The sequence below is a fragment of the Chanodichthys erythropterus genome, chromosome 10, assembly GCF_024489055.1.
Source record: "Chanodichthys erythropterus isolate Z2021 chromosome 10, ASM2448905v1, whole genome shotgun sequence".
In the NCBI taxonomy this organism is placed as follows: domain Eukaryota; kingdom Metazoa; phylum Chordata; class Actinopteri; order Cypriniformes; family Xenocyprididae; genus Chanodichthys; species Chanodichthys erythropterus.
The window spans coordinates 7,024,187-7,290,000 of NC_090230.1; the positions used below are offsets into that span (position 1 = coordinate 7,024,187).

Genomic DNA, 265,814 nt, shown 5'->3' on the forward strand with positions numbered 1-265,814 from the left:
ACCAAACTTGGAGATTAAGTATAAACATGTCATAACGTATTGTGGTTTTTTTCAAATACTCCTTTGACAAAAGGCTATTTTTTTAAACTTAAAGGGACAGTTCACCCAAAAATGAAAATTTTGTCATCATTTACTCACCCTCAAGTTGTTTCAAACCTGTACGAGTGTCTTTCTTCTGTTAAACACAAAATAAGATATTTTGAAAAATGTTGGAAAACAGACAGTTGACGTTAGCCATTGACTTCCATAGTAGGGAAAAAAATACTTTGAAAGTCAATGGCTTCCGTCAACTGTGTGGTTACCAACGTTCTTCAAAATATCTTCTTTTGTGTTCAACAGAAGAAAGACACTCGTACAGGTTTGAAACAACGTGAGGATGAGTAAATGATGACAAAATTTTTGGGTGAACTATTCCTTTAATATTAACATACTTGTTGCTATTTTTACAAAATGTAGTATGTATACTGTGCACATTTGCTTTGATAACTAATTACATTTGCCAAAATGTGCATTAACACTACAGTAGATGCCACAATGCAGTGTGCTCGACTGGACTGAGCTGGATGCAATGTAATGAGTAGAGATGTGCAAAATATGGGTAGGAATCATTTGGATTGATTTGATTTGATTCTTGGAGTCACAATTTTGTCAATTTTAAATCAATTTTCAAATTGATATAGTAAAGTAAAATTTCTGGAGGTTTTTGTTTTGCATCTTACACTTCTCGATGATAGCATGAAAAATGATATGTCTATATTTTTTTGTATTTTTAATGATGATTAGTCATCATACTCGTCATTTGTTGCTCCATCGGGACCCATCCCTAGTGATGAGGTCATGTGAAAATGTAGCTTTCTTCAATTTGGAATGTTTAATATTACACAATACCTACTGTTTTACCTTATTATTTTGAAATAACAGAACACAGTATATAGTGTAACCTCAGCATTCAACTGTAGCATTTAGTAAATTGCAAGATGCCATTCACTATTCCTAATTTACTCCACTAATATAGAGTGAATGAATGAAAACAATTGAGCAAATTCAGACAATGAGCGTGCCACAAATGCTGTGGATGCCATCTGAGTACACTTGTTATTGAGGTGCATTATGTGATTGAAAAAGTGCACTCTATAATGTCTCTTTTTAGACACCACGTCAAATGGCTGTCCCATCGAAATAGTGCACTACATAAAACTGTATCGGCTATTTCAAACACAGAACTTTATTCAAGCAAGTGGTTTGATCAACTAACTTTACGCAACCACAACGAGAGTTTCACACCTGTGCTACATGCTCACACTTTTCAGCAGAGAGCTAATTACAGCGCTAATCGGGTACTGTTTTTAAAGCCAGTTCCTTACTGGGAAATTTCACTTCTGCTTTAGTCCTCTGTAGTCTGAATGGTATCCGAGGCAGATATTTAGAACTCAAAAGAAAGACTTGGCTATATAGGATTAAACCGAGCACTTTCAAACAGACTAGGGCCAGAAAAAGAACAAGCAAATAACAAACAAGTCCATTCCTCAAGTCATACAGCATGTGACATTAGCAAGCATGCTAACTCAAACTGAATTTGTTTAGGTGCTACTCATTAAATTAGGTCTTCTTCATGTTTTCCTATCTCTGCTGCGCTAACTGATCTTAGAAGCAGGGAATATCCTTAAGGATTCGGTTGGCTGCCATTTCTGTCCTTTTTCCCTGCACGTATTTGTTTATAGATGATTGCCTTAGGTTACTGGAGACATTTCATACATGCACATGTTTGATCATGACGGTTGAGTCATTATCAGCTAAGCTGTTTGTTTAAGAAACAACATTTTTAACTTGATTAGAGCAAAATAATAATAATAAAAAACAAATAGCATAATGATTTTTGCCTTCATATTTGGGTGTCTTTTTCAACTGTGGGCACTTTTGGCCTTGTTAAAAGACACTTTAACACTCAGTTTATTTAGCCTAAAATGTCTGTCTATTCTGTCATTTTTCTGAAATGTTATAGTCATTTCCAACCTCTGTCATTTTAAGCATTTTTGTAGTGGAAATGATGGTGGTTAAAATGACGTTTTTTGTTTTGTTTTGTTTTTTAACAAAATGGCGGACTGCCTTGTTTTTGCTAAGTCTAATTTCACAGCTAGCATATTATGTAGCCTAAATACTCACAAATTAATTTATGTTTTCACACCTTTTGCAGTATTTTGAAAGTTTTAAAATGATCTTCATGTAACAAAAACTAATAAGTTGGTATGTAATGGTCAACTCCTTTGTCTTGCTTAGGCTAATTTTATAGTTTGCATAAATGCACATAGCAAATCGGGTTTTAAAACGAGCTTTGTGCAACCAAAAACAAATAAGTATGTTTTTATTCATATTTACATTAATGCAAATGTGTCAAAATATTATTAGCTTTTAAGGTCTTTTATTTGAGTTTCTGACAAGCAGGACTATCGGATGTTGTGGGAACAAGGCTTGGATTGACATTGGTCGAGTACCTCTGAAGAGAGGCGAACCAGAGCATAGAGGAGACAGTCTGACAATGTTTGCATGTGAGCATTAAAGAGGATTACATCCAAAGCCCGAGTGCCTTTTCAGGCCTGACGTACGGGCGCAAGGTCAAGGACTCTGTGATCGTTTGCATGTGGGACTGGGAACACTGAATGTTGTACTCCATTGTATTACATAGAAACTTGAGCTGCTGCAGGTGTGCAACCCTACATTAGTACCTCTATGATTTTGTATTTGCCCTAAACAGTGTTCTGTTGTATCCATGACAGAAGCTACAGGGCTAGTTCACCCCAAAATAAACATTCTGTCATCATTCACTCACCTTCATGTCTTCCATATGACATTTTTTTCTTTTTTCTGTAGAACAAAAAAGGAGATGTTTCACTGAGTGTTCAAGCTGCAACAAAAAAGCGCTATAAAAGTAGTCCATATTTAATTTTGGTTGAGCTGTTTTTTAAACAGGTGTCTGTCTTGAAGCTTTGGTGAATAATTGAAAAATAACATACAAAGGCTTGGTGGTCATGATCATTATAAACTATGTAGTCATTTAAGGAAGGTTATTGTAGGACATTCATGCAACATACTGTACAAAAAAAAAAGTGTCATAAGCCTGCGTTATGGACACTCAACCAAGTCAAGCATCTCTATGATAAATAAAGGATTTGTCTGATGGTGGTTGTACTCGGGTCAAGGATGAAGTTGTCTACAAGAAGAAAAATAGTATTCCTTGATGAATTTATGGCTAAAAGGGTTAACTCACCCAAAAATGAAAATTTTGTCATTAATTACTTACCCCATGTCGTTCTAAACCCATAAGACTTTCGTTCATCTTTGGAACACAAAGGCAGACACCTTGGGCAGTTGTGGCCTTGCCTAATGGTTACGAGTCAGACTTGAATCCGCTCTGTGTGCTCTCTTCCACTCAGTAGCCTTAATTAAATCTGTTCATCATATAAAGCGATCGAGTCTCTTCAGAGAATTTGGACTAAAGCACTCAATTCATATGGATTCGTTTTCCGATCACTTCATGAACATTTTGATGTGTCAAATTTTCTGTTGCATAGCTGAAAAAAAGGTCTTCATTCGTGTTCCGAAGATGAACTAAAGTCTTGCCCGTTTGGAATGACATGAGAGTTAGTAATTAATGACAGAATTTTCATTTTTGGGTGAAGTATCACATATCTATAAAAATAACGATAAAGATGTAGTTCTTAAAATCATTATAGATATAAAAGTATAGGTAAGTCCACAACACAGATACAGTGTTAACGGTGCATAAAAACAAAATTGTTGGAATCACTTTTAGAATTTTTTTTTTCCAGCTGATAAACGATGAAAACATTGACAGCCAATCAGAATCCATTCTGCTTTAAAGAGCTTGAATATTTAAAGTGGCAAAACTGCAGAACAGAACAATATTGTACGCTGGTGTGGATGCTTATAAAATTCTTGTTATCTCTTATTGTTATCATTATCAGTGTAAACATGCCTTAATGGTCATATAATTTTTTTTAATAACCCAGAACAGAACAAACTGACCTGACTGTGTTTTAAACAGGGGACTGTTTTACTGGAGTTCTTCTCCAACTTCCTTATTTTAAGAGTCATGTCAGTTCATGTTTACTTCCTCTCTTGTGTCCTATCTTTGCCAATGACATCCATAAATTACTCAATAAAACATTCATCTGTTAGTTAAACCATATAACAACATGCAGGCCTATATCCTGTTTTTCTGCTGACAGTTTGTTCACTCCAGTATTAAATTTATTCTTAAAACAATTTGCACCCGATTTGCCTAAAGTATGAGATATTCCAGTAGTTAGTACAGCATGATGCTATAGCAACGTCGAGGTCATGGGTTTTGGATATTTTTTTTCTTTTTCTTTTTTTTTTTTTTTACTTTTTGGAAAATGGAATCTGCAAAATGCATAATGCATTTCTGAATTGTTTGTAAAAACATTGTAACATAGCATGATGCATTACAGTTTTTCTTTTAAATCATGCTTTTTTTGTCACATTGCATCCTTCATAAAGCCATTTTTGCGTAAATAGTTGCATTGATTGTTTTTTTAATAATCAATATTATATAAATTGTTAAAGATTCCTAAATAGTTGTATTGAACCATTTGTAAAAACATTATAACGTAAAATGATGGGTTAGGATTTTTGTAAAAATGCTTTTTTACTTATTGCATTACATTCTTCGTAAAAATATTTGTGTGTAAACAGTTTATTATGTAAATTGTTATTGATTATAGAATTGTTCTTAAAATCACTCCTATGTAAATAGGTGCATCGACTAATTTGTAAAACCATTGTAATGATACATCATGCATTAAGGTTTTTGTAAAAATCACGCTTGAGTAAACTGTTGCATTGAATCCTTCACGCAACCATTTTGCATAAATCATTTAATTGTTCATAAAAACCTTTGTAACTTGTAATGTAAATTATAACATTGAATGCTTCATAAAACCATGTTTGTATAAATACTTGCACTGATTTTTTTATAAAACCACTCTTTCATAAATTGTTGCATTGAATTGTTCATAAAAAACCTTTGTAACTTAAAATGAGGCATTAGGTTTTTTGTAAAAATCATGTTGTTGATCTCATTGAATCCTTTGTGTAAGCATTTTTATGTAGTCACATTACACTTGTTTTTTTTTTTAAATAAATAAAAAAAACAACTTAAATTGTAATTGATTATAGAATTTTTGTAAAAAAAAAAAAAAAAGTGCATAAATTAAATTAATCAACCTAGACATTTTTTTTCTTCAAATCATTCTTACTTAAATTGTCATACTGAATTACCAGTGAAAACATATTTTGCATATTTTGTCACATTATCTTTGCAGTTTACATAGAATTGTTTTATCTATGAATTATTCAATAATTCGCAGTGCAAGAGTTATGCAAATATTGCCAAATTAGATGTTACCATTTAGGTAGAATACTTTAGACTTCAGGCACACGAATGGTGTCAAATGACACTTCAGCTGTTAGTTAGTGTTTATTGTTCACACTTGTTAAGGTTGTGAACAAGACCAAATGTTTCTGTTTAGGTTACTAAATATGGGTTAAACTTTAGTAGCCATATTATGGTTAGAATTCATGATGCAACATCCTGCCACTCTTCCCAGCATCAAGTCTAGTACACTACAAAATTATCAAGTCTTGAAAACACTGAAGGATTTACTGTTGCAGCAACTTATGTAAGGAAACAGTGGGCGTAACTGTTTTTCACATACTGCTATCACATAACACTTTCATCTTTCTACAAAGCAATTGGAGAGGAAATGAATTTTTTTTTGGAATAGGAAATGTTTTTTATTGTCATTGTTTTTTTCTTTCCCTTTCTTTTCTTTGGCTGCGAACGTGAGGAATTGTGTTGCACATTCTGCTGAAAAGCCTCTGAAACATTAAGAAACTCTTCGTAGAGTAAACGTGTGAAAGCTCTCGTTTAGCGAAACTGCTAAAAGACTATCGTGTAAACATGTTTGATGACAAGCGTTCGACTTCCGCTTTTTTTCAACTTCCCCTGTAGACAGTGGAAAACTACTGAGCAGTTTAGCCAAACAGACAAGCATTCACATGTTTCAGACACTGTCGCTCTGTGGAGATCCTCTTTCCACAAGATACTACCATACAAAAACTAGTTTGATTTTCACTGTAATAGATGAATGGAAAAAGAACATAAAAATGCTTCAGGTTGATAATTAGTTAACTGTAAGTTACCCTGACATATGGTAAGAAATTATATAACATTTAATGGGACAATACACGTACATTTACAGTAAACTATTGTTAAAATTAGGATTTTGATCAGGAACTTACTGTATAAGGTCATTATATGGCCTTCTGTTTTAGTAGATTTTAGTAGTTCAAGTAGATTTTGTAATAAAATATTTTTATATTAAAATTATTAATGATATTTTAGTAAATCGTTTAGGAGATTTTGATCTTTTTTTTTTTCTCCAAAGAACTCCAGTAGGTAGGAGCTGTATGCTTATTGCCTGCATAGCAAATTGTGGCAATTTTGATAATGCGTCAAAAATACCAAAAAAGGTACACATCCAAAACCCATTTAGGCTCATGTGCAGGACAAAAAACAATAAATGAACAAAGAAAGACAATGTTCGCACACTAAAATTACAGCTCCAAAAGTTTATAAATACATTTTTGGTGCTGTAATTTCAGTGTGCGGACATTTATTATTATTATTTTTTTTTCAATTTTGGTAATGCCAAAGCAGCTGAGTAAAATTTACTGCAATGCACTAAAATCATGCAAAAACATTCACACAACATGTTTGCATTGCAAGCAGATGCACTTGAGGTGAATGACAAACTATGCATGATTCTGATCACCTGAGGCAATGGGCTGTGCAAGACTGCTGTTGTGACACAAAATGTGAAATGAAAAAGTGATCTTGTGATCAAATGAGAGAAGTAAAGCACAAGCGAGGAGTGGTGGAAAATTACAGAAACTTTAGTCAGAGGCTAGAAGCTGTTTAGGCTTTTTTGATTCACAGCAACTGTAATACTGCATATCAGGGTGGGTAGCATCTTAATTCAGTCAAGCTGATGTAAACATGGGCCAAAACACGGGCCATAATCACAACAACCGCAGCAGGACTCACTGACAGAACACCGAGTCAGCCACTGGGTTGTTTACAGTCAATTTGGGCTTGTATTAGTATTTTTTTCCCTGAAAAAAGCAGATGTACACAAACAATATTAAAACCACTTGGCTTAGCTGTGCACTTTAGTTAAAATGTGTCAAATTTTAGTTTTATAGTCTGTAAAACTGTACTTTGATTATTTCCTCAGTCACTTCAGAGAATGAGAAATGAATGGTTTTCAAATGGCTTTTCTTTAGGACTTAGATTGTACGTTGGACATCAAGTCTCGATCTGACGTGGCTCAGTATGAGAAACGGTTATGTCAGGGTTTTGTTTTTTATGGCTGTTGAAGTTACAGTAAATCTGCTTTGAAATGATATTTAGAGTGAAATAAAAAACAAAAAATTGATTTTATGCAAATGTCATTTAACCTTTTTATCAGACTTTTTGTGTCTTTATTAATGTCTTCTTTCAATTTTAAAATGGCTTTCTTGGTCATCATATTTGGCATCAAAAACTTTAAAAAGTTAGTAACAGTCCCAGCATCAAATAGTGAAATGTACAAACTGGCTCTTCCTGCAGCTGAATCTGACCGAAGCTTTAATGAGACTCTCTGTAGGTTTTCAGTTACCAATGGCCCACTTATTCAGACAGATGATATTAAAGTAGAGATGTTCTTGTCTGTGGTTCAGGTAAAGGCTGTCCAGCTCAAAATGCCTGAGGTGCTGTGATGGTTCCCCTTACCTATCAGTATCACTCATGTATTTGGCAGATGCAGCACACACAGCAAAAGTATACTGTACACAACTGTGCCATTGCTACTGAAGTGCTCTACCAGGAAGGAATCCCTCTGCAAGCACAATATATATATATATATATATATATATATATATATATATATATATATATATATATATATATATATATATATTATTGTGTGTGTGTGTGTGTGTGTACTATTGAAGCTAAAAAAAGTGACCCAGGAGTGCTTGCGGCCATCGACCAGTGGCGGCGCTGTTGAGCACAGACAGACGAGGAGCTGCAGCAGTGATGCGGGTTGGAGGCGCGATTTTCTGAACACAGGAAGCGGGCGCTTTAAGAAGACGCTCTGCTGCCGCAAACGGGAGGCAGGCCGGTGTTTTTCCACAACTGATGTCTAATGGTCACCCATGTTGAGAGACAAAGGTCAGAAAAAAAAGCTCATAAACTAAATGTACCACTGCCGCTGTTATTCAGCACCCAGTCGCCGCACAATACAGAAGGAACAAGACCGTTTCAAAGGAATTAAAGGACAAAAACAGTAAAGGTAACGCAATTCTCTCCTGTTTGTTTGCCGTGTTAGTTTAATACATTGATGCGAGATCACATGCGGTTTTATTTTAATTTTTGATTATTTTAGATATTTCGCGAATCCTTTTTTTTTAATCACCTTTTTTTCAAACATTACTTGAAAACGAAATCTCTTGTTTTAGTTGACAAGGTATCCAGGAAGTAGTTTAACAGTTTATTTAGAAGATTTTGTTTCACGTTGTTATTTTAAAGCTCACATTTGGAAGGTTATAATAATCCAGTCATTATTATTATATAATAATAATTATGCTTATATAATATTTTAATTCTTCCTAGGTTTTTTTTTATTGTGATTTATGACGATTTGACAGCTATTTGAACTGGTGGTCTGTAAGTAAGCAAAGACCGCTGTGATGTACTGCTGAACGCGTTTGTGTTGATGCTGTCACTTGTCATGGAGTTTCATGCACTCCCACTCCAGATAAATATAGCTGCTGACTGCATAGAGTTAAGAATAGACAGTTTAATGTCTCTCGACGAAAACCCGTATCTTGGGGGTTTTAAAACTACGGGTTTATCTGAGATATTCACCTCAACAAACATACAAACTGATTTTACGTGATAAACGAACATTTTTCGCACATAAAGATGCGATTCCAGATGCAGCCTCATCGTTGATGAACCTGTTGAATGGGTTTTCAAGAAAACACATTTTGCGAAAGTTTAATACGGATGCGCCTCTTCAGAGTTATCGGATGTTGGTTTTGTGACGCGTTTTTGGCGACGGTTCAGACAAGGACGCGTTCTTGCGTTCAAAAGCGAAACGAAATGGAACTGAAAGTAGCATGAAACTCATTTAAAAACCTTCAAAGGGGGCGTTTAGATAAAAAAAAAAAACATTCTCGCGTCCGTTTATGATGTTTGTCCATATTTTTTCCATGTAAACAACCGCCAGACATTGGGTAGGCTACTATTGAGGCGCGTCTCAGAATGTTGTCAGCGTCTCGCTTAAAGTTCCGCTTCTCTGAAAACTCAGTTCCCAGTTAAACGTAGTTAAAGCTTAGAAAAAAAACCCGTCACTGTGAACGCGTTTCTAAAAGAATAGGATTTGTTTTAACTTCACACGCCCTATAAAAACGCAATGCTAAGCAACGAGATGCTACGAAACTGCCAAATACAGTAGCTTTTCGTTTGGAGCAGCATCCTAATAGAGATGAACCGGTAGTGCAATAGAGTAAAGAGAACTCTAGCAGGCAGGTTCACCTCGTCTCGTACCCTACTTAGGGTTATGCGGCAGTCAGGCAGCTCACTAGCTGTCTAGAGCCCGGCTTAAACAAACACAATACAGGATACTGAGTTTAGGTTTCCGTGCACAAGCCAGCTTGCACACTGATAAGGGTAACGGCCACTATGCATTTGGGACAGATGCCATTTTCTTTGCTAGGACGAAAACAGTTTAGTTATTGAATGTTGTCTTGCTATATCTTGGTGTGTCATAAAAGAGGACTGCAAATATGAGCCTATATCAGATACTTTTTAATTGATGTCAGTATAAAAGTCAGACATGTTAACAAAGGCAATACTGTTTCATGACTGCCAGCAAACAGCTCTGCCCAGAATTTATTTACCACTTTAGACTTTGAACTCTTTCATCATGTTTTCTTTTCTTTTCTTTTTTGATCAGGTTATTTCTCTTTAATATAAATTTTGAGCCAAATTTCACATCTGTACAATGTAAAATTTCCAAACACCCCAATATGCACAAGAGGAAGGACATCCACTACAGCACAGATTTTAAATTTTGCACAGTTCAATGACCCCGTTTAACCCTTTTAGACATCCATTTCATCACTTTTCTTTTTTATTGACATGCAACAGTCACCGTACCCTTCATTTTCCACCCATACATATACTTCTTGGTGCCACTTTGTGGAACATACACATTTATAATGTAGTCCAGCTTCATTCTCTGTGCATTTATTTGGATGTTTTTTGGGGTTTTTTTTATTAGTGTCTTCGGCTTGCAACTTGTTGTTTTGGTCAGGTGACAAATATTCCACTTGAAGTTGTAAATACACAAGGGTAAAAGTTCTTGGTGGAAACTGGAGAGGAATGACAGGAATCTGATCTGGTCTGGCTACAGTACACTGACAAGTTTGACCAATTGACTTGATTTATGGCATAAACTTCCAGAGGATAAATTATGGCTTTCTGTTTTTGAATACAGGACAAATTAAAAGTCATTCTAACCCCATTAATGGTTATTATAATAAATAATACTTTTGAAATTAATTAAATCCTTTTTATAGTAACAAAGTCAATACATGTCTCCAAGGTCTAGTCATACTAGGACATGATAGTGCTAACAAAGAAGAGCCAATAGTGGGTAACCTTTAATTATTAAACAAGGTAATGCTTAACTCTGAATTATCTTATTTATATATCATAAACCGCATACTGACCCTGAATCAACTGGGCTTGATTTTTAGTCAAAAGTTCTTAGTAACATGTACTATAAGGAAAGTGTTTTCATTATCGGACAGGGGACCGCCGTAGGACCGCAAGGGGGTATATTAAAAATAATTATATTTTTAGGACTGTCCAATTTAACTTGTCAACATAAGATATACATTGCAACATTTAAAAAAAAAAAAGACATCATGAAATTAATCACGTTATATTTACAGCATTAATAGTACTGTATTAATAATCTTAATACAAAGTAAATATCCATATAATATTTTAATAATTTACTGTAGCTTTAGTACAGTGAGACCATAAAAACCAAATATTTCATTTAGAAAACATATCACTGTCTTTCTCACATTGTAAAATTTTATATACATGAAAATATATTGCAGCCAATATAATTTTGGAAGGCTCCTTGCAAAAAGTTCGAAAACTTCTGCTTTAGAGGACAATAGTGGGACCACTTTGTCAAGCCCTGCAGCATGATGCAGATATAAGTGTCTTGACCTCCTGTGATTCAGTTTGGTTTACTAAGACTAGGCAGTGCATTAGAGCATAATGCGTCACGTCATAGATCATGTACAAGTTCAAGGGATTCAAACTCTGCTGTCAACAACTGACTTTAATGTTCATGACTTCAGTTTCATGCATCGTTGCTACGTTGTGAGGTTTACATAAATGGCTAAGAGTGTGCTTCTAATGCTCTGGACGTTTATGTGGTAGAACGATTGCAGAAAGGGAGGAATTTAATGTGAGAGCACTCAGGAAATGTACATGGTTCTAAAACGGGACGTTACGTAATGAGCCAAAGTGCCTCGTGCCGACTCTAGACCTGAAGTCTCCCTCGATAGTTGTGACTATGGAGCTCTCCTGCCGTTCCTGCATCTCAGCTGACATGACAAAGTCGATGGCCCAACAAATTCTTGATGGCCACAGGCTACATGACCTATAGATGCGGAAGAACAAATCACTTCCAATTAGGAGCTTCTTTATATAGATTGATTGCGGATTTCGGACTGAAGCAGCTACTTCTTCCAATGAAGAAAACTTGAGATTCTTGACCAGCTCTGTGCAATTCAAATCTATTGTTTCTACTTGTAAATCAAACAGACTTAGTCAGTGTCCCAAAGTAGGCTGCCATGTGTCACAATTTTCACAGCATTCCAACATTGTGCGTTAAAAGGGCTAAAAATGCCAGCAGATCCTTTGTTCTGTTTTCTGAACAAATTGCCTGATCCAATATTCATAGAAATGGTTCTGCTAGCACAAATCACCATTGTCCCTTTATCAGGGTTGCTCTGCCAAATGAAAAAGGCTGAGGAAACAAGTCGTACAATAGTCTTTTGTTACTTGCCACATTTAGCCCTATGCAAATGCACTGGGCCTTGAGTTTGCTTCGCTACTGACTGGGATCTAAGTCAGATTTGTCAGTCAGTCAGAAATCGGGCTCTGTGTTCAAACCAGTTTACAAAAAGTGCATGATTATACTTTGAGTCATTTAACTTCATTTCAAAGTATGCTTAGCTAAGGTACTTGTCTCGAAAGGAAAAGCTATTAATGGCAGGAGGCATGACAACAGCCGGGAAACCATCAGCTGTTCAAGTGAAATGCGACAGAGGTGTGGATTGCCGTCCACATGCTCTTGTTTGGCGTGTCTGCGGCTCGGGTTGCCACAAGTGGACGCCGCACATGCAAAGATAAATAGTTTCAGGTAGAACTCTGACGCTTCTGGGGAGTGGAAATTTACCATCGAGCTGTCGCTCAGGTTATCCGCTGCTCCGAAGCTGCGACCAATCTACTGATTACTTTTAATTGTCTTAGTCTGTGGGCGGGTCGTGGTGTCACCTCGGCTTACACTGAGCCCCGGAGAGATTGGGGCCGTGCGGTCAGAGGTATGGTGTCTGCTGAGAGAACAACACAGACCAATTGGATTCAGCCATGAAGGAAATGTAAGTGAAAGGCATCATGTGAATTCAGGGAATGTTTGGGTTTGGGGATAATGAGAAGGTTGTCAAATCTGAAGAATAAAGTTAAAGATATGACTTTGTTGGTGTCTGTCATGTCGAATATTAGAAGATTTATGGATGAGAAAGGTTTTTATAACTAAATTGGTTTTTATTGTCGGTTAAATTACTACCATTCACTCATGGGGAAAATGCAGGAAAGAGCAACTTGAATCAATTCAACAAGGCTGAATTTGTGTTTTTTAATCCAGTAGTTTGCTTACTTTGTCTCTTGGCCAGTAAAGTTTGTCACCACAGTGTTTTGAGTGGAAATGGAAAGTGTCTGGAGGATTTCACTCTAGTTATGTAACCGAATGTGTTTAAGTTGTAGCAAGCTCCTAAGCCTTTGAAATACACAGATTTAACCTACCTCGAGAGGATGATCGTAATTTCTTGAGCTTTTTAGACTTTTTTTTTAGGCACTTTCAACTATTGTGTAACAGTCTTGTGTTGCCAAGTGAATGACTGTGTTGAAAAACTGAAAATATAACGGAAGCATCAGTTGAATGGCAGCAGTTTAGTGTTGTAAAAATAACCAAATTCTTTTAAAGCATTAGACCTTAAACCTCAGAAGAACAATTTAAATGAACTTAAGATGTCTAAACGTCATTACAATGTCATTGAACTGGTAGTCCTGGCATGCCGCCACACTTCAGGCTAGTTAGCGTGTTTATTCAGTCGTATGTTTAGTAAAGCAACGGAAAAGAGAATATACGCGTATTTATTGATTGTCAAACACACCATGGATCCCCCCCCCCCCTTTTCCGTCTACTTGAGAGCTGGAAAAAAGCAGGTTTGTGTTGAAGAAACTGGCCTCACAGTGGGGCTATAGTTTGTTCAAGCGTTGCCAGGCTGTAAGGGAGTCTGGAACGGGTAGGGATGTTGGAGCCGACTTTGGTATCTTACTCTCTGGGATTTATCTTAGGAGCTCCATGGCAAGTTTGGCTCATACTTTGAAACCGAAGACGCCGAGCCTGACATAATTACGCCATCCTTGAATAAAATCCTGACAGCGTAAACACTGTGTTAGTTAAAGGGACATGGGCAGGATAAACGCATACCAAATCTGCAGAACAACCGCAGTGAATGAATTGAGTCATTTTTTTATTAAATCGGCTTTAATTAATGTGCGATTGCATTTGGGTTTCCTTGCGGGCCTTAATGTATTTTGAGTAAAACTTGTATTTTATCCGTCAGATTATATGGATTGGATTGTAAAATGTGCTTTCTTAAGGGCAAAAATTTTTCTTACATTTTTCCTGTCTTGTTTTCCAGTAATATCAAGTATATATAAAAACCAATGATTTTACTTGGACAAAAGGACTGATTTTTTTGTATAAATGGGTTTTTAGTGCACCAATCATTCAAAACAAGACCATTTTGATTTCATGCTGACTCTAAACTAGTTGGTGTTAAGTGCTGATGTATTTTCCTACATGTCGTCTATGTGGTTATCTCTTGGCATCATTTTATGTTGACTACAGACACACTTCACAAACAACAACGAAATCAACGATTCTTATCAGTTTTATGACTAGGTTTATTGTACCATTGTTCGTAGTTAGGTTATTGTACCTCATATCGTGATGCAATCTAAAAAGTTGCTTGCAGTTGTATTGTACATGAAGATTTCCTGTGTTCAAACCACACAAAGGTGTCGTTACTTCCATCATGTTAACCATCACGTGATCCTCTCGTGTTAACATTTCTCACATCTGGCAAAGCATCTGTTCTAAATTAACTATTTATGTTTGCCCTAATTATAGAAAACAGTTGAAATGCGATGTGATCTTTTTGGTGTCTGAACCTTAGGCCTTTGGGGTTCAGTGAAGAGTTTTGACCCTTTGTTTTCTTCTCCTTTAGCATGGCTCAGAAGGAGAAACTCCAGTGTCTAAAGGACTTCCACAAAGACATTCTGAAACCCTCCCCAGGAAAGAGCCCTGGCACAAGGCCGGAGGATGAAGCTGAGGGAAAACACCCCCAAAGGGAAAAGTGGGCTAGCAAGCTTGACTTTCTTCTGTCAGTCGCCGGGGGCTTTGTTGGTTTAGGCAATGTTTGGCGGTTCCCGTACCTCTGCTACAAGAATGGCGGAGGTGAGAATATTTGTTGATACATTTTTGGACTTTAACCACTGATGTTGACAGTTCATGTCATTTTTTTAAAAATTCTGTCATTGTCGCCATCATGTTGTTTCAAACCCAAATGATACTCTTTCTTCTATAGCCTTCTGTATGGCTTTGAAAAACTTAGAAGACATACAGAAACTTTGTTTGAGGAACAGGCTGGAATTTAATTGTTTGCTTGTTTAAGCTCTCAAGTCTCATGTTACATCATGGGTTTTCATGTGTCTCATGACCAATCACAATGCCTTTAATATATGCAAATGAGATTTGAGAGTGAATAACAGCTTAAATTTTGGTCTGTTTTCATACAGTTAGACTACTTTTATGGTGCTTTTTTGACAGTACATTAATATCCACTTGTGTTATATGAAAAAAAGAGCAGATCAGACAGTATGAAAATTATATTGTTATATATATAAAGTAAAACATTTGAAACTTAATTTTGAGAAGCTTTAAGGCTTAATTATTAGTATGCTCTCAGTACTGCAATCATGCAAAAACTTTGGAAATCAGATACACCTTTACAGTATCTTCATAAAGAGAACCCTTAGATTTTGCCTTACATTTCCAAATGTACAACAGTCACTGGCACATAACTGTCATGACACTCACTTTCTTCACAACAACAGAAGAACAAAAAAAGAATGTGAGCAAGTGTCAAAGCCTTAGACTGTACAGGCTGAACTCCATGAGGAATAAGAGTTAAACACTAAACCAGTGGTTAATAGGATATAATAATTGACAGAATTAAGTGAGTCTTCTCTTGGCTTCCTTTAGGTGCTTTTCTCATCCCATACTTCATTTTCCTGTTCGGCGGAGGACTGCCTGTGTTCTTCCTGGAGGTGGCACTCGGTCAGTTCACCTCTGAGGGAGGAATCACCTGTTGGGAAAAACTTTGCCCCATATTTACAGGTGAGCTTCTTGATCATGTATTTTCTTTACCAGAGAATAAATAAAACTAACAGTAAAACTAAAAATAATTCTTGGAACAGGACAAAACTGTAAGCAGTTTATTTCTCAACTAAATGTAAGCAATGAATACTTCAGAAACGTATAAATTATACATTATGGTAAGGATCAAAGAGATCTTTCAACAGTATATTTAATGGCTGTCAATGGAGAATGATTCATTTTTGCTGTCAGATGGTGTAGTTATGGCATCTACCAGCAGGGGCAATTGGGGCCATGCCAACCACCCTGACCCCTTCATAAGGACACAGAGTGGGAGGTGTGTCACAGATACCACCAGCTGTATCTGAGACATACAGGTTTCATGTGGACTGTCTGATAGGAAATACATATCTCATTTAATACCAGAGCAGAAAAGACCATATGTTTACAAAAATAGCAATTAGGGTTAACCCTATCTTCCTTGCCTCTCAGAGCCACTGACAAGTATCATTTCGTTAAAAATATTAGGACTAGTAAATCTACCGACAGTGATGAATAATGCACATTTTCAAAACTTCCTGTAAAATTTGATTATTTTGTTAATTGATAAATTTCTACACTTCACAATTATTGTAACTGCATATGTATCTCTGAACATTTTTACATTTAAACTTAACCAATAAAGAATCCTGTTCATTTGAACATCAGACACATCACATGGTCTTAAGGAAAAGCTGGGCTTCCAGGTGGGACAAATTACATGACTTACAGCTCATTGTCCAAGTATATCACATACTTTTTCTAAAGCTAATAGCAATTATTATTCTCTCAAAAACTCCCATTGAGGCATGGCTGCATCCGCTAATTCTAACGGAGATATTAATGTAGACCAAAGCAGATAATGTTAACTGAAAGAACACCAGTGCTATGAAACTTGACACCTTTACTCGCTATAATATTGCCATGCACCAAGAAAGTTATGTCTACTTAGATAAACATGTAGTTGCCACATGTTGAATGAAATTGTATAGTCTTAAATCACCCACTGTTGGTGTATTTTAATGTCAGCTGTCTGTTAATTGCAGCCTGTCTTCTTACTACTCTAGGGACCAGTAGTAGTTTCATTTTCAGCCTGGCTAGTAGCAGAGACACACCAGCAGCTGACAATTAATTTATTGGCTAAGAAGGCCAGCTGCTCATGAGCAGTAGCTTGCATAATCAGACCTCTCTTCTGCTTGTGTAGTGGCTAAAGCTGAAATCTACTGATCAAAAGGGTGCTGGTTCGAGCCCCACAAAAAGCAAGTCACTATTGTACGCTTAAAAAAGAGAGTGAGAGGAATTGTCTAGCTAAATTTCCACCGAAATATCTCTTATATAACAAAGAGCATAAACATGTCTTCTGGCCATAGATTCATTACTTATTTAAACAGAGTTTACCAGTGAGCAATCATTACATGAAAACTGCTGAATTACACACATCCAGTAAATGAGGTGACAGCTTTGCTTTCCAGTCAGCCTGGCCAACATTGATTTACACAGTTCAGACTCTGAACCAATGTCTTACATCACTTTCCTCTAACTCTAGGCAAAATTATTCCATGTTTATACAGCAAGGCAAGAAGGTCTCATAGACATTTGACACTTATTTAGCCATTTTCACACTCCACTGAAGCACAACTCCTTTCATTGCTTTCATTAAGGTTATAATAACAAATCGCAAACATTTTGCACAACTACCACATGCTGAGTCAGTCGAGTGTGCCATCAGCTTAATGTCGACATTCCTTTCATTGTACAGGTATCGGCTATGCGTCCATCGTGATTGTTTCTCTGCTGAACATCTACTACATTGTGATTCTGGCCTGGGGCTTGTACTACCTGTTCCAGTGCTTTCAGCCAGAGCTCCCCTGGGCAAGCTGCAACAACAAATGGAACACAGAAAACTGCGTGGAGGATACCCTCCGCAAGAACAAGACACTCTGGGGGGCTGCAAATGCCACTAACTTCACTTCTCCCGTCACCGAGTTCTGGGAGTAAGTATTGAGTACAAATTTGTTGTGCGCTTTGAAAGCCATTCAAATCCAGAAAAGTTTTTGTGAAGATTGCCTTATTTATCCGTACAGTTGTCCTCAGTCACTCCCAAAGACTTTGGTGCTCCTTTCCCCTCTTAGTGACATCCTCAATGTAAATATATATCTTATGGAACTTGCATAATGTTTAATAAGACAGATTAGGGGTATTCAACCCAGGTACTGGAGATCCATTGTCCTGAAAAGTTTAGATTCAATCCTGCTCCGACATCCCTGGCTGTAATTTTATCCCAAAGTAATCCAACAGACTTTGGTTATCTTGTTCGGGTATAATTGACCGGGGAGTGGGTTTTTAGTAGCAGGGTTGAATATACATGTGGTAGACGATAGTGTTAAAGCTTTAACACTAGCACTACCGGAATTCCATAACTACTAGAACTGCCAATAGCGGTCATTTTGACTGTTCATACCAGACAGCAGTGAATGTCATTTTTTTCATGTTATATTTACTTCAAAGCTTCTATGGTCATGTTTAATGAAAAATGTGGGGTAATTTAAGCATACATAATATAATATGTTCGTGATATTATTGTGTAAGAGCTACTAGACCTCCCACAAAAGTGCATGCCGCAATTTGCTTTCTGCAATTTGCATCCGGCAAGCTGGAGATCAAAGTTTTTCACCGCAGTTAAAATGTTGTTTTTGAAAGTCAAAATGTCAACAAATATAAAATGAAGCAGAATATTTCGTTAGATAAAAACATATTGTGAATTTTGGAAATGATTACATCTGTCTTTATTCAATACATTTTGACTTTTGGAGTTTACAATGCTTTAGCATTATCGGAAATGTTTGGACCACACGAATCGGAAACAATTTTATGCAGCCTCTAATGAAATCTAGAATGAATAAATAGTTCTGTTATATTAGGACTCAGAACCTCAGAATCAGTGTCAGACGAACTGTCAAGAGACCAAGAGACATCGCTCTCTGCTCCTCCATCAGACTCTGCATCATCAATGTTCTCAAGCAAGGATAAAACCTCAGTGACAGTCATTTTCTTTCTTGTTGCCATTTTGACGGTAAAGCTAAGTTTTAGCTTATCAAAAGCATACAAAACTGCCAGAGAAAGGTTGCTAGGCAACAGCTACGCACATCTTTAACCGCGGGAAAAAGCGCTGAGGAGATACGCCTGCAATATGTGCGGTCAAATTGACCGCTATGGCCATTCAAGGTAGAAATACTCAGAACTCTTTTGTGTTTTGAAATTTTAATAAAATAACAATGTTAAAATAAAATTTACATTAATTTAAGAAAAGTCATGGAACTGTAGTTATATGGGTTTTATTTCAACAAAGTTATTACATTGCAAATCTTTAAAACGGTCAAAATGACTGCCTTGGTAGTTCTAGTGTTAAACAGATGGGCAACTTCGGCCCTGGACGGCCACTGTCCTGCAGAACTTAGCTCTATCCCTAATCAAACATACCTGCCTGTAATTTTCAAGCAATCCTGGAGACTTAGGTGAGATTTTTCAAGTGTGTTTGATTAGGGATGGAGCTAAAAGCAGTGCAGTGGCCCTCCAGGATCAAAGTTGTCCATCTCACCTGCAGGAGAGTCATCTTCAAACACAGTTTAGATCCAACCCTAATTAAACACACATGAAGCTTCTCAGGATTACAAGATATTTCCAGACAGGTGTGATTGAGCAGGTTAAAGCTAAACTCTGCTGGAAGGTGGCTCTCTAGGTGCTCCCTAAGGACTGGATGCCCTGATTTAGCAGAAGCTAGTGGTGGTATTATTACTTGACAGGTGTATCCAACTATTCTTCTGGAGGGCTACAATCCTGCAGAGTTTATGCTGCGCTCACGCCACCTCGAATTTACCGGAATCTTGAGATGACAACACATGACATTATATTCAGAGCTGTTCAAGCTGCTCCCAGCTTACAAGCTGTAATTACGTAATCTACGAGGACTTGAATACTTTTTATGAGCCAGAATCTCGTAGTTACAGGAATTACGATATGGCGTGAATGCACCATAAGCTCCAACCCTAATCAAACACACCTGAACCATCTAATCAAGTTGTTCAGGATTAATTGAGAATTGCAGGCAGGTGTTAAGCCCGGGATACACTGTTTGTGATCTTTCGTCTGGGACAGCCAAAAATCATGCAATCATTAAACAGTCATGGTGATTTCTGTGATCGTGGCTATGTCGTACAATGAGAGAGGTTCAAAGACGCCCGTTTTCCCAGTCTTGTGACCAAAGATAGCCTACGATAGTTTTCTGACAGTGTTGCACAGATCTACGCACAGTGTGTTTGCTGCTAGCACCTACGTCTACTGACCAGCCAATAAAAATGCGACATGAAATCAATGTGACATGGCACCAAAACTTAAAACTGCTTACCTCAAGCTCTTTTCCCTTCTTCTTTCGCCACTTCCTTTTTATTTTCAACACACATAAAATCTACAACTGCCAAAGTGTGATTCAACATTGTGTTTTGTTTACCACTAGCGCATGCTGATGAAGTTTTATTCTTCTATAGAAACTTGCATTGTAGCCTACGAGTCAACAGGTGTCATGATCGCACAGTATATGCATGTCGTACCCAAGTTTAATAGATCCATGTCACACAGTGTGATAAAGTAATGATCTTATAGGATTGCTAAAATCGTGCAGTGTATCCAGGGCTTTAGGCAGGGTTGGAACTGAAGCCTGAAGCAAGGTTGCCCTCCAGGAGCTGTTTTGCCTATATCCCTGCTCTATGATGACTTTTTGTTCTGACTGGTTCTTAAACACTTCTTCCTCTGTAGAGAACTCATCTGTCCTTTGTATATTGTATAACTTCTCTGATTATTTAAATAGTAGCTCCTTAAATACCCTCAAGGGCTTCAGAGGGTCTCACCGGCAAACATTCTTTCCACCACAGGCGAAATGTCCTCAGCATCTCTGATGGTATCGAGGATGTGGGTCATATTAAATGGGACCTGGCTCTCTGTCTGCTCGCTGTGTGGGTCATCTGTTTCTTCTGTATCTGGAAAGGTGTTAAGTCCACTGGGAAGGTGAGCTTGGTTGCATTACATGACTTTTTCAACTTCAGGCAGTTAGGACTACTCATATTAGTTTTTACAGTGTCATTGGAGTTCTGAGTAGCTAGGGAGATATGAATGCTACCTTAGTCAATGTTGTAAACATAAACATAGCAGCCATTCCCTGGTGATTAGCAGCAATGGTAACTATAGCTTAACTCCTTCCTAATAGAGACTGTAAAGTCAATCAGCAGACACCTTCTCTTGACTTGGACACACATTCCCCTTGACCATGCAGTTGTGAATCTTATCATGAATTCTGCCAAGACACTGTCACATTAGATTGCTCTATTGCAATGCTAGCATTATCTACTTTAAGAGAGATTTATTTACGCATTAAAGGATGGTTCATGCTGCCCCAACAAATGCCAAAATTTCAAGTTGGCTGATGGATTTTATGTTGGGAAACACTGATCCAGCAAAACCCAATAACCATTGGAATTTGGTATTTGTTGGGGCATTGTGAACTAGCCTTTATAGAGTCCTTTTCTTCTTCACTTGAGTTTTATTAAAGGTGACAAGTGAAAGATTCCTTTCAGTTATTCATATAAAATTATGCATTTTTTTATGAATGAGGTATTAGGCTGGAGAATTTTAAATATACTTGCAGATATTAATGTTTTGATGTACTCTATGGCATTGTGGTCATAACATAACGTTTCTAGCCAAACCAAAAATTAAATGATGTGCTGTTTTCCTCCCATCTAGTACTCACTCTCTGACCAGAAAGCATATCCACTAAAGCCATTTTGAATCTGTTAGTAAAGTTAAGCTGTAAATTGCATGTTAGCCTTGGAAATTGTTTTGACAGTATCATCTTAGAATGTTGGAAAGTATGACAAGTCTTATAAAGACCCTGTGAAAACGTTCTGCAGTATTTTTTTTTTTTTAAATAAATCACAAACAAAGCTTGTGGGTTTTTCCATACAACCATAGCATCAAATTTAACCTCAGTGTTCTTGACTTTTCTGCTTAGGTTGTGTACGTCACGGCAACATTCCCATTTGTCATGTTAATTGTTCTGCTTGTACGGGGAGTCACTCTTCCTGGGGCAGCCGAAGGCATCAAATTTTATCTGTACCCAAATGTGACTCGCCTCAGAGACCCAGAGGTAAGATCTCTTAGCTATTAACATGTCTTCTCAAGAGGCTTTATAAAATCGCTCACCCACTGAAATTTGATTCTACACTATCTGAAGTGCCTCTAACACACCTATTTGGTCTTTATGGCTATCAGCCTTGCTGAAAAGACCATCATAGCTGGTTCCTAGCATATGTTTTGGACTCTGGTCCCTATCAGGCTTCTTAACCAGCTTGACCAAAAAAGGCTACCTTGGTCAACTAGCTTCAACAGAAAGGCTAACTGTTGGTTGACCAACTTCAAAAGCTAGGTGAACAACGTGGCTATGCTAGTCCACCAGCTACCAAATTAAACTGAACCAATATAAATCAGTCAACTAAGATGAACTATTCAGCAGGAAAAGTGCTGTTTACACTTGCCGACATAATGTACACCAGAGACCCTCCGCAACTTAAAACCAGAATAAACTTCGGATATACAGTTTACAGAGAAAAACCCAAGATGTGCAAAAGAGTCGACATAAATAAAGCTCATGATGGCCTCAGTCAGAAAGCTACAAATCTAAACATGACATGCAGTTGTTGAAACAATTTATATTCGTTCTTGATGGTGTGTACAGTTCTGGAGGACCTACAAGAGGCAGAACGCATGCAAATATTTGAGTTTGGTCAATTCATGTTGTCAGTCAACTAATAGTTTGGCGTCTTATGTCTAGGTGTGGATCGATGCAGGGACACAGATTTTCTTCTCCTACGCCATCTGTCTTGGAGCCATGACATCACTGGGAAGCTACAACAAGTACAAATACAACTGCTACAGGTGGGTTTCGACGGCCCAAGGGCGGGAGGGAGGCTTAGTCCAGTGAACGGGCAAAGTGGGAACCTAGGGTACCTTTGTGTTAATTAACAAACTCCATGACATATGTGTGACATAGGGACTGTTTGCTGCTGGGAGGCCTGAACAGCGCTACCAGTTTTGTGTCTGGCTTCGCAATATTTTCCGTCCTGGGCTTCATGGCACAAGAGCAAGGGGTGGACATAGCCGATGTGGCAGAGTCAGGTACGAGGGTCAAGTAGCAGTGATGGTGGGCACTGCTGCTGCAAATAACAACATGAAAAAGTTTGGTCAACCCTGTAGTGAAAAACGACGGCAATAAGCGACGACAATAAACGATTCGGGGGCCAATAAAACTAGTTCCTGGACCTAGGACTAAAAAGAAAGCATAAAATTCGGAACCTTCACCGTCATTCAGCAGACAATAAACCAAAATGAATTAATGTAGAAGGTCTCTCGGTGGGAAGTGGAATTTGCTTGGAATCGACTATAGAACTGAATGGAGAAAACATTCTTGGAGCCACTGGGAACATTAAGTCCTAGTCCACTTATGGACTAATCAACAGTTGTGTGAAAAATCATTGATTTAGCTTTGATCGCTGTTCAGTTGGTTTCCACAGGTGACCCTAATCAAGAAGCATCTTGTGCCAAGTTCAGGATAAAGGCAATTTACAACAGGCTTGGAGAGTTTGAGTTTAAGTCCTCAAGAACTCTTTTTGCAATTTAATTAAGGTCGCCATGTCAGTTCCTATTGGTTCCTTTTTCTACCCTGGACACACCACACTACACTACATGGCCAAAACTATGTTTACACCTACGTCTAATTAATTGGTTTGGCTATTTCAGCTACACCCTTAAATTACAATCAGGTACCTGAAATGAAGCATGCAACCATGCATCTCCTTAAGAATGGTTTACTGAGTCTGGTGTGGAAGGACTTGACTGCCATGCACAAAGCCCAGACCTGAACCTCATCGAGCACCTATTGGATGTACTGGAACTTGACCTCACTGATGTCTAAATGGGAGCAAATCTCTGTTCCAACATCTACTGGAATGCCTTCCCAGAAGAGTGGAAGCTTATTATTAATGCTCATGGTTTTTTATGCTCATGGTTTTTGAAGTAAATGTTCAACAAGTGCATATGATGTGACGTGAAGGCCAAGTATGGTAACCCATACTCGGAATTTGTCCTCTGCATTTAACCCATTCAAGTTAGTGCACACACTTTAGCAGCAGTGAGTAGTGAACACACACAGCAAACTGTGGGCATACACCCCTGGAGCAGTGGGCAGCCATTTTGCTGTGGCGCCCAGGGAGCAATAGGGGGTTAGCTGCCTTGCTTAAGGGCACCTCAGTTGTGGGTATTGAGGGTGGAAGAGGGTGCTGTTCATTCACTCCCCCAACTACATTTTTCCTGCCAATATTAAGAATCAAGCCCGCAACCTTTGGGTTACAAGTCTGACTCTCTAACCATTAGGCCACGACTGCCCCTATGGGTGAGATCTGGTTCTGGTTTCTACATACTTTTGGCCATCTAGTGCATTTCTCGAAATTGTTCTTTATTTTTCATGCTGTTTTAAGATGTCCTGTGGTTCAGATTTATTTTCAGTAAGTCTCATGGTGAGAGAGATCAGTTGATATATAGATTGCTTTCAAGTTCAAGGCTTTCCAAATGTCTAGTCCTCTGCACTGTTCCTTCTTTGGCCCTCCTCTGTGGAGACATTGGTCTAAGTATGTCTGGCTCAAGCGAGGTGCACAAAACATACATCTTTATCAATTTGTTTACATGCAAACCCAAACTTTACTTGAACTTCCGTGCATATCAGCACAATTACGGTTGTTTGAAGCCACAGGATCCTTATCAGGGAGTCTTTCAGGATGATTTGGTTGAATACATTTCTAAACATTACAAATGCCAAGAAGCTAAAAGGAGCTTTTTGCAGAAAAGAAGTCAATTTTGGGGAAGGTCAGTCTCGGACACATCAACCTGACTCTGCAGAAAGTGCATTTTATTATACTTTGACATTGATGCTCTGTATCATTGTTTTAATTTGTTCTTTGGTTTTACTATATATGCGTTGTGCTTGTTCTTGTATTTAACCTCTATTGAACAGATTGAATTCTACATTTGATGTTGCAGTAATGTTAGCAAGTAAAGATGTTTGTTTTGGGGATGTGCCAAAAGTTGAATTCTGAATTCGGAAAATAAATAACGGATTCTACTTAACGGACATGGTGAAGGAAATTGGCGATCATGAATATGCTGTTTATAGGGAGCACCGTACTGATGACACATTTTATTAGATGTTTGTCAATGACGCTCAGGATCTGTTGCACACCAAATCCTCCTCCACTGTCCTGTCAGTCATCTCTCCTTACTATCTTCACGTGATAAGTGAAATATGATGTACTTTAATGTAACCGACTACCACAGCAAGCCTAACCATGTCCGTTTAGGGGCTTGGTATAATGCGCTATTCATTTCCTGTGCCTTTTCTAATTCGAAATTCGGCTTGGGCCACATCCCTAGTTTGTATGTTGGCTCGAATCTCTGAAGTTGTTCTATGTGGTGTTGAATATGTAACCTGTAGTGTTATACAGGGGAAATACCACATTGCTGATCAAACCTTTTCTAGATTTGGAAACAGCTGAATTTAACATCAAGATGCTAATTTTGCCAGAAGGTGCAATGAAACTGGACTTACAATGAACCACTGGCAGTAATTTTGCCTGGCTTGATCGCTTTGTCCTGTAGATACTCGCTCCTTTTTTCTTTCATGTCTCCATTTGGTCTGTGCCAACGACGAAACGCACCGCAACGGCATAGATCAAAGTGTGCAAATTGCTAGCCTTGCTAATTGTGTTCTCTCCACTCCCCCACCTCCCTCTGTTCTCTTCCCAATAGGTCCTGGATTGGCCTTCATTGCTTACCCTAAAGCTGTGTCTATGATGCCACTGCCTACGTTTTGGGCCATTCTTTTCTTCATCATGCTTCTGCTGTTGGGCCTCGACAGTCAGGTGAGGATCAAATGAATAAAATGGTATGCTACACAACTTGAATACCACTAGTTTACAGGGTGGCAATGACAGCCAGACACTGATGTTCATCCCAGTCTGTGAACCTTTTAGAACACATTTTTGGAATGGCTGACTGCTAATTTCATAGCTAACATTTAAAGTATTAGATTTTCATACTTTTAAAAGAATTAAAAAGCTCTCTCCAACAACAGCTCAGTATAGTAATTTAAGTCCTAGTACCCAAGAAAACATTTGAGTACAATATGCAGGGGATGCTTTTAATAAAACGTAAATTCGTCCCCTGCACATGGCCAAGTGTGTTCACATTTTATTCTTATCCAAAATGAGGCGATGTGAGCATTATGGAACACTAAACACTCTTCTGCAAAGCTTAAGGGCACCCTCACACAGAAAGTCCAATATGGACTCATAGAAGTGATAACTTACCACATTCCAGGAAATCCCTTATATGGACAAAAGCATCTAGCTGTCACTGTATCACTGTAGCTGAATAAAAAGTTTTCACTGATGAAACATGAAGACAAACACATGATTGGGACAATATGGTTTGTGATTTATTTTTTTTATTTTTTTTTTCCAAGCCATCTCGGGGTATTTTAATAATGATAAAGTATATGCACACGTTTATCCTCATTAACTTTGAGCATCATTAAGACTTAACCCTCACACCTATTTCTTTATCATTTACTTATTATATTTGTACCGCACTGAAACCCATCCAAAACCTACCCTTACGCCTGAAACTCACTCAAAACCTACACTTGCGCTTAAAAACCCTTTTAATCCGAAACCTACAGTGTTGGGGGAGCTACTCTGAAACTGTAGTTTGACAAGCTACAAGCTACTCAACTTTGTTGGCAGCTTATTGGCCATACAGCAGTTGGAGTCCAGTACTATCATATTTCTTGGTCCTAGTGAAATTAAACACTCTGCTAAATCAGTGCCCATCCACATCCAGGGAGTCCACTAAATCAGGGTGTGGTGTTTGGACTGTTAAAATAAATATGCTTATCTAAAATAATATTCATGCAGCTGTGCTGGATGACATTGAAAGGGGTTACTATGTACAGTACTACTTAAACTAATAGATATATTCCATTACAGTATTTCACAACTTTTATAGATCACTAAAGCTGAAGCTCAAGTGTCTATTGAAACAGGAAGATGGGGGGAAAAACTAAATTTTTAAAATTAAAATTAATCTTTAATTTTAAGATTTAAAATTAAATCTTTAATTTTTAATAGTGCACAACCATCAACTCTAATAGTCAAGAACTAAAAGCCACAAACTTGGTGGGTTTATGATTACAAAACCTTTTCAGCTTGAGTCTGCACACTACAAACCTGTTTGTGCTAACAATGTTTCGTTTCTTTTCCCAGTTTGTCGAAGTGGAAGGGCAGATCACATCCCTAGTGGATCTGTATCCATCCTTCCTACGGAAGGGTTATCGGCGTGAAATCTTCATAGCTATAGTCTGTTTTGTGAGCTACCTGTTGGGACTTACCATGGTCACCGAGGTAAGTACAACAGTCCTTTTTTACACATTTATGAAGCATTTCCCTTCCAAATCCATACTAATTCTAGTCTTTACCACTTTGCCAACATATTGGACCAGCTGGTTTCTCCTGGCTAAATAAAGAGTGTATCAAATGCAGCTTAGTTGAATGGTCAGGCACCATATGTTTTCCTTTCAGGATTTTAGTGACATTGTCATTTGATAGTATGTGGCCCTCAACCAAACCCTCAGTTCGTGTTCTCAAGAAGAACGCCACACTCATGCCAGATCTACTGCCTAAGCTCTCTCCCATAAGGAAGAGTCTTCTACTCCGAGCAGTTGCCTTATCACTCCCACTTCCATGTCTTTTTATGGACGTCCTGACCTGCTTTGAGCAGTGAGAATTCCATAGAGGAGTGTCACTGCTATACTAGGAGATCCGGCCTGGTCTGACAATACACATCTAAGATTCCTCTGGCCCCCTTCAAATCTCGGCCCCTGATTGCTGAGCCCCCAGAACAGCGATAAACTGGAAATGATATTCTGTGGCTTGAGCCACACAGCGTCCCATTTTTTTTCCATGACATAATGTCTTATGTCACCCCTGAATGCATTGTGCAACAAATGTTTTTGTTACCAAAAGAAAACTAGTCAAGTGTTTAGCCAACCCCTGGTATTACAGTCCTCTATTGTGTCAGCTTTGCAATTACAGCATGTATTAGAACCTGCTTACTTTTTCAATAGTTTCTGTGTCTGTTTTTCAGGGTGGCATGTATGTGTTTCAACTCTTTGACTACTATGCAGCCAGTGGCGTGTGCCTTTTATGGGTTGCATTCTTTGAATGTATTGCTGTAGCCTGGGTTTATGGTGAGTACAAGTGAACAGAACATGTAACAGTCATAATGGTGTACTGTAGCAGGCACTTCCCATGATTGGTACAAATTTAGTGTGCCATTACTTTAAAATCATAAATCCTGTTACTGTTGTTTTCAACAGTAAAAATGCAAGGTTTGGTTGTATCCCACATTTTGTGTTCAGTCCTGTTACTGCATGATTTTCCCCCCTATAACAAATAATAATTCTTAAAATTGTGATACCTAAGAAGAAAAAGTCATTTGGACCTTTATACAGCATGATCTCATGCCACTTTCTCACTTTTTACACAAATTGAGTGTTGACTTAATTCATTAAATTCAGCCATTCAACCCTGTTACTAAAGTTATTGTAAGAAAAAAAAAAAGTTCAAACATATCTGAGTTTATAACTACAAATCAACATTTGACCTAGCTTGCCCCTTCTTAGTAACTTAAGCTAAATCTGCAACCCTGTTCCCACATGATTTCACCCCTATTATAAATAATCTTTAGAATTGTTATACTCTTATATAATGTTTATAATTAAGTAAAAACCATTTGAACCTTGTCTACAACATGGTCTCATACTGTTTTCTCAGTTTTTAAACAAATTGAATGTTCACTTTTTTTTTAAGCTATTCAAACCTGTTACAAAGTTATTTAAGATCAAACAAATATGTATGCTTTTTTATATTAGAAATACGAGTTTATCAAGAAATACAAATCAATATTTGACCCCTAACTAGCTCACCACTGCTGAATAATTTAGGTTAAATATGCAACATTGGTACTGCATGATTTTCCCTCATTACAAATAATAATCTTTAAAATTATTATACCATAGAATTAAAACTCATTTGGAACCTCCAGTTACTCAGTTTAACGAATTGAATCTCCCTCTTCTCTTCTCTCTGAATCTTTGTGACAGACTATGAATCAATTAGAGCAAATGATTTAGTGCCCAAATCAGGGTTTTTGCCGTACAGTTTAACCTAGTTCTGAGAGTGTACATAACGTCTTTTGTTCCCTGCTGTCATGACCTTGATTTCAAAATCTAAATGTGTCATGAATATGCCGGTATATGCCAACTTCCCTTGATAACAGAGCTGCTGCTGAGGTGGATTAAACCCTGCATGCAGGTAGATTTAGGTTAAATTACTGATATTATTTACTATGCAGGATTTTCCTGATAACATGCTGTACTGTTTGCACAATAGACTAAAGAACTAGAGCGCAACATTTTTTTAAATTGTTGTTTTCCCAGCCAACCCCAAACAAGACAACAGTTTGAAAAGCTACTAATGTAATTCCCATCTTAAACAATGCAGTATGTTTGTTCCAGTCTATGTACACTGTTGGATCATGTGTTAATGCTTTTGAATTTCGTACCTGAACACACTCCTTCTCTTCAAAGGTGCTGATAATTTCTATGATGCGATTGAGGAGATGATTGGTTACAGACCAAATCCCTGGATGAAGTGGAGTTGGACTGTAGTCACACCTTTTCTGTGTGTGGTAAGTTCTTTATAGAGAAAGATCCCTTAAAACAGGCTAATAGATGTGTTGTGTTAATAAAAAACAGTGAGAAATGCACCTCCACAGATGATCTTAGGCCCCCTACACAGTATGTTTCCTAAAATGATACATTGAAAGAACCTATGAAAGGGTATTTTACACAGTTGAATTTGAGATTGTGTGCTTTTCTACCCTCCCCCCTATGGCTACACATGCAAATACCGCTTTTCCGCTTTGGATTTGCTGCAAAAATCCGGCTCCCATCTCACTGTAACAGAGCTCCAGATGGGGTGACCATCTGCCTGGCCAACAGAATGAATGGAAGGAGCTAAGGACAAGTGCAGGATTAGTTTCCATGAGATCATGAATGTTTTTCTGTGAACATTATAGGACTATAAGGAAAAAAGAAATCCATTCCTTATGTACAGCCATAAAGCTTTTAAAGACTGAGGAAACTTTTTATCTTCCTTTATTAGATTGCTCTTTTGCGGTGTATTAACCTGTTTAGTCATTTTGGAAACTTGGTGGACTCTTGCATGATCGGAGATATTATTAATTTGAATCTGACAAAGAAAAACCTAGGCCATAATATATATATAAAAAAACAACAATTATACACACACACACACACACACACACTACAAAGATCAATTGAGCATATTTTAGGACCTATTATTTATTATATTATTAAATTGCAAATTAATGTAAATTTTTACTAAATAAATCTGTTTTTATTATAATTATGTATCATTATTAAACAAAAATAGCAAAATAGCCATAAATAGTATGTATTATTGATTAAATTATAAAAATCTAAAGTAAAATTATAAACAATTTTATTTTATTTAATATTATTAATACATAGCAAATAAATAACTATAGTCATATTATTTTATATTATAGTATTATATTATAGCAATTTTTAAATATAATAAATGGCAAAAGTACATATTGATTAAAATAAATTTATATCAATGATATATACTATGTTATTTTACATGTAATAGTATTTATTATTGATAATAATAAATAGCAAATAAAATATTTATTTTATATATTATTAAATAAATAGCAAAAGTATGTATCGATTCAATTATCTGAATTAAAATAATTATAATAAACATTTAAATGTTTATTATAAATATTTTATTTTTTTATTAATTTAATCAATATATACTTTTGCTATTTAATAATACATAGCAAATAAAATAATGTTCATAATATATTTAATTTTAATACTTTTTAATAATATTTTATGTATTATTAAATAAATAGCAAAACTTGTATGTATTGATTAAATAAATTAAAATAATTGTAATAAACAATGCTATTGTTTATTTCAATTGCTAAATAACATTTACCATAATTATTTTAATCATAAATAATATTTTTTTTATTATTAGTTTTCAATGTTTGTTTACAATTTTCACAAGATTCTCCTCTTAAAAGCTTTACGTGAATTTGAATTAGTTTGTGATCTATTGCATAACTCAGTAATGGGAGATGGTACTTGCGTATTGAATGTTGGATTGAGTGTGCTGTGGTGACCCCTGCTTTGTCTTCTGCTGCAGGGATGTTTTGTCTTCTCATTGGTCAAGTATACCCCCTTGAGATACAACAAAGTCTACGAGTACCCAGATTGGTCCATTGGAGTCGGCTGGACCCTCGCCCTCGCGTCCATGATCTGCATACCTATGGTGGTTGTGATCAAAATCATTCAATCAGATGGACCCCTCATCGAGGTGAGTCAGTCGCACTAACGACAAACATCACATTTTTCATCAACGGACAGGCCAATAACGTCACTTTACGTGTCCCTCCAGAGGATCAAAGCCGTGGCGGCACCCGTGAGGGGAGGGGCCAGTTCTTGCCCCCAAGAGTACCTGCCTAAGAGCAACGAGCTGGCGCAGCCCCTGGATCCCAACTGGAACGGAGGCTTGATGAAGCCCACCCACACCATCGTAGAAACTATGATGTGAACGCTCTCTGTGAGAGGATTCAAATGACCTGCTTTTCCATTATATATATGTGATTCTATATACATATATTAAAATATACTCTGTAACTTTTGACATAGTCGTAGGACCAGGTTTACATTGCTACGCATCTGCACTAGGAGTCCTTGTTTTGTTTTTGTTTTTTTTCTACAGAGGAAGTTACATTTTTCTGTCTGTATTTTTAATATTTTTATCATAATACTATTATATTACTATTATTGTCGCTGTTATTAGACAGAGAACAGATCGCAACCAGCAGTATCATGAACGTAGAACCATGCCCGTTCTATTTTTGTAATTTTTATCTTGTACATATTGAAATCAAACTGAGCTGTGCTTATTTTTAGACAAGAATCATGGGGGGGATACAATATATGAAAAATACAAAGGGCTCCGTAAACATGATTCGTGAAAAGTGACGTTGGTGTACAAAGATCTAAAAAAGCCACAACCCTCACCCTCGCCCACAGAGAATAGTCGTCTTTTTAGGGATAATGGTCCTGGGGTGTGCTTCCCGTACAACAACGTAACTACTAGTATTATGCATTGTTGAAGAAATCAACTAGCCAGTCATGATTGTTTTAGTCACGAAATTTGTCGTTCAACCATGTTGGTTAATGATGTCACGCATATGGAGTAATAACTTCTTTTAATGAATTTTGAAAGATTTTTTATTGCTATAAATTACAGAAATAGCATCTGAGGACTAATTCTCATTTTCTCAGTTATTTAGCTTTAGAATGTAAGAGCGATTGAATCTTGAATTAGAGCACGTACGCACATGCACACTCTTCAAAAACGCACTCTTTTGACAACCTAAAAGATGTTAATGACATTTATATATTCGAAATAAAAGATATAGATTTTAATGAATGTCAGCATGCTTAATATGCTCAAGATAAGGATTTATTAAGTCCACAAGTCATACAAACAAGAAACTCTGTTCAATTCACACAACTTTGCGGTGTTTTTGCGAATGTTCATTGGAACTATGGTTTCAAGAATCACCAACTCATTGAACATGCTGATAACGACAGAACTTGCAACCATAGTTGGCTAACGATGCTTTTGGGAAACGCACCCCTGGATAGTAGTAGCATTAAGTGTGTCCCAACAAACTGTTTAGACTTGAGAATGTGCTGTCCGGAAGACAGCCCTGATTGTTTTCAATGCACTAGGACACTACATTCTCCACATTGGTGCACCCTTTTAAAAGGACAGTTTGCGCATAAAATGAAAATTCACTCATCGTTGACACCCTCATTTCATCCCAAATCTGAATGACTATCATTTTTCTGGGGAACACAAAAGAAGGATGTTTCAGCTGTTCTCCATATAATGAAAGTCAATGAGATCCAAAACACTGACTTTCATTGTATGGAAAAAAACAAAAAAAAAAAAGAACAAAAACACTGAAAAACTTTTCAAAATACCTTATTGTATATTCTGTAGAAGAAAGTACGTCGTACAGATTTGGAATGACAAGAGTGTTAACGATAATTTTCATTTTATGCTTAAACTGTCCCTTTAAGTCTAGCTGTTTTGTAAGTGTTTTTTTCTGATGTCACAAGTTGTACTTCGGAAATACGCATCACACTAATTCTTTAACAGTATCTCTTCCCTCTTTTAAAGATGTGTTCACATTGAGCGATGCGGTAGCAAATACAAGAACATGGGCGTCCAATCTATTTGTGCAATTTACGGAAAAACAAACAAACATTATTTTTTTTTAAAGATTTTGCACTTTTTTTTTTGCAGTATATCAATACGGAGTCCTGCACATGACATGCAGGAAAAAATATGGATATGGTGGCGATTAATTAATTTGTTCCCACACCTTACTAATACATCGGCACATTTTACTTATTATATCATGAGCTTAAAACGAGGGAACGAATGATTCGCTCTCTTGTTTTACTAAATTGTGGTCACACTGTAATGATTCGTTCCCTTGTTTTAGTTAAATCAAAACAACGGAACAAATTAATTCAACGTGGCCACAGTTTAGTAAAACGAGGAACTGAATTAAGTTGTGGGAATGAATTCTTAATTTGTGGCCACAAGATATATTTTTAAGTAAATCGTGCACACAATATAATTATTCGCTTCCTTGTTTTACTAAATTGTAGCTACGTTGAACTAATTAATTCCCTCGTTTTGATTTAACTAAACGAATTAGATAGATGGTGGCCACGATTTACTAAAACAGGAGAATGAATTCTTAATTCGTGGCCACGATATTATATATAAATACTTTTTTTTTTTTTTTATCTGCCTATCATGTGGGGTGCTCTGTAAGTCAGGGCCTGATTTGAACACATATCCACTGTGCTATTCATAAGTTGCCCTCATTGATTCTTAGGCACCAAATGCGTCCTTATTTTGAGGTGTCGAAATGTGAAGCTGCCTGGCAAGATTTTAAAACCATGTAGAATTCAGGGTAGTTTCTTACGTTTCCTTTTCATTTGTATCAAGTCTGTTTATTTTTATTTTCAATCACATTTGCCTTTTGTATTCAAAAACATCACTGCATTCTGTTCAGCATTTACCAATAGATCTCATCCACAACTGTTAATCAATGAAAAAAGCTTGCTGCAAACTGTAATGTGCAATACTTTGTAGAACGATATGCATTGTTCCTGTCTTCTTCAGTTGGTACTTGGAGGTGTGGAATTACATATGATTTATAAGCCGTTGTAATATGTCAGAAACAATGAACAGGGGCCAATTTAAGCTGCCGTGAATGGTATGCTGAATTAACACCAAAAACTCAATGCAGATCTACTTACTGTGACTATACTTTTTTTTTAAATTAGAAAGTAAAGCTTAAATCTAAGGATTATGCCAATGTTATGGATTAAATTTATTGGATTTAATTTTATTTTTTAATTTTGACTTGGCCAAGTTAAAAAAAAAAAAAAAAAACTCTAGCCAATCACAAAGGGAGAGGCTCGATTGATCTCAACAGCTTCTACATTGGTACCTTTGGGATACTTTCTTACAGAAGTGTAACTGCGAATTAAAATGTAAATGTTGAAAGAGGCACAATTCTTTAGCAATACAGAGATTAATTTGCAGTCTCAGGGTGTGTTTCAAAAACAGAGACTGATTTCCCGCTGTTGTACGTCTCTTTAAACCCTTCCATTTTTGAAGAAGAGCTAAAGGGGGCAGTGTTTGTAAATGCAGGAGAACCTTTTTAAAGTAATGATTAGAAATGTTTTATTTTTTTATTTTAAGGATATCTGTAAGTAAAAAGCAAGTGTATATCGATAAAAGATTTTACAGTACCCAAAAAAAGAAAAAACTAAAGAAAAATGGAAAAAAAGTTTTTATCTCTTAATAAACATTTATCTTTTAAAAACATTTCTGATTTTGTTGATTTGTGATATTAATATGATAATCAGACTGAAAGTTGGGGGAGGATTATTTTGACTTGAGTCAGTAAGCAACCGCCCACATAGCAACGCCTTGGCAACCATCTAGCAAACACCACTCACATTTTCTTCAGACTATGTAAAAATACAGTATTATAGAAAAATATAGAAGTGCACTTTCTTCAATTTTGAAGACTTAGCATCTATCACCACTATAAACATTGAATTTTTGGCTGCTTACCATGACCTACAAACAAAAATAAACTCAGTACATAAGGATACTGCTGGTGAATTGAAGGAATGATGAATTGTTGTGGGACTGTTTGTTCTTAGAGGAACAAAAGATCCTAAGATGACAAAAACAGATTCATCTGGGCTTGTTTAGATGGCATCATTTCAATTACATTTAGCCATTTCACTCTAATCAACTCTCTAAAATGACTTTCCCCCCCATCTTTTTCATCATGTTCATCAGGATTAGCATTCTGTCACAATCCTTCTAAAATGCCAGAACATCAACACTATTTTTTACAGTCTATGATCAACACCCACAAAAGTCTCAGTCAAACTGATCTGGCACAATGATGTTCAAAATTGAGTAAAAACGTTGCAAAAAGATTCCAGCTACATTCACATTCCTCTTCATCTTCCTCCACTTTCATTAATTAGTATCTATCTATCTATCTATCTATCTATCTATCTATCTATCTATCTATCTATCTATCTATCTATCTATCTATCTATCTATCTATCTATCTATCTATCTATCTATCTATCTATCTATCTATCTATCTATCTATCTATCTATCTATCTATCTATCTATCTATCTATCTATCTATCTATCTATCTATATCTAACTGTCTGTCTGTACTATCTATTTATCTATATCTATGTCTATCTATCTGTCTAACTGTCTATCTGTCTGTCTCTCTTCTATCTAATCTGTCTGTCTGTCTTTCTATTCATCCATCTATTTGTCGATCGATCTATCTCTTTGTCCATCCACCTGTCCATCTGTCATATATATATATATATATATATATATATATATATATATATATATATATATATATATATTTATACAACAGTTCTGTCTGGCTCTCGAATCTGATTGGTTGATAGCCATGCAATATTTCAGTGATAACAGCACTCCTACTGCCTTTTCACCGTTTGTATCACTCCGCTGGAAGTGACCGCCATGGCGGCCGATCAAATCAACCGCAATTTTTACAAATACTACTTCTTGTACCACGAACTTTAGTTTTAATAGTTTTTTAGGCGAGAATGTAGTTGTTTAGACCTGAAATATGTGACTCATATTTAATAACAGCGCCTATTTTACAATTTGTTTTGGCGTTTTCGGAGATGCGAGCTTGAGTGCGTCAGAGGCCGTTCAGTGATTCTGTAACCGCAGACTTTGCTGCCGTTCCATGGCTGCAGCAGTGCAATGATATTACGCAGTGCCTGTGAGCCCCTGCTTGCACAGGGAACGTGCCTTGCAACCATGGAGACGTTTGTGAGAGACGCTGTGTAACATCATCGCACTGCTGCAGCCATGGTACGGCAGCAAAGTTCCTTGATTATTACGCCTGAATGAGAGTATAGTTCCTAGCCATATCAGCCTAGAAAATCACAACTTTTTCTTTTCCATCGGTCTTAGTACACGATTTAACTACAGAAGAGTCAAGTTTTAAATAGGAAAAATATCAAAACTCTTTGGTCATTTTTAAGCGTGATGCTAACGGTCTAATCAGATTCAATGAACTATGCTAAGCTATGCTAAAAGTGGTACCGCCAGAACCGGAGATCGGCTGAATGGATTCGAAAACGGTAAAACTCAACTGTTTAACTCTAGGGGAGTTGGAAAATGAGCCTATTTTCAAAAAAAGTGGAGTGTTCCTTTAAAGACACTCCGTTGTTGCTCTTATTTATTTACACACTCGTGCCGTCGAACTGTTGTATAAACGCAATATCACACTCGTAGCCATGCGATATGGCTGTATATCAGCACGCTGTGATTACCTACGGGACTCGGCCTGCGGCCTCGTGCCTACGGACGAATCACAGCGTGCTGATATACAGCCATATCGCACGGCTACTCGTGTGATATTGCTCATATATATATATATATATATATATATATATATATATATATATATATATATATATATATATATATATATATATATAAAAACTTTAATATGTAAACAAACATCTCTATTTCTGACAATAAAATATCAAATGTAGGTAGAATCAAACAAATCAAATTTCACTAACCATAAAAGTTGATGCAAAAGTCAGAATACATAATTTTACCTGGCACCAAAGCTAGACTCGTGAACTAGTTATGTTTGCCTGAGGATGTAACCATAGCAACAGCTGCTCTAGTGTGCTCTGATCGATTCAGTTTTAGGAGCATCAACTTAAGAACTTTCATTATTTCTCAAATAAAAACATTTTTTTCCTCATGAATTTACATGAATGCATCACAAAAATACGAGACATTTGGCTAAAGGGGCACAGAAAAACAATTTTGATTACGCAACACGAGTGCCACAAAAATTTACTTAAGATCACTATGAAAGTGGTTGTATAATTCACAAAATGCCCAAAATTGATCCTGTGTGCTTGTATTGTACAGCTCAACACCCACAATTCACTTTCAAAAATAGCCCTGTCCATTTCCCAGGTGTTGAAAAGTGCATTTAGAGAAGTAGAGGATAAAACAGAATAGCATTTCAAAAGTGCTGGCTACTTGACAACTCACCAGTAGAAAAACGTCACCAGCAAATCACCCGCAGAGACTGGGGGGTTAAACCAGGTCCTATGGGAAAGAGCACAGTACATTTTAACTAAGCTTACCTCTGCTCTATTTGGACATGATACAGCTGACTTCAGTGTAAAGTCTGACGCCTCCAGTTTGTGACTGGTGAAACCTTAGTCTACCGATTGAAAGTCTTTAAAAGACTTATTTACTAATTTCAGAGCCCCTCGAAGCAACTGGTGCTCTCATTAGATGTCCCTGCGTCATTACTGCTTCACTGCAGCCTTTGTTTTAGAAACTCGGAAGCCGTGAATATCGAACTTTGCACTATGAAAAGGATAGAGCCCTGTGTGCATGTGTATTTTTTTCTCTCACAATGAACCTCGTTCATGAAATACAAACAGAAGAAAATTCTGTTATTAATCTGGTCTTTGCAAAACCATGCAGTGTACGTCTGTAAGCAAGGTTTTACAGTTTGCAGGAAACTGCAAAGCAGGTAAATGTTTTAATGCTTTTTATGCTTTGGTCTTTGAAGAAATCTGGGTGCAATTTGTGTGACAGAAAATGTATACACACATTACTTAATCTTAAAATGTTATGTACTTCTGATATATTTATAATCATACAACTATATACTAATATAATATTAATATAATCTCATAACGTATTAAATTTGGAAAGTGGACCTTCAGGAACAAGGCTGACTTTGTTGTTTTTTTCTGATTTTTATAAATGTGTTCATAAATATCTGCCAGAATATAAAAAAGTGGGGAATCTTACGAAACTGAAACCTTAACCTCTTCCTGACTTCAGTGTTATAATTGTGATACAACTGACAGAAAATCTAATGAAATGGTGCATGTACTGTACATGTAAATTGAACAAAAACTAGTGGTAGGTAAAATTGAGAGGAATGTTTCGTCCTATATCTCAAAAATCAGTGGCCTCTCACAAATGTGCATTTACACTCATCAAACACACTTATTTCGACTCACAGTGGTGCATTTTACCTCTTTTATTCAGTTGTTTTTAGAAAAGGATATCATTAGCACATTCCCATATTGGTAAGGAATGGGTCTCAACACCAAACCAGTCTAGCCAAATCAGAATAGACTTGATTATTGGTTCTCTTTCGCCATTGTGCTTCAAATACGCTGTGGAAACAGCAAGATTTAGAGTTCATACAAAAATACTGTACAGAGAATAGAACTTTCATATTACACATTCAAAAATACACATTAATATCAATGCATACATTAATCAGGAATTCAAAATGCATAGGGATGAACACATTTGGAGCTTTATAAAGCTTATGTAAAATCCATTAAAAGCCTGTCTCTGGTCTCAATATTGCACATATAAAAGGAACCCCATTGTCTTTCCTCCTGTAATAGTACGTACAACATGTTAAAATACTTACAATACTATCATGGTTAAATGTCTCTGAAATGAAAACAGTCCCTACTTTGCTTGCTGGAGTTGGCCTGCGATGCAGCGACCTGCAGACAAAATGTGGTCTACCACAAAGCAGATGTCAAATAAGACATTTTGAATAAATGAACGTCTTATTTTTTGTAGTCAGTTGGTATAATTACGAAAGAGACAGGAAGGTAGTAGGGAGAAAAAAAAAAACAAACTTAAAGGGGCCTAGGAGCGAGCCTTGGGTAGACTCCTAATGCGATGGTCCTGAACAGAGAGACTGATTGTTCAATGAAGTCTTGTAGAACAATGAGTTCTTTCTACTTTACTGCAAATAGATTTTGCTTGTGCTTTCCAACATGGTAGTAAAGACTGCGGGGTGAGGAAATAAATTCACCTAATCCACAATTAATTACGACTATAAGTGTTTTGGTGTGGACAGGACCACACTGAAGGAGAAATACCCTCAAAAAGTAGACTTTTAAGTGTGGGAAAACTGCTGGAACCACACAAGGGAAGTCCTACATGTAAAAGAAAATGTTTTGCTGACTTTAACAAACCACAGGATATAGCTTCATTTAGGTTCCCGAAATTATATTTGCTTATGGTTATTATGTGAACCAAGATACATCTTCAAGTCTGCAACCTGTACAGAGACAATGATAAAGCTTTCTTCAGTCAATGTGGGTTACTTTTTCAGCGTTTTATGGAGTAGTTCACCCCAAAATGAAATTTATGCCATTATTGACTCACTTTTTGTTTTTTAAGGAGAATTTTTGAAGTGTTCATGCTGCTCATTTTCGTACATCGACAATTCATGGTGACTCATGACTGTCAAGTTCCAAAAATCTTCAGAGTTTTGGATTAACCTTAAGTTAATTTGATTATAAAAACGATAACTTTTTTCATCTAGGATTAAAAAAATACTGTGTCAACTCTGTATATCGGAATCATAACAGTTTCCGTTCTGATTCCAATTAATGACATTGTTTTGTTTGTTTGTTTTTTCAGATAATTTAGTACACAGTGCATTTGCAAAACAATAAACCCAGTTCTGAACTAAAACCAATTCTCGGTTCTAATCAAGAGATGTCTTAAATGGTTTTCTGGGAAGCCTCAGATCACATCTCACTTTAAACAAATCTAACAGACACACCCTCAAACAAGTTTTTGTTAACCACTTTAACCTGTCAAATTCTTTCCATAAAAGAAAAGTGCTAATTGTTTTGTAGAGTTAAACGGTTCTCATAGCAGCGGAATATTCCACAATCCAAAACTACACATCCCTTTTCCGCTTCAGATGTCAAGATATCACAGTCCACCGTGACCATAAATCTCAGATTTGTGAAACACTTGATAAATGTTTAGTGGAGGTTAACAGACTGTGGGGCTGCATGTCCACAGAGATGTGACCTTTATAAAAGCTTGGTGTCCCACAAGCACGGAACATGAGTTAGCGATGTGACGGCTTAACAATCGCTCCTAGACCAATGTGTCCGAAATAGCCTGTGGCGGAAACATTTGTGATATTTGGCCAGTGGTGGTAAATAGCAGCTTGGTGACAATCTACCATGAAAGTACGTGCCCTTGAGGCCTGGATGTTTGCAGGGACTGGAGTGAATGCTACATTGTGGCAGCAATTTGGTGTTAAAAGATAAATGTGGAGAGAGAAGGTAGGGGTAACCGCAGTACTTACCACGGTAAGCTTTTCAAGAAGTCAATGACATGTCAAAGAAATCAAGAAATGTCAGACCTCGGTTTTATTGCTGCATGAGAGTACATGTGGCCTTTTAAGGATGTAGGTAATGGAAGAACGTGCTGCTAACCATAAAGTGTTTGTATGTCATTATCACAGCTTCTTGTTTCTCATGAAAGTGTTTTTAGCAAATGCACTTCACACAAATAGGGTACAAAATAAGTCCTGAAACTCGTGTGCCACAAAGGTTAAAATGTTTCAACCCTGTTTTTAAAATTTAGCTTAAATTAAGTCATTGCTCAGTAGAGACTAGTAAGTTTAGGATGAAATGTAGGTTTGGAATTATTTAGAAACATATTTGCCAATAGTACTAATAATAATAATTAAAAATATTATCTATATTTTACATTTTTCTTACAATAACAGAATTGCATGGTTTAAGCTTGATCAATGCAGTCAACACTAACATTTATGTAAAAATGTAGAAAATTGAGTTATATTAGTTACTTGTCTTGCTTCCATGTTGAAAGTGTCCAAATGATGTTGCTTTCTAGTGTTTTAAGGACATTTATATTTTTTGTAATGAGGGAATTCATACAGGAACAGGGCTGCACACAGAATATAGGAAAAAGCTAAATATTGTTTATGGTGGATAACATTTGAAGAGTTCATTTGCAAAAACCGATAAACGCCATTTTTAAAAAAAATGAACTAAGTGCTGTGCATTATTCTCCATATATAGCACGTTCTGTACCCTAAATCCATTTTGTCAGAAGAGCCGGTTTTGCCCACTTTCAGGCATCGCAAGTTCACGTTTTACAGCAGAAGCCGACAAGCGCCCTTGTTTGTGTACAGACAGAAACCGATAAGTCCGTTTTAGCGAATCAGCGCGCAGTATTCAGGTCAGGTGACAAGGCTTCTAGTCACTTCAAAAAGACGCGCTAGCTGAGGAAAGTTTTATCAAAGCTCACTAAAAGTGATCGAGGATTTATGATTTCGACTCCTGTAAGTCCTTGTACACCATACACGACTTACATGCTGAAAAATTGGTTGTCCTTTTGCTTGTGTGTTTGTGTGTGCGCGCGCACGTGCGTGTGTGGATGAGTGCGTGTGTGTGTACTTGTGTGCCGATCTGTGTGTGTGTGTGTGTGTGTATGTGTGTGTGTGTATGTGTGTGTGTTTGAGAGAGAGTGAGCGTGTGTGTGTGTGCCGATCTGTTTGTTTGTGTGTGTGTGTGTGTGTGTGTGTGTGTGTGTGTGTGCGCGCGCGCGTGAGTGGGTGGGTGTGTGTGTGCGTTTGTGTGCACATGTGTGTTTGAGAGTGTTTTAAATGCAATTACTTGGGTTTTGTTTAACTATGAAACATGAAATGTGGAGTTATCTGCTTTTGCCAAAAAAACGACTGTTGGAGTTATCTGCTTTTGCTAAAAAACAAACTTTTAATATATATATAAAACATACTTTCAATGAATTTTATTTTTTTAATTTACCTGTATTTTTTAGAGTTATCATTTCTTAATCAAAACAGCCCAACTGCAGTTTGATTGTTATTACTTGAAATGCACAATAAAAAAAACATGATTTGTGAGAATTCATAAAAATGGAGTTATCTGTTTTTGCAAATAAACTCTATTTTGTTTATATATATATATATATATCTGACAAAACATTTGACAGATTGTGAATAATTGTTGGATTTAGTCAAAGATTTCTCAAGACCAGCAATAAATATAAACATAAACCTCTGGTCCTATTTGGTAAAAAATGACAAAAAAAAAACAAAAAAAAAAATTACGTTTTGAAATTTTACTTTTTTTTTTTTTTTTTTTTTTTTTTTTGCTTCATTGGAATGGGATGATACTTGGTGACTTTTGTAGCATTAGCTATGTGAAAACACACACACACACACACACACACACACACACACACACACACACACACACACACACACAAAAAATAAATAAATAAAAATCATGGACATGATTCTACGGAAGAGGATTAGGGCCAAGCAATAATAAAAAAATAAAACCAGCTGTGATTAAGCATACCTGTTCATTTTTGTTACATTTTTATTGAATTTTGATTTTATGTGTAACAAAATGTCCCCTGTGTTCAAGTTTGACTGTAGTGAAATTAAGGCAAAAACTGACACTTTAAATCAACATATAAAAAAAAATAATTCTAAACCTTGACAAAAAGTAGTCTTTGAGAATGTCTAAATCCAAATCCACAACTTAATAAAAATAAGAATTTACAGTCAAACCAAAAATTATTCAGACATTTTTTATACTTTTGATATATTTTACTATTGGGTATAGGACACTATAGTTCATTTATGTAAGTGAGGATAGCAAAATATAGTAAACTGTGACATATTATACCCAAAAAAAGTTCATACAGTGGACTACCAGTAAAATTGATAAACATTTGAAACCAAAAATTATTCAGACACTTTGACCTGACCATGTTTTGCTTAAGTGTTATCTGACATAATTAAGATATTTTTTTTCTGACACAGTTTAACTCTGAGATCCTGTCATATTTTATTACCTTTTTTTTTTTTACTTTAGTGAATAAACAATAATGAATTAAATGTTCAAGGTGTATTTATAAGCAACTTTATATAGAACTATATAGGAATCTAGTGGTTATAACATGGCATTACATACATTTTTCCTTTTTACTCTCACCAGATAGCACTAATCTACCTTCAAAAAACTGGATTTTAAATGTCTTCTCTATTTTAATATGAAATACTGCTTTAATTGAAAATAAATTTAATTGAAAATTATTTTCAATGGGGAAAACTAGCTAATAAAAGTTGTATAAATAGTGCATACTATCATAAAATACCCTCAAAATTTTAAATAATCAAAAAATATTGTTGAAAATATTGTTCATATTACATTGGTTTTACTGAAGAACCAAAAAAAAAGTTAAATTTCAAGGCTTCAGCTACTTTTGACCGTGAAGAAGCCAAGTGTGACCTCTAAACAAAGAGGACCAGAGGATTAATGTGTTTACTATTTTGTTATATAATAGATTATCTAACATTTCTAACTGACCTCAGAATAAAAAAGTCTCTCTACTGCATTAAAAAAAAAAAATTTAAGTGTACCCCATTCATGGAAAATGCCTTATACTCCTGGTAAATAAGAAATGTGATGTTGACACGAGAAGCTGTGAAGTCTTTGTTGGCAATATCAAATATTTTAGAGCAGCAGGCAGTCACCTTGTGCATTGTTGTCGTAGCACTCGTAGCCTGAAGTGTTTGTGTCTGACACAAAGACAAATTTAAGTTTGTTTTTAGGAAGTCTATACTGTTTATGCGTGTAGGGAGCAAAGAATGGTGGTGTTTTGTCTGTTTATAGTAGTAGTGTGAGAAAGGACAATGTGTGCCTGAAGGTATTCCAGCAGTGACTCAGCCAGGACTAAAACAGGAATAAAGCTTAATTTGTAGTTTGTTGTGTAAGTAAAAAAACACTTGCTAGTGAAAATGGAAATGTAAGACACCTAAAAAATGCTTACATCTAATAGCATTCTACTTCAAAAGCAGAATCCTTTTTCTCTTTTGTAAACATTTGGACACAGCATTTTTTTTTTTTTTTTTTTTTTTTTCTGAAAAACAAAACAAAAAACTAAAATCCAAAAGAAAAAAGCAAGCCAAACAAAAATACCAAAAACAAAACAATAAACAATAAAAAGTAAAGAAACAAACAAAAAAGAACAAAGAAAAGAAAAGAACATTTTGATTCGATGGGGTGAAGTCCATATGTTGTATGTATTGTAGTCGTCCAAAAAATATTTTTATTTATTTTTTTCTGTTTTTAAAAACTGGCTCAGATCCTTCCGAGTTTTGTACTGAACACTGGCTCAAATCTTGTTGTACTGTTTCCACGATCTGGATATTTCAGTTCATTAGTTTTGTAATGAAACCAGTGAATCATGGCTGCCTGTGATAGTCTGTTGCAACAAATGGTCCGGTGTGGATATAGTCTGAGTTACCCAATGGTCACAGGTCCAGCGTGCTGGTCTGGTGCTCGCGGGAATGGCCTACAGTGTTGAAGTGGGGATGGCAGTCATGGGGCTGGGCGACACCCGGCTGTGCTAATGGGTTTCGGCTAATCACCAGCTCCAGTTTGTCTCCAGCCTCTGTGATGAGGGGAACAGCTAAGCAGCAGTCGAAATCACGTGTCCGTACGTGGTTCACCTGGCAGAGAAACATTTAGACATGCAGACTTCAGTAGATTTTTTTAAAATTCCATGTAAAGGGCCATTCACACCAAGAACTATAACTATAACGATAACTATATTCATCATAGGAAAGACGTACCTGTGAGAACGTTTTCACAAATCGCCAAAATACGTACATATCACTGCAGTTTCCATCAGAAATGAACACTAGAGGCAGTAAAACGGCAAGCGCTTTTAATCATTTTCATACACATTACGATTACGGGGTCAGATTATGGATTGGTAAAGACTTGTTTTCACGTCTCCTTGCACCATATTATGTTATGGCTTCAAAAAGCTTTTTTACCAAAGTGCATGATTTGTAAACTAATATATTTTGGACTTTGCATAGCTTAACCAGCTCCATATGTTTCGCTTTTCTGACATAACAAGCTTGCTCGGAAGCTCATCTGATACGGAGTTGTACTCAAGAAATCTTGGGTACGAATCCTGTCAAAGGCGAGTCATGGTAAAAGAGCTCAAAGAGAGATCTAAACAAGCTAAAATGGCACGATTACTGATGCTTTTTATGTCACATTTGCTTTTGTTAAAGGTACTATATGTAAAATTTTTGCAGTAAAATATCCAAAAACCACTAGGCTAGTGTTATATATTTTATCCAGCTGATTACAAACAATATCTCTAATGTTTACAACTACTTGTAAATCATGAGAAAATTCCCATTCTAAACAGTGACACGGGGCAGTGCAGTCGCCTGTCAATGACGTCAGTTACCTTTGTTACCGCCTTTACTGACGTAGAAACCACATGACAACAGTGCCGTGGACAAATGCGGAAGTAGTGTCTAGTGTCCAGCAAACCACTAGCTTGCTTCAAGCAGTTCCTTGTTTACTTCTTGCACGTTTTATGCTGGATTGTGTTACTTATTTATGGAACATAATTACTGTTTACCATCTGCCGCTGGTTCTGTCGACAAGGACAGCTCCCGTAAACTCATGACCGGAAAAGCGGAAGCGGCGCCGGCAACTGTGTCATAATAAAAGTCCCGCTGCTCGTGAGGCGTGTGTTGATCAATCGCTCCAGCTCCCGCAACACTCGGTCCTGCTCTGCTTCATACTACAGTAACGTTATTAATCGCATCCACGGACATGAGTTCTTCCAGACTCCAATCCCTATTCTTTTGCACCGTCCGTTGAGATGGAGACCACATGTCCCAAGTTCCCAAGCTCTAAAACTTAGGCGTCATCAAACTACGCCTTTGTTTTGAATAGGCTTCTAGCGACCTCTAGCGGAAAAAAATATCACAAATTGTACCTTTTGTTAACACTATAGGTTAGGTTTAGGTGTAATGTTGGTGGCACGTTATTTTAAAACACAATGGAGTGCAAATTTCAAATCAGAACTGCAGTGATTTGTACAAAAACCAACGTCATAAAAATGTACCATATTAACGTTTATCTGTTCCAGCAAAAAAAAATGAACACGCTTTTAGTGCCACTCAGTGGACATTTCACATCGAAACTGCAGCGATATATACATATACGAAAATGCTCCCACAGGTACGTTTTTCTAATGAGACTGGGTTGACTATATTAGTGTCCACACCAGCAGACGATATTGTTCTGTTTTTTATTTGTCGTCTGCTGCTTTAAATGCTCTAGCTCTTTAAAGCAAGATGGATTCTGATTGGCTTTCAAAGTTTTTATTATCATCAGCTGGAAAGAATCGTTTTGAAAGTGATTCCAATGATATTGTTCAGGTCTAGTGTGAACTCTGCTATTCTTTTACATTAGAATGATTTTCAGAACTATATTTTTATCATTATCGTTGCAGTTATCATCATTGGTGTGAACAGGATCTAAGAGAAATTAATCTTAATGCAACCACGGCACATGTTAGCAGAGTCTCTAAAAAACCTTTTGTTTATCTGAAAAAGGGTTTGTTCTGAAAATTTTGTTCCATTATCAAGCATGAAAACAAACAAACAAAACCGGACCATGAAGCAAGCACCATAGCATTTTTCAACCACCATTGGCAAACACAAATTGGTTTTGCTTTTTTTTTTGCTGTGGTTAACGCCACAGCTGTTAAGTATAATCTTAACACAGATTTAATCATTTGCACAGTCAGTGAAGCATGGGAGATTAGCGAGAGGAGGACTTTCTCTAAGATTTGACCACAAGTGCTGTGTAGCCACGCAGAAGATCCAGTGAAATAACTTTTTAACTCAACATGTCCTCCCAGAGTCAAAGGCCTATTGATGCTCTCATACCTCATTCTGGCCCTCTCAGAGTGAGTTTATATTTAACTGAGCTGGGCAGATCGTATGGCTGGGAAAGGGAGGGGGGCACTGGGAAATCAGCGTATGGTGATCTGAGAAGAGTCACCTGAAGGATCCTGTCGTACGGTTTGAGTCCAGCACGATCTGCTGGACCCTCAGGTCTGAGCATGTTCACGTAAACACCCTTTTCTAAGAAACCGTCCGATACGCTGAATCCAAAGTCATCGCTCTCTGGGTCTTTCATCACAGTCACCTGTTGAACAACAAAATTATTTTGACAATTTAACCATGAGCTAATTTCTTATGCACATGTTTAACAGATGACGTCTTAAAGGAGTAGTTCACCCCAAATAAATCAGAGAATATGTATATTAAAATAAGTTAATTTATTTAGTTAGTTTATATTTAAAACAAGAAAAAACATTTTGACAATGGGTTAAAAAAATAAACTGAAACCCAATTGGGTTTTTTATCCCAGTATAATCTTATCTTATGCAACATTTCTCAAGTAAATGTATCTTAAAGCTGATTTTCCCAGAATGTATTTATGTCATGTCTGTCTAATGAGGAAAACAAAACAAATGCAAAGCAAAAAAAAAAAAAAAAAGCAAAGCAAAACAAAGCAAAACAAAAAATAAAAGTAAAGTTAATCAAAATAAAAAAGAAAAGCAATGCAAAGGAAAGGAAAGCAAAAAAAGAAAAGCAAAGATAAACAAAACAAAATAAAATAAAACAAAAGCAACGCAAAGCAAAGCACAACAAAACCACAGCAAAGCAAAGCAAAGCCAAAGTAAAGCAAGATAAATACAAAGGTAAAGCAAAAAAAGAAAATCAAAACTAAATCTCCAAAGTAGCTCCGAGGATATGTCAGTTTTCCTTGGAAATAAACCACAGATATTCTGAAAGGACTGATCTGTTTATATCATAACTTACTGGTCCTGACTTTAAAACAGCATGAAGCATCTCAAAGATAAGCACACTTCTGAGTATGAAAAAAAAATCAAAATTTCCGCGCAGAAAAAGAGAATTATATATATATATGTATGTATGTATATATGTATATATATATATATATATATATATATAATATATTTATTTTTATTTTTTAAGGGAATGCACATGCTTTTAAATATTGTGTTCATTTTATGATGTTTTGGAGTGCGTCCACCTTATGCAGCTCTAACGGTGTGGGCGACAGGATGTCCTGAATCTCTTCTTTGATCCTTCGTGATTCCCAGGTTTTCTCAGACATGCGGAGTGTGCTTTTGCTCTTGGTCTCGTTGAGAAGATGTGGGGCCTTACGCAGAGGGCTGAGGTGGGGTTGGCCGACTGTCTCGCAGTGGGTCTTTCCACCCTCCACGCCCAAACTCAGGGCACTGCCGGTCATTATTGATGCCTAGGGATGGAAAAAAACCACAAACATTGATTCCTGCTCTTCTGAGGCCTTTTCACGTCTCATGCCAACGTTCTCCAGTGCGTTGAACTCCTGACACGAGTCATGTGAAAGGTTCAAATAGGGAGCTCTGCGTGAGCCTCTGATTGGGTGCTCATTAAGCAATTGTCTCATCTAATAAAACTCTATTAAGCGGAGGACATGAAGCCCATCCTCATTTACCTTTAATGAGCTCTGGTTCAGTTTATTTCCAAGGAGCTGTGACTGAAATGTGTGTTAATTGAGAGTTTGGGCATTTCTGACTCTTTGAAGCCGTAATTCAATAGGATTTAACTCAAATCAAGACACATAGGATCTACGCTCATGAAAGTACTTTCAAAACACAATTAGCTTACAAGAAATGGCAGATTAGTTGGAAAGCTGAGTCCCATTATGCTGTTATGACATAACTTGACATAAGTGATTCACAATGTGATTCTGAGAATGTAACTACTATAAATACTTCAAGTCCCTCAACAACCACAAAGCACCTCCTTTAAAGATAGTTCACTCAAAATGCAAATCAGGGTTATTATCATTAATTAGGGCCCGAGTCCTATTGTAATTGCTCCGTCAATTCTTCTTCTTCTCCGAAATGAATCCCATTTGAGGGCCTAAACATGCTCGAAAACTCATGCAACTTTGCACACACATCAGAAGTGGTGAAAATTGATATGGGTTTCAGAATTAGGTGTGCCAAAATGGCTCGATAGCGCCACCTACAAAAATTCAATTAAGCGCCCTTCACGCTACGTTTCACGTGCAACTATGAAATTTGGTAGAAACATTTAACAGCCGAATACCTGCAAAAAAGTCCCTGGGTGCAAAATCTGAAAACCCAACAAGTGAGATATTTAAATTTTTTTGTCTCAGTATAAACTGCAATAACGGGAATCTGTGAAAACGCTGACATCATGCAAATGCACATTACGTGATCAGTCTATAGGCATGTGCAGTTGGCATGAGTGCTCTGTAAAATAATGCATATGTGCGCTGGCGCGTAGTCTTTCTTTACAAAGTGACATCGACAACTACTTGTCTGTCATGAATAATACAGCGTTTTTAGTCGTTTTTGCAGATCCGTGTGAACGAGGATAGTTTTGATAAAGTCGTCATCTGTACAAAGAAAAAACTTTTCCATTTTTATTACATCCTGTTGTGAAAACGTAACCTTAAACTATGGGGAAAAAAAGAAACCTAATAAAGAAAATGAACATAGGAAATGTTGCCTTAGATTTTTTTTTTCTTTTTTTTTTCAGTAAACAAGTTTCATTACTAAACGGGACATGGTGAAGAAAAAAAAGATGGGAGGAAAAATTATATTTTAATGCTTTTGCATTCTCGCATATATTTTGCGTTCTTCTGAGTAACTTTGCATTCGCATGCAAACCTTTTTAGTTTTTCGGGGGAATGCAAGTGAATGCGGGATTTGCTTGTGAACGTTGGCATCTGAATGCAAAACTTTTTGCGAGGGAATGCAAAAGCATTGAAATATATTTTTTCTTCCCATCTCATAATTTTTCCATCACCATGTCCCTTTAGGGTCTCCGGTGATCTGATTAAAGTTCTAGGAGGAGTTCGTTAAAGTACAACGTCTGGAAATGGCAAAAACTGCTAACATTTTGCAGATAAAACTGTATGGTTTTCAACAACGTGCACTTTGAAACCCATTTTCAAAAGTTTGCATCTTCAGTCCACCAAAACACCTTTGTTGTGCAAATGAATGGCCAAAACACACCAAAAGTTTTCCATTTTTATTTGAAAATGGTGTCGTGTAAACAGCCCCAAGTTTAAAATGACTATAACTGACAAAAATTACTAAAACTATATAGACATATTAAAAAACAACAAAACTAATAAAAATGACAAAACACAAAATTACTGAAACTTTAACAAAATTTTAAATATAAAATATTAATAAAATCTATAATGGTATATTAATGATACAAAAATAACACTGATGCAAATTCTGTCATTATTTATTCACCTTCATGTTTTTCCAAACCTGTATGACTGATTTTCTTCAGTGGAAGAATGTCCTGGTTGCTCTTTTCCATAGAAAATTCTTTAGTGACTGTTAAACCAAATACGTTTGATGTCACTGAAGTAAAACCAGGGCAGCATAACTGTATGAATGTGAATGCAAATTATATTTCAATTTCAGTATTTTCCCACACACAAAGCTATCAAGTGGCTTCAGAAGACTTGACAGCAACCCATTTACTGGCACTATATACTGAAAAGAGTGTCAGGACAGGACACAACATCTCATTTTGTCTTCCACAGAAGAAAGAAAATCAAGTACCGACGTCATGTCATCCATGGCTGACCTCGCTAGACAATGTCATCAAAAATAATAAAATCACTTCCCCATACTTTCGTAACTCTCCTCTGTTGGCTGTGTAAGAACAGAGCTCATTGTTTAGAGCAAGCAGGCATGAAATGTGACATCAGTTGGCATGCACACTTCTTTTTGGTAACAGTAGTGCAGTTATTGGTGATTTTGGGATTTTCAGCACAACGAATGATTAGCACTTGCTGATGGCAGTGTTTATTTGAATGCGTTATTTGCATTGTTTTAGCATTTGACTCACTACAGGAATTATGAAAATAAGGTAATGGTGCTAACCAAAAAATGTGCTGAACGCAATTTTCATGTCCTCATCTTGCAGGGTGTTTTTGAGCATGTGATTATGGAAGATACAGCTGATTACCACAATCTGACATATTTCACTGGGACTGTACAGCATTGCTCAACCACTGAACTCCAAAGATTTAGGAGTCATTCTAAGAAAAACATGCATTTTCAAAGTTTTATTTTTCCTGTAAACACACTTAAAGACAAAGAATACATAATCTCAAGCTAAAATAATAATAATAATAATAATAATAAATAATTTGGGATATTCTGAATCCTGTTATTAAAGGGTTAGTTCACCCAAAAATGAAAATTATGTCATTAATGACTCACTATCATGTCGTTCCAAACCCGTAAGACCTCCGTTCATCTTCGGAACACAGTTTAAGATATTTTAGATTTAGTCCGAGAGCTTTCTGTCCCTCCATTGAAAATGTAGGCACGGTGCACTGTCCATGTCCAGAAAGGTAATAAAAACATCATCAAAGTAGTCAATGTGACATCAGTGGGTTAGTTAGAAGGTTTTGAAGCATCTAAAATACATTTTGGTCCAAAAATAACAAAAACTACGACTTTATTCAGCATTGTCTTCTCTTCTGGAATGCTTTCCATTGAATTGATTTCATTGAATCCTTTCATCTGTCGGCGTTGGTAATGCACTTTTACGTCACCGTGGTTGTTTTTGGCGAATAGTGTGAGTGGAAAAACTAATAGGAATTTTACAAAACGTTCTGCCATTTTAAATACAAACTAGAATAGAATTTATATGACTACATATATAGACATAAAAATGTATATGGTCTAAAATATTTATTTAATATAATTAAAAAAAAAAATTTTTTTTATTATTCCATAATTTTTATGAACCCTTGTCATAGACTATTGGCGTTTTCTAATTACTAGCATCATAAATCTAGCAACTTTTATTAATATATATATATATATATATATATATATATATATATATATATATATATATATATATATATATATATATATATATATATATATATATATATATATATATATATATATATATATATAAACGTAAATTTATAAGACTATAATTTGTGTTATATAACCTTTGCATTAGATTTTTAAAAACTCGTTAATGCTGATGTGGGATTGACGAAAAATGTAAAACCTTAATCTTTTCTGAAAAGTCACAGAAATGCTATTGTGTATTTTCTCTTTTGCTACTGGAACGAAAAAATTATATTTGTTGTAGTTTCCATTCACCACTATAATTTAGACAGTTTAATAAACGTAGAAACACGTTTACCCTGGTGGGATGACCTCTGCTTCTGAGAACCCTGGAAATGTGAAAAAGATCCATTAATATATTAATTATATAATACTTAAAGAGGACCTATTAGGCTTTTTTACATGCACAACTTTCTATAGTGTGAAATGTTGCTGTTTGAGCATGAAAAAGGTCTGCAAAGTTACAAAGCACAAAGTCAATCCAAAGGAAGTTATTATATCTAGTTATACTTAAGGGCTGTTCAATGGTCGAATCTGATTGATTGATGAACATTCCAAGGTTGTGCAGTTATTTTCACGGAAACGCACAGCTACTAGTTCTGAAATGACGTTTTAGAATTAGCAACGAAGGGTTGGGATGAGATGCGTAAGAAATTAGGCCCAAGTGTTTTAAGGAAAAAAAACCTGACAAATGTCTTGAAATACAACATCTGAACAGTGTCTTGAGGTGTGGTATCTGTAGTATAAGCACAGTAATTGACCCTGGACTGTTGAGTTATTAGAAAATAGTGCACACAGCCTTACCACCTCTGGTGTGCATTATTTTTTAATAATTTGACGGGCCGTCGTCAATTATTACTTACTTCAATCATGAAACTCTTAGAGGGCACATGCTGAAAGGTCCTTTATGTGCTATCTGCAAGCAATCACAACATTACCGCATGGCACAAGCTGATTGGCCTTTACAGATCCTGACCTGCAGCTGATGAGATTGCTTGCATAACATTTAGATAGTCTGGTTCATTGTTTGCTGTAAGCTGGTCCTGCAGCACGCTATCAGAATTCCTCTGAAACCCTCCACCTCCCCCAGCTCCACCTGCCTAGATCTGCTATGGGATTTACGTACAGTATGTGTAATCATGCAGCAGCAGCATATCTTACATGCTCACAGCAGCGTGTCTGTGTATCTATTAGCTGTAGCAAGTCCATACTTGCTCTGAAGCAGTAGCAGCGTAGCAGATCTAGTCTGGCAAGGCTAAATACATTAACATTGCCACATGCAATAACATGTTAAAACTGTTAGGAGAGTTGTCATGATTAAACTCTATCAGTGCGCACTGTTTTTGAACTCCCTGAAATGCCTCGATTGATTTTTCTTCTGGGAATGAACATCTCACAAAATCACAATATTCCTCTTTTAAATAATTCCCGGCCAATTCATATGCAAAATAAAGGAGCGAGGCCTGGTTTATTTGCTTTAGTAGTGTGTTTTGAAACTCGCAGTAATAGTAAGTGGTGAGACATTTCCTAAACACGCTGAAAGCGCTTGACCAAGCACAACACATTGGTCCAGCCAACCAATCAGAGCACATTGTGCTTTTCAGAAGGAGGGGCTTCATAGAGACAGGAACTAAACAGGGCAATACTGACAGACTGGGAAGAGAGGTGCTGCAATAATGTAAAATATGTGAAAAATAATGAACATTAATAGAACATTCAAGCATGAAAACCTATTCTAGTAGAGCCCAAAAACAAAATTCAAGACTTTGTGAAAGGGCTGTGTACACAAATGGCTCTCTTTCATGAAATGATTCTTACATAATGGATGTTGACATCATCGTCACAGTGTAAACTATTAACTTTTTCAATGGAGAAATGCCATCTTTCTTCTTATGTGTTAAATTATATCTAATCCACTAGATGATTAAAGGTTTTTAAGCAGCGAGCTTATTATTTGAAGTGTTTACCTCAATCTCACGCAGTAGCTCGGACTGGCCACAAGTCTCCAGGTCTTCCAGGGCTTGGCACCAGAAGCTGTCCTCCTGCTCCATTATGAGACCATCGGCATGCATCTGGCTGCTGTATCTGCGGCAGACACACAGATTAGAGCCAATAAGGCATGAGGCACTTAAGCTGGCACTGACATCCGGCACTCTGGCACCAGCCTTGGCACGTTAAGAAGGACCGCAAGGATGGGTGGAGAGGGGGAATCTTGCGAAAGAAACTGTAGGTCTGAAGCCTTGGTGTTTAAAGGGATAGTTGACTGAACACTTCAGCACTAACTTTTCCTCACAAGTGGTGATGAATTCATTAATTGTAAATTAAAAATAAGGTAACACTTTATTTTGATGGTCACTTTAGACATTCTGCTGACTATAAGCAACTACTACTAACCCTAACCTGAACCTAACAGTCTACTAATTCTCTAATGAGAGTTAGTTGACATGTAGTTACAAAGTTACTTAAAGCAAAGTCCCTTTAAGACAAGTCATTTCACTCAGCGGCCATCTTTGAAACGCCTCTCGGGCATGCAAGTGCAACTCCTATCTCTTTGAATGAGGAAACATTAAATTCTCCAAAGCTGTTTGCTAAGCTTTCGATTAAATTTCATATTTGTAATCACCAATCAAATCTGACAACAACTGTCTTATAAATGTTTTTTTCCAAACGCTCAAATCATGACAAAAAAAAAACTGTATTTTTCAGGCTGGATCAACCTAATGCGCATGCGCAGACATAAATGCGCGTCTCTTGTGCCTCATTTCAGAGGCATGCGTCTGACTGTTTCTATAGAAACCAGTGCTTCTAACGGCCGCTGCAGTGACACGATGACTTTACCAGTCGGCGACTGGCTCTTATTTAGAAGGCAGGACTTATTCCGCCATATTGCGCGTTACACTTTCTCCCATTCAAAACAATACCATTGACACGTTTTGTGTTATTCTATAGTCTTTGCTTATAGTTAGTAGAATGTCTAAAGTGAATCATCAAAATAAAGTGTAACCAAAAACTAACTAAATAAAAAGTAAAACTGTATTAAAATAGAAGTCAAATTTATTATTATTACAAAGGCATGATAAATGGTTGCCAGGCTGTTCAAATATTAATAATAAAGAATAAATATTAAGAATAAAGCAGAAGCTGTAACCAGTTAACACATATACAGCTGCTATAATAGAATCAGAGTTATTTTAGCATTATTTATATAGTAATATAGTATTTATTATATTATTATACAGTAATATAGTATTTATTATATATATTATATATTTTCTGTTTTTATTTTTATGTAATTTAAGTTAAATTTTATTTTAGTTTAAGTTTTAGTAATTTTGCTTCCACATATTTTGTTTTTAGCATCTAAATATGTCCTTTTTTAACAGTTTTTTTTTTTTTTTTTTTTTTTTATAAAGAGTTATGGTTACACAACACTTATATAAATATATAATAAAGAGAAAAATAAATGAGTAAATAAATTAATTAAAAAAAATAAAAAAACACCAGAAAACCATTGCTAACAATACTAGCATTAGCATCTGATACAAACATTATAGAATAGACAGTAAAAGAAAAAATTAAACAAATGAAAAAACCTAAGGTGCAATTATGCTTCAAGGATTACGCTATAGTACATTACCTTGTTTAAAATACTTTTATTTAGCTTTATTTTTTTAAGTTTTAGTAATTGTAGTACTTTAACTTATGCCAGTTTCAGACTACACAATATTTTTGTCTGTTGCATTAGTCACTGTGTCAGATTATGCGATTCTGTCATGTCGTGGACAAGACATGTCAGACTATCGCTTGCTGTCTTTAACAATGTGCATTATGCCATCAAGAAGGCTGAATTAGCGACTGCCAAAGTGGCGTGTTTTTTATTGGCTGTCTTGTCATCAGAAAAGCCCCCCGCCAGCCAAAAAAAAAAAGAAAGAAAAGAAAAGAATCAATGAATTCCACCTGCAAGCACCCAATACCATCAATATGCCATGTTTGAAAGCTGTGTAAGGAAGAGCTTCTGTACTCCTATTGGTTAACATCACAGATGTGACAGAACCTGTTGCGGAGGAGCGAAAGAAAAAAAAAAAATTCTGTCGGGACATCATGAAGCGTCACAGACGCTACATCAGTTGTCGTCCACTATAACACTATATGAGATAAGACCAATTCACACCGCACTGACATCGGGATTTGTTGGATCATTGTGTTACCCGTCAGAGTCTGCTGCCGTCTGTCGGAGCTTGTTTTCACCGCTGAATCTGCGTTAAAATGTCTGAGAAGGGACGTGCTGTAATCTGGTGACTGTCGGCCAGTGTTGGGTGTAATGTATTAGGCTAAGTAATTAATTAATGTAATTCAATTACTCTTCCCTTTAAAAAGTTAAGTAAAGGATTAGCCTACTCTTAATTTTTTTTAACAACAAGTATTGTCATTAGTATCTGATTCAAACATTATAGCACAGACGGTAGAAGGAAAAGTAAATAAACATTTAAAAAAACAAAAAAAACTTTAATTTAGCTTTATTTTTTTTTTAGGTTTTAGTAATTGTAGTACTTTAAAGAGTTAGTTCACCCAAAAATGAAATTTATGTCATTAATTACTCGCCCTCAAGTTGTTCCACACACATAAGACCTTTGTTCATCTTCAGAACACAAATTAAGATATTTCGGATGAAATCTAAGAGGTTTTTTTTTTTTTTTTCTCCCATTGAAAGCAACAAAATTACCACCTTCAATGTCCAGAGAAGTAGTAAAGACATTGTTAAAATAGTGAACTTGACTACAGTGGTTCAACCTTAAATTTATGAAGCGAATACTTCTTGTGCGCGAAAACAAAACAAAAATATTGATGCTGTTCACGTGCTGCTCACGTGAACAGCATCAGCCAACACTGAGCTGGCATTCTGATGTAGAACACAAAAGCTCTTCAATACATTCACTGTGTCAACTGCATAGCAGACTGACAGGGAAGAGGAAAAATTGTTAAATAAAGTCGTTATTTTTGGTATATTTTTGCGCACAAAAGGTATTCTCGTCGTTTCATAACATTAAAGTTGAACCACTGTAGTCGTGTTTACTATTTTAACGATGTCTTGCTACTTCTCTGGACCTTGAATGTGGTAATTTCATTGCTTTTTATGGGAAATATAAAACCTCTCAGATTTCATCAAAAATATCTTAATTTCATCCGAAGATGAACGAAGGTCTTGCAGGTGTGGAACGACATGAGGGTGAGTAATTAATGACAGAAATTTCATTTTTGGATGAACTAACCCTTTAACATAATGCCAGGTTCAGACTACACAATATTTGTGTCTGTTGTGAGAGATCTATGTCAAATTATGCAATTTTGTCAATGTCAAGACTACACGTTGCTTCCCGACCAATCACCATTTTCCAGCTTTAACGTTGTACATGATGTAATCGAGAAGGTGGAAATTACATTGAAATTACATTTTTTAATTTAATCACAATTACTTCTGATGTAATAAAACATTGTATAGACTGTAGAAAAATTCCATATATAACAATAGTGGATTTAACTTCAAAATTTAATTTCTAATGTTAAAATGTATGTTTTTAATGTAACCTTCTCCCTTTAAATACTTTGGTCAGTTCAAGAACAATTTACACAATTGTACATTATTTATGTGACAGAATCAAAAGTGCAGTTTTGTGTTTATCCTTGTATTGTTCAACTGGTTGGGGTTTATATAGGATTTAGAGAGTAATAAGTAACCCAATACTTTTTACACAGAGTAATTATTACAGTAATTAATTATACTGTTGAAGATGTAATAAGTAGCTAGTATTTCATTTTTTACAGTAACTGCTGACGGTGTTGGTCTGTGTCTGTCAGTGCAGAATTAATTGGCCTATAAAATGATTGATTCTTGCCTCTTGATGCCTTTCGTCATTTACGAATCACTCTGTGTCAAACAGATTGGGCCAAAATCAGGCTGATCATGTAGTCTGAACCCAGCATTAAACTTTTTTTATTTCAGTTAGTGGCAAAGGCAACATCTCTAATATTAATTTACATTTTTTAAGTTTAAGTTTTTTATCTAATATTTATATTTTATTTTACTTCAGATTTATTTTAATTTATGAAAACATTTTCAATAGTTTGAACAATTAAAACACTGAATAGAGTACACAGTATATGACAGTATATTCTTCTTCCTTTTTTGAGCTTGGAGAACATGACTTCCTATCTTACCCAGCAGCTTTATCCCAGTCGTCTTCACTGAATCCTCCGTCACTGAACGGGTAGTTTTTGCGGCGGGTGGGAGGTGGAGTGCTGTTTCTCTGCTTGGTGTTACGCCACTCGTGAGGGTGTAAAGCAATCCCAGCAGCCTGATGGATGTAGGCACCTTTGAAGGAGGCGGAGGTGGATGAGGTCATACTTTTTGCTACAGCTGTCAACAGGTTACAACATAGAGATTTACATCCTCATTTATGCGACTGAGCCTACCTTGGCTGCTATAACCAGCATCAATTCCTGATCCGTCCCATGATTCCATTGCTGAATCCACGCTGGGGATGGTGGCGGAATAAATGTCGGACAATTTGTTGGTCTTCTGCGAGTCTGTCATCTCGTCCTCGTTATCGCTGAGCTCGTTATCGAGATCGTTCTCTTTATTTTTGTCATCTGGTGCTGAAGGGGGGATGACAATTATCAAATGATCAAATATGAAGTTAAAGGATTAGTTCACTTCAGAATTCAAATTTCCTGATAATTTCGTTTTTGTCTTTCTTTCTTCAGTTGTAAAGAAATTAAAGGGTTAGTTCACCCAACAATTAAAATTCTGTCATTAGTTATTCACCATCATGTCGTTCCACACCTGTAAGACCTTCCTTCAAAAATTAAGATATTTTTAGTAAAATCCAATGGCTCAGTGAGGCCTCCATTGCCAGCAAGATAATTAACACTTTCAGATGCCTAGAAAAGTACTTCATGAAAAGTAGTTCATGTGACTACAGTGGTTCAACCTTAATGTTATGAAGTGATGAGAATACTTTTTGTGAGCCAAAAAACAAAAACAAAATAACAACTTTATTCAACAATATCTAGTGATGGGTAATTTCAAAACACTGCTTCATGAAGCTTTGAAGCTTTGCGAATCTTTTGTTTTGAATCAGTGGTTCGGAGCATGTATTAAACTGCCAAAGTCACATGATTTCAGTAAACGAGGCTTTGTTAAGTCATAAGTGTAGATATTGTTGAATAAAGTCGTTATTTTGGGGTTTTTTTGGTGCGCAAAAAGTATTCTTGTCGCTTCATAACATTAAGGTTGAACCACTGTAGTCACATGAACTGTTTTAAATACGTCTTTAGTAGCTTTCTGTGCATTGAAAGTGTTAATTATCTTGCTGGCAATAAAGGCTTCACAGAGCCATCAGATTTTATCAAAAATATCTTAATTTGTGTTCCGAAGATGAACAAAGGTCTTATGGGTGTGGAACGACATGAGGGTGAGTACTTAATGAAAGAATTTTCATTTTTGGGTGAACTAACCCTTTAAGGTTTTTGAGGAAAACATTCCTTCAAAAAAATTGTCTCCATATAGTGGACTTCCAAGGCTACCAACGGGTTGAAGGTCCAAATTGCAGTATCAGTGCAGCTTCAAAAGGCTCTACACAATCCCAGCCGAGGAATAAGGGTCTTATCAAGCAAAACTGGTCGTTTAAAAATAAATAAATAAATAAATAAATAAATAAATTCTATAAATTCTAACCACAAATGCTCATCTTGCACTGCTCTGCGATCCGCCATGCATTATGTACAGTAATCATGTTGGAAAGGTCACGTGTGACGTAGGCGGAAGTACCGAGCAAGTGTTTACAAAGCGAACGTGCAAATACTAAGTCTAACAGCCTTTACAAAAACAAAAAACAAAAAAAAAAGTAAAATAACGATGTCGGATGATTTTGAAGTTGGAGAAAATGACATGGAGTTTTTTGCCCAACTGCGGTACTTCTGCCTATGTCATGCATGACCTTTCCAACATGATTGCGTATTGATGAGCAAGATGAGCATTTGTGGTTAAAATGTATATAATTTTTTTTTTTTTTTAGAAAATGACCTTTTCGTTTCGCTAGATAAGACCCTTATTCCTCGGCTGGGATTGTGTAGAGCCCTTTGAAGCTGCACTGGAACTGCAATTTGGACCTTCAACCTGTTGGTAGCTGTTGAAGTTCACTATATGGAGAAAAATCCTGGAATGTTTTCCTCAGAAACCTTAATTTCTTTTTGACTGAAGAAAGAATGACATGAACATCTTGGATGACATGGGGGTGAGTGAATAATAAGCAGATGTGAATTCATGTCAGGTTTGTGTTATATATATCAAATATATATTATCGATTTTTCCATATAGAACATAAGGCCTATTTTAGGCCTAGTGATTACATATGATCCTCTTGTTTCAGACTTACTGTCAGTCTGTTTCTTGATTTTGAGGGTGACGGTTTCTCCTGCCATCTGCAGCAGGTGTATGGCTTCACTGAGCGGTTTTCCCTTCAGACTGACGCTGTTGATGGCCAGAATCCGATCACCAACATGAATGGCTCCAGTCCTGAGAGAACAGACAACAACAGCACAGTGATGATACATGGGCAATTTGACCTTCATGGACAGAATCCATAATTGGAGAAACAACTGTACTTTTCTGTGCATTTTGATGGATTCTTGAATGTTTTCAGTTTACATTACCGATTTACATTTTGCTTCACAGTGTGTGTGTGTGTGTGTGTGTGTGTGTGCATAAATGTATGTTTTGTTTGTGTGTATGTGTATACATACAACAATAAAATCTAAATGAAATGGTTCTATTTAAATACATATTATTACTACTACTATTAATGTTCTAACTTTTTATTATTAAATGGGAGAAAAAAGTTTAATTGTGAATAAGCAATTAAAGGAACACTCCACTTTGTTTGATAATAGGCTCATTTTCCAACTCCCCTAGAGTTAAACAGTTGAGTTTTACCGTTTTCGAATCCATTCAGCCGATCTCCGGTTATGGCGGTACCACTTTTAGCATAGCTTAGCATAGTTCATTGAATCTGATTAGACCGTTAGCATGGCGCTGAAAATTTGATATTTTTCCTATTTAAAACTTGACTCTTCTGTAGTTAAATCGTGTACTAAGGCCGACGGAAAATAAAAAGTTTTCTAGGCTGATATGGCTAGGAACTATACTCTCATTCAGGCGTAATAATCAAGGAACTTTGCTGCCGTTCCATGGCTGCAGCAGTGCAATGATATTACGCAGCGCCTGTGAGCCCCTGCTTTGTGCCTTGCAACCATGGAGACGTTTGTGAGAGGCACTGCGTAATATCATTGCACTGCTGCAGCCATGGAACGGCAGCAAAGTTCCTATAGGAAAAATATCAAAACTCTTTGGTCATTTTTAAGCGCGATGCTAACGGTCTAATCAGATTCAATGAACTATGCTAAGCTATGCTAAAAGTGGTACCGCCAGAACCGGAGATCGGCTGAATGGATTCGAAAACGGTAAAACTCAACTGTTTAACTCTAGGGGAGTTGGAAAATTAGCCTATTTTAAAAAAAAGTGGAGTGTTCCTTTAACATTGTAATAATACTAATAATATTGATGATGATAATAATAATAATGATAATATCTAAATTGAATGGTTTATTTCAAAGAAAAAATGAGAGAGAGAAAGAAAGAGAAAGAGAAAGAGAAAGAGAAAGAGAAAGAGAGAGGACACAAAGTGCTCGTCTATCTGCAGGGCTGCTGAGGGTGTCATAGCAGCTCTACAGGGGCCGGCTTGGGAGTCGACCTGTCTGACCCGTGGCTCACCTCTCAGCGAGACCCCTCTTGGTCAGGCCGGAGATGATGATGGGGTCAAAAGGCTCCTCTGTGCCGGAGATGGTGATGCCCAGCGGGCCGCCATACCGCTTCAGCTCCACTGTGTAGATGATGGAGCCGGAAGACTCCTGCTCGTCTAGATGGGGGACAGGGACATAGAAAATGACAGACAAGTAACTAATAGCCCTGGAATGGATAGTGAAAGGAGGTGTTTCTGCATATTTTGAGGATGCTAAATTCATCAGACATGCATTCAAATCAACATATTATGAATATTCAATGAATATTTTCACAAGAGCTCAGTATTTAAATGTTCTCTTTATTCGCTCTTGGAGCTGGAAATAGACTTGTCTGCAGACTCAACCCGTACATTTTCATTTCAAATGCTATTTTGACCACACACTTTGTTTTGCCTCATAACAAAAAAATAGCTTTTTCTTGAAAAAGTTGTTGAAAGCACTCTATCATGTCAACAAAATAACAGAATGGATACATAAAAGATATGTATAGTATTTGAGAAATTTTTATAGTTTTGATGACTTTAATATTATAAATGCAGAAAATAGCAACAAAGAATGAGTAGGTGTGGCCAGATGTTTGATTGACAGTGTTGCACCAGCAGTTGTTTGTCATTATTGTCATTGATATTATACTGACACCTGGCTGTCAAATGTTGAATGACACATTGACATGCTTTCAGTATGACTTTCAAATTAGATTTGAAATGCTTTAAAAATCTAAATAGGGTTTGTTGATTGATTGATTTTGGATTGATTGATTTACTTTGTAATAATTTTAATTTAGCTGAATGAAATTATTTCATATTATATTTTTTTCTAAGCAAAACAAGCTTATTTTATTTTTATTTATTTATCATATATGATAGAAATTATAAATAAGATGAGAATGGTGAAATTTAATTCTATCTCAAATCATACATATATATTTGATAAATGATCAAATAAAATAAAGAAGGATTTACATTTATAAGAAGCAAAACAATATTATATTAAATAAAAAATAAAAAGGAATTTAAATTTATGAGTCAAAAATTACCACATATCAGATAAACAATAAGATGATATCCCCATTTCTATCTTTTAAAATACGAAATGATGAGCTTCACGTGTTCTTTACAGGTTTTATGAGATTCACCCAATTCTGAACAGACTGAAAGTAAAGCTGGACTGCAGGTCCACATCAGCACACCTGAGTTGTCCTCATCCTTGCGGATTTTGAGTTTGACCAGATCTTCGCTCAGCTGGAGAATCTGGACAGCGTCTTCCATGGAGCAGTTCTCCAGGCGGATGTTATCTATGGCTAGCAGCTTGTCTCCGGGCTCCAGAGTCCCTGTTCTGCAGGAAACAACCATGAAATGCACTTCAGTCCCACAAACAAACACAAGACTGTGGAGTGAGTTGACAACAAACTTTGTACTTTTTCTGCAATACACAGTCGTGAAGAGTTCTTATATATATATATATAAACATTATAAATGATAAATTATAAAATTATTTTTATATCACTTAATAACTCAAATAATTCAATTTTATGTTATAAAGCATGTAAAGTAATAAATCATATATGATATATGGAGTTGTCACCACCTGCTGGACATTACAAACACATCTCATACTTTGTTCCTGCATCTATTACCATTCTAAAATGTCTGTGGAATATTTCTGCATTCTATATCATGTTTAAAATTGTATTTTATAGATTTCATATATAATATAAATATTATAATTTTAAATCTTAAAATAAATCAAATAATATATAAATTAAGGGACTTATTTCTAAGAATCTAAAATAAAATAAGATCAAATGGGATTTATATTTTTAAGAGCTAAAACAATTATATATAATAAAAAAAAAAATGGCTATAAATTTCTCAGCAAACACACATAATACAGTAATAACAAATAAGGGATTTATATTTCTAAGAGGCAAAAATAATTATATAAAATAAAATAAAAATTTTGCATAAAGAAAGCCTTTAGAACATTTTATAGGTGTTTTTGCCAGTGTTTGCGCATACCTGTGGGCCATGCTGCCTTTTTTAATGTCAGAGATGATAAGAGGCTCTCCTGGTTTCTTACTGGCTGTAAGGAGAGAACATCAACAGCAGTGTTTCAGTATGCCACAAACACACACTCACACACACACACACACACACACACTCACACACACACACACACACACACACACACACACTAAAACACCCCCGCAAACATGGTCTCAAGGCAAAACCAGAAACTCTCATCTGGATCCAGCAAAAGCATGAGCCAGACATTCAGAGAGAATATTTTGTGCAGATAGAATAAAACATTTTAAGACCAAAATTCCATCACAAGTCTAAAAATTTCCAGCATCCAGTGGCTGTTAACTATCAACTAACTAATGCAAATGAAGTCACAAGTATTTTCGAGTGAAGATTCTTCCACATTTTATCACAGTTGATGCGAAGTATCCTTTATGAAAAGTACAGTGGCAAACAGTACTTCGATATATATCATGGTATTTAAATTCTAACAATACCATGGTAATATAGGGGTCGAAAAACAATGTTTCACATCTCAACAATTGGTCTGAAGAGCTGGAATACACACAATGCTCTCCGCTCTAGGCAACTGAAAACACATGACACATCATCCGTTATGTTCAGGTACTCAGCAGAAAGTATTTCTGGGAGAAAGATTTAACTGGGCGAGAGTTGAAGAGAGAGAGAGCCAGAGGAAAGAGGATGATCTTACAGTCACAATCAAGCTTGACTGCAGTTCACAGGCTGTTGGCACAAACAGACGTTCAAGCTGGGACATGACATCCAGACCAATGAAAAATGAATCATGTCAGAAGAACCAAAATTATATGAACATTTAAAATAATAATTAGCGTAGCACTGAAATGAAAATTTTGGGCCGAAACTGAAAATTTAGGATGAAAAATGAAAAATGAAACGGAAAACAAACCCAACTTATTTTAAAATAGCTTTTTTTCTATAACTGTATAAATATTAGACTTTTTAATGAATTTCAATTGAAAAACAAACCAAAACAATAATAATAATTTACAGTAATAATGAAAAAAATATTAAATTAAATAATACATTTATTTTCGCCAATGGATTAGATTTTCAGGGAACTGTAATGATAAAATTAATTGTTTGAAGATGTTACTTTGAATAAAAAAATTATGATGGCAAATAAAATGTACATGAAATGACTAAACACTAAATTAAAATATAAAATAACACAACAAATCAATAATATAAATAATGAATCAAATGAAAATGTAAAATAATAATATAATATATTATAAACCCAATTCCAAAAAAGTTGGGACACTGTACAAATTGTGAATAAAAAAGAATCTCATAAACTTATATTTTATTCACAATAGAATATAGATAACATATCAAATGTTGAAAGTGAGACATTTTGAAATGTCATGCCAAATATTGGCTCATTTTGGATTTCATGAGAGCTACACATTCCAAAAAAGTTGGGACAGGTAGAAATAAGAGGCCGGAAAAGTTAAATGTACATATAAGGAACAGCTGGAGGACCACTTTGCAACTTATTAGGTCAACTGGCAACATGATTGGGTATAAAAAGAGCCTCTTAGAGTGGCAGTGTCTCTCAGAAGTCAAGATGGGCAGAGGATCACCGATTCCCCCAATGCTGCGGCAAAAAATAGTGGAGCAATATCAGAAAGGAGTTTCTCAGAGAAAAATTGCAAAGAGTTTGAAGTTATCATCATCTACAGCGCATAATATCATCCAAAGATTCAGAGAATCTGGAACAATCTCTGTGCGTAAGGGTCAATGCTGGGAAAACATACTGGATGCCCGTGATCTTTGGGCCCTTAGACGGCACTGAATCACATACAGGAATGCCACTGTAATGGAAATCACAACATGGGCTCAGGAATACTTCCAGAAAACATTGTCGGTGAACACAATCCACCGTGCCATTCGCCATTGCCGGCTAAAACTCTATATGTCAAAAAAGAAGCCATATCTAAACATGATCATGAAGCGCAGGCGTTTTCTCTGGTCCAAGGCTCATTTAAAATGGACTGTGGCAAAGTGGAAAACTGTTCTATGGTCAGACGAATCCAAATTTGAAGTTCTTTTTGGAAAACTGGGATGCCATGTCATCCGGACTAAAGGGGACAAGGACAACCCAAGTTGTTATCAGCGCTCAGTTCAGAAGCCTGCATCTCTGATGGTATGGGGTTGCATGAGTGTGTGTGGCATGGGCAGCTTTCACATCTGGAAAGGCACCATCAATGCTGAAAGGTATATCCAAGTTCTAGTACAACATATGCTCCCATTCAGATGTCGTCTCTTTCAGGGAAGACCTTGCATTTTCCAACATGACAATGCCAGACCACATACTGCATCAATTACAACATCATGGCTGTGTAGAAGAAGGATCCGGGTACTGAAATGGCCAGCCTGCAGGCCAGATCTTTCACCCATAGAAAACATTTGGCGCATCACAAAGAGGAAGATGCGACAAAGAAGACCTAAGACAGTTGAGCAACTAGAAGCCTGTATTAGACAAAAACTTGAGCAACTTGTCTCCTCAGTCCCCAGACGTTTGCAGACTGTTATAAAAAAAAGAGGGGATGCCACACAGTGTTAAACATGGCCTTGTCCCAACTTTTTTGAGATGTGTTAATGCCATGAAATTTAAAATCAACTTATTTTTCCCTTAAAATTATACATTTTCTCAGTTTAAACATTTGATTTGTCATCTATGTTGTATTCTGAATAAAATTTTGAAATTTGAAACTTCCACATCATTGCATTCTGTTTTTATTCACAATTTGTACAGTGCCCCAACTTTTTTTGGAACCGGGTTTGTATATAAATATATAATATATTTGAATATATTATATAAATAAAATATTAAATAAAATTAAATAGAAATGGAATACAATTATATTATTTTATGATGGCAAATTAAATGTACACTAAATTACTAGTAATGTCAAACTAGTAATCGTTAAAAGGTTGTGGTCACGAATAGACAACCTTATTCCTAAATGACAACGATACAGCTGTGTTTATTAGCGAACATTCAGATCTGTGTTGGCAAAATAGAGTAAAACGCTTTTAAAAGCAGCTTGATGCTTCAAATAAAGATTTTATCAATTACATTGTTACACCAGTAGGTGGCGACAAGTGACTGTTTAAAAAATGTATCTGTCATTTAATCATCCATTCAAGAGATTTGTTCAAAAACGCTGATTCATCCAGTAATGAAACAAGTGAAGTCTTTATGAATGAATCATTGAATCGCTCATTTTTTGTAAAGAGACTGCAGCAATCAACATTGTCAGAACCTACTGTAAATGACATGTAATTTTGTTTTGTTGTCTATTCAGAATTGTGATCTATTTTAAACAAAAAAATCGTGATTCTAAATTTATCAAGAATCGTGCAGCTTTATTTCAAACTCTTTTCATACCTTCAAAGTGCAACTTACAAATTAAAATATGCCAAGCACAGTAAGATGTCTAAGACATCTGAAGGACAAGATAAGAATTATACTTAAACTTTCAGGCTCTGAATCTGTCAGAAGTGGTTCTGCTTTAGTCCTTTGACTGACAGACGAACTTCTCATGCATCTGCAAAGCTTGCGATTCATATCAACCCTCATGCAAGTATAATACAAGTTTAATGGCCCATGATCCCTTAGTGCTTAGTGTAAAGAAGCTTCAGAGGAACGTCAGATGGAAAGAAGCCAGACAGACGCAAGAGCCCTCTCAAGTAAACAAGCCCACCAGAAGCCTGGAGTAAACACTTCCTCAGAGAAGGGGTTCGGTTTATCAGGGCTAATAAAACTTCATGACACGGACGAGATGTGATGTGCCGTATCGGGTGGTTTGGATGTGAACACGAACCATGAGGATAACCGATAAGCAGACATGTTTAGTGACACAGAACATGACTGCTAGAGTGGATGTCAAAACATTTGTATGGACTTTATTTCCCATGTGTTAAGGGATATAAAGTTTAACTACATCTCGGGAAGTTAGAAAAGTGAAACGGAGAATGCTAAAATAGGCCAGGGAGAGAAGGATCTTAAAATCTCAAAATAAATAAATAAATAAAATAAAATAAAATAAAATAAAATAAAGAGGGAATTGCTTAAAATATCAGGAAAGCAAAAAGAAAAATCCTGCCATTTTCAATAAGTAATATGATTTTTAGAGTGTTATCTTCTTTTCTTAATAAATTACAAAAATAAATATGAAAAATTGGTCCATAAAATAAACCATATCCTTGTAAACAGAATTTACCTTACACTACACAACAAGCCACAAATACTGCTACATTTTGCTTTAGCATTAGTATTATTACATTTATTTTGTTCATTTACTGTATACACTGAAAAAAAAAAAAAAAAAAAAAAAACTAGGTACTTCCTCAGTATTTTTGTTTTGTTTTACAGTACAGTATCTAAACTTTCTTAAATTAAGATACATTTTGATGCAAAGAGAAATAAGGTATTAAAGGATTAGTTCACTAGCAAATAAAATTTTCCTGATAATTTACTCACCAAAGATGTTCATGTCTTTCTTTCTTCAGTTGAAGAGAAATTAAAGTTTTTGATGAAAACATTCCAGTTTTATTCTCCTTATAGTGGACTTCAATGGCCTCCAAACGGTTGAAGGTCAAAATTATAGTTTCAGAGCAGCTTCAAAGGGCTTTAAAACAATACCAGATGAGGAATAAAGGCCTTATCTAGTGAAACGATCGGTGATTTTCGAAAAAAATGTAAATGTATATGACTTATATAAACAAATGATCGCCTTCCATGTGCTTCCGCCAAAACCACACTTTTGTATTCTTCAAAAAGCTTATGCTGTATGTCATACGCCTTCCCTATTCTACTTACGGAACGAACACAGCGCCAGTTCCATTTTTCCGTAAGTAGAATAGGGAAGGCGTCTGGTACCTCGAACCTCGTCTGGTATTGTTTAAAGCCCGTTGAAGCTGCACTGAAGCTATAATTTTGACCTTCAACTGTTTGGATGCCATTGAAGTCCATTATAAGGAGAATAATCCTGGAATGTTTTCATCAAAAAACTTAATTTCTTTCCGACTGAAGAAAGAAAGACATGAATATCTTGGATGACATGGGGGTGAGTAAATTAGCAGGAAAATTTTATTTGAAAGTGGACTAATCCTTTAAGTCTTGTTTTCTGAAAAAAAAAAATATCAAGGTAGTTTCTGCATATAAATATATGTTTCATGAAAAATCAAGTCACAAAGTCTCAACTGTTTTCTTTAAACGTACATCACTACAATTATACAGTAAAAAGAGATTCACATCATGGATGTGCATTCGACAGATCTGCAACAACTGCATGTCAATATGGACCAAAATCTCTGAGGAATGTTTCCAGCACCTTGTTGAATCTGTGCAATGAGGAATTAAGGCAGTTCTGAAAACAAAAGGCGGTCCAGTACCAGTACTAGCAAGATGTGGCTAATAAAATGGCCGGTAAATGTGTGTGTATATATATATATATTTCAAATTATAACTAATCAAATCATTGAGAAACACTGCATGTATATTGATGGTTGCAAGTGCAGATGTTAACCTTAAATGTATTGCCTAAAAAACAGCTCTCTCACAGATAATTTTCATTTTTTGCAAGTCAGATGTGACAAAAATTTTTTTTTTTTTTTTTTTTTTTTTTTGTCTAAGTGGGGAGTTCTTGACCAAAATATGTAGCAATATGGACCAAACTAAATGAAGAATATGCCCAGACCCTTGATGTCATAACAAAACCACTGAAGAGTGAATATTCAGGTCTTACCACTGATAGTGATGCCCAGCTCCACTCCTCTTTTCTTCTGCAGCTTCACATGAAAAGTTCCACTGCTAGGCACAACAGATTCTGGCCATACAACAAAAAGTATTAAAAACAAAAAGTAATAAATGTGACCCGTGCTGGCAAAATGAGTCGCAATGAGCAAATTTTCAAAAACTAGTTATTTTTGTTATTATCATTCTCTATTAAAAAAAAACCTTCAAAATGATGTACTGTATGGTTTGTTGGAATCAGATAAAAAAAAAAAAAAAAAAAAAAACTACTGATCTACACCTGTTTGAAGTCAATAGAGTCAGTCAATTTTGAGAAAAAATAGTTAAAGTTTTCTAAAGGTTCCAAAATAAAATCACCTAGCAACCATAACTTAAAATCCCTAGTAATACCACCAAATTTGACACACACAAAGTCAAAAACTATATTTATTGGAAAAATATATGTTCAACTTTTTTTCCTCATGATACCACAATGCACTGTGCAGGGTGTTTTGACCAATCACCAAAGGCGACAACTTATTGCGACTACTGGTGTGAATCTTCACTTGCCCCATGATTCGATTCAATTATGATTCAGAGAGTAACAATTCAATTATAAAACAATTCTCGATGCATAACAATACATCTTTTCCTCCAATTCTTTTCCTAATAATAATTAATCTTTGCAGTTAAAAATATATTTTTTAAACAACTGGTTAGAAACAAGTTGGTTTTGTTTACATCAGCATGAGTTTGAAAATCACATTTCACTGGTTCAGATTCATGTCATCGAGAATTTGCTATGAATATTTACAAAGTTGGAATGTTGTGCTTTACAATGATGCCAAACTTATGCTGAGGGGAAGTGCCAGTCGTCGAGAAGCGAGCAGAGAAAAAAACTGCAATTTTTTCATGGATTATTAAAACAAAGGAAAGATTTAAGAAGGTACACCTTTCAGAAAGCATACGAATAAACAATTTTATATGTTTAATTACTATTCGGAGCATTGGGATCACTAGACGAGGGCTTAGTGAACTTATTTTTGTGAAAACCTCAAATTCGACCAAAACTGACATTTTTTACATGTAGCTTGTAATTAGCCTGTGCACATTCCAACTCATTTTGTAGCGAATTTTCAATCAAATACCAATAGAAACTGAAAAAGTTCATGTTTTATGCATTCTTAGTAAAAAACGCGGGAAACCTTACTAACCTGCCACATCAAACTCAATCTCTAGTGTCACCTTATTGGCCAGAGCAGCATCTCGGAGCAGCTGATTGGCCTCTTCCAGCGTTCCATCTTCTGTAGGAATTCCATTGATGGATAAGACTCTGTCTCCAACCTGGAGAAGCCCACACCTGCCAATCAAAATGGGAGAAGTACTAAAAAGCTCTAGAAATATTAGTGGTTTCCTTTATCGAGCAATTGAATTTAATTGGGTGGTTCTTTGCCAAAATTAGATGTAAAGTGGACCAGACTTCATGCAAATAGTCACAAGCCTAACTGTACAAAACTAATGTCAATTTAAAAAGTTGATTTATCAAACACAAACAACAAATATAGCTGCAAGCAGCAATTCGGGGCCAAGCCCCAGAAGGGGCAGTAGCGCAATACGGAGCAGGAAGAGCAAAAACAGCAGAAATTGAATGTACATGCTAAACAGCTCGTTCAGAAGGACAGGTGGAAATGAAATGAAAATTAATAGAAGTTCAGAGAATGAACACGGAATGAACTAAAAACACTTGTATCTCATTCAAGAGGAATAAAGATTAGTACAATGCTTATTTGGATAAAAAAGGTATCAAAATGACTCATTACACACAATTGTATAAAGGCACCCCACACAGGGTTCAAACCCACAACCTCCGGGTCCAATGTCCATTTCTCAACTCATTGCGCCACTGTGCAGGTGAATGTTGGCACACCTGCCGAAGTTCATTAGTTCATGTGAAAATGAACTCAAAATGAAGAATTTTTATAAAACTGCACTGAATGTTATATTTAATAACTACTTTAGATCATTCTGCAGCTCATCATGCTGTAGCGCAATACAGAGCAGGAAGAGGAAAAACAGCAGAAAATGAACAAACATGAAACAGCTGGTTCAGAATTACGGGCGAAAATGAACTCAGAACTTATGTACATAAGCTTAGATGAAAATGAACACAGCATGAAACAAAAAGCATTTATTTCTAATCCAAGAGGCAGTAAAGGAATCAAAACACACTATTTCATAAAACCTCTCCACCTGGGATTCGAACCCACTATCTTGGGGTGCAGAGCTCATCAGGTAACTGGCTTTACACATTGAGCTACTTGAGGATGCACATTCAACAATCTGTGGAAGAGAACTTTTAGTGTAAGAAAGAATTTACAAAAAAGCATTACTTAGCATGCTAACCATATTAGCATGCTAAGCTAACTTAATGCTAATGAAACTCATGGTTAACTTGATAGCTGAAGAGCCACATTAAAGAGAATGACAACTGGTTAGCATGCTAAGCAATTAGCATGCTAAGCTAACTAGCATAAGACAACAAACACAAGCAAGGTCACATTCAGAGATGAATATCTTGGGAATGGTAGCGAATATCAAAAATCCGTTCAGTCATTTCTGTGCGGCTCGGTCCAAAGATCACCTGAGCTGATTTTGGACAAAATTGGACAAAAATTGTAGGAGGAGTAGCGAAAAAACGGAATACTGTACTTTTCAAAATGGCCACTACTGTACTGGGTGGAGACTTAATGTAAGATATTGAATGTGATCAGTATGAAGAGAGGAATCAGTTGTATTGACATTCATTTTTCTGGAACAAAGGGTTCAAAAGTTATAACCTTTACAAAAGTGAATATTTGAACTGGTGGTGGCGCTATAGACTTAGTCCTAGATACTCCAAAGTTGGTCAAATTACTTTTAATTACTATCACTACAAGCATGCCAAATTTGATAATTTTCCTTCTTATGGTTCATTGATTACCATACAGGGGGAAGAAGAATAACTACGAATTTGGACATAAAGGAATTGCATGTGATAGCTTCAGATTAGACCAGTTTTAGGCAGAATGCCTAGAACAGACACAAGTTCTGCATCTTTTCCTGCCACAGTACCTCATGCGGTCTGGGCATGTGTCACACTGAGTTTCGAACCCACGATGCAGAGCATTCGGGATCCGTGGCGTAACACATTGAGCTAATCAGCCATGCAAGTTCATCAGTATGCTAAGCAGAGGTTTCAGTGTGAGAAAGAGTTCACAAAAAAAAAAGCTTCATAGCATGTTAACCATATTAGTATGCAAAGTTATTTAATGCCAACTAAGTTTTGGTTAACCTGTTGACTGAAGACCACATTAGAAAGAATAGCAATAGTTTAGCATGCTAAGCAATTACTGTGCTAAGCTAACTAGCATAAGACAACAAACACAAGCAAGGTCACATTCAGAGATGAATATCTCGGAAATGGTAGTGAATATCAAAAATCTGTTCAGTCATTTCTGTGCGGTTCGGTCCAAAGATCATCTGAGCTGATTTTGGACAAAATTGACCAAAATTTGTAGGAGGAGTAGCGAAAAAAACTGTTTTTCATTTACTTCAATATGGCAGACAGGTACATTTAAGGAAAATGGCAAATGATACATTGTCGGAATCGGCATAAGCCAGGGAATAAAATGACATGAAGCATACACATTTTGGAAAGTGTTTTCAAAAGTTATAAGCGTTTTTGAAATAATCATTACATCTGTGGAACAGTAGGTGGCGCTGTGCTGAAACTTCTCAGGTACCTTCACGACCTTCTAAAGGTCATACATTCCAATTTTTGTGAAGATATGTCAAATTGTTTAAAAGATATCGCAATTTATGACAAAATTCAAAATGGCGGACACGTGATACATCCAATATTGACAGAATCGGTATCGTCGGATTCGGCATGATCCAAGGAATCCATAGACACCAAGATCTTGATTTTCTGACAAACTGTTCAAAAGTTATTGGCCAAAATAGCCATTTTTCATATCTCATGACCTGTAGGTGGCGCTGTTCCCAAGTTTGGCATAGACCCTCAGACCATGGTTCTGATGAAGCGTACCAATTTTTGTTTCGATTGCTCAAAGTTTGGCCGAGATACAGCCTCTATACTAATTTCGGGTCGACCTCGTTAACTTCGTGACATCATAACCTTTGAACAAAGATGAATAAAAAAAATCTGTTCAGTCATTTCTGTGCGGCTCAGTCCAAAGATAATCTGATCAAAGATTGGACAAAATTGGACAAATTTTGAAGGAGGAGAAGCGAAAAAAACAAATACTGTACTTTTCAAAATGGCCACTACTGTAATGGGTGGAGACTTAATGTAAGAAGTTGAATAGCATCAGCATGAAGAGACGAATCAGATGAACTAAATTTAATTTTTCTATGACAAACAGTTCAAATGTTAAAACCGTTAGAATGTTGAAATTTTGAACTGGTGGTGGCGCTATAGAGTTGGTTCTAGAGACTCCAAATTTGGTCCAATCACTATTCATGAGCATCTCTACAACTGTGCCAAATTTCATCATTTTCTCATGTTCCGTTGATAGGGCTGCCATAGACTCCCATTCGGGAGGAAGAATAATAATAATAAAAGGGAAAACGTACAATTACAATAGGGGCTACAGCCCCTTCGGGGCTTGGCCCCTAAAAATGCATGATTAACAATATTGTATTCACATGGTTCTATATGCAATCCCAGTGTCACTGTGGGAAACTGTGTGTTCAACTGACCCAACATACAATGACTTCGAGCCCAAACACCACAAATGTCACACACTGCCACAGTACAACGCAGCTCAAAACACATCAGATCACTTGCTTCATGGTACAACAATCTCACACCGGGACTGACTCACGCACTGAGCTACAAAAACAAACAGAAACGGACACGTTTACAGGTTTGAATATAATAATGGAGGGTTTGTTTAGGGTGTCATCCAGTGACAGATTGTATTGGGTTTGCATTTCCTTGTATTGGGTTTGCTAGAGATTTTGTGGTTTAAGTTAACAAACTGTTAGCAAAACAGCTAAAAAACACCTTTGTATGAACTTAGTCTCAGATGTTTCTCCTAAAATTTCTACAAAGAGACCTAAATTGCTGACTTTTTTAAAAAAAAAAGAGTTTTAGAGAGAGAGCAACAGTTAGCCAAACACTAGCAAAAGTCAGCAAAGCAATGGATGTAGCACCTTTGTCTCAGATGTTTACTTCCTTTGGATGAATAAAAAGAAACAAGATCGTTGTTGACAAACAGTAAGAACTTAAAGCAATAGTTAGCAAAATGCTACCAAATTGTTGGCAAAACAGCTGAAATAGGATGATTGTATGAACTTAAGTCTTAAGATGTTTCTCCAAAAAGTCCTAAAAAGAGACCTACATTGCTAAAATACAGTAAAACTAGCAAAAGTTAGCAAAGCAGTAGACGTAGCACCTATGTCTCAGATTATATCCACTTTGGACAAATAAAAATGAAACAATTGTTGACATACAGTAAGAACTTAAAGCTACCGTATAGTTAGCAAAATGCTTGCAAAAATGTTAGCAAAACTGCTGAAATAGCAAATTTGTAGCAACTTAGTTTCACAGTTCCCCCCCTACAGTTTCTTTGGACAAACACAAAGAGATTCAACAATTGTTGAAGAGTAAGAGTTTAAAGCTAGTTAGCAAAGCAGCGAAAGTTCTGTAGAACCTTTATAACTTCTCAGACATTTCATCTAAACTTCCTCTGGACAGAAATAAAAAGAGACCCAAATTAGACAAATGTTGACACAAAGTAGGCTAGTAACTTGCTAGCAACATTTAGAGTAACAAGTCAGCTGTGAAGGCTCATTTTGTATTAAATTAGCCTAAATTTTTCTCCTAAAATTCTGTTAGACATTTTTCTAAAATTCCTTTGGATAAATGATAAGAGACCCAAATGAGACAAACAAGCAGCTGATGTAACAACTCAGTCCCAGATGTTTCTCCCAAAATTTATTTGGACAAATTAAAAGTGACCCAAATGAGACAATTGTTGACATGCAAGAAGCATTTAGAGCTAACCAATCGTTAGCAAATATTAGCAAAGCAGCTGATACAGAACGTTCGTAGCAACTTAGTTTCTGATGTGTCTCCTATGATTTTCTGGATAAATAAAAAGATACCCAAATATGAGATAATTGTTGGCACACAGTAAGAGGTAGAGCTACAGATAGCCAAATGTTAGCAAAAGTTAGCTAAAAAAAAACTTATTTTCAGGCATTTCTTCTAAAATTTCTTTGGACAAATAATAAGAGACCCAAATAAGACAAGCAAGTAGCTGATGTAACAACTCAGATGTTTCTCCTATAATTTCTTTGGACAAATACAAAGAGACCCCAATGAGACATTCGTTGACATGCAGTAAGAGTTTGGAGCTATAAAATTAAAGTGAATAGCATAGCAGCTAATTATGTCTCTGAAGAATCTGATGAGAAAAGTTGGGGTTCATGTTGAGATGTTTGGCTTCTGATTGAAGACTTGGTATCATGGCAAATCCAAGTACAGTTATTATGGAGATCTCTTGTCTTTTAAGATTAGGTGTGACATTAGTGTGGTCTTTCTCTGGAGAAACATCTGAGAAGCATAAGTTAAGATCCATTTGCTCTCCATTTAATCTCATTGCTGTCTAGGAAAACGCATTTGAGATGTTAAAGAGGTTCTTTTGTGATTTGTCTTTCCAGTGGATTGAGTTTAGTTTTGGAGACCCTTCCTAAGTTTTCCCTCCCTTTCAACACAAAGTGTGACAGTGACACATTCCAGTCTCTTAATATATTAAAAATTAATGTCTCTTTCTTAAACATTGCTGATAAAAGGCAAGATTTTTGCAGTGTGAGTTTCCTGCCGAGTGTTGACCCAGATTCTGAGGTAGTATCAACTCACATCCAGCTTGATCATTTTCAAGCGCCTCTCTCCGAGACAGTGTACGCCGGCTCTGTCGTATGGAATAATCTTTAAAAATATATAAGTCTTTACAAGATCTAGTTGCATTTTTAATAGATCCTCAGTCTGTTGTGGCACTGAATAGTATTTTTATATGTGCTTGATTGAGCATGGATATCTCAAACAGTTCAGTTAAAATTTGGGGCGTACCTTTCGGCCGAGCTGTCCGGCTCTATGAAGCGGATAAGAGGGGGTGCAGAGAGAGTCTCCGTCGCAAATATTCCACCTTGTAGCTGAACCCCAAACCCATTAAGAGGGTCTCCTCTCAGAGTGACCTCACTGGACTCTGTGTGGACAATCTGACCACCAGGGCCCACAGAACTTGAGGCTAAAGACACGGCTAAACAGAGAGAAATACCACCACAGAAATATCATAAATGTACTGGACTTAACACATTAAAGGGTTAGTTCACCCAAAAATGAAAATAATGTCATTTATTACTCGCCCTCATGTCGTTCTACACCCGTAAGTTCTTCGTTCATCTTTGGAACACAAATTAAGATATTGTTGATGAAATTGAGTGAGGCCTCTATTGAGAACAAAGCCATTCAAACTATCAAGGTCCATAAAGGTACTAAAAACATACTTGAAACAGTTCATGTGAGTTCGGTGGTTCTATCTTAATATTATAAAGCGACAAGAATTCTTTTTGTGCGCCAAAAAACTAAATAACGACTTTTCAACAATATTTAGTAATGGGCCGAATTTATAACACTGCTTCAGAGCTTTACAAATCGAATCAGTGAATCGGAGTGCCAAAGTCACGTGATTTCAGCAGTTTAGCCGTTTGATAGGAGATCCGAATCACTAATAAAAAAAATAAAAAAAGATTCATAAAGCTCAGAAGCTTCATGAAGCAGTGTTCTGAAATCGGCCCATATAGATATTGTTGAAAAGTCGTTGTTATTTTATTTTATTTTTTTATTTTTTTGGCGCACAAAAAGTATTATCATCACTTTATAATTAAGATAGAACCACTGAACTCACATGAACTGTTTCAAATATGTTTTTAGTACCTTTATGGACCTTGATAGTTTGAATGGCTTTGCTCTCAATAGAGGCCTCACTGAGCCATTGGATTTCATCAACAATATCTTAATTTGTGTTCCAAAGATTAATGAAGGTCTTACAGCTGTGGAACGACATGAGGGTGAGTAATTAATGACATTATTTTCATTTTTGGGTGAACTAACCCTTAAAGGTTCCATTCAGAGAACATGTTTTAACATTTAAAAAACACAAGGCACAGAGTAATGGGATGAAAAAAAAAAAAAAAACATGCAAGGTGTAGAGACTTTTTTTTTTTTTTTATAAAGTTGATGAGCGATGCCGTTTTAGAACTCTGTGTCATGTGCAATGGTTGAACACGCTGTTTATACAATGGAAAAGCAACGCAGTGAGTGCAATAATGTGTTCTATGTAAACAGTCCCTAAAAGCAAAACTCTATTTGTAAAACCTAGTGAAAAATCTATCCAAGATGGAGGAATGAAGTGAGATGTGTTGTTAGTGGTTTGTGTTGTTAGCCAAGCAACATGCTAACATCTCTACCAGTAAAAAATGTTTTATTGATAGATAAAAACAGTTCAATAAAATCAATTTTATAAAAAGCTGTGTTTACCGTTTCTAACAGTGCTTAGAGCATTGTGTTGTTAGCTAAGCAACATGCTAACAACTAACTAAAAATTAAATCGAGACATAAATCAGGCCATCTAATTAAACGAAATTGATTATTTAACCAATAATTGTGTGTGCTAGGTATTGGTAGGTAGTGCCTAGAATACTGAGTAATTAGCTTAGAAAAATGAGAGCTGTTAGGGAATGGCGCAAGGCCAGTGACGCAAGTGATAACGAGCATCACCTGGGAGGCGCACCGGCCTTGAGTCTCTCACGGAGGAGCTCCGGGAGCATAAAAGGAGGAGTGACGACCGTGAAGGATGAGAGAGGACCAGGCCTGGATATTATTTTATGTTTTATTATGTTTGTGTGGCCGGCAGACGTCCGCGAGGGTCTGCCGGCATTACTTTCGTTTTGTTCTTTGTTTATTTTGAATTAAAGTTTTGTTGAACGTTCGCCGGTTCCTGCCTCCTTCTTCCCACATTTACGAACTGTGTTACATTGGTGCCGAAACCCGAGAGGAAGGAGGGACATGCTGTCGGAGAGCCCTCGCTGCTGAGGGGGATCGCGGTGCTGCGGAGATTGGGCAGCGCGGGAGTGTGAAGACTGCGAGAGGCTGCCCGAGGCGGTGGTACTGGAGCCTTGTGAAAGGTGGGACGGAGACCCGGATGCCGTGCTCCTGGGACGAGGTGGGGTGGCTGCCGTCCAGGAGGGAGCGGAGGAGTCGCTGCCGTCCACCGTGGGCCGGAGTCTGCTGCCGTCCGCCATGAAGGGGAGGTGACGGGGGACTCACTGCCGGCTGCCCTCAGTCGGAGGAGCCATCACAGAGGATCGGGCCGTCCACTGAGCATCCAGTGCCACCGCATGGCACCACGAGGAAGAGCCTCTCGGCAGGCTGAAGACCGAGCGGCAGTGTGTCTGGGAGCCGGACCCAGTTCTTTTTTTTTTTCTCTTTTTCCTCTCTCCTCTCTCTCGTCCTGTCGTTCCCCTTGCTTCCGTCTCCTTTCTCTCGTCTCGTCTGTCCTTACCCCCAGGTGCTGCGGCCACCGAGACAGGCCCCGGGGGGGGAGTAAGCGCAGTCTCGGGAGTACCCCCCGGCCTGTGAGGGGCGATGCAGGTATGTGGTGAGCCGTGAGGGAACGGCGCGAGGCCGGTGACGCAAGTGATAACGAGCATCACCTGGGAGGCGCACCGGCCTTGAGTCTCTCACGGAGGAGCTCCGGGAGCATAAAAGAAGGAGTGACGACCGTGAAGGACGAGAGAGGACCAGGCCTGGATATAATTTTATTTTTTATTATGTTTGTGTGGCCAGCAGACGTCCGCGAGGGTCTGCCGGCATTACTTTCTTTTTGTTCTTTGTTTATTTTGAATTAAAGTTTTGTTGAACGTTCGCCGGTTCCCGCCTCCTTCTTCCCACATTTATGAACTGTGTTACAGTAATTAAAAAGTTTTATTGAAAATGAGTTCAAGCTAATTAAAACCAGACTATCTATCCAATATTGTGCTACATTGCCTAACAGTGCTTATGTTGCGTTTAAGTCCTTCTGGGAGGTTTGTATTTATGAGTTCATAGGTTGTAATTATGATGTCAGGTGACCTAAAGTAAGTTTGGTCTGAGCAAGACCTTTTCTACAAAAATATATTTTTTAACTCAATGCTCATCAGGTGTGTTTTTGCTTTTTTATGTTTTTATTCAATGTATGAAGGTATTGTAAACTATATTCTTTATTGTTCTATATTCGTAATTGTGATATACTATCATATTTTTGTACATGCAACTTTGTATTCAATAGTCGGTGCATCCATTGAGTCCTCCATGTTTGAGTCCACCTGACACGGCACTAAATTCGTGACTCAATCTTGAGTTTCCCACTTGTAATAACGAATTTGTGGAGGCATTCATGTGCATTCAACCTGTAAATACGATCTTTCCGACATGACTTGAATTCACTATTAGCGTATTGTGTAATTAGCTTAGCAACATGTTAACATCTAACTCTAATGGAATCAGTCAGGTGTATAGCCTTTTCATGAAAAGCCATTTAAAAGCCTACATAGATCATTACAAATCAGTGACTTATAAGATATCATTTAGTATGCTGTCTTTGGCCGTTTCAAGGTGAAAACACAAAATTAAAACCGATCCAGTCACCTACAGGAGCTCTTGTGCTCTTTTTTCCTCTGTCTTCTCTTTAGCATGGAGTTCCGCGGGCTCATGGGAGGAGCGACCCGGGGCAGCGTGCTGGAACCCTGGCTGGTCATGCCCGATGTTGTGGTGGACCCAGGGGAGAAGTTACTGCAGACTATCGCTAAGGAGAAGAGAGTGGGAAACAGAGAGAATGTCAGGCAGTGTAACAGCATTACAAAAAAATTTAAATCAAAGAGATGGCAATGGTCCAAGTGACTGAGCGGCTCACTGCAAGTTAATGATCCATTTTCTATTGGTCCCTTGCTAGTCTTTGCAGATCTATCCACTCCTCTAAGCATTTGTTATTTAAGGGGATGTTATATTCTATTTGGAGGCAACCGCTGGGAGGTGGATGTCTGGGTTAAGAACAATTTTCAATATTAACGTAATGCCATTTTACATGTAAATGAAGATGGATGATAGAGAAATAGATTTAATGAAGAAATGTGAGTTGCTCATGAAAAACTAAATGATGACTGTTTTGGTGCAGGAAACTGAGACAAAAAAATAAATAAATAAATGCTGCAAAATTGTGCTGCCATATTTTGTGCACATAAAAACATTGATTGTCTACTGTCAATAGTGTAGCGATGTACCAAACATCTTTCCTTTGGTCAATGTGGCAAATTCAAAACGTATGATCAACATGAACACTGGCAAAATATGAGGAAAACATTTTCGCCATCATGCAAAACTCCCAATTGTGCAGACTTCTATGATAGTCAGCATGAAACGAATGTTGAGATCATCTTTTCTTCCCTACTGTGACTAAGTATCTCACGCAAGTCCTGAAAAATTAAGCTAAAGCCTTTTTTTCACCTTCTGGTGGCGGGCTGCAGTATAGGTCGTAAACCCCACCTCTCCATGTAACAGAGTGGGACACGAGCCAAACTAAAAAAATCAAATTACACTTACTTACTTACACTTAAATACTTTTTACAAAGATCATTTCTGTCATTTTAGGTAGTTCTTATCACGCAGGTGTATGTTCAAGTATTCGTTTTTCCAGTAAGATTGGTTTGTTAGTTATTTGATGCTATAAAAACAGGGAGTAATGTCATGATTGACAGCTGTGTTTGCGACTGAGTCTGTGGGAGTGTGGCTGGGACCTTGATACCGCAGCTCTACTACTGCACAGACTCGGGATCCGAACGATGTAAATCATGGGATAATTTAAAATTTTTGGTGAAATATCCCTTTAAGGCCCATTTGCAGTATTTGTATTTCTTTAAGGAAAACACATCTTAAAAGGTGATAATTATAATTGTAAAAATGATGTAATGTAATTACATTTGCAGTAATCCTGAGAGCTGGATGGGTTACTGGAAGCAGAGGTCCATGTCGATGTCTTGCAGTGAACAGGATGTTGGGAATGGCAGTAGTTCACACAGGGGTCCCAGCAGTGCGGGTGGTCACTTTTCTGAACTTTCACTAAACACAAAATGAATGACTAAATTGAGTTGAGAAATTATTACATGCTTCTCAGAATAAATAATGACAAAAGGGTTAAAAAACATTTTTATATAAATTTGCAAGTTTATGTACTCCAACTATTTGGCGTTCTTTAAATATTGTTCTCATTAATACTCATTTGAACACTGAAATCCATCATTTGGAGTCTTGAGGGTCTGTTGAAGTCACATTCGAGTGATATTATCTGTCGCTAATACTGGTCTGTGGAAAATGAATGTGCATGCAAAACAATGAGAAAGCTCATTAGCAAACAGGCTAATGAAGTCCTGCTGCTAGAGGCAGGCTGTATAATTGAGTGCCTCTGTTTGTGCTTGTTCTCATTTGTTCTGCAGGACTGCAGTATCTCCAAGCGCTCATAATGCAGCAGGTCTGACAGTAGCAGAAGACTGAATTTAAAAGAAAGTAAAATCAATTTGATAAATTAAATAATCACAGTTGAAAAAGTAATTTATTACAGGGCAGTGGTTCTGGACCCAGATTCTGGACATGAAGTGGCAACCTAATGAAGCGGCAATATAATGAAGCATCAAATAAAAATGTACAGAAAAAAAAAAAACAAATATTAAAAGTATTATTATTACCATGGACTGCAAAAGCCCACTAACTGGCAACATTACAAACAAAACATAGGCTGAATATTGTGATTGTAATTACGACTTTGCCTCACAAGTGCGATTCACTGCAGCTTTATATCTCGTAATTGTGACTTTCTTCTAATTACAAACTTACATAACTCACAATTGTGACTATATCTTTTAATTGGGACTTTATTTCTCATAACTAGTAATTTATTTCTCATAATTGTGACAATATTTCAAAATTGCAACAGTATTTCTCGGAATTGCGACTGTCTTGTACTTGTGACTTTATTTCTCATAATTGTAATGTTATTTTACAAAACTGAACTTTTTATTGTGACTATAACTAATAATTGTAACTTTATATATTGTACTTTTAACTATTTCCCATAATTGAGTCTTATTCTTGTAACTGGGACTTTATTTCTCGTAATAGCGACAATATATCTCATAATTTTGACTATTTCTCATAATTCCGACTTATTTTCCCATAATTGAGATTTTATTTCTCATAATTGCGACTAAATCTCATGAATGCATCTTTATGTCGTAATTGTGTCTATCATAATTGCATTTGAAGGCTGCATACATCATCAAGGATGTCTTATTTAAAGGTGCCCTAGAATTAAAAACTGAATTTATCTTGGCATAGTTAAATAACAAGACTTCAGTACATGGAAATGACATACAGTGAGTCTCAAACTCCATTGTTTGCTCCTTCTTATATAAATCTCATTTGTTTAAAAGACCTCCGAAGAACAGGCAAATCTCAACATAACACCGACTGTTACGTAACAGTCGGGATCATTAATATGTACGCCCCCAATATTTGCATATGCCAGCTTATGTTCAAGGCATAAGACAAGGGCAGGACGTCTGAATTTGTGCATAGCTGAATCATCAGACTAGGTAAGCAACAAGAACAATAGTAAAAAACGGCAGATGGAGCAATAATAGCTGACATGATCCATGATATCATGATATTTTTAGTGATATTTGTAAACTGTCTTTCTAAATGTTTCGTTAGCATGTTGCTAATGTACTGTTAAATGTTGTTAAAGTTACCCTCGTTTCTTACTGTATTCACGGAGACAAGAGCCGTCGCTGTTTTCATTTTTAAACACTTGTAGTCTGTATAATTCATAAACACAACTTCATTCTTTATAAATCTCTCCAACAGTGTGTAATGTTAGCTTTAGCCACAGAGCATAGCCTCAAACTCATACAGAATCAGACGTAAACATCAAAATAAATACAATACTCACATAATCCGATGCATGCATGCAGTATGCATGATGAACACTTTGTAAAAATCCATTTTGAGGGTTATATTAGCAGTGTAAACTTTGTTTATGCACTAAGGTAAGCGTGAGCTCCGTGGGCGGGGAGCATGAGCATTTAAAGGGGCCGCAACCTGAATCGGTGCATTTCTAATTATGCCCCAAAATAGGCAGTTAAAAAAATTAATAAAAAAAATCTGTGAGGTATTTTGAGCAGAGACTTCACAGACACATTCAAGGGACACCTTAGACTTATATTACATCTTGTAAAAAAGTGTTCGATGGCACCTTTAAGAAAAGTAAATGTAATAAAATTGACTGTTATTCCTCATGATGTGTAAAATACTGTATTTTCTTTTTTACTTTGCAATCTAACAGTTATTTTTCTTAAATGAGACTGCCTCGATGACATATGCAGCCTTCAAATGTGACCTCCGGAGGACGCAGCCTTCGAAATGAGACGCAGCTAATATCTCATGATTGAGACTGCTATTGCGATTACATTGTAATTACGACTATATCTCATAAATGTGACTTTACTGTAATTGAGACTATATCTCATAAATGTGACCATCATAATTGCGACTATATTTTATAAATGTAGACTATAATAATCATAATTGTGACTATCTTGTACCTGTGACTGCATTTCTCATAATTTTACTTTATTTCTTGTAATTGTGACTACAATATATCTCACAATTGTGACTATATCTCACATGAATTGTCATTTCTCACAACCACAGCTTTACTCATAACTTGTGACTACTTTTACATAAAACCAATTCATAAAATGTGTTCTACATATTCTAAATGTATTCTATAGAAACATATCTATAGGCCAACATAAAAATACATAAAATACAAACCATCTACAGATAATAATTGATATATTTTAACTTATTACTGAACCTATAACATGCTTAGTATACTTCCCCTGCTGGAAAATTCATCAGGTATCAGATTTGTTGGTCTAGATAGTTCTACCATTTTGGACCATATGTAGAAACTAGCTACCATGTTCCAAAAAAAAGTACTAGCCCGAGATGGATTTTCCAGCAGGGTATTAATGATGTGAAACGCCCTAACTAAATTATATGACATTCAACAACTTAGTTTTAACTTAAGAACCATAAGAAGCTTTTAAAACGCTCAGAGAGATGTGTGTATTTGTGTGTGTGTGGTTACACATGAAGGTTTTAATGAAGTCTACTACTTTAATCTTTTGTGTGTTACTAAACAACCATCATCTCCTGCACACGCAATACTGCATATTAGCATTTTGTTTGTATTTTTGCCACACAGGATGTGACGAGACGCTAAGAAATGCCACTTTCAGACAGATTTTCACAAGCCAGGTTAAATATTACTATCTGTTAGTCTGAGCACCAATGAAGCATCTTCTAACGTTTGAACACTAAATCCCTCTCGCCTGTGGCTTATGCTAAGCTCGTCTGCTATGTCTTGAAGAAACACAACTCTGTCTCTTGATGTGGGAATTGAGAACACCAAGAATGATGACGGTAAAGTCTCCCACACAGGCTGATGTGACGGGAGCTTAATTCGTGTAAGGAGATTACAATACTGCTTTTTTAAGAGCACGTCATTTATCAAAAAGACGAACTGAACCAGGTGACTGGCGCTGAGGTTATTAGCAGTAGCTTGGACTAATTTGTTATTAAATTCTGGCAATGTTCACACTGTCAATATTTGAGATTGACAACCACATTTAGTTACAGGTGTGAGTCTCAAAATGTTCCATTCACACAGCAACTTACAGTAGCATCTCAAATACTGTATGTATGAACGTGCAACAAGAGACAAGCCTGTATTCTCTTACTAGTAACCATAGTGACAGTGACCAAAGTAATATCAAAGATGGCAACGTCCATAAAACTGAAAAGTCTTATCACTTTTGACACAACAGAGTCCAACTGAGCTGCAAGTTCATCTATCAAATCTTCATTAACCAACAGAAGCTTCAGTGCAAACACACACTAGCCGTACTGAACTGACAATCGTATTCTGCTGCTGTGTGAATGTGGCCTCTGTGTAGCTCATTTCTGTATTGCAAAATACAGACATAGTGTACAAATGAATGATCTAAAAAAATAATTTACTATCTGGACTACTAAATGTTGCTGTCTTCATCCGAAATAGGATGTGCAATATCATGGGTCAATGACATAATGGTTCCCCTATATATATATATATATATATATATATATATATATATATATATATATATATATATATATATATATATATATATATACACACACACATTAAATATTTACAAACTTTTATGTTAGGTGTGATTAATCAATTTGACAGCACTAAATATTTGTAAAATAAAAAAACTTTTAACCTTGAAAAAAACATTAAAGTATCTTATTTCATAAGAGTTTTAAAAGTGTAATATATTTTCACCATACCACACACCATTTTTAGAGTCATTAAATTTAAGGTTTGTTGTCTTTTCAAAATGAAACCAAATGTTAATACTAATTATTACATTTATAAGCTTTTGTCATGTGTTTTAATCTAAATTTTTAAGATGATACTGCACAATAAATTACAAGTGTCAATCTGATTGGCTAACTTCTATCATATGTAACATATCAATGTTGCTTTGGATAAAAGTGTCCACCAGATATGTATATCTATTAAAATGTTCATTTTCTATCCTTCCTCACTTTAAAAATCCCACAATCTCAAAAATAGCAATCCCAAAAAAGATGGTTACCAGACATACTTCATTTTCTTCCCCTAACAAGGTCAGCTATAATATTTGCATATGGAAAATGAGAATAAAAAATGCAGAAGTCATATGGCAAAACATCAGACTCCATTTTTTTCCTGGGTGAAGTTTCTATGTAATTTCAACATGGGCCCAGCAAGTGGGTGTCAATTCTTGATTGAAGTCATGCCGGGGCTGATAGTTCACACACACAAATATATTTTTCCATCATTACAGCCTTCTACCTCCTCTCTCGGGTTCTCAGCGCAGCAGGGAATGACCTATATAGTGCTATAATATTTCGACAGAACAGATCAGATGCTGGAAAACTAAAGCACTTTACTTGTCCGTATCCATTAAAGACGTTTGTTCCTGTGCACAAAAAACTGGGCGTCAAGGCTGTCCTGGCATTACAAACTCTGTTTTATGATGTATGCAAGCAGTGCATGGAATTCAAGAGGCCATCTTGAAGCTTTATCAGGCGTAATTAAATGCTGGGAAGGCAGCAGACATGGGCAACAATTGGACTAGACTGAAATCGTTGGGCATCTAAGGTTCTGAATGATTGCAGAACCAAAAATAGCAAGAACTTCAAAGTCAAAACAACCATTTGAAGTTTCAACGTCTTTTGTAATTGGACCAATCATTGGGTGCATCCAACAAAGTCCTGTAATTACAAAATAGGTTTATACACTCAATGATATTACACTATTGATTAAATTCTCAGAGGACCTCACATGCTGTAATAGTGTATACTAAGTCAGTCTTTTAACGCAATGTGGTCTGCACCATTGGACATCTGTTCATCTCCTGAATTTGCATATAAACGGGGCTAAAAATAACTAATCTGGGTCTTCGTCCACTGCATCCCGGTTTGATATCGGGTCGCAGTCTGTTGGTTTTCTAGGGTGAGCAGGTCTTCGTGATTAAATCTGTCCTGCAGTCTAAAACTCGTGGGGCGACATCAAGCAGAGCGAGAAGCTAATTAAATGAGATGACAGCAGATGAGATGACAGAGCAGTCTCGGCATCCATGTTTTCTCATCCTCATTTGGGCATAGGAAGAGGATCCATGTGAAGTTTATATCGCTATAATTAGCAAGAATATATTATGACCTCCTTTGAAAAAACAGGGAAATGGTTGCCATACCACTTGTAAAAAAGTACTGTGGTTCAATATGATGCTCTTGAATGATTAACATGATCAAATACCATTACATTAACATGACAATAAAATTCAATATAATAAAATGATTTGCTAAATGACAAACAACACTGCCCAAGGATAAAGAAAGCATGAAAACATTTTTTTAAAAATTTTTTATAATATAGATTAAAATGCATGTACCTGTAACATGTCTATTCTGTTATGTTCTGTCTTTTATGTCAATGACATGATGACGTGCATATTTTTGTGTCAAAGTGCATTATTTCCTTATAAAATTATTTGATAAATTCATAACATGTATCACTTTATTATATTAAACCTATTTAGTTTGAATTAATTTTTAGTACATTTAAATAATATATATTTTATGTTTTGTTCCCTTTCGAGGGAACTCACGCTGTGTCGGAACAACACTTTGGGGAACGCCTCCAGCGTGACAGCGTCTGAAGTACATATTGAATTAAGGTGCATTCACGCGGCCTCGTAATTCCTGTAGTTACGAGATTCTAGCTTGTAAAAAGCGTTCACGTCCTCATACAGCTTGTAATTACAGCTTGTAAGCTGGGAGTTTTCTGAAAGCCACGTGGCCGCGCTGTACCACCTGACCGCTGTAGATTCATTTAGGTGTCCATAGTGCTGCCATGGAAACGCATAATTCCCAGTTCAAGGACCAAAAGGACGTGAACAGCTCCAAATATAATGTCAAGATTCCGTTAAATACGATTTGACGTGAATGCAGCTTTAGTCCAATCTTGATTTGCTTTGTGTCATGACGTCACGTGTGATGGCATACACAAAAGCTACAAAGTGTTAGCTTCTGCTCTTCAGCAAGCATTCTGTGTTGCTCTTGTCTGTCTTATTTGACATTGTTTGTCCCAATGTAAAGCATCATATCATATATATATATATATATACACACACACAGTATGTAATAATATTTTGTGTGGCCACCATTATTTTCCAGCACGGCCTTAACCCTCTTGGGCATGGAGTTCACCAAAGCTTCACAGGTTGCAACTGGAGTCCTCTTCTACTCCTCCATGACAACATCACAGAGCTGGTGAATGCTAGAGACCTTGCGCTCCTCCACCTTCCGTTTGAGGATGCCCCACAGATGCTCAATAGGGTTTAGGTCTGGAGACATGCTTGGCCAGTCCATCACCTTTACCCTCAGCTTCTTTAGCAAGGCAGTGGTCGTCTTGGGGGTGTGTTTGGGGTCGTTATCATGTTATCAGGGAGGGGATCATGCTCTGCTCATTCATGGTTCCCTCAATGAACTGTAGCTCCCCAGTGCCAGCAGCACTCATTCAGCCCCAGACCATGACACTCCACCACCATGCTTGACTGTAGGCAAGACACACTTATCTTTGTACTCCTCACCTGGTTGCCGCCACACACGCTTGACACCATCTGAACCAAATATGTTTATCTTGGTCTCATCAGACCACAGGACATGGTTCCAGTAATCCATGTCCTTAGTCTGCTTGTCTTCAGAAAACTGTTTGCGGGCTTTCTTGTGCATCATATTTAGAAGAGGCTTCCTTCTGGGATGACAGCCATGCAGACCAATTTGATGCAGTGTGCGGCGTATGGTCTGAGTACTGACAGGCTGACCCCCCACCCCTTCAACCTCTGCAGCAATGCTGGCAGCACTCATACATCTATTTCCCAAACACAACCTCTGGATATGACGCTGAGCACGTGCACTCAACTTGTTTGGTCAACCATGGCGAGGCCTGTTCTGAGTGGAACCTGTCCTGTTAAACCGCTGTATGGTCTTGGCCACCATGCTGCAGCTCAGTTTCAGGGTCTTGGCAATCTTCTTATAGTCTATGCCATAGAGCAACAATTCTTTTCAGATCTTCAGAGAGTTTTTTGCCATGAGGTGCCATGTTGAACTTCCAGTGACCAGTATGAGAGAGTGAGAGCGATAACACCAAATTTAACACACCTGCTCCCCATTCACACCTGAGACTTTTTGTCACACTAACGAGTCACATGACACTAGGGAGAGAAAATGGCTAATTGGGTGTACTCACTTTTGTGGCCAGTGGTTTAGACATTAATGGCTGTTTGTTGAGTTATTTTGAGGGGACAGAAAAATGTACACTGTTATACAAGCTTTACACTCACTACATTGTAGCAAAGTGTCATTTCTTCAGTGTTGTCACATGAAAGGTTATAATAAAATATTTACAAAAAATGTGAGGGGTGTACTCTACTATATATATCATTTATTATGGTGAGTCAGAGGCAATTCAGCCATTGTACATCTCCCCGTCCACGTTATATCCCAGAGGGGAGATACACTGTGTGTTATGTGCCTCGGAGCGAAGCATGCACAGGCAGCACTTGAGGGTGCTGTCTGTGCAAACTGTGAGCTGCTGCCGCACAGAGCGATCCGTTCCCGCCTGGCTTTGTTTGATGAGGCAGGCCAGGCTCGCGATCCCTGTGGTTCAGAACCCGTGTCTGCTGAGGCAGCGCGGAATTTGTGATGATGGGGGTCACAGATGGAGCTGGTGGAGGATGATGACAAGGCTTCAGCCCTTTCTCAGCTTTCAGAAACCAGCTCTGATGTTCTCTATCAGGGATTGAAAGCCCACTCTGGGGCTTCTACCTACCAGGATGAGGACCGGGTGCTAGAACTACCTGATTCTGAGGAATTAAATGTTCTAGACAGAGGCAGGTGAAATTGAGAACTCGCCACCTCATTCTCCTGCTTTTGAGGAGTTGTTGGAGGCTGTGACCTAAGCAGTAGCCAGATTAAACATTGAGTGGCCAAAAGAGAAGCAGGAAGCACAAAAGAAAATTAAACTCGATGAACGCTTCCTGCAGTCTCTGTTGCAGCCTTTACTTTGGAGTCTGCAATTTTTTCCCAATCTCTACACCGAGGTGTCAAGATCGTAGAACATGCCGTTCTCATCCAGATTACTATCCCTACTATCCATTATTATTCCTCCATCCTGGGCTTGAGAGAAAACGGCCTTAAGGCTCCGAAGCTGCCTGCCAAAACCCTCTGTACTACATCTGCATTAGTGGGTAAGGCATATATGGTGGCGGGTCAGGCTGGTCAAAACCACAGTCAGTCGCATTTAAACAGTTAATCCCCAGCTGTCATTCCAGATCTCATGGGGCTGCTGCCAGGGAGCAGCCCCAAACATCAGCCGCCAGTTCCTCACACCTGCAGCAGCAGAAGGAGAGTGTTGCCGCTCGGGAATAGTGTGGGACTCTGTTACAATGGGGCACAGTTGTCTCCTGCTCATATAGACACCATCCTGACTACAGTCACCAACATCAAGCGAGGCCAGGCCATCACTGTCAAGCACTTACAGAGAGTGCTGGGGCTTCTGGCAGCAGTGTCCAACATAATACCTTTTGGCCTGCTGTACATGAGACTCCTGAAGTGGTGGCTCAGGAAAAGGGGGTTTTCCCCAGGAGCGTTTAGATTTGGGTCGCACCCCCTCAATGCTCAAAGTTTATGTAGCAGCCATCGAAGCGTTTCACGCTCGTAATGCTGGCCAGTCAGTGGGACGAAACAGCCTTGTGGTGCGTTTCTTGAGAGGTTCTAGGTGATTGAATCCACCTCGTCCTCTCACCGTTCCCCCCTGGGACCTCTCTTTGGTCCTCAGAGCTCTCAAAGGGCGACCCTTTGAGCCACTGCGTTCAGCTGACCTCAGGCCCATGACGCTCAAAACCGCTCTGCTACTTGCACTAGCATCGGTTAAGCGTGTTGGCGACTTGCAGGCCCTAAAACCGTTTTGAAACCTAGGCATGGCTACGTCTCTAAGGTGCTCTCGACTCCATTCAGAGCACAGGTCATTTCCCTCTCAGCGCTTCCTCCCTCGTCGGACAAGCAAGAGCTGGAATTGCTCTGCCCCGTCAGGGCATTGAGGAGCTACGTTGAGCGATCACAGCCTTTTTGGCAATCCGATCAGCTCTTTATCTGCTTTGGCGGCCGCACCAAAGGGTCTTCGGTCTCAAAGCAACATCTTTCGCATTGGATAGTTGATGCTATTGCTCTTTGTTACTCCTCTATGGGCCCGAACTGTCCCATAGGAGTTAGAGCCCACTCCACTAGAGAAATGGCTTCCTCGCTCTCCACTTTTGTCAGATTTTTTTCATTTGGACGTCCCGAACTTACAAGCTCTGAGCTCCGCTTCATGCCATCCCGGGAGTTAACTTCCCTTTTGTAGTGTAACATGGGTTCGACGGCTCCGGCCTTCTCACTTCTCTGGTTCTCTGGTCCTCTGGTTCCCTCGCGGTGTCCAAGACAAGTCCAGTCGTTCCCTGCCGTGGCACGGCGCGGTTGAATTCGTTCCCCATAGGCAGTACGAGTGAAGTATCGAAAGGAAACGTACGTTAGTAACCGAGTACGTTCTCAGTTATCATCAATTTCCCTGGTTTTTAATTAGTTCCTGCACCTGTTCTGTTCTTCATTACTCCCCCTGTGTATTTAAGCCCTCAGTTCTTTCAGTTCATTGTTTGGTCTTGTCAATGTTTCAGTGTAGTAGCTTTGTTTTTTCTCCTTTTTGTTATTAAAGTTATTAAACATTGTTCCCTCAATTCTCCTGTGCCGTGTGTGTCTATAAGCCACACTGTAGCATGACAGAAGACTGAACCTGTTATGACACGAGGACGCACCTTCCTGTACTGTAACATGTATATTCTATTGTGTTTTGTTATGGTTTTGTTTTCACTGTTTCTCCTATGTTTTGCCTAAGTTTGTGGTTATCGTCAGTTTCCTGGTTGTTAATTCCTGCACCTGTTCTGTTTTGTGTTGATTACTCTCCCTGTGTATATAAGCCCTCATTCCTTTCAGTTCATTATTCGGTCTCATGTTTAAGTGTAGTAGCTTTTTTTTCCCTTCTCCTGTATGTTTTCTGAGTTGTTCTCTCGAATCTCATGCGTCTTGTCTTGCATGTTATAAAGCCACAATGTTTATGCCAAATAATGCTTTATTATGAGACCAGGACAATTGTATCACCCTCATGACAAAATAAATAAATCATTAAGAAAAAAAAAAAATGTTTATCAGAGAAGTCATGAATGATGTGCATTTTTCATTTATTTTTTAAATATATTAACAGATATGAAAAAAAAAAAAAAAAAAAAAAAGTTGTGTCATTGACCCATGTGTTACATTTCCAGACACAGTTAAGGCCTGTTCCAAGATCAGATTTAGCCATCTGTTGAAGACAGCTCAGATTAAGCCTAATCCATGTCTGGAAAACTGCACCTAATTCCACATTTTTTTCCTTCTCTCACCAGTGTCCTGGGGTTTTCCGGGCAGTCGTGTTTGGTGTGCGGGTAGGATCTCTAATTTGGTCTGATCAGAAGTGCTGGCCAGCAACTGCGTTGCCTCCAGAACCGAGCAGTGCTCTGTGCTGGTGCCGTCTATAGACAGGATATGATCACCCACATGTAATGCTCCTGACCTGAGAGGCAAACAGAGAACTGCTAGAACTGTCATAAATGTGGGAAGTGTTAGAGACAACATGAAAAGTGATCCAAATTACCATATTAATAATGTGTCAAAATATGGATGTTAAATATAATGAGAATTATGTTTCTTCTTGTTAGTCTTATGACTCTAATGGTAAACAAAGACAATGAAGTTTCATGCACCTTAATAACTATAACAGATTAATAATAACTATCATATTTTTCTGAGGAACACTCCACTTTTTTTGAAAACAGGCTCATTTTCCAACTCCCCTAGAATTAAACAGTTGAGTTTTACCGTTTTTGAATCCACTCAGCCGTTCTCCAGGTCTGGCGCTACCACTTTTAGCATAACTTGGCATAGTTCATTGAATCTGATGAGACCATTAGCATCTCGCTCAAAAAAATGACCAGAGTTTTGATATTTTTCCTATTGATATTTTTCGCAATGATATTACGCAGCGGCGGTGACCCCCTGTACAGGGAGCGTGCCTTGCAACCATGGAGACATTTGTGAGAGATGCTGCGTAATATCAATGCGTCTGCTGCACTCATGGTACGGCAGCAAAGTTCCTTGATTATTACGCTGGAATGAGAATATAGTTCAAAGCCATATCGGCCTAGAAAATCGCAACTTTTCATTTTTCGTCGGTCTTAGTACACGATGTAACTACAGAAGAGTCAAGTTTTAAATAGGAAAAATATCAAAACTCTTTGGTCATTTTTGAGCGAGATGCAATTGGTCTCATCAGATTCAATGAACTATGCTAAGCTATGCTAAAAGTGGTACCGCCAGAACCGGAGATCGGCTGAATGGATTCGAAAACGGTAAAACTCAACTGTTTAACTCTGGGGGAGTTGGAAAATGAGCCTCAAAATGAGTTCAACTGTATTCAACAGAAAAAATAATTTCTGTGTACATTGTTTGTGAAACCATTACGTAAGAATGATTTGATGAATACAATAATTTGGTTAGAATGTGTTTTTCAATTTACAGAAAGAAATAAAACCCTTTATCAAAAGTGATTTCAAAGAAATACAATCCTTTATGTAAGAATGGTTTTACGATCAATTTGCATAAATATAAATAAAATCAGTTGTTGATAACTGGTTTGATGCTTATAAAAATGCAGAAGAATGGTGTAACAAACAATTTATGTAAAAAGAAATAATTTACATTAGAAAAAATAAAATCAGTTTTGCATTTTTTTTTTTTTTGATAAATAAAATCCTTTACATAATAATGGTTTTACAAACAATTTATAAAAGAAGATTTTAAAACATTTACGTAAAGTTGGCTTTTTGAAAAATTTAAAAAAAATGTATGAAAAAATGGACAATGGCTTTACAAACAATTTATGTAGGAAGATTGAAAACATAAATTATGTAAAATTGGCTTTATAAAAAAATTAAGTAAAAAATATCTACGGAAGAATGGATTTACAAAGAATTTATATGAAAAAAATACATTTACTCATGTCAAATTAGTTTTACGATCAGTTTACATAAAAATAAAATCATTTGCATGAAAATGGTTAATTTATGTAAGAACAAAAACAAAATATTTACAGAAGAATGGTTTATAAACAAGGTACATAATAAGAAATAAAATACTTTACGTAAGAGTGATTTTACAAACATATTAGGTAAGGAGAAATAAAAACAATTGTGTAAGCTCGGTTTTAGAAACAATTTAAGAATTAAAATTATTAAACTATTGTTATGTTAATAGTTTAACAGTGTAAAAAAAATTAAATAAGAAAAAAAGCTTATAAAAGGGGTTTTACAATTACAAAGAAATTTGTTCTGCTTGTGTTTGATGAATGAGGCCCATTGAGTGTGTACCTGTCCACTACGCTAGCGGATTTTATCTTGTCGATGACGATGGCCTGTTTGTTCCTGTGCATGGCAGTAGTCAGAGTAATTCCCAGACTCGCTCCGGGTGCCTTGGCAATCTCCACCAGCAGAGGACCTGAAGCATTGGTCACCGAGTCTGGAAGGCAGGTGATAAGGACAAACAAGGATAGCATTGTTACGGTGTGGTTTAGCTGTGGTCTCTTAACAGATCGTTTTTGCAGTTTGGATTCAATAAAGAGTCTTTTTGGACTGGGCAGAAAGTTCTGAGCTCTGAAAGTTTATTTCAAACTTCTATTTTCTAAGATATGACCCTTTTAACTCTACAAGGAGAACAACAGTGGGCGTTATGCTAATTGTGGCCACCCTAAATTAGCCTTCACAGCATTAGTACATTAAAGGGGTTCTTTCTCTGCTCTTGCAGGTCAACAACCTGCTGTTCAAAAAAAAAAAAAAAAATAGATGCTGTTCATCTATATGAAATAGTGAAGACGGTTAAACAGAGCAGAGCACTCCAGAGAGAAGCACAATGCTTCTGGAAAACGTCTGTGAAAGGACAAACAAAAATGCTCCTATTGTGCCATTGTAAAGGTTCCTATTTTAGCTTTGAAGGTCTCCTACAATGGGTTTACATGCATCCAATGTCATAAAACACTTTAATGTTATTATAATATACATTGCAGCATCACCTCATTTCTCACAGTGGCTGAAATGGTTAGATAGAGGATCCAGTCTCTCTAAACGCCTTCCTTTCTGAGAGCCTAGATCTGCTCAGATTGGTCAGATGGCTCAGTCAGTGATTGGTCTACTCTGCTCTGATTGGTCAGATGGCCCAGTCTGTTGTGATAGGTCTACCGCTTACAGCGCCCATTACCATATGTGCATTTCAGCTCTGGATCTTCTTCAGCACTTGATACAAAGTGACACGAATAGTAATGCTGGTGTCGGTTTTACTGTATCAATTTCGAAAACAGAATCTACTCGACATGTCGACAACACAAACCAAGCTTCCAGTCTCAGCTATAATTACAGTGTTTGAGGGTTAAAGTAGTAATATTGTTCACAGGCATCCAATGAATACCATAGGCTGGCATTATGCAAATTTGTTACAAACCTACATAGGTTTGTGCAGGACTGGAATTACTGACGACTTGTTTCAGGCAGTTCAAAATTCAGGATCTTTGAAACTTTGCAGACCTTTTTCATTCACAAATAGCTGTATTACACACTACATGAAAGGATATATCCGAAAAAGTATAATAGGGGCACTTTAAGGCTAAAATAGTTAGATGAATTCATTATTTCCTTTTAATGTGCAACATACAAAACTAATAACATTATAATCCACTGGGACGTGAAATTTTTATCCTGTCAACATATGAAACAAACACAACTGAAGTAACTCACCCATGATGGAGACATCGTACTCGATCTGGAAAAGGGCTTCCTGTCCACACTGGGTCAGTATAATAAGGGCTTCGCTGTGAGTGGCACTGTGTAAAACCACTCCATCCACGCTTAAGATCCGATCACCTGCTTTTAAAGTCCCTTCTCTGCAGAAGAACACAGTAAGGATTTATTTAATTAATTAATACTTTTATTCAGAAAAGAAAATACATGCTGTTCTTTTGAACTTTCTAATCAACAAAGAATCCTGAAAAAAATCTATTACGGTTATACAAAAATACAAACATTCATATTCATACATTATATTAGAATAGAAAAAAACGTTTTTAAATTGTAATAATATTTCACAATATTAATGTTTTTAATGTTTTTTTGATCAAATAAATGCAGCCTTGGTGAGCATAAGAGACTTATTTCAAAAACATTTAAAAATCTTAATTATTCCAAAATTTAAAATAGAAATGAGCTTTTATATAAACGTGATTGATATAAATCATAAATATAAATCTAGTAAAACTTTTTTTTTTTTTTTTTGCTGTTATTGCACTGTTAAATAAATAAAAAAAAGTAAAAAAATAAAAAAAGTAAAAAGTAAAAGCTGAAATTGATTCCAACAGAGTTTGATGTTAGCACAAGGTTGATGCTTTAAAATGCTGCCTTGGTAGTCAGCTCACTAGGTTTTGCAACACAGCCGACTTTTTGAATTTCTTTTTTAGAAGTCTCTCAATATTCCACACTAATGATTAATGCTACATGTGAAAGGACCAGTTTGAGACCACAATACTTTCCTCATGAAATGTCTGGGGGCCTTCAGGAAAGAAAATGCATACAATTTTTACATGTCAGTCAAGGCAGGCTTTGTCTCTATCATCAAAGGTGTCTTATGGAAGATGTTCTCTCTCTAGACACGTTTATTTATTTATCTCTTTTGGCAAGTTGTGTGTTGCTAATATAAGTAGGGAAAAGTGCTTGCAAAGAGAGGCATGGAAAATACTAAAACTAAGAATAATAACTAGCCATCTAATATGAGAAAGAAATATCTGGCCTACTTTCTAGATTTGGTTAAAGTGTGAATAGTGTGTCCAAACATGGAAGATGACTACAGCAAGAACTTATAAATGTTGCTTATGCATGTTGTTTGTTAAATGTAGAGTTCACATAAAAAAAGAAAAAAGTTTTACACCAAAAAATTGAATAGTACCTGGCAAATATATTTTAAATCTGCTTTATTCTAAATTAGGTGGGTAGCTCATCACGATGGCCGGCATTTTGAGATCACATAACCTGGCAAATACTACTAACTATAGGTTTGTTTGACTTGAAGTAGTGCTGCACAGATTGATCTGTGTATGACGTCAAAGTACCACAAGAGTGATTTTAAAAGCATACGGAGCCGTCCTTCTGTCTAATCACTCTCACAGTACTTTGATGTCAAAAACCTATCGGTCTGTGCAGCGCTGCATCAAGTCAAACAAGCCTTTTTATCTTGGTGCTTGTTGGACACTTGCAATGATTTAATAAACTGGAGTTGTCAGGGTCATTCTAGAAAAATATCAGTGACAAAACCTTATATCCTATGATATTGCTTGATGATTTGTGTAGTTTGTCACAAAAACATGTTAACTAATGATTTTTAATTTTATATGTCATCCCATGAAGCAACTAATGATCAAGTTAAACATTTCTGTTTCATTGTTTTCCGCAACAGAAAGATACAACATTATAGACAGATATTATATTCAGTGTAGCCCTAACAAAACAAACCACTGAAATATATTTACTATATGGGCTATAAGTAATATATGAATACTACATGATCAAAGATGGTGTCTTCAAAAGCTTAATTTTTGGTTGTGCATTACCTGTCAGCAGGACCACCTGGACGGACATGTGTGACCACCAAAGGGCGAGATTTGTGCCAGTCCTCATGCGATCCACCTGTATTGTAACACATAAAAATAACCTGCAGTTAAATCTCCAACATTTTGATCGCAAGAATATTACAAGAAAGATTAGAATAAATAAATATAATAAAATCAAATCCCAAAACCCAACAAAACCCAAACCCACCTCGCATAACAAAGCCAAAACTGTTGCCCTCTTTCTGCAAACAGATCTCGATTGTCTTGGAAATAACACCTGAGGTACTGTCTGGCGCTAAGAGAGACAACAGAGACAGGAGAGAGGCAATAGCATCTCTAAATCAGCACCTTTTACTGGGCGAACTGCCAGATCAGAGAGACAATCAGATAAATAAGCCCAGATGCAAACTGACGTTCAGCAGAAGGTCAGCCAGAAACACTGAGCTTATAAACCATACAATTTATCTGTCATGCACAAGATAGATAGACTGGCTAACGATCACAATATATCATCACACATGCCAATCTGAGACAATCTAGAAATGGCTGGCAAATGGTCAGAAAATAGACGGCATAAAATGCAGATATATTCATAATAGACCTTAAAGGGTTAGTTCACCCAAAAATTATCCCATGATTTACTCACCCTCAAGCCATCCTAGGTGTATATGACTATATTCTTTCAGACGACCACAATCAGAGAAATATTTAAAAATATCCTGGCTCTTCTAAGCTTTATAATGGCAGTGAATAGGGGGCCCGATTTTGAATAATAAAAAAAAAAGAGCATGCATCAATTATAAGGCCTTCTGAAGCAAAGCGATGTGTTTTTGTAAAATAATTACGAAAGTGAAGGATAGAGCAAAACAAAACACCGGTCATGAAATAGAAGTTTAGATATAAGAGAAGAAGAGGATTTTGATATAAGAGAAGGGGAGCTTGAGTTTGTTGCACAGCCCTATTTGTTTAAATCACAATAGGCGTCTAAGCTTACGCAACTCCTGCATCCTACGTCATACATTGCGTTACGGATTACTCTTGTGGCGCAAGTCTTGCGCAGTATGCATATGTTTATCTGCTGGAAGCGAGTTATTTTAGTTTATAAAGTTTAAATATGGATTTTTTTATTTTTATTTTTTTTACAAAAAAGCATCTTTGCTTCAGAAGGCCTTTATTAACCCCCCAAAGCCGTGTGGAGTACTTTTATGATGGATGGATGCACTTTTTTGGCTTCAAAATCGGGCCCCCCATTCACTGGCATTATAAAGCTTGGAAGAGCCAAGACATTTTCTAATATAACTCTGACTGTATTCGTCTGAAAGAAGAAAGTCATATACACCTTGGATGGCTTGAGGGTGAGTAAATCATGGGGTAATTTTTTGGGCAAACTATCCCTTTAATGATGGCATATTTTACAACATGTATTTGAAATTCACTAAAACACAAAAAAAAAAAAAAAATATTTGTTTATAAGGTTGACGAACATTTTTGTTTAAGATTGAAAAATTACCAGTTGATCAATTCCAATCGATCAAATTCTGGTCCAATCGATCAAAATTCTGCTAATAAATTGGCCTGGGGTGCATTTCCCAAAAACATTATTAGCCAACTATGGTCACAAGTTCATCATTACCAACATAGTTCAATGATTTGTTGATTCCTGAAACCGTAGTTTTAACGAACATTCACATACAGCATCGCAAATTTGTGTGATTGGAACTACAAATCTCAACGTGATTAGAAGTGGTTTCTTTTTAGTATTAGCCAAATATGGTGGCAAGTTCCATTATTACCTACATAGTTCAATGATTTCCTGATTCCCAAACCTAAAGTTCTAACGAACATTTGCAAACCGCATCGGACAGTTGCATGATTGGAACTACAGCTCTCGACCTGTGGTTAGAGGCAGAATTTCTTTTTAGCATGACGTGTGGACTTACATCATGCTCCTGTGCACAATAAAGCAAGGTAACGTAAAATACAATCTATTTCTTTATCTATTTTCTATATTCAGACGAAGTATGACTTAAGAGGAAACCCCACCATTAACTCAAACATCTCGAATTAAAGCAAAACAATGGAGCACAAAAATAATGAAGTAGTCCTCAGATGCCATGTTTGCCTGCAATCTGACATTAATTCGATCTCAAACCGATTAAGTTATTATTCCACCACCTGCATGCCATCAGCCTTCCTAATGGGACGGGGTTGACTGTCTACATCAGTCACACTGGAACGCCATCAGATAAGAATCTTTCTCCTTCAGCGTGAAGATCATCTCGCTGCCCAAAGAAGACTAAAGCCGCTCTCTCCCGCCTCTTCTCACGTCGAACGAGCCTAACAGTGGACTGACAACACTCAGCAAGCAAGCTGATTCAGCGATCTCCCCTGCAGCCATCCTGCTTGGAGTTTGGCTCTAATGACAGTAAAGTGGTCCTTAGGCCAAGAAAGGGTTACGTGCCAAAAGTGCTTTCTAGCCTGTTTAGAACGCAGGTGATTACACTATTAGCTCTTCCACTCGCGGAAGACGAACAGGCACCTGATCCAGTCTTTCCTATAAGGGCTCTCAGAGTGTATATTGAGCACTCTAGCCAGTTTCGGCAATCAAAGCTGTTTGTCAGCTTCGGAGGGCACACTAAAGGGCTGCCAATTTCAAAGCAAAAACTTTCCAGATGGAATGTAGATGTGATAGCACTGGCTTACAAGTCAGTGGACTTGTTGTGCCCCTTAGGAGTGAGGGCCTACTCCACTAGAGGTATGTCCCTATATCCTCTTGGGCTTGTTCCAGTGGAGTCTCGATTGCAGACATCTGTGCGGCGGCAGGTTGGTCCTCACCCTTCCTCTTTTATCAGATTTTACAACCTTGACATCTCTGCTCTTCAGGCATGGGTGCTGTCAGTCTAATAAGTACATTTCGTGTAAATGCAGTCTTAGCCCCTCCCTATACAGCTGTAAGAGGGGTCCTCATTCGAGTGGCTTCAAGCTTCAAGCTATACTACACGTAACCCTGGTTCCCTGAGATTATGGGAACAAGCATTGCGTAGCTTGACTTGCTACTAGACCTCCAGCGAGTCATGCTAGGTGCTGGTCAGTCGAAAGATTCTGATCTGTTCCATTGTGACTGATATAGACAGTCAACAACGCCCCTTTTGGCAGGCTGAAACGCTATTTGTCTGTGCAAGTGACCCAATCAGGCTTCAGGATTCAGAGAAAACAGGAGTTTTCCCCATAAGAGACAGCTAAAACTGATGCAATGCTCATTCCCGTTATCTCAGGGAACCAGGGTTATGTGAGTAACTAGAGCATTCATTTTTTCCAATGATGCATTTGTGTACAGTAGCTAAGCAGCAAGTTGTCTTGTTTGTTTGGGAAACACACCTCTGGGCAATGTATCAGAGATATCTCAGTGATCATGATATTGCCTTTGTCAAAACTATTGCATGGGGTCTTTGTAATGTAATGTAATCTTTGTAATAAATAAGCCATTTGTAGGCTAATATCACCAAAAAGTGCACTATGTGGTGCTTTCAAGACATTGTTCTGTTTGTTTGAGAATCACACCTGAACCAGCCTGAGCCAGCAACAATGGTTCAATCAATGGCGTGAGTTTGGGGCTTGACTATCCATTTGCCTGACCAATGGCAGATGGGGGAGAAGTGTGTTATTTCTGGGGTCACAGCAACAGAAGGGCAAATTCCAAATGGTGCTTTTGTGCCCTTGAAGGGCACATCGGGAAGGGCAAGCCATTTGTAGGACAACAAAAGAATCCATTTCTCTCTTCACCAAGTGAAGTGTGTTCCAAATGGCTATATTGTGAACTGCATATGCCCTGCTCCTTCCAAAGTTCCTACTTCAAGAGCCCTGTCCTTTGGAATGAGTAGGGCATTTGGTATGTTTACTTCTGAATTCACCCCATTGGTCAAGCTAATGTTGCTATGGCCACAATGATTTTGATATCAAAGCATTTAACTTTTCGACAACCCAGTGGTTTACTTACAGATGACTCTGGATATTAAGGTGAAATAGGAGAAAAAAACTTTAACATCAGAAAATGCTTTCAACATGCAGCCATGCATTCTGTGTATAATTATATATACACAACCTGAAGTGCACTTCCATTTTGGCTACATACTGAGGCAAAAAAATGATTCACTCATGAGGACTGGGATTGTTTGAGACCATGGTTAAATTGACATGGACATGCCACAACACAGGCAAAAGTCAGAATACTCAACTTCCTACCAGCTGAAGGCAGTTCATATTCCACTTCCAGCACAACACGCTCGCCTACATTCTTTAACAGACTGATGATCTCGTCGTGACGCAGCTTGGTCAGGTTGATGCCATTGACTGACTTGATGTAATCGCCCACATTGAGTTGATCACTCCTAAGACATATCAAATTTAACTGAATAATCACAGAATAGTACTTGGAAGAGTTATGGGTTTGTTGAAATCCCTAACAGTAAAATTAGCAAGAGTGAGGTAAACACCATGGTTTTTGTATTGTAATTACTTAAAATATAGTAATTAAACAGTTTAGCTAATAACTGCAAACATTTTGGCACATAGTTTTTCAAACATTTGACTTAATTAGCTTTGTTAGCATTCAACAGTTAATGTAGAGAAATTAACAAGATGACGTCTGACGGTCCAGAGAAGCTTTCCATCAATGGTCACAAAAACAGAGAAAACAATTATATTTTGAATGGAAAGTAAATGCAAAGTAAGAACTCTTTATCTGTTGTTGAACACTCCACTGGGAGTATAAATACGCTCATTTAGATGCTAATTAGACAAATGAATGCTATTCATTCCCTTTGTCCTCTGGGCGTACATGAGCTTGCACAATGATGCCTGACAAAATGTGTCATCAGCCTAGACGTGCTCCATAACATCCTCATACCAGCCACAAGGAAAGAAGAAATTACTCAAGATGGGAAAACTTTGATACATCCTGCACATCGCTGAAATGAGTTTAATCAGTGAGAATGTGGGAAAAGAAATTTAATGGCAATTTATCACAACATATCTACCTTTGTATGAGAATGACATTTTCTAGCTACACGCTCGATTTTAGGCACTGTTATGTTTTGAAATGTAAATCAGAATGTAATATTTACTGCAACACAAGTAAATCTTGCAGAAAGTGACTGCTTCTACTGTCACTCTTTCTGGTCAATGACTGTAATGGCAGAACAACAGTTTAAGCAAATTAGCTAAAGCTAGCTAAATTGCTGCTATGTTTAGCTTATAGCCAGCTAAATTGCTGCTATGTTTAGCTTATAGCCAGCTACCTGTTTAATAGAATAATTGTGTCGATCACTTGAGTATTGAGGCTTACTGCCACAGTAACAAAAAAATGCTAATGCTAAACATTAATGTTAAGTATGTAATGTAACACGACTACATGTTGCTACATTAGCAAGCATTAGCATAAATGCGCTGTTTCTTTCTAAGTCGACTATGGTAGAACAACAGTTTGAATAATGCTAAGCAAGTTACCCAGATGGGCTTTTCACACTTTAAATAGTTAACCTTGGGTTATTTTAAACCCTGCATAAACGGAATCCTTGGTTATCTTGCTTCACGTTTCACACTTAATATATCCGGAGTTAACAATTAATCCTTGGTATTTGGATGCTGACATTTCATACTGTACACTCCTGAACCCAGGGTTAACGTTCTTATTTGCGTATGTGCAGTGCCAGTGTCATTGTTTGGATGAACACAGCATCTGACTTCTTGCATTGCGCATCTTCGTATTGCAAACTGTACTGTAGAGTTTATACTGATTGGACATTTCGGACTATAAAATTAAGAATGAAACGGTCTCTTCTTCACTCAAATTGTTGTGTTTTCTCTCAGCATTTCACAAACGCTGAATTTACTGTTTATATACCTGTACCATGTGAGGTGAATCTATGAGAGTATGTATGACCCTTGAAAGTTGTGTGCATATTAGTTAACTCATACAATATGAAACAAGAAAAAAAAAGATGTTTGTAACAATAAGATGCAATTTTAAGTAATGACACATCTTACTACACATTTTGCACTGTTGAATTCCGAAATGTGCATCCCAACAATTGTGTCACAACACTAGCATAAATTAGCATATTCAATGGTCAGTTTTTTCTTAGCTACATATTAGCTAATGCAAACAATACACAAAAAAAGACATTTGTTTTTTTTAAGTTGTGGCACATGTAATTTCACACTTGATTTTTACTGCTGCATTCTGTAATGTGTCAAAACAGAAATCCTAATGCAAAACAAGTACGTGTCACATTAGTGAGCATTAACACACTTAAATTGCAAGTCAGGTGATCACTTTGTCATTATGTGATTGGCTGGTAAAGTTTAAGTCAAAATGAATGTTATTTTCTGCATTAATTTGTGAGGTTGCATTGACTTCAGATCCAGTCCTCACCTCGCCGCAAGGCCACCCGGCCGCAGGTTGGAGACGCGTGGTTTGCCGTCTTTGTCTGTGCCGCCTGAGATGGTGAGACCCAAAGTGCTTCCCTCTTTCTTAATCAGCTCAACCAGCGTAACCCCACGCAGTTCTTCTGCCCAGAAACACAACAGACAAACACACACACACACATACACATACACAAGAGACAGAATCGGCACTGATGGCAACATGGTTTTATGACACTAAATCTCTCAGATAGTCTCAGAAATTATATGGGATATGCAAATGAGCTGTGTTTCCCCATCTAACTAAAGATGAGAAATATTATGAATTCTCAATATTACAAATGCTTGAGATTGTTTTAAAATGTTACAACACAACTAACTTGCACTAATCTTTAGCTCATGCTGTGACTATATGAATTCCTAAACAAAAAAATACAAACCAAGAGATACATGAAAGAAAACATAAATTAAACACTGTATTGCAGCAGATATTGTTATGCTACACTTTTGAATCCAACTGTGTCATGAAATCTCTCACAGAGCCTAATCTAATCAGTGTCTGTGTGGGTTTAAATGTGAACAGATTGGAACTACAATGTCTTCCACAAGTAAAAATGTAATGGATGATTGCACACAGCTCCATCTTTTAAAACTATGATGATGATTCTTGTAATATCCATCCGGAAATAGCCTTAATATGTCATTTTGTCAATTTTGGTTAAAAAAAAAAAAATTATGAAGCCTCTGTATATTATATTACAGGTGCTGGTCATATAATTAGAATATCATGAAAAAGTTCATTTTTTTATTGTAAATTATTTTTAAAAAATGAAACTTCAATTTATACTAGATTCCCTACATGTAAAGTAAAACATTTCAAAAGTTTTTTTTTTTTTTCTTTTTTTAAATTTGATGATTAGAGCTACAGCTAATGAAAGTCCAAAATCCAGTATCTCAAAATATTAGAATATTTAAATTTGAGTTTCATTAAATGACCATCCCTACAGTATAAATTCCGGGTATCTCTTGTTCTTTGAAACCACACTAATGGGGAAGACTGCTGACATGGCAATGGTCCAGGAGACAATCATTGACACCCTCCACAAAGAGAGTAAGTCACAGATGGTCATTACTGAATGTGGTGGCTGTTTACAGAGTGATGTATCAAAGCATATTGAATGCAAAGTTGACTAGAAGGAAGAAATTGGGTAGGCAAAGGTGCACAAGCAACAGGCATGACCACAAGCTTGAGAATACTGTCAAGTAAAGCCGATTCAAACACTTGGGAGAGCTTCACAATGAGTAGAATGAAGCCGGAGTCAGCGCATCAAGAGTCACCACACTCAGACATCTTCAGGAAAAGGACTACCAAGCCACTTCTGAAACAGAAACAATGTCAGAAGCATCTTACCTGGGCTAAAGAGATAAAGAACTGGACAGTGAACAGTGGTCGAAAGTCCTCTTTTCAGATAAAAGTAAATTTTGCATTTCATGTTGAAATCATGGTCCCAGAGTCTGAAGGAAGACTGGAGAGGCACAGAATCCAAGCTGCTTGAAGTCTAGTGGGAAGTTTCTGAAGTTAGTAATGATTTGGGGGGGCCGTGACATCTGCTGGTGTTGGTCCATTGTGTTTTATCAAGTGCAAAGTCAATGCAGCCATCTTCCAGGAGATTTTGGAGCACTTTATGCTTCCATCTGCTGACAAGCTTTATGGAGATGCTGATTTCCTTTTCCAGCAGGACTTTAGCACCTGCCTACAGTGCAAAAACCCCTTCCAAGTGGTTTGCAGATCATGATAGTAATGTGTTTTATTGGCAAGCCAACATGCCTGACCCCTGAATCTATTAGATATTTTCAAGAGAAAGATGAGAAACAGTCGATCCAACAATATACAGATGATCTGAAGGCTCAATAGTGCCTCAGCAGTGCCACAGGCTGATCACTTCCATGCCACACTTCACTGATGCTGTAATTTGTGCTAGGAGCAAGTCATTTGCTGTATTATTTGCTGCCGACCAAGTATTGAGTGTACAAATAAACATACTTTAAAGAACTTGAACTTTTCTTTTTTGAAAATCCAATTTTGATTGATCTTAGGAAATATTCTAATATTTTGAGATACTAGATTTTGGACTTTCATGAGCTGTATGCTCTAATCATCAAAATAAAAAAAATAAATAAAAAAAATAAAAAACTTTTGAAATGTTTTACTTTACATGTAGGGAATCTAGAATATATGAAAGTTTAATTTTTAAAAATAATTTACAATAAAAAAATGAACTTTTTCATGATATTCTAATTATATGACCAGCACCTGTATGTTATATCATATTATATTTTTGGGGTTGGTAAGATTTATTTATTTTTTTCTTTAGAAATTAAATATTTCCATTCAACAAGGATACATTAAATTGATTAAAAGTGACAGTAAAGACATTTATAATTTCAAATAAATGCAGTTCTTTTCCACTTTCTATTAATCAAAGAATCCTAAAAATGTGTTTCATGGTTCCCACATAAATATTAAGCAGCCCGATGTTTCAACATTTTTTATAATAAGAAATGTTTCTGAGCAGTAAATCAACATAAACAACCAGAAGGATTATGTGACACTGAAGACTGAAAATTCAGCTTTGCATCACATGAATAAATTACATTTTGAAATATATTCAAAGAGAAAACAGTTATTTTAAATTGTAATAATATTTAAATATTACTGTATATTTATGATCAAATAAATGCAGCCTTGGTTAGTATAAGAATATAAAAAAAAAATTGCATTAGTTTTGCATGAAATAACAGTTACAACTGTTTCGGATGCATAACATGTACAGTAGGTTATAGGCTACACACAAAAGGATCACATTAGCTTAATGAAAACCAAAAACAAGTATTTTACAACATGTAAAATAACATTTGAAAATGCCTGTTATGCTTTAAATTTGGACGTCATTTTGAAACTTTTTCAAAGTAACACTTTGAGTTGACTCAGCTAATCCAATTAGCTTTAAAGAAGAAAGAGGTCTTGGATCAGCAATTGCTTCCAGCTACAGTAGCAGAATGACTCAGACAAACACTTCTCGAGAACCGCAGGAAACATCTGGATAAAGCTGTAACAACACCCTCAAACCCCCAGTCTTCTGCATCTCAAACAGCCATCGAAACCAATGTGGCAAGAAGAACTCAAACATCCCCAATGGAAAAAGACACAGACACAGTCCCCAAGATCAAAAGACACTGAAGGAGAGGAGCGAGGCTGGATCACCCTACGGTGGGAGTATTCGTGTGGGCACAAAGAGAAGGGATAGACAGGTAGTCAGGCGTACCTGGGATGCTTTGTCTTCTGGATGTGAGTGTGTTTTCTGCTCCCGTCGAGTCCTTGTTCCCCTTAGAATACGGCCCATCATCTGTAGGGTGAGAGACACATAATCACTAAAAAGACCTTAGAGGAAACAGTCCACAATGAATGCAGTGTATTATATTTCTGTCACCTCTACACAGTGAACTGTCTTTTTGACTGTAGTAAGTATCAGCATCCAGGGACATGCTAACAGTAATAATCAGAGAAACCAAATCATTTGTTATAGAAAGCATTTGTATGACAAACGTCTTTTAGATTGTTTTCTGTCAAGGCGAATGCCTGAATGCACTCGTTTCATTTTGAGCGGATAAAATATTCATGAGCAGCATAGTTTTAATTTCTTCAAAGTTCCTACATAAATTAGGATTTTCCCCTCATGCACTGGGCTCTTCAGGACTAAGCGTCTCTGGAGCTTCCTTATGCTTGGCACAATTCAGTTCATCTTTTAACGCCAGCAGGACAAACACCATTAATGTATTCAGCCAACAACCTGTTGCCACCATTGTTATGATACTAATAAGTTCAAAGCTTGTGACTTTCCTTCAATTAAAGACAAAAGGCCAGATTTGCTAGCTTGCATCAGTGCAAACCCTCTTTTGCCATTAAAAAAAAAACTACTGTCAGGATTTACTAAAGACACGGAGTGAAAAATTTGTGCTGAAACGGCGTGGACAGGGTTATGTTTGCGGCTGACCTTATTGCATATGCAATTATAGGAGTTTCCCTTACAGATGCTAAATTTGTGAAAGGAGAGTATTTGAATGAATTATTTAATGCGATTTAATAAGGTTTGTGCTCGTCAATTTACTGGTATCTGCACCATTATTTAAAAGCACGTCTTAAACCAGACACTAATTTGTGAAGCTCTTGGTAGATTGCGTTGGTCATTATGGGAATGATTCGGCTGTGTCTGTGTTCTTTAAATTGTTTGTCGTCAGTAGATCACGCGCAGAACTTTCCATTCCCATCAGTGCTTTTTTGGAATTGTCACATATTTTAAAAACCTTACATATAAAAGCAACCTATTTAGTAAATCCTGTATGAAAGCTCAACTTGTTAAAATATTAAAAGAAAGATTTTCTGAAGAGCTTCCTAATGTGTGTGTGGTGCTCGACTGTGCAAAATTCCACATACCGTCATATGCTTTAGTCACAGTATTATGTGGTTGTTCAGCACGTGTTTTAGCACGGTTTTCCACTAGAGTGTTCTGAGGGGCTTTAGCATGTTTAAAATGTTGTTATGTGGTTGTTAAGGTATTCAGATGGGCTTTTAGCATGATTAGCACATTGCTATACGGTTGTTCAGGTGTTCTGAGGAGAAACAAAATGTTGTTATGCTGTTGTTTTGGTGTTGTGGGGGGTTTTAGCATGCTTAGCATGCTGCTATATGGTTGTAAAGGGTGTTCTAGGGAATTTTAGCATGTTATATGGCTGTAAACATGTTCTGAGGGGCTTTAGCACACATGCTATTATGTGGTTGTTAGGGTGTTCTGAAGAATTTTAGGTTGTTGTTATGCTGTTGTTTGGGTGCTGTGAGTTTTTTTTACATGATTAGCACATGCTATACAGTTGTTCAGGTGGATTTTAGCATGTTGTTATGCTGTTGTTAGGGTGTTCTGAGGGGTTCCAGCATGTGATATGCTGTTTTAGGATTTTTCTATCATGCTTAGCACACTGCAATGTGATTTTTAGGCTTTTCTGATTGTTTTTAGCATGTTTAGCTTATTGCTATCCAGTTGTTTTCCGAGGGGGTTTTAGTATGATTAACAGTTATACAGTTAGGCTGTTCTGAGGTGTTTTTATCATGTTTAGCTTGCTGCTATACTGTTGTCAGGGTGTTCTAATGGGGTTTCTAGTATGATTAACACATTGTGTACTGATGCTTTTAGCATGTTTAACACTAGGTGCGTCCCACCTCGCATACTTATGCACTATTCTATGACGTTTTTAAGTATAAATAGTGCAAGTAGTGCATTCACACAGAAAATTCCAAAAAGAAAAAATGCACTTTAAATACCCGGATGATGCACTAAATTAACAGAAAAAACGAAGTGTGGAATGTTGGACACTTTGTGCACTCAACTGTCGCAGCTTTAATTACGTAGTGGAGAGGAAGGGAGGATCGGACTCCGTTGTTAAATGACAAAATAACCTTATACAATTCACGCACTACATGGATAAGTGCATAGTGCACAAGTGCATAGTGTATAGTGCGTCATTTGGGATGCAACTTCTGTTTAACTATGTTTGAGTGGGTTTAACACATTATTATGTGGTTGTTAGGGTGTGCTGGGTGGCTGCTAGGTGGTTACTTAATAGCCCAAGTCAATGCAGCCCACCCTCAGATTTTCTGGTCTCTTAAATTGTTTTATTCCATTCATTCAATGTCAGTATTCTTCACTATTAATTTATGTGAAAAGTTAAATGCTTAGGGTTAGAGGTTTGTTCAAATTCATAAGCCCTAGCAAGCACCACTAAATTACCATAATACAAACTAAATTCCATTCTATTTGGACGCTGACTTTTCATTGAACTGCACACCTCAAAACACACCCTCATTAGGACAGGACGCAATGCAGCAATACATTCAAGCTCCAGCAATCATGAATCCCCTTATGTGACATGTTGTGTGACCAAACCAAATAAAAATGGAATAGAATACATTGAACAGCTCACCAAGGAAGGACAGAATGAGACCAGACAAGTGCTAAAAAATGTACATGCCTTAGTGAGAATGCAAGGCCAGTCTGCAGGAAGCAATCTAAAGTGTTTATTATTGTATTTGTGAAAGTTATTACTGACAGGGCTCAACGGTGGGATTAGCTTCCACCACTAGCACAAGACCAAACCAACAAAACTCCCTCCCAGCCTACAGAAAACTCCAGCATATCGGCATTCACAGTGATGAGCGCCATTCGTCTAATCCGCTTGCTCAAGGGTTTTGGAAACCTTCACGAGTCACCTATCAAAGGAAGCGATTTAGCTGTGACGGGTACCTAACTCGCAAAGCACACAGTCATCTGTTTTTGTCATGCACTGAAGTGCCATTCCACAAAAAATGGGCAAATAAAATAAAAATAATCCTAGCTTCACCTGGGTGAAGGCTTCTGCAGGGTCTGGAAGGAAATCGAAGCTACATGCATAAAGATTAAAAAAAAAAAAAAAAAAAAAAAACAAGCAAACAAAAAACATTTTACAGTTTACAGTCATAACATATGCCAAATAATATAATGCACCTTTTCTGTTTTGGGAGGTAAAAGGAGAAGTTCTGGATAACTTGGTGCCCTAGTTTCTATCACACACACACACACACACACACACACATATATTTATGCTTAGAAAAGTAACAGCGCAACGATTTGCTGAACAATTTGAGGTATAATTCATGAGCGATATTAGTGGTTTTCATTAGAAAGCACCGCTAAGTAATTATTGCACATTAAAGAACAAAATACCACATTACTATAACAATATGCAGATCATGATACACCAGAAACTGTTGTATTCAAAGACTATTGTGAATGCAGACTATTCAGCAAGGACACAGTTTAGTGACTCTTTTTTAAAATAAATTGCTCAAATGAATGGCTCTAATTAAGCTGAAGATGCGGTAGCTATAATCTGAGAGAGCTCAAGTCTCTCTTTGTTTAAACTCCACGTCCTCCAGTAATTACTCCCCATTATCAGCACCAAACAGCCAGAAGCTTTGCCCAGGAAAGAAACCTGTGACTTGGGTGATATGTGCTCCACACACTGATTGCAAAAACACACAAACACAAATAAGAAACTCACACATTCAAACTTTCCAAGAAACACCAACAAGATGCAAACACATGATAGTAACTGATCTTGCAAATTCAATGTGCACCCACAAACAAATTTACATACAAGGTGCAATCGATCACATGACAAAAATAAGGGCCATGATACACCAAGCCGACAGCCATTGGGCAATGTCGGGCTGATTTTGGGCGCCGGTTGGCTTAGTTTTTTTGGTGTGTTCCACACCATTGGTTTTAGTCGGACACTGTCAGGGTTTTTTTTTTTTTTTCAGCAACTCTGATTGGCTGTTCAGCTTAGCGAATGAGTCAGATCATAAATAAAAGCAAATAAAAGTGATGAAAAACGAGCAAAGAAGTCAAGATGGTACAGACAGGAGGCTGTTGTAATTTCATGTCATCTTACCTGAGCATTCGAATGCGTGAATATTTTCACAACGTAATAAGCCAAGTGGAATGGAAAAAGTAATAAGCATAAGTGATTGTAAGCAACCACTGCTTTGTTTACGGACTGTATATCTGCAGTCCTTGTTTTGATTTCCCTTTCTGAATGACGAAAATAAACTATTAATAACTGCTGATATAGACAGTCATTCCCTTACATATTCAAGCGCAGCTTTTTGATGAGAGGCAACAACACAATCAACTTTCGTCACCACTAGTTCTTTGACATCAGTTTAGTGTGTCCTGGGCTTTATGCAGGGCCATCGGTGAGTGTCTGTAAAAGACTATATATATATATATATAGGAAGATGGTGCACTCCTATTACTTATGAATGAGGGAAACTGCAACACCTAATATGGTGAATAAGCCCCACCTTCTAAGTGAAAGAGCCAGTCGTTGATTAGTAAAGTCATCACGTCACTGCAGCTGCCGTTAGAAGCTGCAGTTGCTATAGAAACAGGAAGCGTTCTCAAACTCGCACTGATGAATGCGCATGTGCATTGGCTGGCCTAGCATGAAAAACAAGCTTTTTTTAAATGCTATTTGAACATAAGAAACAGTCTGTATGATACTGTTGTTAGATTTCATTGGTGTTTTCAAATAAGAAATTTAATCGTAAGAGAATTTGATGTTTGCCCATTTAAAACGATAAAAGCTGCACTTGGATGCCCGAGAGGCATTTCAAAGATGGCTGCCGAGTGAAAGGCACTTTGGTGTCTGTCAAGTTTAATAGTTATTCTACACATCGGCTCAAGTCAGCATGTTGAATCGCCATCAGGGCAGTCTGTGAGAGAGATTGACTGATTGGCTTTTCATTTTCGCAAATGAATCTGAACATTCACGAGTTCGTTTCCTCATAAAATCTTTAAGCTAATAAGGTTAAGCGTATTTGGCTTGCTGTCCGCTGTGGAGGGGCTCGAGGAAGCAGCTTCAACTCGAGCTTGGATACACCCCCCAGGGACTACTCTTGCATGAAAGAGGAGTACGATAGATGAAATGCTTAATTTATGTGGTGGAGTTGGCGAGGTGGAGGGATATCGAAACAACTGATGCCAGAGCAGGGTGAGTAGCTGCTTATATGCTCTGGATGTAATTGAAAGATTAGGGTTCCCTCCTCTTGAGATTATGTTTGAGTTTCACTAATTGAAAGATTAGATGGGTTCACTCCTCCCGAAATTACGTTGTGAACTTCACTAAGACTAAGAGAAAGTGATGAAAGCGAGCAAAGAAGTCAAGACGGCTCAGACAGAAGGCTGTTCTGATTTTACGTCATATTACCTGAACATTCCAATACGCAAATATTTTCATAAGAACATAAGCTGCCTGGAATGAAGAAAGTGATCAGCATGATTGATATTCAAAATGGTAAGTGAGCACTGCTCACACAAAACAAATTTTTACTTTCAAATTCAAAAGATGCGTGCAGTGGAAATAAAAACGTTTATAAAGTTCTTAGAGCAGCATGTCATGCACAATACACTGCAAATATTGGTAAAGTTCACCCAAAAAAGAAAATTCTGTCATTAATTACTCATGTCTGTCATTCAGCGTTCTGACTCAGAACCCGGAAGCGCTGCACTGTGTTTACTACGCATCATAGTATCTGATTTCTTTCTGAATATAAAAAATGTCAACACGATGTAAAGTACTTTGGCCCTTTTGGATGAGGAGATGGGAGAACCATGTAGAAAGAGAGGTTGGTTTGGTATTTGTGGTATTTTGACTTTAGCTATTAGTTTACAATCTGTTTAATAGTTATAATTCATTATTAGATAGAACTGTTAAACAAAAAAAGTAAACAGTGTACGAAAAAGTATTATAGCGTTTTCCATGTGGTTGATGCCCAGTGTCGCTAGCTAAGCAGAAATACATAATCATGTTTCGCTTGGTTCTTTCAAAGTTGCGTAGGATTTCCTCCTTAGCATAAAGGTTGTGAAGTGTCTGGACTTTGGTGTTGGTCCAACTTTTCGCTGTAAATACAGTATATTGGCTATACATACAAAATGTTGTGTGTCACTTGTACACTTGTGTCACTGATAGTTCCTATTGACCTGAGTTTGACCTTACTCTGAACCATGAGGTTGCCACCTACATTTAGGAATAGGGAGCTGCCAAATGTTGTCTTGGTAGGCAGCACACTAGGTTTTGTAACGGATCACAAATGTTCACTTTTCATCACTGCAATGCTAATTAGCATGTTTGCTTTGAAAACCATCTTGTTTGTTTAGTCCAAAGCACATCCAATGCATATTTAAAAGGAACAGCTGTGCACCCATGAAAGGATGTGATTGGCAGCTGTGAGGCTTAATGGTGTACTTTAAAATACTGGTTTGGGTTAAATGTACCTATATTGCTAAGTGCTATTGCATTACATTAAACAAATGGATATTTAAAAACAAACTGTAGCAGTTTGAGTGCATTCAAACGCAATTAACCCTTTTACCAACTACCCTTCCATCAAGACTTTGGCTTCAGAAAGCTTCAAGAACATACTGTAAACAATGACAAGGTTTGGATCATTAACTACAGAATAATGGAATGGAGTAAGTATAAGTATTAAAACTTATTCAAGGAACATCTCTCCAGATTGCTGAACTTAAAATGACCCAACTCCCTAAACCCCAATCGTCTACTCTAGAAATCTTCCAGTCCCAGTTCGTTCATGCCCAGAAACCCTGCAAAATTCATTTACCACATAGTTCTGTACCAATAATCCCTAAAGGAAAGTATGTCAATGCACATGATGACAATGTTGTGCCGCTCATAGGGCATAGAGTTCCCAGCATGGTGTTTGTGCAGACGTGCTTTGATCTAAACTGCTGGTTCCTACTCACCTCAACATGGTTTCAAAGAACGTTTATTTCAGATGCCTAGACATAAGGGCGGTGAAACCTCGCTGCCATGATGTTCCAGAACACACACGCCCCCGCCGGTATGGTTTCAGCTCCCTGAGAGTGTCTCTGAATGAGACCCTGGATGATTACGGTGGTTAGCCGTGACAGTGTTTTAAAAGCCTTTTCCAGAAGGTTTAAACAACCGAGTGCTGCTATTTCATAATTATGAAACAAATGGTGTTAGCAGTCAGTTTTTTTTTTCTTTTTTTCTTTTTAAATTATATTTCTGTTCTTTGAGTGTAGACAGCTTTTTCAGATGTAATACTTTAATACTGATATAGCCTATGGTGTAGATATGGTGTAAAGGCTCATTCAAGAACAATAACTATAATGGTGGCTTTCACACCAGAGGAATGTTTTCAAAGTTCCTAGAACTATAGACAGAAGTACCCGCTTTTTGGCACGATCACACCGCAGGAACTGAGAATGATTTTGTTCTAGGAATGCCTTTTGGGGGACTAAATTAGCTCCTACTTGTTTTTAGCTAAATTACAGGCAGCTAAGGCTGCACAACGATTAATCGCAATTAATAGTTTGCAAAATAAAAGTCTGTGTTACGTAATATATGTGTGTGTTCTGTGTATAATAATTATATATATATATATATATATATATATATATATATATATATATATATATATATATATATATATATATATATATATATATATATATATAAATACATGCACATACGTGTATAAATTTATGAAATATATACATGTATAAATATACATATTTATATATATTTTATATTACATATAAATATAAATATTTTATATATAAATATTATTTTTTTCTTAAATATATACATGTATGTGCATGTACTTATATATACATAATTATTATACACAGAACACACACATATATTACGTAACACAGACTTTTATTTTGCAAACGACTAATCATGATTAATCGTTGTGCAGCCCTACAGGCAGCATTGCTTGTTTTTATTATAGTCAATCCCAGAATGCATTGCAAAACTGACAATACTGAAAAGTAGCATTACACATCATAAAATTTTACCTGATATTTGTGTGTACTATGTATTTATATGCTCTCTAGAATACTACGTTTTTAGCTTAGCAAAATGCTAACATCGAGCCATACTGGAATCAATTGAGAGTTGACTCTTCGGTTTTATAATTTTCCCGATATTTGTATTGGCTACATATTAAGCTTATTGTATCATGTTGTTATGTTAGCTTAGCAATGTGGAATCTATTTAGCATCAGCGTTTGTGTGTTCTATGTATTTTTTAGAGCACTGAGTCTATGTGCACTTCATGAGAACAACAGTTTTGTCCTGATATGTACTGAATGGGTGTTTGCGTGTGCTGTATATTAGGCATAACCACATTGTTAGCTTAGCAACAGCTCAGCAATTAGTTAGTTAGCTTAGCAATCAGACAGTGGTATCAACTTACTCAATGTTTGTGCGTGTTTTGTATATATTTATTATTAGAATACCACTTTGTTAGCATAGCAACATCCTAACATAAAACCTTATTAGAATCAATTGCAAGTATAGTTTAGAAACTTGTTAGTCATGGCTTTGTATTTAGCATTTATTTGACTATTGATTCAAAACAGGTTACAGAACTATAAAAAACTATATACATATTTTTTAAAAAGAAAAATACACTTATCTTACCAAAATGTTCAAATAATTCAATGTATTTATGAAATAATATGTTGCAATGTTCAGTAATAAAGCAAGAATGAATAAACACACTAGAAGCAGTAGCATAAATAAATACAATAGAATAAAGATACAAATTAAACAATGCTGTATTTTTTATGTAGTTCTAACAGTAATATTCAAGTAAAAATACCACAGAAATTGAAAAATCAACTATAAAATAACTCTGCATAGTCATAGGTAACTGTAAAGACAGTCAATAGTAGACACTAGACAGTAGCAGGTTTTAATGGACAGAGACAATATGCTGTTACACATGCTGTTCACATTCACATAAACAGACTGTGCTTACATGAATATTCGCCAAGACGGGCATTTTGACGTGTCAAAACTGTGTTTGTATTTGAACGTTTATGTGTAATAAGGCTGCGGAAATCTGACACTTGCAATAGGCGGCTATGTGTGTGCTCTTTGGTTGAGAACGCACTGACTGAGGAACATCTCTCAGAGAGCGTGTGAATACTTTATAGTTTTAAATCACTTGAGTTTATAAATTGGCATGCTATAAAACAATGTGCACTAAAGTTTGGTATTGCACCATGCAGCTCGCTTGCATAGCAAAATCAATGCGGATACTATGGATGTGAAGCCATTTTGAGAGCGAGAGAAGACACGGTACAGCTGAGTCACTCACACTGTTTGGGAAATTACATCTCAAAGAACGTTTAAAAATACTGATTTGCTCTGATAATCTGTTTGGGTTCATCCTTCATGCTTTAGTTCATAAATGTTGGGTACAATCGGTACTTACGGTACTGTAGAAAAATGAGTACCGCCAGGATTTTAAAGTGTAGATACTGACTTAGTACCGAAGTATCAGTTCTCATGACATCCCTAGGTGTTATATGCTTAATCTCCAAAGGAACAGTCTAAATTGCCCTGGCAAAAATGTATGATGCACTATTAAATGGCCTTTCCAAGACTATTATAAGGTGATGTCAGACAGCTTGGGCTATTTGTCTGACAACAGGGGTGAGTTTAACAGGGAACAAATTTCAGCACGTTAACCCCTGACCCTTCCTTCTGGCTGTCTCCCGCTCACCATGGGAGATGTAATGCATTCCCACCCTCAGGACATGACCATAATTCACAGCAAATTTAAACAGACAGACTAACAACCTGTCATCAAGACATAGTAGATGGCCAGATAGGTACAAGCAAACCTCTGTCGTGTTAATATTGGCTGTCCAATTCGCCTATTTTGTATTTTGTGGGATTGAAAACAAAGCTGAATATGCTATATTAATATTAATATATAGATTGGTTGACTGATTTAACAAAAAATATATAGATTAGTTGGCTGATTTAATAAAAACATTTAACACACCTAGACATTCTTTTGCGTAAGAGTCATGAATTTAAAATGTATAAAAATATACACTTTTATAATAGAATAAAATTACTTGTAAAACAATAAAATAAATCTAATGATGATGAGACCCTAAGATATATATATATAAAACTCCCCTGGTTTAGTGAAACCCAAAAGACTTAGAATTACACAAAAATTGTGGGTGACAGATGTATTAATTCCTGACAATTACAGAGCTTTTATGTGACAAGAACGCTGTATCCTTGGCACAAAGCTTGTTTCATATTCACCAGGAGTTGCTTATTCTAAAGAAAGACTATTAATTGAGCAAAGAGTTGTGGATTATTCTCCCTGAGGCGCTGAGAAAGACAAAGCGTTCTAATTCAGGACACATTTAACACTTGCTGCATCTTTCCTCATCAAACTTGTCATTACTTGCCACAGTTGCGAAGCAATTCACAGCGCTACAAATATGCGATGATTACGCCCATTATTATTTAAAGAGTTATACTTCGAAAACATATAATTACACCTAGTCCACTGTCCATCGCTATAACTCACTTTCCTCTGAATAACTCAATACAACAAGCAAAGCAGCATCTGGACAAACAAGGCACAATTAGTATAATGAGCGGTTTCAAAATGCCAGCAATGTAAATGGGAGATTAGTCACAGGAAAGACAGCAAAGGAGGGTGCTGTGCTCTTCCACATTATAAGTTGTGTCAAACCATTGTGTGGGTGGTGGAAAAAGGTGGCCGTTGGCGTAAACGCTGTTTTTTGAAGTGGGCTGAGATGCTTAAAGATGGATTATTTGATTGCAATTATCATTGATATTCAGTGTTACTGGGTTCAATCAAATGTCGGGCTTTGAATAATCCAGCTCGTGTATCAGAGCAGATTATTAAGTGATAGCACATCAAAAAATGAAAGTGAAACAAGTTATTGAAGTTTGAAGTAGTAATTTGGACTCTAAAATTGCTATAAAATCATTATGTCTAGCCAAGTTTTGCACCAAATTTGAAGTTGATATCACAAAGTTTGAGGTTCTAGTGAGATTTTGTTTAGGTGCTATACCAAAAATAGCCACCCCTTGACACCCACACTCGACTAAAGAAAATTGATGCCTATTACAAAACAGTGTCCAAATATGAAACCTTGGGTTTCAGACCTTTCCAACAACGTTTTGTCAAGAATATAAAGATTTGATTATAAAATAGTGCAGTAAATTTTGTAAAATTTGAAACATGACGCCTCACTTTGTTACTTAGGTTTCTTGATGATGATTATTTTCAACCAGTGGTGTACACTAAAATGAGATATTTTCTAGTTATATCAAAAAAGCAGAAAAAAATGATTTATAAAATGATTTTGATTTTGAGTGAAGAGGCATCTACACCACTAGGTGTCAGCATAATATAAGTCTGAGATAACAAGTTGCTTCTGTTTAGAGACATGAGTAAAAATATTTGACAAGAAAAATTTTTTTCATGTTCCACAGAATATTTAGTGTGTTCAAGTCATCCTGGGAAGTTCTTACAGTATTTACGAATTTACGAGCTGAGTCACCGCAATTGAGGGTACATTTAAATGACAATGATGTACTAAAAACTAGTGTTGTCAAAAGTACCGACTTCGGTACTTAGTCGCTACTAAAATTTAAAAAATGTGACACTTTGAGCGCTGTTGAGTGGATTCGTAAACATCTGTCTGTGATAGGCTTCAATGATCAACGCTGTAAAAACGTTGTAAATAGTCATCAATTAATCTCTTCACTAAGCGCTTACACAGATACACAAGGGAGTGTTTGAAAGCAGGCGTCTATCGCGGATCGCTCCACTCTTAGACACCTGCTTTCAATCGCTCGCGCTCCCACTTTCAAAACGATTTCAAATTCAAACACTTCCGTGTGCTTTCAAATGCTCCCATGTGTTGATCATTGTAGCCAATCACAGGCATATCCGATGAGCGCGTCAACACAATGGCCAATCAGAGATGTTTACAAATCCACTCAACAGCTCTCAAAGCGTCACATTTTTTAAATTTCAGTACCGATAGGTACCGAAGTCGGTACTTTTGACAACACTACTAAAAACAGGAAAGTTTTTCCTTTGAGTTTTTCCACGAACAGACGACAACATTGTCAAAAAGGTCCCTGTTCACACAAATCCGCAAAAATGGCTAAAAACGCTGTATTATTCATGCCAGGCCAGTAGTGGGCGATGTCACTTTGTAAAGAAACACTACGCGCCTATAGAATGAACACGTAATACATATGCATGATGTCACCGTTTGCACCAATTTGCGTTTTTGTTGCTTACACAAAGATGATAACGTTATTGTTTTGAAAACCTTGCACTTTGAAACCTTTTTTCAAAAGTTTGTGTTTTCATGCCCCAAAACCCCATCATCATGTAAATGCATGGCCAAAATGCATAAAAAGTTTTCAGTTTTTAGTTGAAAATGGTGATGTATAATAAAAATGTACAAAAATACAACTTTTTGAACTTTACTTCTACAAGATAAAAAATTAAAAATACGAATTAGGTGTGTTTTTGTTTTTTCATGGCTTCATTCAATTTATAAATGTGCTGTAAGCAAAATTGTAATATATTGTTATTGGGTTCAGTAAAATGTGTTTTTAAATTAGAAAAAGTTGGCTCGCCATTAGGATGCTTCATTTCGCAAAATGGAAATGTTTGAATTCTAAGAACAAAAAAAAGTAAAATGCAAGTAATTATTATTTTTTTTTTTTTTACAACTTTAAAGTTTCGTTACTGAGGAAGGTTCTTGATGCACAGTGCAAAACTACTGCAAAATGATCTAGTTCTACAAAATGATCAATTAAAAATGAACATCATGTGTGATTTTATTCACTCTATGAAGGTACTGAGAGTGAAAATTGTTATATATTTAATCATAGTTGCACAATATTGTTATTGGGTTCAATGAAATATTAAGCTTTTAGAATTAACGAATTTTGTTCATACAATTTAGCTAGTTACAATTTAGCAATACAGTCCATTGCTTCTGCCCTGTTTTTTCACTGACACGCCAATAACTCGGAAACTCAAGGCTTGAAGAAACTCGAAGAAAAAAGAACAGAGAAGATGTGAAGATAAATAGCTTAAGTCCATGGCTGTTAAAAATGGACTGTTCATTCAGTGAACAGTTCTTAAAAGAACAATATTTTGTCTTAGCGTGTAGAACATGTTAATGTCATAAAGAACCTTTTTTCATGATAAAGAACCTTTCGTGGAATGGAAAGATTCTATGTCTGTTAAAGGTTCTTCATGGAACCATCGATTCATTGCCAATAAAGAGCCTTTATTTTTAAGAGAGAACAGCAGATTCGAATGCAGATTTTCAGATATTGTGATATTTTACAGGATTGTAATAGTTCACAGGATTATGGAAGAACGTGTTGTGTAAACACTTGCACCAGCTCAGGTAACAGAAAATCAAAGCATGCTTATGGATGATAAGATCTCTCAGTCTCAGCTAGTGTCTAAGCATCATTACTAACAGACACACACACGCACACTCTCTTTGCATCTAGCCCCCGCTGGGAGAGCATTAGACTGAGCTCTGTTGCGTGACGGCTTCCTCTGCTCCTCTTCATTAGATCAGCGTCCCCTGACTCGCTCAATAGAGCCCATAAATATGGTTTCATCTCCAAACACTGTGTCATTCATAAGCAGCAAAAACAGATCACAGAGGGAATCAACATACATGTTACTGTATGTTGATTTGAACATATGAAACAGCAATTACAACATATAAAGAGTCAGACAGCCTCATGCATTTAATATTTAAGACCCTTTATTACCATAGTAACAGCAGCTTTAGGAAAGAATTCTTACACATTACACAACCCTTACAAAAAGTACTGTGGTAATGTGGTACAATGATGGTATCATGGTACCTGTATGCCATGGTACTGGATAATTACTGTATTCAAATGCCATTGAATTTATATGATGCTCTAGGAAACTTCAAAAAAAAAAAAAAAAAAGGTACACTAAGAACAAGTCTAAGTCAAATGTCACCCCAAAACTGAAAAGAAAAAGAGAATAAATTATATATCTATATATATAGATATAGATAGATATACAATATATTTATAGATATTTATTATTATTTGTAAATGCATAAATTACAACAAATACTACCATAATAATAATTTTCACATTATTATATAGCTATTATTTGGAGAGGGAGAAATGTGCTCAGTTCCTTTCTTTCAAATTTGTGGTGAAATATGAATTATTTTAGACTGATTCATAAGTTTTGCCATTGTACTATATCTGAGAAGCCATGATAATACTATGGTACTTTGTTGTAGTACATTTTAAAAGGTAAAATGTTATTTATACAATAACAGCAAATGGGAAAAAAAAATATCAGCATGTATAAAATGGACAATATCTGCAAGGTACACACTAGACAACATATATTCAGCTCTTACTATTCCTGAATGTCATTCATTAGGCATTATAACACAAACAGCCATTAAACTCTTAAGAGACTGACTTCTGCAGATAAGACTTTCATTCAAAACTTAATGAACAATCAACCCAAGATCAAACAGACCATCTCGAAAAGAAACTTTGGCCAACTTCACGTCTCGTTGGTCAGACTGCCCAATTGAGAATTCACACACATATCTGTTATAAAACTAGGATCCACTTTTAGTTTACAATCAATCACGAATCCAATAAAGAGCGATTCTCACCAAAACTGGTCTTCACTTCTCTCCGTAGCCCACAGAGCATGTTGACGTGGTTGATTCAAACACACACACACACCAACCGAGAGACAGAAATGCAGCTCTGCGAGCAATAGAAGCGCCCCCCTGTCTGGTCACACGGTTCAGCTCCGTATGTGTGTGTGTTTAGTCTCTCTCACACACTCGTATCAGGGACATACACACTCTCTCTCCTCTAACCTACCCAAGCTGTCTTTTTGTCGTATGAGGCTATACGGTGCCTCCTCCCCAACAGATTTTTGGTTTCTCCTTTGATTTGCTTTGCACAGATGTAAATCTTTGTGCTGAATGAGAGGAATTCATTCTGCTTGATGTATAAGACAGCTTAAAAATGCTCTGTTCGAACAAGAAACAATAGTCTTTTGCAGAATCAAATGTCAATTATCTTCATTTGACTTGAAAAGGTTACTGCTGAACTTTCAAAAAACAGTTTTCCCACCTCAGGCTCAGAGTATCAGGGATGGTTCCTCAATAGTTTCTCAATCTTAAAAATGTGAAGTAAACTATAAAATGAGAATATGTGCAGTTTTTTCTTAAAGGGTTAGTTCAGCCAAAAATGAAAATTATGTCATTAAATGACCAAACCCATAAGTAGTTCATCTTCAGAACACAGTTTAAGATATTTTAGATTTAGTCCAAGAGCTTTCTGTCCCTCCATTAAAAGTGTATGTACGGTGCACTGTCCATGTCCAGAAAGGTAATAAAAACATCATCAAAGTAGTCCATGTGACATCAGTGGGTTAGTTAGTATTTGTTGAAGCATCGAAAATACATTTTGGTCCAAAAATAACAAAAACTACGACCTTATTGATGAAAAAGGTAATTGAGACTTTTTACTCACAATTCTGACATTTTTCTAGCAATTGCAAGTCTACATGTCTTTTTTTCCCTTCAGAATTGCATGATATAATGTCGCAATTGCGTGTTGTAAAGTCAGTCTTTTTTTCTCAGAATTTGACTTTATAATTCACAATTGCAAGTTTACATCTCACAATTCTGAGAAAAGAAAATATAAAGATATCTCTTTATATTTTCTTTTCTCAGAATTGTGAGATGTAAACTCGCAATTGCAGAGAAAAAAGTCAAAATTGCAAGAGAAAAAAAGTCAGAAATGCGGGACATAAAGTCGCAATTATCTTTTATTTTTTCATGGGGGAAACAAGATTCCATACGATGCAGATACCAATATACAATCAATGATCCTATCAATGATGCTCTTTACTGAGGGCTTACACTGATACACACGGGAATGTTTGAAAGCAGGCGACTATCGCGGACCAGTCAGCTGATAGATGCCTTCTTTCAAATGTTCCTGCTTTCAAACGCTTTCAAATTCAAACACTTCTGTGTGCTTTCAAATGCTCCCATGCATTGACCATTGTAGCCAATCACAGACATATCCGAAGAGCACGTCAACACAATGGCCAATCAGAGTTGTTTACAAATCCGCTTGCAAGTTGCACAACAGGTAGTTTTCATAAGCACTTGTCTTCATGGCAGATTTATTCAAACATATAAATAACAATTAATAAGATCATCTGTAGTGTATATAATAGCTATAAATATATATATTTATAGCTAACTAAGGAATTGTGAACTTTGGAAAACATAAATGTGACGTTATATGACATTGTTCACAAGCTGTTTTATTGACGTCTTAAAAACGTCTGAAACACAGATAAGAAGTGATTACATGAGACATGATACATTCCGGTAAGTTGTACTGTATCTTTCAACATACCTTTTGATGTTCATGCATGTTTTTCAAGATATAACTTGTATTAAAGTGGAAGAAAAGACTCACGCTCTGCGCTGCCGCTTGAAAAGTGATCCATCACATCACAATTAAGAGCGTCAAAACGCCATTTATTGTTTAAACGTCATGATAAAATGGACAGAATTTGAAAGAGGAGACTTCGTTCCTTATCATAAGTAACAAAGCACAAAGCTCTTTGCAGATATTGGATGGGAGGTGCTACAAATAATGTCTGATGCAGCAAAAAAAAAAAAAAAAAGCAGACCTGGCAACCCTGGCTATAACTACGGGTGATTCATAGGGTCAAATAAGCTGGATGCCAACAACCGTAAAACAAAAAGAAGAAGGGTCAAATAGAGTCTGCTTTCACATTGCTATTTTTTAACAGGTAATGTGTTATTGTCGTGTTTTTAAATAATCGCCCAATAGTGATTTTTGGCCGATACATTGGTGCATTTCTGTTTAATTATTTAAAAACGTATGCATTTTTTAACAAATAATGGATTATTTTAAAACATCTTTGGAATTACACACTTAACTTCAACGTCAAATCTATCAAATAATATGACGAAATTCAGTAACCTGTTAATTATATCAGTATCATGAGAACACAAATATAACCCCATTTCCAGAGAACAACCCTTCAGTATTTGATTAAACTATATCATATTCAATAAATGTGATTCCACCTGCCTGATTAAATGACCAAATCCAGCTTAACAGCTTTAAAGAGATTCCATTCTTTATAATTGATTTACTTAATAATTCTTTACTTCTATTACTTCATGTATTTTCAAACAAAAGACATGTTAAATTAACCTATAATGTTTCAAACGGGGACACTGAACAGTTCTGTGACTGAAAACAACTTCAAAAGAGAAGAAGTGGGCATTATTTCCCTCTCTGTCCTTATTGCAGGTCTCCCCCAGGACCCCTATCAGACAGATACCAACAATGACACCAAGCAGCTCCAGCTACAAACCGTTCCTCCGTGCAGAGCGACTCTGACCTGCGGTCTTGCCCCTTGAATCAGCGTTCTGTCTCTCCTTACACATTGTTCCCAACGACCCAACATGCCCCTCTAACACAAATGACTAATAAACCCCCTTTCTCTCCATCTGCCTCTGTATATCAGTCTCTCAGTATTCCAGGAATCTAGAAAAGATCTGCTGAAGCGTACATTATTAACATACTGACAGTTTATAAAATTAAAACCTTTTGAGTACGACCCAATTTAGATACATACAAATCCTCTGACCAAAGAGGATTGTTGGAAATGGAATTGCTGGAACCTTCTTGAAGGTATCAGTGTCTATCCAAATATAAGAAAAAGATCATGTGCTACAACTATACAAGTACAATAATTAGTATGTGATAAAACTGTAATCAGGATGTGGCTCATATCGTATCAAAGCACAAATAATTTCCTCTGAAATGCTGGGCTTAAACTTTAATACCAAATCAAAATTGCATTGTGCTCAAACCCACTCCATGGAGAACATCAAAACTGGATCAGAATGTGAATGTGAATTTTCGTTCCAGGTGGTCTTGGTTTATGTTCCAGCCTCGGGTTGGTGAACATCTAAATATTTCAGGCTACTTCTGTGACAAACTCGCAATCGCAATCCCATGATTCCTTGGAGTACACTGATAATGACTCGAAACAGGATGCATAAATCTTTTACAGACCCCATGAAATAAACATGTTTGATACAGGATAAGATAGAATGCTATGCTAACAGTATGCTAAACTAGTGTGCTGAATAGTTTGCTTATAGACATTGGATCCAATTGACACTGGATATGATGTAGTCTGATCAAATACTGAAAAGGGTTACTTGTTCTCGGTTTGATACAGTTTAAGCTAGAATGTTATGGTAGTAAAATAGCACAGAAGTTAGTATGATGAATGATTTGCTTGAAGTAGACGTTGGATCCAATAGACTTTTGATTTTATATGATTTGATATAGTCTGATCAAATGCAGAAAGGATGTTCTCAGTTTTATTCAGGCTAAGCTAGGATGTTATGCTAGCAGAATGCTAAGCTAGTATAATGAATGGTTTGCTTGAAAGAGATATTGGGCCCTATCATACACCCGGTGCAATGCGACGCCAGGTGCGATGCAAGTGTATTTTGCTAGATTCAGCCCGATGCAGTTAACATTTTAATGTCCAGCACCTTGCTGTTTAAATAGCAAAAGCACTCGCACCTATCTGTTTGCCCATGAGCGTGCTGGTCTTAACACGAGGTGTGTTCAGGAGCATTGTTGGCGCATTGCCATTCTGAGGCAACTGAAAACGACTGCAGATTCCTCTCTAGAGAGCATTCAGTCCGCTTGCAAATTGTAAATAGTGAATCCGCCATGGTGTAAGCGCAACTGGCTTTTAAAGGGAATTTGAGCATGTTATGCCCAAAAAACACCCATGACTCATTAAGAGACAAGGTACAACCCTTTTGGATCATACACCTGGTGCACCAAACATTTTTCCATCGTTAAACTAGCACAAGAAGATTTGGACATGCCCTAAGTGCACCTGCGCCATGTGCTTCTAACCATCATTAAAATAGGGCCCATTGAATTTGATTAAGTCTGATCAAATACTGAAAGGATGTTCTCAGATTTATAAAGAATATATATAGAATGTTGTGCTAACAGTATGCTAAGCTAGTAAGCCAAATGAATAGCTTAGCTAATACGATATTTTATTATGAATGAACAATATATTATATATATATATATATATAATATACCATAATGGCTGATATTAGATTTGTTTTGTTTTGTTTTGTTTTGTTTTTCCAGAAATGTATTAGTTGAAATTGAAAGTTTAATTGTACATGCTCGATTGCATGACACATGGGGGAAAAATGATTGATTTTAGTTTTTAGCATTTAATTTTTAATATATTTAAACAAAATAGTACCAGATTTATAAATGGGGATACTTGTAACATGAAAATAAAATGAAATGAAAACAGATTTATTGCAGTCAGGCAGAATATTATGAATGATCTTTTTTTTTTTTTTATAAAGAAAACATGTCCATAAAACCATTTCTTGGGGTCTTTAGGTCTAAAATGGTTGTAAGCTCATAAATCATTTCTTTACAATTTACAAGATACACTTTACACAAACTTCAACCCAACAACTATATAAACAAACTTCTTCATCAGAGTATCATTACATTCCTGTTGCATCCTGGTCATCAATTATTAAGAATAAATTCTAGTCTAAAATAATCTCGGTTCCCCAATCTGTTACACAACACTCCTGAAATACTACGTTATCTGGGAAGTTGAGATTTTATTTTGATTTATTGGTGCACCAGATCCAGTTTTTAAACCTAATGCGATGAATATCTCTCCCAGCACAATTCCCTTACCTCGATGGAAACGTTTGATGTGGCAGAGGATTATTCATCAGATGGTCTGCCATCCATCAAAGAATAGAAGAAAAACATACTGGATATAGAGAAGTGGGGCAGAATACAAGACAAAGCTGTGGTGGGCGATTAAAGATACGTTTCTTTGTTTTGTTTTTTCCTCAAATGAAATGACTGCCGTAACCGTCGTAAGACTATTAAATGGAGATTGCATCTTTGATAATGACTCCTATTTGAGGCTCTTTGATGATGCAAACCATAATTAAATGGCAATTAAAACACAAAATTGATTAATGGATTCACTTTCAAGTGCCGGATAGATCAATTCTAGGCCCCACAAATAATGTCAACCTTTCTGGTTTAGCTTAGAATAAATTAGCATGTTACTTTGGTAATCATGCAATTACAAAGGACTTTTACAGAAGACATCTGATATATTAACAGTTTTAAAGGTGCCCTAGAACGTTTTTTCACAAGATGTAATATAAGTCTAAGGTGTCCCCTGAATGTGTCTGTGAAGTTTCAGCTCAAAATACCCCATAGATTTTTTTTTTTTTATTATTTTTTTTAACTGCCTATTTTGGGGCATCATTAAATATGCACCGATTCAGGCTGCGGCCCCTTTAAATCCTCGCACACCCTGCCCCCGAGCTCTCGACTATAAAACAGTGCATAAACAAAGTTCACACAGCTAATATAACCCTCAAATGGATCATTACAAAATGTTCGTCATGCATGCTTCGGATCATGTAAGTATAGTATTTATTTGGATGTATTACATTTGATTCTGAATGAGTTTGAGGCTATGCTGCGTGGCTAAAGCTAACATTACACACTGTTGGAGAGATTTATAAAGAATGAAGTTGTGTTTATGAATTATACAGACTGCAAGTGTTTAAAAAATTAAAATAGCGATGGCTCTCTTGTCTCCGTGAATATAGTAATAAACGATGGTAACTTTAACCACATTTAACAGTACATTAGCAACATGCTAACGAAACATTATTTTTATATCACTAAAAATATCATGATATCATGAATCATGTCAGTTATTATTGCTCCATCTGCCATTTTTCGCTATTGTACTTGCTTGCTTACTTAGTCTGATGATTCAGCTGTGCACAGATCCAGACGTTAATACTGGCTGCCCTTGTCTAATGCCTTTCATAATGTTGGGAACATGGGCTGGCATATGCAAATATTGCGTATTGCAAATATTACGTAACAGTCGGTGTTATGTTGAGATTCGCCTGTTCTTCGGAGGTCTTTTAAACAAATGAGATTTATATAAGAAGGAGGAAACAATGGAGTTTGAGACTGTATGTCATTTCTATGTACTGAACTCTTGTTATTCAACTATGCCGAGGTAAATTCAATTTTAAATTCTATGGCACCTTTAAGGGACTCTAGGGACTCTTTAGTCTAACTACAAATCATTAAAGTTTTAATTTTAATTTTTTTAAAGTTATATGACTGAAAACGTAGCAGTTGTTGATTCTACAGACAAAATCTAACCAAAAAAAAAACAAAAAACCTGACCTTCAAGTTTCAGACATGTTAACTTCAATAATGCTGGAATGAACATATTTACATATAATATGAATGAAAATGAATTCTGTCACAGAATGCCCAAGCACAAAATTTGTAAAAAATTAAGATAATTTATCAAGCTACATTTTATTAAACTTTTAGTTTTATGCAAGCATTTTCTTTAAGCATTTTTAGAATTTATTTTAAAATCATAAATAAGGTTTTCAGTTTGCATTAAAGGTACAATTTGTGATATTTTTTTCCGCTAGAGGTCGCTAGAAGCCTATTCAAAACAAAGGCGTAGTTTGATGACGGCAAGTTTTAGAGCGGAAACTTGGGACATGTGGTCTCCATCTCAACGGACGGTGCAAAAGAATAGGGATTGGAGTCTGGAAGAACTCATGTTCGTGGATGCGATTATTAACGTTACTGTAGTATGAAGCAGAGCAGGACCGAGTGTTGCGGGAGCTGAACGAGGAGCTGGAGCGATTGATCAACACACGCCTCACAAGCAGCGGGACTTTTATTATGACACAGTCGCCGGCGCCGCTTCCGCTTTTCCGGTCATGAGTTTACGGGAGCTGTCCTTGTCGACAGAACCAGCGGCAGATGGTAAACAGTAATTATGTTCCATAAATAAGTAACACAATCCACCATAAAACGTGCAAGAAGTAAACAAGGAACTGCTTGAAGCAAGCTAGTGGTTTGCTGGACACTAGACACTACTTCCGCATTTGTCCACGGCACTGTTGTCATGTGGTTTCTACGTCAGTAAAGGCGGTAACAAAGGTAACTGACGTCATTGACAGGCGACTGCACTGCCCCGTGTCACTGTTTAGAATGGGAATTTTCTCATGATTTACAAGTAGTTGAAAACATTAGAGATATTGTTTGTAATCAGCTGGACAAAATATATAACACTAGCCTAGTGGTTTTTGGATATTTTACTGCAAAAATTTTACATATTGTACCTTTAACAGCTGGAAACCAAATAAAAAAAAGTTCATCAAGACAAACTTTGATGTTGTTGAAGTTTGAAGCAGTTTAAAAAGATTAAGATAATTTTAACTTTGACACAGTTTTAAAAGCTAGAAGTTAGAAGGTTTTAAGACCATTGTCTATCAAACCAATATATACAAATACAGTGATTTAAAGTTTGAAGGAAATCTGAAAAATTGCGGAAACTGCCTATTTTTTTCTGACAAAAGTCGCATGAGTGCATATTACAAACTCATAAGTCTGAACTTCCCAGGAGAATTTTAAAGCATAAAAAACATTCATGAATGAAACAAAATAAAATAAAAATGTTTTGTGCTTTTAGTCCGGGTTTGCTAGCTTTGTAGACATCTATTTGCTAATACATTAATCCATTTTACCTCTAGTTAAAAAAAAAAAAAAAAAAAAAAAACTTTTATCAAGTACACTAAAAATTGCACTCAGAAATTGCTACTAAATTTCACAAATAATTACAAAGAAACAGCAATTAACACATTAAATTGAAATAGTATTTTCTTGTAAAACGTACTGCAATAATCTATGTTTTGTTTACACCTACAGTTTACATTTACAGTCTTGTCTTCCTGGAAAACAGATGACATTATTTAACGGTGTCTTTAACCAAGAAAGAAGGGCAGCAAAGCATCATGGGATACTTATGTTTTCAGTAACACTTATTCCTAACCTACGCTGCAATTGTGATAGTAGCTTAGCTAATTCAGTTCTCGCTGTACTCCTGCAGTTTAATAACTTAACACATTTGAGAATGAAGAATCAGCCATTAGAGAAGCAGCATGTTACTATGTTTTAACCTGTACTTGAAATGCAAATGGATCCCCAAAAGCCGTTTCTCTCCTTTTCCCATGTTTCCCTCTTATTCCCTGAAATTAAAGCTGTTGTTGAATCTCTCGCCTCTCCACAGATAACATACAACAGCCTGACACAATGAGGGCAGGCACACGTCTTCACAGCTTTAAACATTTTCGTTTTGTATAACGCAGTGAATGCTCGGCCTGAAAAAATAAATAAATAAAAAATCTGGTGTAATCTGGAATGCTTGTGAGCATAGAGAAGCTCAAAGAAGAATTAGGCAATGACTGAAGCTTGTTTCTTAGCAGCTTTAGCTAGAAGGCAGTTAAAGGGCCTTAGCACGTTTGCTCTTTAGGCAAATTAGCTTCACATCGGCAAACTACATGTAGAGCGTAGCTGTTCAGAAGGCCAACAGGAGGTGACAAAACTTAGTGCCAATGCTAAATTTCAGCCAATTCTAAACATAGCCGCTAAACCGTAGTAAGGCATTAGCTAGAAATCTCTTCCAGATTTTAGGTTCCTCAAGGCTGTATCAGCAGTAATGTGCCACAGTAAGAATTTTCCCTGCAAATAACAATTTTGGATATTAAGTGCATTAAACAACATTTAGCTCCAACACCAGAGGACTTTTTTTTAATTTTTTTTTTTAATGTTAAACTTACCTAAGATGTTTTGGTAACACATTACAATAAAGTTTTGTTTGTTAACATTAGTTCACTGCATCAGTTAACATGAACTAACAATGAAAATACTTCTAAAACATTTATTAATATTAGTTAATGCTATTTAAACCTTTACTATTGCAATCAAAAGTTGTATTTGGTAATATTATTTAATGAACCTGAATAAATAAAAAAATAAACCACTTCTTCTTTTATGTTCCAGAGAAGAAAGTAAGTCAGAAGTTTGAATGACTTTAATGATTAAATGAAGATAGAATTTTTTTTTTTTTTTTTGGGCGAACTATCCCTTTGAGAAAGTCCAACATTCTTTCCAAGAGTTGTTTATCACAGTAGTATTCTGAAACTTACATTCGCTTTTTGAAACTCTTGGAGTTCATAAAAGGTTCTCGCATCCATGCAGCTCTTCCAGCATGTAAGAATGATCACCAATAAAAATTTAATTAATCTCCTGTGGAATCAGGCAAAAATTAATTAGCACTGTAACCAGTGCAGAGAAGAGCTACAACTGCTATATATAACAGATGTTAATTACAGGAATTTAACACTGTGGCCAAAAGGAATAATTTGAATTATTATCAGTTAATGATGCATGAAATGTTTATAAATTATTTGAACTGACTCATTTTTTTTTCAACTCTTGGGTTTGTGCCACACTACAGTGGAAAAATATGCAGTGCCAGTCCTAGACTACTGGGGGCCCTAAGCAAAACTTTTTAGAGGCCCCTGTCAATGCATTCACCATAACCCCAACCCCTTAATCTGTTCTTTAAGAGCAGTTTCACTGTCAAGCTGAAACAGTATAGTGAGTTGAAACAGTAATACAATAAAAATGAATTACAAACAATAGGACAAAAACAATAGAAAAAAGATACAAATAAACAATTTAGCCTACTAAAAATAATAGCCTACTCTACAGAAACTGAATAAAGTAATGAAATGTAAAAATTAAAAACTCTGCTTCCCATTCAGTCGGTCATGTTCGACGTACGTCGGACAGACCGACGAATAGGAATCTCGCTAGAGAGGCCAATCTACTTCGAGTGTAACTAAACGAGCCAATGCACATTGGCATGCAATCATATGCATCAGCTGCTCGCCTCGCAGCGCGGGTATATAATGAGCAGCAGGTGCGTTGCATCTTCAGCTTTTCGCTTCGGAGCCGAACGGTGTTGTTCCTGTTCTCTGCAAGCGAGTGTCTGTCTGTGTTGCGGTGGCCGTTCCCCTGCGTGCTTCAGCACTTCTAAAAGAGTAAAGTCCCTGAAAGAGCTTACACAAGTAGATTCGCGTCTTTTTAAAGACGACATCCTACTTGTGTTTCTGGATGCGATCGTTCCTGTCCTCACTGACGGCCACGATCACCGTTTCGCATGTCTGGGCGCGTGCTGAAATGATGTTCGTGGGTGTTCATGTTTTCATATGAGAACATGATCACGTCGACACGCCGGTCGTGACTCTTCTTTCTCCGGAAAGCTTGAGTCCCCTCTGTTGTTGGCCAGCTGCCGCTTGTGTGTAAAAGCACAGCCGCGGCTCTGCACGACACTCTGGGAGACCGCGGAGATCAGCGAGAGCAAACCTCTCGCTCCTCTGCGTGTCGTGTGCCGTCGAGCTGCCGGGCTGCAGCGCGGGTTGTCACGGCAACCCAGCGCTCGCTCGGCGCTCTAGATGCGCGGTTCCCTTGCGTAATCTCCATTGTAGCGCCCTCTCTGGTGCACCAGAAGAGGTCTACTTTGCTGATATGGCTTGGGTGACATGAGGTTGAGGGGTTCCTTCGGGGAACCAACCCCCTAGGGCCCCTCCCTCTCTAGCGCATTGCAAGCTGTGCAGTTTCTGGATTGGATTGCTGGTCCTTTTCATAGGGGAACCTAGCATTTCATTCAGAGCTCCAGCTGAGGGACAGACGTCGATTGCAGCATCGGAGAGAGTGCTGTTATGCTCTGGAAATGAGGGTGACGCTGCCCACTGTAATGGTGTGTGCTTATGCTGACTCAGATTCAGAGTTTACAGCCATGCTTTCCTGGGTCTTCCAGATGTGCATGGAAAACTTGGCAGTATGGGGGTATATTGGTGCCATAAATATGGAATGCCAAAGGTGCCAATCTGCATAAGTTTTTCCTCTCTCACTACCCTCTTGGATGGGGTGGCTGTACACAGACCACACCCACCCTGCATGTGAGGCCAAGGCACTCTTTTTGCATGAGGGTAGTTCTGTGCTGGGGTTGAGCTGCGCTTGTTGACTAACCGTGATCAAAGTCACGGCGCAGGCCCTCAGCCAGACGATGTCCACCTCCGTGGTCCAGAAGTGCCCCCTGGCTTACCTTGTGAGGTGTGAGAGGTTGTCAAGCTAAATGCTTTCTCAATGCTCCCATCTTACGAAGTGGCCTTTCGGTGACACTGTCGAGGACTGAGCCCAGCGGTTCTCCTCAGTTAGTAGCGGATAGGGGAGCTTCCCATGACAAACCATTGAGTTCCTCTTGGGCCGCCCCTCAGTCTGCTCGTCGCCAAGGGTGTCGTCCCCTGCAAGAAACTCCGGCCCAGCAGGCTCTGCTGTATCCATTGCGGGGAGATGACGCCTCCCGTCTCTGCAGCTGTTTAACTGGTTGGTGAGAATCACCCCTGAGACGGGCGACCCAGAGATGGGTGGGGCTGCTCTTCCACCCCTGGAGGAGGGCCAGGTGGTAAATCCTTTATTGGGTTTGTTTCTGTTCCGCCACTGACCCAAGAGGCAGCGGTACCCAAATTTTAAAGAGCAGTTCCTCCATTTCCAGGTCTGAAGAGGGTTTGGAGAGCAGTGGGAGGAGAAAAACCTCACCACTCTCATCCCCCTCTTCTGTCGCCAGCGGACAGCAGCGAGCAGCGGGCAGCCAAAGCCTCGACTGCTCCCTCTGTCCATCCGTGGAGCCAGGTAAGTGTTGCCTAGCACACTGTGACGCCGCTTCGGGCCGCCTCACAAAGAGAGCCCCCCGAGCCGCGTCCCTGTGTTCCACCTCGCTGCCCTGCTGCGGGTACACCGGTGGTCCCTTTGGTCCTGCTTGTACGTTCTCTGCGAGCCGGGTTAGCGCTCCCCAGTCCGTCTCGCTGGCTCCTTCGGACCATCAGGGTCGGCTTTGCGATTCAGTTCGCCCGGCTCCCCCCCCCAAGTTCAGGGACGTCCTCTTCACTACAGTGAAAGATGCCGATGCCCCTGTCCTGCGTGCGGAGATCGCAGTCCTACTGGCGAAGGACGCGATAGAGCCGGTCCCTCCAGCCGATTTGAGGTCGGGGTTCTACAGCCCCTACTTCATTGTACCCAGGAAAAGCGGCGGGTTACGACCGATCTTGGACCTGCGAGTTTTGAATCGGAGCCTCCACAAGCTACCGTTCAAAATGCTCACGCAGAAACGCATTTTCGAGTGCATCCGTCCCCGAGATTGGTTTGCAGCGATTGACCTGAAGGAAGCGTACTTCCATGTTTCAATTCTTCCGCGACACAGGCCATTCCTGAGATTCGCGTTCGAAGGTCGAGCATATCAGTACAGAGTCCTACCCTTCGGGCTGGCCCTGTCTCCCCGCGTCTTCACGAAAGTCGTGGAGGGAGCCCTTGTTCCCATGAGAGAACGGGGTGTTCGCATTCTCAACTATCTCGACGACTGGCTCATTCTAGCACAGTCCCGAGATCAGTTGTGCAAACACAGGGATTTGGTGCTCAGACACCTCAGCCAGTTGGGGCTTCAGGTCAACAGGGAAAAGAGCAAACTCGCCCCGGTGCAGAGGATCTCTTTTCTCGGTATGGAGTTGGATTCGGTCGAGCAGATAGCACGCCTCACAGAGGAACGTGCTCGGTCAGTGTTGAACTGCCTGAATACATTCAATGGCAGGACAGCGGTCCCACTGAAGTTCTTTCAGAGGCTCCTGGGGCATATGGCGGCTGCTGCGGCTGTAACACCGCTCGGTCTGCTTCATATGAGACCGCTTCAGCACTGGCTTCACAGCCGAGTCCCGAGATGGGCGTGGCAGCGCGGCACATTCCGGGTGCCAATCACTCAGGAGTGCCGCCGAACCTTCAGTCCGTGGTCGGACCCCTTGTTTCTTCGGGCAGGAGTGCCCCTAGAACAGGTGTCCCGGCATGCTGTGGTGTTCACAGATGCTTCTGCCACCGGCTGGGGTGCCACGTAATACGGGCATGCAGTCTCAGGGGTTTGGACGGGACCCCATCTGCATTGGCACATCAATTGCCTCGAGTTGCTGGCAGTACGCCTTGCTCTGAGCCGCCTCAAAGGCCTGCTTCAGGGCAAGCATGTACTGGTCCGTATGGACAACACTGTGACCGTTGCGTACATCAACCGTCAAGGTGGTCTACGCTCCCGTCGCATGTCACAACTCGCCCGCCATCTCCTCCTGTGGAGTCGGAAGCATCTGAGGTCGCTTCGCGCCATTCATGTCTCCGGTGTGCTCAACCGTGTGGCCGACGAGCTATCACGAGCTGCGCTGCCAGGAGAGTGGCGACTCCACCCCCAGGTGGTTCAGCTGATCTGGAGAGAATTCGGAAAGGCTCAGGTAGACCTGTTTGCCTCACCAGAAACCTCCCACTGCCAGTTGTTTTACTCTCTGACCGAGGGGACACTCGGGACAGATGCACTGGCTCACAGCTGGCCCCGGGGCCTGCGCAAATATGCGTTTCCCCCAGTGAGCCTACTTGCACAGACCCTGTGCAAAGTCAGGGAGGATGAGGAGCAGGTCTTGTTAGTTGCGCCTTACTGGCCCAACCGGACCTGGTTCCCAGAACTCTCACTCCTCGCGACAGCCCCTCCCTGGCCCATCCCTCTGAGGAAAGACCTTCTTTCTCAGAGACGGGGCACTCTTTGGCACCCGCGTCCAGACCTCTGGAAACTCCATGTCTGGTCCCTTGGACGGGATGCGGAGGTTCTAGGTGACTTACCCCCTGAGGTACTTAACACCATCACTTCGGCACGTGCACTGTCTACGAGACGTGCTTACGCCTCCAAAGTGGAACCTGTTCGTCGAGTGGTGCTCTTCTCGCCGGGAAGACCCCCGAAGATGCTCGATCAGAGTCGTGCTTTCCTTCTTGCAGTAGGGTTGGAGCGTAGGCTGTCCCCCCTCCACCCTCAAAAGTCCATACTGCTGCTATATCTGCTTACCACGACCACTTAGATGGCAAATCTGTTGGTCAGCACGACCTGGTCATCAGGTTCCTTAGGGGCGAGACGGTTAAATCCTTCTCGTCCCCTCTCCATACCCTCTTGGGACCTCACTCTGGTGCTGAGAGCACTTCAGATTGCTCCCTTTGAGCCTTTGCTGTCAGCAGACTTAAAGATTCTGTCTATGAAGACTTTGCTGCTGGTGGCATTGGCCTCCATCAAGAGGGTAGGGGACCTGCAGTCTTTTTCGGTCGACGAATCGTGCCTGGAGTTCGGGCCGGGTGATAGCCACGTGGTACTAAGACCCCGGCCTGGCTATGTGCCCAAGGTTCCTACCACTCCCTTCAGGGACCAGGTGGTGAGCCTGCAAGCGCTGCCCTCGGAGGAGGCAGACCCAGCCCTGGCTTTACTCTGTCCAGTCCGCGCTTTGCGACTGTACATAGACAGAACCTAAAGCCTCAGGACCTCAGACCAGCTCTTGTCTGTTATGGAGGCCAGCAGAAGGGAAAGGCTGTCTCCAAGCAGAGGATGGCCCACTGGATAGTGGATGCCATCGCCCTGGCTTACCAAGCTCAGGGTGTGCCCTGCCCGCTCAGGTTGCATGCTCACTCCACGAGAGGTGTCGCATCCTCCTGGGCGCTGGCTCGTGGCGCCTTGCTGACAGACATTTGTAGAGCTGCGGGCTGGGCGACACCTAACACGTTCGCTAGATACTATAGCCTTCGTGTCGAGCCGGTCTCCTCCCATGTTCTCGCCACAGGTCAGAGGCACGGAGAGGCCCCGGCTTAGTGTCGGCTTGCTGCGCTACATGCGCTTCTTTTCTCCAGAGAGTCCCTACAAGGCAGACCCTGTCGAGTCCTCCGATATCCCTTCGGCAGCCGACGTGGCGGAGCGTCTGGCGCCAGGCCTATACTCCGTTGTATCCTTGAGAACCGGGTTTAGGCTGGGTTCCATATGTGTGACCCTACGGGGATCCCATATGGTTGGTTCCACGGTTGCTCCTAAACGAAGCCCGTGTCTTTCCCTCTGGGAGAACCTACCCTTCATCGGGTTGGAGTCACCCCAGCTCTTCCATATGTAGCACAGCCCTACAGGGTTAGTCCATATGTACTTCTCCACATAACTCCTTCGGGGAAGGATGTGGCTTCCGCAGCGTTCCTTTCCCAGCGAAGGGTATGCTTTCCCAGCGTTATCCAATAGTCTCACTGAATGGGTTTTGGGGAACAGCAGTGATCGACTCTCTCTGTGTTAGCCCTGTCCCACCATCCTCAGGCAAGGGGGTTCAGGTGGCTTGCAACAGAGCGCTGGAAGGGGGCAGCTCCTGTGGCGCTTTGGTAGGGATTCCTATTCGTCGGTCTGTCCGACGTACGTCGAACGTGACTGACTGAATGGGAACGTCTCGGTTACAAAGGTAACCCTCGTTCCCTGAAGGAGGGAACGGAGACGTACATCCCGTCGCCACAGTCGCTGTACCCCGCTGATGCTGCCGCCTATCCGGTTCGGCTCCTCAGCGAAAACCTGAAGATGCAACGCACCTGCTGCTCATTATATACCCGCGCTGCGAGGCGAGCAGCTGATGCATATGATTGCATGCCAATGTGCATTGGCTCGTTTAGTTACACTCGAAGTAGATTGGCCTCTCTAGCGAGATTCCTATTCGTCGGTCTGTCCGACGTACGTCTCCGTTCCCTCCTTCAGGGAACGAGGGTTACCTTTGTAACCGAGACGATATCACTGTATGAATTAAATATACATTGATTCTTATTAAAGTTAAAGTTATTCAGTGAAGAGCAGTTAATGATATCTTGTTTTCTTTTTTCTTACATATTTTTGTGCGCATTTGTTTAAGTGCACACCCAAAGCAGCCTATACTTGTTTCGCTCCGACTCGGATCACATGCACAGAAAGCCGCTTTCACAGCTCAATATGTGTTTAACTTCTATTTAGTGTTGAGCATTTGACTGATTTGGAAGCAACAGGAGTTATTTTTGACAGTGATCTCAAGTTTGAGAAACCGAAAGTGAAACCATTTTTGTCAATGCGTGATCTCGAAAAAGTCATTCACGTGTTCATATTTAGAAGGTTAGATTACTGCAACTCATTATATATATAAATATATACATAAATAAATCTTTGCTTAACCGCTTGCACTAGTCGCTGCTGCAAGGCTTTTGATAGGTACTTGTAAGAGAGACCATATTACTCCAGTTTTAAAATGGTTACCCATTGACTACAGAATAATGAAAACTAAAATAATGGAACTAAAATTATATTAATCACACAGCCCTAAGCATTAAATCATATTTGAGAGCAAGGGCACCCCCTTGTGGTTTGGGGGCCCTACACAACTTGCGTACTTTGCATACGGTATAGGGAGGACCGGCACTGACAAAATGAAACTAAATGTCACTAATGTGAGCTAATTTGGTTTGATTTCTGACTAGAGCTGCACCAATGTATCGGCCAACAATTGGTATCTGCCGATAAAAGCTATTATTATCACTATCGGTCATAGGCCCATTGTTTAAAAACAGCCGATGATCAGAGACGATTATATCCTGTCAATCACAGGGGTGCGTAAATACATTTTCAGACTGCAACTCAAACTGTGTGTGAAGAAAACCCATAGTTATAGCCATGGTTTCCAGATCTGCTGTTTGTTTGTTTTTTGCTACATCAAATATTTGTAGCGCCTCCCAATCAATAACTGCAAAGAGCTTTGTGCTTTGTTACTTCTGATAATGAACAAAGTCTCCTCTTCCAAATTCTGTCCATTTTATCGTGACATTCAAACAATAAATGCTGTTTTGACGATCTTAAATGTGACGTGACAGAACGCTGTAGCGCCTCAGTTCAAGCGGTAGCAGGTTATATCTCAAAAATGCATGAACATCAAAAGGTACGTTGAAAGATACAGTACAACTTACTGGAATGTATCATGTCTCATGTAATCACTTCTTATATGTGTTTCAACCATGGAAAGAAGTTAATAAAACAGCTTGTGAACAATATGTCACATTTACTTCCGGAATGTTTTCCAAAGTTCACAGTTCCTTAGTTATAAAGAAACAATAGAGAGGAGCTTATTTACTGTTAATTATATGTTTGAATTAATCTGCCATTAAGTGCTTATGAAAACTACCATATGTGCAACTGAGTTGTATACAAACATTTCAGTTTTTGAGTGAAATGATTCTATCTGAAAATAAATATCAGCTGAATATAATAACTCTGTTGTTAATTGACCCTTTGCTGGGAGATTGATTGACTGATTGACAGGTGATCTAACCAATTGTAACGACGAATCCACTGTTATGTCAGACAAAGCAGTGAGGGGATTTAGTAGATTAATGTCGGTGGACTTGAACTTGAAAAATGATGTGTACTCATGTCTTTCTGTGGTTGAAACAACAAACAACAATGATGTTCATTCATGTTTATTTGATGCTATAAATGAACTAGTAGGAAGAGATGATAGGTTCACAAGCCGCTTGAACTAAGGCACTACAGCAATCTGTCATGACACATTAAAGAGCCACAAAATATTTATTGTATTTATTGTTTAAATTTCTTTAAAAGTTACAAAATTTGAAATGTGAGACTTTGTTTCATATCAAAAGTAACCTGCTCTGTCTTGTCATTGTTCTCTTTGCTCCACGCTGTATATTTTTCACTGTGTGATAACATGATGTGAGGCATGAGAATGACACGGCTTATTGGATATAGCAAACAGTAACTTAAGAGTGCGTTTTTTTGCGAACTGTCAATTTTAACCTCTAATATTATAGTGTACCAAATGAGATGGTTCCTTGTATAGTTTGCAGCATTATTTGGGAGAGATGTTTTTCCTTAAGAAAAATCAAACTATCGGTATCGGCATTGGCCGATATCATTCTGAATAATTGGTATCAACAGAGAAATTTAGTATCAGTGCATCTCTACTTCTGACAGCATATTGTGTGCTACTGTAGGTATTTCGGTCTCTTAAGTGCAAGAAAGCCTTCAGGTGTGACACGAAAGAGACACAAATTGACACTTGTTTGGTCCATTCCCTGCTGTATTTATTAGGTAAAAAGGAAGGTGGCATCACACCTAAAGTACTTCAAGGACCTGATGCAAACTCTGAATTCCAGTAGCAGGAATTTTAAGTCATCCCAGTCACTTCAATCTATAAGATTCTGTTCAGAGGCGTCAAAAGACAATAGAATCCATTATAATCCATAATGTTTACTGTCTACACTGGATGTGGTGCGACACAACAAATACCCAACAGTAAATGGATTCCCTGTTCTATTTCTGACGTAGTCCAAGTGCTTTGCAGTAGTCGGTTTGTAAGGTCCAGTGTACACAGGTTTAAGCTGTTGTGGAGCAGCACGATGCGACACAACAACGGTCGCGTCTGATGTAGAAACAGTGTCCGGAAAACAAATCAGTAGACGAATCTGAACTGAATCTGTTTCATTAAATTTGTTCAGTTTGTTCACAAATTATGTAAATACAATTTGTAATGTTTGCTCAGAAGTGGCATGTCCTAATCCCAATCATATGGAAGTAATTTGATCAATTTATTAGCAAATTATGTAATTAAATTGATTAAAATGATTTGATCACCAGGCCCAATAAATATCAAAGAAGACAAAACTCAGCGGTGTATCTGTGTATTCTGCTACTGTGAAACCTTAGATAAACTTTGCTTTAAAGGTCCTGTTCTTACCTTCAGTTAAAAGGAAGTGCACTGCTTCTAGATATTTGCTATTCCTTTTGGAGTGTTTGGCCACGATCACATGGGGTGAGGGAAAGACTTCAGATGTAAGTTCATGAAATCTGCCTTTTTAAAGCTTCAAATCAGAGCAACTGAAGTTTGGAAGATGAAGCCTGCTGTGATTCCACATGAGGAATGAGGACGATATTCACACACATTCAAACACACACTTTAGTGCATATGCTATTTTTATGCTTAACATTCATATACAAATAAACAAAAACCAAACCAAAACATAAAATAATAGGGTGGAGGGCTGGGGGCAATGTTCTTAATAAAAGTAAAAAAAACAAAGCAAACAAAAACAAAATAATTAGGAGGGGAAGTGTGCTTAGTCAAAGTAAAAACAAAACAAAACAAAAAAAATGAATGAAAATAAAAGACAAAACAAAATAACAGGGGGCAATGTGGTTAGTCAAAGTTAAGAAAAAAAAAAAGAAAACAAAAGAACATAGCAAAACAAACAAAAAACAAAACAAAATAATAGGTGGGACAATGTGCTTAGTCAAAGTAAAAAACAAAACAAAAAGCAGACAACTAAAGAAAACAAAAAGCAAAACAAACAAAAGACAAAACAAAATAACAGGGTGGGGCAATGTGCTTAGCCAAAGTAAAAAACAAAACAAAAAACAAAACAATAAAGGTTTGAATAATGTGCTTAGTCAAAGTAAAAAAAAAACAAAACAAAAAAAAAGCTAAAGAAAACAAAACAAAGCAAGCCAAACAAAACACAAAACTAAACATAATATTAGGTTGGGCAATGTGTAAATTGCCCCAATTTCCGATATTGAAAGAGAGAGAGGAAAAAAAAAACATGTAGGACAGGAATTAATTTTATCCATGGGATACATAACATAATGCAGCAGACAGACATGTTGTAATTAGTAAATAGGGTCAGTTTCGATTTTATGTTGACTTCAATGTCAGCTGAACAACATAAAAGTGTATTATAATAAAATGTATATCATTAATGCCATGTAAAGCTTTATAATTCTTGTGAATGTTATGCTAGTCTGGAAAGTAACACTGCATCTCAAAATAATGACTCATCAATCTAGGTCACTCACTTTCAAAACACCCCGAGGACATTGTAATGAGAAAGTTTACAAAATCAGAAATTTGGTCTTGTAGGCATTACACAGATCAATACCTTTTCCTCCAATTTAACATGTCTAACGGGCAATTTAAACCCTGAACATGTCTCTTTTCTAAAATAGAAGTGGTTTTAAATGACTCCAGCTACAACCTACAGCTTTCAGGATCAAAGGCAGCACTTACTACAGACAAATTCACTGTGTTAGCAAATCTGCTGTTCTGCAAACATTATTTTTTCACCAAAGAGCAAAATATGAGGACTAATAAATTAATTACTAAAATAAATAATCCTAACAAATATCACCAAACATACAAACATGTCAGGTTAATTCATGCCACAGGCTGAGACAATTATTTACCCTGTTTGTTTCATCTTTGATATGATTAAAAATAGAGCCATATGCAAATGAAATACAAATGCTTGGCTGGCAGTGCATTACATTTTCTTACGTTACTGTGGCAGTAACAAACCTCCGTCCTCAAGGGGGTGATATAGTTCCCTTCAGGCATCTGTATACTGAAAAAAAAAATACTGAACGTAAACAGATGCAGATTAATTTCGGTGTTGATACTGTTGACATGGAAACCCATAATTCCGAGTCTGACTGAGCAGTTCCAATTAGAACATCACGGTTTGCCATCTCTTAATTACTGTAGTTATGGTGTGAATGCAGCATAAGCTCATTGTTTTGTTTTAGTAGGAACTGTAAAACGTGGCTGGTGTTTGTTTGCGGTGCTCCGTGACTGACGTCTGTCTACATAAACTCTGCATAGCATGAAAAGCACTGATGACGTATGTTGTCTGCACGAACAGGGTGCGCGAGGTTATGTAGGTAGGGCTGTACGATATATCGTGATTTATAGCAAATCTTATCACGCGATTTGGCAAAGGCTTCGATTATTTTATGCGCAGCTTGTCAGAGCTGTACAGCTCTGTGATCAGAAGTAAATGCTTCTCCATCTGAAAGCCAGAGGGTGCTCTTGCGCAGAAACTCCAAATATGCCCTGCTGCAGAAGTAGATAATGCATCATTCCAGGAAATCCCTATGGACATCATACTATTGCTGTAGCTGAATAAACAGAAGATTGAAACGCTTTGATTGATTAAACATGACTAATAAACCTTATTCTGTGTAAAAAGCCACATCATCTCACAGAAGGATGCTCAACTGTCATTATGAAGTGAGATTGAAGTAAAAACATGTTATTAAATGTTGAAATGTTCATTGGCAAGCTGCACATAAAAAAATATATATATTATTTATTCGGATCGAGTATAATGATTGGATGAACATTTTCTGGTCCTACGCCTTCCACAGGTGATATATATATTTATAAAAATACATTTAGACCATTTAACAGTGATGCACTGCACTGTAGCTGCACTGTAAAAATGAAATGATCAATAAGTAATGGCAACCTTTATTATTTTTAACTCATCAAAATAAATTAAGCAATTTCAGCTTGATTTAATAAAGTTATATGAGATTCAAGATGTTGCTTGAAAATGGGTTGGTGCTATTATTGTAACTAATCTATTAATTTAAAACACTAAAAAGTCTGTATTATCATAACTAGAAAAGTAATGACTTTATTTTAGACATTTAAATTAAAAATGGAAGTTGATACCACTTGTCATGACAAGTGACATGAATGCACAGTAATTCATCTGCTTTTGAACTTACTTGGTTAAGTTGAAACAACAAATACTGTACAGTCATTTCAATTTACAGAGAGAATATATAAAATAATGAGTTGAAATGACTTGTACGCTTTGACTTAATTTAATGCAGCAGCTTAAGTTTTTAAAGTAGAAATTGATTATATTTTTTACAGTGTTTGATAACACTTTATTCTGAAGAGTAGTTAAAAAACTGTACTTTCAAATAATACATTTTAATTAAATAAAGCCCACTTAAGTGTACTTTAAGAGAGTACATTTATGACTATATTTCTTAACACACTTAAGTACAACTATAAAAAGTTCTGTGTAATAATGTCAAATTAAAAGTTTTACTTTAAAGCACATTTTAAGTCATGTTCTAATAAAAAAAAAAACACTTATGCTTTAAAGAAGTACACTTATTTTGATGAGCTGATTAACACAATAAAGCATATTTAAAGTACCTGATTATAATTTTAACTGTAGTGTGTTATTCAATATATTTGAAATGGCAACATTATTATATGTAATTACAAATATTACAGTATATTTTAGTTTACAATAAATGCTTGTTAGTACATTCAACGCACACTTTAACAATATTTCAAAGACAGAAGTAATTATGAAATTACAAATGAAGATGAACTTAAGTCCAACTTAAGTGAATCAGAAAACATTCTAATGTTCGCCTAAGTACTTTTAATATAAATTAAAACTATAATACATTTTCATTTAATTGCAATGAAAACATTACATTCAGTTCATACTTAAGTATATTCTTTTAAAGTATCTTATTTCCAATATAAATACTCTTTTTAAGCCATTTTTCAAGGGCAGCTTGGGTTATATATGTGACAGTTTAATATTATTTGTCATATTTTGCCATCAATTACAATACATAGCCTATTCATATTTAATAGAATCCCTTTGGGCTTTGAGAGCCCATATCCATCAAATGCTAAACAGGTTTTTCTATCTTTTAGGCACAGATAGAACAATAATAAAGCTATGAAGTGTGTAAACTGCATTTGTTCCGAGCAAACTCAAACAATGAAAAATTAACTAATTAAAATTGAATATCCTGGGGGCTGGTTTTAATGACAAAACAAGGGAAACAAATCAGTTTGTCAAGTATAAACCACACGATTCTCATTTTGAAAGTGGCATCAAAGCAAGAAAGAGAGAAAAAGAGATGCTACCTCAGCATCTTGGACAAAAAGGAAAGATATGTGCATACAAAGTGTAGCTGATGGACATTAACTATAGAACACTGTATTCCCATATGAAATACTCCATGACAGGAGATTTATACTCTTGAGGCAGCAGTACATCTACAGTAGTGCAACCATATGCATTTTCTAATTAATCATAACCATGCTGCATATGACAGTTCTTGCACTTCCGAAGCAATTGCATGCACACCTGACTCACAAATGGGAGTTCATTATTGCTCTTAGGAAAAGAGTGTGAAACAGCGTGTGAACAAACAGCGCACACGCTGCCCTCTCACAGCTACGTGACAATAGCAGGTGCCATCACATATCTGTGCAAATGAAAGCAGAAATCAGTCACAGCCGCACCATAACAAAGAGCAAATGTGTGTGGAGAATGTGAGACATCTGGAGTTTGTGAATAGATATAGCCAGAGCGTATCTTTCTCCAATTCTATATCCTATAGTGTAACACATACACACACGGAGCAAAGATGCAGTTTCTCTCTAAAACACAGTTGTGTACTGGATCCTCACTATGATTGCATACATATACAAACAATATAATATAATATTTCATAAACTTAAGCAAAAGACTGACAATATCACAGAAATGGTTGAAGAAAAAAAAAAAGATGCTCTGTACTGTATTATATAAGTGATGGTAAAACAATATAAATCATGACATTGTCTTCAAAAGTATCTGAAAGTATTTTTAGGATTATGACAGTCTGCTGGTTGTTATTGTCAACTGTCGGAACACAGGTTGAGGCATTAATGTCAAAATATTTTAGTGAAAATGTTTTAGGTGCTGTATTTTATAGATATATACTGTATATAAACACGCCTTGGACTATATATAAACCAAAGTGCCATTAACAGTGGCAAGTGACAATACAAAAACATTTTACAAAAATAAGTTTGATTGGTTGAAAACAAAACATCAAAACAAAATTACATAAAACACAAAACAAAAGAACAAAACAAAACCCAAAAAGCAACAAAATAAAACAAAAAGCACTAATTGCTAAATATTTCACTGAAAATGTGCCATATTTTACTGCAAGCGTGTTAATTTAAGGGTTGTTCCAGTATGTACATTGTGTAGGCTACTAACCGTACTGTCTACTAGACTAACCAAACGTCTTAGACTACAATATACAAAACCAAGTGCCATTAAAAACAAACAAACAATAAAACAACAACCTTTTACAAAACAATTTTGTTTGGTTTTTACAATTGCAAAAGAAAACAAAACAACAACCAAAACACAAAACAACATAAAAAATAAACACAAACGAAAACAAAACACAAAACAACATAAAATAAAACACGAAACAAAATGAAACTTCTTCAAGCTATCAAGAAAGACTGCTCAAGACAGGACAAATGAAGCTTGTCCGTTTGATTGGCTCACCAACAGGTGGCAGATTCCTCCCGCTGCTGGAACACATGGACATTTCAAAGCTGTGATCAGCGTCTTATAAACATTTGAGCATGTTCCATCCATGAGACTAACAGAAGCACTAATGTGACAATAAACACAGATCTGAGTTGAGTGACTAAGAAGAAAGACAAACCTACCCAGAAAGCATAATCAAATGAACGGACATTCTCCTAGACTAATAGAATCGAAATATTTGTATATGTATATATGAGCATGCATACAAAGAATGCATAATTTATATTTTTATGTAAACTCATCTCAAAATGTCCTAATCCAAGGTGCATCCAGTGTCCATCCCACTCCATAAAACCCCCAGCCCTCCACAGCAGGGATATGCCCTATTTGTGACTGCCAGAAAGTATTATCATAAATTCGTAATCACATTTACAACGAACACAAACAGCCGGAACAGACACGCACTTGATGACCTGAGCGTAAATGTATTAAAATGACCAAAAACATCAACTTCACAGCTTGAATTGCATTATTTTGAGAAGGCTACTAGTGTATAGTCACAGTGCAATGCCTAAATCGAACATTAGATGGTGATGAAAGAAAGTATTTGATTGCAATTAACACTTTAAAAGAATTTGGGTACCTTTGAGTATCCTTTTCCTTAGGATAGCCTGTAGGAAGAGCATAGTCCTTCTCCTTTCCTTCGGCTTGGCAAATATTCCCTGACTGCTGCTTAGCTCCGTATCTAGTACGTCTTCCCAACGATACCCAGCAACATCTGAGCCAACGAGGTACTTTTTGCTGTCAATCAATGTCAAAATCAAAGATTTGGGATGAAAAATAACCCTATGACACAAAGGCGACTGCGATGCACAACAATACCGCAAGACGGTTCAACCTTTGTCTTTTTAAATTACTCATCTGAGCAGTAATCATTAGTCCTTATTAACTATAATTTTATGCGAAGTCACCATCTCTCCATCTCTCTCTCCTCCTCGCTCGCGCTGTGATTAATAAATGCAAAATGTATGCTCAAAGCCTTCGGGACTTTTGATGCCCTAGTTTTTTCTGCCTTTTTTCTCTCTGCCCTCAAACTGCTGCCTTCCTGAATAAACTTGAAGATAAGGGGTTTACACAAGTGTAAGTTTTCTTGTTTTGACTCCTCTTCAGCACCTACACAAAAACAGTGGCTTGTCTACAACCGTCTGATGGATTTTTTGATCACTGTAGCATTGGTGCTGATACAAAATGTGTCTTAATCTTAACAAATCTGTAAATAAACATAATTTGCACAATCAAGCTTATAATTATGTAAGGTTGTGATACTGATACAGCTTAATCTAAAAAAAAAAAAAAAAATACAACCCCTGATGGATAAATTGTCCATTACAACCCCATTTGCAGAAATGTTGGGACATTGTGTAAAATTCAACATAATCAATAATATGTGGTTTATTAATTCTCTTGAATCTTTATTTAACTGACAAAAGTACAAAGAAAATATTTTCAGTGGCTGCATCCGAAAACCTATAGGCAGCTGACTTGTTGCCTCGCTGCCCTATCAGGCAATGACTTTGCAGGCACGTCACGAAACTGATTTCGGACAGATTTCTGAGGCAGCCTAACAGTTTAATGATTTACAGCAAATTAGAGCGAGCTTGGATGATAACTAAGCAAATATTTAATTACTACAATAGTAATTTCTCGCTAGAAATGATTCCAAAAGTGGAAAACAATAGTCAGAAACTTACATTTACACACAAACTGACCACCAACTGCAACTTTCAGATGCCATCTTTATTTTTTAGCTAGGCTGTCACAGAATAGAAAGCACAGGATTGTGGGATATCAAAGGCAGCGAAGGATACATAACTGCTGCCTTAAAAAATCGATCAGATGAAGGCCTCTCATGAGACAAGAAGTGAAGCTACCTTTGGATTTGGACATGCCTTGATGCCTTCTTACCTTGGAATGCATCCTCCGAAGGCAGCATTTTAAAGTTTTTGGATGCAGCCAATGTTTTCACTGACCACTGACCAACAAATTTTGATTTTGATGGCTGCAGCACACTCCAAAAAGGGATACTAATTGTTGAAGTTTTGCAAGTGAAATTTTTGCCCAATCTTGCCTGATACAATACAACTTTGGCCATCATCGTATGATTCTCCTTTTCATGATGGGTCATACATTTTCAATAAGAGACAGATCTGGACTGCAGGCAGGCAGTCAAGCACATCCCTTTTACAGTGTATAGTGTCTAATAAACCACTCTGTTGTAGCACATGCAAATTGAGACCTGGCATTGTCTTGATTCCCAGGAAAGATGTCATCTTCATGGCAGTAAATGTCTCTGTACAATCCCAGTATATGCCTCCACATCTATGATTCCTTCACACATATGCAAGTCACCTATGCCTTATTCACTGATGCACCCCATACCATGACAGATGTTTGCTTTTGCACCTGTCGCTAATGAAAGTCTGGATGGTCCCTTTCGTCTTTGGGATTAAAATTTGATGTCTGTTTTTTCCAAAAACAAGCTGAAATGTAGACTCATCTGACCACAGCACACTATCTTTTCACTATCTTTTAGACCATCTAAAATGAGCTCAGGCTCAGAGAACTCTGCACCATCTCCACATAGAACAGATTTCTTCCTTGCATAACAGAGATTCAAGTTCCATTTCTTGGGGCAGCAGCAGACTGTGTTAAGTGACAGCGGTTTTCCGAAGTATTCCCGAGCCCATGTGGTTATATTTAACACGTTAGCATGATGGTTTCTAATGAAATACCATCTGAGGGCTCGAAGATCACACACATTCAAGTTTCCTGCCTGGCCCTACACGGACTGAGAATTCTCTGGATTCCCTGAACCTTTTCACAATATTATGCATGGTAGATGATGAAAGATCTAAATACTTTGCAATCTTGCATCAAGAAATGTGATTTTTGATTTGTCTGACAATTCTCTCATGAAATTTGGCACAAAGTGGTGAGCCATGACCCATATTTTCTTGCAAAGACTGAGATGCTCCATTTATACCCAATCACGACCCTCAATTCACCTGCTTATTGTGGACTGTTTCAAAGCCATTGATATTAGGGCTGCATGATTTATCGCATGATACGAAAAATAACATTGAACTTAAACGTGATTATCGCTTAAACACAATTCTTAGTGCCATTATGAAATCACAAAGTCTGCGATTATATTTGTATGTACTGTATGCCTCCAAATGCTAATCCATCTGAAAGCACTGCAAGTTTGAATCCTTTATAATGTACATTTGAAAAAGCAACACATGTCAAACATCCTTCCAGACATGAGAAGCATTTATTAACATCTTTTTCAACAAAAGACAACATTTCATAACATGTTTTTACTCCAAACTCACTTCATAATGACAGTTGAGCATCCTTCTTTGAAATGATGTGGCTTCTTACATGGAATATAGCAGTCATGTTAGTCATGTTTAATCAATCAAGCGTTTCAATCTTCTGTTTATTCAGCTACAATGATATGATGCTGCAGCAGGGCATATTTGGAGTTTCTGCACAAGAGCGCCCTCTGGCTTTCAGATGGAGAAGCATTTACTACTGATCACAGAGCCGTACAGCTCTGACAAGCTGCGCATTAAATAATCGAAGCCTTTGCCAAACTGTTTAATCGCGATAAATCGTGCAGCCCTAATTAATATTCTATAACCTTTTCACTATTATTATGCCTTTATCCCAACTATTTTGGAGTGTATTGCAGCCATCAACATTAAAATGTTAATATTTACAAAATACAATTAGGTCAGTGAAAACATTGGAAATCTTTTCTTTGTACTTGCGTCAGTTAAATACAGGTTCAAGAGAATGAACAAATCACAGATTCTTGATTTTATTGCATTTTACAAAATGTCCCCACTTTTCTGGAAATGGGGTTATAATTTTAGGGTGTTTTAGTGAATTTTGGATAGTAAAACCTGAGATCACCTACATTGTGGGGACCAGCCAGCAGTCCCCATGGGGGAAATAAATTAATAAACATATTAAATTATATTTTTTTGAAAATGTAAAAATGGAGAAAGTTTTCTGTAATGGGTAAGTTTAGGGGAGAGAATACAGTATACAGTATAAAAACCATTTTGTCTATGGAGAGTCCCTACAAGGATAGTGAACCAGACATCTTCATGGATTTGCACCACATATTCACGATAGAGGACTAGAGGTGTCAATTTTTGCTTTATTAACCCTCTGGAGTCTGAGGCTGATTTGGGGCCTGGAGAAGTTTTGACATGCCCTGACATTTGTGCTTTTTTTCATTTGTTCATAAAAATATTAATGACACAAGTGTCATTACACTGTATTCAACACAAACTAGGCTACAATAATATGTAAGGAACATGTATGTACATGTTTTTGAAGGAATTATGTTTATGCGTGGTTATTGAAAAAACAAAATTCTTAAGTCACTGAAATAAGTCACTGAAATAAGGCCAAAAAAGTATATTAAATCTGTGTTCATAAGACTTCTGGGTATTGGAGGTTGTAGACTAGAGTTTTTGCTTCAGAATTATGTAAAAATTATGCTGCCTACTCCTTCATATAAAACAATATATTGATTTAGTTTTTGTAAGTCACTTTCTGTCAAGAAACACAGTATGCATGGAGGCGTGAATGATCATGAATAATGGGCCATTTACACCTGAGAAGACAAAAGAATTAAATAATAATGAGCTGAAATGACTTGCATATTAATGAGGCCTTTCAGTCAGGTAGGGTGTGAAAAAACCCTCTGTAATCATGTCTCAGCTCAATTTAAAATAATGGTATTCTATTGTATTCTTTAAAATATAATGTATTTCTGTAATGCAAAGTGTCTGAACAGTTATGTTACCTCTGTGACATTTCATATAGGCTTTTAGCTTAAAGCATGCACATTTGAAGAAATACTGATGGATTCTAATATGTTTATGTCAAATTTCTATACAGAGGAGTAATATTTATTCTATATTTATTCTATATATCATCACTATGAGTGCTGGATACAACTCATACTTGTGATTTCGCAAACCTGACATTTCAACGTTTCTTTAGACATAAGTTTAATTTTTTTGTGATTAGCATTCACTAAGTTACAGTTCATTTTCTGAGAACTATCAGATTGGACTTCGTTCAGAGGGAGACGAGAGATCACGTATCATGTTAGTTTTCTTTATTTTACAAAAAGCACAGCATTTTGTTTTTACTCTGAGTGTACACAAACGAAAGAAGATATTCAACAGATTAAAATGGTGTATAACTCTTAATTGTATGTGCAACATTGACGGAGTATTTTGAGTCTCTTTCACACTGGTAAGAAAAAAAAACGCGGTGGTATCGCCGGCGATACCCTCAGAACTCAGAGTGTTAATTCATTATTTTACCATTACATTTGTTAAAACATTAATTCAATAAACAGATTTACATGTCTATTTTTGTCACTTTTAACCCTCTACCGCACGCATTATGATAAATGTATAAAAAAAAAAATATTTGACTCTTTTTCTTTTCTTAGAATGGCTTAACTTGAAGTGCTGTAAAAAAAAAAAAAAAAAATTGGAAAAAATTATTATTTTAAGGTACTTTATGATATGTTGCCATATGGCAACAACGCGCAATAGTGGAAATAACTTAAAATAAGTGTAAGTGTATAAAGTTAATATTTTTCCTCAGAAATGTTGTTTGTATTGAATAAATTGGTGCTATTATAAGCTTTAGCAGTAAATATAAACAACACCTTATACTTATTTTCCAACATCTTGTGCTTTTATTTATGGAATTTATTATTTTGCTGAATAATGCTTTATATTCTTTGAATTTCATTACGTTTTTCGTGAATATTATTTAAATTGCAAATGTAGACAGTTAAAAACAAATCTAATACTGTTCATCATGTATCATAAAACATTGACATAAAACCAAAAACATTGCAGTTTATTAAAATTCAACATTACGCAATCTTATGAACATGAACCCCCATAATCCTTGAAACTTTTTTCTGTACGAAACTTAAAAAAGCATTTTTTTTTTCAGAGGTGAGACACATGTAGACATCACATTTGGTGCACTTCACCCTAACAATACACTTACATCCATTTGCACCTGCCTTTTTGAGACACTATGGTAGGCCAATGGTTGGTCTGGGCCAGTAGTACTGGCTGTGGTGGCAGGTCTCCAATGTTGATTTAATCCATAATATAAATGCCATGGCAGTCCTTGACATACGACTAATCAACATTATATCACTAGCATTGATGTTGTTATTGTTACAGCTTAACAGACTGCAGCTGGCCTTTGCTAGCTATCTAACCTATTATAATAATGCCATTCCATCATTGCGCAGTGTTGCCATATGGCAACACAGACATTTTATCGATTTACCAAAAACTAATTTCATAAATTTTTTTTGAGTGGTGAATATGTCATCATAACTTACCTGAGATGACGTTAACAATTTTTTTGTGAATGTGACATGGGCGGGTCCTTGTTTGTTACTGACGTTTTAATTTGCTTTCAGCAACTACATACAAGAGACAGAAAATCACGCCACAGAAAAAAATTGCATGTCATGTGACTTAACCAAAGCACATCATTGGCTAAACTAAGGTCTTCTGTTACCAACAAAAAAAACGAGAATGTTCTGTTAAAGAGACAGTGGCAAGGAAATGAACACAAAGTGTATGTTGCCATATGGCAACACTATGCGGTAGAGGGTTAAGGTTTAATTATTTATTTAGATGTTTATATTTTATATATTTGATTTATTTCTTTACATTTATTTCATTTAAATTTATCACTTATTTTATTTTTGAATTAATAAATTGATAATTGATGTTGTTAACATGGTAATCGTCCTCCACAATTCATATCACAAAGAAGGTCTAAATTAAATTAATTAACAACAAAACAACAACATTTTTATCATATACTTGGAATTTTGTAATCTTCTGCTAGTTGTGACAGTAAATGTGCAAATTAAACCACATCTTAATTTGATGACTAATACATATTTATAAAATAGGTGGGAAAAAATAATAGTAGTTCAAGTTGAAGACCATGGCAAAAAAAAAAAACAATGCATTTCACATATTGAAACCCTCAAATTTAAAAACAAATTTGAACACACTAATGAAACTATTGAAAACGTCTCAGGGTACGACTGTAACCCTTGTTCCATGAGAAAGGGAACAAGACACATCGGTAACAACACTTTGGGGAACAAAGTGTCGTTACCAACGCAGTGTGAGTTCCCTCAAAAGGGAACACTAAATTCACAACTGAACTGATTCTTCCCCTGTATTGGATGCACTTCGGCTCATTCCAAAAAGTAGTGTGGACGAAACCAGCCTTGGCAAAAAGAGGTCAGGACATGTCAGCATTACAGTTATTATCAAAATATGACCTTAAGTTAGTAACTTTCATAAACATCAGACAATAATCCACCAAAATACACATTTCATGACTAACAGCTATGGACTGATGTGTGTAGATGTATTATTACAAATGACATTAACAAATATAGCATGAACATATTTTTTGAAAAATATAATATATAAAAATGTAATATAATATAAAAATCTATTTTACAAATTGTATTATTATTAATAATAATAGTAATAATGATAATAAGTCATTGTTGTTTTTGTTATTATAATTATTTTTATCCTTATTCATCTCCTCTTTTTTCTTCTAATTCATGGATCACAAGTAACAATTTAGATTTTAATTATTACTATAATATAATATTTTAAATACAATAGACATGTAATTTTTATCTGAATCAGGCTCCTGTAGTATCCAGTGCAGAGACAATTATTTCCAGAGAAGCCAAGAATCATTACAACTTTACGGTGTCAGCGTTTTAACATGCAGCGCTGCTCTTTTTATCACATGAAATAGGAACAAGAGGATCATGGGTATGACTATGGCTTTTATGCTCTGAGCTGTAGTCTCTGATGTAATGACTTTAATTTCATCAATAGTCCAAATGTGATAGAGAAGTAAGTGGTTTGAGAAACTGCTTTAAGTCGTGCAAATGTTCCACTCTAGGGAGGAGAGTGAGTGCCATTCTCGCAGCAATCATTTCATTATTTTAACTTGAATATAAAAATTGAGCCTTACGAGGACTGAACTTTTTTCATTGTAGGGTCAGAAAGAGGTTGGGAAATAGTCATGTAGTAGTTCAATTGTGAATGTGTTTAGTGCAAGAATTCTTGACTTAATTGATTATAAGAGAATAGCAGAGGAATATAAATTAGAATATAAACAATTAACTAATATAATATTAACATATATTATTATTACTAATTATGTAACATAATAAGGATATTTAATACTAATTTTAAGGATCACAAGCATCTTGCACACTGTAAAATGCCAAATAAAGCATGCTACCATATGTCACTATGTGAGGGTAACCAGCACAGCAGGCTGGTCTTCTGTCATAGTGGTTCACACATGTAAATGTTCTTGTTTCCCTGTGGCTAAAACATGTTACCATGAACTGAGAGCTGCAGATACTAACTAAAACTCTCAGCTTCAGGTGTGACACAGTATAGAGTGCATAAACCTCCAGAGAGCGTCAGTTTATTTAGGCAAACAGCGTCTGATTTGTTTAACACTGCTGTATTAACTGGGACACATATAATAAATATTTAAGCTGTGGATTTGAGTTTACAATTAGTATATTTAATGTGATGTAATCTAACTTAGGCTATGAATGAGATGAGAAAATAGATGAAAACAACAAAAACAACAACAACAATAATAATCACTTGTCAATATATGATATATAAATAACAGAATATATAAATAATGTAATAAATTAACATGTATTATATTAACAAGTCTATATATCTTTGAACTTATATCAGGTTTAAAGGATTAGCTAAAAATGAAATAAAATAAAAATGAAAATTCTGTCATTAATTTCTCACCCTTACGTCGTTCAAGGTTAAGACCTTCATTCATCTTTGAAACACAAATTAAGATATTTTTTGAAGAAATCCTAGAACCATGTGACTCCTCCATAGACAGCAATTCAACTACCAATTTCAAAGTCCAGAAAGGCACTAAAGACATCGTTAAAATAGTCCATGTGACTGCAGTGGTTCAACCATTTTTTGAAGCGATAAGAATACTTTTTGTGCGCAGAAACAAAAATAACGACTTTATTCAACAGTATCTTCTCTTCTGTGTCATTCCCTTTCACTGTTTACGTTCAACGCTTCCAGGTTCTACGCCAGAACGCTGGCTCGGTATGTGATGTTTTTGCGCACAAAAAGTATACTGTCGCTTCATAATATTAAAGGTCCCGTTTTTCGTGGTTTTTTGAAGCTTTGATTGTGTTTATAGTGTGCAATATAACATGTGTTCATGTTTCGCGTGTAAAAAACACAGTATTTTTCACATAATTTACTTATCTGTATACCGCTGTTTCCACTGTCATAAAAACGGGCTGATGACTTCCTTGTTCTATGAAGTCCCTCCTTCAGAAATACGTAACGAGTTCTGATTGTGCCAGCGGTTCCTGTGTTGTGATTCGACAGCAGCTTAGCTTACTGGTTGTGGTCCGTAAACAACGCCTTCTCCAGACAAAGAGGGAACTGCTCCATCTTTCAAGAATAATCTTTGTTGCGAATCCGGCATTAAACTGATTGAGATTGAGGAAGCTGTCTTCGGCAAAATGTGCTGCACATAGTTTTACATGTGGATTATAATTTTCGGGAACCGAGTTAAACATAAATTGTAACCATTGATCTCTAAGTACAGCGTCCCTGGGAAGGCCAAACAAAGGTGATTGGACTGTGGGATGAAAATAACAGCGTTTTGACGACATGGCGACAAAAACACTCTACAAACACAACTCTTGTTCTTCTCCATGGGAGCGCAACAAGACCACGCCCCCTTTTTTGGTGTATTCGTGTGGGCGGAGGTTAGTCAAAAAACTGTTTTAGTGACGTCATTAAAGAAGAAGTAGAGGGATGTAGTCCAAACTGGCCATTCGATGTAGGCGACTTCTGTTAAATAAAATATCTCGCTTGGCATTGAATTTTGAGCTTTAAAATTTTACAGATTTTATTTATACTGTAACAACAACTTTACACACTAACTAAAGTTTGAAACATGGGATCACGAAGAACGGGACCTTTAAGGTTGAACCACTGCAGTCACGTGGACTATTTTAACAATGTCTTTAGTACCTTTCTAGACCTTGAAAGTGATGGTTAAATTGCTGTCTATTGAGGAGTCAGACAGCTCTCAAATTTCATCAAAAATATTTTAATTTGTGTTCTGAAGATGAACGAAGGTCTTACGGGTGTGGAACAACATGAGGGTGAGTAATTAAAGACAGAATTTTAATTTTTGGAAAGTCCCGAACTAACCCTTTAAGCATCCTAATATTTTGCAGACAATATCATATAATGTGTTGTTATAAAAGAACATTTGTTCTACATTATTAAACAATTCTCAGATAAATAATTCTTAGGCAAGAAATAAAAGTTTGTATTAAATGTAGAACATCCACATGCATCATATCCAGATTTCCAATGGGAAAGATGTAGTGAGAGAAATTTAAAAGACATCAAAGTGTCAGTGTGATACAGCGACTTCATACACGCACAATAATGACCGTGATGCAGCACAGCGTCATTTAAAAGCCTCAGGACACCTAAAGCAGTGGGGAGCAGTGTGTGTGTGTGTGTACTTCAGCAAGCTATTATGTGTATGGAAAATTAGATGACATAACTATTAATTCAGCTCAAAGCCAAAAGAGAGAAACCACAGGGTGGACATGTTTGTGAATTATAGCATTACTGCATCTGTTCATCACCCAACATACTGCTTCTCACTAGATTTGGCTCAACCTGCTTCTAAATTCAGTTTGGATCATAATGACATTAGTGTTGGGGAAGTTACGGTTACACTTTATTTTAAGGTGTCCATGTTACAATGTAATTACTCATTTAAGTACTGTGTAATAATATTTAACTACATATACTTACTATAGGGTTAGGATTGGGGTTTGGTATAGGGTTAGTTGCATGTAATTATGCATCATTTATAGTTATTACTGCAGTAACTACATGTAACATGTGTAACAAGAACACTGTAAAATAAAGTGTTACCAAAGTTACTTACTTGTTAATACATTACAATATTGCTTGCATTACTCCTTAAGTAATGTAACTCCTTAACTAATAGTGTTGCTTAATTTTTATGGAAAGTAATGCATTAAGTTACTTTTGTGTTACTTTTTCTCACCTGCACTGGGCTTGCTTGTTTGTTCTTTAATAACAAAAATGTTCTATTTTTGTCAAATGTTAAGGCCCTTTCACACCACAAGTGAAATGAGCCTCAGGCTAAAGAAAATGCAAATTCAGGCCTGTACAGTAGAGGGTGCAGGTCAAACAAACCTTTCAGCTGTGCTGCCATTCTGGATTGCAGAAGAATAGGACATAGCATAAGAAAGTTCAACACTCTTACTTGAGTAATAATAATATAAAAAATAAAAATAAACACAAATGTGATGTTTCTCTAAAGTCATTTTTTCTTATTAGTATTGCTGAATTGGATCAAAGGTCAGCAGCACAGACATTGGTCAATAAAGTGAGATTAAATACATAAAGTACATTTGTGATATTCAACATATTTTTGCAGGTTTGCGTAATATTCTGAGTTTCTATTTCATTGTTTTTATTAATTGTGAGAAAAATTGTGCAAGTGAGATGAGTAAATGCTCTTATTTAGACTAGAACTACAATAACCATCATGCTTACGCAGCGCACACAACATCTCTGAACTTACTCGTGAATTCTCTCAACATCAGGACAGGAGAGGTGACAGTCAATACATGGAAAAACAGTAACCTGTGTTACTTATTTGAAAAAGTAACTCAGATATTTTGTTGTAAATGTTAAAGTAATGCATTACTTTACTAGTTAAAAAAGTAATTTGATTACGTAACTCACGTTACTTACTCATGTAAAATGATATTTACTTTTTCTGAGGAAATATAAAGGGCTGCATACTGGCCGAGATCAAAACGGCCTTGCTTCATTATAAATCTTTGGATTTTTTTTTCCACAAAAGAACCTCATTTTGAATTTGGGGTTGGTTTTTTTTCGGCCTCAAAGCCTGGTCAACTTGAATTCCATCTGCTATGATGGTTGAGCCTTAAGTCAACCTTGAAATAAGGTAATGACCCAAAGAAATAGAGGGTTGTGGAAAAGCAGTTAAGTCTAGATCTTAACCCTATTGTATTGATGTGCAAAAAACTGAAGCGGTCAGGTCAAGTCTTCAAACAACTAAAAGTCTACAAGGAGTTGACAAATATCTTTCAATGCAGTTTAATGCAGTTTAGGGTAGTGATAATCAGGTGAATGTGATTCATTAATTAATAAAATGCAATCCATACATATAATGACTTTAATACCCCCTCGTTTATGATGACCATCTTAATTTTTGAATTAAAATTTATTTTGATAGTTTTGAGGACATAAATGTAAAAAATGTCAGGGTTATAAGGCTGTCCTCCCCTGTACATAAACATAATTTATTGAAAAAAAAAAAAAAAAAAAAAAACTTATGTAGTATAGCATTATATTTTATTATTCATTTAAGAAAAAAATGAACAAAACTGCTTCATTGCTTACATTATTAAGTCTCCTAAAATATCATATAATTTGACCTTTTTATAACAAGTTAGTTCCGGTTGTAAAATGTCATGTGGTGTAACTTTTTAAAATCTTAATATTTATGACAATTTATTAAAAAAAAGAAAAAAATTGACCTTGAAAAATATACTTAAAATTTTTAAATAATGATTCAGATGTGTGTGCTCTGTATTGGTGCACATGTATTCAAGGATTAAGGAAAACATGTTAATACTTTTTTATTTGATGGTTACCTCATGACATTTTTAGATTCATTAAATCGAAACTTCTCTCAAAATGTTACTGAACACAATGCAACTTGAACACAAACACTACACTTTTAACAACTTGCCATGTTTTTTAAACTAGATTTGTCCTTTTGTTTTTTTGTGCACACTTGTTTTTGCACAAGGCATTTCTGACTATTTTGGTCACAAAAAAATAACTTCCATTTGTAAAATCAGATCACCTTTACCAGTACAAAAGCAGGTTTCACTGTAACTGTTGCTCATACTTACAGCTAGAGATATGAATGCATTTTGTACTTGCTTTTTAACAGCTCTGTCCATTCTACCAGACATTACCTTATGAACTCTCATATACCAGCAGCTTATTGGTCTTCTTCTGGCCTGAGCCGAAAGCTTCCTCGTGGGAACAGTATGAGGGAATTAAATTTGTCTGATCCACCCTGAGAACACTGAGCACTAGAGGCAATAACCCTGCACTGCTGAGAAGAGGAGATTGCTGGGAGACTGAAATGAGTGACTAATATTTGAAAGTGATAGAGGTCTATTGAAGGGCTACTGTCTTTCTACTGCTTGCACAGTAACATAGCCATTATACATTAACAGTGGACAGGTTTTCCAAATGTATTGTGCATACATTTTGGGATATTATAAAAAATAAAAAAGTGATGTATGAAAACAAGTAGATGCTAAATAAATAAATAAATAAATAAAAATGCATAAAACCTTTAAGGTAGGGATATTTGTATTTGGATAATACATTTTTATGCATCTCTAATCTTTGTTTATTAACACACTTTCCGAAGAAATTCCTACACCAAAGGTTCCAAAAGGGGGTTTTCAAAACGATGCCATAGGAGAACCATTTTTGGTTCTCCAAAGAACCTTTCAGTGAACCGTTCTTAAGTGTAAAGTACATTAGAATATAATCTAAAGAACATTTTGCATTGTAAAGGTTACATGGATATTAAAGGTTCTTCATGGAACCCTTGATGCCAATAAAGAAACTTTATTTTTAAAGGTGCCCTAGAACCAGTTTTTACAAGATGTAATATGAGTCTAAGGTGTCCCCTGAATGTGTCTGTGAAGTTTCAGCTCAAAATACCCCATAGTTTTTTTTTAAGAATTTTTTTAACTGCCTATTTTGGGGCATCATTAACTACGCACCAATTCAGGCTGCGGCCAATCGTGCATTCTCTGCCCCCCGAGCTCTTGACTACAATACAGTGCATTTACAAAGTTCAGACAGCTAATATAACCCTCAAATGGATCTTTACAAGATGTTCGTCATGCATGCTGCATGCATGCTTCGGATAGTATTTATTTGGATGTTTACATTTGATTCTGAATGAGTTTGAGGCTGTGCTCCATGGCTAATGGGCTAAAGCTAACATTACACACTGTTGGAGAGATTTATAAAGAATGAAGTTGTGTTTATGAATTATACAGACTGCAAGTGTTTAAAAATTAAAATAGCGACGTCTCTCTTGTCTCCGTGAATACAGTAATAAACGATGGTAACTTTAACCACATTTAACAGTACATTAGCAACATCTGGTTGGCTGACCAAAATGCCCTGAGAGGACAGTACAAGTTGGCTAGAGTGCTCAGTGTCAATGCTGACAGCAAAGGCATCGTAAGAGATGTGCTTGTGAAGACTTTTCCCAGCTATCCTGTTCACATCACAAAGGCAAATGGCAAAGAAGGGCCCACAAGAGCAAATAGTGAAAGAACCAAGAGGCTTCAAACCAAAATTCCAGCCACAATTCTTCATAGAGATGTCAGACAGCTTGTTATTCTACTTCCCATTGAAGAACAAGCAAAGGACCAAGGGCTTGTGTGACCTCTCTGGATTTTGAAAAACCAGGAGCTTAAGTGGGAGGTGTTGAGCTAAATCTCAGGAATGGGTTTCAAAAAAACTACACTTCCCAGAGTGCACCAGCAGCAGTAAACTGGCTGACACTGATTGAGAGCACCTGTAAAAACATGGAGGTTCTCATTCATTTAAACAAAGGAACTTCAGAGAGAAGACACTCAAAGTTCACTCAAAGATTCAGTCCAAAGACGCCAATGGTTGGTGAAATATTTTATTTAATTTCATGATGTTTAAAATGCTGCTTAATATGTTCAAATATGTTTAACTGCTCTGTAGATTGGTTAAACACTTTGCAGCATTGAGTTAATTGATTTTGTGTTTAAATGAGTTTGTGCTAAATTTCATTTTGAGTTTGGAAAAGAAAAATGTAAATGTACTATTCTTTTGTATTTTATACAAGTTTAATGTTAACTTTACTAAAACATATTAAACTGTTTATTTAAAATGTTTAGTTAAAATGGTAACATTTATTTCTCTGTCTTTAAAGGTTTACAACCTAATTTACTAAATCAACTGACAAAGCCAAAAAGAAAATTAAAAGTGATTGAGTGGAAATTTGAGTTGTCCTTGTGTCCTTTGGAAGTTGAACAAGAGGAGGACTTGACACTAATGAAACATTTAGAAAGACAATTTACAAATATCACTAAAAATATCATGATATCATGGATCACGTCAGTTATTTTTGCTCCATCTGCATTTTTTCGCTGTTGTCCTTGCTTGCTTACCTAGTCTGATGATTCAGCTGTGCACAGATCCAGACGTTAATACTGGCTTGTCTAATGCCTTGAACATGAGCTGGCATGTGCAAATATTGGGGGTGTACATATTAATGATCCCGACTGTTACGTAATGTTAACGTATGTTGAGATTCGCCTGTTCTTCGGAGGTCTTTTAAACAAATGAGATTTACATAAGAAGGAGGAAACAATGGTGTTTGAGACTCACTGTATGTCATTTCCATGTACTGAACTCTTGTTATTCAACTATGCCAAGGTAAATTAAATTTTTGATTCTAGGGCACCTTTTAGAGTGTAGATGTGGGTTAAAGGTGCTCAAAGCAATCCTGGGTGGAGTAACTTCCTGTTGACGTTCAAAATGTTGTCAAACAAAACAGAGGCTAGCTAGACCCTCCCTCCTCCTCCTCCTCCTCCCCTCCGTTCTTCCTGAAACAGTCATGAACGCGCATTTAAAATCATTCTTGTCGGTTATTGGCTGGAGCATGTTTATTATGATTCGGGGTCCAGGCTGCACCAGTTTGTTTTTGTTGCCGTTTTTGGAGCTTGTGGCGACTACAGAGACCGTGGTTTTTTTACAGTGTGTTCAGGGGACAGGCAGCTATCGGATAGTGAGGTGTTTGCTGTATGTGACAAAAAATATTTTGGCCTAAAAACGTGTGACATCGCTTAGAGCACCTTTAAAAATAAGTCATGTAACTTTGCCTCAAGTCATGTGAGTGATAACTCATTTATGACTGGCTACTATTACTTTACAAAAACGACATGTTACTCCCAGACATATCCGCTTGTTAAGTCGTGACGTAAGCAACGCTGTTTCTGGGTCCAAGCCTAGATTCGTTTCACTTAAGAATGGCATTTTGACGGCTGTTTATGAGTGCTATTTATATTAAACATTTAACATTTAGAAAAGTTAAACATTTAAAATACTTACAGTCTACACAACTGTCTTCATGCTCACAGCGTCACAGACATTAATATTTTAACGATTTATAAAAGATGAATCAGTGGGATTTTGGTATGGAGATAAAGGTTATGATTATAATTTTTGGTAGTATTACACCACATCGTGTGTGTTTATTAGCACCATTTGTTGTTTTCTTGTGGTACGCTGCCACGTGATGTCAGACTTAACAACCAGATAGCGTCTGTCGCCGATAGCTAGCCAAACATGAAGTTCATCAGAACTGCGATGAAATGATTTTTTTTTTTTACTGAAACGCAGAAACTGATATTTAAGTGTTAATTTAGCCGAAACCAAAATCAAAAAATAACGTTTTGGTAATCAAATTTGGATAATAATAGCGGGCTTTCGCACCGGAGGAACCTTTTCATAGTTCCTAGAACTATTGGTGGAAGTACCCAGATTTTGCCGTGTTCGCACCGCAGAAACTAGGAATAATTTTAGTTCTATTTAGTATGTATGCCAAATGCACACAAAACACTGCCCACCCCCCCCCATTAAAAAAAAAAAAAGGCCGTGTACACACACTGTTTATAGCCTACATATTTACTACATATATAACATGATTATATATTGTATTTCTGCTCAGATAGTGACGTTATACATCAACCATACAGCAAATGCTAATACTTTTTAATATATTGTCTTCTTTCTTTGTATAACAGTTGTTTCTAATAACATATTAGCCAGGCTGTTAAACAAATCGTAAACTAATGAAGACGGAGAATGTGAGCGTTGTGTGCCCAGGCTCTGCCGTTCTCACTGCCATCAAAATAAAGGTCCACCGTGCCGTCAAAATAAAAGTCATAGCTTACGTCACTTCATAGTTCCTACAGTGCAAATGCAACCAGGAAAACGGCCCTATAGGGGAACTATTAGTTCTCGGGGAACCACTCTGGTGGCTAGTTCCTAAGTTTCGGTGCGAAAGCCCTTTATGTAACTGAACTGTTCAGTGTGTTGTGTTCTAACTCAGGTAATAAATTAAACCAGTCATAGTAAAGTTTTTCAGCAACAAGCTTTCTCTCGATGTTTAAGCCTAACAAATAAACTTGTTAAATTACGAGAATAAACTTGTTAAATTACTCGTAATTTAAAGACTTTATTCTCAACATTTTATCTCGACTTTTTTCTTGACATTTAACGAGTTTTTTTCTCGTAATTGAACGAGTTTATTCTCAACATTTTATCTCGACCTTTTTCTCGACATTTAACAAGTTTTTTCTTGTAATTTAACGAGTTTATTCTCAACATTTTATTTAGACTTTTTTCTCGAAATTGAACAAATGTTTTTTCTCGAAATTTAACAACTTTAATCTCAAGATGGTTTTATTTTTTTATTATTGCTTGGCCCTAATCCTCTTCCGTAATTCCCTCATTTTACTTTCGTACATGATTTAATTTTCTATAAAGAGGGAATTCATTCGTACAAAGCAACATGGCCACAATTTACCTAAAAACAAGGGAAATGATAAATAAGCCATGAAAATGATTCTTAATTCGCGGTCATGATATCAGTTTTTTCTTCTACATGTCATGTGGACAGCTCCGTAAGATAAAATGTGATCTGATTTCAAAATTGCATTGCCCGCATACAAGCACCAAAGCTCTTTTTCACAAAATATGCGCTACACTGCAAAATAAATAAATAAATAAGCCTTTTTTTTTTTTAAATAAGGCCACAATCCTACTTGAGTATTTTACTAATGTGACATTGTTAGCACACAACATTGTGTCTCTAAAATAGAGCTATCTCCTTTTGAAGATCTGAAAATGGCGCAGACGGCATCAATAAACAAACAGGACATTTACGTATTCCCCTCACTTTCCCTCGGCGTGTCCTTTTAACAAAGAAAAAATAATATGGTGGGCGCCAGACATGAGCAGATATTTTCATATGCTGTTCCAAATTGTTGAGCTGCTGCTCTTTGGGTTTGCGCTAGTTGTGTCAAGTGCAACCCCGGATGGGATCAAATATTCATCAGTCTGTGCTTGTGTCATCACAAGTCAACAAGACAGCGGCGGAGAAAGCGAAGCCGCTTTGATCAGCTCGTCTCTGGAGCGCTCCCTTGTTCCTGCAACATCCTGATTGCTCCCATCCACCGGGACTCAAGCATATCTCTTTCACAGAGAGAAAAACCTGGGCTGCGTTGAGCTTCACACATCACATGGCCACACGCTCAAGGTGGAATTGTCTCTTGTTTTGTGTCACCTTCCCTGCAACGAGAAGGAATGGAACGAAAAGTTTCAAGTCTTGTTAGATCTATTGTAGTCGTTGCTTCAAGCCCAGCTTGGCTCGCCGCCCAAGGACCATTGGCGGACCACCTGATGTGTAGAGCATACAAAAGTGGCATGGCTTTCTCAAAGAGGATTGGTCTGAATTTTTGTAAGTCACTGTGCACAGTCATATAAAGTCATATTTAATCTGTAGTCTGCAACAATAAGAACTAATTGCTGGATTTTCCAAATTGTGCAAGGTTTGTGATTCAACTTACTTCAAAGGAACCAAAGGAGGTTTGCAAGAAAGAAACCTGTTTGGGATGCCAAAGCACAAACCCATACTGGAGACAATGCTGGTCTTTTCAACAAGGTTGGTCAGAATAAACTGCGATGTGGACAGGATGTGTTCTAAATTCAACTGCTGTCATGCTAACTCCCATTAATGGGTCATTGCTATGTTTGCAGGGTCCTATGTTATCCTATGTTCACCAGATTTATATGGCATATAATGAACACTTGAAAAAGGGTCCTATGTTCAGGGTCCTATGTTTCCCATGTTTATATAAAACATAATGCACTGGCTATCAATATAATAGGCATAGACTGGAGGGAACAAATGGTTGGAGTAACGGAGTCACAAATGAAGCCTTTCCACTGCATGGTATGGTTTGGTACGGCTCGATACGGCTCACTTTTTGACGCTTTTCCATTGCATGGAACGCCTTGGTACGGAACGATACGACTTGCTTAAATAGTACCACCTCAGTTTAGGTTCCAAGCGAGCCATACTGATACTAAATCTGATGTGTAAACACTGCAGATCACTGATTGGTCAGAGAGAATCATCTACAAGCGTCATTGGATTTCAAACACGAGACACTAAACTCACTAGATTTAAAAAGTCAGTAAAAGCCACTGCAGTATCGTTCACGAAACAACCTCTTGCTTTAAACAACCGTTGCATTGAACTTGAAAAAAGAAATAGTTGTATTGTGGTCAGTAGATGAGGTGAAGACTTGTTGGCAGACAAGGAGCAGATCCACGGCAGTAAAGGTGGCACAACTATATCAGTCTATATTCCCACCCACTTTGAAGTGGTACTAACTGCAATGGAAAAGCAAACCGAAAGTAAAGTGATCCGAGCCGAGCCAAGTAGTACCACACAGTGGAAAAGCACCAAAAAGGTTATAGCTTCCTTAGGTTAGGTTAGGGTTAGAATATTATAAAGTTGAGGGCCCTGGGAAAATGTGTCCTGACCTTTTAAAAAGTTTACTTATGTGTGTTAAAAGACCATTGAACTTGGAAACATAGGACCATATTTCACGTGTTCAATATGTGCCATATAAATATAGGGAATATAGGACCCTGGGAACATACAGTAGGTATGCTCCCCAAATTAAACCTTAAGCGGCTGAAATGGAATACTATAGGGAGCATGCGCACGCCACCCAATAGTGCTCCTCAGGAAGCGCACAGAAGATTTAAATAGTTTGACATTTCTAAGCTAACAATGCAAAAGGCACAGACTAGATTCAGATGTGATTAATAGTTTAATGTTAACATATTGCTAAGCTAACAATGTAAAATTGACAATTTAATTTGAAAGTGATTAAAAATATTATGTTAGCATGTTGCTAAGTCTATAACGCAAACTGCACTGAAGACAGTTCAAAATCTAACGTTTTACATTAGAAATTTAGATGTTAGCATGATGCTAAGCTAACTTAAGTAATTTCAGTCTGATGTTATTATGTTGCAAATCTAACAACACAAAGAACACTGAGGACAGTGGTTTAACAAGTCTGATAGCATGTTATCAAGCATATAACACAAAGTGCACAGAAGACAGCTCAAAAGTAATTTCAACAAAGTTTAATATTAGTACTTTAGGTGCTAAAATTGGATTCTAACATTATGCTAAGTGCAAACTCAATTCAAAAGTGATTTCAATTAAGGTTTGTTAATATGTTGCTAACCTAACAACCCAAAGTGCACAGTAGACTTTATTCAAAAGTAAAGTTTGCCAAAGTTGAATGCTATCCATATTAATTTTGCATTAATATTCAATGCAAACAACGAATGTTGAATCTATGGTGTTTTGCATTTGTATTTTGTCAATAAATAATTTTTTTAATAAAGCTGAATGCTTTAGCATGTTGCTAAGATAACTATGCAAAACAAAAGTCTGATGTTAACATATTTCTAAGATAAAAACACAAAATGCACAGGAGACTTCAATGATTTCAGTAAAGTTTTCTAAGCTAACTATATTTGCTAAGCTAACTATGTAAAACACAGAAAACTAAATTCGAAAGTGATTTCAGTGAAGTTTAATGTTAGAACTTTAGGCCTAAACGTGCCTTGGAAAAAAAAAATCCTTACTAGTGTGAGACAAAACAATTGAACTGACATATTTTAAGATCTGTCAGTACAATTTGCTTTCAGTTAAGACAGCTCAAACAGCTCAAATTTTAGTCTGGGACTAGGATTAAGTCTTGTCTGTGAAAACAGGGGTAGATGTTAAAGTTGGATGTTATCCTGATCCTAAGTTAATACAAAACGGACTTGATTCAAAAGTAATTTTAAACGTTTATTGTTAGCATGTTGCATTCAAGGATTGCCTTCTTTATGAAAGATACTTATGCTGCTGCTTTAGAAGATGCTGCTGATGACCTGTGGCCTCATTTATAAAACTTTTCATAGATTTCTTTTTTAAAAGTGTACGTACGCACAAAAGTTCGATTTTACGACAGAATCTCCACCCCGTCTCATCCCCGGAAAAACCATATATGGAGCTTACAACGCCTAGTTTTACTATGCATAACCTCATCTGCGTATCATTTCCATGCATATTCCCATCCACATGACACCATGGTTAACACCGTCAAAGATACAAGACATTGGAAAATATTAGATACAGTCTATGAATGCCATTTGTGCCATACACATTACATTGTTAAAAATCATCCAATATCCTTATGTTTTAGAACAAATATATCAAAATATTCATAAAAACAAAATTGTATAAAATACTTTTCAGATAAAGTTTTTAGAATAGAGTTGATTCATTCATTTCCACAGGCCAAATAGTATTTTAATTGTTTTAAACATTTCAAATCAAATGTATGCAGTTTTGCGATAAGGTGAACATATCTTTTAGGATTTTTAGGCTATTTTAGTGGAAACAGATCGGCCTACTTATTTATTGCAATGTAAATACAATTGTATGACTCGCCGCATAACTGACAAAGTATTTTAAAAAGGTAACCTGAAAATCTTACTATTTTCTTCAAGATGTATCCTTCAAATACAATAGTATTTTTATAATTGTTTGATGATGCCTTCAACATCAATACCTCCGCGCAGTTGCAGTTGTACAGCTATTGTGCCATAATATCAAAGTAAGTGTGCATCACTGATCATCAGTCTCGCTAAAATATTTTGTCATAACATGAGATCTGCAGTTCAGTTTAAAGAGGAATTATTGTGCACCTAGCACTCCTTGCTGTCATTAAAACAGTGTCACAGGAAAAGTTATCAAAAATAGCATATCCACTATCGAATTTCATATAATTTTTGTTTAACTTCTGCGTTATGACTTTTATGTAATTTCAGTGCTTATAACCATTAATGAAAGTGGAATTTTAATGTAAATGTGTATATCAAAATTAAAACAAAGTTTAAAATCATTCTGTTTACTTCATTACTTTTCTCATTCTAGTAAAAGAGTTTGTACACACAGTCTAGAGTTTATTTTTTATAAGTCTGGATATGTGTGTGGAAAATTCTGCATGCATATTTCTATGCCCATTTTGTGCGTACGCAATGGTTATAAATAAGGCCCCAGATCTGTTGTACAAGCACCAAATGGAGGAAAAAAAAACCTGTTGTAATGACTTATAATGGCACTGCAAGAGCAAACACATTGAGGTCTAGCAGGCCTCTTTGGTCATCCAGACCTGAAAGCCGCAGTAATGTGCTGATGTTTTTTAGTACCAGCCTTGTATAATGCCATTAGTGCTTCATTTAGAGGAGAGGACACTCATAAACACTGATATATTTTGGACCTTTGACAGCACAGTGTTTTTATGAGCCATTTTAATTCACTCTCAGTTTGCCTTGAACTTCACCAGTTTGATATTGTTTGTTCACTGAACCGAGGCACACTTAACCTCCTGCGTCTGTCATTGACATGTTTGCAGTTCAACAACCACAAAACAGACTAAGAACCTTCATTTACCCTCTAAAAGCACAGGAGGGCGGTCACTTTTTATGGTTTCTGAATAACTAAGCAGCTGCAGTGTGTAAACCCCTAGAAATGAAAGATCACACATAAGATATTAAATAATTCAATTTTAGACAACAAAAATTGACATTTTAGCTGGCCAGAATTTTTCAGCTATGCTATCCACATTCAATTTACACCAGAAAAACCTGTCAGAATTCTCATCAACATCAAGACATTGTGCATTTGTGAGTCATATTTTGTCAATGTATTTATTTTGAGACCATTTTGACCTAAATTAGATGGAGACTTAACAAGAAATAAGTGAAACAAGTCTTTGAGGAAGGCCCATAAATATTGTATGACAGGTATTAATCAGTAGAGGGCAGTAAGGGTGCACGCATGTCAGAAGAAACCCAGCTGCATTTGCTGGATTATGATTAATGAAAATGAGACATTTGAGATGAGTAGGGTGCCATCCCTAAAAGGAGGGGTTGATTTTACTCTAGCCATATATTTGAAATGACAATCATGGCCATAATGAAAAGGTATAAACCTGTCTTTAAAATAAGCTAGGCTAATTTGAATGCCAATCCATTTCAGATGAAGGACTGCATGTTCACATGGAAGGAAAAGTCACTAGAGGAAGTAAGGCCAAATACTTTTTATCCAGAGCATTCGTTTTTGTCACATTGAACATTAAACTTGAGTTTAATGAGAGTTGAGAGTGGCATGTGAAGTTTCTAGTAGTTAACATTAGCTACACTACAAGCTACAAACAAAAAGTAGCAAACTACACTGAACCTAGGTGCACAATGTTTTCGTAAATCTGTAGGAGTTTGTAAATGTTTTGTAGGATTTCGATACAACTGTTCTACAACATGGAAGCTAATTAGCATTTTTGCTAAAGGTTCCCTTGGGAATTTCTTGCATTTCTAGAAAAGTGTTTTTAGATTTATGAGTAAATGCAGGTCTGTGGCTAATATTACTTGAAGAGACTTTTGCAGTTTGTTCTACAACATACATTATAATGAATTTTGAAACTTCTATGCCTTTTAACGAACTGCTACATAAGGAGTTGCTAACAGTTGTCCAATTTGTCAAGCACGTAAACTCAAAGGCCTGTGGGAGTTCCGGACCTATTTTTTAACTCATAAATAGCAAACTGTTATTATAAAAGAAACATTAATAATCCCCAAGGATTGCTAACCTATGGTCATTTAGACTTCCGGTGTGGCCAGCAAAATAGCGCCTTGTCTGAACAGATCTAGTGTGACGGTATTAAATGGGAACATATACATTTATATTAAAGTAACTAGAAGTCACCTTAATTGAGTCAAAAACTGTGGCAAACTGCTGTTTTTAAAGGTAAATTGCTCAAAAAATGCAACAAAATTGAAAAACACTTGGAAAAACAGCTGAGCTATTCTCACTACTAAAAAAATATAGTTGGTGGCATTGCTACTGTTAGTTACTCCCCAAGACTTCTTCCAAATCCAGTAATGCTGCAAATCATGAGTGCCGAACAAAGATCCTATAGAGATCCACCAAGAAGTTAAAACCTTAAAATCTAGTTATCTGGGCAATTGAACTTGATCTGCCTTTCAGGGTGTCATGTTCTCAAGTGATAAATGAACCCCGTTGTAGTAAATTTCTTCAGAATGACTCGCTATTTTAGCCACACAAATTTTACAGCATAATTTTTGGTAATAGTGAAATGCTTCCATACTGCTGACATGCTTCTCTGTTGTAGCTTATAGACACTGTGTGTATGAAATGAAACTATTTTTTATGGTGCTATTTTTCTAAAGTAGGGCTGTAAATATTGAAAAAGGCAAGTATTAAATTAATTAGATGATATGCTGATCTAATTAATAAAATAAACTACAAATATTTGCATATATAAATTTCTAAGACAAGTAAATAATTAAGACAAACGGCTAGTAAAAAGGCTTCAGAAGTCAATATATTGTTAATTTCCATGTAATTGAACAAAAGCTGATCCTATAATCCACAACAATCCATTTTTGATTTTATTATTAGCGAAAGTTAAACCCTTCCTAAGTAGGAAGAGTTTTGAGATAGTAATTCATGCTTTTATTTCATCACGGCTTGATTACTGCAATTCGCTGTACCACAGGCTGCCTGTCTCGTCTATCCGTAGACTTCAACTGGTCCAATATGCGGCTGCCCATTTGCTCACGGGCAGTCACAAACGGGACCACATTACACCTATTTTAGGTTCATTGCACTGGCTACCGATTCAATATTGTTTTGAATTTTAAAATTTCATTGTTTGTCTACAAAACCTTAAACAATCTCGCTCCTCAATACCTGTCAGAGTTGTTTACTGAGCATAATTCAGTCAGATCACCAGTCATCTAGTACGGGTACCCTGATCTAGACTGTGATGCAGGGGGACAGAGCCTTTATAGTAGCTGGCCCAAAGTTGTGGAACAACTTGCCTTTATCTATCAAAACAGCACCCACAGTGTCTAGGTTCAAAAGTTTGTTTTCTTGTGCGTTTAACATCTTGTGAATGTTTATTTTTAATTTTTGGTGATTGATATAGGTAACTTTGTACAGCACTTTGGTCAACCAAGGTTGCTTTAAATGTGCTTTATAAATATAATAAACTTGAAACTTGTAATCGAGTTTCTCAATCTGTACAAGATAGAATTGAGACCCCATGGATGTTGCTTTTAGTATCAGCTGGGTCTAAGCTGACTGAAGACTTTCCAAATGCCAAAGAATGTCTGCAAAACACCCTAAAACATGGTAAGGGTTTACAATCCCATCCCTAGTTCCTGCAATTTGCAAACCTCATCAGTTTCCTCACAGTATATCAGATCGGCAGACTCGACTACTCTGCCAAACCTCATTCCCTTTCCTGCCTCTCAAATGGAGCCAAACAAAGCTAGATCAATAAAGATCCGCCTCAGGATGCCAACCGTGGCCTCCGCAGAGCTTCAAACAAACCTCGGCACTGAGGAGGAGGTCTGATAGCCATCACAGCACACTGAGATATGGCTCTCGAACACTGGAGCTCATATCAGCACACGGGACACATGCCACCATCCTCTCAGTATTCTGCGCCAGTGAGCAGCCCAGACACAGTGCCTGATTAACTGAATGCATGGTCTCTTGAGAAACGAACAAGTGGGCCGCACCAGAACAGGGGATGGACATAGAAAATGAGCGTGAAGAAACTGATTGCATGAAGGGGTCTTTTAAAATGGGGGAAGTGAAATAGGTTGAGGGGTGACTTGTCTGAAAGGCTGCCAAGTAGCGGCATAATTTAAAAGGCGAGAGAGACAACAGCAAAGTAGCACAGGTTGTTAGCAATGTGGGCCACCGTGGAATTAATTATGATGATGTGAGGAAGACGATTTCATTATCTTCATTAAAAACCAATTAATATTCCTAATTATGAAGTCATGATTCTTTAATGATTGCCAACCGTGTCCTCTCAGAACAAAAATCAAAGACTTGCATTTAGAACTAAGGCACAAATATCTGACATCATACAACAAAAACTCTGGCATCATTAGCTCACCCTCATAGCATTCCAATCCTGTATGAACACTGTGTAACACAAAAGAAGAAATTCAGATGACCGTGTTGCTCGCTGCAAACAATTAACTGGGTCAGTGATTTGATCTTGAGAAACGGATCAAGTTGTGAACCATATCAAATGATTTACTAAAAAAAGATCTGTCTTCAGAAATTCTCCTCATCTCCAATAGAAAAAAAGAAAGTCATATAGGTTTGGAACTACATGAGGGAGAGTAAATTTTAATAAGAGTACTATTACAGTAATAATAACCTTTAAAATAATAGGCTATATTTCAAGGGATAGTTCACAATGAAAATTCCATCATTTACTCACCCTCATGTTCTCTGACTTTCTTCTTTGTAACATAACAGAAGTTTTGAGAAATGTCTGTTACATATACAGTCCCCTCCAAAAGTATTGGAACAGTGAGGACTATTCCTTTATTTTTTCTGTAGACTGAAAACATTTGGGTTTGACATCAAACAATTTATATGAGACAAAAGATCAACATTTCAGCTTTTATTTCCAGGTATTTACATCTGGATCTGATACACAACTTAGAAGATATAACCTTTTGTTTGAACCCACCCATTTCTCATGTGACCAAAAGTATTGGAACATGTGACTGACAGGTGTGTTTTGTTGCCCTGGTGTGTCCTATTACATTGATTATTCAAACAATAAATAGCACTAAATGTCTGCACTCAGTTTCAGATTTGGGTTTTGCCTGTGCAGACTGCATTTATAGTTAGACGTGTAACCAACATGAAAACCAGAGAGCTGTCTATGGGTGAAAAACAAGCAATTGTGAAGCTGAGAGAAGATGGAAAATCAATCAGAGCCATTGCACAAACATTGACCATAGCAAGTACAACCATTTGGAATGTCCTGAAGGAGAAAGAAACCACTGGTGTACTAAGTAACAGACCTCGAATGGGTAGACCAAGAAAAACATCAGCTGTTGACGACAGAAACATTGTGAGAGCTGTAAAGAAAGTGACATCAGCAACAACCTCAAGAGGGCAGGAGTGAAGGTATCACAGTCTACTGTCCGCAGAAGACTTCATGAACAAAAGTACAGAGGCTATACCACAAGATGCAAACCTCTCATTAGCAAGAAGAATAAGAAGGCCAGGCTGGAATTTGCCAAAAACTACAGAGACAAGCCTCAAACATTCTGGGGCAAAGTTTTATGGACTGATGAGACAAAGATTAACCTCTACCAAAGTGATGGAAAGGCTAAAGTTTGGAGAAAAAAAGGATCTGCTCATGACTCCAAACATACAAGCTCATCTGTGAAACACAGTGGAGGTAATGTCATGGCTTGGGCTTGCATGGCTTCTTCTGGGACGGGCTCATTGATCTTCATTGATGATGTAACACATGATGGCAGCAGCAAAATTAACTCTGAAGTGTACAGAAACATTTTGTCTGCCAATTTACAGAAAAATGCAACCAAACTGATTGGGAGATCCTTCATCATGCAGCAAGATAATGACCCAAAACACAATGCCAAAGCAACAAAGGAGTTCATCAGGGGCAAAAAGTGGAAGGTTTTAGACTGGCCAAGTCAATCTCCAGACTTAAACCCTATAGAGCATGCATTTTACCTGCTAAAAAAAGAGACTGAAGGGAGTAACCCCCCAAAACAAACAACAACTGAAAGAGGCTGCAGTGGAAGCCTGGAAAAGCATTACAAAAGAAGAATGCAAAAGTTTGGTGATGTCAATAGGTCATAGGCTTGATGCAGTTATTGCAAGCAAAGGATTTTCAACTAAATATTAAGTCTTATTCACTTTAATCTATTTTAAGTTAATCTGTTCCAATACTTTTGGTCACATGAGAAATGGGTGGGTTCAAACAAAAGGTTATATCTTCTAAGTTGTGTATCAGATCCAGATGTAAATACCTGGAAATAAAAGCTGAAATGTTGATCTTTTGTCTCATATAAATTGTTTGATGTCAAACCCAAATGTTTTCAGTCTACAGAAAAAATAAAGGAATAGTCCTCACTGTTCCAATACTTTTGGAGGGGACTGTATATATAATCTTCAGATACTTAATTGCTTGTTAGCTGCAAATAAATTAAATTGTATTATTGTTTCCATTTATATTAAATGCAAATAGAATTTTAGGCTACGTTCACACTGCAGGCTGAAACGACCCAATTCCGATTTTTTTTTTTTGCCCCATGCGACCTGTATCTGATCTTTTCATGACAGTCTGAACGACACAGATCCGATCTTTTCAAATGTGACCCAGGCCACTTGGGTATGTGGTCCTGAATCCGATACGTATCCGATCTTTTGAAATGCGACCTCCGTCTGAACGGCCAGGCCACATGTATCCGACCCGTACGTCATTGATACGCTACAAATGTCATAATTGTGCGTTGAAGTAGGCGGGAACGAGAAGATAAACAACAACCATGGCGGACGATGCTGCTGAGACCAGTCAATGGAAGGGAAGCGAGGTCACAGATTTAATTAATATTTGGGGTGACAGCTCTATTCAGGCCAAACTCGAGGGCTCTTATCGGAATCGGGCGGTTTACGATAACATTTCCAGCGGAATGGCCGAGCGTGGTTACAGACGATCCTGGCTCCAATGTCAGCGAAAAATAAAAAGCCTCCGAGCCAAATACAAGGAGGTTAAAGACTGGAACAAACGAAGTGGCCGTCTACTTCCGCAAACAACGAGTGACGTCGTTGACTGTTGCATACTCTTCTGCGCATGCGGGTAACTTCTGGGTCATTTCACGTTCACACAGGAGATCACAAAAGGTCGCATTTAATTGAAAATGTGAACGGCCTTGCAAAAAAATCTATTTTTTTCAAAAAATCGGAATTGAGCATTAAGTCCTGCAGTGTGAACGTAGCCTTAGAGTGCTTTTTGTCCAACTCAAGAAGGAGTTGTACAGTAAATATTTATGGAATTTCATTATCTTTGAAATATGATTAAAGTGTACTGCAGAACGTACTGACAAGTGTTCATGGTGAACTAAAATAAACTTTTTAATATAATTTCTGTTGAAACTTGTGTGTCATGTATTTAAATATATTTCTAATACATTTGTAATGATAAAGTTGCAATTTACAGTAATTCATTTAAAAATATATTAACTTTAAATGTAATATTGCATAACACTACACTTAAAATTAAAATCAAGGTTTTTACGTGTGCTTTAGTATATTAGTATATGAGGAAGTACACTTACTCAACACAAAGTAAGTGTACTTCTTTAAAGGTGCCCTAGAATCAAAAATTGAATTTACCTTGGCATAGTTGAATAACAAGAGTTCAGTACATGGAAAAGACATACAGTCTCAAACACCATTGTTTCCTCCTCCTTATATAAATCTTATTTGTTTAAAAGACCTCCGAAAAACAGGCGAATCTCAACATAACACCGACTGTTACGTAACAGTCGGGATCATTAATATGTATGACCCCAATATTTGCATATGTCAGCTCATGTTCAAGGCATTAGACAAGGGCAGGACGTCTGGATGTGCACAGCTGAATCATCAGACTAGGTAAGCAAGCGAGGACAACAGTGAAAAATGGCAGAGAATCGTCACTTGCGCGTGCTACAAGGGGAATGACAACACAAGAGGCGCCACACACAAATGTGGTTCAGACAACGCATGCATTAATTATCTTCACTTCATGTAGGCTATATAACAAAACAAAATATAAAACACAACCCTGCCTCTTTTTGTTTTTATTTAAAAAATATGAAACCTATTAATGTGTGGTTCAGGCAATATGTGTATGTACTCTGATTATCTTCACTGTATGTAGCCTATAATAAAATGACATGAAATAAGACAAAACAACCTTCTCTTTTTGTTAAACGTCAGTTTTAATTATCAATAATAATAACCATTATAAATAAAATATGAGAAGCTATACAATAAGAAACAAAGACAAGCAAACAATTCAGTCAAACGTACAGCGCACTACAACGGTAAAGTTAAATAAATATATAACGTTAAAATTATAAAACTTCACTTTCCCCTCAGCCAAAACGATGTGCCCGGGAACAAATTATAAATTCATGAGACCAAAGCTTGTCACAAGATGAATGATATCTTGTTTTTAACCATTACAGAGACATCATAGCCAACTGCGAATGTCAGAAGGACTAGCTGAGGTACAGCTGCTCTCGGCTGGGTACATGAGCACCGAGCGCCCCGTGATCGCCTGGATCTCACAACTCCGACAACATCAGATCAAATTTTCAAATAGGTGCTATCTTTATAATTTAACCACAGATTTGAGATTTAAACAACTACATTCTCTCCTGAAAAACTTTTAAAACTACATTTCATGACACAGTAAAATAGTTTTTAAATTACGCGGGTTTTCTCCTCCGCTTGCAGGTAGGTGCTGCGGCATTGATGTCTGAACTTTGCGTTCTTGGAATTCTGAAACGCCGAATGCAAAGCTCGTCTTCTTTTTGTGACAGCCTCAAGCCGAGAAGCAAGAACAAGATCTGCTGTAGTATGTCCTCCATTGTTGTTTACTATATCGTTTTCTTCTTCTTCTTCGCGCGAGAATGACGTCGATCACTATTTTCCGGCTACACCACGCCTATCAAGTAAGGGTACTGTTTACGGTGGAATCGCAAGCCTGATCAAGGTGTACCGCTCCGAACTGTACCGAACCGTACCGCTCAGTGGAAACAAGGCATTATATTACATCTTGTAAAAACTTGTTCTAGGGCACCTTTAAAGCATGAAAAAAAATATTAAAATGTACTATAAAGTAAAACCTTTAATTCATTATTAAAATGCACTTTTTAAAAGTTTACTTGAAAGTGTCAAGAAAGTTATGAAAGTTCACTCTTTCGAAGTACACTTAAGTGGTTATTTAATTAATACAGTAGGTGGACAACCAAAATGGGTATTACCGCCGCGCATACCGCCGCCGCAGGGCCGTTGCGTTAACTGAAATTCAGTCGCGTGTAAAAAAACTACTGCCAGGTGGCGCAAAGGGACGGATTGGAAAGGGACTGTAATAATAAAATGTCGGTTTGTAAACGGAGATGAAAGGACGAAGTAAAACTACAATAACATCATAATATAACCTTTTAACATCCTTAAAAACCATTAGAAAATTTAAAGTGAGTTAATTTCAAAACGTGGGATAGTCTTAGGCGACAGTCTATGCATCAAAAATTAAAAGAAAGACCTTTACACAAAGTCTTACTGCATGCTATTGTCATTAAACAGTCATTAGGTATATATATATATTGTTAAAGGAAGGTTGACGTCCTCAGCACCTGTAACGAAACGGGACTCAGGCAGGGATCCATTTGCAGTGCTTTATTAAAAGTGAGCGTGGTGGTACAGGCAAGGTCAAAACAGGAACAGCAAGGGACAGGCAGAATCGTAGTCAGGATACAGGCAATGGTCAGGACAGGCAGATATCATTCACAGGTCAGGAAACAATACACAGTCCAAAGGCAGGTAGCAGAGGGTCGTAAATGAAAGGCAAACAGGATCAGAAACAGGCAGTCAATCGATAAAGGGAAACACTCGGAATTGTACACAGGGGTGAAACAAGACTTCGCAATGAGGTGATGTGTGTGAGTGAGTCTTAAATAGTCCAGATAATAAGCTACAGCTGTATGTGGCAAATGACGATTGGTGTGGAGTGTGCATGTGACTGGCAGGGAGGATTATGGGAAGTGTAGTCCAGGAACTGACAGGAATCGTGAAAGCACCATTAAAATCACTTTAATTGATAATTAATTTCAAGTCACCAATAAAGGCACATTAACTGTTGCTTCTTCAGCTGAATTCAGGCTAAAATATCTTACATGGATGATCACTTTTTAATAAGTTATCTGTTTCCCCCTCATTCAGTCTCTGGTTTAACATCTACAAGTTATTTCACATCACACTTTATCACTTGTTAACATTTTATTGGGCTTAAAAATGCAAACAAGCAAAAGAATTACTCTGAAAAAGACTTGAAAGTATGTGAGGTTTTTATACTGTATACAAATTAGCTAGCATGCTGTATGTGCAGTGAAACATATGCCACCAAAAATAGCTGTTTCCTTTCTCTTGTTAAGCCTTGCCCTGGGCCAACACCATCGCCGCACTGACAACAATATCATTAAAAAATAATTGTTACAGCAAACATTCTTTCTCTGTGCTAAATACCTTTTCTGTGCTAAAAACATTTACTTTGATAAACACATAAAAGAGCACAGTTGTTGGCTTCTAGCCATAAGAGAGGGGGCGGGGGGGGGGACATATTTACAACTCCCATTTGCAATTTAATGAAAACACCATCTCACTCTTGACTGAGTGTGAGAAAGGTTTGGGTCATGTTTTAATTTACTGAAATGATTTCAGATTAACTTAGACTAACAAAATACAAGAGGTCCTTTGAATATTGACTCTTTGTGACTACAAACAATTAACCTGTCAGTCAAAGGATTTGTTATGCTTACGACTTACACTAGAGACAAAACAAAAAGCACAAATCTTTTGAGCTCTTTCCCAGTACAAGACTTTTACAAACTTTCCCATCCATGAACTTTAGGTAGACACAATAAACCAATTTCAAAGGCAAATGCACCTTATGATTAATGTAAACAAAAACATCTTCAAACAATGCTATGCAATCTTTTTGCCTTGCATACATTCCCTTAGCAGAAATACCTGCACAATGGTGAGTGAATGAAAGTGTGCAGAGTCCCTTAAAGCATTCCCAGGTAGTCAAATAATACATGTGCGAGAAAGCAATAAATCACCCACATCTGGCAACATTCTCTACGCTAGCGACTTGTGACATGGATCAAAAGGAAGAGCTTTTGTTTGTACTCATTAGCCAGGGCCTTGTAGCTTTCATTTTCTCAAAAAAGCGCCGCACCATGCAAACACTCTCAACATGTATGTCCTTTTGTTGAAAAGACAGGGAATGGATGTACTGTGCAAGGTCTCCTATGAGCCACTTAGAAACGAACATCTAGACACTTCCATCTTTCATCTCCTCACTTTAATCTGCCTCTTATTCCATCTTCTTCAATCAGTTACTGTTCAGAATTCTAGCATTAACAACGTAGCCATGTAAATCTTTGCAATTTCAATCCTTAAATGTACTTTCATCCTCCATACTCATAATATTGGGATGAAAGGTCAGTCAGTCGGGATGGCGACTATCTTCATCTTTCTCACTATCATACTTTTCTTTGATCTGTTCTTTGGTTCACAGAACTTTTGCCAAAGAAGGCAAAAACTCAAATAACATGAAAAACAGTGGTGCAGTGCACTGCAAATAATTACTTTCTTAATTAGTATGTTTTGTTAAAAACCTAAAACTTCCCTAAAACAAGTACTTAAGTACGTAAAAATACTTAAATTTACTTTTAATTCCTATAGTTCTCAGATATTATATATTGAATGATATATCGTGAATTTATTATTCATACTCCACTGCCAAATATTTTTTCTCTTATTTAAAAAACATTAATTTAAGTTTAATCATGCTTAACGCTTTATGCTTAAAACAAGAAGAAAGAAAAAATAAGAGATATTCTCTGAAAACATGTCTTTGTGGACAATTTTGCCTCTGAAGTAAACTTCTTTTTTTTATTTTTAGGGGCTATTCAGACATTTGCATTTAAAAACGCAAGGCGCAAGTCAGTGGAGTGAAAAAACGTGACAAGATTAACTTATTTTAACTTGAGCGCCGCATTTTTAAAATGTTGCGTCGTGCACGAGGTGCAAAAGACACATACGCAATGGTCAAACACGTCCGTCTTGCGTGTTTACATTGAAAAACAATGCAAAGTAGTGCAGTGGAATGGAAAAATGCATTCTGTGTGAATGGCCCCTAAGACGATCAGACATTTTTAACAGAAAATACATTTTAAAAAAAATTAAGAAAATTAGCAGTTCACCCAGTAGTCCTAGCTGATTTCCTGAAAGGCAGGTAGGTAGGTTTTTGCTGTCACAGTTATGGGATTTACACAGCTGTCTACAATCTTTCAACAATGGTTTCTACATCCCTGGTGAAAAATATAGCCATAATTCAATGTGACGTAGGGGTGTAACAATACCCTCATGTCACGATTCGATATATATCACGATACTGAACTCCTGATTTGATATTATTGTCATACTTCAAGACATATGGTAAAAGGTTAACAAAAAATTTACTGTTGATTAAAATGCTAAATTTGGTATTACATTAGGGGTGGACATGAATAGGCTTGGACTTGGTGCTGGTATTGTAACCCAATGCACAGGACAATGGTAACACAAGAATAAACATATTCATGATTCTGTAACTGAAAATACAGAATTATTTTAGACAAATATGTTTGCACTCTGTCACTGACTAGATACATTTAAAAGGCCTCTTTTTACTGGTAACATAATTTGGCATTATCAGGACCCACAAATATTCGCCCTTTGCATTATTATACATTATATTTAACATTATATATAGTATTTTAATGTAGAACTGACACTAAAACTCTGTGTACTTGAATTTTTCCCCTCACACAATAATTTTCATTTTGGGTGAACTACACACAAAACAGAGTGTCACTATCCAAGATACATATTGTTGCGTTTTTGTATTGCGAAATATAGAGACACGATATATTGTTACACCCCAATGTGTGTATCTTCTTAAAGAATGTGAATAGGATATCAAGTTACACAAAGCTAAAAAAAAAGCCTAATATAATTGCAAGTCTACGGCCTGCTGCTTTCAGTTAGTATCTTGGCTGCATAGTTAAATTGAGTGAGAAGTTGCTTTTCAGCTTGAAACCTTAAGTGCAGTTAGTCTAGTATCAGCATTTTTATCAAGCTTGTCCTGAGCCCACCTCTCCATATATAAATCCAATGAAACTGTCGCAGCTGATCAATCCTCTCAGATTAACTTTCCAGGCTTCTCTAGATAGAGTCTTCATGAAGCTAGCACATATTCATTGACATATAAACCCAGAAAATTTCAATGCAGAGTTTTATGATTTCCTAGAACTTAGATAAAGCATGTGGACTAGGAAAGAAATGTTATTGCGCAAGCAAAAAATAAAAAAGTAAATAAAATCACACGAGGACCACAGGCCCAATTTGTTGTGAGTCCCAATCCATGAAATTCCCTTCATCTATCATTCGTTCACTTGGACACTTGAAACAGTGTGGTTTTATTGGTTCAATCTAAAGCCTTTCCCATAGACCCAATTTGTGGCCATTACATCATTAATCACTTTATGATTTTGTATTCAACATGTTCCTAGCATTGTTCCCAGCTGCCCAAATCTATTTGCCTCTACACTCTAAAAAAAAATGGTTCTTCAGCGGTTCTTCAGCGGTTCTTTGGGGTGGTTAAGGTGCTATATAGCACCGCTACCTTATAAAGAACCAGTAAAGCACCTGTATGGTTCTTCAGCGGTTCTTCAGTGGTTCTTCAGCGGTTCCTTGCTGTGGTTAAGGTGCTATATAGCACCACTGCCATACAAAGAACCTGTTAAGCCTCTGTATAGTTCTTTAAAGGTTCTCTAACTCTCTTATTCTCTTAGTTTAGTTGGGGAAAGGATTAAAAACAACATTAAATTACAGTGTATTTTCTAAACATAACCTGGTTCTCAACCTTTTTGTCCCCAAGCCCCTCTACACTGTTAGTGAATATGGGTGTAAATTGGATTGCTATAACTATTTGAGTCTGATTACTTCGTCTTTCTGCGAATTGCTCTCAATATTATAGTAGGCTACACTCAACTGCTCAAATATCTCACTTTCAGCCAAAGGATAATTTCTCTTTAAGGACCCCGTGACAGACGGATTTTTTTTCTGACGTCATGACTCATGAGACTTTCTGGAGTTTTCTGCTCGGCCGCCATTTTCTTTCCCCTGGACTCGGATGAAATAAGGTAGGTTGGAAATGTTTTAATTAATATACTCGAAAATGCAAAGGTTGAACATGTGTTTTAGCGGTTTAGAGTTAATTAGCGTTGTTTGTGAACATGAATACTAACGAAATCGTAACTAACCGAATTTTTGAATTTTCGCGGCCTGCAGTAACGTTATAAAGGTTAGCGCTAATTGAATATTTCTATTCTATACAAGATGTTGCATTACTTGTTTTATTCTATAGAAATGTATTGTTGTAGTGTTTGGACCATGTAAATATGTCTCTAAATAATTTTTAAAAGAAACGTCTCCTTTACCGTGTAAGCAGCGCGTGCTATTTGAAATGATGCGGGCAGGAAGTGCGTGGGGAGCGGGAGAGACGCTCGAGTCGAGGCTGAGGGGATCCTCGCATTACAATTATTGAGTTTAGGTTTTTAAAGTAATGTTTGTCAGTTCTTTTAGTTGTCTTTTTTTCACGTTAGCTCTGATTTGTTCGACCAAAATGACGAATAAAGTGTGTGAGTAAAGACATATTTAAGGCTTAACGTTACTTCATTTGACTAGCGCGAGGTGTTTTTTTTTAGTAGAATGAAATGGCTGAGTATTTACACTACTAATTAATTACTTGTACTGCAGCAAACAAGTTTTTTTTTTTTCCATTTATAAACACTGATTCCCCTCTCCCTTTTAGGATCTAAAGCTCCTCAATGTTTGACGACTAAGGACACTTTGCAATAACTTTACATGGTAAGTAATTTCTATAAAAACGGCTATAATTGTTAATAGATAATATGAATTACCAATGTTTGACATGTTTGAATAAAATCCATCTAATGTGGTCTATTGACTTGAATGTCATCCTCATTAACAAACTTTAGACTAAGAATTATCCATTCCAAAACATTCATCAACTCCCTCTTATGCCATCTCAAATGCATGCGACTTTTTTTCTTGTTGTTTTGTATTAATTTTTTTTTTTTTTTTTTTTGACAGTAGCCATTGACATTAAATTAATCACAGTTCCAGCTAAAAATCTTTACTGTTCTACTGAAGAAAAAAAGTCAACTTGGTTGGCCTGATGGTAAGTAAATTAACAGCTAGCTTTCATTTTTCGTGAAATATCCCTTTAATCAAGAATGATTAAATATATTAGGGTGTAAAGCTAATTTATTAATTGATGCATGTCTTATTTTCAGACTTATAATTATATATTATAAATTCATAATTTTAAATGAAACCAATGACTGATTCAGATGCATTTCTTAATTGCAAATCTGTAGTATTTTAGCACTGACGAAGGCCTGTGTGCTGAAACGCATTGGAAAAATAAAGAATTGATTTTTTTTTTAGCTCCTTTGTATTTATTTATTTATTTATTTATTTATTTGTTTGATCCCTCAACGCCACAAGTGTTGCTGGTATTGTCCATAAATATATTAATTGCAAATTTGGCCAGTCATTAATATGAATTATTTTCTTTTTCTTGTCCTTTGCTATTGCATATCTGCAAAAATTTGATTTCCTATTACAGATTATTGTGCTTTTTTTTTAATTAAGAAAATTAATCACAATTGCTTTATCACAGGCTGAAAACATTCACCTGAGAGAAAGTCCTGAAGACCTCATCAAGGAGTACTTTCTGAGTTGAACGTAAGAATATTCTATTTTGGTTTATTTTCAGAAAAATAAGTCTAAATTTGTGTATTTTGTAGTTATGCTAGCAAAAGGTGACCGAATTTTTTTTTTTTTTATGTTTACTATTTAGGATAACCAGACAGATGATTGAGGAGCAGCTCACCATGGCGATGTTCATTATTTGGAAGGAGGGGGAGAACTTCATGAACCATCTGCTGACATTGAGGGAGTTAAAGTTTTGAATCAACTTACTTCAGTTACATCAGCTTGTGCCCTGCTTCTAGGTATGACATACATCATCAACCTGGCTTGTCCGAAACCCCTTTGATTTACTTTGTATGTATATGTTAGAGCTGCACAATTTATCGTAGAAAGGTCGCAATCTCGATTCAAACACCCACGCGATCCTACTTTATTAATGACAATGATTCGCCTGCGTCTGTTAAACCTTTGACAAAAATCCTACCGGAACATTCGGTGTTCATGCTGCCACTGATCCAGAAACAGCAGTTTTGAACCACACTGTAGTTATTCAAGGATTTGGTTATTTGATTTCTTTCACAAATATTAAAATTATCACATAAGTAATAAGACAAAAGTTTACAGTTAGGATATAAACACTGGACATCAGATAGTGATCAAAATAGAGAAAATCGAAACTAACATGGTGCTTCAAATAACTGTTGTATATAAATTACCTTGTTAAGCCACTAGGTGGCAACCAGTGACATTGTCATTGAATCATTCATTCAATAGATTGGATAAGGTTAAACCCTGATTCATCCAGTAGTGAAACAAGTATTTATTAATGAGCCATTAATATATTCAAAACCATTTTTTAAAAATAATTCATTCAAATTAAACATTTTCCGGCAATTAGAGTCCAGCTATTAATATTTTGCTAGAACTAGTAAAATAAATGTTATTTTTAGTTGTCTATTTAGAATCGTGGGAGAATTGCGATCTCTATTTGAAACCAAAATATCATGATTCTCATTTCATCCAGAATCCTGCAGCTCTAGTGTGTGTCTCGTACAAATGTGAAGTTGTATGAATATCCAGTTGTGTTGTTTGAGAATTGCTTTGATTTGTGCAAGGGTAATCACCTTTAAAGGATTAGTTTACCCAAAAATGAAAATTCTGTCATTAATTACTCACCCTCATCATTGGAGGAACAGAAACCTCTCAGACTTCATCAAAAAGATCTTAATTTGTTTTGAGTTCAGAAAAAGCATACGCATAAAATACGAAGTATACTTTGGGCTTTACACACAGTAATGAATGTTTAAAAAGCAAAACAAAAAAGTATTGGGTAAAAGCATCCCCCGTGTTATGTTAACCTAATGATGTTATTTTGTTGAAAGGCCTACAGTTGGAAGCAGCTGTTCTCCTCTTGCCTGCACTGTTCAAGGTGGACCTGGGGTTGCTGTTTGACATTGAGGTGAGCCATGAACAGGTGACTACAGTGTGTGAAGCACAATCTAATCAAAGCACGAAGTACTTATTGCACATTTTGTTATAATTTAGCTTATAAGGTTTGCCTTTCAAATAAATATGTGAAGATGGTTAATGCTATTATCCCCTCTTCTCCAGGGCCATGCTCAGACCAGCCCTCCTGTCGTCCCAACACCTAAGATAGTGCCTAAAGCCTGCAGGAGGATCATCTCATGCAGTATGACCACATTTTGTTCACGTTGGATGGCCAGTTAATCACAGAGTAGAGTGAGGACATCTTGATGGCACTGGGCCTCCTCCTGTGTGTATATTTTGCGTTTGGAATCGAATCCAATCCAGTGCCCTAAAGGACTGAAAAAGACACTGACCTTTTTGAAGTATGTTGTTTTGAAATTGAAGGATGCAGTCGGACTTCCTGTCACTGTAAAATGAGTGTACAACTCAATCTGTGAGTAGACTTTTGGAGTCAATACTCTCTCTTGCTCCCTTTCTTATGGTTTAAGTTCCAGTTTCTATATTTTTTTTGAAATCCCGAAGGACAAAAAAGAAACTGCAGGACTTCAGAGCATAACTCAGTATGTAAAAACAGGACTATTGTCTTCAAAAATGTACATATTTCAAGCTTGTTGCATTATTTTGTATAAAAGGGGAGTATAATGTGAGTTTATTTGCTGCTGAAAGAAATAAATTAAAAGGTTTTGAAAGTGTAATGTATTTTGTTTTTCAGTAAGCATTTAGTACATGATTTTGAATCTTTGAAGTCATGATTTGGTAAGAAATTATTAATTATCGTTCATAAAAGTGTAATTTAGAAGCATATTGACTCATCTACAGTAGTACCTGGCATGATAACGGGCCCTGCTAGCTCAAAAAACAATATATGGCACCTCTAATTTGACAAATGTGCTAGAAAACTATAAGAATAGGTGCTATATAGCACCAGAAAAGGTTCCCCTATCATAACAAGCCAAAGAACCACTGCTGGTGCTATATGGCACCTCTTATGGTTCTATATAGCACCATACGACAAGGTGCCATATAGCACCTTTAAAGATAGGTGCTATATAGCACCAAAAAAGGTTCCGCTATGATTACGAGCCAAAGAACCATTTTTGGTGCTATATAGCACCATTTTTCTTTAGAGTGTATATGACTAGATGGCCAAGTGGGATTCATTATGTGTGGCCAACAGCTTCTATTGTCTGAGTATATAATATGTCAGTTTGAGAAATGGCCATGAAGACTTGAAGAAAACTTGAGAATAAAATGTCTCTACAATGTTGATTTTCGAAGAAAAAATGGATTATACAGACCAGAAAATGGAAAAGACACAAGTAAAGAGTAGGAACCCCAGAGAAAGCTCATGTGTATCACCCACCATAGATCCACCATAGATACATGAACATAAGCTTGAATTCATAAACTTGAATTTCCGCCAAGGACCAGAACACTGAAACTATTTGTACCCCCACGCACAAGCTTGCCATCAACAGCTGGTGTTGCTTCTAAAGTCTTGAACTTTTGTAGGCATTGCTTTATTGATTTCTTGCATAGTAGCTTAAGGCTAGAGATCCCGAGATGCATTAAAAAAAAGAGCTCTTCTAAACGGATGGATCAGAAGTAGTGTCAAACTTATTGGTTTGATATTTGCCCAGGCCTGTTAAATTTAAGATCACAGCCTAGAGCGGTTTATACATTTGCGGGTACTATAAGTGAACTGTACATGGTTATATAGACAACTGTACATGAAAAGTTCGTATTTGTTGCCATGCTGGGAAAATAAAGTGGTTAATGAGTACAGCAAAACAAAAAAGAGAGAGAAAATTTTAGCACAACACTAAGAGGCTTTTCAGTTTTGTAGTCAAAAACATGCAGCTAATCACATCCATCTGCAAAATCGTGCCTGTAACGTCACTATAAAGTGTGAAGGCCTTTTAATTCTAGACTAAAAATATCACTCACTGTAATGAAACGTTAATGAAAAGAAATGATAAACATGTGAGCACCCTTGGCATTAAGAATAAATTATAAATGAGATAATCATTAAAAAAAGTAAGATCAGAGGAGGTTTATCAATACGGCAAACACAACTCAAGCACTCACAAGCACACCTTAAGTATCACCTTCCTTGGATTTTAAAAGAATGTTCACAATAGACTTTAGCAAACAGCTTTTTAATTGGCTTTCCTGGTTCTTGAAAGAAAAAAAAATGCACACTAAACAAGCCTGACCTCAAGTTTCAAAAATCAGTAGACAAGGCAATATGACATGCACACAAGACAGACAGTTAATTACATACCCTAATTACAAAGTAATCCTGAAACTAAACACTTGGAAAGGTTCGGACCCCCATCCCAAAGCCTTGTGTTAAAAGTGGTGCATTGCACAATACCCTTGATCCTGCGTCTGATGACCCCCATCCGGCACTTGAGCGAAACGGAAAACATATCCTCCTCTTACCGCCTCCTCTCCTCTTCAGCGACTCATCGTTGGAAGAAAAAAAAGAGAGGGAGAGGGGAAAATAGCTCCAAAGCACTGTGGTAGGAGTCACATGGCACTCTCAGGAGCAGTCCGCCACTCCACAAAGGCAGGGAGACAAAACAAAAAAAGGCAATTTCTCATTCTCCACCTCTCTACACGTTACATACCCATCCTAGCTGAGGAAAGTTGTGGCGCTCTCAGGCAAGGCGGCATCTGTCAGAATGACAGAGCGAGTGAGGGAGTAAAAAAAACGAGCCTGGAAACAAACGAGTTGTTTGAGTTCCTGCCAAAGAACACCTCGGCATCTGAATGCTTCCTTGTCATGTCTTTGGATCGGTACAAGAACGGTAATCAATATTTATAACTCCTTATCTTTTCCAACATCGCTACCTCCTTTTGCAGTATTCTTCTTTTTTTTTTTTTTTCTTCTCGAATCCTCCAGTGCACTACTTGCCCTTCGTCTTTTTCGCACTCTTGATCACTTTTTTTTTCTGTCTCTATCATTTTCTCTTTCTAGCGCACATGCACAATCGGTAACACTGAAAAGCTTTTGGGAATTGAATAGAATTACTCCTCTCTTTTCCCATATTGGAATTCTACTATAATTAATCACAGCAGCACCGAGTTGATCGCTCCATGTAATACAGCGGTGATTAAAGGATGATAGCAATACTCCACACAATGCATCAACTTCATTACACTCCTAATAAGTGAAGCAGTGCGGTGTAGATGTACTCTATGGGGTAGGGAAGAATGCAACTGCACTTTGTGGATACAAAGGTGTACTTGCTTGCATTGTACTGAATATAAGTGCAGCATACAAGTTGCTAACTACAACTGTAAACCAAAACAGCTTAGGAATCAATTAAGGAGCCATTGGATCCCATTAGGGAAAGAAAATATATATTTTTTAAGTGCCACAAAAGAATAAACATGTTTTAATTGTGTCATGTGTTGTCACGTCTGCCCTCCTTTTACAGATTTTCATCCATCTTGTGGATGTCCTGGGAACTAAAAATCACTAATGAATTGCTTTTCCAACTTGCATACAATCACAAAGAATTGTTCTTTACACAGAATCTGAATCAGTGTCACAGACCATGATAATGTCAACGTTATTTGGCAAATGAGTATAGTTTGGCCTCCTCCTAATGCATCTTATAAACACTGTTGTCTTGCACAAACCCAATCTATTTTTTTCTTGGTCCCACTTCTATTAAATGGTCTTAACTACTATGTACTTACATTTAAATTAATCATTTGATACAATGCACGTATTGTGTGTGTACATGTTTTTAAATTGTACTTATATTTTAAAAACACCTGCATGTAATTACATCTGTAATTAGATTTATAATTTGTTGACCCATCCCTTACACCTTACCCCTACCCTTAAACCTACCCATACCACCAAAGCTTTCCCTAACATTACCCGTATCCCACCTCAATAGCAGCAAAAGTGTTTTGCAATTCAATATGAACCCAATAAGTAGGCCTACATTGTACTTATTTTTTGATGTAAGTGTTAAGGCCACTTAATATAAAGTGGGACCTTTTTCTTTATTAGTAATATCTGAGAGGTAAATTTGGTGAAAGGTAGCTCTTCACATGCAATTATATGGGCGGTGTTTTTAGCTCCTCCATTCTTTCTCATTTAGGGTGCTTTCACATTAACACTTTTGGTGCGCACCCGGGTTCGATTGACGTCAGAGTTCGGTACGTTTGGATGATGATAACCGTATCCGAGTCCGCTTAAAAAGGGTGGTCTGGGGTGCGGTTCAAGTGAACTCAGGTACGGTTCGCTTCTGATATGAATGCAAACGTAGCAAATTGCGGAAGTGAACCGCTATTAATGCCGTATTATTTGATACAAATGTGTGTTTGTGTGTGTGTTTAACTCACTTTCCCAACGAGCGTGACTGACATGCTGCAAGCAGAGCTGTAGTGTAGCCCTTCTTATTTCTGCTCACCTTCCGTACTTCCGTCGCGGCAGATAGAGGCAAGTGTCGTTATGAACAAAACCAACGGTTCAAAAACAAAAATATGAAAGTGAGGAGAGCAACGTTATGCATTTTGCCGCCTTCTCCTGCGCCGTCGTTACTGAGCAACGGAGTAAACAGCTGCTGTTTTGATGACGCAAACGAACCGCGGGTCGGACCCAAATAATATAATGTGAACACAGTCCAGTGGGGGCAGGGGGAGGGGGGAGCAATCGAACTCGGGTTCGGTCCAGGCAATCGAACCAAGTGTGAAAGCACCCTTAGACAACAAGTTAAAATATAAGGATCATGTGATAGTAGTGCATATGTAGCAAAATGCCCTTTTATTTTTCTAGCTAACTAACATGTTTATGAGCATTGAATGGCTTTTCTGAGGTAAATTCGACATTATTGTTCTTAAGCTGTTTTATACAAGCTCTTTCCAAGGTTGAAATGCTGACTGAGCGATCTGTCAGGCCACATTGAAGAGTTTCAAAATGACATTGCTTGTATTTCATGATAAAATTGACAGAATTTGAAAGCTGAATGTTTAGTTGTTTACTAAAATTAACAAACACATTAAAAGTGACATTTAAAACACATAAAGGTGACAGTTAAGTACAAATCTCACTGCAATTATGGATGGCTGCGCTACTAATAATGTGAAGTTCAGGCAGTAGTCTAACAGAAAACAGCAAAGATTAAAAGATATTGAGAATAAGAATCCATATCAGTATCAATTAAAAACCAGAACTGTTAACGATTAGTTTGCGTCCACACAGCCGACGTTTCTGTTGTAGTTTATCACATTATATGCACAAAATAGACACTGGCCTCCAACACTTTTACAGTGTTCATTCATTGACACATCTACATCGTTTTCTATCTCTCTCATACTGGCACAGCCATCAGCATTGCTGCTTGATAGAGATGAGGGTTTTGAAAAACACTTATTTTTCGTTATTTCAAAAGCTGATCCTTGCTGTTTCTGTGCGTATTTTGGCGCTCAAGCTCAGTGACATTTTTTTTCCACTGCAACTTTGCTGTTCGTCGTCTCATTTTATTACATCAACACAGCAAAAGATGTGATGGGCTACTCATCACAAAACATGCAAGTAAAAAGGCACAGTTTTAATCATAACATTTAAATTTATATTGTCACCGATAATGGCGCTCTCGGCAAATATATCACTTTTGGACACAAATGTGACAGTTTCAGTCGCAATCTGGAGCCCTGCTTCATTAGTAGGGTGATACTTCTGCATAATAATGGTTTCTAAAATAAAATGCTACCTAGAGAGGCATGACTTTTAATCATGAATTAAGGAGTTCCCCTGGGCTCTGTACATGGCTCAATTAAATTCTGTAACATGGAATGTATGCTTTGGAATTTAAATAGATTTCACATAGGACATACTTTAAATTTATTAAAAGGCAATTTTGATGCAATAAACATCCAGATAAACCGACAAGATAAACTAATAATGCATGACTTCATGTAGCATGGTGTATTCAGTGTCACATTAACACAAACCGGAGGCATTAACTATGTGATACTAAAGCATTTTACTAAACTTTCTCACCTTCTTTCATTTTTCCCTCATTCTTAGACACCTACACATAAAACACACAACACAGTTCTTCATAATTAATGAAGATATGTAAATTATTGGCGCTTTTTACTAAAACATTAATGAGCTGCCTATACCCCATATTCACATTGTCTTTTGATGTGCAGCACTAACCTGAAATCTTACAAGTCCAGATACATAGTTTTATGCAATATATCCTATGCATTTCAAATTCATACACATGCATAATGAAAAACAATAAAATCATGAGACATTAAATATAATGATTAACTGACATGTCTTTGCTTCAAGCTTATACATTCATTTTTAATGTAACATTATAATTGCGGTGTAATATATTGGTTTAAATCTACATCATATGTTACACTGAGAAATGAAAACAACTAAATGATGGATGTCAGTAGATATTTTCTTTCATCTTAAGAAGAGAGCACACTTAACAAATTCCATTTTGCTCATCAAGAGGCTAACATAATTGCCCAGAGATTATCTTTCTCAAATATTATATTTTGTTGACTAAAAAAGAAATCTAACTAAGAAAAAGCTACAGTTCGCTGACTATCACAATACACATTATTGCACTTTAAAAAAAAAAAAAAAAGCTGCAAAGAGCTTAAAACATCATTGTCTATGATGCATCTCCAGTCAATTAAAGGCCATACATAATCATACAGTACTTCACAAAAGTACATAAATGCAGAAGCAAATGCTTGGCCAATGTTACATATAGTCACCTATATAAGGCTGAAGTTAAAATACTTTATTCTATTCTGTCATAATATGCCAAGACATTTATATGAAATTTATGTAGAGTATTTTCCAGGCATTATAATTCCTTCAGACCTGGACAAGTGACCCAAAAGATCTCAAATGACCAAATAAAAAATATATAAAATAAAACACTGTAGAGCAACATTAGCAGCAATCACAATAGCAAACCCAACTGTGAACGTAAGGCAAATTACAGCATGCAAATCCAAAAACAAATTGAATGAGGAAAATATTGCTGTACGTCAGTTATGAAAGCAAAACATCTTTGAAAGATTCTGCTGTCAGTACGCCCACTTCTCTCATTCTTTTATAAAAGTGATGGCCCTGTTTCATATCAGTTTATTAAAAAATAAACTGTTATATAACGTCCTTCAGCTCATAATTAATTCTACCTCTTCCCCTGAGTGTAACACTTGACAAACAATAGAAATGAAACAAAAGTAAATTAATCATTTGTATGAAACAAACTATGTCAATTCTTTTCATAATTACTCCAAAAAGAGGTATTTTACAGAAGCCGTGATACATTAATAATTGTGTTTTCGCAATAAGGTAAAACATCAAATTTCCATCCGCTAGTGCAGCGATGCAGCTTTGTGCTGCTAATAAGGTGATGAACAGCTTTCTTTTGTTTTCTAAAAAACATCTCAGCTTCCAGTTTTCCATGCTACAGTTATTTATTTATTTTTTTCCTGCATAAAACTTGTAAGGTTTTGGTTCCACTAGTTTTGTTTCTTTTAAGCTTGTTTTTATACCACTGCTTCACAGATGTCCCCATTTCCATAGTTTTAAGGTAACCGTATTGCCTCTAAAACTGAAATTTGTGTTTTTTTACTTCTTTTTACTGCAAAGAAAATATAGCTGCATTTTGGTCTCTGGGCTTGCTGTGTAATTTACTTGTAAACTGATTAAAATGCATGTTTGCCGCCCACCCTGAGAAAAAGCAGACCAAAATCTAGGCCATTTCCAGAATAGCAGCATTCAGGCCTATTTTGTGCTGCATAATAAAGTTGCCAAATAGAAAATGATTCAGCCATTAATAAAGCATGTGTATGCTTTCCTGTTATATGACTTTTTTTTTTTTTTTTTAACTCTCTTTCTCTATGAATTAGTGCTAAGCATTATAGATACAGCCACTATAGCAATATTCAAAATAATTTTTTTATATTTATTTAATTTATCCAATTAAAAATAAATCTAATTAACTAAATTTATAACCATTTTAATTAAACCTATTCAAACATTTAATGTGGCATGTTCAGTAAACAATTTGGGGTGATGATACAAATGAATCATTGAATCAGAGTTTTTGATTCCGTTAAATGGACATTCTGAACACATTCACAGAAATCATTTAAAATGACCGACTCAAATACTACAGCTTTTGTGTTAAATTAAATAGTGCAATTAAAATATATTTGTCCTAATGCTCTTATACTTTTCAGACAAAGGATCAAGTAACTTTAGTGTTATAATAAATTATAGCAGTATTCACAATGTTGTCAGCCACGTTGTGCATCTTGTTTCCTTTCCTCCCTTTACACTTGCTTGATCTCTTCTTCTTTTCTCAATAGACATTGTGTTGTATAGATGAAACTGTCATATTGTACACAGTAAACAATAAGAACACAAAAAAACAATAGTTTACTCCAGGTCCTGAAACAGATGCTGCATCATTTCTCTAATGAGGATGGTGGTTCAGCCCACGTCTCTGCAGTGAGGATGCAGTGGTAAGAGAACCTTTGTGCTCCTACATGTCCTCCTTTAACACTGAGACTATCGGCTATCAGACTTAATGGAGAAAGTCTGTTCGGTAATGATATGGAGGAACCAAGGTGAATGTCACTGGCGGCTCCCTAATATCGATCTATGATTGGCCAAAGCTGATTTTGGGGGGAGGATGTGTGTAGAAGTTTAGGGGAAAAAAAGCTTATTTTTAGTCTAGTTGCAAATGACCAGATTCATATTTAATTATGTATAAAATATACACATACAAAAATAGCTATCGTTGCTGTCAGGCGTAAACCTTGCACGCTACTTTTCAGGAAATGGTATTTAATAATTAAACACCACATTGTCAAAGTTGATATTGTGGCTTTATATATCAGACACTTTAATGTGTCATTATATTAACATTTTATGAAATTCAAGCTCAAATGGAGTTACAAGGTTTTTTATCAGCAAATTTAAGATAATTTTTGAATTTACATTCATGTCTTTTGTAATTTAATTAAAATTACAATTAATTACAATTATAAAATCTTAAGACAAGACATCCAAGGTGAATAGGGTAAAAAAAAAAAAAAAGAAATGGATGTGGATGTGGAGAACGTGATTTCACCAACATATTTGTTGATCCTGGAACAACATTCCAATCAACCAATCCAATCTGAGGAATAAGCTTACATTTTATTTCAAGTTTAGGCTTAGATGCTTCTATATAAGTTTTATTTACCTACCATTTCCCTCTGATTTTAGGGATAAGTTATGGGTAGAGTTAGGGGTAAGTATATGGTTAGGATTAAGTTTTCAGACAGGAATGTTGTTCCAGGATCAACAAAATATGTTGATCCAGGAAAATGTCAGGAAATCAGGAAGTGCAATAGATATCACCATACTTACTTTCCCGGTTTATTGATCACATTGCAATTTTTTTGTATTACAAGTTTTCTGCGATGCTATTTTTGAAAATGCAAATGAGGCATTATCATGAGTTGTAATTTGTATAAATCTCCAGAACAGAAATCTGAACATTGGATAAATACAGGTTCAAAATTCTTTCATTCTGTTAAACTATTGGAGTCAAAGAGGGGATTTTGAATATTTATTTTTATGACTCTATGGCCCGGTTTCACAGACAGGGCTTAGCCTAAACCAGGATTAAGCCTTAGTTTAATTAAGAAATGTAAGTAGCTTTTATAAACGTTTACTAGAAAAAACATTACTGGTGTGCATCTTGAGACAAAACAATGGCACTGACATATTTTAATATCTGTCCGTACAAGTTGCTTTCAGTTAAAACAGCTCAAACATGCACTCTAGTCTAGGACTTAAGCCTTGTCTGTGAAACCGGGGGTATAAATCAGAAAATAGTCAACAGCTAGAGGGGAAAAAAAAAATCGCAATGTTTTTAAGAAAAAATATCATGCAAATTATATAAAAAAACTACGGAAGAGGATTACGGCCAAGCAATGATAAGAAAATAAAACCATCTCGAGATTAAAGTCGTTAAATTTTGAGAAAAAAGTCTAAATAAAATGTTGAGAATAAACTCATTAAATTACGAGAAAAAAATTCGTTAAATTTCGAGAAAAATGTCGAGATAAAATGTTGAGAAGAAAGTCATTAAATTTCGAGAAAAAAGTCGAGATAGATGTTGAGAATAAAGTAATTAAATTACGAGAAAAAAGTAACTAAATTATGAGAACAAATTCGTTAAATTATGAGAAAAAAGTCGAGAACAAATTCATTAAATTACGACTTTTTTCTCATAATTTGAGTTTATTCTCATAATTTAATGAGTTTTTCAACATTTTAACGACTTTTTTCTCGAAATTTAACAACTTTAATCTCAAGATGGTTTTATTTTTTTATTATTGCTTGGCCCTAATCCTCTTCCGTACAAAACCCTCTGTAAAAACTTTTAGAATATAGATAGAAATAAAACGTTTGAATAAAAAGTTAGATATATGAAGAAAAAAAAACTCAGTTTGAGAATATGGCAATTAGATATGCAAATAAAGGAAGTGCAAAAAAAAAAAAAAAGTATTTTGGCTGTTTTCTTTCCATAGTCTGAAATAACACGTTATAAAATGCCACATTGGCCAAAAAATCAAAAATGGACCAGCTGCCTATAATTTAAAATTAAATTCAAGCAAATAAAAAATACATTTAAAATCAAACTAAATTAAAAAATTGTGTAACTTTTTCTATTAAATTTGTTGTTAAATTTATATTCTGTTCTATTTTGTATTCTGTTCTATTTAGGACTTTATACAGTCCTGTAGATTTTTGTGCAAATAAAGTTCATTCAGAAAACTTCATTCTTCTCTTCACTTGATTCACATTCAGGTTCTACACTCATTCCTCCATATTCCCATCTTCAATTATCCAATGAGCTAAAGACCCCATACTCTGATGCAACTGCATGAAACAGCAGTTAGACGCCAATCTGTTGCTTCTATCCAACACATTCTGGAAATCGAGAATTATTGATATGCTCTGAACCGTCGTCATTAACAACTGGATGTGAGGAATCCTGATGAATATCAGGAAAAAAAGTGAGACCTCAACCACCCCCATCCTAACATCGTGTTGCCGCCCATTCAGACTCTGTTTGTTCATGCTGTCGGCAAGCTTATTGAATTCCCTTGACAAAGGTTGAACATCAGAGTGGAGATCAGTCATGTACAAGAGCTGGATTGCTCTCACGGTGGGTGAATCGCAGCTCTTTGATCCGAGCTTCTGGCTACTCGCTCCCTGCCGCCGCGACAAAAGAGACTTGTGGGATTTTGTACTTCACACCACAGAAAGACAAACAGAGACCTGGAGCCTAGAGGAAAATCCCAGTGTTTTGTACAGGCGCTTCTTTGAAAGTGATCCTTCTGCTAGGAAGACAGAAGAGAATTCAAAAGATTGAGAAGAACAACATAAAAGAAAGAATGGGGAATGAAGTCAATGTCTGCCCGTCCAAACGAGCGCCAATATGTTACAATATTTATGACAGGAATGATTATGAGGAGAAAAAAATGGCACATTTCTGGATTGTGCAACAAAGCTGCGGCGATGAATACTTTGAAGCTTTGAAAGTGTCAGAACGTATTTTATAAAAACAACAGTTTGAGTCTTGGATCATGAAGCTGACAACTAGAACACGCTCAAGTTGCATCTTCATCTTCTTAGGTGCATTTTAAAGGCTGACGGGTATATTGTGTAACTGCTAAAATCAAATTGAGAGAAACTTCATTCATGTAGGCAGATAAAGGTGTCAGTTAAACTACAGTCAAGCTAAAAGTGATAGCAAAAAAGAACCACAATAAAACTACTTAAGCGGACAATATCTTTTATGCTGAAAAATCCAGCATTGGTCGTTAACGGCATAAGGTGTTTTTGGCATGCTGGTTGCTGGTCCCCAGCATGGGAAGCGGGAGCGCTTGAGAACATTATGACCATGCTGGTCCACCAACTAGACCAGCATTACAGCAGAACTAACCAGCATCAATCAGCCTGTACCAACATGGCATTCATGCTGGTGAATGCTGAATTTTTCAGCAGCGATAGCAAAAACAATTCTGGCAAAAAAAAAAAGAGGGTTTTAAAAGGCCTATTTATAAAAAATAAAAATAAAAAATCTTTTCAACTTTCTATAGTCTGTAATATTGCCATTTGAGCATTAAAAAGGTCTGTAAAGTTCCATAGCTCAAAGTCTCTCCAAAGCGAGTTATTCTCTATCAGTGTGCGCGATTTCTGGTATCTTGTTATCTTGGGTTTTATTCTGGGAACGAACACATCACAATATCCCGCCCAAGGCATATGCAAAAAGGACAATATGTCTGGTTGAGCTGAGTTAGTGTGTTGAAACTCGCGGTTATGGTAAGAGGTGTGGCATTTCCGAAACATGCTCAAAACGACTGACCATTCACACCACGCTGATCCAGCTGACCAATCAGAGCACATTGCGCTTTTCAGAAGGAGGGGCTTCACAGATATAGAAACTAAACAGAGCGATACTGACAGACTGGGAAGAGAAGTACTGCAACAAATATGTGTCAAATAATTTATTTATTTTTATTTTTATTTTTTTTACATTCAAGCATGCAAAGCTATTATAGTAGAGGCTAAAAACAACACTTTGTGAAAGGGCATAATTACAGTGCCAATATCAAACTCAAAACTGATAAATGTTACACTAAATGCAACCTAAAAAAAAATATTCAATAATTTTTACTGTATTTATAATTTGTCAAGTATCAGTGACTCTTTTTTAAATCTGTTCAATTATAACTATACAAACAAACCGACTGAATAAACCAACTGGCCAACTAAAATGAATCAAATTTTCCAGAACTACATAAGAGAGAGCCATTTAGGACAAACTGATTCACTAGAATTAAAGTTTAGTTCACTTTAAAATGAAAATTACTCACCCTCAGGCCATCCTAGGTGTATATGACTGACTTCTTTCTGATGAACACAATCAGAGTTATATTAATAAATATCCTGATGCATCCAAGCTTTATAATGGAAAAGAATGGGAAACGAGTATGAAGCTCAAGAAAGTGCATCCAGACCACCTTCCGTATTCAACTTACAAAGAAAGTGTAAAACTCCCACAGTTCAAAATGGTTACGCTACATCCTACGCCAGGGATGGACAACTCCGGTCCTGGAGGGCCAGTGTCCTGCAGAGTTTATCTCCATCCCTGATAAAAACTCACTTGCCTATAACTTTCTACTAATCCTAAAGACCTTGATTAGCTTGTTCAGGTGTGTTTGATTAGGGTTGGAGCTAAACTCTGCTGGATACTGGCCCTCCAGGACCGGAGTTGTCCATCCCTGTCCTACGCCATCTGCATTCAAATTAAGAAAAAAAAAGAATTCCCGTAAATTGAATATGGAAGGCAGTCTGGTGGAAGACTTAGATATTTTACTTTATAACTTGTTAGATATGGATATTTTTCTTACACAAACACATCGCTTCGCTTCGGAAGGCCTTTATTAACCCCCTGGAGCCGTGTTGTGTAAGTTTATGATGGATGGATTCACTTTCTCGAGCTTCAAACTCGTTGCCCTCGTTCACTGCCATTTATAAAGCTTGGACGCGACAGGATATTTATTAATATAACTCTGATTGTAGAACATAAAAGTAGTCAAGGTTGAATAATTCAAAACCAACATGTGATTAAAAATTAATTTCTAGCCACTGTTTATGCCACTATAAAAATGACACTACATGACTCAAAATGACATAAAATACAAAAAAAGATGATCTGATATTAAAGTCACAACACTCAAGACTGCTGGAAATGAGCAATGAGACACGAAGAGGGTTCATTTCTCAAAACTCTCTTTTAATATTGCTTCAGAGATTTTATCTTTGGAATCTGGATAGAAAGTGAAATCAAGATTTAAAGTGCTGATCTTTTTGTATTGCAGTGCAGGAGACAAATAAGGTCACATTGTTGCTGAATGCACGTTGAAAATGTTCTTTTGAAGGTCTCAAATCTCAAAACCAAAAAAAAAAGCAAAAGTTATTATAAAGAACTGCTAGACAACACGGCAAATGAAAAAGGACATCGATTTCCAAGCTTCTCAAGCTGCCTTTTCATTGAGTCCTTGCAGCTTTGTGCCATTTCATTCAGAAATGATAGAAGAGATGACAGGAGGCTTCGTTACTAGCAGGATCCTGTAATCCTGTCAGCACTCAACAGTATGTCATCTCGCACTTCCCATGCTTCACACTTATCGCTCTGTTCCTTCAACAAACTTTAAAAAGGAGAAACTTTGCAGATTTTCAGATTAGCTAAAAAGGTGGTCATAAAAGTTTTGTCGGTTAATTGTCAAAAATTATTCAACTAATGTATATAATTAACAATATAATTGTTTTAATGTTGACAAATTGTAGATGTGTCTAAATATCCATTAATTACATGGATTCAAATATTATATCTTAAATGGAAATCATTTTTATAAAATGCAACATTATGTCTTACAAGGCTTATGTTATCGCCAAAAAGTAGAATGTGTATGGACTTTTATATTTACTTGTGGATCCCTAATTTGCAGTACCACTGTTAAGCAACTTCAGACCACAAATGCTTCCATAAACACCACAATACGTAATACTGATTAAATTGCCAGATACTTTTGTTGCGCCAATGTCAATATTTCAAACAAAATCACACGTAGTGTCTCCAAGCAACACACAGTATTGGAATCCCTAAATAAATCTTTGTTGAGTAAATGATTCAATTAATCACTCATAAATGCAGTCACTTGTTTACTTCATGAATGAATCTGTGTTTATAAACAATTTGTTGAATCATTTAGTCAACTTATTCATTCAAATCACTGTGGCTATGTCTGAAAATCACATACTGTCTTGAGTAGGTACTTATTTTGAATAAGTACTTACTTTGCGAGTGTTAAAAACATCTCAGTTACGTATGTAACCCTCGTTCCCTGAAGGAGGAAACGGAGACGTACGTCAGTAGTGACCGACGAATTGGGATATCGCTAGAGAGCCCCTATCAGCTTCGAGAGAACTAAAACAAGCCAATGAACATTGGCGTGCGATATTTGCATAATCGCACTGCCCACAAAAGAGCAGGTACAACCTGAACGGGCACAGCATGCCCTGGGAATCGTATGCCAGGGCCATGGCATCCACTATCCAGTGGGCCATCCTTGCTTGGAGACAGCCTTCCCCTCTGCTGGCCTCCATAACAGACAAGAGCTGATCTAAGGTCCTAAAGCTTAGAGTTCTGTCCACGTAAATGTGCAGAGCGCGAACTGGACAGAGCGAAGCCAGGGCTGGGTCTGCCTCCTCCGAAGGCAGCGCTTGCAGGTTCACTACCTGATATCTGAAGGGAGTGGTAGGAACCTTGGGCACATATCCGGGTCGGGATCTCAGGATAATGTGAGAATCCCCAGGCACGAATTCCAGGCACGATTCGTCGACCGAAAATGCGTGCAGGTCCCCTACCCTCTAAGCGAAGCCAATGCGACCAGGAGGACGGTCATAAGGAACAGTACTTTTAACTCAACTGATTGCAAAGGTTCGAAGGGATGACCCCGGAGAGATGTAAGTACTAAGGAGGAAAGGCGAGGTGGATTTAGACTCCTCGTCCCCCTCAGAAACCTGACTATCAAATCGTGCTACCCCAGGGACTTGCCGTCAACTGCATGGTGATGTGTGGCTTAGCAGCAACATACACCTAGAGGGTGGAGGGAGACAGCCTTCGCTCCAGGCCCTCTTGCAGGAAGGAAGCACAGATCTGACCGAACATAATCGGGGGTCCTCTCGCAAGAGAAGCACCACGATGAACAGGTTCCACTTCAACGCATAGAGGCTCCTAGTGGAAGGAGCTCTAGCGGAAGTGATGGTGTCTACGACCGCTTATGGGAGATCACTCAGAAACTCTGCCTCCCGTCCAGGGACCAGGCGAGGAGGTTCCACAGGACAGGACGCGGGTGTCCCAGAGGGTGCACCATCTCTGAGTCAGGAGGTCCTTCCTCAGAGGAATGTGCCAGGGAGAGGCTGTTGCAAAGAGCGTAGGTCTGAAAACCAGGTCTGAGTGGGCCAGTATGGAGCCACTAACAAGACCTGCTCCTTGTCCCTGACTTTGCACAGGAATTGTGCGAAAAGGCTCACTGGGGAACAATGCATATTTGCGTGGGCCCTGGGGCCAGCTGTGTGCCAGGGCATCCGTGCCGAGCGTGTCGCCGGTCAGGGAATGGAACCACTGGCTGTAGGCAGTTCTGGGGAGACAACAGATATCTCTGGGCCTCACCGAAGTGTTGCCAGATCAGCTGGACCACCTGGGGATGGAGCCGCCACTCGCCCGCAAGTGGAGGCTGCCATGAGACCTCGACGGCTGCACGGTTGAGCACACCTGGGACATGAATGGAGCGAAGCGACCGCAGATGCTTCTGACTCCATAACGAGATGGCGGGCGAGTTGTGACATGCGGCGGAAGCGTAGACCACCTGAAGGTTGATGTACGCAACGGCCGCAGTGCTGTCCGAGTGGACCAGTACGTGCTTGTCTGACAGCAGCTCCTTGAAGCGGCCCAGTGCAAGACGTACTGCTTGCAACTCCAGGCAATTGATATGCCAATGCAGTTAAGGCCCCGTCCAAGGCCCGACACTGAATGCCCGTTGTACGTGGCCTCCATCCAGTGGCCGAGGCATCTGAGGAGACTACAGCATGCCTGGACACCTGTTCGAGGGGCACTCCCGTCCCCAGGAACAAGGGGTCCGACCACCGGATGAAGGTGCGACGGCAGCTCGGTGTCATGAGGACACCGGCCGCGGAGCCAGTGTTGAAGCGGCCACATATGGAGCAATCTGAGCAGTGTGACCGCGGCGGCAGATGCCATATGCCCCAGGAGCCTCTGAAAGTCTTTCAGTGGGGCCGCTGTCCTGCGCTTGAGCGTACTCAGGCAGTTCAACACTGACTGGACGTGCTCCTCGCGAGGGGTGAAGTCCGGGCGACCGAGTCTAGCTCGAGGCCGAGATAAGAGATCATAAGCTCGGGGGAGAGTTTGCTCTTGTCCCAGTTGACCCGAAGACCCAAACGGCTGAGGTGAGCTAAAACCATGTCCCTGTGTTCGCACAACTGCTCTTGCAAGCTGGCCAGGATAACCAGTCGTCAAGGTAGTTGCGAACGGCCTGTTCCCTGAGGGGAACAACGGCCGCGTCCGCAACCTTCGTAAGATGCGGTGCGACAGGGCCAGCCCGAAGGGTAGGATTTTGTACTGACATGCTCAACCTGTGGCGAGGCAGGATCGAGACATGAAGTACGCATCCTACAGGTCAAACGCTGCAAACCAATCCTCGGGACGGACGCATTCGAAAATGCGCTTCTGCATGAGCATCCTAAATGGCAGCCTGAGGGTACCGTTTCAAGATGCGCAGATCCAAGATTGGCCGTAGCCCACCGCCCTTTAGGGTACAATGAAGTAGAGGCAGTAACCCTGACTTCAAATCGGCTGGAGGGACCAGCTCGATTGCATCCTTTGCCAGGAGGACAGCAATCTCCACCCGGAGAACAGGTGCAATGTCCAGCGACACCTGAGTATAGTGGAAAACCGGAGGACACCGGACGAACTGAATCGCATAGCCGAGTCTGATAGTACGAATGAACCAGCGGAACGGGCTGAAAAGCACTACCAGGCTTCCTGACACCAGCAGAACCAAAACGCACCACAGACGTACCGGGGGTGGGGCAGCGTACCAGAGTACGGGTACCCGACTCGGACGGCATGGTAGCGGCCCAGAGTGTGATCAGACTCTGCGAGGTAGCAGTGCGTATGGGAGACGGCACATGGGGCGTGGCCTGCACCAACACACTGACACCTGCTGGCGAAGTGAGAGGGGGCTGGGAGTGGCAAGGCGGAGCTTTGCACACTGCCAGCCACACCCACTTGGGACCTGGAAGACCAGAAAACAGCTCTTAGTGGGTACCGATGGACTACGGAGAGCCAGCGGCGAAACAGACCAAATTCTCCACCCGGCCCTCCTCCGGGAAGAACTGTTTATCTAGCTCCAGGTCGCCTATCTCCAAGACCTCTACCTGCTAGCCAACTGGGTTGACTGCGGGCTGGATTTTCGGCCAGCTTGTGAGATGAGTGCATCGAGAAAGTGTACTTTGACGGCGACACATCCCAACAAGGCTAGCCAGGGGTGTTTCTGGACCACCAAGGTGGATATCGTCTGGCCAGGGGCCTGCGCTATGACTTGCATCATGCGTAGCTCAACCTCGACTCAGAACTACCCAATGCAATGAGTACTTTGGCCTACCACGGACTTGCCGGGGGCCAAGACTCATGCAGGGCAGAGGTGGTGTGCCTGTAGCACTGCCACCCCACCCTAGAGGGTAGTGAGAGAGAAAAAACTTTCAATGCAGATTATGGCCCCCTTGGCGTACCATATTATACACCAAAAAAGGCCACAAACTGACAAGTTTTTCCATGCACTTCCGGGCTAAGAAAGGGGGCGGGGCAAGGCGGAAATGCGTCGCACAACGCCCCCAAAGGCCCGGGAAAGCATTGTTGTCAAGTCTGAATCTGATTCAGCACAACACCCCACAGCCGTGGGACGCTCAGCTTCATCTTCATTTTCAGAGCCCAACAACACTCTCTCAAATGTAGCAATCGACATCTGATCCTCTGCTGAAGCTCTGACTAAGATGCTAGGTCCCTCATGAGAAGGACCAGCAATCCAAGCAAGGCTACAAGCCATGTTGAACCGTGAACGTGGTCGCCTAACTGGACGACACATGGCGCACTGGGCGCCGACGTGGCCATGTTGTACTAAACATGAACCACCCACAAACACAGACACAACATGTTTGCGATGCACTAGAGGAGTGGGGGGCCCACGGAGAATGGCTCGGGGGGTATAGCCCCACTGTGATCCTCTGGTCACTCAAGCTCATTAACCAGAGTAGTATTTTTCTGATTCAGAAAAATAACTAGATCAGGGAATAAGTGAGGGGACTCCCCCCTCATTAAAAGGCACTCGAGTCTCGACCATGCATCTAGAGTGCCAGACGACGCGCAGGGTTGCCATATCAACGCGCGCTGTCAACCGGCAGCTAGACGGCACACGGTGAGCTGAGTGCTCAAGCCCTTACGAGAAAAGCATGACAAACAACGCGCCGACGTGGGCACGCTCTCATTTTCACGAGAACATGAACCACCCACAAACACAGTCTCAGCACGCCAAGCAGACATGAGAGAAAGTGATTGTGGCCGTCAGCGAGGATAGGAAACGACCGCCTCCAGAAATGCACAGACTGAATGACGTCTTGAAAAAGATGCAGTGTCTGTCTGTGAAGTCTGATATTAGAAGGGGAAATTACAGCTCTTTCTGTGTCGAGACACAGGGAGTGTCACGAGAATGTGTACACACACACACACACACAGGAGACCGGCCCAAATCACACACCAACTTTATGGATTTACAGCGGAATGCTGTTTCACAGCACTAGTTTCTGCCTGGCTCCTGAAGCTCGCGGACTGAAGGACACCAAAGTGTTGGCTCCGAAGCGAAAGACAGAGTGCGATTGCATCTGCTTCCTATTTATGTCTCCCGCATGTGGACTGTGTGCATTATGCAAATATCGCACGCCAATGTTCATTGGCTTGTTTTAGTTCTCTCGAAGCTGATAGGGGCTCTCTAGCGATATCCCAGTTCGACTGAAAGGGAAAGGATGTTTTATATAGTGTGAATTAATCCTACATTCACCATGTTGTCATTAACGTGATAGCGTCATTTGTGTCACTACAGTGGCATTCACAAATCCTCTCCCGTGTCCTCATGGGATACTATAGTGTCCATCATATGCATACTTCAGAATCTCGCTGGAAGTAGTAGGTCATCCAGGTACTTTTTTGTCTTTTATGAGTACTGTGAATTCTGTTTTCCGCCTACTATATAGCAGCAAAGTATACGATTTTGGATGTAGCCACAGTCAATTGTTTAATTCCTGAATGAATCAATGTTTCGAACCAATCGGTTGAGAAAATGATTCAATGCATCACTCATAAATCCAGTCACCTAATTGTTTTTGAACAAATCGGTTGAGTGAATGATTTGCTTATATTTGTGCTACCTATTGGTGTAAATATGTACTTGCAGAAAAGGTCAATATTCCTATCACTAAAGCTCATGCTGTCTAATAACATTTTTGGCCTTTTATGCTTTTTTTTTTATAGGTTTGAGTTGGGACTCAAATTCAGGTCATCTAAAGCACTGACAGACCACTAAAAAGACAAAAATTCCACTGATTTTCAGTCTAAGTTTCATAATTTCATGGACAGGCATCATGAAAGTACAGGGGAAAGAATAATTCTGCAACCTATGAATATTCAGAAGTAACTTAATTAAATGCGATGAACATTCTATTATTGCGCTTCTGCGGATTTAATCTAGCAGCTGATGCATTCGCTCCATAAAACGAGGAACTCAAGGCCACGAATATACAAAATAATTGTTAAAATTAATGAATCAATGCTAGAGAGAAAAGAAGAGTGGGGGAAAAAGCATGTACTGTGACCTAATTTCACTCAACACAAGCTGGATATGACTGTTATGATTGAATTAAGTCAAGTACTTGCAAATGAAGCTGTATTCATGGTTGGTAAGAGATGACACATTCTTGCCATATTAATCTACCATTTTTGGCTCCATTTTGCAAACAATTCCTGTGGCTTCTCAGCAATGGATCTCACTAATGTCTCAAACTGTTCTCAGACTCCAAAGTCTATAATTAAACACCAATGATTTCAATATGAATATAAACATTTCTTATTCATGTCCTATTTTAACTTCTCCTATAGACAGGTCCCGAAAAGTTCCAGGTCAAAGTTGATATTTCAATAACCAAGAATTCAAAGTCTCCTGAGGTATGAAATGGCAAACTCTGAGCAATAAAGAAATACTTTGCCTCATCTTAAACCCGATCAAAACCTCCTTACCTGTGAGATAAATCATATCTAATATAATATTATTATACAGCACAGCTACTGTATATAAAACAGGATTACTTATTTCCTGCAGCTCCAAATTGCAGCTAGCATTCATCATTCTATATTTGCTGTGAAATCAAATTTGTTCTGATTTCTTCCCAGAAATCTTTCAGACGCCTTCGCCATTCCCATGATGCATCAAAAATCTGCTTGTTATATTTTTATATATATATACAGTATCTCACAAAAGTTAGTACACCCCTCACATTTCACCAACCATTTTATCTTCTCAAGGGACAATACTATAGAAATGAAACCTGGATATATTTTAGAGTAGTCCCCCCTCCAGAATGTTGATGTTCTGTGAGATATCCGATGACATATCTGAAAAGCAAGCGACAGAAGTAATGTTGTCGCTTTCTCGATGTGTAGTGCTTATAAAATATTCAGGATACTGTGTGGGGTGTATTATATGCACTACCAAGGAATGAGACCACAATGACACACAAACTCGAAATCTTCAAAGGTCAAAAGCAACACTGGATTTGTGTCATTTCGGCCCCTGGCATCCCAAGAGATTCTGGTCTCATATTGTTTTCTTTGCTGCCTGATTTCACAGGATCATTGACCTGAAGAACTAGTAAAATGTACAGCTGAGACTGTGAACAAAAAAGAACACAAATCCTGCACAGTGCAAGAAAACATTGTTTGCCTTTAGAATCTTTTCTTATTTTGTTGAATTATTTATTTATTTATTTTTTCATTTAGTACTGCCCTTCAGAAGCAACAGAAGATTCTTGCATGTTTCCTGGAAGACAAATTAAGTACAATTTACCTTGATCTTTAAATTCAAAAAGTTTTCACCTCCCGACTCTTAATGCTTAGTGTTTCCTTCTGGAGCATCAGTGAATGTTTGAACCTTTTTTAATAGTTGTGTTTGAGTCCATCAGTTGTCCTCAGCGTGAAAAGATGAATCTCAAAATCATACAGTCACTGCTGTAAAGGATTCAAATATGCCACAAAATCCTTGAAAACTGAAGAATCTACAGGACATGGAGGATTTTTCTGAAGAACAGAGCTCAGTTTAACTGCTCAGAACAAACAAGGGACTCATGAACAACCAAAAAAAAAAAAAAAAAAAAAAAACAGTCGTGGATCATCCAGGTAACCACACACAGTATTAAGAATCAAGGGATCCCAAACTTTTGAACGGAGATATTTTAATAAATTCAGCTACTTTTTTGTCTTGTGGATTATATGTAAACATCTTTTATGTAAAATACTGTATCTTACTCAGGACAGTACTAAATAAAAAATAGCATGCTTTTTGTATGATCTCTCTTATTTTGTTAAAATTATTCACATTTTCACAGATTCTGCAAGGGGTTCCCAAACTTTTGCATACCACTGTATATATGTCTTGTGGACTATATATAAACATCTTTGAAGTAAAATATCTTAATCAGGACAGCATTAAATAAAAAAACATGCATTTTGTATGATCCATCTTATTTTGCTAAAATAATTAACATTTTGCAGATTCTACAAGGGGTATGTAAACTTTTGAGCACAATCTCTGTAAGGTTTCCATGGGTGTAGAATACATTTAATTAAACTAAATTTGCTCCCCCGCACTTTTTTTCAGGTAAGTGTGTACACCACAAAAACAAACACTTGTAACCCTTGAACGCCTCTCTCATCTACTGCGTGATCTAAAAGTTTGACGATAAATCAAACGGATGTCTGTCATTTGAAAGAATCATGTGGTGTCCTGAATAATTAAGAGATGGTGTCTTCTCATAGGATAAGAAAACTCATTAATAATTATGAGACACCGATGCGTCATCGAAGTGTTATAGTGCACCGCCACGTCACAGGCACGGTGTAGTTCCCTTTCAGTCGGTCACGTTCGACGTACGCCAGTAGTGACCGACGAATTGGGATATCGCTTAGAGAGCCCTATCAGCTTCGTGTAAACTAAAACAAGCCAATGGAATTGGCGTGCGATATTTGCATAATGCGCACCGCCCCCGACAGGTGTATATAAATAGGAAGCAGATGCAATCGCACTCTGTCTTTCGCTTCGGAGCCATTCAGTGGTGTCCTGTTTAAGAAGACTGTTTGTGTGAACTAAACTGCCTCGAAGAGGATTCACAGCAAGCCGTGTGTGCCGGTGTAACGGTGCTACAGCGAGGTCGCGAGCTCCCGAGGATCCGAGCTATAGCTCTCAACTGCTGTTTTCACAGCACACGCCTAGAGTGAAAGTGTGTGTGTTGCGATTTGGGCCGGTTCCTCGGTGTGTCCAGGGAGTGGTGTACCTGGCACATCGCGTCACTCCCTGTGTGCTTCATTACGAGCGAGTTGACTGTTTTCCCCTTCTAAAAGAGCTTTACAGACGAACCCTGACAGTATGTCATTTAATTTTTATGTCATTGTGCTTTAATGGGTGCGGTCGTTCCCTGGTCCCTGCTGATGGGCACAATCGTTGCATCTCGTGTTTGGGCATTCTGCACGCTGAAGCGGCTTTTGTGGATGGCTCATGTTCCCATTGCGGGAACATGACTATCGCGGTGCTGAGGTCGAGACTCTCCTTCCTGAAGTCTCAGGAAGCGGGGGTCCCCTCTCCTATGCTGCGTACGACCGTTTTTTCCAGCCCCGGGAACCGGAATGACGGTACGGCGCTGTATAGGAAGGGTGACCTGAGGATTACGGTCAGGGCTTCCCCGCCGAGCGGAAACGCTCCTCGGGCCCCTGCCGCCTCATCAGCACCGCAACCCATCGTGCCACCGTTGGTTTCCGCTGGGCCCTCTACGGACTGTCCAGCCGTTACCTTTGGTGTGCCGGCGGCGGATCGGATGTTGATCGCTGCATCGGAAGGTGAGCCTGAGTCCTTGGGGGAGGAAGATTCAGACGCGCTGCCGCCCGGGACGGTAGCGTTGCCCGAGTCGGATCCCGAGCTCACGGCTGTGCTCTCCCAGGCCGCCTTGTGCGTCGGGCTTGAGTGGAGCCCTCCACCCTGTCCCGGACCATCTCGGTTGGACGATTGGTACTTGGGGGGGGGGGGTCGCGCTGGTCAAATCCAGCGTCCCGCCCCAATGCCTTTCTTCCCGGAAGTACACGATGAGGTGACCAGTTCTTGGCAAGCTCCGTATGGGGCTCGTACAGGGCCTGGTCCCTCGTCCGCCTTCACCTCCCTGGACGGCGGGGAAGTCAGGGGATACACGAGGATCCCGCCAGTCGAGCGGTCTGTTGCGATGCAGTTGTGTCCAACGGCCGCTGGCTGGCGCGGTGAGCCGCGTCTCCCGTCCCAGGCCTGTGAATTCTCAGCCGGTCTGACTGAGAAAGCTTACAGTGCCTGTGGGCAGGCTGCCTCTGCCCTGCACGCGATGGCCCTTTTGCAGGTCTATCAGGCAAAAGCGCTGTCGCAGATGCCCCAGGAAGGTCCTGACCAACAGCTGCTTGGGGAGCTGCGCGCTGCCACTGACCTTGCCCTCCGGGCAACGAAGGTGACAGCGCGTTCTGTTGGCCAGGCGATGTCTACTCTGGTAGTCCAGCAACGCCACCTCTGGCTGACCTTGGCCGACATGAGGGAGACCGACAAACATCGGTTCCTGGATTCCCCCGTGTCTCCGGTCGGCCTTTTCGGCGACGCGGCGGAGAGCTGTGCCCAACAGTTCTCCGCTGCACAGAAGCAGGCTGAGGCTATCAGACATGTCATGCCTCCACCCAGCCGCCCGTGGCTCAGCCTCAGCCCGCTCGTCGCCGAGGGCGCCCGCCTGCGTCTTCCTCCACCCCTGCTAAGTCGGCAAAGCAGCAGCCTACACCAGCCAAACAGCAGGGTGCCGGTCACGGACGTGGTGCCCAGCCCGTCTCTGCCAACCCAGGTGGCAAGCGGTCGGGGAAAACTCGGCCCTGAGACGGGTGACCTGGAGCGGAAGGTTCCTGCCCTTTGGGAGAGTATTCCATCTGCTCTCCCACCCCCGGAGGAGGGCCGGGGGGATTTTGTGGCGGCTGTCCATCTACCGCCGCCGGAGTCCAGCGGTACCCACTTTGCCACAAAAAGAGCAGTTTCCTCAAACTCTAGGTCACAACTAGGTGTGTCTGCCAGTGTGCCAGGCCCCGCCTCGCCGCTGGCAGCTCCCTCCCAATTCGCCAGCAGGCGGCAGTGTGATGGCGCAGACCGCGTCCCGTGCGCCGTCTCCCATGCACACTGCGGCCTCGCAGAGTCCGACCCCACTCCGGGCCGCTCCCAAGCCGTCCGAGTCGGGTCCCTCTCTGCCTTGCTGCCCCACCCCCGGTGCGTCTGTGGTGCCTTTGGTCCCGCTGGCTCAGTGTCTGGAAGCGTGGATAGCGCTCCCCAGCCTGTCCAGTTGGCTCATTCGTACTATCAGACTCGGCTATGCGATTCAGTTCACCCGGCATCCCCCGGTCTTCAGGGCTGTCCACTTCACTCAGGTGTCGTTGGACAGTGCACCTGTTCTCCGGGCGGAGATTGCTGTCCTTCTGGCGAAGGATACAATCGAGCCGGTCCCTCCAGCCGATATGAAGTCGGGGTTCTACAGCCCCTACTTCATTGTACCGAAAAAGGGCGGTGGGCTACGGCCAATCCTGGACCGTCCCCAGGATTGGTTTGCAGCAATAGACCTGAAGGACGCGTACTTTCATGTCTCGATTCTGCCTCGACACAGACCCTTCAAAGCCGGTCTGCGTTCGAGGGTCGGGCATGTCAGTACAAAGTCCTAGCCGACATGGTTTTAGCTCCCAGCCGGTTGGGTCTTCAGGTCAACCGGGACAAGAGCAAACTCGCCCCCGGGCAGAGGATCTCTTGTCTCGGTCTCGAGCTAGACTCGGTCGCACGGACTGCGCGTCTCACCGAGGCGCGCGTCCAGTCGGTGTTGAACTGCCTGAGCTCGCTCAAGTGCAGGACAGCGGCTCCACTGAAAGATTTTCAGAGGCTCCTGGGACATATGGCATCTGCAGCCACGGTAATCGGATTGCTTCATATGAGACCGCTTCAACACTGGCTCCGCGGACGGGTCCCGAGATGGGCGTGGCAGTGCGGCACTCTCCGTGTCCCCGTGACACCGAGCTGCCGTCGCACCCTTGTCCGGTGGTCGGACCCTTCGTTCCTGCGGGCCGGAGTACCCCTCGAACGAGTGTCCAGGCACGCTGTGGTCTCCACAGATGCCTCTGCCACGGGATAGGGGGCCACGTACAACGGGCATGCAGTGACAGGTCTTTGGACGGGGCCTCAGCTGCATTGGCATATCAATTGCCTCGAGTTGCTAGCGGTTCGTCTTGCGCTGGCCCGCTTCAAGAAGCTGTTGTCAGGCAAGCACGTTCTAGTCCGCTCACACAGCACTGCGGCCGTTGCGTACATCAACCGTCAAGGTGGTCTACGCTTCCGTCGCATGTCGCAACTCGCCCGCCATCTCTTGTTGTGGAGTCAGAAGGATCTGAGGTCCCTTCGGGCCACTCGTGTCTCAGGTGTGCTCAACCGTGCAGCCGACGAGCTGTCACGGCAGCCTCCACTTGCGGGCGAGTGGCGGCTCCACCCCCAGGCGGTCCAGCTGATTTGGCAGCATTTCGGCAAGGCCCAGGTAGACCTGTTTGCCTCCCCAGAAACTGCCCACTGCCAGTGGTTTTATTCCCTGACCGGCGGCACGCTCGGCACGGATGCCCTGGCACACAGCTGGCCCCCGGGTCTGCGCAAATATGCGTTTTCCCCAGTGAGCCTTCTCGCACAACTCCTGTGCAAGGTCAGGGAGGACGGGGAGCAGGTTCTGTTAGTGGCTCCGTACTGGCCCACTCGGACCTGGTTCTCAGACCTCATTCTCCTCGCGACAGCCCCTCCCTGGCCGATTCCTCTGAGGAAGGACCCCCTGACTCAGAGACGGGGCACCCTGTGGCACCCGCGTCCCGATCTATGGAACCTCCACGTGTGGTCCCTGGACGGGATGCGGAGGTTCTGAGTGATCTCCCGCAAGCGGTCGTAGACACCATCACTTCCGCTAGAGCTCCTTCCACTAGGAGTCTCTATGCGTTGAAGTGGAACCTGTTCGTCGAATGGTGCGCCTCTCGCCGAGAGGACCCCCGATCATGTTCGGTCGGATCCGTGCTTTCCTTTCTGCAAGATGGGTTGGAGCGAAGGCTGTCTCCCTCCACCCTCAAGGTGTATGTTGCCGCTATTGCCGCACATCACCACGCAGTTGAGGTAAGTCCCTGGGGAAACACAATCTGATCGTCAGATTCCTGAGGGGGGCCAGGAGACTGAATCCTCCTCGCCCTTCCTCCGTACCCTCTTGGGATCTGACCCTGGTTCTCACAGCTCTCCGGGGTCATCCCTTTGAACCTTTGCAATCAGTCGACCTGAAACTAATGTCTCTTAAGACGGTTCTTCTGGTTGCATTGGCTTCCCTGAAGAGGGTAGGGGATCTGCATGCATTTTCGGTCGACGAAATGTGCCTAGAATTCGGGCCCGGTGATTCTCACGTTATCCTGAGACCCCGGCCTGGATACGTGCCCAAGGTTCCTACCACTCCCTTCAGAGATCAGGTAGTGAACCTGCAAGCGCTGCCCTCAGAGGAGGCAGACCCAGCCCTAGCTTTGCTCTGTCCCGTCCGCGCTCTGCGCGTTTACGTGGACAGAACGCGAAGCTTCAGGACCTCAGATCAGCTCTTCATCTGTTACGGAGGCCAGCAGAAGGGAAAGGCTGTCTCCAAGCAGAGGATGGCCCACTGGATAGTGGATGCCATCGCCTTGGCGTACGAATCCCAGGGCGTGCCTTGCCCGCTCGGGTTGAGAGCCCACTCCACCAGAGGGGTGGCCTCTTCTTGGGCGCTGGCTCATGGCGCCTCGCTGACAGATATCTGTAGAGCTGCAGGCTGGGCGACACCTAACACGTTCGCTAGGTTTTATAGCCTACGTGTAGAGCCGGTATCCTCACGTGTACTCGCATCCACTAGTCGGTAGACGTGTTGTACCCGCTCTAAGTGTCGGCTTGCAATGCCATTCCCGCCACTGGCCGGATACGTGCATACTTTCACTCCAGTCGTGTTCCCCGCTTGGCGAACCCTGTCGAGTTCCTCCGCCTCCCCCTTCGGCTCGGACATTGTGGAGTGTCTGATGCCAGGCCTACATCCGTCGCTGACGCTGTCTGTTGGCTGGGGCCCATATGTCGTGACCCCTCTACGTGAGCAGTCCCATATGTGTATTTTCCACGGTTTAAAACTCCCTACGGGCCGAGTCCGTGTCTTTCCCTTAGCAGAGCCAGCTCTGCTGTCACCTGTCAGATGAGTCTCCCCCTACCAGGTGGAGCCATCCCAGGGACTCCATATGCGTACTGCCCCCCGGGCCAGTCCATGTGTGTATTTCCCACGTAAACTCCTCCCCCATTGGGTAGGTAGTGGTCTCCGCAGCGTCCCTTACGGGTTTGCTTCCCCAGTGTGTCTAGTTTACTTAGTGGGTATTGGTTAGACAGCAGTAGACTCTCTCGGTGTAAGCTCGCCCCCTTCACCGCCAGCCGGTGCTATGGGCGGCTGAGCTTGCGCTGGGCACTGGAAGGGGTTTCGTAACTGTGGCGCTTTAGTTGGGATCCCAATTCGTCGGTCACTACTGACGTACGTCGAACGTGACCGACTGAAAGGGAACGTCTCGGTTACATATGTAACCCTCGTTCCCTGAAGGAGGGAACGGAGACGTACGTCCCGTCGCCACAGTTTCTGTACCCTCGCTGTAGCGCGGACACCAGTTGTCTCCTCAGCGAAAAACAGAGTGCGATTGCATCTGCTTCCTATTTATATACACCTGTCGGGGGCGGTGCGCATTATGCAAATATCGCACGCCAATTCCATTGGCTTGTTTTAGTTTACACGAAGCTGATACGGCTCTCTAAGCGATATCCCAATTCGTCGGTCACTACTGACGTACGTCTCCGTTCCCTCCTTCAGGGAACGAGGGTTACATATGTAACCGAGACGATTTTAAAGGTGCCGAAGAATGTGTTTTCAAAAGATGTAATATAAGTCTAAGGTGTCTCCTGAATGTGTCTGTGAAGTTTCAGCTCAAAATACCCCATAGATTTTTTATTAATTTTTTTAACTGCCTATTTTGAGGCATCATTATAAATGCACTGATTCAGGCTGTGGACCCTTTAATTCTGACTGCCTTAAACAGCATAAACAAAGTTCACACAGCTAATATAACCTTCAAAATGGATCTTTACAAAGTGTTCATCATGCAGCATGTCTAATCGCGTAAGTACAGTGTTTATTTGGATGTTTGCATTTGATTCTGAATGAGTTTGAGGCTTTGCTCTGTGGCTAAAGCTAACATTACACACTGTTGGAGAGATTTATAAAGAATGAAGTTGTGTTTATGAATTATACAGACTGCAACTGTTTAAAAATGAAAATAGCGACGGCTCTTGTCTCCATGAATACAGTAAGAAACGATGGTAATTTTTAACAGTACATTAGCAACATGCTAACAAAACATTTAGAAAGACAATTTACAAATATTACTAAAAATATCATGATATCATGGATCATGTCAGTTATTATTGTTTCATCTGCCATTTTTCACTATTGTTCTTGCTTGCTTACCTAGTCTGATGATTCAGCTGTGCACAGATCCAGACGTTAATACTGGCTGCCCTTGTCTAATGGCTTTAACATGAGCTGGCATATGCAAATATTGGGGGTGTTATGTTGAGATTCGCCTGTTCTTCTGAGGTCTTTTAAACAAACTAGATTTACACAAGGAGGAAACAATGGAGTTTGAAACTCACTGTATGTCATTTCCATGTACTGAACTCTTGTTATTCAACTATGCCGAGGTAAATTCAATTTTTCATTCGATGGCACCTTTAAATAAAAAATCTCAAAATTAACCACTTTCCCTCTACAATTAAATCTAACAGATGCAAACATTGTATTCAATGATGTTCAACACATACCTCTGTTAAAATCTCAGAAAATGTAGTTTAGGGTTTCATGACCCTTTAAGTGTGTTTTTCAAATGATCTCTGGGTATTTTCATATCAATAAAGTAATAATGCAGTGCTAATTGACAGGCTTTATTACAGTATAAAAACTATAAAATATATTTCTGCCTGATTCTACGATTAAAAAAAACTTACATTTTATAAAATCCAGGATGACTTGATGTTCTACAAACCAATCATAAAATATTGACAATATAGGAGAAAAACAATTATAGAATACATTATTTATATATATATATATATATATATATATATATATATATATATATATATATAATGGCATTTCAAACACTAAACTTACCTGAGGTGATGTTAACAATTTTTTTGTGAATGTGACATGGGCGGGTCCTTGTTTGTTACTGACGTTTTAATTTGCTTTCAGCAACTACATACAAGAGACGGCAGTCTGTCAGAAAATCGCGCCACAGAAAAAAAATGCATGTCATGTGACTCAACCAAAGCACATCATTGGCTAAACTAAGGTCTTCTCTTACCAACAAAAAAAACTAGAATGTTCTGTTAAAGAGATGGTGGCAAGGAAATTAACACAAAGTGTATGTTGCCATATGGCAACACTATGCGGTAGAGGGTTAAGGATTAAACAAGTAAAGCCAAAAAGCTCAATAGCAGAATGAAGGCTTTCTTTGTGAGTTACCAGTCTCTCTACCTCTTACAGCTTTCCTTTTGTAAGGTTAGGGAACAGTTCCCAGGTGCTCTCGGTGTGTGTTCAGAGAGATGGGGTATATTTAGCACCCAGCTACTGAGCTGGAGCCGACTGCTATTTCTTTTTTGTCACACTGACTTCTTCCAAGTTACAAGAAACCGAGTCACTTCGGCTGCCATATTTAACTGATTGGCTGTGACTGGCACATTGAAAGCTTTTAAAACACGCACATCAACCTTTACAGCTGTAGCGCAGAACGGCAACAATGTAATAGCCATTGAATCAACGCAGGTCTGACTGGAAACTTGTACCCAAGACATTGAAATACATTCCAGTTTGATGCGCAATTTCCATCGGAATAATTCACTGCTATTTGAGGACATTGTGTCTCTGGAACAGACAAAGTGTTGCATTCAGACACAATATAATAGTGTTACCTAATAATACAGTTTCGCTCATAATTACAGAGTGGCGCGGGGTGCAAGACAGCCTCCCCTGTGTGTAAACGTGAGATGCCTCATTAAAGACACAGAGCCTCTCATGAATACATCAGAGTATATTCAGCCAGGTTTTAAATAATATATCACATGTAAAGCAATGTAATCATCCTGGAGTGAATGGAAGATGAAGTATTTAAAAATGGCTCGAGATGTAACATATCTCATGTTATGCATCTAGTCCAGAGAAACACAAGAGAGATTGCATCATCTGGAACATTTGTATTTCTTGGGAGTGATTGAAATACAACAAAAGTTAAAAAACAAAACGATGTGCAAACAACTTCTTTCTAATGCCAGTTAGGCCTGTAAAAGATTGCACAATACTCAGAACAAACATAGTGCTATGGAAATGGAATTTCTTTTAACAGTTAGTTTATGTATATTTTTTTATTGATCATGACAGCATGAAATGATGAAGAGCATGTTAGCTGTCATATCCAACTATAAACTTCCGTCAGTTTAATGAGCAGATTTAGGTGTTTGGATCACAGCGGTGGAGTGACACTAAACAGTTCTAATAAAATTGCATCAGATTGCATTAAGAGCTATTTACACAAATGTTCAGCAACAGATCAGTTTGATCTGATCTTTGCATGCAATTTGTCCAATGCGGACCAATGACAGCAGAAGGGCTGAATGAAAATGCAGATACACTCTCTGACAGTATGCGGTGCTTATAGAGGAAATGTATACAAAACAAATACCCCACTGTACCATATCTGTTTGTAAGCCCAAACAGATGCGTATCTTTTACAAACATGTCTCAAAAAAAAAAATTTGTCGCATTGATGGGATGCACATGTTTGTATTGGTCGTGTTGGTTCATTCAAATTAAAATGTTTATTAGACCAAATTTTTGCACCAATTATTTATCTTGGTGTGAACTGCTTCTAGTCTACTGCTTCCTCCACAATACAATGTTCAGAGCCGACAAGTTCTGGAACTTCAAAATGTGCAGATTATGTGTGAGAATTTACCTAATTTTGACCAAATGTTACTAATATATAATTATAGCGAATAGGGTGCTAAAACAACACAGATATTTTGTGCAAATAAATAAATTCTTAGTAAGTTCCCCTTGCATTTTATTCACAAACCTTTAGTAGTCTAACTTATAGGGAATGTGCACCCAAAAACAAAAATTCCATCATCATTTAATCAGCCTCTTGTCGTTTTCAAACTTGTATGACTTTTGTCCTTCAGTGGAACACAAAGAAGATATTTTGAAGAATGTTTTTTTGTCCATACAATAAAAGTCAACGGGGTCCAAAACAACACTGATTTCTATCCTGCTGACTTTTATGACCAAAAAACATGACATTTTTCAAAACATCTTTTTTTTGTATTCCACAGAAGAAAGAATATCCTACAAAACTGGAATGATATGAGGGTTGGTAAATAGTGAGAGAATTTTCATTTTTGGAATCCCTTGGAATCCAAATGCTAAAAGCGTCCAAAAAAAAAAAATGCAACAGGAACTGAAGACTTGATACAATGATGTCCAGGAAATGATTTATGAAACCCTCATGAGATGAAAAGATAAAAAGATGTCGAAGGACACATTCACCTCTTCCAAACAATTCACAAAATCAATCAAACTTAAGTGTCTTCAAACTTCCTGGAGATAATAATGCACCGGTTAGTGCTCTTGTTAAAACAGCCATTACTCATGCTAGTCATAACTCAATGATGAGTTATAATCTTTACTTAATTAATATCAGTGAAGCTTCACTGATCTCTGAAGACCCTACCATAGCAAAACCCAGAGAATAAACGACAACGAGTTGAGATGATAAATAAAATCGAGAATTATGATTGCGTCTCACGGAAACATCCATTTCATCAAATATTTAAAACCCTAATACAAAATCTATTCACCAGGAACAACATTAGGAACGAGAAACCGCATCCTCCACATTAAGTTCAAGAGTTTCCCCATTAATTCAATCTCTCTTCCCCTCAGAGGAAACGTGATGATAATAACTGAAGCCAGACTGATGGGAAAAAAAGAGAGTGTTTTCTCTCCTCTGTGTATGTGGCGGAACACCACAGGTCAAAGTTAATATCAACCCCACAAAGCAGTAATGAAAAAAGGATTAGAGTGGGAGGAGGGGGAGACGGAGAGAGAGACAGAGCGAGAGAGAAAGTTTGCCAGGGGTGGTCTTACCGCTGATGCAAAGGCTGAGAGAGCACAGACTCTCCTCGCAGGTCTCAGGGCTCTCCGCCTCCCAGTGAGACCCTCTTTCCCTTTTCCTGGGAGACATCTGTCTTACGATGTTTAAAACCCGGTTCACTCTATCCATCCTTCCCTTAGCTTTGCGTGACTGAATGTCCCACGATTCCACCCCAACGTGTCACATTAGACACGGAGAGTCTTCTGAACAAGCACGTTGAGGAGACGCTTTGGTTGTTAGGATGCTAAATTTACGCCTTTTTCATTTGATTTGCAACAAGCCAAGAAACGGGAACAGAGGGGGGAAAAAATAGAAAATATATCCCAGTTTGCCTCTCTCTCACTGTGAAGCTTTATCCCACTGCTTCCACAGCACAACTAGCAGTGAGTTGATCTTTTTTTACCTCCCTCCCTCTATCCAGCTTGCTCTCTCCGACTCGCTCACTCTAGCTTTCATCTTTTTTATGAGGGTCCTCTCTAATCAGCTAATAATACCTCATTAGAATTGGGAGAAAGAGGGAGATTAACCTTAAGATGGAGGATGGACTGACAGCTGTGAAGTGGCCACAGAGAAAGGTAAATCCATCATGACAATGTAAAGACATCTAATTGGAGTTTTGAAGTTTTTAGTTTATGTCTGTTAGCCTTGGAGCTACCTATATATGCAAAAAAGTTGTGAAAGTTTGCTTTTATCAGATATACACCTTCACAGTCTTTCTCTCTTGGGAACAAACAATATTGATGAAATCATCTTTCACTTGGGGGGCGTAACCAAATATTTGACCAATCAAAAATTTTGTCTTCTCTCTAATACCACCACATATTATAATTTTTTTGGTCTGCTGGCTATTTTAAAAAGAGACAGACCCTGTATCCGAATATGCATACTTCTACTATATAGTATGTGAAAAGCGAGTAGTCCAAATTCATAGTAGGTAAGTATAGGTGACAAACAGTATGTGAAAATAGTATGTCTGAATTCATAGTACTGTAGGTGAGAAACAGGATGTGAAATGAGTAGTATGACCGAATTTTTAGTATTCATAAACAGTAGGTGAAAAGTTCACGGATGACCCTATGAATATAGTACTCATAAAACAGTAGGAGAAAAACAGTACATGAAATGAGTATTATGTCCAAATTCGAAGGCAAAACACACTAGGTGAAAATTACCTGGATGACCTACTACTTCTGCCAAGATATTAAAGTGCTCTTTGAATAAGCACTTTACTATCCCATGAGGCCATGGGAGAGGAATTGTGAATGGCAGTGGCGCAAATTACCTGGATGAAATTATTACGAATTACTACGAATTCGGACATACTACTCATTTCACATATTGTTTGTTACATACTGTTTATCACGTACCTAATTTGGCCATACTACTCACTTTTGTCACTTTTACTATATAACCTGGATGACCTACTACTTCCACCAAGATTATGAAGTGCTCATTGAATGGGTCCAATTAGGCCATTGGAGAGGAGTTGTGAATGGCAGTGACAAAAATGATGCCGTAGATCATATGACATTTGATTTTATGCATACTATACAAATTCATACTACATTGAATGTATTTTTTTAACATTGCAAAGTTTGTTTCTCGTTAAATGTAATACCTGCTTTGACAATATGCAATTAAGCTCTTTGATGTAAACTCATCCCAAACTTCCTGTTTTATTGGGAAGTAGGTCAACGCAAGCAAGAAACTGTTCGTCAAGCCATTTCTTGTGGCTTTTAAAACTCTTTTGTTAGATTAAATACTCTCTGGGTTAATGACATCCCTGTCACCAAACAGGAAGTCCCGTCCCCAAACTCATGCCATCAGGTTGTTCAACTACCCACAAAATGATGTTGCTAATTGCCAACAAACGCAACAATATTGGCAGCTGCCCTAACAAACAAGTGTTTGTTGATATGGCCCGAGAAGGAGTTAATCGCTTTGTAATTCCCTTTAAGACATTTTGGGAAAATCATCTCTCAAGGAAATGCCACATCACGACTCTCTACACAGTTGTTCCCTCTGCATCCCTCCCACACAGAAGAAAAAGGGAAGGGGAGAGCGGCAGAGAGAAGAAAGCTCTTTAAATTAAGTATTAACATCATTATGTTCTCCAGAGGCCATGGAAACACCCACGGGACACAGTGCTAATCTGACAAAGTAGCTGCATATGTAGGGAAAGAGTTCATTACCTATTTTCCTTCAAACATAAAACAGTGAGGCATTGAAATCAAATCAGTCAGGGCATTTACTTCCTGTTGAAAGAGTAGGTGTATTTTCATTATCTTTAGTTGGATGCATTTACATTGTGACTGTGCCTCAGATGCAATCAACTCTGTGTTTGTGAAGGTGTGAACCAAATGGCCCATACAGACGTATGGTCCACAGAAACTGATGGGCGTGAATGACAAACAAACAGCATTGCTCAGGGTAGATTGCAGGGATGGTCGATCTCCTGTGGGAGGTCCTAACAGTATTCTGTTGTTTGTAGCCCTTGTGTCTTCATGTATAAAGTTCTGTCCCACAGACAGAACTTTGGGTTAAGATATTTTGAAGGATGACACACTGACATCACTGCTGAAGAACTGTGCTACACTACTACCTTCAATAAATACTTCCCACAAGAACTCTGGTCAAGCTTACTTATTTTATGTATTAGAGAAATCTAATACATTGGCGAGCCACCCAAATGACTTCACGGCCAAATACAGCAAAATCTAACACTGTTGAGAAGCTGAAAAGCAGATTTTTAAAATGGATTAACTGGAGGCTGATTTGTCGTTGTCCAATTGAATCAGAATTATGATTATCAAAAGTTATCGAAAAATATTTTCAGAGACCCCCTTAAGCTACAGCAGTTATCAAAATGTGTAAGGAACACTTTTTATTTAGCTTAAGCAGGTGGCCTTTCAACTCATTTTCATGAGAAAACCTTTATAAGATTTGATTTGTAAAGAAGCTTGCAATTTTTAGAACAAAAGTGAGCTTGAAAGTCCTAACCATCATGAGGCATAAGCAGATAATACAGTAACATATGTATAAGATTAAGGTGCGTTCACATTTACCATTGCTCTGTGAAATTTTGTGAACAAAATCCAGTCATTTCAATAGGAATCTGCATGTTTGGGAGTTTCGTGTGAGGGGAAAAATTTCCTCACACAGATTCTACTCATGTTCAAGGTCACACAAGTTCACCGCACTGTCCAAGAGAAAGCATATTGGTTTGAAAGCACCTTATGTGATCAGTGCTTCATACATCGCTATACGATTGACAGTGGACCTTTTTTTGCCCACTAAATTTCACTAGAGAATCACTAATTTGACTGCATCTTTAGCCATCAATTTGCCAAAATGTAAAATAATTCATAATTCCCATTAGAGTGTGCTGGACCTTCTCTAGTCAATAGCTGCTTTTCCACCATTGTGCCGAACAGAATGGTAAGGAACGGTTCCAGTTGTGTTTCCACTGGAGCCTGGTATGGCACAGCACAATTATACCCCCTTTCCACCAGCACGAACCGGGTGCTAGTTCAGAGCTAGTGCTAGTGCCAGTTCGGAGTTGGTTCAACTGAGGAGCCTTCTAAGAACTGGTTTGCCTTTCCACGGGCTTGAGAGCCAGCACAGAGCCAGTTCTTACGTCACTGTATACAGCTTATATCGCCGCCAAACACAAATACACCAGGCTCGTTTGATATGCATCGGCTTCTCGCAAAGCGATCGGCGCATGATACCAAAGCTCCGCGAGAACGATCCAAAAGCACAAGAAGTCGTATGCTCTACAAACGCTCCCACAGATCCGCGGCATCCGCCGAATCAGTCCACGCTGCTCCGATGCATCTCGAACAAGCCTTCCATCAACAATCACGGATGTTTAACTACTGTTGATGCTCATGGCTTTGCGAACCTACATCGGCATCCAAACACGGCTCGCTGTAATTTGTATATAGACGGAGATTACAATCGAGCTGCTATTAGCTCGATTAGCTGCTATTTCAAAAATGGTGGTCACGGGTGTCTTGTTGGTCACGGTAACCCCGCCCCCAGCCCCTGATGCAAGCGGTTCTTACTTCTAGCCCAGCAACGTTTTGGTGCTACTTACGAACCACTTTTCCTGGTTCGGAGCTGGTGCTTTGTGTGTCGAAAGACAAAGAACTGATTTGAATTTAGGCTCTGGCTCCGAACTAGCACTCAAACAGCCTTGGTAGAAAAGGGATATTACACACTGTTCTCAGCCCTGAATTCTTGGCACTGTTTTCTAACCGTGCTGAATTGACCCTTCGCCGTGGGTTTGATTGACAAGCGATCTAACCAATCAGAACGCCGAATCCATCATTTTGTCCAACAAAGCAGTCAGGGGTTAGAGGGTTAACCTTGGTGGACTTAAACTTGAAAAATGGTGTTTACTGACGTATTTCCGCATTTGAAACAACATTCCTTCTCATGTTCATTCATGTTTATTTGATGCTATAAATGAACTAGTAGGAAGAGATGATCGGTTTACGAGCCTCTTGAGCTGAGGCACTACAGCAATCTGTCACGACACATTAAAGAGCCACAAAACGTTTTTTATTGTTTGAATTTCTTAAAAAACTACACAGTATGAAAGCTGGGACTTTATTTAATATCATAAGTAACCTGATTTGTCTTGTCTGTCGACGTGTTGTCAGTGTCCTTTTTGCTCCGCAATGTATTTTTCACTGTGTGTGGCGTGACAGTGCCACAGCTTGTCGGACAAAGCAACAGTAACTAAGGGGGGCGGGTCTTTGTGAAGGGTCAATTGTGCTGGTAGAATGCGTGAAGTTACATCAACACAGAGGATCGGTCACTTGTCAGTTGTCTGGCTAACATTACCAGTTTCTCCATAGCTGGCTAAGTGCTCCATTTGATCGGCATAAACACAAATTAATAATAAAATGAAAAGAAATATCTGATCACCCTCCATAACGCGGTCGTTATTTACATCTATATCATCAGTTTTCCGTTATGTTACCAAGGCAATGACTGACGCTTTTCCAAAGAACCGTTCAGCCTGACGGTGGAAAAGTGGCTAAATATTAAAGGTTCTCTAAGCGATCCTGGGTGGATGTAACTTCCTGTTGATGTTCGAAGTGTTGTCAAACAAAACAGAGGCTAGCTAGACCTATGAACTTGAGATGACATTGAACTTTTTGAAGGTAATTAGTAATGAAGATTATTAGTTCCATTAGATCAATTCAACTTTAGTATATTATTCAAAGTGTTCTTTTTTATTTCTGTGGGTGTCATATATGATTTCCTGAAAGAAAAATGCACCAAATCATATATTAAAATGTTTCAATCAGACATTTTCTTACTGTCTGTTTTCCAAATATCTGAGTGTCTTTTACTTTTGCTTGGCAAACTCTGCCTTACACAGTAGTTAAAACTTTGTCAGGACTGTTAGTTGGGTTTCAAGGTTTTGATAAATTATTCAAAAAGAAGAATTTGTGTTGAGAATTTAGCTTCATAGACAATGACATTTCCCACAGCTAGTAAACAGCATCTCAAACTACTAGCATGAGGCAAAAAGCTCAATATGCCCGATTATGAAGTCTCTCTCACACAAATACATAAATAGTAGTGTTAACAAGTAACCAACTGAAGGTAGCAAGGCTAATTACATTTTTCAATAGCGTGACAGTAGTTTGGCTGTTTTCAAAACAGTCTAGTAACAATAGCTTGTGCCTAGCAGTGCAGCGCTAAATGCTAAATCAGTACTACATCATATTGTAAGTCTGATTCATTTTAGAGAATCAGTTCATTTAATTTGGTTTGAAATCAGAAAATGATTAATCAGTTTAAGCTTCTCACACAACTTTGAATTTTTTTAGAACAATATTTAGTTAAATGCTACTCAGTTACATTCTTGTTGATTTTAGCTATAGTTGTGGAACCTCTCCAGTTCTACTCACACCGCTCTGAGCGGGATTCGAACTGGCATTTCCAGCATGGGAGGTGGGCGCATGCACCTAATGCACCTCTTGAAGCCAGGGGAGTGAGATTTTACTTGCACAGTTCTTACTAACTTGCCTCCATTACACTCACCTGCTAAACTCCCATCCGGGTTACAGCACCAATGTGACTGGTCCTTCTCGCATCATACAAGCAGGATTTGAACCACTGTCACCGGCATGGGAGGCAGGTGGACACTAAAGACCGCAGCCTCTAATGTCAGTCGTTAATGCCAAGGGAGAAAGGTTTTCACACACAGCTCTGGCCTCCATTACACTTGCCACTATATTCAAGATTCATTCAAAAATTAATTGAGAAATTTACTAGCAATTCTGAGTGATACATGTTTTTAGTGTAGCTATACATATAAAAATATATTGCTCCATTAAATAGCTTAGTCAACTTTTCGTAAAAATAAAAAAATGACACAATGACTATAGTTTAACAACTTTAATTTAGTAGCTTGTCAAGCTTAGAATTTCTTCCTTAGCACTGCTCTTTCAAAAAGAGGAGCCTGACTATGCAGCCTAGCTTCTTCCTTTGTATTCCACGGAAGACGAAACAAATATTGCAAAGAGTGACATTAAGGTGAGAAGATGACATGATCATTATTTTTGAGTGAACTATCCCTTTAAATCTATTTCCACTGTGTCCTTAGGCTAATTACTGCAGTGCTACCCCAGACATTGGCTCAGGCACAGAAAACTGTGAACATTTTAATACGACTGCAAAGTGTGGCAGCTGAAATCGGTTTGAAAAGTAGAACACTGATTAAATGCTTAAAAATCACTTTCTGAAACTCCATTCTGCTGAGCAGCTGTTTCCTTTGAGTTCACCTATCTTGCGAAGTTCTTCCTCGGCTAAACAGACTGATCTGAAAATCTAGGACATAAGCGGAGGTGTTCATCAGATTACACGGCTCGCATACATAGAAAATAGGGGAATTAATAGTTCACTGACATTGGAAAGGTAAATGTGTATTAAGTATAGATAAATACAAGCATTCGAGTATTTATAAGTTGTAAGAAAGTCAAAAATGTCTGGGGCATGAAAGTGTAATGATCTCTTAATGATTAAAAAAGCCTCATTAAAAGAATGAAATTCCTGAAAAGAAAATCATATTACATAGTTTGTCATAATCTTCAAATGTTATTATTTCATACTACATAGTGGTGGGTGTACTGCATTACTAAGTAATTCATTACTGTAAATTAATTACTTTCCCCTTGGAAAAGTTAAGGGATTACTCTTATTATTTCTGTAATTTAATTACAGTTCCTTCTGATATAATTGCATTAATTAAGGTATGAACTGATGGTGATGATTAGCCTGTTGGAACCCTTGCTGTCCATGGTATCCTTAGGAGTAATTCAAAGACGCCAATCCTTCTTCGGTCAGTTTCTTTTTCATAGTCCAGCTTTCACATCCATATATTGATATGAAATACAAAAGGTTGTTTGCAATCACGTGGTTCTGGTGATGTGCAAAATTCAGTTGGAGGGCAAGTAGTGAAAATTAGAATGTAAGAGATGGAGAAAAGTCTGTACTGTGCTGGTTTAGAAAGGTATAAACAGAAAATCATAATATATATTGGACGTGATTCTTATGTTATGAAGAGGAGAGATTTTTCTACTGAACTGAAAGTCTTGCCTGCCATCGAGGCGTATAGATATAGAGAATGTGAAGCTGCTGTCACACCGCGTTCAGTTCTAGTCTGGTTTGTTTATATCGCACTGCCTTTCTGCTAGTGAAGTTAGGGCAGTATTTTGATTTTCTGTAGTGATTGTGAAAAATGTCGCCATTGTAGGTCATTTATGCTGAATCCAGAATTCCAATAGGAACTTGCATCATCCTTCAAGGAAAAAACTGGATGGTGTAATATAATTTTCACCTTTTCTAAGTGTAAAAACACCAAGGGAAGCAGGTTGAGGAGGTGACGGGGAGATGCCATATAGCAAATCTAATAATGTCACTGACTGAACCCACTCCCTATCACTCAATAAAATAATCACATAGCTGAGTGTTTTTGAAAGTTTTGTATTTTGTTTGGTTCAATTGCGAGTATGACTCTCACTCGGCTTCTGAATGAACTTGCACGCAGCCACTTCAGAACTGTGCACAAGCTTCTATGGGTTTGATTTTGGTTGTCATTTATTGAAATAAATATAAAAAATACAGCATGTCGGTGTCTGTCCACTGAATGCAACCCTCCAATTCTCCTCCGTGGCCATTTGGGAAAGTGAATACTTACAAAGACAACATTAAAAATAGGTTACATTTAAACCCTTCCAACAAAAAAATGGATCAGCTTGTTGAACACAATTATTTTATATATTTATTTTTCTATCACATGATGGCTCAAGTAGCAGCGCGTGACACTGTTCTCACACTCTCCAGATCAACATTGTAAACAGAATTCTACAAAACTGAAGTGAAAACACCAAATGATCATGCAATGGGATAAAATATCTTCTCTTCCCTGCAAATGATAGCATGAAGAATGTGAATATTTAAATATTTAAGTCAAAAACAAAAAAGGTAAGCAGGTATCCATATCCATTTCTGTATCAGCAGATGCAAAACGCTAAAAGGTGACAACTTTTAAAGTTAAAAAACCATATAAGTTATGTAAATGATAAAAGCTCCTTTCTCGGTTTGATAGATTTAAGCAAGCATAAACGATGTAAAACATAAGAATTTTGAGTTTGTGATAGGATTCCTATGTAGAAAAATTTTGCGCTACAGCAATGACGTCACATGCAAACAACCTATTGCCTGGACTAACCTGCATTTGGTTGTGAGATTGACGTCTTTGCTTCTCCATATTTGGCGCATGCTTAGCATTGCATTTCGTCCTAATGAAATTCAGCACTTTATTTCAGGTGTGCAGTGCTGTTGACATCATTTCTGTCTTTTTGATGTTCAGGAGTCCCATCTTTTCACTTTCCTTTTGAATCATTATTATGAGGTGTTTCAGACCATCCTCGGTTTCTGCTAATAAAGTTGTATCATCAGCATAACGGAGATTGTTGATGTTTTTGTCGCCAATCTTCATACCAATTTCCGATTCTTTCAGACCTGCATTCCTCATGATCATTTCAGCATAAAGATTGAAGAGAAAAGGGGAAAGAATACAGCCTTGTCTCACACCCCTTTCTATTTTGACCCATTCTGTATCACCATACTGTGTTCAAAAAACTGCTTCTTGTTCTGTGTAAAGTGATCTTATCAACTGGGTCAGATGAGCTGATACTCCCAATTTTTGAAGTACCTTCCATAGCTTGTCATGTTCAACACAATCAAAAGCCATGCTATAGTCAATAAAAAAACATGTAGATGCTTTCTGATGTTCATTACATTTTTCAAAGATCTACTGCAAATGTGGTCACGTGTGCCACGATCCCGGCAAAACGCAGCCTGCAAGTCAGGTAGTTCTGTTTATGTTTGGGAGTAGGCGTTGCAGAATGATTTTTAGAAGAATTTTACTTGTGTGAGGAATCAAGGCTATTGAACGATAGTTGCAACAGTTTCTTGCATCGCCTTTCTTTTGTATTGGTATAAAAAATGATTTTTACACCAATGAATTTTATATTATTTCTTTGTCTATCCTTGTATTTTTCAACTTGCCAAGATGATACAGGTTGATAAGGGATTTAGAAAGTAATCAGTAATAATGCAATACTTTTTAGACAGAGTAATTAGTACAGTAATCTAATTATACTCTAATAATTAAGTAGCTATATTGTAATTAGTAGCTATATAATATGATGAGTAAGGAGAGTTTATTGTGTTTACTTGATGGTTACACCACATGACATTTTTATAGTCATTACATTTTTAAAACAAAATATTTAAACACTTTTCAAGTAGATGTTTAAAAGATTAAAAAACGATGACACTTAAATAATACTTTTCCCCATTCACTTTCATTAAATGAAAAAGAGCAGCTCTCCATTGTGCTCCCAAGCAGAAAGAAAGCCATACAGGTTTGGAACGATATGAGGGTAAGTAAATGAAGACTGAATATTTATTTCTAAGTAAACAATTCTTTAAGGAATGCACACGGTACACCCAGGCACAACACAGTCAAACCAATTCTTGAAAATATCTTCTGATATGTGTCATTTCAGTCACAAACCACCTTTAAACAGTTGCCATGTTCCTGTGGAGTCCCCATATGCTCGCTAAAGTGAGGGGAGAAATAGAGTTTGCCAGTTTTCTTAAATTGTCATACTTTCAGAGTTTTAACTGGGTCAACTGTGTGCTGAGGAAAGATAATGCGGTTCCTTTTCATCCCTGACAGAGAGAGATAGAGAAGAAGTGGAAGAGAGAAAGAGAGAGAGCGTCTGTATGGCTACATCTGAGAAGGGTAAAAATGGGATCAGTCAGTCAGCTCGCGCGCACACACACACACACACACACACACACACACACACACACACACACACACACACACACACACACACACACACACATAACTAGCACCAAACTAAAGAAGACCAGTCAAAGTGACTCCCTGTGGCATATTAGAGAAGTATGATATATAGTTGTAAAAGGATGTTCAAGTGTGTGTGTGTGTGTGTGTGTGTGTGTGTGTGTGTATCTATGTTGTTCAGATTCTTCCAAGACTATCTCTGATTATGGTCCATGCAACCCACCCCATAACATAGAGAGAAAAAAAATGTCTGTTCTAAACCTTAGTAAACTGCATTGCTTTCTGTCTACGTAGGAAGCTTCTAATTAATAAACAACTGATTTGAAAAGCTCTTTAAAGGCTGTTCTCAGCTTTTGATAGTTTTAACGTGATGTCACGCCATGAGGGGAACGCCCCCCGGCGGGCAAAACAACACTTTCCTCTATTGCCTGCCAGTCATTTTCACCAGGTTTGTATTAAGATCTAATGTAGTAAGACAGTGATATTAAAAGACCAAATTCAGTATAAACCTTATTGATTATGCAGACTTTGTACATAGGCAAACAAATGAACACAGAATATTAATGTAACACAATTTTTTTCCATCGAAAACCATTATAAAGAAAAAGTGTTGCGTTCATATTCTGGGCTCATCTGCTTGTCTGTATATAGTATGCATCATCAAAAAGCGTTAAACTGAATTTGATCTTTTAATATCACTGTTTTAAGCCACTTTAAGGGTGGGTTGCACTAAGGATTCTTTAGCCTGGCGTCAGTTCACCCTCCGCCTATTAATTCTTTTATTAATTCTTTAAATTCTTTCTTTAAAATAAAACCAAGATCAACTAGTGTTTGCTCAATTTAATCCTTATAAACCCACCCTAGTGTTTTTCACATAAGCTTTTTAAAAAATCGTCCCGCTGTTTTTAGTGTTTGAAATCACTGCAGGTGCTGTATATGGATCACAAGTGCCCAAAACTTGCATCTTGTTCACATATTTTTGTTTTTAAGATGGAAAATTGACAGGCTTGTGCTGCAGTTACATGGCTGTTTTGCCCTCCAGGGCTCCGCGGCAGTCACGTGACTGAAAACTAGGAATTATCTTGTATGCATTAATCTTTTCGCAACCACATGATCACTAACATTCACAGTTTATTCCAAACTCACATTTTTGATTCCAAACAAATATTTTGCTAACATTCCTATTACACCATGTCTACACCGGACGCGAGCGGCGCAATGCTACGCAATAAAAGACAATAGAACCCATTTTAATCAGCGATTTCAGGAAAAAAAAGTTTCATGAATGATGTATAAATAACGTTTTTGTGCTAAAAAAAGGGAAACTTGCCAGAATGTTAGCCAAAGTTCTGAGAAAATCATTAGCTGGGAAGCAGTAGCCGCTTTTCCACCGTCGGGCCGAACGGTTCTTAGAATGGTAAGGAACGGTTTCAGTTGTGTTTCCACTGGAGCTTGGTACGGCACGGCACAATTACAAACCGTTCAAACGAGTTTGGTGAACTCTGACCTGCGAATCTGCATCACGTGAAGACGTGCGACCAGTAGAAGATGGATTCGTCACAGCATGACCTCTTGGCTGAATTAAAAGAATTATATTTTTTTGCAGTAAAGTCGAGTAGGTTATATAATTTTACATTTTGAATGTATTGCTTTAAGTTATGTGTTGAATTCATGTTTATAAAAAAGACATTGTAGACCATGACGTCATATCACGACCGTTACAGCATCCGAATAAATTTTGCACGTTCAAAGTCTAGTGTGATTGTGGTTTAAGGCCAACTATGAATGTAATTTGATACTTACAACTGATCATGCCCAAATGCGCCGAGTCAGAGCCAGTTGTGTTCAGTCGATGTTTACAGTGAGCATTTAAAATCATATAGTGTGTTCAATTCAGTCTTAGAATGTTTCAGCTAGTCATTATGGCCCCGTCCACACAGAGACGCGTTTCTGTGTATACGCACAAATATTGTATCGGATAGGCGTTTCGTCCACACTGCCTGGCAACCAGTTTCTGCGTAGCTGGCTAAGCGCTCTATTTAAGCGACGTAAACACAAATTAATAATAAAACTAAAAGAAATATTGAATCATCCGTCGTTATAGAGGGTATGCATTAACGTCACCGCCAGAACATGTTCCCTGAGCTGGACTGAGTGGCAAAAGAACCTGCTGCATGACTGGATTTAATAGGGGAAACTGTGAAAATGCAAGTAAAACAAATGATTACACTAAAGGTTGGGCTCAGAATTGTTCCTTGTAATATGTCAAAGAAACCTAATCAATGGATATTGACGTGCAGCCAGGAATCATGTTTTCTGACATTTATATGTGCCTGATTTCAACGCCGGGGAAATACATGAAGCAAATCTGCCTGTGAACGCTCTATAACTACAACATAGGTAGGTCTAAATCCAGATGATCATTTGTTACATATACAGTGGGTACGGAAAGTATTCAGACCCCCTTAAATTTTTCACTCTTTGTTATATTGCAGCCATTTGCTAAAATCATTTAAGTTAATTTTTTCCCCCTCATTAATGTACACACAACTCCCCATATTGACAGAAAAACACAGAATTGTTGACATTTTTGCAGATTTATTAAAAAAGAAAAACTGAAATATCACATGGTCCTTAAGTATTCAGACCCTTTGCTCTGTATTCAGTAGAACCACCCTTTTGATCTAATGCAGCCATGAGTCTTTTTGGGAAAGATGCAACAAGTTTTTCACACCTGGATTTGGGGATCCTCTGCCATTCCTCCTTGCAGATCCTCTCCAGTTCTGTCAGGTTGGATGGTAAACGTTGGTGGACAGCCATTTTTAGGTCTCTCCAGAGATGCTCAAATGGGTTTAGGTCAGGGCTCTGGCTGGGCCATTCAGGAACAGTCACAGAGTTGTTGTGAAGCCACTCCTTCATTATTTTAGCTGTGTGCTTAGGGTCAGTGTCTTGTTGGAAGGTAAACCTTCGGCCCAGTCTGAGGTCCTGAGCACTCTGGAGAAGGTTTTCCTCCAGGATATCCCTGTACTTGGCCACATTCATCTTTCCCTCAATTGCAACCAGTGGTCCTGTCCCTGCAGCTGAAAAACACCCCCACAGCATGATGCTGCCACCACCATGCTTCACTGTTGGGACTGTATTGGACAGGTGATGAGCAGTGTCTGGTTTTTTCCACACATACCGCTTAGAATTAAGGCCAAAAAGTTCTATCTTGGTCTCATCAGACCAGAGAATCTTATTTTCCACCATCTTGGAGCCCTTCAGGTGTTTTTTAGCAAACTCCATGCAGACTTTCATGTGTCTTGCACTGAGGAGAGGCTTCCGTCGGGCCACTCTGCCATAAATCCCTGACTGGTGCAGGGCTGCAGTGATGGTTGACTTTCTACAACTTTCTCCCATCTCCCGACTGCATCTCTGGAGCTCAGCCACAGTGATCTTTGGGTTCTTCTTTACCTCTCTCACCAAGGCTCTTCTCCCCCGATAGCTCAGTTTGGACGGACGGCCAGCTCTAGGAAGGGTTCTGGTCATCCCAAACGTCTTCCATTTAAGGATTATGGAGGCCACTGTGCTCTTAGGAACCTTAAGTGCAGCAGAAATTTTTTTGTAACCTTGGCCAGATCTGTGCCTTGCCACAATTCTGTCTCTGAGCTCTTCAGTCAGTTCCTTTGACCTCATGATTCTCATTTGCTCTGACATGCACTGTGAGCTGTAAGGTCTTATATAGACAGGTGTGTGGCTTTCCGAATCAAGTCCAATCAGTATAATCAAACACATCTGGACTCAAATGAAGGTGTAGAACCATCTAAAGGATGATCAGAAGAAATGGACAGCACCTGAGTTAAATATATGAGTGTCACAGCAAAGGGTCTGAATACTTAGGACCATATGATATTTCAGTTTTTCTTTTTTAATAAATCTGCAAAAATGTCAACAATTCTGTGTTTTTCTGTCAATACGGGGTGTTGTGTGTACATTAATGAGGAAAAAATGAACTTAAATGATTTTAGCAAATGGCTGCAATTTCACAAAAAGGGAAAAATTTAAGGGGGTCTGAATACTTTCCGTACCCACTGTATATCGTCACATCGTCCAGTCCTAAAACTTGTATAGTTTTTGTCAGTGTTTATTTAAAAACACCCAATTATGCAGAATATAAGATGGTAAATATTTAATTGATAAGTTGTCAACACAATATATAACAATACAATAAATAGGGCATGATTTTACCCTAAAATCCATTGTTTCAACACAAAATGATAACTGCAAATCCATGTTTCTCTGCCTGGAGTCCAGTTGTTTCTGTGAATTGCACCGATCCATTTGCTTCTTTTTCTGTAGCTTTTGGCAGTCTGTAAAAATATACCTCAGATTTTGTCTCAAAGCTATTTGTACAGTCAATTGCAAAGCTCTTTCCCATTTTGGATGTGTTTTGTGTGTTTTTCGCTGCATTCACGCTGAAAACCAATGCTGCCGCTCAATCTTTTTGCCACTCAGTGGGCGTAACCGCAGTCATAATGGTCAACAGTGACGTCACGTGCATACCCTCTATTTACATCTCATATCATATGTAAACCATTGCGTTAACAAGGCAATGACTGACGCTTTTATATTACATTCCAAAAAGCGGCCGTTATCAGCCCCACAGTGGAAAACAAAACCGGAAATGTACTACCTGGCCCGGATCGCCATGGAATGGAATGGTAATGCAATGAGAACCGTTCGTCCCAGATGGTGGAAAAGTGGCTCATTCACATAAAAGTGGTTCTCTTCACACAACCACAACTAACGTTGCACTCTTTACGCCACATGATCAACTCATATTCACAATGGAATCTAATGTTAACATGTTGGTATGCTAACAGCTCAATGTGCAAATACATACAGTGCACAGCATAAATGAGCACACCCCTTCTGAACAAATACAAAAGATGTATTTTATTTATGATCACTGATACAATTCATGGAAAGATGGCAAAACTAAAATGTATTAAACATATACATAATAAAAACTAAGAAATATGTTATTAATAGCCATAAAATAAGTAAATTTGCCAATTTTGTTTAAATTAAAGATTGCAGAAATGAGTACACCCTAGATTTAATTCAACAAATCTGTAAAATTAGTATGCCCTCCATAATTTTTAATATACTGCTCTGACCCTTCTTGACACGGAGTGTACAAGTTCATGACAAATTGTCACATCTGTCCTGTTTAACTCCTGGATGATGACCTCCTTAAATGCCCTGATCTTTAAAGGGGAGTGTTGCTCATCTCTACAGAATCCCCCACAGGCGCTCAAGAGTGTTAAGATTGAGTGCAGAAAATGTCCACAGAAGGTTTTTCACCTTGGGAGAATGCATATCCTCATTGTCATGTTGAAAAAATGCCCAATAATGCAGGGAATGAGGAAAGGGTAACATCTTCTGTTTCAAGTTTGTGTTTTAAATTACGCAGTGGTGTGGGAATTCATGACAGAATTGATAAAGCACAACTCCCTCACACCTTCAGCACTCATACATCCCTATATAACAGCTTTACTACCACCAGAGTATTGATTCCCAGAATCTATATTTTGTAAATAAGGGCTTTGGAAATGGCGAACTGACTTTATTGTGCTTTGGCTACAGTAGGTAGTTCCAGTGAGAACATCAACCATGTATGTCATTTCTGCAGACTGCATCTTACTCTGTGAGATAAACAGTCACCTTTTCATAGCTTTTGGTAGCTCTGAGACACTCACTTGGTATTTCTCCTGCTCTTTGCATAGCAAAAAAATCCCTCATCACTGAATGCAAGCTTAAAACGAAGGCCTGGTTATTTCAGGGGCCTTGTCACAAGTCCATTGTTTTTGAATTTCTGTGTTACTTTTGCTATATTTTCACACTTAAAACAATGATTTGGTAATCCTCTTGTACCACTGTCCTCTTTTGTGCCAAGAAATACGTCTCCTGACCGTTCTCTCCCAAGTGGTTCCACTGTTGTCAGCATTAAGTCTGAGAATGATTCAGTGGGCTATATAACACTTTTAATTATCAAGAAATTACTGCTCTTTAAATGTTTTGGTTCAACTTACTTACCTGTTGATCAAACATTGTCTTAAACTTACGGCAGAAATTTTTTATTTCGTTTTATTTAGTAACTTTTAGGAGGGTGTACTCATTTTTGCTACACAACATTTTATCTCCTTAATAAGAAAATCTTATTTTCCTGAATAATTTTGACATGCTTCTTTGGTAATTAATTAGGCAGACTTGCTGGAACACTATATCTCCAAATAACCCTAACATGTCTTCTTAGTAATTGAGTAATTGCTGACTTTCGGAAGTTTCAGAGGGGGTGTACACTCATTTATGCTGTGCACTGTACATTAATTTTGTGTTAAATAAGTAACTTTTAATTAAATCAAATCAGTTTTATTCATACTCTTCAGTCCAGCCATCAACTTGGATGGTTCAATAAGCTTGCTGCAATTCATTCAGACATGATGAAATTACACAAATTTTGTGTAAAATAAAGCAATATAATTAGGCTTTTTGCTGTTTGGAACAGCTTTGTAATGGGAGACCATTATGCCTATGGTGCCTAAAAATGTTGTCAGTTCACTAGAGTTTAAACAGAGAGAACTTTTCAATCATAATTTTATTTCATCATGATTTAGCTGACAATGTCACCAATATCTTGTAACTTGTAATAAAAAGCAGAATGTGTGGTATATTTGTCTTTCTCAGAGTTTCTTAATCTTTGTGATACACCATCCTTGTGTAAACCAAACATTGATTTTGGCACAGAATCAACACTGATATGTAGGCTCTGTTCCAATCCAATTTCAAGGCATCCTTCAGGCTGAGAGGCTTTTCCAAAAGATGTTAAAATCAGGATTTCTGTTCAAATACTAGTTTTATACTTAAACATAGATAGATATATCTGTCTTATATCTTTAACCATACATGTTAGCTGTTTTCTCCTAAGAGAAGCTACACCCAGGTAAATCAATCTCTAAATTGACACTTTTAATTAAGTATGCTAATACTGGCTGAATCACTATTTTACTTTGTGAGCTTAGCAACATGCTAATCACAAACTATTGGTATCAAGTCTGGAAACAGAGCTGTAGTCTCCAAGATCAGATAATTTTCACTTATAAAATGAAATTACATTGAATTAAGATAGCAAGCAATAACCTATCATACAAATTTATATTCCGGAAAATTTAACTGCCTCTCTGTGTGTTTTGAAATCTGGTCTCTGTGTGTTTCAGTTTCTGCCTTTTGGATGAAGACAACACCATTAATAGGACAATATGCTCATAGCGGTTCAGCTGTGGAGATAAATTCATGGAAATAAAATGCTACATAAAACTGCCACAGTGCTTCTATGCAATTCAAATTAAAGTTAATTTTTAATATCAAATGTGTTTGTAGTTGCCACCAGGTCTCTAAACTTGCTGACTTGATATTCAGTGCTGAAGTCGAACTAATCCACGAGAAGTCATACACCATGGCAAAGAACATTTTCCCCTATGCTTCATTTCTTTGCTTCCTGCACAGCACAGCAGGAATTAGGGCGAAGTTCCCATGAGGATCTCATGCAGTCTTGTTCCTTTATAACCTGATGTTAAAGGCCATTCACATGACTCAGGGCTAGTGTAATAAATCAAAATTAATCATCAGGGCTTCAGTGAACACCTTTTACACAAGCGTCATGTCCCGCTTTGATATTTCTATGATAAGTGTTGCAAATAATGTCAAAGATCAGCGATTTTATGAGGTTGCTCGGTAGCATGAAAGCAGAAAATGTAAAAAAAATAAAAAATAAAATAAAAAATAAAGTACACCAGGCGATCAAATAAATAGGGATAAATGTACAAACTGTAGTTTACCAACCGTTTGATGCATACAAATTGATTGCACACAAAAATGGTGAGTCAAAAGTTAAATTGTTTGCATTGTATTAAAGGGATAGTTATGAAACTTTGCTGGTAATTTACCTTCAGACCATCTAAGATAGCCTGGGTGCTAGCCCGAACCCCGCCCACAACATTTTTTGGACGGGAAGTTCGGTCTGGACTCAATCCATTGTGGAGTAATTATGCTCGGCTCCCAGAAGGCCGAGCCAATCAAATTGCCAGGGCGGGCTTTAATCGATGATGGACAGGCTATCTGCGGTTACGTAACCACCACGTCATCAAAGAGCGCTTGGGTTGAATTGGTTTTCACCAACGATGACTGCAGCTGGAGAAGTAAGATGTTTAGATTCCGCTATCACGTCTGTAATAAAAGAAATCGACAGCGCATTCATTTTAAAAGACGAACAAAGAACCGCAATCAAGGCATTTGTCGATGGGAAAGATGTGTTTGCCGTCCTTCCAACGGGATTCGGCAAAAGTTTAAGTACAAGTTCAACATACGTCACTTACTGTGTTGCTCTGATTGGTTGTAGGTCTATCCAATTGAGTGCAGAGTTTTTTTTTTTTTTTTTACTGGTTCGGTTAAGACACGCCCCATAATTCAAGTGCAATGGAGCAGTATCAGACTCACATTCTGCCTAGAATATGAGTATGACGAAGTCAGGCTACATCTAAGATGTAGGGGTCTTTTTTTGCTTCTACTTTCTACAAATGTAAAAAAAATTGAATTTCAAATGGAATTTACTCTTTACCAGCCCCGAGTTCAGGGCTGTGTTTCCAGATAACGATAGATCTTAGCGCTTAAGAGTGTTTTCTACGAGTGATTTTATGAACGTTCATGCTTATTTCACATGTGTTTCACAAAAATGCACTTAACACGATCGCAATCTTTAAGTACTAAAGTCGCTGTCCGTTTGTCCAGTGCTGAAATGTCACCTTATAGAATGGCTCGTAATTGTAACACATATTTTGAAATTGTACACTTGTATTTTGAAATGTTTAGCCTAATTATCTTTTGTTATGAGGCCAAAAATCTATATAAGCACATAGGCTACCACGGGTGGAGACACTCAAATGGCTGAACCAATAAACAAAAAAACAAAAAAACAAAGAAAAGACATTTTTCAAAAAGTCTTATAATTATGCTGAAAAAGAGGACATTAATGTTATTTTAGAGGAGGTGGAGCTAAACAAACATAATTTTCAGCAGGTTTAAGGGCAGTAACACAAATAAACAAAAAATTGGGAGGATATTGCTACAAAACTAACTGCAACCAGGGGCATTAAAAGATCAGGGAAGGAGGTCAGGAAGAAGTGGCAGAACTTTGCATGGAGCAGTAGGGAAGCCTCAACCTGAACCTGAGTCAGGTCCATCATGCTCACAGGATCAATCAGCTTCACCTCCCATTGGCAGACACCTACCATCTTCCAGTTCTCCCAAAAGTCCACCCATGCCCCAGCCTCCATCTTCACTTGTTCAGACTACAGCCACAACACCTTTAAGAATGTCTGCGGTTAAAGTCAGGACTTAGTCAGTGTAGCTGGAGAGGGAGAAACTAGATGCCCTAAAAGACCTCAGGCAATGTCTTAAAGAGGCCAATGAGAGGGACAACAACTTTCAGCAGCAGCAGCAGCTCATTGACCTCAAGAAGGCCAAGCTGGCTTCAGAAGAGAGGAGATTGGCACTGGAGGAGATGAGGTTTGCAAGGCCCTCCATTTTGGTGCCAATTATCTTGCCAGATGATTAAGGTAATATTGTTTAATGTTGTTTGATCATGATTCATGACTAATTATATGTTTTAATAATCTCTTGTGCAACATGAAATATCCTTGTTCATGTGTAGTTAGAAATAAGCATAGAAGCCCTATAAATGTCTATATACAGCAGTGTACTTTTTCATTTCTTTATTTGTGTTCAGTCATGTAATTTTTATTTTATTTCTTTCTTCGTTATTTCTTCATTGAATCATGTTAAATTAATTTAACCAAACAAAAAATAAGTAAAAGCACTTGTAGTTCTACGAAGATTTTCAAATGCTTAAGTTACGATGGTTTTGGGAAATGGCCTATAAATCTAAGGTGATTCGTGTGATCATTTTTACAATCTACTTAAGAAACGCAGCCCAGGACCATTTACAGAGGCTGTGGATTACAGCATTATTAATAATAATGCTGTAAATAATCTTTAGTTTCATGCATAGGCCAATCGATTAGATTTTTTTAATCTCAAAATGATGGCACTCATTGACTTCCATTATATGAATCACAGAAGACCATGGCTCCAGATCTTCTTTACTCTTCCACTGAAGAACAAAGTCACCTACATCTTGGATGGCCTGAGGGTGAGTAAATTAACAGCCAATTTTCATTTTTGGGTGAACTATACCTTTAAGGTACGTCAAATTAGCAAAATTCAATAGGAAAAACGGTCAATTGTCCATTGCCAAGTGTAGCAATTCATGAAGCACCACTCAAACAGAAGTCACTTTCAAACTAAGCAGCTTTGTGTTGGTCAACATGGTAACTTGTGGATTCCAATTGTAATGACTGGGGTTTGCCTGCAAAATGAGCTAAACTGCAGAAAATCCTCACCTTGGAATTATAAAGGTTGTATCTGAGATTTTTTTTCTTTTTTTTTTCTTCAATATTTAGTTATTCAGATATTCTTATTCTGTGACAGCTTATTTACGTTATGTGATTTTTCTTTAACTTGAAGAGATGTTCCACAGTGCAAATAAACTTACTTTAGTAGTTGATGTAGCTATTACTAGTCACATACAAATTTAATTCATTCTATGAGATAAAGATGGGATAAAACACCGTGCTGTATACTCAATTTCTATATGTTATTAGTGTGTCATTTGGATACTTGTAATATTATATGTAATATATTATATGTAATATATTGAAGCAGTGCTGACAGTATCTGTTCCTTGTTTGTATGTTGTTTGGTGCGGTTCACTTTTGTGAACCAAAAGAAAAAAAAAAAAAAACAGGTTTTGCATGGACAAATAGCCTTTAATCTGCAGTCCTGAAGCACTCCAGTGCTTGAGGCCTGTTTTTCATTTGTTCATTGTGCGAGTTGTTTATTATGCTATTAAATCTGTGCCTCTGCATAATGTCAAGCCACATTTACTTTTGCATATTCCATTTATATGTAAATACTGACCTCTGATTAAGCCAGGCAAGTTACATTTCCATACAGATATTTAGTGTCACAGTGCTGATTAAAAATACTTTACAGGTACTCTTGCCCTGGTACATCAAAATATGACTGTTGAGCGACCAAGAAAGTGCTCCAATTACAATAAATATTATTGTAAAGCTGTTTATGTATTTATGAAAACATGTAAGGTCACCTGTCAGATTGGTGGTTGTGACCTCAATGTGGCGCCCACCGCGGGGCAAATATCACTTTACTTACAGGGAAAGGAACTGAACAAACACCAAACATTAAACTTCATGATGTCATGGAGCCTCAAATATGATGATACCCTTGTGAAGTGCCCGTTCTTGAGGCAGCTATATATGCACACACCTATACTGAAAACGCTAATTTTTATTTTTGAATTTTTCTAATAAGTAACTACATAAGACAGTTTGTGCAGTGTGAGTGTGTGCAGTGTACGTTGCAGAACAAAACGTCAAAGTATTGTCAAGTTTTGTTTACCACAGGCTTTATTTTACTCATAAATCGAAAAATCCCATTATACAACCCCGGGAAAATCTCAAGGGAACCAGGGGCGAATTAGTCTTCTGGGTTTTGACATCATCCCTGCACCACTCTATTACTTTTTCAATGCATACACTTATCAAACTCATGATATACTGTACAAACCACCTAACAACCAACCAGAACACCCTAGCAACCACATAGCAATGTGCTAAAAAACAATGTAAATGTAAAACCTTATAAATAACTGCTTAGCACACATTTCTGTTGTGTGAAACATGAAATATTGTCTTCAGTCCATCAGTATCAGTCAAGAACAGGCTAATGTTAATGTACTTAGCTAATGGAGAAACCCACACTAAAAGAAACAAGGAAAACCACAAGTGCACACAAACATTAACATTTGTCTAAACAAACTCATAAGCACTACAGGAGTCACACTTCTATAAATGTGGCACAACATGGAAATATTTTAGCAATGCTGCTGCTCCAAGTTTTAAATCAAAATAAATAAAGTATATACAAAGTAAATCAAAATCATGTTTTTTTAGGAACAGTACAAAATTCAGCCTGGTCTGTCAACTTGAATGTTTTGTTGAATTTTTGTGCGAGAGAAGATGTTGTTTGAAGTCTTTTGTGAATGATTCATATGGTTTAGCACACTTAGTACGTATAAACTCTCTTCCCATGTCAGAACTCTCAAAAAAGAAAACAACACTGTTCTTTTTAAAGTCAGAATTAAAAAAAAAAAAAGGCCAAGCCAACTTTTCTACACGCACACATTACTGGCTAAAAATCACTCCTCATACTCCTCTTGAACAGCAACAAGTTACAATGCCAGTGGATTAATAATTAATCCACGTAGACGAGGAAGCTTTAATTTGATGTGCCTCCTGGGTAGGATGTCAAAGAATTAAAAGGCCACGTCCTGTTTTGTGTATGGATTATTGATGACTTTTGTGTCGACATCACATTTTGAAAGCTAAATCGCCAATACCCCAAAATGTCACCTGAGTACCTCAATTACATACAGAAGTGCTTATTTATCGAAAGGTTTCCAAATGCAAAAAAATGAAGGTGTAAAGGAGATAATGAGGTAATTACTGCAACATTAGGTTATGAAAACAATTTAAGGTCAGTAATTCCTTCCTGACATAATTACAAATGTAACAATTAAAGACCAGGTTGATAAAAACCCCAACTGGCCGAGTAAGGTCTCCTAATGGTGGCAGTAAATCTCACTTTAATATGCACAGCATTGATTAAACTAAAACTTGGCATGAAATGGAAGTTGTGATGGTCTTTTCTTCCCTATTGCGACGTATATCCGATATCTTCTAGAACAAGAAAAAATGTAGCATGGGACTTGATTTTATCCATGGGGAATTGATTGGATGGTGGTGGTTTGCTATTGGTCAATCTCTGTGAGTGACAAGTTGTCCCGCCCTCATGCCAGTAAACACATCATCAGAGAAGAAATGACAATGCAAGAGGGAGGGGAAGTGATTTTGATTCAAGATTACGATGCACATGAATTAATATTATCCATGCACATTATTATTTATTTATAACAAATTCTGCACTATTCCATAAAAAAATAAAACATTGTCCATTTTGATTTCATGGTGATTTTAACCCTTTGATTAGGGCAAACAGGTAGTTCTGCTTCAAATTCACACCACTAGTTGAGCAAGAAGTCAACAAATTAGCCCCCATATTAAAAAAGGAGTCTTTTTTTTTTAAATCACTACTTAACAGTGATTACTCTTTATAAGTAAATCTTATTTATAGTTGTCTCTGTAATTTTAAGCTAGCCTAGGAGAAAGTATTTTAACATCTAAAAAAAATTACACACATCAGCAACAACAAGAGAAACAGTACATTAGCATAATGATACCGCTACGCTAACTTTAGCCAGAGGATACAATGACTCCACTGACATTGAGACTAAAATATTCCTATTTAAACCATCACACCCTCAGAACTCACTTTCACGTCCTCTCGAATCTCTCTACAGTGAGCGAATGAGTGCGCACTTTGATTTAGTGCACTTGGGAGGGGGGAACTAGATATTTGAGGCTGTGAGTACAGGCTCCATCCGTGTTAGCTCAGTGTGAAGGCTGCTGAGAGCCTCTGTACCTCAACACGGCTCGATTTCTCTGATCCAGTGCTCTTTGATGTTCCTCCAGCTGGCTCCTGTTAGCCTCCTTTGGTAATTGCAGAAAGGGGTGCTCATTTTTGCCCGTGTCCTTGCTGTGGAGCTGGGCGTCTCTTTAAACAGCTTCACTACAGAGACACGGGCGACTCGTGCTGGCACACTTCAGCTGGGGATATGGGCAGAGTTAAAAGTGAAGCCGAAATCAGTGAGCCTGAAGTTTCTCTGATCGAATGTAGATGACTGGCATTGTAGGAGGAAATTACACTGAATTAAAAAATGTTGCTGATGGTCTTAAAGGAATATTCCAAGTTCAGTAAGTTCAATTTACAGCATTTGTGGTATAATGTTGATTACTACACAAAATTGTTTTGACTCATTCTGTTTTTTCTTTAAAGTCGGTATTAAAGGTGCTCTAGAATTAAATATTGAATTTATATTGGCATAGTTGAATAACAAGAGTTCAGTACATGGAAAAGACACTGAGTTTCAAACTCCATTGTTTCCTCCTTCTTATATATAATTTGTTTAAAAGACCTCAGAAGAACAAGCGAATCTCAACATAACACCGACTGTTACGTAACAGTCGGGATCATTAATATGTACGCCCCCAATATTTGCATATGCCAGCTCATGTTCAAGGCATTAGACAAGGGCAGAACAAGGACAATAGCGAAAAGTGGCAGATGGAGCAATAATAACTGACATGATCCATGATAACATGATATTTTTAGTGATATTTGTTAATTGTCTTTCTAAATGTTTTGTTAGCATGTTGCTAATGTACTGTTAAATGTGGTTAAAGTTACCATCGCTTATTACTGTATTCACGGAGACAAGAGAGCCGTCGCTATTTTGTTTTTTAAACACTTGCAGTCTTTATAATGCATAAACACAACTTCATTCTTTATAAATCTCTCCCACAGTGTGTAATGTTAGCTTTAGCCATACAGCATAGCCTCAAACTCATTCAGAATCAAATTATGCTGTTCAAGGCAAGCGCAAGCTCCGAGGGAGGGGGAGCACGAGATTTAAAGGGGCCGCAACCTATATATCGGTGCATAGTTAATGATGCCCCAAAATAGGCAGTTAAAAAAATGAATAAAAAAAAATCTATGGGGTCTTTTGAGCTGAAACTTCACAGACACATTCAGGGGACACCTTAGACTTATATTACATCTTTTAAAAAGAAGTTCTAGGGCACCTTTAATGAAAGGTGTGTTGTTCTTTTCTTCCCTATTGTGACCTTTCCGAGTGAAAATTTGTTGGCTTGTAGGGTGGGACTTTGTTTTGTCTATGGGAAGTTGATTTTTTTTTTTTTTTTTGTGGTTTGCTGTTGGTAGATGTAAGTGACAGGTTGATCCCGCCCTCGCGACAGTAAACACAAAATCAGAGTAGAGAATAGATGTCGTTGCAAAAGGGAAGTGATTTTGATTAACGATTATGAGGACACATGGATTTAAAAACAAAAATAATGATGTGCACAGATAAATCATTTATAATAAATACCATATTCCATAAAAAATAAGAATTGTCCATTTTGATTTCGTGGTAACTTTGTAAAAACAAAGAAAAATCAAGGTTACAGTGAGGCACTTGTAATAGAAGTGAATGAGACCAATTTTTGGAAGATTTAAAAGCAGAAGTGAGAAAATTATAATTTTATTAAAGAACTTCCATGAATTTTCCTGTTAAAACTTAAATTTTAACAGTTTTACAGCTCAAATATTACACATTTTCATGTTTTATGTTGTTCATGTCTTGTGGCTATACTAATTAAACAGTGAACATTTTAACATTTAGAAATTAGCCCCATTCACTTCCATTGTAAGTGATTTTTGTTAAAGATTTTTTGTTGTTGTTGTGGTAATCAACTTCACGTTTCAATTGAACTTAACTTTAACTGAACCTGCAATTAAAATTTGGTCATCATTTACTCAACCTTATATGGAAGGCCATTTGTGCCATGTATGAAAAAAACTGTGCTTTGGTAAATCATAATTATGACATAAAATTCAAAATTATGAGATACAAAGTCAAAATTATTAGTATTACATTAAAAGTTGAAATTATGATATGCCATAATAATAATATATCATTATAAGAAGTTTATATTTTGACATACTAAGTCATAATTATGAGTTAAAAAGTCATAATTATGACAGTCAAATTTCTTCGTCACAATTTTGACTGTCATAACTGACTTTTTATTTAATAATTTTGACTTTTTATGCCATAATCATGATTTAGCAAAGCAAGATTTTGTTTTTCTTGGCTTCCATACCCTTGTGTCTTTCCAAAACTGTACGACTTTCTTTCTTCTATGGAACAAAAAGGGATATTTTTTGGTTACCATAGTCACCCAATCATTCCCGTAAGGAAAACAAGGATAAATATCCAATAAATTCAACTCAACCCACCATGGATGCGCTTTTTACCTTTTTGGAGCTTGACAACCTTTTTATGCTTTTATTGTGTGGGATTCTGCTCTTTTGAGTTCAATGGAATAAATGAAAATCATAAGGATTTGTAACAACATAAAGATGAGTAAATGATAATAAAGTTTCAGTAATTTCTGGGTCATCTAGATCCTATACACCGCATTCACCTCCCAAATACCCTGGAAGGAACTCTGCTGAGAGTAACAGAAAATGCTACATGCATCAAAAGGCAGCATTATTACACTTTAATGAAAAATTTGACAAAGTCAAAGGTTTACATGATTTTTTGTCTAAAAATGTATCAGCCAGGAAGCAGATTTAATTAACACTAATTTCTGATACAGCTTAAGCCTAGGCCTAGACTAAACTAATGGCAATCCTCCAGTGGAAACATTTTAATCTGTTCTGGGAAACAGGCCCAGTGTTTCTGTGCTTGAAAATGTCTCGCTGCTTAACACCATTTTAAAAAATATCATCTATTACTCTAGACTACTGCATCTGCAGCAGTTTGAATCCATTTTTTTCCCATACCCTCACAAAACCTGCAAACAAACAAGTCATATCTTAAACAAACAGCAGAACCTCTAACATTTCATAAATGGGTGACAAAATCGATATTGCCTCGTGTTAATTTAAATCATTTGGGTTTTGTGATTTACGTTCCATGCAAGTAGCTATCATGTCAGATCCTGAACCCTGTGGAGAGCTAAATCGTCCTGACAAAAAAACGCTGTCAAACACCATATGAATGATATCGTTTAACAGATTACCCACTTGGGCGCAAACACATCGATTTGAGCCAGTGAGGAGAGTTAATCTTCTGTGAGCCACACACAGCTGAACAATCTGTCATGAATCGTTCTCCCTGCAGCAGTGAGATCATGATCTCAGCTTTAAATAGAAAATACTACAAAATGCTAGAAAATTAGGTGGTCTAATGGTTTGAGAGTCAGACTTGTAACCCAAAGGTTGTGGGTTCGAGTCTCAGTACCGGCAGGAAATGTAGGTTGGGGGACTGAATGAACAGCGCTCTCTTCCATTTTATTACTCCCAACTTAGTTGCCCTTGAGCACGACTTCTAACCCACAATCGCTCCTCGGGCACCGCAGCAAAAAATGGCTGCCCGCTCACTGCTGTACACTTGAATGGGTGAAATGCAGAGCACAAATTCTGAGTATGGGACACTTGGGTACACGTCATGTCACTTTCACTTAAAGGTGCTACAGAGGATGTTTTGTTTTATACATTTTTGCAATATTACTTGAAACTGTTTTTACTAACAGATAAAAGACTATTTATTAGGTGCACTGAAAGGAATAATATTAATATACATCATCTGTGCACGAGGTAGGGCCTTAAAAACATCAGTATGATCGCGTAAACGAATGGCCCTCTGGCTTGTCAATCACTGGCTTGACGTTCCTTGTGAGAGATGAGCGCGGCTGCGCACTTCAGTAACTTTCCACACTCCACAGGCGCCGCATGCAATGTTTTTGTCAGGAGACAGGAGTAACAACTGCAGATTATGAGTTACCTACCGATATAGGTGCATAGTCCGATATAATGAATCCACTAACAAGACACAGCGAATGCCGGTGGTAAACACTCATGTTCCAATTCGAGTGAGTTTTGGGAGGCGTTCCCTCGAAATGAGCTGTGAAGGAGGGGGGCTGTTCTTACACATGCGCTAATTTCAAAAACTCACTAACAGTCTATGGCTTCTCAGTCAACGAAAAGATCCTCTGTACCACCTTTAACCAAGGCAAAAGCTGTATAATCATACTAATAATAACGAAATATTATTTTATTCCAAATCTAGTTTTAAATACTAAGCTCTGTCATGAAACTCTAGATGGCAGTACTTGCTCACAGCAGCATGTGTGTGTATGTATTGGCAGTAGCAAGTCACATACTTGTTCTGCAGCAGCAGCAGCAGCAGCAGCAATAACCTACATCAGAAGCAGCAATAAAAGCAGCAGCAGCTGGCCAAGTTGGCCAAGACCAAACATAACACTGGCATACCCATTATCATACCAAACACTTCAAGAGTTGTCATGAAAGAAATGCATTTGCCAAGTTGCCAAGATCTTGTAAATGTAACGTTTGCTTTTTATTTGTAATATTTGCTTATAGAAATAACATATTTACTTTGCTTTCATACATTTTTTTAATAACCATTATACCATTATCAACAAAATATTTAAAATGTTCAATATTTTCTATTTTTAATTCATTTATTTTAATGAATTCATAAATTTTATGATAATAAAAATTATTTTAAATGATATGATAAGCAGTTTATTATTGTGGGCATAATACTTTGAAAGCTTGTTTCTGCCACGGAATGAAAAAAGGTTATTGCGACTTTTTATCTGACAATTCTGACTTTTTTCTCAGAATTCTAAGTTTATATCTCACAATTCTGAGGAAAAAAAGAAAGTGAAAATTGCAAAATATAAACTTGCAACAGCGAGAAAAAAGTCTGAATTGTAAGATGTAAACACAATTGAGAATTATAAAATCTAAATTGTGAGATATCAACTTGCAGTTGCTAGAAAAAAATCTGAATTTATAATTCGCAATTCTGACTTCTCGCAATTGCAAGTTTGTAATTGCAAGTTTATTTATTCATTCATTTAATTTATGATTAACTCTTTCCTCGGCATTGACAGAATTTTCCGGCTCTCCGTGCTGTAACTGTTATATGGTCGGGGGCGCTATTATTAGTCTTCTGAAAGAGCACAGCATGCAAAAAAGAAGCAAAAATAAGCGATAAAACGTGCTACAATGCACATTGTAGTCTTTGAAAACACAAGATTTTCTCAGCTTTTTGACCAAAATGTTGCTTTTTTTATTAAAATGATCCACATTCAAGTGTTGATAAAAAGAATGCATGAAGCTAGAATAAAACATTGTTTGTTTGCTGTTTTTTAAAGCAGAGACTCTGTACTTTTTTTTTGATATAGTGAATGTTCAGATATTCATACCACAAAATAGCCTGGGGGCTGTAAAATTTTTGTGAAAATGATAAAAAAAAAAAAAAATGATGGCAGTGCTTGTTTTTTTTGTTGTTGTTGTTGTTGTTGTTGTTGTTTTTAAATGCTGGCGAGAAAAAAGTTTAACAATAATAATTTTATTAGGGTGGATATAATAAAAATATATTGATTATTGAAATTAAATATACCTTGACATTTTTTAATTGCTAATAAGTATGATAGACAAAAATAACAAAATTAAATTTTTACATCAGAATTTAAAAACACGTTCATCATTAAAAACGTACATTCAAGTTCATGTCTGTGTCAAATATATTGTTAATATGAATAATGTATGAATGAATAACTTAAATCCATTTAGACACAAAAAAAGAGCCACACATAATTAACCTATAAATAAAAGGAAATAAAGCAACCAGAAATTTTAAGTCAAGTTTCTGATCACAATTTCCTCAGCAGCAATTATGGAGTGCATGACAGGGTTTTTAAAAACAAACTAAAAATACAGCTTTTTAATAGGAATCTATGAAACCCCAGCAAACCTCTCATGTGTTAGTTCTGTTTTGATGGTGCTCATAATTATTGAGAAGAGTCTTGTTTTTGTGCTAAAGAGTAAAACCCTGGAGATGAAACTGTAGGCTGAGGAAATTCTAATTAACCTCTCAGACAACACACACATAAACAGACACATGAAAAGAGCTGTTTATGAACTGCACAAGTGTTACACTGTCATTAAATCAAAGAGACTTCAACCACACACAATTCCCTACAGAGTGACTGTGATGAGGAGAAAGGACATCTTCGGTTATGTTTGATATCATCGCTCAGGCTATTGTGAATAACTACTGACAAAGAACACTGAGAAGTCATCATGCCCTCTAACATGGTTAACAGGATCAAATTTAAATTGATCAGACAATTGGTGTTTTTTTAGGGTGTGTTCACACTTGGCAGGTTTGGTTCAATTAAAATGAACCCTGGTGTGATTGCTCTGTTAATGCTCAGCTCAAAATACCCCATAGATTTTTTTGAATTAATTTTTTTAACTGCCTATTTTGAGGCATAATTAGAAATGCGCCGATTCAGGCTGTGGCCCCTTTAATTGCTCGCACTCTCCGCCCCCTCCTGAGCTCTCGACTTTATCATTGCATAAATAAAGTTCACACAGCTAATATAACCCTCAAAATGGATCTTTACAAAGTGTTTGTCATGCAGCATGTCTAATCGCGTAAGTACAGTGTTTATTTTGATGTTTACATTTGGTTATGAATGAGTTTAAGGCTATGCTCCATGGCTAATGCTACACTGTTGGAGAGATTTATAAAGAATGAAGTTGTGTTTATGCATTATACAGACTGCAAGTGTTTAAAAATGAAAATAACAACAGTCTTGTCTCTGTGAATAAAGTAATAAATGATGGTAACTTTAACCACATTTAACAGTACATTAGCAACATGCTAACGAAACATTTAGAAAGACAATTTACAAATATCACTAAAAATATCATGATATCGTGGATCATGTCAGTTATTATTGCTCCATCTGGCATTTTTCGCTGTTGTCTTTGTTGCTTACCTAGTCTGATGATTCAGCTGATCCAGATTTCCTGCCCTTGTCTAATGCTTGAACATGGGCTGGCATATGCAAATATTGGGGGCGTACATATTAATGATCCCGACTGTTACATAACAGTCGGTGTTATGTTGAGATTCACCTGTTCCTCTGAGGTCTTTTAAACAAATGAGATTTACACAAGGAGGAAACAATGGTGTTTGAGACTCACTGTATGTCATTTCAATGTACTGAACTCTTGTTATTCAACTATGCCGAGGTAAATTCAATTTTCAATTCAATGGCACCTTTAAACAAGTGTGAACACTGCCATCCAAACCCTGGTGCACACCAAACAAGTGGGCCGAGACCCCTGAAAAGGTGGGTTTTGGTCCTTTTCCAAACGAACTCTAGTGCGGTTCGACTGAAATATGAACACAACATAGACCAAAGACATCTAAATGAAACCAAAAACAGGACATGATTTCACAAGATGCAACAGAATGCTCAATCTTACCTGATTCTTCTCATCAAAGCTGTGATGTTGCCCATTACAGTTCGGTACTGGCGTCAGAACTGCCGTCTCCTTGCAGAAGATCTTTGTTTACAATGGAGGAATTCTTGCAGCTGTTTTGACTTCTTTATACATTTTATAAGCTGTTTGTGAGTTCTCAGTTTTCACTGTGTTCTTTTCCCTGTTGCCTGCCTGTTTTCTCTAGTTAGTTTCCTTGGTTGTTGTTATTTTGATTACTCTCTCCATGTATTTAAGCCCTGAGTTTCACCCGTTCTTTTGTCCGGTATCATCTTTATTTAACATGTATGTGTTAATGTTTTCTCCTATGATCTCCTGAGTGTTCCTTGTGGATTTATTAAAGACTGTTTTTGTTCTCTACTCATTTCATTGTACGCGTTACTACAACAAGCAATCCTGACAAAAAATGTTAGTGTACTTTCTTATTAAGGAAATAAGAACTTTCTTAAAATATGTGAAGAAATCAAGTTAAATAATTTAGAAAAGAATGATATTGTTGAATAAAGTCATTATTTTGGTTTTTTTTTGCGGCCGTCACATCATAACATTAAGTTTGAACCACTGTAGTCACATGAATTGTTTTAAATATGTTTTTAGTAGCTTTCTGTGCATCTTAAAGTGTTAATTATCTTGCTGGCAATGGAGGCCTCACTGAGCCATTGGATTTTAATAAAAAATATCTTCATTTGCATTGTGCACTGTTCGCTGACCCCTCGCGTACTCGTAAAAAGTGAACTATACTTTGGGCTTTAGCAAGACAAATGAGTTGACCACTGAAAAAATTTAATTTCCATCACAAAATGTTATCAAATACATTTTTAAAAGAAGCACATTTCATTTTCTAAAAGTCCATAATAAATAATATACCCCCGGTTTCACTGACAAGGCTTAAGCTAGTTTTAGACTAAAATGCATGTTTGAGCACTTTTAAAGGTGCCCTAGAACTTCTTTTTAAAAGATGTAATATAAGTCTAAAGTGTCCCCTGAATGTGTCTGTGAAGTTTCAGCTCAAAATACCCCATAGATTTTTTTTTTTTTTTAACTGCCTATTTTGGGGCATCATTAACTATGCACCGATATATAGGTTGCGGCCCCTTTAATTCTCGTGCTCCCCCACCCCGGAGCTTGCGCTTGCCTTGAACAGCATAAACACAGTTTACACAGCTAATATAACCCGCAAAATGGATCTTTACAAGATGTTCATCATGTATGCTGCTTGCATACATCGGATCATGTGAGTATAGTATTTATGTTTACATTTGATTCTGAATGAGTTTGATAGTATGCTGTGTGGCTAAAGCTAACATTACACACTGTTGGAGAGATTTATAAAGAATGAAGTTGTGTTTATGCATTATACAGACTGCAAGTGTTTAAAAATGAAAATAGCGACTAGTAATATACGATGGTAACTTTAACCACATTTAACAGTACATTAGCAACATGCTAACAAAACATTTAGAAAGACAATTCACAAATATCACTAAAAATATCATGTTATCATGGATCATGTCAGTTATTATTGCTCCATCTGCCATTTTTCGCTGTTGTTCTTGCTTGCTTACCTAGTCTGATGATTCAGCTGTGCACAGATCCAGGCTTTAATACTGGCTGCCCTTGTCTAATGGCTTTAACATGGGCTGGCATATGCAAATATTGGGGTCATACATATTAATGATCCTGACTGTTATGTAACAGTCGGTGTTATGTTGAGATTCGCCTGTTCTTCGGAGGTCTTTTAAACAAATGAGATTTATATAAGAAGGAGGAAACAATGGAGTTTGAAACTCAGTGTATGTCATTTCCATGTACTGAACTCTTGTTGTTTAACTATGCCAAGATAAATTCAATATTTAATTCCAGGGCACCTTTAAATGAAAGCAACTTGCACTGACATATCTTAAAATATGTAAGAGCCATTGTTTAGTCTTAAGATGCACACTAGTAATGTTTTTTTCTAGGGTATGTTTTTAAAAGCTACTTAAAAGTCCTAATTGAACTAAGTCTTAATCCTGACTTAGCCTAAGCCCTTTCTATGAAACCAGCTATAAAGTGACAGTAATATATATATATATATATATATATATATATATATATATATATATATATATATATATATATATATATATATATATATATAAGATGAGGTCATGTGACAATCTTTATCATTGCATAATGTGTTCTGCTTTACATATTTCTAGTTTTTAAAAAATAGAAACTATTTAGTATACGCTGATTCATTATTAATCATTAATCCATTTTAAACTAAGCCAAAGACAAGCTAGAGAGGAAAAAAATAAAAAGTTGCAACAACTCAAACTCATGTGGCCTGTGAGTGGGAACAAATGTACTATCAGTCTGGTTGAGTTTTTTTTAAATGCCATGTGTATTCCAGTCAACTGTCCTTTTTATGGATCGGTGTTTGTTTAAGAGCTTTTCCCTGACCTCTAGGATGAACTCCATCATAGCAAAGAAGGAACTGGCTTCACTAGAGATTCATAAATTAATCATTGCATTTACATAGTGATATGGGAAGTAAAGTGCTGAAGAGGTGAAGTCGGCTATATTGCAGCCCAGACTTATGATTATCTACATAAAGTCTGGTGAATTTACTAAAATATCCTATACAAGTGCTTACAGACATGTAATAATAGACCAGCATGTCAATCATGGCAAAAAAGACTGTATAAAGAATGACAAAGACTCCAGACTGATTTAAGTAATCTTTCCAATGATGTATATTATCAATTGGATAGAGTCCGGGCAGGCTCTCTGCAAATATCAGCTGTTTGGAGAGATTTAGCCATACATATACAGGAGATGAATAAAGAGCTATTTAAAACAATCCAATATTGGACCAAAATATTGCAGGTTATTGAGGTTCCCTCTTGAGTGAAGTCAGGACTTCTGAAATCCTTAAAGCCAGTGATCAGACTGATAAATTATTGTGGAAATGTCAAGAAGGCGTCAGGAGATTTCTTTTTTTTTTTTTTTTTTTGCCTGTTGATTTCAACTTATGATCATCCTTTGAACATATTCAGTTTTATCCTATACCTCACATTTCAGTGGCCCAGTGTGATTGGAGAAATAATAGGCTATATTTAGATTAGGCCTTTTACATTTTGTATTTATATTATTGTCTATTGCGGTTATATGTAAAAAAGACATAATGCCAGTCCATGTTTGCGACATTTGCCAGCAAATTTTCACCCCAAATTCATTATTAGACATAATACATTACATCTAGTACATATTATTTTCATTTTGTCTCATGCACACAGAAGTCACTTTCACAAGCAGCTTTCTGTTGGTCAGTGCATCGAATTCACTCACAACGAACTTGAAACCCAATTTGCGTGGGGAAATCTTTGATTAAAAATGACTTGATTTTGTCAGTGGAATGAGATGGAAAATAAATTTTCTGTGACAGCATAATCACTAATGAAGACAAATATTATAAAGGCTTTTAAAATGAAATGGGCCACAGCAAACCTTGTGCTACTAAACAAATCTCACAGATTCTGTAGAGGCCCTTTGTACTCGACAGACTCTTTCAGCTTTTCAGTAATTCTCTCAAAGATATTTGACAGATACTCAATGGAAACCAGTGAAGCATTAAATGAGACCGCACATAAAGGAAACGAGAAGAAAACTTGTCTCAATCAAGAAGACTACTTTTCATATGCGCGCAGCTCCACCTTGTGGTCATTAACTCCTAATGCACCGGGAAATGCCACTCAACCTCAAACATTGACACACGGGTACAGATGACATTTTATGTCCAACTGAGAAGAAAAACAGAAGTTACCCACAATGCACATTTTGAATGTGTGCACAAACACACACATCTGCACATTCTGGTAAGATTATATGGCCACGTACACAAACCACAAGGTTTTCAGAGTGACATCTGATTTAAAATGCAAGTCTGAATCCCCTTAAATGCAAGTCTGAATCCCCTTTTTGTTGAAATCCGATGGCTCAGTGAGGCCTGCATTTCCTCTCTCAAGATCCATTAATGTACTAAAAACATATTTAAATCAGTTCATGTGAGTACAGTGGTTCAATATTAATATTATAAAGAGACAAGAATATCTTTGGTGCGCCAAAAAAAAAAAAAAAAGACTTATTTAGTGATGGCCAATTTCAAAACAATGCTTCAGGAAGCTTCGGAGTGTTATGATTCTTCTGTGTCGAATCACGATTCGGATCGCGTATCAAACCGGCAAACTGCTGAAATCATGTGACCACTGATTCATAACGCTCCGAAGCTTCCTGAAGCAGTGATTTGAAATTGGCCATCACTATATAAGTCGTGTTTTTTTTTTTTTTTTTTTTTTGGCGTACCAAAAATATTCTCATTGCTTTATAATATTAATATTGAACCACTGTACTCACATGAACCGATTTAAATATGTTTTTAGTACATTAATGGATGTTGAGAGAGGAAATGTCATTGCTGGCTATGCAAGCCTCACTGAGCCATCGGATTTAAAAAAAAAATCTGCGTTCTGAAGATGAACGAAGGTCTTACGGGTGTAGAACGGCATGAGGGTAAGTAATGAATGACAGAATTTAAATTTTTGGGTGAACTAACCCTTTAATTTTCATTTTCGGTGTTTACAGAATACAGAAGTCATTGTAGAAATTCTGATGACTGGCATAGTCAGTATAGTAGGCCGTATGATAGGCCTTAGTATAGTAAATGTAAATTTATTATGAATTCAATTTTTACAACCTTAATTTTTTCAAGAATGAACATGGTTATAGAAGTTTCTTGATTATTAAAATTCTATGTGTACAGAGGATTGACAACCATGTGTGAACAGTGTGAACTTGGCCTATAAATATAAATCTAACTTCACCTTTGCATAACATGATTTTAAATTTTTGCCTTTTTTTTTTCAATTTTCCAATAATCTAGAAAAATATTGATCCCACACACTACTCAAGTTTGCATAATCACACAAATATTTTTATGAATAAATAATTTTATTTTAATCATTTCAGTCAGTCGGCCTTCTTCAGGCTTACAAAACACAAAAGTCTGTTGCATGTTTCATGTCTTTTGTATGTTTTGTATTTTACGTTGTAATTTCATCCAATGCACCAATGATCAATTCGGGTGTGTAAGGCACTATATATTTTTTTATCTATCCAACTTTTAAGCATAGATTCATTTTGTAGAAAAAAATATACCTATGTCTGCAATGATTTAAAATTATGTATAATTAATCAATACTTTACATTTTACTTATTAAATAAATATGATTATTTATTTTATGTATTGTATATTTATTTAAAATAGTCATAAACATTTAAAAGAATTTAATTTATTAATTATAAAATAATATAATTACCATACTTCCTTGTTTGTTATTGGGTATTTTTGACAACTTTACTATTATTCAAAATAATATAGATGAATACTGTACCCCAGTGAGCCACAATTGATTTTAGGAAGCCCAATGTATAGCAGAATAAATGTGTAAACACATAAGGGTGACAAACAGGCCCAAAAGACCATGGAATCCATCAGCTGCTTCAATCAGAGAGCTTGTTTTCTGATCGCATCAGTCAAAAGTAATGCAGATGATTGCTGGGATTTGTAATCGAGATGAATGCATGTGTCCAGCATACAGACATGATTCATTATACCGCAGAGGACACTGTGCAAATTAAATGGAAAGAGATTCCATCTAACGCAGAAGTTTCAAGCACAAGAAACACAAGCTTTTGAAAACGGGATCAAAGTCCCTTTTAAGGAAAGTATTTTTACTCGGCGGCCATGTTTGCTACGTCTCCCGGCAGCTATTTCGGGAGACGTAGAGTCCTATCTATTTGAATGGGGGAATCATGAAATCTCAAAAACTGCGTGGCGAACTCACAATTAAATAACATGTTTCAAATCAGCAACAAAATCGGACATAAATTGTCCCATACATGTTGGTTCTTCTGCTCAAATAGCTTATTTTTCAGGCTAGACGAGCCAATGTGCATGTGTGGTCCTAAGCGCGAGTCTCAGGTTTCTATGGGAACCAGAGCTTCTAACGGCAGCTGCAGTGATGCAGTGACTTTATCAATCAGCGATTGGCTCTTTTACTTAGAAGGCGGGACATATTCCACCATATTGTGCATTGCAGTTTCTCCCATTCATAACTAATAGGAGTGAACCTTTCCATATCTACAGTCTTTGATGGAATTCAAAGTTTTACCATTTTCGTCTCCAGTGACATCATGCACATGTGTAATAGAGTGCCCCACGCGTTTTTGTAGGCAAAACCCGGAAGTGAGTTAGCATTTTAGGACTTCCGGTTCCAACGGCGTAAAGTCTATGGGTTTTTTTAATGGGTTTTTGTTAAATCGCCTGAAATAAGGTCTGTGGTAAACAAAGCCTCTAAATACTTTCACGTTTTGATCTATGACATAAAACACACCAGTAATAACCCAGTTTGTGATTTTTTAAACTTTTACTATGTCTTCAAATCGGCAGTTGCTAACAAATTGCTAAAAGGGACTACTTCCTTTGGCGGGGACTTTAGACGTCATAATGACAAACAGGACAATTGGACAGCATTTCTCATGAAAAAGTGGATCAGTATTTATACACAGCACAGATCATAATCAGCGTGCATGTTTTTAAATAAAGTTGTTTTCTAAATAAAGTTTGAGGAAGCTTGGTGGTGACGACGTTGATCCGCGACCATGGTGTGCTGTAGTCCGTTTATAGCCTACTGTTAGCCTTTTATATCTGACGACTTTATTTAGGCTTCAAAATCTATAAATGTTGTGTTAACTTGTAAAGATTATCTTGATAGACAAAACGTGTAAGTGTCATAACCCTTTGTTTAACACAGAGCTTATTTTCTGCGATTTTCCAAAAGTCTATAGGAAAAATGAATAGGCTTTCAGTCGAGGGAACCCATGCGACGCTAACTTCTGGATTGGCCTACAAAAACGCGTCATCCCTGGGGCACTCTATACATGTTCAATCTATAGTTGTGTAGTGTTTCTTTGCAAAGTGATATCGCCAACTACTGGCCTGGCATGGATAATACAGCATTTTTAGACGTTTTCATGGATCCGTGTGAACGGGGATTGTTTTGACAATGTTATCGTCTGAACGTGAAAAACAACGGAAAAACTCTTTTGTTTTTTAGTACATCGTTGTCGTATAAATGTACCCTTAGTTGGATGTTCGTCCAAAATTTTTTTAAACATGAAAAAGTAATGTTGTTTCTTCAATATTTGAATAACCAAGAAAACATTTTTTTTTTTTAAAGATGCTTTAAAGGGTTAGTCCACCCAAAAATGAAAATTCTGTAATTTATTACTCACCCTCATGTCATTCTACACCCATAAGACCTTTGTTCATCTTTGGAATTCAAATTAAGATATTTTTGATGAAATCCGATGACTCAGTGAGGCCTGTATAGACAGCAATGGTACTTCCTCTCTCAAGATCCATAAAGGTACTAAAAACACATTTAAATCAGTTCATGCGAGTACTTTGGTTCTACCTTAATATTATAAAGTGATGAGAATGTTTTTTGTGCTCAAAAAAAAAAAAAAAAAATAACAAACTTTTAACATAGTGATGGCCGATTTCCTAACACTGCTTCTTGAAGCTTCGGAGCTTTACGAATCAAATCAGTGGATCGGAGCACCAAAGTCACGTGATTTCAGCAGTTTGGTGGTTTGATACGCGATCCGAATCACTGACTTGACTCAAAAGATTCTTAACGCTCTGAAGCACACAAAAAATATTCTCATCGCTTTATAATATTAATATTGAACCACTGTACTCACATGAACTGATTTGTTTTTAGTACCTTTATGGATCTTGAGAGGAAGTACCATTGCTGTCTATGCAGGCCTCATGGAGCCATCGGATTTAATCAAAACTATCTTAATTTGTGTTCCGATAGGGGTGTAGAACGACATGAGGGTGTGTAATAAAAATGACATTATTTTAATTTTTGAGTGAACTAACCCTTTAAACATTCAGAAATAACATTTGGAACATGTGGGCAAAAAGTTCTTAGAACATAGTTTTTGTTAGCTAGGAAGTGATTAGATTATAAAAAGCAAAGGAAATTATGCTCTGCAAGGCACTGCGACACAAGACAAAACTGCAACCACAGGTAAAGCGGGAAAAAAAAACTATGAAAGAATCGAAAACAAACATGCTGAGCCGATCTGAGCAGCTGGTAGACACTGCAGTGACTGAAGGACTGTATGAGCAGTGAAGTGTGCAGTAATCTGTGTTTCTCTCTCTCTCCCGCTAAGGAAGAATCTCATCAAAGTGGAGATTAGCCGCACGACTGTGATTATTTCGGGTGCTGTAATGTAACGGTTCAAAGGTGCCATTAATCTTCATGTTCAGATGCACATCTTATTTGGTGGAGTCTCCTTGATTTGCTCTCAAAGGATGAATGCAGCAATTTCTGAATTGCTTTTTCACTCCGTGCCTCTAAACAGACTAATCTAACCTTCTCCATAACCTTCACAATAACTTATGCATACATTTATTATCATTTCAAATCACAGCCTTCAATGTCATACGTAACGTAACAGCTCCCCCTGTTGGCCAGTCAGGGTGGTGCCTCTGTTGACAGACCAGGTCTCTTGTAGCACCAATCATTACACAATCTGCCTCCAGGGGAGACCTGAACTCACAATGGACCTGAGCTTCTGAAAAATTCATCCATCTGTTGACATCATTTTGTCATTCAGATTTCTATTCATCTGAACAGAATGTCTCCTAATGAAGCATGTCATATTGAGCATATTTAAAGCAGATATGGGAATTATATAGGCTATAAATGAGCTGCATTTTAAGGATAATTCATATTTGGAGTCAGTAATGGAACATATTTGATTAATTCAAAAGGAGAAAGGCCTACACATTGATTATTTTAACAAAATGATTACACATTAGATGACTGATTAAATAATGGCAATTAATGTAACCATTTTGTCACCAATTCCATAAAATTCAGCGGTCATTTTACCAGACAACAGTTCAGTTCATATATGTTCAGTTTTAACTCTCTTACATTTTGTTTCTTTGAATTAAAAAAAGGTTGAATATTTATTGTAATTTTTAAATATAAAAAAGTACTAATATATTAATTATACATTGATAGTTCATGTTAATTCATAGTGCATTATAACTAATGTAAGAGACAACTTTAAAATGTTAAGATGTAAATGTTGAAATTAAAAATGAAAAATTTGATTAACCTTATTTAATGTTACAAATGGACTCTATTGTAGTGTTACCATTACATATAAATCCAAACAGTCATGCTTAAAAATTACCATCTTTACACACAAAGGCATAGCATGGGTCTATTATATGTATACTTGAACACATTATTTGCCTCTATTTTAGAAAACTTGATGCTTATCTAATCAAAATATGTGTTACAGTGCCTATAAAAAAATAACTGAAATCGAATACATTTCTGATTTGTCATGTTTCTACATGATGAGGATACAGTTTAAATATGCAACTTCACTGGATAACGATACATAAAAGCAAATAAATGAATATAAACTAATGCAAATGAATGGTAGCAATCGTGACAATTAACAGCTGCTGTTTTTGACACATTGTTTTAACCACTGGAGGTACTACTAATGTTAGCATCCTCTCAGCCTCGACGGCAAACATACTGTTTTCCACTAATGCAGCATCTAGTCAACAAACTAATTACTTTATAATGATATAAAAACATGTACTGTAGTGTACACTGTTTAAAAATATATACACTGTCTATGTTTTAAATCCATTTTTGAAGTGTCCCACTCTGTGCAGCGCGCAGCCTCACGTCACGTGTCAAAACAAACTCTATGAGGCATCAGTGATAGTTTTTATTTTGCCTCTAGAAGTCGCTCTCATACTGTATAATGACAGCGCACTCTTCTCAGCCGCTCCAGCAACGGACGCAACCCGGAAAATGAAATCAACCGCGGTTGTGCGAGCACTTGTTTGCACATGCTTGCTTGCAGTCTGTGTCCTTCCGACTTTATTTTGTAGTAAGTAACGAAAATGCTTTGGGAAAATGTATCGGAGTAAAAGTACTCATTTTATTTAGGAAATGTAGTGGAGTAAAAGTAAAAGTTGACTTTTTATATGTACACAAAAGGCCTATTTCTCTCAAATATTGTTCACAAATCTGTCAATTATTGCACAGGTGTGCCTTAGGCTGACCATAGTAAAAGGTCACTCTAAAATGTGCAGTTTTATCACACAGCACAATGCCACAGATGCTGCAGGTTTTGAGGGAGCGTGCAATTGGCATGCTGACTGCAGGAATGTCCACCAGAGCTGTTGCCCATGAATTGAATGTTCATTTCTCTACCATAAGCCATCTCCAAAGGCGTTTCAGAGAAATTGGCAGTACATCCAACTGGCCTCGCAACCGCAGACTATGTGTAATCAGCATCTTGATATACCACACCTGTGAGATGGATTATATTATATTTATATAATTATATATAATTATATATATATATATATATATATATATATATATATATATATATATATATATATATACATACATACATACACATACACATACACATACACATACATACAGTGGGTACAGAAAGTATTCAGACCCCTTTAAATTTTTCACTCTGTTATATTGCAGCCATTTGCTAAAATCATTTAAGTTAAATTTTTTTCCCCTCATTAATGTACACACAACACCCCATATTGACAGAAAAACACAGAATTGTAGACATTTTTGCAGATTTATTAAAAAAGAAAAACTGAAATATCACATGGTCCTAAGTATTCAGACCCTTTGCTCAGTATTTAGTAGAAGCACCCTTTTCACAGCTGAATTTGGGGATCCTCTGCCATTCCTCTTGGAAATCCTCTCCACTGTATATAATATATCCACTATTTCCGGTAGATTTTCGAAGTGTGGATCCGTGCACACTATAAAGGCTAATATTGCCCACAACCCATTGCGCATTGTATGAGGATTCAGTTCAGAACTACAAACACGAGTAAAAAGTGTTAAAAAATACAAAACATGGCGAATATGCACGATCGACGTTGAGAGGTTGTTTGAGTGACTAATAATCAGTTCAAACTGATAGAAAATATTTATTTATTGTTATATGTGTTATTTTTCATCTGCAAATGTGGACTTTTATAAAGATCTGATTGGCCATTAACTTTTAAATGCATCATTATGCATTAATATGAGAGTTCTCCACATGAAAGACTCGCGGCTGCAGATCAACGTGCTGCATTTCTCTCCGATACGATAGGAAATTAGCTAACGTTAAATGAAATATGGAGGATGTAAGATGATTGACAGGGCAGTTTACGGTGACTGGATGCGACAGAGAGCAAAGACGCAATTGTATGACGTGATAGTATGTCCCAAAGCTTGTCTACTCTTTTGCTACACACTCAAAAGTAAGTACTTTTTGTTCACAGAAAGAGTACGTTACATACTTTTAGGGCGTATAAGTAGGCGAATTGGGACGCAGCAAATGACTAAAAGTAATCCGCCATTTTGTCCGACAAAGCAGATAGGAGTTAGAAGATTAACCTCGGTGGAGTTAAACTTTTGTATATTATATTTTGTATATTGACATCTTTCCGCGTTTGAAACAACATTGATTCTCATGTTCATTCATGGTTATTTGCTGCTATAAATGGACTCGTAGTAAGAGATGATCGGTTTATGAGCCTCTTGAGCTGAGGCGCTACAGCAATATGTCACGACCATGGTCACGACACATTAAAGAAAACAGGTTTTATTGTTTGAATTTCTTAAAAAACTACACAGTATTAAAGCTGGGACTATATCATAAGTTACCTGCTCTGTCTTGTCTGTCGACGTGCACGTCAGTGTCCTCTTTGCTCCGTGATGCATTAATCACTGTGTGTGGCGCGTGACAGCGCCACGGCTTGTCGGACAAAGCAACAGTAACTAAGGGGGGCGGGTCTTTGCGAAGGGTCAGTTCGACTAGGTAACATACATCCGCGCTAAAATATCAAGGTGACAGTCATCATAGCTTGTGTAGTATAGACCCAGCTCCCAACCCCAATTTGAGAATAGATTAACGGCGATATTTTTTTTTATCGCCCGATAAGAGTCTCGCGTTAACGCAGCACGTTAACGCCGTTAACGGCCCACCACTAATATATATATATATATATATATATATATATATATATATATATATATATATATATATATGAGCAATATCACATGAGTAGGGCTGTAGGCAATCACGCATAACCTGATATTGCTGAGTTCAACATGTTCCTGGGTCAACATTTTTGTATATCATATATGTAGAATATTTGTCCAACCAAAAACTGTCTGATCTCTGATAAAGGCAACAAATAGTCAAGAGGATCTAAAAAAAAACTTTCTCATTATCACATGATTTTATGGTTTATGTTTGAAACTTTACAAATTGCTAAAACTGATGCATCATGATCATAGCAGTTAACTTAGAGCTGTAATTTCAGCACCATTAATGGCACCAAACAAAACTGCAAAAATAATGACAATAAGTGCAATGCGACACTGACATTCTTGCTAATAACCCTGCAAAACCCAACATGCTAAATCCACACTATAATCACTACTGAAAATATCCACTCTCTACCACTGCAGCATCATGCTAAATAAGTTGCTCTAAAAAAACAGAAACTGTGCCCAAGCACCAGCCTCCTACTAGGTATTGTTGAGATATTTCCAAGCCTAATCCTGAAGGCAGAATCCATTACGCTTGGCGAGAAGCAGTGAGCGTCTGTGATAAGCGCTCGCCACCTCAAAGACACAAGGTAAAATGCGCCAATAAAAGCCTGACTGCAGGGTTAAGGGTATTAGCAAACCTACAAATGCGACATTTCACATAAAAAAATACAAGCAATATTGGTTATTTCAGTCCTAAGAAAGGAATCCAGCTGCTACCAAGCTAACAGGAAACATTCTCAAAAAGACATGAACACTTTCACCTTTTATTTAAGGGCCATTTACACACAATGCATTCTTTGATGTTAAAAAACATGAGCTGCAAACAGTAAAATGAAAAAAAAAAATGCAAGGTCTAGAGACCTGTTTTCTTTTTTAAAGTTGGAACTTCTTTTAACTTGAACGCCATGCTCTTAGAACACCATATCAGCATCTACTGTAGCACGTTTACATAGAAAAACACTGGAAAAGCAGGGCAGTGGAATTTAAACTTTTAAATGGCCCCTTATACTCTCATAATAGTATAATGTGGACCAACAAACTGCTTGTCACTGGAATCTTATCGCGTTGCATTTAATTAG

General features: G+C 37.7%; 2 protein-coding genes and 1 long non-coding RNA gene across 5 annotated transcripts; 2 read left to right on the top strand and 1 right to left on the bottom strand.

The window, feature by feature from the left end:
* The first annotated feature begins 8,246 nt into the window (after nucleotides 1-8,246).
* Nucleotides 8,247-33,259, top strand: slc6a6b (solute carrier family 6 member 6b). Of its 2 annotated transcripts, none has more exons than XM_067395905.1 (14): nucleotides 8,247-8,435; nucleotides 14,755-14,984; nucleotides 15,792-15,926; nucleotides 17,704-17,938; nucleotides 20,873-21,005; nucleotides 22,009-22,143; nucleotides 22,828-22,931; nucleotides 23,047-23,171; nucleotides 25,854-25,966; nucleotides 27,368-27,505; nucleotides 28,248-28,350; nucleotides 29,752-29,852; nucleotides 31,424-31,594; nucleotides 31,676-33,259. In XM_067395905.1, exons 2-14 carry the CDS (start codon nucleotides 14,756-14,758, stop codon nucleotides 31,829-31,831), a joined length of 1,878 nt encoding a protein of 625 aa, XP_067252006.1. In that variant the 5' UTR covers nucleotides 8,247-8,435; nucleotide 14,755; the 3' UTR covers nucleotides 31,832-33,259. The 2 variants fall into 2 exon arrangements, with proteins under 2 accessions (XP_067252006.1, XP_067252005.1); XM_067395904.1 differs by lacking the exon at nucleotides 8,247-8,435 and adding an exon at nucleotides 12,698-12,837.
* Nucleotides 33,260-44,795: 11,536 nt separating this feature from the next.
* On the bottom strand, nucleotides 44,796-220,959 carry grip2b (glutamate receptor interacting protein 2b). Its single transcript, XM_067398526.1, has 24 exons — nucleotides 220,824-220,959; nucleotides 108,640-108,720; nucleotides 105,324-105,459; nucleotides 103,133-103,278; nucleotides 99,099-99,185; nucleotides 98,891-98,966; nucleotides 97,029-97,174; nucleotides 95,613-95,760; nucleotides 93,591-93,760; nucleotides 82,378-82,518; nucleotides 81,056-81,208; nucleotides 77,434-77,623; nucleotides 71,510-71,655; nucleotides 70,309-70,389; nucleotides 64,508-64,571; nucleotides 63,679-63,824; nucleotides 62,461-62,605; nucleotides 61,067-61,206; nucleotides 59,103-59,285; nucleotides 58,848-59,001; nucleotides 54,599-54,716; nucleotides 48,746-48,973; nucleotides 47,684-47,830; nucleotides 44,796-45,312 (listed from the first exon to the last, which is right to left on the bottom strand). Exons 1-24 carry the CDS (start codon nucleotides 220,957-220,959, stop codon nucleotides 45,115-45,117), a joined length of 3,360 nt encoding a protein of 1,119 aa, XP_067254627.1. The 3' UTR covers nucleotides 44,796-45,114.
* On the top strand, nucleotides 184,339-188,429 carry LOC137029026 (uncharacterized). Of its 2 annotated transcripts, XR_010896250.1 has the most exons (7): nucleotides 184,339-184,401; nucleotides 185,073-185,128; nucleotides 185,375-185,462; nucleotides 185,967-186,031; nucleotides 186,147-186,300; nucleotides 187,381-187,457; nucleotides 187,610-188,429. It is a non-coding gene; the product is annotated as an uncharacterized lncRNA (long non-coding RNA). The 2 variants fall into 2 exon arrangements; XR_010896249.1 differs by lacking the exon at nucleotides 184,339-184,401 and having other exon boundaries at nucleotides 184,408-185,128.
* Nucleotides 220,960-265,814: the final 44,855 nt, after the last annotated feature.

Bases quoted from the DNA above. Each gene is read 5' to 3' on its own strand.
- slc6a6b (XM_067395904.1), top strand. The intron at 22,932-23,046 runs GTGGGTTTCGAC...TGTGTGACATAG, and splicing joins TACAAATACAACTGCTACAG to GGACTGTTTGCTGCTGGGAG. The intron at 31,595-31,675 runs GTGAGTCAGTCG...GTGTCCCTCCAG, and splicing joins CAGATGGACCCCTCATCGAG to AGGATCAAAGCCGTGGCGGC.
- grip2b (XM_067398526.1), bottom strand. From the start codon at position 220,959: ATGGATAGAGTGAACCGGGTTTTAAACATCGTAAGACAGATGTCTCCC. The intron at 81,209-82,377 runs GTAATTACATTA...TCTTCTCCTTAG, and splicing joins CTCTCAGGATTACTGCAAAT to CGATAGTCTGCAGTAACTTC. The intron at 63,825-64,507 runs GTATGCGCAAAC...TGTTTCCTGCAG, and splicing joins AAAGGCAGCATGGCCCACAG to AACAGGGACTCTGGAGCCCG.